The 288,358-nt window shown below is 44.4% G+C and overlaps 1 protein-coding gene across 1 annotated transcript; it reads right to left on the bottom strand.

Moving 5' to 3' along the window:
* Positions 1-147,689: 147,689 nt before the first annotated feature.
* LOC147706974 (cysteine-rich venom protein-like) lies at positions 147,690-283,223 on the bottom strand. Its single transcript, XM_086925610.1, has 7 exons — positions 282,723-283,223; positions 249,497-249,604; positions 217,804-217,894; positions 193,395-193,537; positions 175,799-175,884; positions 162,702-162,790; positions 147,690-147,796 (listed from the first exon to the last, which is right to left on the bottom strand). The coding sequence occupies exons 1-7, from the start codon at positions 283,221-283,223 to the stop codon at positions 147,690-147,692; spliced, it is 1,125 nt and encodes a 374-aa protein (XP_086781736.1).
* Positions 283,224-288,358: the final 5,135 nt, after the last annotated feature.

The raw sequence follows: 288,358 nt of genomic DNA, 5'->3' as shown, positions 1-288,358 counted from the left end.
GAAGGAACCATTACTGTAATGCTTCCAGGGCACAAGTCCTAAAAAAGAAGTGGGGGGACTAACCTAGTTAATCAGAATGCAAGTGGCATCACAGCGTGTGACATCACGCCATGTGACATAGCGGCGCGAGACATCACAGCGTGTGACATCACATCGCATGACATCAGAGGGCGTGGCATCATAAGAAGTGACATCAGATCTTGAGCCCTCACAAACATGTTTAACATGTCTATCATGAGTACATTGGAGCACATTTTAAGTATATAGGGAAACCCTCCTGATTTAGGCAGGAGATTCAAACTTTTGTAAGCTACACATAAAACAATGTTCCCTTTTGTCTGTGTAAATTTCCTCTACCCATAATGTTTTCCAAGAAAAAAATAGTGGTACTTAAATTATTTCAACGCCTCCTCAGGGGTAGTAAACACTATATATAAACAGACCCCCCCAGGATATAGCAGCATGGATTAGCAAATTTTGCAGCACAAAAATGGAAATTTAGCGGCACAAATATGGAAATTTAGTGGCAATTTTGCGGCATTTTATTTGGCCATTTTTCCTACAACAAACACAGATATCTTCGTTTTTTAGTTAATTAACAACATGAAGCTATGTATATTTGGTTTATTTACAATGTAGACACTTTGTTTCCCTCGAAAAGCAAAAGACTGCCCGTCAGCAGCCCAGGGAAGCAAAACCACGTTACAGACGTAAATTTGGGTGCAGTTATCGGGGGAAAACTGGTGTTGTCTTAAGTTTGCGCTAGCTTGTGAATGGAGTGTTAAATCTATCTCCACTTTTGCTGTGTTAAGGTGGAGATAATTCTGAGTTAACTCCTTGTGAATATGCCCTGAGCATTTCCAGCTATCACTTTATTGCTGTCCCAAGCTAGTTTTAGAGATAAGCTTTTCAATCGACTCAGCAGGTACGTAAAGGTTTGGAACACTTGACAAGTAAGAAGAGCGAAATGAGGGGGAAGTAGAGCTAAAACAGGAATTATGGATACAAAACTACAAAAAGAAGAAGCTAGAGGTATGCTTGTTAGAAGGGAAGGGATTGTGTAAGAGAGTGAAGGTGCACCATTTGGTTCACGTTTGTTCATGTAAAGATTTTCTCCGTATCATGGGTCTGAGGGTTTGAAAGCTTAACACGGAAGCTGTGATTTAGAAGTTGACATATTGGGGGTTGAGAGAGGAGCAAGGTAAGGAACAGACACGCTTGCACACTGTGCTTTAGGTTTTAGGAGCGCAGGGAGGGGGAACCATGGATCAGCATGATTGAACAGCCAGAAAAGTTTGACGTCCGTTGTTAGTTAACAGTGCAGAAATTACTAAGCTTGCCTACATCTTCACAATAATAAATATGTTCATTCTATCACATGAAAAATGTAATTTGGAGAATGGATGAGTAATTTGATACATGTTTGATTATTTTTTAGTGACCCCCGAAGAAGGGCGCTGCGCCGCCCGAAATGCATTGGGTTTTTATGGAATAAACACTGCCTAATGATGAGCCTGGCATTAATCGTATTTATTGAAATAGTCCGGATGGACAAACAATGAATATTAGAAACTTGAAAATAACGGCCTAAAATTCCACACGTGGACATTTAAAATGGAGAAAGGATTTAACAGATAAAAAGTGGAGAAATGAGCAATGATTTGCAAATGAAGACTGGATAAAGAATGGTATAAGTTTTGAATGCCGCAAGGGCGATGTATAGCTGTGCATTTGGCTGGGGCATGAATATGTCCCATTTGTATATACCTTGTACCACCATGGACATTTGGCAGCCTGGTGGCCCCCTGCCCTCGGAAGCCCACCCACCCTGACGAACTATGCATCGGAACCTCAGAATCTAGACTCCTCCCTCACCCTGACCCGCCAGATCAACTCCATTGCCTCCACCTGTTTCAACTCCCTCCACATCCTCCGCAAGACGTTCAAGTGGATCCCTCCCCAGAACACAGAAAGATTGTCACCCACACACTCATAACCAGCAGGCTGGACTACGTTACAGCCCTCTACGCCGGAATCAAGAAAACCCTGCTACACAAGCTCCAAAGCATCCAAAACACAGCAGCCAGACTCGTCCTTGGAACCCCACAACACAAGCACATAACCCAGCACATATGAGATTCCCATTGGCTCCTTAACAAGAAGAGAGTAACCTTCAAGCTACTCACCCATGCCTACAAATCTCTCCACAACATCGGACTCAAATACCTCAATGGAAGAGTCTCCTTCCACATACCCAAAAGGAACCTCAGCTCTGCCGACCTCGCTCTGGCAGAGACCCCATGCATCCGCAGAATCGTAGCAGGTGGAAGAGCCTTCTCCTGTGTCTCAGCAAAGACCTGGAATGAGCTCCCAGTCAACTTCAGACGCCCACCCATGCTGCACACCTTCAGGAAAAGCCACAAGACCTTGCTTCAGACCCTCATGGGTGAGTAGCACTCTTTACAAATTCCTTATTGATTAATTGATTGATGGAAGCACTGTATTTACAGTACAGTGCTCCACGACGCAAGGATTATTAGGTGCATCAGAAATTCTGTCGCTGTGGGCTTTGCTCCGTTGGAAGGGCTTCAGCATCGAATTTACTCAGGCTATCCAAGCACTGTACATCTCCAAGTTGCAGCATTGCGCATTTCTGGTAAGGAGTCAGGGTATTTCAAAATCAGTAGAGGCACCAGACAAGGGTGCCGCTGTTCACCCTTGCTCTTTGCTCTCTACATCGATCCGTTCCTCAGTAAAATCGAAGGACATTTGCCTATATCACCGATAAGGATCAATGGTACAGAGTATCGGACCCTGGCCTATGCGGATGTCATTGTTGTGTTAACAGCTGATGTTCCTTCTGCCTTCTCTGCCCTAAAGGTCTGTGCTGAACAATTTGGTCTGTTTTCAGGATATAAGTTAAACGTTGTCAAAACGCAGGTCGTCCTATCAACTAATATGCGACACTCCGACGCCCCAGTGGTCAGCGAAGCAACTTATCTAGGGGTTAAAATTACTGCCGCTGTTGACACTATTCCGGATTTGAACATCCTCCCGGTAGTTGCATCTGTAAACACCAAGCTGGAACGTTTAGATCATCTGCACCTCTTCCTAAATCATCGCTGTAGTGTTCTTAAAATGCTGGTTCTCCCAATGTTTTCATATCTATTCAGGATTATTCCATTCGAACTGTCACAAGTCAGCTTGGCTAGGGCTGAAAGGATTTGTCACAGGTTCCTCTGGGGGTATAGTCACTTGCGTAGGGCCGCCAAATGGATGTGTCTCCCCCAGGACCGTGGTAGCTAGGCGGTTCCAAATCTGGTGGTATTATACTATTGGTCCGCCATGGTGCAATATTTAGGAGTACCTTTGGTGGGAGATAGCATTCAGGTTCTGCCTTTTAATAGACCTACTATCTATGAGCTTGGCCTGGACACGGCCATTAAGGGCATTTTGACGCAAGTTCTAGAGCCAAGTTATTTCAAGAAGACTAGGTTTAAGGGTATTGCTGCTATGTTTTTAGTGTGGCAGAAAATCCGGCGGAAATTGTCTATCCCTAATGTTAATTTGTATACACCATTAAAACATTAAAAACCGCCCGACTCCTGCCCTCAATTTTTCAGGACCAGACCATCTTCAGATGGCAGTCATCGGGTCTTAAGGTCATAGATGATCTAGCTGTGGGTGGGCAAATTGTTTCTTTTTCTTTTTTGTGGGACAAGTTTCAGCTGAACACTCATGACTTTTTAAAATATCTCCAGGTTAGAAGTTTCATCAATTAATACCTATGTGAAACTCCCTAAATGTTAGACAAGGTAATTATATTCAAACTTATTCAAAAAAAGGCTTGAATAGGTACAATTTATCAGCACTTTTTACTGACCTTTAGGACGATCTTGAGGTACAAAATCTTAAGTGAGAGGGTAATTTTGGAAAGACTAGGGTAGGTATTAGGCACTGGACTTAGCTAGTTATGCTCTAGTTTCTGGTAGCCTCCGGACTCAAAGCTATACGGCAATGTTCGATCTTTATTATACGCCTGCTAAAATAGCGAAATGGGGGGCAGGAATGGTGACCGTTGTGCGAGGTGTGGGCTACATGCCGCTGATTCCATTCACATGTTTTATTCCTGTCCAAATCTGAGTGAATTTCTGTCTGATGTGGAGCACTTCATAAACTCTATGCTTAATATCCCGCTCACCATCTCTCCAGAGATGGTGATAATGGGGTCTGATGGCGTAGCAGTGGTTCAAAATACGCGGTATGCGTCTGCCTTTTTGTTTATAGCTATGATTCGGCTCTGTATCACCTCACAATGGTTAAGCCCAGAGGCACCCACGTTTGTCAATGGAGAGCCAGCCTGCTCGCTGTGTACAACCTGGAGCTCTCAGTATTTTCATTAAAGGGAAGGCGGAGGTGGGAGCTGGCCTGTAATATCTGGGCTCCACTCGAGGAATGGTTAAAGTAGTGATTAGTTTATGATAGTCAAGTTGTAAAAGTATTTTTTTTTCAAACGTATGATTAACCTGTTTCCCATCTTAGTCGCTATGATTTTACTCCTCTGCCATTCATTGAATGACTTATTTTTTTCCATGGTATCGAACTTTGGTCTCACAGTTCCAGTACCTTTTCATGTCTTTCTTTTTTTTTTTCTTTGCATTACCCTACCGATGAATCTGTTTTTCTTGCCACTGTTTCTTTCCCCTTTTTTTGTCTGATGTACATATTTGTCTAATTATTGTTCGCCACGACTTGTATTGTTTCTTTGGATGAAAAAAAAAAAGAAATTCTGTTGCATCTGTTGGCACAAAAGCGACGCTTTGCTGCAATTGCTCCCGAAAGTGATGCAAATCCAGCACAGCCCCACAACAGATAGGTGAGTCCCATTCAGAAAACCCTGCATCATTCCAAACGTGTTGTCTGTACAGGCGAAGGGATTTTGACACAGTGAAGATGTAGAGTGACACAGTGAAATGTTGTAAATTTTACTATATCAGTTCTACATGGCTTTTTGCCTGGGAACGCCCACCCTACATAGATTATACCAGATGCAGGTATAATGTGGCGCAGGGCTTTACAACATGACACATCTCACAAGATATGTCACGTTGTAAATGGGTCGCAACATGGCGCATTGTTTATGTCGCTGCTGAGTCAAAAAAAGTCATGCAATGGCAGTGCAAAAGTGTCACAAGGGGCTTGTAAACCTATCTCTCTGAATGTTTCTCGTTTAAATCGCTCTCTGAAACACAGACCTGTTAGGGTAGAAATCGTAATGTACAGGCCTCAGATATTGTGTCTTGCTGAAACACACACTGCCATTGCTAAAACACACATTGCCATTGACAGAGGTGTACAGCAGCAGTTATGATATATGCCATGGTATGTACCACACAGTGTAACTTGGTACATCTTAGACTCGAGACATGCTGATGTCATGGTGGTTAAGATGGCGGCATACTATAAGGGCTTGTGTGCTGTCACCAAGATTGACCATGAACAGCGTTCCCTGTGGTAGGGAACGTCCCCTTGGGCACAACTGGGCCCCGTGAGGGGTTGTTGATGCTGTATCCTGGTATAAACCACAATTCTCTGGTGAATGTTTACTTATTCATATTTGATTATTCTTCATATGAATTCATTCCATTTGTGGTTTTGTACAAGATATTACTTTCTTAATCTTAATTCATACTGGTCATGCTCCAATGCATTTTGAGTTAAACACCCTTCGTCAGGGAACAAGACACTATAAATTAATGTGAACGAGACTTAATACATGAGGGGACTCAATCTCTGATTTGTGCTTAAGGTTAATGTGGTGTAGACTGTGCTGTTGCAAACGGCCAGTTATATTCTAACAGATGAAGGAAAAACTAAAGGAATTGTTTGGTAGTGAGGTTAATTCATGGCTACATGCTGCTTAACGTTAACTGAAGTTCCCTTTGTCGAAAGTTACCCCGTTATGCGCTATAAAAATAAGGTGACCGAGGTCTTAACAAAAGGTTGGTGTTTACAATGCTCTCTTCTTTGTGCTTGTCGATATACGGGTGCTTGAATTTAAACAAGGCAATTAAGTGTCACATAATAATGAGTCTAGACGTGCCATAGGTGGATTAAACATGCAGAAGGAAAACCCCAGTGAAACAAACTACATACAGGAGTATTTGCGTGTGGCGTTCTCCAGCGGTTTAGAGGTGGTATATTACTAGTGTTTGTTAGCGAAGTGTTATTTAACGTACAGACTGTAAACATCGATAAGAGACTAAGTTACTAACTGCACGGCCGCAGTCGACATCTTGGAACGGAGTATCATAAATAACATCAGATGCTGGATAAGTGTTGTATACTATGTGACAACCTACTATCATGCTGAAAAAGAGTGCGCAATGCTATATTCCGTCGTAAATCGACCAAAGGTCAACGATCTAGTACATTCAAACTCAATTGAGGCGATGGGGTTCATAACCATGTCAAAATTTTCACAGTGATGTTGACTCTTTTCGGTGGAAATTCGAACCAAAGCATTAAGTGAACAAGTGAAAAAAACTGGTGAACATATATAAAAAAAACTTGTCTACTACACAATAGGTCTCTTGTCGTGTTGCGTGTCTGGACCAAGATGGAATACTCTATAAATAGCACAGAAATTGAGATAACGTAAAAGTAAAAAACGTCTGTGCCTTTTAATGTTGGAACCATTGCATCAAACATAGTTTGAGATCCACTTAAAGCCTTCATATGGGGGACCACCATGTAGTTCATTTCTGAGCATAATAAGGTACAAAACACAAGACTCAAAGCATATTAATGCAAAATATTACATCTGGGAAAAGTACATGCAGATGCTTTACACAACCAGGACTAAGGGGAGAAAGATATCCGTTTAGAATTAATGAAATACCCCAGTACTATAGAACGTATATGCAGTGAGCTGGCTGCAGTAGAGTTGAAGACCATAGAGAGTTTGTAATATGAGTATGAGAAAGTAATTGGGAAATTATTACTATATAAGATCAGGGAGAAACAGAATAAGAATATGGTTGCATGCGTAAAAGACAATGAGGGCAATCAGAACTGCAAACCTCTATACGGTCATGATGCCACTATTTTACTAGCTGATATCAACCCTTATGTTGATATCAATTGGAGGCGGATATATCAATAGAAAATACTCAGGTGACAGTTGCATCTCTCCCCTATGAGAAAACCACAGGGGAGGACAAGATGCCACACTAATTTTATAATCTATCTGTTGATCGTTTGGCACCAGTACTATTGCAAGGTATTAGAGATATAGATCAGGGGGTGGATTTCCAAAGTCTTCGGATGCCATGAAATTTGCTGTTTTTTGTTGTTGTTGTTTTTTTTTTTTAAAGGAAAATCAGCAGAAAAAAGAGGATCACACCTGCAAATCTCTCTAATAAATTCTGATGCCAAGATTTACTCAAAGCACATACAGCCTGATTCATCAAGCCAAAATCAGCTCGCAAAGAGCCAGATTCTGGCCCTTTGCGAGGTCTATTTTTGCATTTGGGATTCATCATCCCAAATGCAAAAATCGGTAATAGCGATGTCGCAATTTTGAGATGAATTGCATTTAAGGAATCTCTATTTGAGATTCCTTAAATGCAATTCATCATCCATTAAAAAATTGCGAATTCACAATTTCGGCCCGCTATTTACCGCGAGGTCAAACCTCGTGGTAAATAGCGAAAACTTAGAAAAATGCTTTTAAAAGCATTTTTCTAAGTTGCATGTTGCACACACACATGTCCTTTGGACATGTGTGTGCGCAACACCTGTTTCAATTTGCATTTAAGGGGTGCTACAGGGTGTCCTTTGGACACCCCTGGCACCCTTTAAATCGCTATCTTATTTGCGATTAGCTAATTGCTAATCGCAAATAAGGAATACTCCCCATTCAGTCCTATGGGCCTTTTGGCTAATCGCAAATAAGGATTGTGTAGGAATCGCAAATCTTTTTGCGATTCCTACATGAATCCCGTTTTGCGAGTCTGTAATAGCGATTCCTTATGAATCGCTATTATAGACTCGCAAAACGGGTCTATGATGAATCAGGCTGTTAATTACTGGGGTAGATTCTTGTATAAAAAAACCTGTTGGGTATGCATCAACATGTATTTGTACTCGTAGAGTTATAACAACCCACACAAGCACTGCAATATCTCTTCTTGATGTTGAGGGAATGCTAAACCTTGCAGCAGGGAGGATCCTACTAGATGGTTAAAATGCATTTGACAAATTGTCCTGAGCAAATATCCGGGTAACTATGAGCAGTAGGGGCATTGGTGCCAAACTTCCTAACAGAGTACAAATAATGTATTGGGCCCCCACCACTAGATTAGTGGCCGGAGGCGAACTGTCAGAGGCAATTAGGATATACAGAGAAACCCGTTTGTGGCGCCCCCTGTCTCCGCTACTTTTCACATTATATTTAAAGATTTGTTTGTAGGAGATATTATGAAATCCAGCAGTATATCCAGTGATGGCTAATACATATACACTCCAATTAATATATCCGGACAACATGATGGTATATTCAGATCAATCAATAAGGGCTATGTAGAAGTAGGTTCTTCCACCTGTTCTGGCGATGCAGGTTTTAGGGGTTTCGGCTAGTGCGAGGTAGGCAGAGTGGAGGCGTCTCTTGGGTGCGTAGAAGGAGACTCGTTCATCGCTGTACTTGGGTCTGGTGTTGTGGAGGTATTTGTAGGCATGAGTGAGAAGCTTGAAGATCACTTTCTCCTCGACGGGAGCCATTGGAGGCCTCGTAGGTACTGGGTGATGTGGTATTGTTGTGGTATGCAGAGGAAGAGTCTGGTGGCGGTGTTCTGGAGGGTCTGGAGTTTTCAGAGCAGGGATTTGATGATTCCAGAGTATAGGGCGTTTCTGTGGTCCAGTCTGCTGTTTATGAGTGCATGGGTGACAGTCTTTCTGGATTTGGGGGGATCCATTTGAAGGTCTTGCGGAGAATGTGGAGGGGTTTGAAGCACGTGGAAGAGACGGCATTGACCTGTCGGGTCATGCGGAGGGATGGTCGAGTTTGATGCCAAAGTTGCAGGCTCGATCTGTGAGAGTTTGGGGGTGCCGAGGGTGCTAGGCCACCAGATGTTGTCCCATGTGAAGGGGGGGGGGGCGAGGATGAGGACTTCTGTCTTCTCCGAGTTGAGCTTCAGGCAGCTGCTGCTCAGCCAGGAGGTGAAGTCTTTCATTCCTTCCAGGAAGCTGAGCCTGATGGTGTCGGGTTAGTTGGTGGGGGAGAGGATGAGCTGAGTGTCGTCAGCTTAGAATATTATGCTGAGTCCATGCTGTCTGACGATGGTGGTGAGGGGGGCCTTGTAGATTTTGAGGAGCGTGGGGCTGAGCGATGATCCTTGGGGTAATCTGCAGCTGAGCTTTTTGGGTCTAATTGTTTGTGTTCGGCCGGTGAGGATGGAGCAGATCGTGTTGAGGACTGTTCCCTGTATGCCTATGTCGTGGAGTCTGGTGGAGAATGTGGTGGGAGAGTGTTGAATGCTGCAGAGAAGTCTAGAAGGATGAGAAGTCTAGTAGGATGAGGGAAGCCGTATGGCCCTGGTTGAGGAGAGTGCAGATATTGTCTGTGGCAACTAGGAGGGTTGTATCGGTGCTCTGGTTGCTGCAGAATCTGGAGTGGGAGTAGACAAGGATGGAGTTGGCTTTGATGAAGTTCGTGAGCTAGAGGTTGACGATCTTCTCCTTTACTTTCACTGCGAAGGGGAGGAGAGAGATGGGTCTTTAGTTTTTGAGGTCTGTTGGGTCAGTGGAGGGCTTCTTGAGGAGGAGCTTGACTTCTGCGCCTTTCCAGTCATCAGGGAATGTGCTTGTTTCGAAGGTGGAGTTGATGGTGCGTTGCAGTTCTGGTGCTATCGCAGCTCTGTGGAAGATGCGCAGTGGGCAGGGATCAGTGGGGGCTCTTGAGTGAATGCTCTTCATGGTCATGACAGTGTCTTCTCTAGTGACCGGGTTCCAGGTGAAGATGGTTGGCTGTCTGGCTTTGCTGGAGGTAGGTGAGGTTTCGGTGTCTGGTGTCTGTTGTCTGTTCATTGAAGTTGTCATAGAGGGACTTAATCTTGAGGTGGAAGTAGGAGCCCGAGTGTGTTGCAAAGGTACTGGGAGGGCATTACATCTGAGGCTTCTGGGGAATTCCTGTATGTACCTTCGAGTTGCTGGATCTGGAGATGATCTTGTTCTGGATGAAGTTCCTTTTGGTGTATCTAATGCGTTGGTGGTATTCTGTCATGGCATTCTTGTGGATGGTCCTTGCTTCCAGGCTTTTGCTGTTTCTCCAGACTTTGTCAAGCTGTCTGCAGGTGCATCTGGATTCTTAGAGGTTGGTGGTGAACCAGGTGGCTTTCGTGGGGCGCTGTTTGTCGGAGTTCCAGAGGGGGGTGAGCATGTCTGCACTGTCTGTGATCCATCTGTGGAGTCCGTAGGCCGCAGAGTTGACATTGGGCATTGTGGGAGGGGGAGCGTGGTGGAGGGTGGAGTTGAGGTGCTCTTCGCTGACCTTGTTCCAGTTCCAGCATGGGGGGCGTGGTGTATGTGGTTTTCTGAGAAGAAGAAGTGAACACTGTGTTGGCCCATCCAGTGGGGTTGCGTATTGTGGCTTAAGTGGATGTTGTTCTCTCCTGCAAAGATGGGGTTGAGGATGTGTCCTGCCTTGTGGGTGGGGGTGGGGATGACCTACTCCAGCCCAATGTTAGCAAGGTTGTCCAGGAGGGCAGTGGAGTTGGGGTCGATGAAATTTGCGAGGTGGAAGTTCAGGTCTCCGAGCAGTATATAGTCCATGGAGGCAATGGCGTGGGGTGCAACGAGGTCTGTGATGGTTTTAGTGAATGTGGTACATGGTTCAGGGGTCTGTAGATGTGGGGGCCACGAAGGGTCGCTCTGGGGTTGGTCTGGATCTGGAAGTGGATATGTTCCATGTGGGCCAAGGTGGTGTACGTGCAGGATGTGGTGAGCCTGAGGGAGTTCTTGTGTGCAATGGTGAGTCCTCCTCTTGGGTGGTTGAGGTGGTCCTTACTCTGACTCTTGTATCTGTCAGGGATTGAGGTTGAGATGTCAGGGGTAGAGGTGGCATTGGTCCAAGTTTCTGTGAGGAAGGTGACGTCTGGCGATAGGTTGTCAAGGAGGTCTCAGATTTCTCCTGCGTGTCTTTTCAGGGAGCGTACTTTGAGGAGGATGCAGCTCAAGGATTTGGGTGCACTGGTGTCTGGTGGGAGGTCGGTAGCCATGAGGGTCCGGAGGTGGGTGAAGGTGTGACAGAGTGTCGACAGGAGAACTGGCTGTAAGTGGTGTTTGGTGTTGAAGGCTGGCAGCTGTTGTTTCTTCTGGAGTTGAGTGCGTGGAGAGTGGTTGAGTCGTAGCAGTAGGGAATTGGAGAACCAGGATCCCTGTGCTGGTCGCAGTCAGGTTGCGGTCGGTTCACGGACGGGTGCAGACAGGCTTGCCTTTGGTGCACCAGCGGTGTGCTCGCTATTAAGTAGGGGACAGGGAGGGAGCCCAGCTGGGAGGTGAGAGCGGGAACCAGCAGGGGGGGCGGGCTGCCAGGTCAGAAGTGACAATAAAACAGCGAGAGACACAAAGGGCATAATCCTAGTAAGGATACAACAAGGCACAATAGATTTGAAAAACACTAAAAAGAATAAAATGCAACAGGAAAAGGCACAGATAGATAGAAAAATGGGTACAATAACAGAAACCAGACAAAACAGGCACAATAACAGAAACCAGACAAAGAGAAAAAGAAATACACAACCAGACAACAGAAAAGGCTGGCCCAGTGGACCAGCAGAAGAGCAAGGCTCTCCCAGTGGACCACCAGGGATGAGGTGAGGCCAGGTCCCTGCGGTTGGAAGAGGGCCTCGAACCCCTACATGAGACCTGAGAGGCGCAGGTGGCAGTCGCGCTTCGATGGAGCTGCGTGAGGGGAGAGCAAACCTGTTTGCTCAGCGGCCGCCATTAAGTAGGGGATGGGGGAGGTAGCGCAGCTGGGAGGTGGGAACGGGAACCAGCAGGGCGAGTGGCTGCCAGGGCACCAGCGGTAGGAAAACTGCAAGAGAAGGGACACAAAGGGCACAATCTGAGTAAGGATACCACAAGGCACAATAGATTTGAAAAACAGTAAAAAGAATAAAAAGCAATAGGTAAAGGCCCAGACAGATAGAAAAAAGGGCAAACTAACAGAAACCAGGCAAAACAGGCACAATAACAGAAACCGGACAAAGAGAAAAAGACAGACACAACCGGAAAACAAAAAAGGCCGGCCGAGTGGACCAGTAGAAGAGCAAGGCTCTCCCACGGGGCCACCAGGGATGAGGCTAGTGCAGGAGCATGCAGGTGGAAGAGGGCCTTGAACACCTACCTGAGACCAGAGAAGTGCAGGGGGCAGTGGTGCAACGATGGAGCTGCGCGGGGGGAGCAGACATGTCCGCTCAGCGGCCGCCATTAAGTAGGGGACGGGGAGGGAGCCCAGCTGGGAGATGGGAGCGGGAACCAGCAGGGGGAAGGGGCTGCAGGGACAGAAGTGATAGGAAAATGGCAAAAGACACAAAGGGCACAATCCGAGTAAGGATACAACAAGGCAAACTAGATTTAAAAAACAGTAAAAAGAATAAAAAGATATCAAGGAGCCATGAGAAAGCACTAGATGTATCAGATTGCTAGGAGTAGCAGATGCAGATTTACACCTCTATACTTAATGTATTTTTTCCCACCACTTTCTGTGATTTAGTTGCAAAAATATGATATCAACAGGGAATAATGTTGGGGCCAAAAGTAAGTCAGTTTCAGAAATTGGGTTATTGCTTGAGGGGGTATGAGCCCTTATCAAGCAAAAAGTAATTTCATTAACCTTATTGTATCATGGTACAAAAGCAGTCCGGCGTAACTTAGAGGCAATGTGTAAAGTGTTCACGCGGGGCACAAACATGCAATAAGTGAAAACACAATACAAGAAGAATCCCACATCAGTTTGGGGAAGAGAGTAAAATGCAATTTATTATTTGATCGCATTATTTGACACCAAAATGATAAAAATCCAATCAGTAGAATCAGAGATATGCAATTTTAAAGGTTTCAGGTAAGTATGGCGCCTAAAGGCACAAAGTGCCACTCACAGACCTCTGGTCATGTGAGACTAGGTAAAAGTCATAAGCTCAGGCCAATTGCGATGGAATGCAGGCCAGACACAGGGACCAGGTCAGTACCACTGAAGAAGTTACTTTCTAACATCTAGCAAAAACAGCCCAGTTTGCAGTGGAGGAAGCTGCGAGTAGCAGGGAGAGCAAACAGCAGGCTAGGCCTCGTGGAAGGTCAGCACTGTAGCACGAAGATCATGTCTAGCATCCCAGAAGGTCGTTGGTGTAGATTTGAGTTGTGGGCTGTAGCTCAAAATGCAGATCTCGTGTTGCTGGTCGACACTGGAGGTCGCTGCATTGGAAAGAATTGGGTTCACCTGAGCGTCGCATTGGCAGGCGGCATTGGCAGCAAGATCTGGGGTTGAACAGGCTCATTAACAGTTGCAAAGAGCCCAAAACTTCAGGATTCTCCTTTTCTTCAAGGAGGAGTTCAACTTATGCTACACCAAATGTTCAGGTCCAATGCAGAAGTTCTGCTGGGAATTTGCAGCGAGTCCTCTGGTGCTTGTTGTGTTCCTACAGAACAGAACTAGAGGTCAGTCAGCTGGCCCTTTGAGTCACTTCCTCCTGAAATGTCTGACAGAGTAGGCCTCAAGTAGAAGGACAGCCAGGCGTAGTTATTCTGTAGTATCTACTGGTCTGGGAGTGTATTGCAAAGTGGGTCTGAGGGTCTACTTTCTGTACCTGGTGCCCAGAAGAGAGGGAGAAGCTTCTGGTTTTTCCCTCTACAGTGGTGTAATGCCTCCCTGCTCTGGTACCAGTCTAACCTGGGGCATAATAAGCTAGTGTAAAGCCCTTGAATGTGAGCTGAGCCAGTGTCTTTGAAGTGCAAATGTGGTAGGTGACATTTTAACCTCCATATACAAAGTCAGAGATGGTCCATCCTGTCATCACCCGGACCCTCTATTGAGATGCTGTCTGAGTGGAATACAGAAAGACCAACTGGCAATTACACCTAGTCATGTGACCCAGGAAACAGGCTGCAAGCACCAAATCGTTAGGAATAAAAATGCCAGCTTTTAAAAGTGCCAATTTTTGGAATTGTGCTTTAAAATCTGGATTTATCATTAAAGAGGTTTTTAGATTACAATTCTTTATACACCAAACATGACGTTCCTACTTGCTCCCAATCAATTATCACTTAATAAATCTAATAAGGTAGCTAGGCCTAGGGAGAGCTCCCAGAGTTCTGTTATGCGGAACTCCACAAAGTGTCTAAAAAACTCTGCCACCCTATGCAGAGTTCTGCATGCCGGTGGAGTTTACCGTGGGCCCGTTTGCTTTGCCATGTGCTACACAGAGTGTATCATCGTGTTGTAAATCACGTGCGAATGGCATTACGCGTTTGTCATGTGTGTCCTTACGTTCACATGGGCACAGTCATCTTGTTTTTTACTCTCTGTTATGGTGCTGGGCGTAATTTTAGAATCCCTTTCAATCTCTTTAATCTTCCCTATTTAAAAGTTATCTACTCCTCATTTTTATTTATTATATTGGTGTGTGTAGTTTTGTTGGTGAATTTTATGTTTTTTAAAACATTTTTGGTGTTTTTTGTTACTTTTTGTCTTTTCTTTATTTCCCCTTTACATCATTATTTCTTCTTTCCTTTTCCATGCAGCGCCATGGGAGAGGAACAATGTCTTTGTGGGTGGCGCTGCCGCCTAGGTGTGCAGCCCCAGGTGATATTTAGTGAGGAGGAGGTGGCAATACTCGTTTTTTTGTGCTGCAACACCTCCCCTCCATGCTGGTAGCAGGTGGCAGGTCTGCCAGGAGTAACACCCTGAGGAAGCATTGGCTGACCTGAGGGAGGGTGTGTCAGCACACCAGCCAGTTTTCGGTGCACCAACCAGCAGCTGATGCACTTATGAGCGGATATATTGACAAAAACCAAGACCTGCTCCACCTGCTAGAATTCGAAATTGCAGGGCTTGGTGAGTGTTTATTATTTATTTATTATTTATTTATTTATTATGTGTGAATATTAGCGAGTGAATGCGACGCCAGCCGTTACCGGAGGAACTTTGATTGTAGCGGCTCCCTGCTTCACTCTCCCCCGCCGCCGCCTGTGAAATTCCGCGGCCGCCGAGAGGGGAGAGAGCATTGCGGAACACCTGGTCTCCCGCCTACAATCCCCAGCGTGCCCTGCTGCAGCATCACCTGGATGCCTGCTGCAGCGGCCGCGTCAGCTCACCGCGCCTAGAGGCGCTTAAAAGCGAGCCGCTCCTGCTGGGGAGTGGGTGTGTGAATATTAGCGAGTGAATGCGATGCCAGCCCTTACCGGAGGAACTTTGATTGTAGCGGCTCCCTGCTTCACTCTCCCCCGCCGCTGCCTGTGGAATTCCGCGGCCGCCGAGAGGGGAGAGCGCATTGCGGAACACCTGGTCTCCCGCCTACAATCCCCAGCGTGCCCTGCTGCAGCATCACGTGGACGCCGGCTGCAGCGGCCGTGTCAGCTCACCGCGCCCGGAAGCGCTTAATAACGAGCCGCCCCTCCCGCGTCGCGGGACGCCCGCGGGCGACGCTGGGCTGAGCCCGGGCAGAGGGCGGGCCGTCTGTGGCCGTCCGTGGATGGTGGTGGACTGGGCTGGCCATCCCCCTTTCACGCCTTGAAGAATTGCAACTAGCAACACATCATCCACAAAGGTACTTTTTGTCTTCTGGTCTTCTGGATACACACCCTTTGACCAAACTACTGTTAATAATTTATTGTTTTCTACAACGCTAACATTTTGTTCCAAATAGCATTCTGCTCACACTCTGAGGTAAATTACATCTAGTATACTTTGGAATATTATTATGTGATCTAGTTACTGCTTAGCAGGTGCTCAGCGCCACCTAATCGTATTTAATTGTGCATGCTTTGGCTGATTAATTAAGAAACCATTGCAGACTGTCCTTCTGTCACTATACTGAATCTGTGATATCAGTGAGTAGGGCGTTCTCTCTGAGGCTTTGTTTATCTAGCTCGTGGGGTTCTAAGCTATTTCACATCGATGTGTAGTATGTATCTATGCTTTGCAAAAATGGGAGACTGAGTTGGTCCCTGGAGGGGTTTGAAAAATGAGAATAGAATCAAAGATAATTTACTGCATGTAGACTGCATGTAAATTACTGAATGTCGTTTTTGTTAGGGAAATTGGAAATATGGATTTTAGGATGAGTATGGGCGATTCAACGATAGTCGATAGACTCAAAACTAATACTATAAATGACCTGTTTTAGAGAAGTACAATTATGTGACTGTATTTGCCTGTCATAATAATGTTGAAGATATTAATTGAATCACTAATCTGTTTTTCTTTTATCTCTCTCATTTATTACATCAGCACCCAAGGGCAAGAAGAAGGACATTAAGGGTCTTGGAGAAGCTGGTCAGCAGAAGGTGCTGACCACCAGCGCAGCTGCAGATGGCTCTGCTAACCCCAGTAAGTCCTATCATTTATTATTTTTATTATTTCCCTAATGTTTAGTTTTATGAATCTTGTGGTCATTGTGTAGAATTTTGTGGTATTGGTATGTTGGTGCTGTGTTCCAAGATGAGAGTTGCTGCCTGGAGGCAGATGTCGCTGGTCAGAAATAAAGTTTCTCTGACACCCTTAACTTATTTATTTATTTATTTATTTAAGGTTGTTGTAGAGCGCGTAGTAACCCGTGAGCATCCCAACGCTAGAACCTAGAGAATCAGGAGGGAGCAGCAGTGGAAGAGAAGGGAAGTCAGGGAAAAAGGATGGTTTTTAAGGCTTTTCTAAAATGGAGAATGTTTGGTTCAGTTCTTAGTTTGCGAGGGAGACTGTTCCAGTGTTTTGCTGTGTTTACCGAGAAGCGGCGGCCACCCGACCTGGCTTTTTTCAACGTTCTACCGTTCAACGAGGACAGGATACAAACCCACTCATGCAAAACACAATGGGGCAGATTTACAAGCCCCATGCACCGCCTGTGCATCATGTTGAGTGACGCACCGGTGGCGCAGCCTGCTAAGGGATATTTACAAGCACAGGTAAAGTCACCCTGTGCTTATAAACATCGCCCCTGTTCATGCAACACTTTGCGTATCAGGAGCAGGACATTGGTGTTGCTGTGGGTGTTCCCACGCAACACCCATGTCCACTGAGGCATTTCCAAATTTACGAGAAATCTTAAACCTGGAAATGTGTCAGTTCGCTGCGCCACCATAGGGGTGGCATAGCCAAGTGAAACGAGGAGAAATGTTTTCATTTCTCATCATTTTTTCCTCTTTCAATGTATTCGGCATTCTACAGCATGCATTGAAAGAGGAAAATGCCTGCAGTGATTGCTTTTGTGCAGGAAGGGGCCCCTTCCTTCACAACAGCAATCTCCCCAAGGCGCAGGCATCCTTGCATCATGGTGCAAGGGTGCCTGCATCGCCGCTTGGCAGCTATTTCTGCGCCAACGCAGGGGAGAGTGAAGGAATGCTACATCATTGTATGTATGCCGCATTCCTGTGCTCTGAAAGTGCCGCAGCATGGCTCAGCGAAAGGCCTTGCGGTGCCACGCTGCGGCACTTTCTTGTATATCTGCCCCAATTAATTCATTGTTGGTTTCATTCCTGTTATCCTTGCATTATCTTTTTTTATTACATGGTTCTCTATTTTGGTAGCTGGCTTTTTATGGTCTCTACTCTAGTCTCTAGTACACTTATCGTCTGCTTTGTTTGAGACCTTTCCATCTCCGATATATCTTGTAGTACTCAAAATTACACTTTTCGTACTCCACTTTCCTCCTTGAAGATTGCAGACCCAGGTAAGCTAGTATTATAAGTAATATTCAATATGTATGTTTGTTGAGAAGGCTTCCTTACTCTTGCTCATGCTCTACCAGTTCAGTTCACAAGAGTATGAGGTCCCATTGCCATTGCATTTGCCAACCAACACCATGGGGTCGATTCCAATTCGGTAAAATCCCCGTACGGAGCACTTTTCCGGTACAAATCATACACCTTCAACGTCTCCGTATGTACGAACAAGTACGATCTGAACCCAGCACAGATCTCCGTACGAATCGCCTGAAAGGCCATACGACTTAAGAATCCGTACGAATTGCATTCGGAACACGCAGTATGAACCAGCAAGTACGATTCGTCAGGACGACACTCCATACAACTCTTTTTCTACGGGACTTTAAAACATCCGTAAAAGCACATTTTGACTCAAACCGTGTGCGAAACAGACCCCCCCCAGGTACGCAAGTGCACCCCATTATCGCAGGGGTACGGTGCGCACTGGTACAGTGCGTCAGGGTACGGTGCATTGGGGTACGGTACATCGTGGGACAGTGCATGGGTGTACGGAGCGTAGGTGTACGGTGTGTAGGTGTACGGTGAGTAGGAGTGCAGAGCATAGGGGTACGGTGCGTACCTCCATGATCGCAGGGTACGGTGCATATGTGAACATGTGGTACTCCGTACGAATTTATAATTTGCCGCTTTCCATACAAATCACGTTCTCGGTCATACGGTTCACTGTGCGGCTCCATGTCATACGGATTTGACCTCGTTTTTCGTAAGGTTCACAATGATTCGGACGCATTTTTTAAATACAGATCGTACTACGCGATTCGGACGGATTTGTACGATTCGTACGGAAACGGCTACGAATACGAATCGTTTTACGGATTCGTTTCCCGAATCGGAATCGACCCCCATGTCTTTTGTTGACCATTATTCCAGCCCTAACCTGTCTCACTTTGTTAATCAATGAAATACCTTCAGTGATTTTTTTGTTAGAATATACTGCAGTGCTAACTGAACTGTAGTGCCGTATTACAGTTGTATCTAAGGGTTGACATATCCAGCATCTAAAATATCTATAAGGTTTTATTCTAGCCACACAGACCAGCAGTGACAGTGGCTCAGTGCAACTACACGAGGAGGGGAGTCAGTTGGAGGGAGAGAAGTAGCAGATGGGACGGGGACTGGTAATTCACATAGGGGCATATGTTCTAGGAAGTGGGGAAGTGAAGCATTAGCCGTCATGGCTTAACGCCTCACTCCGCCACTTCAGAAACGCAAGGCTGCACCATATTTACAAGGATATGGTGCAGCGTTGTGTTTCCCCTGTGCTGACGCTACACTTAGCAGTGTAATTCCATAGTGCAAGGGAGTCTGCATGCAGGGGAGGATTGTTTATGTATAGAAAGGTATCCCTTTTTGCTCATAAACAATCCTAAAATGCCATGTTGTCACTTTTATGTGTGCTGCTTCATGCAGCACACATGACATTCACACAATGACACTTTTTATTACAGATTGTTTATGTACATGAAGGGGGATCTTCCTGAACTTAAACAATCAATGGCAGTTTGCTTTTTCCATGTGTGCTGCACAAGGCAACACACATGGAAAGAGCAAAATGAGGAGAAGTAAAGCATTTCTCCTCATTTTGCCAACTTAAGACTAGGTTTTCCCATTCCATCCATCAATAGTTTCTTTTGCGTATGTTGCCCTAAGTTGGAAGAGTATGCCCAGACGTGGGTCCTGTGCTGACTACAGCACTAGATTCAAGCTAGCCTGGCTGATGAAGGGTGATGCCCTGAAACTGGCCCACTGTGCTTATTTCTGGTCCAGGGAGGACCTGGCTTGGCAATTCGGGCTGGACAGATCTCATAGGGAACAGGATCAAAACTGATTTGCATATGGCTGGTTCCAAACTGGGGTGGTGTGGTGAGCAAAAGAATGATGGATTAAACCCAGAACCTTGTGACTAGGGGTGAATGTTTGCATTGACCAGCATTCCGTCCATAAATTGTTTCTTTTGCTGCCTCCTGTGTACACTTCCCTTGTACATAGGGAGCAGCATCAAAATCAATGGGTGTTGCTGTGGAACACCCACAGAAACAGCCTCGGTCTACCCCTTTTACGCTACCCATAGCGAGAAAGGGGGACTTATTTACAAGGCAGCATTAAGCCATGTTACCGCTGCCTTGTAAATAAGGCAAAGCACCTATCACCACCAGAAAGTCAGAAAAAGTGACGTTGTGGTGGTGATGATAGGGGCTTGTACATATTTCCCATAGTTTCTTGCAATTCCTATTGCAATCACCAGTTAGTACCAAGATGTCATCAACACGTGACTATGAACCTTCACCCCAGCTTTACCAGCTGCAGCAATGGTTCAGTTATTATGTGGTCTCTTCTAGTTGTACCTCACAAAAGCTCACATAATGAGTGTTGATGGCTTGAGGGAAAAATGAAAGAATGGAAGGTTAAAAGAAATTAAAATGGTAAATGAATGGAAGGATGTGTTGAGTGATAGAGTGGGTAATGGGAAGGTCAGGCGAAAGGGTAGTTGGAAGAAAGGGTCTATATTGAAAGGATGGATAATGGATTGAAACTTTTGGTGAAAGGCAGGATGAGAGAAAGTAAATCTTAATCAAGGTGGTTATGGGTGAACTAGAATGAAAGGATTAATGACTATTTGGATTATTTGGATGATTAAGCAATGCAACTCTTGTTATGAAGAGAAGAGAATGCTGCTCACCTGCTTCTCTTACTTTGTTTATGCAGGGTTATCAAAGCTATGGTTCAGAGTGAGAGGTATTTTTAATATTTTGTTCTACTCCCTTCACTCATTGTATTTGTTAAGTTAGTCAGATGTATCCCACCCATCATTCATCACTCCCCCCCTCCTCGCACATTGTATTTTTCCACCTATGTCTGAGGTGCAGTATGATCCAATTCAATTGGTGACTGCAGTGTTGGATGTGCAATGTGCATCTGCCTAAGTTAATGTGGCAATTACCACATTTTCAATGTTTTGCAAAACAAACGCACAAGGTGTCTTGTTTCCCTTTCCCCACTCAGTCACCTCCTAGTACTTCACTCCTTTATTATTTCCTAGGTTCTTTCATCCTCACCTACCCAACAATCGGAAAATCCATTCTTTGCATGTGACACAATTAATTTCAAATAATCGTGTGAAGTGAATTGATCCCAGGATAATACATGGTTTCTCAAAACATATTTAATGTATACCAGTTCTGATTTGTCCCCTTCAACTTCCATTGACTAGTACAGTGACAGAATACGCCAAAGATGATGAATCGATGATCAGTGTAGTAGCCCCTCTATTCTATATTAAAACATCTCTACTCTACCCACCTAATCCCTCTAAACTACACTGCATTAAAGTAAGTCAAGCTTCCTTTCCTTGCTTACTGGCCAGCAAATGAATTTGTTGGATATAATATGTGGGAGTGGGCAAGGCCAGTGAGGAAAGAGGGTCTAAGTGCCTGATTTGATGCTAAGTCTGGCATATGGGATGCACTGTGACAAATGTGATAAATACACTCTATATAGCCCGTTCCTTTCCCTGTAGTGCAGGTCATCATTTTATCCAATGTCTACTTATGGCAGACAGGATAATATTTCCATTTCATATGTGAGGTGTGTGAAGTAGTATATTATTTATTATTGATCTGCCTCTTTGGCGTCAGGGTAGAAAGAGAAATGTATGTGGAGACGAGCAGGTCCATTCTAATTAAAAATAGATAATGGTCAACTAGAGCTGCTCCAACTCATGACAATAGCAAAATACCTGACACGCAGGCTAGAAATAAGCAGACTCCATTATTTAAGCACAACATACAACTTGTACTCAACAGAGCATAATGCCGTACTCAATAATATGAGGCAATTTATTTTTCCACTCAAGGTGTCTGGTTATAGTTACTTGATAAGCTTTTAGAAGAAACAAATATCAAATCACAGTTTTTTTATTCTGGTGTTATTTTGCCTTAAAACCTTGTTGCAAGCCAGTTAGTGATTTTTATGCAAGGCATTAGTGGGTAAAACGTAAATTGACATTGTGACTCTCCTGATCATATCACATCAAATTCCAATGGCCCTTGGGGACCAGAAATGTACTGCTATTGTGCCACCTGGTAATTTAAAACAGTTTTTTTTCACAGAGCATATTTAAAATTTGTCGTTTTTCTTTTTCTCAATATACCTGCTGCTGCTGATCCACCCGTTGGACCCAAAAGAGAGGAGATTGCAGCCCATCTGCAGAGGTTGGAACATATCCAGTGAGAATACCAATGGCTGGTGGTTCTGGAAGAGGAGGAGGACAAGGAGAGACATGCCACTCCACTGGGCCACAATCGCAAAAAACACAGTTGATGGACAGAATGTAGAACAATGTCATACATTCACCCCAGTACAAGGATCTGGGCCTAAATCCATCGTTTTTTTGCACTCCACACCACCCTGGGTTAGACACTGGCTATATGCAAATCAGCTCTGACCCTGTGCCTCATGGGAACAGTCCAGTCCGAACTACCAAGCCAGGTCTTTCCCAGACCGGAATCAAGCATCAAGGACCGGTTTCTGGCTATCAGCCTTCATCAGCCTGGATAGCTTGACTCCAGTGGTGTGGAGAGCCTGGGACTCACGTCTGAGTATACCCAGCACACTCGGGGTGAAAATTGCAAAAAACACAGTTGATGGACAGAATGTAGAACAATGTCATACATTCACCCCAGTACAAGGATCTGGGCCTAAATCCATCATTTTTTTGCACTCCACACCACCCTGGGTTAGACACTGGCTATATGCAAATCAGCTCTGACCCTGTGCCTCATGGGAACAGTCCAGTCTGAACTACCAAGCCATGTATTTCCCAGACCGGAATCAAGCATCCAAGGACCGGTTTCTGGCTATCAGCCTTCATCAGTCTGGATAGCTTGACTCCAGTGGTGTGGAGAGCCAGGGACTCACGTCTGAGTATACCCAGCACACTCGGGGTGAAAATTGCAAAAAACACAGTTGATGGACAGAATGTAGAACAATGTCATACATTCACCCCAGTACAAGGATCTGGGCCTAAATCCATATTTTTTTTGCACTCCACACCGCCCTGGGTTAGACACTGGCTATATGCAAATCAGCTCTGACCCTGTGCCTCATGGGAACAGTCCAGTCCGAACTACCAAGCCATGTCTTTCCCAGACCGGAATCAAGCATCCAAGGACCGGTTTCTGGCTATCAGCCTTCATCAGCCTGGATAGCTTGACTCCACTGGGCCACAGCACATCCTTTTCCCCTCAGCCTCCAGCCACTCAGCCATCCCATTGCTGACACCGGTGCCAGCTTACATCATTCATTGCTGCCACCTCCTCCTACACTGACAGAACCAGGTCTTTGCTATGCCGTATCCTATTGCAGCTCAACAACATCAAGAGCAGGCTCACCACGATGGAGTAAAGCCTGGAACAGCTTCTGCTGGACATCCACAATGCCCTCGTTTAGCCCTTTTTACAAATATTTAATTTTGGTGGGAAGGACTTGTTTGTTCTGTCTGGGTGGAGAGAGTGGAGAAGGAGTTGGGATTGGGTTTCACTTTCTTTAGACATTTTGAACTTTAGGATGTTGGGGCTTGGGTCAGTTTGTTTGGGGGGAGGGGTGGGCATGTTGTGTGAGTGGAAAGAGTAGGTTTCTGTGTAAAAAAAGGGAGGGGAAGCTATTTTATTTATGACTGAAGTAGTTTGTTTTACTTTTACTTTTCACTGCTGGCCTTCAGCTCTTAAGCAGCCTGTTTATGTGCTTGTAAGAGAGAGTTTAGTGTTTAGTAATAGAATTATACCTCTCTAGCTATCCTGGCCATTAGGGAGGATGCTGGCATGACCTATATTGTCTGAAACAACCTAGTTAATGGTGTAGCAATTAGTTTCTTACTTCCTAAGTTAACTAGTTCAGTTTACTCCATAGTTGTCTTACCTGAATATAGATGAAACAATAACAAGGAAGGCATCACAACTTCACAAGTGAGGTCCCACTTTCAGTTCCACCCAGGTGAGCTTCAACTGTAGGATTAATCTGAATGATTGATTATCCATGGTAGGCAACTAAATGGAAATAAAAAGACTCAGATAGTAGGTTATATCAAAGCGTTACAAAGAATTGACACCACAGTACCACTTGATGACACAAAAAGAATTCCTGATAGTCAAAAAATACAAAAAATAGAAATAGCAGTCATTTTTGGCTAATGGGGAGCTAGTAGCAATTCATGCAATTTTTCGATTCATAAAACATTTACTCAAAGTCTGGAGTGGATAAGCTTAGGTTAGGCATTTACGGTTATGGAACACAAGTCCTGAATAATTATGCTGATGACTGATGTTCTTCATTCTGTATCTAAAATTTGAATCACATTTTATGAGCAGGTGGCTAAATGGGGTCAGTGCGGGCTATTGCTTAGAAGATCCTACAGTAAGTTGGTACTGCTTTCACCACATTCACCCCACTAAGTGTGTGAGCCATTGATGATGTAAATTAGATCCTAGCTGGACGCAGAGTGTTAGCGGTTTGATGAATGGATGGGAAATAGAATTTTGGGAAAGGTCTGACAAACACAAATCTTACCCAAGAACAACCTTCTTCTGGGGAATGAGCAGCACATCATTAGTCATCAATCGGTTATGGAACAAAACAAAGGAATGAGTATGACAGAGTACTGTTAAATGCATTTCAAACAGTTCTTCTGCTCCTGAGACATAAGTTATCAGATATAAATTTCTAGGGTGGGAGTGAATCCACCCTCCCAGTTCTCCAAATATGATTTTTAAAAGAAAAATGACACTGTATAGCAAAATTAGGTGGTGCATCTCCTCTGGAGTGTCCATTAGTCTTGGGTCCCTATCTGGACTGGTCCAGTAGATAATCAGGATGGTTGAGCTCATCTTTCGACTTTTGGTCATGCATGGGACTCGAAAACCTATGGATCAGCAAACATAAACTGTTTATTACAGACAAAGAGAAAGACAGAAGGAAGGTAAGTTGCATGAGGAGTGTATGGAGAAGACTCAGAACAAAGAAAACAAGTCCAACACACACACACACCAGCATTTTAAAAATAATAATACCTCTATCCATTATACATAGCTGAGTACTAGGCTTCAAACATTTAATTTACCTTTGTTACTGAAGTTGCTAAATTCTTGCTTCTAGCTGTTGATGAGGTAGTCCCTCAGCTCCTGCCCAGAGTTCTACCATCCTCCTCCTGACTCCGAGTAACTCCGTCCCAGAGCAGTCCTCATGACTCGAGCAAGATAGACGTGTAGTGCACTGCTGTTGAAGAACAAGTAGAGAAACAAAATTGCAGGTTTTTGTTTGTTAACTAAAGTGACTGCTAGGGTCTCTGAAGAACTAGAAAAAAAGGAGAGGACCCTGCAATTAAATCTGGGTAAGTGTCAAAGGGCCACTCACCTTCAGGGAAAACATGATTGTTTATCACTCAGGCCCCAAACATTGCAAATCAATCATCTCAAGAAAGTTCCTGCATTACAGTTCAACACACCTTCCCACAACATCAATCATCACTCACAATCACTCAATAATCAGATCACTCATTGGTGCATGGCTACATGTTCCAAACCAAGCATGGTGATATATTCACTACCTCCCCTTTGTTTCAAACAACAGATTGGAATTTGTCAGTCTTGTAAATCAAATGATTGCCTGAGGCAGCCATCCTAGATGAAGAAAACAAAGAAAGATAGTAGGAGTGGACAATACAGGTTAAATCATTTTCACTAAGTAAGTTTTGAAAGCCCAATCACCTTCCACTGAAAAAATGATCACCCATCACTCAGGCCACAACCATTGCAAAGCAATCATCTCAAGAAAGTTCCTGCATTAGAGTTTAACACACTCCCTCACTGTTAGCCACCACATGAATCATTGATCCTCACTCATAATCACTCAATAATCAGATCACTCATAGGTTCAATAGTTGCCTGCTCCAATCCAAACATAGTGGGAAGTACATTATCTCACTTTTGATGCAAGCAAAAGATTTGGCAGTCTTGTAAATCAAGTGATTGTCTAGGGCAGCCATCCTATATGATGAAAAAATCATTAGGATCACAGGAGTGTACCATACAGGTTCATTATTTTTTGCTAAGTAAGTTTGTAAAGGCCAATCACTTCCAGGGAAGATAATGATCGTCCATCACTCGGGCCCCAAATATTGCAAAATAATCATCTCAAGAAAGTTCCCACATTACAGTTCAAAACCTCACTGTCAGCCACCACATGATGAATCATCAGTCATCACCACTCTCACAATCACTCACTCATCATTGCAATAGTTGTGGTTACCTATTCCAATCCATGCACGGGGTAACTTAGTTGTTAGGTATTGATCTTTGATGCAGGCAACACATTGGAATTCGGTATTGTATTGGCAGATACTCTTGTGAATCAACTATCTTAAGGGGCAGACCTGCTAGTAATAAGTGATGCAAAAAGGGATAGGCAATAGGCATACAAGAGGGAAGGCATTTTCTCCAATGTCATGAAGGAATTGTGGAGGCTTCTTCAATGCACACTGGTCCAATTACAATCAGGCAATACATGCAACTAAAAAATGGTGAGGCAGTGTAAATCTGACGCAAAAATAATAATATTCTACTGGCAACTTTATACATTTTTATTTGCAGAGAAAGAAGTTCAATGAGAAATAATTAAGAAGTTCTATATGGGCACTGGCATACTTAGTCTGATAAGTAGAGTTTGTGCTCAAACTCAATTCACCCAGAAGTTGTTCAGGTAACACGCCAAATAATATTTCTGACCATCCTCCTCCTCTGCTGTTTTAGGAACGGTGTAATTGTGTGGTACAATATTTTGGTTCAATTTGATCATAGTTAATCTCTCCACGTTTTGAGGCCAAAGACTGGTCCTCCTCACTGTAACACCCTCATCAGCTGCACTGAACACATGCTCAGCAGACACACTGGCTATAGGACAAGCCAGATACTTTATTGCCAGCCTGCTGAGCTCTGGCCATACCAATATATCATTGGACTTTGATCCACATAGACCTCTTTTAGGTTATCCAGATACTAGTTGAATATCCTGCGGATGGCCATTGATGCTGCCACTTGCTCAACCTCTTTTGCCATTGCCTGTGCACTGAACTTAAGCCCTGCCGATTGAAACCAATACAATGTAGAAGTTGGGTCGGTCCTTTTGTTGCTCTTGTTGCCAGTGTTCTAGTTGATGGTGTTGTTGGCTGCTGTGAGACAAGGCTGGCCTCTCTGGAAGTTGAAAGCGGCATACTAGAACTGAGGTATGGAAATCTAAGTTCCAGCTATTCTCCTACCAGGTCTCTGGCATGCTCTATAATCCACCTCTTGTATATAGAACCATCCCCTTCAGATAAAGGAATGAAAGTGGGCAGAATTGTTTTGTACCAGTGATCAACTAGTTTGGCACACTTGTAATCTTTTGACATGATGATATCATGTTGCTGCATTGTGTTACAGGCAAAGCAAAAGAATAAGCTCTCAACCAAAGCATGCGCTTCTGTGTTTCATTCACACATGTAGAGGTTAACCTTTCAGACATCTTTTTTAACCTGAGATGCACCCCAGGATAGCTTGGCCCATCGTACTGTCCTACTTGCTAACTTCTTGAATGAAAACTTCAAAAGAGAGTAGCATCTGTGTCCTGCATTTGTCTGCATCCATGGTCATAGCTTTCACAACTGCATTCCATCCTCTCTGAATGACAAAGTCATTGATATGTTTGTACTGTTCAAATAGCTGCAACATGTAATAGATCGACTTCCAGGGTGATGGCACCTCCTGTATCAGGGCTTTAACTGGTGCTCTATTATTACAATGAATAATCCACAACTGCTTTCGGGCTTTGAAAAAATTTCTGAAATGAGTGCAGATTCTTCTACAGGTGGTCAGTATGTATGTTGTTGATTATGTCTTTGTTTTATTAGAAAGTTTTGCCCCACCAGGTTGATGCAATTGGCCAAACACAAGACCCTAAAATAGCCTCCACCTGACATGGCCATGACTATGTGACTGCCATTGTCTGTGGCAACAATTACAGTACTTAGACCTCCTGGTTACCGCCATTCATACACCTTAGGACTGATTACGATGTTGTTAGGAAAGCATTCCCACCAAAGTTAGGAACAATTTCTGAACAATTTGTATTCTGGGAGTCCTACTGACTAATTACAATGTGTCTGAATGCGTACGGACTCAGTTTGGTTGGTCTCCTATTGATTTCAATGGGAGCCTGTGTGCCGAATAAGAACACAGGCTCCCATTGGAAAAATGGGTGGTTGGGGAAAACCTTGCACCCTGGGGCGGGCACCTCCTGGTCTCTGCCACATTGTGTATAGTTGGGAAGAGAGGTTTCTTGGGAACAACTGTGGGCCACATTTGGTCACCTTCAGATGAAGGGGGGCCCTGCAATGGAACCTCAAAGACCGAGTCTGAAAGTCGTTTCATCTCGATCAAACCGATTCGGAGCAGCTGACTGAATTGGTCATTGTACTCGCTCGTTCGGAAACCGTCTCCATTGGGCTGTACGATTCGGCTCCGAATGACTCAGGCTGCCAAAATCCCATTCAGAACTGATCCTTGCATCATACTCAGTTGTCCGGAAAGGTGACTGATTTGGCAGGAAACAAGGGTTCCGAATTGGATTAGACACTGCCAAATCCCCTGGGGAGCCCTTCCTAACACCATCGTAATCAGCCCCCTTGCTGTCAAATTCCTCCAAGATGTTTACAGCTGTATATGATTTCTCCATGGCGAACATGGGCACTGTTGCATTCTGCCAAACTTTTAAAAAACTTTCCTCAGGGCCAAGACTTGCAGATATATTTTGCTTTACCCCCACAAAAGAAATCCAGAATGCAATGATGCACATGTAATCAGTCGCCTGACAACTGGTCCACAAGTCTGTCATCAGGTGGATGGTGTTAACAACATTTTACTTCAAAACTTGTCCAACCAACTACTGCACATGGTGATGCAGCGCTGGAACAACAACCCTTTCAAAATAGGTCCAGCATCAATCCTTCCGTTTCGGGCAGATGGCTGCCACAAATTCTAAGAAAAAAATAGGGAGGTGGCCCAGCGCTAACATTTTTGCCAATTTCTTATTGTACAAATGTGTGGCCCGGTGGGTCAGCTCATGGGGCTCCTCCTGCCTAAACATGACTATAATAGTAGCCTGGATTTTAATTTTTTCAAGGGTCAGTGACTCAGGCGTCTTTTGAGGAATAAATGGTGGTGTTGGGCACATTGTGAGACATGGTGGGCATTCACTTTATTCCATGGTGTCTACATCTCACTCAGAGTCTTGTGCCATTGTGTAGTCACTCAGGTGAGTGATTCTGTTGCCTCACTGCTGAGGACAGGGCTGCTTTGTGTGAAAATGCCACCCTCCTCTCTTATCACCTTCCACAGTAATTGGACTTGTAGCTGATGTTCCCTGGCTCTCCTCACTACCACAACCGGGTTCAGTAATTTATTTTAAGGAGCTATTCCCACCTGATTTTGTGGTATTTTTTTTCATATGGGCAGTTTGGCCTCCAGTACCATAATGTGTACCAGGCTTACCTAGATGAACATGTGTGTTGCAAATGCTGCATACTACCATGTGCTCCCCCTCTTTGCTAACTGAAAAAAAGTCCCAAACTGGGGAGGAGTACTTTTTTACTGTGCCCCAGCTAATGCCTGAAGAAGAACTGGGCATTAATTGTATCTCTTCTTATCCTGAGGTAGGGGTTGGTGCAGATCTTAGCTAGTGCTTTGCAAAAAGGGGAGCTGTTGGCTCTGCTACCTGTGCCACATCCTTCGGAGTCGGTTGAATAGCAATGTAAGACTCCTCTGTGTCTCCTTCTATAATGACTGCCTCGTCCTCATCATCCCTCTCATTGGTTGAATAGAAATGTCAGACTCCTTTGTGTCACCTTCCATAATGACTGTTTCGTCATCATCATCCCCTTCATCATCCCCTTCCATAAGTCTAAGTCTTTCAGGAACTTTTCTTTTCAATTGCTTCTTCTTTTGTCTCCTGGACTCTGCCGGGATCCACTCCATGTCTGTTATAAGGTGGTTCTGACACTCTGAGCCCCCCATATTTTTTGAATTTTGAGTACCTTTTTGTTGAGCTTTTACTGTGGGAGAGCCTCATAAGTTGGGACTCACCCGCAGTGAACTCATGGTGAAAGAGACTTGTTGAATCCAGTCTTCAATGAAAGGCGGAGAAGAGGCTGGTGAAGTATAGGTTCTTTTATAAGTAACCTTCACAGCAAACACAAAGCAATGTCAGCTCTGAACAGAGATCAGGCAGTAACTGACAAAAGGTAGAACATCAAGGATAGAACCTAAAGAGAGCATTCTAAGCAATAGAGACAGATAAGAATATAGATAGACTGAGAGACAGAACCATAGATACCACACATCTCCCTTCCCCAAAGCAAAAAGAGAAGAAAAAGGAAAGAAGGAGAAATAAATAAAAAACAGATTAAAGATAATAGTCCTTAAGATAAGCAGGAACACAAGTGTTGCGAGAACTCCGCCTGAGAACAGGTGGAAGACCAAATTGAGCAGAAATGACATTAGTAGCAGAGTCAGAACCATCAGGAAGAACATTAGAGGCACAAGCATCATTGATGACATCAGAAGGAGAACATTGGTCCAACAGCAAGGAAGAAGGACCTGGACATTCCAGATCATCAACACCAGAAATGAAGGAAGAGTCTCTTTGAGGAGAAGGCGTGGAGGGCTGAAAATCCAAAGATGAGAAAACTGAAAAGTTGCTGTCCTTCTGGCCTTTGAAGTCCTTGGAAACAGGAGGATTGACAACCACGACATTTCTCTTGCTCCACCACTTCCCATTTGAAAGTAACACAGCATTCTTGGAGACTCTGATAACTTTAGAAGTAGGATAGAATTTTGAAGTTTGACTACTGTTTTTCAGAGGTCTCTTGACTTTGACGGAATCACCCACATTGAAAGGAACCACTTTAGTTTTGAATTTGTCATCATAAGCAATTTTCATCTTGTTTTGCATAGAAACAACCCTGTTACGAACTTGATCAACATTGGGTAATTTCCCATCAACCTTTGTCTTGTCAAGGACCCAGGGGGGACTAAGCTTGGAAGAGCCAAAACGTTTCTTTAACAAGACAAAAGGGGTAATGCCAGTTGTGGAATGGGGTGTATTGTGATAACTCCACAATCTTTCTTTGACAGCTTTGGGAACATCCAAATTTTGCATGCAGGCTAATTGGATAGTGTCTTTTAGCATCCTGTTGACCCTTTCGACCATGCCATTTCCTTGTGGACTGTATAGGGCAACAGTCAAGTGTTTGATGTCAAGATTAGATAAGAACTTTTGAGTGACATGGGACTTGAACTGGACTCCATTGTCAGAGACTAGAAACGTAGGGATCCCTTCTCTGTGAAATAGGTCATCCAGAAAATCAATGACACCAACCGTGGAGGGATCAGACATGAACCTGCACTCAACCCACTTGGAAAAATAATCCACCAAGACTATGGCAAATCTCAAATGAGGCTTCAAGTTGTACATGGGACCAATAAAATCAATGCCCAGTTTCTCCCAGGGGCCCTGAGGGTAAGGAACAGGAATGAGAGGGGTATTCCGCAGCTTGAGAGACTTGTCAGCTTCAAAACAACAGGAACACCTACCAACAAAATTTTCAACATCAACATCAAGATTAGGCCACCAGTAGTAGAGTCTTAACCTTTTCTTGGTACCGGTGATCCCTAAATGACCAAGATGAGCCAAATTCAACAATTTCACTTTGAGTTTGTTAGGAGGAATTAACAAGGAGCCCCTCATCAAAAAATCATCCTCTACAGTAAGTTCATCTTTGACTTTAGCAAACAAACATAAACCAGAATCAAGATTCCTGTCATCGGGCCAGCCCTTGATAACATGACCCTTGACTAAATTTTGGACCTTGTCCAATTTAACACAATCCAACCACTCATCCTTGCTGATGATATTCTCAGAGAACAACAAACCATCAACCATACCTACAACGCACTCAGAGTCCTCACAAAGGGAAGAAGAATCTTCAGAATCTCTAAGGGGACATCTAGAAAGGAAGTCAGCACGGGTATTTTTACCACCAGGGATATGAGAAATAGAGAAATTAAAATCGTACATCCTTGAGAGTAACCTGACTAAACGGGGACTGAGACTATTGTGGTCTTTGTTGGACAAAAGGAACACTAAGGGTTTATGGTCGGTCACCAAAATAAATCTTCTACCCCAGAGGTAAGTCTCGAAATGCTTGGTGGCCCAAAGACAAGCCAGAGCTTCCCTCTCAATGGTGCTGTATCTGCGCTCTGCAGGAGAAAGGGATCTGGAAGCAAAGCCAACAGTCTGTTCCACACCATCAACCAACTGAGACAAGACAGCCCCTAAACCGATGCCACTTGCATCCACCGTGACAACTGATTGAATATCATCTCTAAAGGAATGAAGAGAGGGGGCCTGAACAATGAGCTTCTTTAAGTGCACAAAAGTCTTGTTAAGAGAATCATCCCAAACAAACTTTTCACCTTTCCTGAGCAATTTTCTTAAAGGTTCAGTTTGCAAGGCAAAACAATCCACAAATCTTGAATAATACTCGCAAATACCGAGGAAAGATCTAAGTTGATCTTTGTTTTCCGGACTGGGACTATCCACAATGGCTTTAATAAGATCTTGTTTGGGAGAGATGCCACTGCTGGAGATGTGATGGCCAAGATAATCAATGCTGTCAACCATGAACTTGCACTTCTCTTTTTTTACAGTAAAACCATTGGTTTCAAGAATGTTCAACACTTCAGAAAGTTTCTTTATATGATCATCATCACACTTAGAATAAATGAGAATGTCATCTTGGTAAGCCAACACATTGCTACAATTACCAAACATTTTGTACATAAGTTTCTGGAAGACAGAGGCAGCAGACGCAAGCCCAAAAGGCATGCGTAAGAATCTATAGGGACCAAAAGGTGTATTAAAGGAAGTCAAGTCACGGGAGTCTTCACAGAGTTCAACCTGGTGATAGGCAGACCTTAAGTCCAGACATGAAAAAACTTTAGAATCACCAAGTTGAGCCAACATGTCTTGAATTTTGGGTAGGGGAAAGCAATCTATTAAAATGTTTTTGTTTAAGGACCTTAGATCAATGCATAATCTTATGTCTTTGCTACCCTTTTTCTTCGCGATAACAATTGGGGCGACCCATTCTGACGAATTTATAGGCTCAATAACTTTGTCAAGGCATAGCTGCTCTAAGTGTAGTTTGAGTTGAGACCTAACAGATAGGGGGACATTCCTGACTTTATGGACAACAGGAATGGCATCCTTTTTGAGAACAATGCGATGCTCAAAGTCATGAACAAGACCCAGCTTGTCCCTGAAAAGAGCACTATGTTTGGCTAAAAGTTGGTATAAGGCAAGATTAGAGGAGGAACAAACATCAACCAAGGAGATAGGACAAGAAGTGCCTGGTCTTAAAACCATGCCAAATTTGCCCTGATCTTTCCATCCCAAAATGTTGTACCCATTTTTAGCAACATATATTTTAGTAGCAATAGACCTGTCCTCAAACTTTATGGTATCATTGAAGAATCCCAGCATGTCAATGGAATGCCCACCAAAAGAAATGGTATGAATATCAGGAGGGAATAGTTGGGAAGAACTCCAGTGTAAATTAAATAAAATGTCAGTGACAAAGGTGATCAGAGAACCAGAATCCACCGTCACTTGGATTACTGTATCACCAATGGTGATATCGCAGATGGGACCACCATCTTCCAACTCAGCATCAATGTACAAAACAATCTTTTTAGAAGAGACAACTGTACATACATTCTCAGGTTCAGAAAACTCAACATTTTCAATCGCATTAATTTTTACAGGATTTCTGTTACATACCCTGGTGAAGTGACCAGTACGTTTACAATTAAGACAAGTTTTACTAAGAGCTGGACAACTTTTGGAATTGGCAAGATGTGAAGAAGAACCACACCTGAAACATGCAAAGCTTTTTTTTGGTTCTCTGGAATCTTTGTTTTTAAATTGGAAAGGCTTTGGTTTGATGTTTAGAGCATTGCCAGCTTCAGAAAAAGTTCTAGCGCACTCGGATGGTCGAGAAGGCCTCCCAGTGCTTCTGTGGATGCTGAAGATGTGAAGGAAATCCAGGAAGAAATCCCAAACGTCGCCAAATGTTGAGTCCAGTCTTCAATGAAAGGCGGAGAAGAGGCTGGTGAAGTATAGGTTCTTTAATAAGTAACCTTCACAGCAAACACAAAGCAACGTCAGCTCTGAACAGAGATCAGGCAGTAACTGACAAAAGGTAGAACATCAAGGATAGAACCTAAAGAGAGCATTCTAAGCAATAGAGACAGATAAGAATATAGATAGACTGAGAGACAGAACCATAGATACCACAAGACTGTGTGTGGATTTTACTGGTGTCCCCCTAGCTTGACTAGGCTGCTGCGCAGCAGCTGCAGTGAGGGGCACTGGGCTGGTTACATGTAGACGCATATGGACATGCATATGCACACGTGTACAGGCTCCGCAGGGGGGGATTTATAACATGCGCAGCCCAGGAGCAGCTACAAAGTGAATTGTGTGGCAGGACTTATGCAGAATTGGGTGGTGACGTGGAATAGGCTTTATACAGTGGGAAGAAACATGCCAGGGAAAGTTAGTTTGTTTTACTGTTTTTCACTCCAATATTTTCCTATGGCGATGTGGAGCTCATGGACTAGTTTCACTTTCCTAAGTCCTACACATTCCAGACATGCACTAAAGTCCACTGTAACTTGTGTGAGAAGAAGTATTCTGCAGAGTCCAAAGTCATATTTGAAATGCTTTTGGGTCATCCAGAAATGGCATATTTCTCTAATACAGCTCATAACAAGGGCCTGGCCGGGGATTATCCTGGCCGGCTGGATTAATAACCTTCCCTCCAAAAGTTAAGACCTCCTCTCCAAGAAGAGAAGAAGGGTGGAGCTACAGGCTAATCCATGAGCAGCTATTACCTGGTTCCAGGCAACAGGATGCACAAGGGAGAAGGCAGCGTGGGAGAAGGGGCTTTCAGAGACCATGTGGCAGGAGAACCCTGGACGACGCCATCTTGAACCAACCCAGAGGCCTGGGCAGGAAGGTGGGAGCAGGGGCAGTGAAGTGATAATATATTGTTTGGACAAACAGAGACTTCCTGCCAGCCCTCTCCCCAAACTCTAAACAGTGTTTACACAGGATGAGAAGCTCTCTCTAGGGTGTGGTCTGCTGAGGCAGAGGGTGCTGGAGCCTTGCGCCATAGGCATTTGGGCGGAGGAACCTGAATAGCATCAGGAGAGGAATCCAGGACCAGTGAGCAGAAGCCTGGGCCTCTGCCCAAGGAGGAGAGAGGCCCAGGAGGAGAGCCAGGGGAATGGCTGGTGCAGGGAGCCAGTGAAGACAGTTCCCTGCTGAATCCCCCCTCCGTGTGACCAGGAAGGTGAAGGAGAGTGCTCCCATTGGCTGGGGTGTGACACCAGGAGCAAGAAGAGGCCAAGATCACGAAGATCAGAACCATAGGGGCTGAGATATGCCACCGGAATGTAGGCAACCATTGACCTCTGGCAGACCAACCACAAAGAATGTGGGGCTCCGCAGCCGGTCTTGGATATGCCCCCGTGATGGGTCAGGTCCTGGGCGCTGCCCCCTCATTAAGTAAAGACAGGGAGCGTTGTTGCACCCCTGTGAAAGTGGCCTTTTGGGGTTCTGGGGATCCCAACTCCGGGCCCAAACAAAGCTGGGGAGCCCCAGGAGGACAGGGTCACCACGAGGTCTGTGCAATGGTGCCGGGGGAGCTGCAGGAGCAACGCAGTCTCCCCAGCACGAAAAATGGAAGTTCCTCCCTGAGTCTCATGGCGACTCAAATGATTTACCCCTCAAGTGCTCAGCCAGGAGTCACCTACATCCCCATGGCTGGAACTTTTGTTCTTCAGCTGGGGGTGCCTTAGGGACTGCCTCAAGGAGTGAAGGGCTGATTTGGGGATTTCTGGAGAAGAGCATCCCCTGGAGGTGAAGAGGTGTAATTGCACTATAAATGCATTTAAACATGGTATTTTTTTCTCAAGGGACTGAAGGTCACATGTCGATTGTGAAGTGCCTGTTTTAGGTGGAGTCATAAGCAAAGTTGGGTTAGGTTGCCAAACATTCCTGCTAGGGCATCTGGCTGTATATGCTCAATCCTGTGATTTAATCTGTGATGCGTTTAGGGGCTGTAATTGCAATGCATTCTAATGATCCACAAATGTGATGAGTACTGTCATTCTAAAGTGATGTATACACATGTATTCTTGCTGCTGCGCCTAGGTGAAAAACCCAGACTGTTAGCCCTTAAGATATAGAGGTGCTAACTTCCTGGTCATTAGGAAATGCTCAGTCAGGGTTATGTGTCACCAGGGCAGGTGTGCCTATTTTAAATGCTTGTTGAGGTAATGGGGTGGGTCGCCACTGGGATGGCGCCAGTGCGCAGGGCCCTTGCTCCAGGTTATGTTCAACTAACTGCTTTAGGGGCAAGATGATGTGCATACATGGGAGTGGTGGTCCTAGACACCCCCGCGGGAGGGGTGGAGATGTGATGCAATGTCACAAAGTAATTCAAACAGCTTATGTATATTTGTAAATTGGTGCATAGTATTGAGTATTGTGTGTGTTTAATGAATGTACTCTTACTTTAATAAAGCAAAGTACAGACTGGACAATCAATTATTGAGTGTTATTTCTGCGCACCTGCTACGGCGATTATTTGCCCCCACCACGTCCCTTAAGTAAGCCTCAGACTGCTCTGCAACGCTACACTCTGAGTCAGGTGCTACAATTGGGTGTTTGGTTCCCAGTGAAGGACAAATGTAGACATGTTATTTGTGCAGGCCTCACAGATACTACCTCGTTTTCTAACAATCATCATCATCATCATCAGAAGTGGTGCTTGGAACATATGATGTAGATCTTGAAGCCAATGATTCTAATAGAGGAGGTTCTGGCATGGAAGGAAGCTCAACCTCCTGTTCTGCTCCAACATCAGGAAAATGTATATTTGCTGGCTGCACCTGCTGGCCTCTTTTCTCTGTTACCTGAAATGATTATGTACCACTTTGCAAAAGGGACAAATCTAACTCAACGTCACTACTCGTCGTCGTGGACATGATTGCAGGGCTGCCTCACTGACAGACATGGTCCTGGGCTTAGGTTGGGGTGGTGCTGTTGATGAAGAATTGCTGTTCCCAGCTTCCTCCCCATAGGCCAGTAGAGTAGGCAAAAGTTTGCCGGAAATGGTTCTGGCAGGCAAGTCAGTAGTGTAAAGTTACTTCTTCTCACTGGCTTTTGTCTTGGTAGCATCTTTCTTTGGGGCCGTCTTCTCAAAGCTCACAGTTGGCAGTTTCACCCAATTGCACAAGCGGAAGTGATTCGAGGACTGACATGTAACTGCCCAGGACTTCTGTTTGGCAGCACTGCGGGAAATGTCTATTCTCTTTTGCCCCTAAAAGCAAATAAGCAAGAAACACATTTCGGGGGCCGATTATGATGTTGGACGTACCTGAGTCCATCCGACATTGATCTAGAAGTTGGACCAACCGACCTGCTGGTGGCAGTCAGAAAACCAGCTATTAGGATGCGACCAAACACTGTTCGGTCGCAATCCTATTCTTTACAATGTCTTGAAATGCATGCCCTCATGGTAAAGAGCTGAGATGCATTTCATCCCGAGTGTAGGAGCCATGTTCTACCACATCGTAATCGGGTCCTTAGTGTAAAACTTGGCATTGTTTGCAGTTTGAATAAGTACAGACAAAGGCAATATTAGTGTGGTTGTTTTGTTAACTTAGGTAACCACTTTAATGTCATACCACATCACCATAATTCGCCATCCAAATATAACACATCATATGCAGAATGATAGGCCTCTTTCCATTATGTTTAATATATCCTAAAGGAGAAACCTGTGGCACCCCGGGAACTAAATGGGTAAATGGAATGCTAATCTTTAAAAAAATGAATGATGCTAGATTCTAAACTGCACCACAGCCAGAGGGTCCACCAGGAGGAAATTGAATTATAAACTTAAAAAACTGAATAAAGTTGTGCTACTATGCACCTATGGTGGATGGATGGACAGATGATGGATCGACCAGGGCGAAAAAAAATAATTTTCAATAACAAAAATGTAAACAATTAAAATTACAAAAAATGTAAATGTGCAAAAATGACAATTAACAAAAATTGAAATAAAAATGACAATGAAAATAAACACATTTCCATTAAAAAAAGTAAAATTACAACAAAAAAATTACAAAACTAAAATAGAAAAAGTTAACGATAAGTGAAATTATCCTCAAGCATAATATTAAACTAATATCTCATCCTTCACTGCAAGCCTATGGCAAAGGCACACTGGCTCGGTGCACAAAATGGCTGCCAGCCTGTGCCACATGATTAACAACAACACTGAGCAAGAAAGCATGAGGGACAATGAGCAAGGAGGCATGGCCACAACAAAGAACATATGCAGGCCTATGGCAAAAGCACACTGGCTGCCTCCACAAAATGACCTCCAACCACATGGTCACAACAACAAGCAGGAGGCTTGGAAAACAAAGAGCACATGCAGGTCTATGGCAATAGCACACTGGCTGACTCCACAAAATGGGTACCAGCCACATGGTCAAACAACAACAAGCAGGAGGCATGGAAAACAAAGAATACTTACAGGACTCTGGACCCTGACTCAAAAATGGTCCCTGGTCACATGGCATGGGGAACAAAGACAAATGGTGGTTTATGGCAAACACACTCACACGGTGGCCAAACAAAGGAGGCTTGGTAACACAGAAACAATCATTGGCAAAACCAATAGGTATGGCTTGTGCGAGAGTTGCAGCTATTGGCATTGTAAATGACAATGTCTTTTATCCATGTGTTATGGAGTAGAGTGGATGTATGTGAGATGACATAGAATTATGTTGGTTTGATTGGAATTGTAAGTTGTGCGATTGTGTGGCGTGGAATTGTGTGGTGTGGAGGGAATTTGTGTAGTGGAATTATGTGGCATTTTGTGCAATGGGATTATGTGCATAGTAATCATGTAGTAATGTGTGTACTGGAATTAGGTGGAGTGGGAATTTGTGTTATGGAGTGAAATTATGTATAATGGTATTTTGTGTTGTGGAGTGGTATGCAGTGGGGTTTAATTATGGGGTGCTCTGTTAAATTTTTTGGCATGTTGTGTAATTCTCTGATAGGGATTGGATGTATGTGGTGTGTTGTCTAATTGTGTTGCTGTGTTTAAGATGTGGTTTGATGTTGAATGATGTGTTGTTGAATGGCAAACACAGACCTGTAGGAAATTTTACAGAAGAGTGGCAGGAGAAGGGCTATCTCAACAAATTTGCTGTACTGAAGCATGACATTGGTCCACTGTAGCTGAGTTAGGGGATAGAAGCACACACTGTGTAAAAGGGATGAATTCCAGAACCCCCCCCCCCCCCCCACAAGAAACATTACCACAGATTGGAAGGACAAACACATACCTTCACATGCAAGTTATATAAGAGACCCCAGTATGCGTGTCATATGAGAACTCCCAGAGAAACCTATTAGTATGGACAGAGTTGTAGGATAGATGGACAACTGATTGGCTCTATGGAGGGTTGGTACTAGAAGAACATCAGCAAGGGCACTCGAGATTAGCTGGAGGGAAGACTTTCTCACATGGGCACACACAAGAGTAGTAGGAGGGCTAATCCACTGCCACCAGTAAACTGTACAGAAGCAGGAAGAAAGAGCCTGTATATCTATCAAACAACAGAATGGCTGAAGGGCAAAAGCAGTAGCAGGCCTTGAGCACCGCCTCCGGGTACTACAGAGAGGTAATAAGGCAGACTCACCACTGCATGACCTGCTGATCGCAGAGGGTTACTGCAGGAGTCGTTACTCACATGCTCGGCCAGAAGCTGCCAGATCATTCTCATATTGTTCCACAGCAGCAGGAAGGCCTGTGTGAGGTGGTTGCCATGTCTAACGATGGATGGGGCCACCCAGGGCAACTTATTCAGTTACAATGGAAGGGTTAAGGGCTGGCAGCCCGGACCTGTCTGCGGTGTGCGCTGCAGTACCCAGTCCTGCAGGGACATAGAGAGCGAATGCCATGTGCTCAAAGCAATCATGTGAAGAATGAACCATCAGAAGAAGCGTGCTTGCTTCAACACAGGTGAAAATCGTGTTGGCTTAAGTACAGTTGGTACCCCACCCTACAAACAGATCTTTCCAAAATCCAGTAAAAAAAAACAGCCTTGAGTAATGTAGGCTTTGAATTAACACAATAAAAACTGCAAAACTCGAAACATAGAAGGGTAATAAGGAGCGGCACAAACCGAAAAGATATAAATGTATGGTGTATGTGTTATGCACAGTAAATTGCTAATTATACCGAAAAATACCAGCAACTATAGAGTTTGCAAGATATTAAGCCACAGGCTGTGCTCTGAAATAAGAGGCAAATTCTACAGTGGGCTCACTGGTATTATGCGGAAAGGAAAGACCAAATTGCGCAGCGGTGTTGGATAAATGATGTGGCAAGAAAAGGCCAAGTAAGCAAACTAATATGGTACATTTTGTGATAATATTACTTCCTAATATTGCCATTTTTTAACTCATTAGCACTGTCTGGGTAAACTTGTTATCTGTGTAACATCCAAATACAGTAATAAGAAAATGGCAGATGACTAGACAAACTTTGCATTCATTTACACAGCAACACAGGTCACAGTAATTTTTATATAATTTGATATGTTTGAGCTAGAACATTTGTTTGTTAAAATCTGAAGATTATGCAGCAGGTGATGGATTAGGTGACAAATGCGGAACATCCATAATTATGTGGAAAATGATACAGATGAAAAAACACATTATTACAACGGCCCTGCTCCACAGTAACCAGTATCCTCAGCCCACCTTGGATCCTTAGCCAAGCGGACATTGCAGTTGCGAATGGTTTCCCCTGAAACCAATTCGTGATAAATTGTTGTTTTAGCATTTGCTGAATTTCTATGGAGGATAAGCACTGTTTATTTGAGTGTTACTTTGACGGTTTAGTTCAGTGATAGTTCTTCCTGGGCTATCATATATTTGTTTTGTTCTGATGTACATGCATAGTCTAAAGTTCCAAAAATTAATTAGCCAAATATCCAGAAATAAACATTTGAAAATAGCTAACTGTAATTTCATTGAAAGGCCTCCCTTGCTGGATATTACCCAGGTAGACTTGGTGTATATACATCTGCACTGTAAGTATGGTGTTAGTGGCAAGTGTTTCTCCCCATGCACGCTTCTTTTCCATGAAATATGTCACAATGAGAGCTTTCCAGTGTACAGAAACGAAAGCTGGTAGTTTTTTATTTATTTCATGTTCTGAATACGAGGTAAAGCAGGACACACTTCCTGGAATGAATGCATTTTTCTGGGCAAAATTGCATTTCATTCACTGAGGAAAATGCCAACAAAACTTCACAGTTTCATAAATAATGGATATTTTTTTTAGCGTTTTCTGTTCGAAGTGCAGTAGGCTGGGCCCCCCAAGTAGTGACGTCGTGGACATTGAAATATCAGCTGAACAGATGCCTATTTCTGGTAAAAAATGCCGAAGGTGAGCCACAGCAGTGCAGCCAGAGTGTTGTATGGGACCGGGTCTTATGAAACATTCTAGTGTAATTAAATGTTGCAAGTCATAAAATATGTCGTATGGTTTCTCTAAAATGCTAGATCGTCTTTTTGTAAATCTGGGAGGCGAAGACATAAAAAATCAATCTAGCAGGGAACTGATGGACTTGATTAAGGCCTGTGTACTAAATCAACCATATATCTCAGTGGATAAATGCATATTCTGGGAGATTGTGAGCACTTTGCAGTGAATATATTTTATTATTTCTGAGCTAAATAAAATGAGGACCACTAGGTTGGTCTATTTTGCTGCATGATATACACAGCACTACCAGGGCTAGGCTGACCAGCCAGTGGTTGTAAGCTAGCACAGTCAGGGCTTTTAGGGCAGAGCAAGTCACCATAAACCTATCCTAACACTCTCACCCTGTATGAAGAACAAATGGAAGTGTGATGCTAACCAGCAGAGCTAGGGCTATTATTTGTGCCGATTTCAATGCTACTTATGTGCCATAAATAAACAAATAATTCTTCTCTTAACAGACTTCACTGTTTGGCAGACATGTCAAACCAGCTACATGGGCATATCAGGAATTAGCCCGAGATCGCACCCAGTGATTCAGTGCCTCTGCAAGTGTCGTAAGTGCTAGCCAAATGTTCATTCCATACACTAAAACCTTGGGGCATATTATCAAGGGGGTTTATCTCCGCTTTTTTGGCTTTAAAAGCCAAGAAAGCGGAGATAAAATTATCTCCCTATTACCTAGCTGTCGCTAACACCAGTTAGCGACAGCTAGTAGGAGATAGCGACCATCTTGGGCCCCACTTTGAATGTCAGTGATATTTATCACTAATGACATGCAAAGTGGGCATGCCAAGATGTTAGCGACTGGAAACAGTCGCTAACATCGCTATCTCCTATTACCAACTTTTGGAGATATTCGCATTAAGCGCGAATATCTCCAAAAGCTAACACCTGCCCTGATCAGTTCTTAGCCATGTTATCCAATGGGAGGTGGATAACATGGTTAAGACCATTAGCTCGGTAATGCATGAATATCGCTGACTTTTCAGAGATATTCATGCATTGCGGCCGTTTTTTATCGCATTTGCAATAAACCTTGGTAATACCAAGGTTTATTTGCCATAAAAGTCGCCGCAGGTCAGCGGTAATTTTTTGTCTCTAACCAAGCAATAGCGATAATTATCGCTATTGCTTGGTAATATGCCCCCTTGTACCTTATTTTTCACCCAGACACAGCCCACAGACACACGTCACCGAACTGTTGATCAAATCACATCTCTCTGAATCAGGCCGTGTTGATAACATTAGCAATCCTGGATCCCAGTGCATTTTGGGAAACATTTAAAGCAATTTCAAGTGGCAATTTGTTTAATCAAATTTCCCATTAATCTTTCAACTGCATATTAAAGGCCAAGTTGTAATGCAGGACGTTGAGTCGAAGCAGAAAAAAACCCAGGCATTATGAAATGCGAGCTGCAGCCACCCTAGGAAAAATCTTGCTAATTTGAAAAAGGATTCAGAAGAATCATGCTCAAAAAGAATACACACATCATTGTAAGAAGATGAAGGCATGACCGCAGGATACAGTGGAGGGCTTTTAGAGAAGCAGGCAGGGAAGGGCTCCTAGGAGGACCTACAATGGAGATCGGTGAGGCGAGGACGGCAGTGGAGCCCCGGACTCCAGTGCACCCTTCCTAGTCGGACAGTGTGCCTCAAATAGGGTGAAGGATCTGTAGCCAGAGCAAAGGGAGGACAGTGTCGCAGCACTTAAAGGGACACTCAGGGCAAGGTGCCAGCACTAGAAGAGGGTCTTCTAAGTGACACAACAGGTCCCATGCACACGCATGTGAGTAAAGGACAATACAACACAGATTCAGTTGATTAATGATGAAGACACTGGTATCCTTTCTTTGTAATGTTCACTTTTAATGGTATGTTGCTTAACGACCTAGCCAATGTGTGTATCGTAAGTGGAGTGTAAACCCTTGACTTATTCAGGGCTGGAAATAACTTGGAGAACAACGTGTGATACAATATAATTTCAAGAATATTTACTTTCAAAGGAGTACCAGGAATGATTCCTGTCTATCAGGGAAGCACCCAATTTTTAAACTGAAACTTAACCAGAAATTATAATGCTCTTGTGGGGACCACATGCACGGTTCCAATAGTGCATGTCATGTGAGGTTCAAGCAGTGCCCGATGGAGTATGGCGCAGTGTTTGTGCACATCTAGGTAGTGAGTGTATACCAAAATAAAAGTCTATTTCAGAGTAGTATAGAAAAACTATATTGTGAGTGAGGGATTATACGTAAACAAACGGAAAAGCCTATTCCAGAGTGAATAAGAGTATACATTGCGAGTGCTGGATCATGAATGGAGTAGCGACGTGTCTTTCAAGTCTGGATTTAACCTATACAAAAGTGAGAGAGCTGTGATATCTGGATTCTGTTATAAACTCTTGTGAGGTGTATACATGAGCCTACCTGTAACGCAGTAAATTGATTGTTAGACCTATAATGAGAGGTAGGAGCTCCAGTCAAGACAATATCCTAAGTTTGTGTGTAGAAAAGACACCCTGGCTTCAGGTTAAAACACATATGACAGGCACTGTTGTGAAAGGCTCACCTTAAAACCGGTTATAATTCTGACTCGGTAGGTCATAAGTATTCCACACCGATTAAGTGTAGTTCCTTGTTTTTCTGCAACTGAGTCTGTGAAATAACAGCTCCCATCAGTAATAATAATAATAATAACATTTTATTGCATGATTAATTAAAGCCTTTGCAACCAGATAAAACATAGATCAGAAGAAACAAAAAGGCTACGTTAAAAATGCTAAAATTGCTAATATACAGTTAGTTCCGTAAAATAGCGGGGGAATAAAAACTGGTGTATGGGACAGCCAATTCGGGGGGGTCGGATGGTGCAGAATGCAACATTTGTCGGAGAGCTAGTTAGAAGGGGAGCCTGTGTAGTCCACGTTCCTTTAAAGTTAATAATGAAAACTTAGATCTTGAAGGTGTTTTGGAGTGTAGCGGGCAACGGAGAGCTTGAAGTTGATGGAGCAATGTGTAGTTCGTCATGTCGCTTGCTCTCCTAGGTCATTACGCCCTGTAATAAGAATGTGTGTGGAAGTTTGTGTCACTGTACTGGCTGCCAGCCCAAAGTGGCTGCAGCAGAGGGTAAGAACCATGGTGATAGACAGAGTTGCCGGAGGAGAACGTGATGGTCAATGTTGTTATACTTCTCTAAGAGACCAATGGGCCTGGTCTGAAGACCAGATTGTTGGAGTGCTTCCTGGTTTAACTTTACATTAGCTGCGCTCATGAACCGGACAAGGCTACAGGCAATTACTGCCCTCAAAGCAGGCCTTTACCGCCTCCCTACATGATAGTACCTGGCTTGTAATGAGGTGTGGCTTTAATAGCTGTCTTCGTTCCAGTTCCAAGCCGTTGCAGATGCATAATAGATGTATTACATCCTCGTTGAGGTCTCCGCATAGTCTACAACGGTTTGAAGTATCTATGCGTTTCCACGGTGTAAGGTGATGCTTTGCGGGCAGGATTCCCAGCCTCAGAAGTAAGAACCTTTCTTTTGTGAATATTGAAAAACCAGTGCCTAGGTATGGTTGGGGCTTTGCCGACAAATAACTCTGAATTACAAGGGATGACCATCATATTGTATTCTATCATACAACACATCTACTGCGAGCGAGCGGTATCTATTCTTCATTATGGCCCAATGGCCTCTGGGTCAAGGTATCAAACCATTGTTTTCGATCCGGTCCTGTGGTCAGTAACTTAAGCGAAGTTTTACTAAACCTTGGTGTGGCAAGCAGTGTTGACATGGCACAGTTGGTCATGGGTGATTCTAAAATCAAGCAAGAAAGAATCCTATATTAGTCCAATGCTTGGCACCGAATTCCATCATATTGATGAATACGAAGAGGCACTCCAAGTCCAAAATCTCTTCTCCTCTCTTACCTCTGGCCAGTAAGCCCAGCCTCTCTTGTGTCTCCAGGATCTCGTTTCAACTGGATACCATGGGAGACGCAACCCGGAATTGTATTTAACCAGTCTCAATGTCTGAACAACTAGACAACAAGAACAGCCTTGCATCAGAAGTCTGGTGTCATTCGCAGTGTGGCATGCAGTGTGTACATTCTTCGCACATGCATGTTTTAGAGAGAACAGATACTTGATAGAAGTACAGGAAGTATTGGAGATCACACATGGTAAAGACAACGGTACACAGAAAGTACATAATAATGAGAACTAGAGAACATATAAAATTGACATGTGACTTGTTGACTGACATCCAAACGTAATGTGACCAAGTGTGCAAGAAGATGTACAACAGTGAAGATAGCGAATATAAGCTATATAGAGGGCCACTGTATTCCAGTAAGCTCAACAAGACAAAATCAGTTTGCGTGTGTTCACAGGGCAAATCACTAGTAGAAAAACCATGGTGTTTTGAAAATTATGCGTACAAAGACAACAGTACATATGAACCAAACAAATTACAGAGAGATTGACAAATATGATGTAATGTAATGTAATAGGTTTTTCTATAGCGCAGTTTGCACTCCATGGAGCATCTTAGCGCTTTGAGAAAAGATAGGCAGAATCAGGTGAGGGCCTAGCTGGGAAAAGGGACTGCTATATCAGATTAGGGATTTGCAGATAGTGCTTGATAGATTAAAAATCCAGGTTTTAAGGGCCTTTTTGAAGTCTGTTTCTCTTTCTATTTGGCGCAGGGGCGGCGGAAAAATGTTCCAGACCTTAGACCCCAGAACTGCCAGGGCCTTTCCTCCTCTGGTTTTTAATCTGAAGTTGGAAATGGTCAGGAGGTAGGCTTTTTGAGATCTGAGATTGCGCAGGGGAGAGTAGTGTTTAAACATCCTCCGGATGTAGCTGGGTCCTTTCCCATGAAAGGCCCTAAAGGTTATTAGAAGGACTTTGAAAAGGACCCGTTTCTGGATCGGCAGCCAGTGTAGTATATCCATTGCTGCTGTGGCTGAAGTTCTTCTGTTCCAGCCCAACACCAGTCTTGCCGCGGCGTGTTGTACCATTTGTAATTTATGACATATTATTTTATTTGCCCCTGCATATAGGATGTTGCAGTAGTCGAGGCAAGATGTTATAAGTGCTACTGCAGCCATTTTCTGTGCCAGAAATGGTATAAGGTAAAAAAAAATCTAAGTATTTTAATGAGGCCGAAACATGTTCTGGCCACCACTACTGCCTGCTGTTTAAAAGTCAGCGAAGAGTCAAATCTAATCCCTAAATTCCGGGCTGACGTGACGGTGTTAGGGGGGCCATCCACATCCTCCGGCCACCATGGGGAGGGGTTAAACAGATTCTCTTTCCCAAAAGGCAGGATCTCTGTCTTCCCTGTATTGCATTTAAGATGGTTTGCGCTCATCCATTGGAATGTGGCTTTGAGGCAGGTCAAAAGCTTCCTTTCAGCTTCTCCGGTGTCGTCCTCCATCACCAGGATGAGCTGCGTATCATCCGCATATGATATGGTGGAGATGTCATAGGATGATATAAGTGCAATCAGGAGGGCCAGGTATAGGTTAAAGAGTGTCGGGCTCAAACAAGAGCCCTGAGGCACTCCCGAAGTAAGCGTTTTTTTTCGGATCTGAACCGGCCTGAGGTGACCACTTGGCGCCTTTCAGCTAGAAAACTTTTTAGCCACCCTAATGCGCTCCCAGCTATCCCTGCCACGGCTAGTCAGTCCACCAAGATGGTATGTGAGACCGTATCGAATGCCGCGGACAGGTCTTAACATTTCAGAGGTGAATATCAGGGCTGATTCAATTGAATGCTGGGACCTAAAGCCTGCTTGATTAGGGTGCCATGTGTTATTGGCTTCCAGGAATGTAGTGAGCTGCCTATTCACACATTTTTCGGTTAATTTACAGAGGGTTGAGAGCAGAGAAATGGGTCGCAAATTAGTCAAAGTGGTTGGGTCTGCAAGTTGTTTTTTCTGCAGGGGCTTCACTGCTGCAAGATTCCATTCCTCATGCACTAGGCCAACGTTAAGTGAGGAGGTAATGATGGTGTTTATAATGGAATTAAAAATATCTATCATAGTGTGGAGGACATATGGGGGGGCAGGGGTCAAAGTGGGAGCCTGATTTGATCTTTAAGATTTCTACCCGAGAGTCCTCTAAACTAACCAAGGAAAAAGTGGACTGTAGGTTGATAGTGGCTGTGGGGCCTGTATGTACTGATTCTTTATAGATCAGTGGATGGAGGAAGTCTTTTGTGAGTTCTTTGATTTTTCCTTCAAATAACTCAGCTATTGTGGTCCATAAATTCTGAGAGGGGGGATCTCTTTTTGCATGGATTTGGGATTGGTAAAAGCATTAACAATTTTAAAAATTTCTTTCTGTTGGTTATTAAATGTAAAATGTAAATGTATTTGAGCTTATATAGCGCACAGCTACCCGCAGTGGGTTTCCCGGCGCTTGCTTAGGGAACCCGTCCTGGTATTCCCCTGTGAGATAACCCCGGTAGGGTATCCACAAGGTGAAAGCCAGGCATCCCGCCACGAGGGGCTGTTGTGGAGATTAAGCAAGCTATTGCCCAGAGTCGCAGAGTGTGAACCCGTGAGTCGAGAAGGCACCGGAGCGAGAATTATCGAGTCCGTGGAATTTTTAGCCCAAGACCCGCCGAGGTGGGGAATTGAACCCTGGTCCAGGTCCGATCTCAGCTTCCTGGTCTGCCGCCTCTAACCCCTGAGCCACACTTCTCCATAACCACTTACTGTTGGTTATGGCCTCCGTATAGAAATGCTTTTTTGCGATTTTTATCTGTCCATGATATTGGCGACGTGCAGCTTTGTAGTTGTTCTGGTCTATTTCTTCATAGTTAGTGTGCCATTTCCGTTCTAGCGCCCTGACTTTTCTTTGTTCCTCTTTTAAGGCCAGTGTAAACCAAGAGGCTGAAGGTTTCTTTCTGGCGCTTAGCCTAGCGTGGGGGCTTCCTGAGCTTAATGTGTTTATCCAGTCTCTGAGGATTTGACTGTCCTTAGTAGGATCTCCAGTAGGAGTGGGCTTGGTCTCTGCAGCTCTAGTTAGAAATGTGTCTTGTCCTTTCAAGGTTTTCCAACTGGGTTCGTCCTGGGAGAGTCTAGATGAGTTATCAGAGTTTTTTTTAGCATTTCACCGGTCATTACTAGAAGGTTAAAGAGGATAAGGTTATGGTCTGTCCCTGGTAAAATTTGGGGTTTTTGACCGTAAGTGTCCCTAGAATCGAGCAGACGCAATCAAGGATATGTCCCACTTTATATGTGGGATTAGTTGTGGTCAGGGTTACACCTAGGACATTCATAGTGTCCCTAAAACAGATTGCTGCCGGGTCTATAGAGGAGTCTAAATGTATGTTCACGTCTCCTAAGCACATGAAGTTAGCAGATTTAAGAGCTAAGTTGCTGATAGCTGGCCCAATACTCTCCAAGAAGTCAGTGTGTTTCCCTGGTGGCCGGTATATCAGCACGCCTGTAAAGGTAAAAGAGTCATGTACCTTTATGGCGAAGCCCATATTTTCTGCCCCTTTAAGGTCTGGGATTGCAAAAGTTTGACAGTTGAGTGTCTCCCGGTATGCAATAGCAACGCCACCCTGGGTAATTGAGAGCAATACCGCACTTATCATATGCACCTTCCGTATGTGATACATGGATAATAAAGAAAAATGCTTTTATGTACCCCAATGCCAACTTTCAGTTTCTAAATCACATTGGTTGCATTGCAGATCGGATGACATGTAACATTGCATTTACATGATATTTGTCAAGCTCTCTGTAATTTGTTGTTTCAAATGTACTGTTTCCTTCAAATCCATAATTTTCAAAACCCTGTGGTTTTTCTACTAGTGATTTGCCCTATAAACACACGCAAACTGATTTTGTCTTGTTGAGCTCTCTGGAATACGTTGGCCCTCTATGTACTTTTGCCTTTATTTTCAGTATCTTCACTGTTGTACATCTTCTTGCACACTTGGTCACATTATGTTTGGATGTCAGTCAACAAGTCACATGACAATTTTATATGTTCTGTAATTCTCGTTATTACGTACTTTCTGTGTACCTTTGTCTTTACCATGTGTGATCTCCAAAACTTCCTGGACTTCTATCAATTATCTACCCTCTCTAAAACACGCATGCACGAAGAATGTACGCACTGCATGCCACACTGCGAATGACACATAGGTTGTTCTTGTGGTCTAGTTGTTCAGACATTGAGACTGGTTAAATGCATTTCCGGGTTGCGTCTTCCACTGTATCTGGTTGAAAGGAGATCCCGGAGACACAAGATAGGCTGGGCGTACTCGCCAGAGGTAAGAGAAGAGAAGACATTTTGGACTTGGAGCGCGTCTTTGTATTCATCAATATGATGGAATTCGGTGCCAAGCATTGGACTGATATAGGATTCTTTCTTGCTTGATTTTAGACTGATCCATGGCCAATTGTGCCATGTCAACACAGCTTGCCACACCAAGGCTTAGTAAAACTTCCCTAAAGTTACTGACCACAGGACCGGATCGAAAACAATGGTATGATAACTTGACCCAGAGGTAAGATAGGATTAAGCCATAATGAGGAATAGACACCGCTCGCTTGCAGTAGACGTGTTGTATGATAGAATACAATATGATGGTCATCCCTCTGACAGTAATGAGGATTGGACAGTGTTTTCACTTATATGTTGTGGTATTAGTCTTACTATGAATACTGATGGGTGCTGTCATTTCACAGACTTAATTGCAAAAAAAAGGAACTATACTTCATCAGTGTGGAATACATATGACCTACCGGATCAGAATTATCAACGATTTAAGGAGAGTCTTTGACAACAGTGCGTGCCTTCTGTGTTTTAACCTGTAGCCAGGGTGCCTTTGCTACACACAAACTTAGGATATTTGTCTTGACTGGAGCTCCTACCTCTCGTTATAGGTCTAAGAATCAATTTACCTCCTTACAGGAAGGCTCATGTATATTTCTCACATGAGTTTATGACAGAATCCGGATATCACAGCACTCTCACTTTTATATAGGTTAAATCCAGACTTGAAAGACATATCGCTACTCCACTCATGATCCCGCACTCGCAATGTATACTCCTATTCAGTCTGGAATAGGCTTTTCTGTCTGTTTACGTATAATCCCTCACTCACAATATTTCTATACTACTCTGAAATAGACTTTTATGTTGGTATACACTCACAACCTAGATGTACACAAACACTGAGCCATACTCCATCAGGGACCTCTTGAAACTCATATGCACTAACGGAACCATGCATGTGGTCCCAACAAGAGCATTATAATTCCTGGTTAAGTTTCAGTTTAAAAATTGGGTGCTTCCCTGATAGACAGGAATCATTCCTGGTACATCTTTGAAAATAAATATTCTTGAAGGTGTTTGCTTATACTACTCGTTTTTTCAGAAAATATATTGTAACACACGTTGCCGTCCACGTTGTTTCCAGCCCTGAAGAAGTCAAGAGTTTACACCCCCCTTACAATACATGTGTTGGCTGGATCATTAAGCAACACACCATTAAAAGTGAACATTACAGAGAAAGGCTACCAGTGTCTTCATCATTAATCAACTGAAACTCTGTAGTATTATCTTTTCCTCACATGTGTGTGCATGGGACCTGTGGTTGTTTATAAGCAGACACCAGGGTCCAAAACTGAGGGTTTAGGGGTAATGTTCCCTCACCTGTGGCACTGCATTTAACTGTTTTTCTTCTGTGTAAACCTTACGTTATTTGGCAAGCACCTTTTAGCTATCCTGTGATAATTAACACCCCCATCTCAGTCTTCTAAGTGGGCAGTTGGTGGAGAGGAAAGGTGTACAACTAGCGTTAGCCATATTAAACAGTAAATTCAGTGTAGGACATGCATTCCTTCACACAACGGCACTACGCAGCAGCTTCTCAGTCTCCAGAGTTACATACCTGTCTGCATCAGTCTTTTCTATTGAGTCGACTTGTGTAAGTGGGATGTCCTAGACAGGGTACACAGACAAAATATAAATTTTTAAATATCGATATACAAAAATATCGAAGTTTAAATATCGATGGGACAAAATATCGAAGGTAAGTAATATCGACAGTCTTAATATCGATATTAGTATGACATCAGTAATATCGAAGTTTTAAATATCGATGTCAATAATATCGAAATAAATAACTTCGATGTTACTAATATCAATTTTTAAATAAATTTAGTGTATATTATATTGTATTTATTATGTTTTATTATTCATTTTTAATGTAATTTAATTAAATATTGTCTTTTACTACTGTAGCGGGTTGTGGGTTTATAGGGGAATAGGGTGGGAAGTAATTTCATTATGTTAAATTAATTATTAATTAGTAGGAATTATGAATTAATTAATTGAGAAATAATTTTTAATTAATTTAAAATAATTGATTAATTGATAAATATGTTCTGTAGCGGGTTATGGGTTTATAGGGGAATAGGGTGGGAAGTAATTTAATAATAATGAATTAATTAATATATGTTTGTACATATTGTAATTAATAATTAATTGGTAATTAATTTATATTATTTAGTTGATTAATTAATATAATTTTGTACATATTTATAATTATTAATTAGTTGGTAATTAATTAATATTAATGATTTAATTACATTAATTATAGTAATTTTTTATATAATAATTTTTTGTTATTCTTTAATAATTAATTGGGAAAAATAATATTAATTATTAAATTAAATTAATTACAGCTAATGTGCTAATATATTTACTTTATTGTTATTGTTAATTAATAATTAATTGGTAATTAAATAATATTAATTAATTTTGGGTAAAGGAGTATTTTTAGGGTTCAGGGTCAGTTTTCAGTTTTTGGGTAAAGGGGTATTTTTAGGGTTCAGGGTCAGTTTTCACTTTTTGGGTAAAGGGGTATTTTTAGGGTTCTGGGTCAGTTTTCAGTTTTTGGGTAAAGGGGTATTTTTAGGGTTCAGGGTCAGTTTTCAGTTCATGGGTAAAGGGGTATTTTTAGGGTTCAGGGTCAGTTTTCAGTTTTTGGGTAAAGGGGTATTTTTAGGGTTCAGGGTCAGTTTTCAGTTTTTGGGTAAAGGGGTATTTTTAGGGTTCAGGGTCAGTTTTCAGTTTTTGGGTAAAGGGGTATTTTTAGGGATAAGGGTCAGTTTTCAGTTTTTGGGTAAAGGGGTATTTTTAGGGTTCAGGGTCAGTTTTGGGTTTTTGGGGTACAGGGATATTTTTAGGGTTCAGGGTCAATTTTGGGTTTTTGGGGTACAGGTGTACAGGGTAAAAACAAAAAAATATTAAATTAAATCAAATAAATAACATTAAAAAAAGATTACATTAAATTATTAAGTATATATATTTTTTATTTTAAATGTGTATGTATTAGTTTTAATTTAGTTTTATTATTTTTATTTAATATTTGTAAAATGATATGTTTTTTAAAATTATTTTTACATTATTATTAATACATTTAAAAAAACGATATTTTTGATTCCGATATTTTTGTACTACGATATTATTTTTTCGATATTTTTGTACTTACCTTTATGAAGATAGGATTCCGATATTTTTGATGTCGATATTTTTGCTCCGATATTTTTGTATTTCGATATTCTGTCTGTCGATATTATGTCAGACATTCCCTAGACAGTGCCATCAAACTGACTGATGAGGGAGATGCTCCTTTGACATCTGAAAAATATCCCTGGTGCAGTAGAGGGAAGTTGCGCGCAACTTGCATGCAATATTCTTTTTGCATCCTTTTGAATGTTAGCACAAAAGGAAACAAAAATCTGCCATGTTGGTGGACAGAGTTAGATAGCAATAAAGACCTGCAATAAAAAACAAGTTCTCACAGCATTCCTCAGTCTGTAATGTGAGCTCTTGTGCCTTATGGCCCCCTCTTGAACCATAGCCACAGCGTAATCCATTCAAAAGAGTCATGGAATTTGTATTTGGTCTTAAATGCTCTGCAAATGTAACCAGATTAGATTAAGAATTGCAGGCCTATTCACAAGTGAATGAAAAGGGGCACTGAAGCTGAACACACACCCACAGTGTAACACAAGCAGTAAAGAAAGAAAAAAAGTATTTTGTCAAAGAACACATAAAGAACCAAAGTGTAACTATATAATATGTATTTCCTGCCCTTTAGGAGGAATGAAAGACCAACAGGCAGGACTGACCACTAGCAAGCAAAGATTTTTACAGGACACTGAAATGAACAAATAAAATGGCTTGAAGCATACAAACAAAGTACATACTAAAGTATGTACAAGAGGTCTCGAATTCTTGACCTAAAAAGAGCAATACCTCATCAAGCCAAAAAGGAATATTAACTGGTCACAAATCATCCAAAGGCATCAAATATCATTACCCAATATATAAACATATGCACTGTTTGCAGAAACAAAATGTGAAATACCCATTAAGACAAAACATTTTGTAATTTAATGTAAATCCCTCTATGGCCTAAATGATGTTTCAATACAAAAGACACCACAGAAACAGTTGTTTGATTTTCCGTGGCAGCAGAGCAGCAGAGCAGAGGCGGCGTGCAGTGAGTAGCGAGTGGGTCCCTAGAACTGGGGGAGCCCTGCCCGCCTGCCAATCGACCCACAGCCTCAACTTTAACCCGAGGTCGAGAAACCGAGAAGCCGAGCGGCCGTACAGCAAAAGGTTGGCATTAGCTCTGGTGCGACCCGCACCACGTACAGACCTGCCTGCTTGCTTGCTTGGAGCTGCAAAGGAGCGGTGAGGAGCAGTTTGCCCGAGGAGTGAGGAGGGCGTGGAGGTCGGAGCCCGGCGTTTGGTGACTGGTGTCCGGTGTCTGGCATCTGGTGCCTAGCTGTGGGCAGGCAAGTAACGAGCAAGCAGTAGCTCAATCTCAGCCGTTATTCATTACCGCCGCTGACCATAGCTCATCCTTTCCTCCTTGTTGCCTCTGCCTCACAGCCCTGGGATTCAGGGGGACCAAAGGGAGTGAGGCTGGCCGAGTACAGGGCGGGGCCCAGGATCATAGCACGAGCGCGGCCGCCATTAGAGGCAGCTGCCAAGTAAGAGCCCGGGGGGCAGCCCAGGCCAATCTGACTAGGTCCGATTTGGCTGCAGGCACCTCCTGAGCGCTCCGCTCGTCTGTAAAAACTGTCCCCCTGGAGTTCCATTTCTCGCCTCTCCCATTCAACCCAGCAGCCATCCAGCTACCACCACCCCGCTCTCACGCCTGCCACAACTTCACTACACTGGGCAGGATAAAAATGCCCTCTGGAACTAAACGTCAAGCGTCAACATATAAAGCACCACGCAGCAAAAAGCTTAAAAAGTCAGACACCCCTAAGCAAGCTCAAGTAAACCCGCCCCTAGTCGCCTTCCAGCAAGGTGGGGGCGTTGGCGACGGTGAGGGGACCACCAAGACTGAAAGTCTCCTCCAGCCCCCAAACATCCCGGGCCGTTTACCAGGCAATCAACAAACGATCAACACATTTTTCTTTTTAAAAGACCCTGTTTCAGCTCCGTTGGCATCAACAAGGGAATCAAGGAACTTACCAAGTCCTATTCAACCAGACAATATGACAAATCATAGCCACTCAGGAACCCCATATTGTTGCAAGCTGCTGATGGATCACATTTAAATTCTAGAATCTTTCACTCAACATCTACCGGCGTCATTAACTGAGCAATTGCTCAAACCTACTAAAAAAAAAAAAACAGAACTGGTTCAGGCAATTATTCACAACTCCAGTTCCCCATTGAAAAAAATCAAAACAACCAAGACTGGGCAAAACCTAGTCCTACCCTCACCCACATCTGCTGGTCAGGATTCACTGGAAATACTTTTCAAGGTCTCTAATAACAAATCGAATATAGGGGCAAACATTCATGATTTCGATCGTAATAATTCCCAAATTGACCACGGACCCGGTAAACCAAAAGTGCAGTCAATCAAGAGGTTTATGAGGCTGGACGACTAGTTTGCCTCCCCGTCCGGCCATCATTCACCCAACTCGGACACAGCTTCATTGCTCCCGGTTCCAAGTCAATCTTTGCAAGAACTAAATCTAGATTTAAATCTGGACTATGACCAAATGGTAGTGGAGCAAAACAGGAGCCCAGTGGCGTCGACGCCCCAAAAAGTAGTCGCTCCTACCACAAACCATAGAATCCTAATTGACGACAGCTCTGGAAACAACAGTAACCAACAAAAAAAATCAACACAGTCGCACATATCAATCTCTTCAACAAACACAACCTCCCAACGGGAAGATCAAAAAAAGAGTTACTGCAGTCAAGCGCCCTCTGGTTCCTGGAGGAACACCTTGATTTGCACTTTGGACCAGGCCATAAAGGCACTCAACTTTCAATCAGATAAAATAAAGGTCCAAATCGACTTGAATAATGTCATCGCAGAGCACATTGCCCAACTCAGCTCCAAAACAGATACAATTATTACTCTTCTGACAAATAAAGAAACCACGGAAACTCCCCATCTAAAACAGGCCCAAATCAACATAGGTTCCACAAGCCCTGTGTCCAGCTGCGGATGTAGGAGCCTCATCGAGAAGCTGGCATCACTCCCTGCAATAATGAAAGACATTCTGGGAGCAGTTAAAAAAGGCAACAATCAGAAGATAAAATTAGACCCACTAGGAGAAAATCATAACATGGGGAAATCAAGCATTTCAATCGCTCACCTCTCGGTACATAGGAGCCCAGAAGGGGATAGGGTTCCCTCCACGTTACATCACTCAAAGGTTCAGTGCAAAGCTTCTTCAAACTCGACTGTTGGTCCACTCAAAGGTATGAAAAATCCCGATCCTCCGCTCCAACTTGACGAAAAAGCAAAGGAAAAGAGCGAGGAAAGCCAGGTCCAAACTAAAAAGTAACCAAAAGATCATTATCGACAACTTCTTTGTAAAACCCTTGATCGATCTGTCAAAAGATATAGGATCAGCAAACATCCCCTCAAATACTGCCATTGAGCTGTTGGAAGGTCATCACCTCCCTCAGGCAAAAGCCCTGTCCGAAAACTCAAAACTGTGGATACAACCCGGCGGTTTTGACCAGGCATCACTTGGAGGTCTGAGCAAGTCTCAGAAGGCATTGGTTCTTTGCATAAACATAAAACCAGCCTCGACCCCCCCCCACCAGAAACTACATCAACGACGAAAAGTTCTCGTTCTACCTCAAAAGCTGGGCAGACACCTCCACAAGGAAATCCAGCTGCAATCGGGGACGACTCGCTCAGAAAAAAAAGCCCATCTCAACCACCTTTAACGAGCACAAGCGGACCCACAACACCGTGCAGGACGCTAAGAAGTAGCGACCAAATACACGTTCAGGCAGTACATGAACTGACCCCTATAAAAATAATTAAAACTGGGATTGATCGACAGTGCATTAAACAAAAACCAATGGTCCCAGCGGGAACAATTCAACATAAAAGAGGAACCAACGACTCACAAAGGACCAATTCCCCGATTACAATAATAAAAACCCAGCAAAATCACAACTGCACAGTCCGGCCTAACCCCGTTATCCAATCTTAAGATAACCATACGTTACAAATCACTCTTTCTCCCGTAAGGGGCACTAGGGACAAGGGCATCACAGGGAATGTGACCCAAAAAACAAAAAAAATTGCTCTGCTAACAAGCTCAACTCTTTAGTCCCATGCCCACAAAACCCATCAGTAATTTCAACCGCAGAATTAGAACCAATCCTGACATTTACTCCTGAATATGAGACAAAGGGCTTGCACGACATCCTAAACAGAGGAAACTTGTTAAGACTATTTGGTCTTGTTCCCGAGCTTAGAGGAATATCTTCACAAGATCTAGTTTCAGTTGAGTTCGGTCCAAAAACCGAGCACACAAACACCGCAGTCTCCATTACCACCTGGGCTTCTACGGAGACAGCCGTAAAGATCTTTGAAAATAGAGGATCTTTCGAACATTGGGGTATTACCCTCATGCAACATACGCGCCCGAGATATCCTTTTCCGCTTGCAAAAAGCTTACAGAACATAAACAGGGAATGCTCAATCAACTGTAAGCAAATTTCATGTCTCCAGGGTGCTTGTTCGGCTACAATAGTCCAAGAGGTCTGTGGACTCGACACACATCTAACGCAATCTCGTATTGGTGGGTCCCCTACTCCGGACTGGTCATGGATCCCGTTATTCCTTAATCAAAAGTATTTCTAAAAAATACGAACAGCCACCCCAATGTATACGGCCAAACTTCGCTTTTAAGAAGAGGGTTAAAACGTCTAACATAGTTATTTGCAGTTGGAATATTCATGGGTTTAGTAGTATGGATCAAGACAGTGAGACACAACTGTTCTTTCATAAACACGACATTCTTCTTTTACATGAGACCTGGAACCTGGTATCCCCCGCCATTCCCGGCTTCACCGAATACCATATCCTTGCCGAGAGAACGTCCAAGTTCAGGGCACCCGAGTGGAGGGCTACCCACATACATCTTGCAGCGACTTAATTGGGAGCCTGAAACACAGGACGTGGGACTTCGCTGGGTTCAGGTAACCAAGATCTCCACATAACCGGGACCACAACTGCTAATAATAAACATTTACATTCACCCTGAGGAATCAAAAAAAAAAGAGAAACTGTCCGTCCTCATTAAACTCATAAAAACACTCCAGATAACAAACTCCCAAAGTTTGCTGATACTATCAGGCGACTTTAATCCTAACTTAAATCATGAAGACCTAAACACATATACCCCAAGGCAAAAAACTCGGGTAGAGCCTAATCCATCAACCCTAAAGCAACTGTCATTGCTGGGATTAACAATTCTAAATCCCGCAACAACAGGTGCATCTTAAGCACCACCGACGTACATGAGTGGCAAGTCATCGTCAGCCATTGACTTTACTTTTATCAGTAACAACCTGCTTGATTCAGTAACGGGCCATGAAATTATAACACGAACCGAAAGCGATCACTTTCCTCAAATTATTTGGATCAACATAGGGGTGCCGGAGTCTGCCCAGTTAACTGTTCTTCCTCAGCAGCCAGAGAAGTTTAATTTATGAAAACTGCGATGGAGGGGCAGTGGAACGAAAGCCATCTTCGAAACCGCAAGTAACTTCTTTTCTCAACATGAAAATTACCAAAACGAAGATCTGGTTTCAACCTGGATAAATCTGTTAGAAAATTTGTCTCTTAAACACTCGGCTTACCCTGCACCGCACCAAGGCCCATTAGTCCTACGTAAACCCTGGTTTAACAACAAACTAAGGGAAGAAAAGAGAAAAATAGCCCAGGCGCAATAGAAGGCATCAAGGAACATCATCCAGGGCTCTCCTTCAACCCACCTTCTTGTTAGGAGAATGAGAAATAACTATCGCAAAATGGTGTGGAAAGCCAAGACAAATCAAAAGGAAGAGACGTGGGCAAAACTGCTAGTAGCCAGTAAAAAGCAAAACACGAGGGACTTCTGGGGCATTATTAATAAATTAATCAACGCGGACGTAATATCTCAGGATCCCGGAATTAGTAAACACAGCTGGGAAGTGCACGTAAAAAACCTCTACTTAAAAAGGCAATTCTGTTCCCCGTAAATCAATATCGTTCTAACACAACAACGATATCAAGTTTTTCGAAAGAACTGTCAGATAAGTCATTAAGCCACCCTGACATAGGAAGGTTCAATAATACGGGGATTCAGCCGGACCTATTCTCCTGTGACAGAGTCAAAAGGTTCATTAACCATCTCAAAACCGAAGGCGCACCAGGCCTAACGGCATCCCCAACGCAGTATACAAACACAACGCTGACTTCTGGGCTCTCCATCTCTCCGCCTTGTTTAATCAAGTCTTTGCCAGTAACCAGCAGCCCCCTTCGTGGAAAGGTAACATCATCCACCCAATTTTTAAGGAGGGAGACAGGAGATCACCACAGAACTATCAGCTAATATCTCTAATCGATGTGGAAGCCAAACTATACACTTCTTGTATTTTGGAGGAGATCCAGGAATGGGCAGACACCAACAACCTAATCCCAAGTTATCAGACGGGCTTCAGAAAAGGGACAGGGACTACAACAAATCTCAGAGCCCTAGCACTCCTGATGGAAAGAGCCAAAACTAACAACAATCGGTTATATGGCTGCTTCATTGACATTGGAGCAGCTTTTGACCGAGTCAGTAAGGGGAGACTTTGGGAAAAACTGAACGAGTGGGGGCTGTCAAAAAATGACCTCAACGCTCTCATGCTCCTCTATACAGATACCTGGGCTAGGGTCAAACAAGGACAGGGTTCAAGCCTCACGTCCAAAATTCCAACTGAGGACAGACTAAAACAGGGCTGTGTCCTAGCTCCATGTTTATTCAATCTTTACCTTGCCGATCTAGGAAAAAGACTTAGTCAAATTGTAAGCCATGCTCTGAAGCTCGGTAACACCCCAATGTCAATCATCCAGTTTGCCGATGACATTGTGCTCCTAAGCGGATCCCCAATTGGGCTGCAAAGGCTGATAAACACTCTACATCTCTATCTGGACAAAGAACATCTTGAACTAAATAGAGAAAAGACAAAAGTAATATGTCTTATAGAGCGAAAGCCCATCAAATTTAGTTGGATATTTAACCATCTTTTTTTTAACAACAATGGAGGAGTACCCCCTAGACGCAAAATATACAATGAAGGAATTTCTTCTGTATCTGGAGCATAAGGCTCAGGTTAGCAGTAGTTGCCCCAACCCTGTCGTAATTTGACAATGGCCAAGTTAGCGCTTAGCTGTGCTACACGTTTTTTCCCCTTAACTTGACTATACTCGAAAACGCCATTTTGTGTATTACGGCGGCCATTTTAGAAAATGAGCGGCCTCGTGGTCAGCATGCCCTTTAGTCCGTTGTCCGCGCCACTGACCACTCAACTTTGTTCAGCAACAGGCTATTTTTAGCAACGATCAAGCCTGTACATGCGCAGTTCCAACTGACCAGTCACACCTCAGGAATGTGCCGCCAAACTGACCAGTGGGGTTGTAACCCCTCCCATGAGTTGGCTGTGCTCCAAAAATGACCATATATGTACATAATCTCTGTAACCTTGTGCCGCCTTTCTTTTATTGCTTGTAAACTGTATAAAAGAGGGACTCACACCAACGTTCGGTGTGATACTTCTTGCATTGCCGAAGGGTGATGTAGGAATGTACCACCACCCCATGGGGTCTTAATAAACTTGTTCTTTGTACTTTTCAGTTTCCGTGCCAACAGTTCTTTCAGTGTAAGTGGGTTATCTACGGAACATGTAGGCCTTGGGAACCGATACCACAAATTGGCGACCATGAAGGGACTCATCGGCGACTCGGATGCCCGAAGGAGAGGTCGTGACGAAGGTTTGGAAACTCGCCATGGACGGGTACGCTGCCACCGAGTGACCCGAGTCTTGGCACCCACGGTGTTTCTTCCTTTCCTTCTGATCTGACCTTCCAGGTGGCGCCGGCCCCCGACTGAGATCTTGATCGTCTGCATTGCTGTGCAGTGCCTGTTTGGCTGATTCGATTAAAGACCTTGGCAGTTGGAATCTGGATATTTGAAATTGGGTAAGATTTGTGATCGGTTAGGTAGTCTACGGACGCTTACTGAAGTTCTATGATTTGCGATCGGTAAGGTAGTCTTCGGACGCTTGCCGAAGTTCTATGATTTGTGTCTATGATTTGAGTTAGCTAACATTTGTGACTTTGTGACTTTGTGACCTTTGAATTATATGTGTAGTGCACTTCACATAGGCAGGCATGTAGAGATGTTTCTCTAATTTTGTTTCTTTTCCTCTGAGCGGCACATTTGTGTGAAGTACTGTAAGTGCCAGTTTATACGGTATCACGCTTTCGTGATACTTTTCGAACATGCCTGTTTTAAGCACACTCCGAGGGATGTGCTGTCTTGGAAATGGTACCTCAATTAGGTTAGCGGAATCACAGCCGGCTCCCCCAGAAGGAACCCCAAATCGTGAAATGTACATAAAATTTGGCCTTCCCCCTATAATGTACAGCAAATTATGGCATAAATACACTAAAACTGATCCTGAATTGCAATGGCCACTACATGGGTCGTTTGATTTACGAAAGGTTCAGTTTGTGGAGCAATGTTTGTTTCAGCGCAGGTCTAGACAGAATATGTTTGATTGTGTACGAATGTGGGAGAAAGCGGTGCGTGAACGTATGAAACGTGAAGTTGCCTTGGCGGATAAAGAGCAGCGCAAGGCTGCTCGAGATAAGGCTTTATAGCTCGAGGAAAAGGAGGCACAGGAAAAGAAAGAAAGGGAGGAACGGGAGCGAAATTTGCAAACGACCGGTCAATTTCCTATTCGGCGACCGCTTTATCCTGTCCTTACTAATGAAATTGATGATTTTTCATTACTAGATCGATCACCGCCTCCATACGTTTCGCCTACGGCTCCGACTGCAGAATCTGACGACGAAAGACAGGATAAGCCAGGAAAAGGGGACAAGTCCTATGTCAGGTTAACTGCGGAGATAACCGCGGACTTGCGTAGTTGGGCCCGTAAAGTGAATACAAATTTTGTTACTGTGACTGAGGTTGTTGCCGAGAGGGGTAAATGGACAGAGCGAGAATTGATGTATTTTTTGGCTACTTTGGCTGATGAAGTTGTTACTACATTTCGTGAATTTTCGGATACGTTAGAACCTAAGGCTGTGTCGGTTTCTCGTGAGAACTTAGATAAAGGTATATTTGTTCTTGCAGATGTTGATAAATTTTTCAAGCAACTGATCCAGCTGCGGGATGAGACGTCCAGATTACGGGACGAGCGGAAAAAGAATAAGGAGTCCGGGCCGGAGTCCGCTGTGCAGTCTAAGGAGTGTTCTCTCCGGGGTTCAGATAAGAATTCTAACGTGCATGTTATGCCTATGCATGAAGCCGCACCTCTGTACGTTCCCCCTAAGGGGGAGGGTACAGACGAGGATAAAATGTCGAAGGATGCAAAGGGGTATTTTATTTATAATTGGGTGTATACACCTTGGAATAGAGCAGATGTTATGGCGCTTAAAAATTCTTTGCCTGATCTTCGGAAAAATCCAGCAGCATTTTATGAAGGGGTGGAAGGGGCTATTTCGTCCTGTGTCATGACTCTTGTTGATATAGATCTATTTTTTGGGTTAATTCTTCCGCCTGATATGTGGAGATTGATTCGTAAAAATAATGATGAAACACTGCTTGGGGGAACGTGGAAAGAGATAAACCAGGCCGATTTAGACAGGGAGCCTGCATGTAAGCCATGTGACTTGATTCTAGACCTTCCAGCGGCTATCTTAACTAAACTGAAAACGCTTGTTCCTTCTAAACAGATAGATTGGACCATGTTAGCTTCGTGCAAACAAAAGTCAGATGAAACAGTGTCAGATTTCTTTACACGCTTCGAAGAGGCATTTCATGATTACAGTGGTCAATCGTTAACAGACGATACGGGTAGGCATTTGTTTGTAGATAAGTACGTGGCTAATCTCCTACCGGAGATTGCAAAAAGATTAAAGTCGAGTGAAAGTTCCTGGGCCACGGCGACCCCTGCATCTTTGTTAACTATGGCTCAGTATTATGAGCGGCAGGAATTGGAGGCTAAAGAAAGTATTGATAAGAAAGCGAAGGAATTGAAAACAAAGGTGATGTTGGCACAGGTTCGTGGAACGCAATCTAGAGGGAATGATAGAGGCAGACGAGGAGGGGGTAATGCGTCGTACGGGCGTACGGATATAGCGGAGGATCAATGTGCCTATTGTAAGGAGTTTGGGCATTGGGCTGATGATTGTCCGGTACTTCGTGAGCAGCGTAGTCAGCGTGGTCGTGGAGGTGGACGGTCGAGGGGAAGTTATTCGGGGGCGAGAGGCAGCAGAGGTGATCGTAGTAGGTTTGAAGAGAGGGGCTGTGGCCAGGATGAGCGTAATACTTTTGATAGACGGAACCAGTACCAGATATCGGAGGGTGAGAATGTGGAGCATCAGGATTACCTACATGCATAGGATTGCGTAGGATGGGGTACGGAATCAGTTGAAGTGCCAGTAGATCAGAGTGGTCCATATGTATCAGCGGGCATCCTGGGTTCTACTGATCAGTTTCTAGTCGACACAGGAGCTACTCGTAGCGCTTTGTCTAAAAACTTGGTTCCGAGGGCTCCCCTGTCTGGCGATATGATTACATGTATTGGGTTTGACGGCACACCCATTCCCAGCCCATTATCGAAGCCTCTTGCACTTTGTCTCGATACATTTTTCAGTTTTGGCCAATTTTTGTTGTCACCTTATACCCCAGATAATATTCTGGGCATTGATTTGCTCAAATATTTTCGAGCGACGATACGTTGCGCTCCGGAGGGAGTGCGAGTTATTTTGAATGATAACTATCCAGATTCAGACAGATTCTTTACTATACAAGAATGTGAAGCATTAGCCTCTCTCCCTCCTACGTTGTGGGCGACCTCAGATACGAATGTGGGACAGATGCTTATTCCACCTATTCGCATTACTGTAAAGGAGGGAGTGCTTTTGACACGTGTACCGCAGTATAAGATCTCCAGGGAAGGTGAAATTGCTTTGACACACATTGTCCAAGATCTGATCATTGCAGGGGTAGTGGAGGAAGTCCCCTATAATGTTTGCAATAGCCCTATTCTTCCAATCCTTAAGAAAGATACTGACGACAAGGTCTATCGATTTATTATTGATTTGAGAGAAATTAACAAAATTGTCATTCCCCAATACCCGGTGGTGTCTGATATCACGACATTGCTTACATTGGTCACCCCAACGGCGACGACCTTTAGTGTCATCGACCTGAAAAATGCGTTCTTTTCCATTCCCATCCATCCCGATAGCAGATACTTATTTGGTTTTACGTTAAATAATAAATCGTATAGATTTTGTCGTGTTCCTCAAGGTTACACTGAGAGTCCGAGTATCTACAGCCAGGCTTTAAAGAGACAGCTTGATTCCTTTCAATTGCAATCTGGAGTTGCCCTTATTCAGTATGTCGATGACCTTTTGTTAGCTGCTGACACTTATGCACAATGTGAGGAGAGTACGCTTGCTTTACTTTCCTTTCTGGCTCAGAACAATCACAAAGTCTAGAAGAAAAAGCTCCAATACTGTAGACCCAAGGTGACCTACCTCGGTCATCTTTTGTCTAAGGAGGGGCGTGCATTAACATCAGATCGAATTCAGGCGATTTTAGATACACCAGTCCCCCGCACACAGAGAGATGTACGTGCTTTTATAGGATTAACGTCCTTCTGTAGACAGTGGATCATGGGGTTTTCGCATATTATCAAACCTTTGTTAGCGTTGCTGTCCAAAACTACACCAATGCCCCTTGAATGGACAGATGAATGTCAAAATGCTTTCGAACAATTGAGACAGGCCCTTTGCTCTGCACCCGTGTTAAGTACACCAGACTATTCAAAGATTTTCACATTGTACGTGCACGAGAAAGATGGGTGCGCGTTATCAGTGTTAGTGCAAGCACACGGGGATAAGCAGAGGCCATGCGCATTTTTTTCAGCTATTCTCGATCCTGTAGCACGAGGATTACCTGGGTGTTTTCGAGCAGTTGCAGCAACAGCAGTAGCTATACGGCAGAGCGAGGGAATAGTGTTATCACACAAACTGTTGGTGTTAGTTCCCCATGCAGTAGATGCCCTGTTAAATCAAACAAAGACTCAGTATCTCACCAGTGCACGTTTAACAGGATATGAGCTTACACTTTTGGCGCCACATATCACACTAAAAAGATGTGCTACCCTGAACCCTGCCACTTTATTTCCCTATCCGGTTGAGGAGGGTCAGGAAGAAAAACATCATGATTGTGTTTTCCTGACCGAGGAACAGACAAAGGGTCGTGTTGACCTACAGGATATGCCACTTCCAGATGTGGATGGGGAGCTGTGGGTTGATGGATCGTGTTTGAGGCTGCCAGATGGCACGACTTCCGCAGCATATGCGATCACAACACTTAAGACAGTGGTAGAAACAGCACGAATACCACAAAAATCGGCTCAGGCAGCTGAGCTGATAGCCTTGACAAGGGCATGCGAATTGAGTGCCGGCCTATGTGTGAACATATACACAGACAGCCGGTACGCCTTCGGAGTAGCACATGACTTTGGGCTACTCTGGAGAGAACGTGGGTTTTTGACTTCTCATGGAGTACACATTATGCTCGGAGAACTGGTGCGTGATTTCCTAAACGCGTTGCTTTGTCCAAAGAAAGTAGCGATCATTAAATGCAGTGCCCATAAAAAGATCACTGATAAAGTGGGTCAAGGAAATGCTTTTGCAGCAGCATAGCGAGACAAACAGCTATGTCCCGAACTGACTCCCCCATGTACGTAACAAAATCACAAGCTGAGCGATGGTACGATGCTAGAGCGGAGATACTAGATATCCAAAAATCAGCGACTGAAGCAGAACTTGCGGCATGGGCAGCAGATGGGGTGCTAGATGATGAGGGTTGTTGGAGAAGCAAAGACATGGAGAAATGGAAATTGCCTGCAGCTTACTTGCAAGCGATGGTTCAGATGACTCACGGATTAGCACATGTGGGAGCTCTTGCGATCACTCGATTGTTATCACGAGTTTGGGAGCATCCCGAGATTGCCAATACAGCCAAGAGAGTAGTGCAGACCTGTCTGATATGTTTACAACACAATCCTGCGAAAGGGACCCATACTCCGAAAGGAGGGTTCGTTCCACCATCTGCACCGTTTGAGGTACTCCAAATGGATTACATCCAGCTTGAGCGCTGCAATAACCTTAAGTATGTCCTAGTGGTGGTGTGTGCTTTTAGCAAATGGGTTGAGGCCTTCCCCACGAAAGATAATACAGCTTTAACAACAGCTAAGGTGTTGCTCAAGGAGTATTTTCCTCGCTTCGGAGTTTGCAAATTTTTGTGGAGCGATAATGGGCCTCATTTTGTTGGGAAAATTGTGGAGTATGTGCTGAAGGGCTTAGGGATCCAACAGAAGTTTCATGCTGTGTTCCACCCTCAGTCAGCAGGTCTTGTTGAGCGGTACAATGCTACGTTGAAGCTGAAACTGGCTAAGATTGTGGCGTCCATGTCATTGAAGTGGCCGGATGCCTTACCGCTAGCACTGCTCTCTCTTAGATCAGTGCCCCACTCTCGAACTGGCCTCACACCGTATGAAGTGGTGTTTGGAAGGCCTATGAATATATGGGGAGTGCCTAAGCCGCGATTGATACATGATGTGCCTTGTATAATGATGAATGACTATTTGGCACGATTAACAAATGATTTGCTTTCTATTCATCAACAGGTTCGAGAAGCGCTCCCTGACAATTCTACTGGAGAGGCTCATAATCTCCGTCCTGGGGATTTTGTAATGGTCAGATCGTTTGAGAGGGCGAACAGCTTGGAACCGAGGTGGCGTGGCCCCGAGCAGGTCCTCCTGGCTACTCGAACATCTGTACGAGTGACCAATAGAAAGCGGTGGGTACACTCAACTCACTGCCTGCGTGTCTCTCCGGACCTGGTGAATCCTGCCGTGCTGACTGACTACAAGGAGATTCTGGATAAAGAAAAGAGCCCAGCTGTGACATCGGCCGAAGTCGAGGGAGCCTTCCCGGACCACACTGTTTCTGGACCACAGCGGTACGATCTGCGGTCACGATAAGGAGAAGATTTTTTTTGGTTTTCGAGACTGGTTGGTTACCGCTCTGGGGTTTGTGAAACGGAAGCCGGGAATCTCAAGGGGGGGGGATCAGTTCTGCCAAAAGTAGCGACACCCGTCTTGACCCCGGAGAAGAAAACAACGGCTACCTCGGAGCTCAGCACCGTATTTTTCTTTTTTAGGTATACATTTGAGACATTGTGAACTTTTTGAACTATGGCGTCTTCTGCATCACGATTCACGAGACAAAAGAATACTTGGTGCCATCCTGTTTGTCTTGACAATTGTAGTGATAGCAGTAATAGCCTGGGTAGTGGAACTTGTGGTGCCTGTACGTGAACATTTGCTGCCAACTACCCCGGCTCCATCTGAACATTTTCACTTCACTTTGCCTTACCATGAAGAACGGCACCGGCAGACTTACTTGAACAATAGCTTCATTCAGATTTTGCATCATACTCACAATATGGCGAACACTTCAAACTGTTGGGTGTGTGGGGTGTTGCCTGGGCATCAGAAGAAAGGGGGCACTCCGCTCATTCCACTCCCATTTTCGCATACTGGTTCTTGTAACGCCTGGTACACTCTTCTCTTCACCTTGCGATGGCCAACAAAAGGGGGGGTGCTCTTCCGTTTGAACAAAGTCTGTTACCATGATCGAGATGGGTATCCACGAGCTGAGGGTACTCGATTTGAATGGGAAGAGTACCGCCCCGACAATGTGTCTGCACCTCGTGTTTACAGTAATCAAAGGAACATTAATATGTCCAGTACACATGTTATTAATGTTATTACTACTAAGGCAGACCTTTGCATTCGTAATAAAGGCACGATCCCGGTGGGGAAAAGTGAATGTAACACTACACTTACATTTGACAGTCCAAACGGTATATCATTTGTGGCATCCCGAAATACGTACTTTATTTGTGGCAATAAAGGTTACCATCAGCTCCCTTTAGGATGGTTAGGTACATATAATGTATCGTTTGTGTTGCCCCCTGTATTCATCGCCCCACCAATGTACCATAATGACTACATCCTTTACCACAACTTTGTACTGAATCGTGTTAAGCGTGCCGTGATCTTAGATGACATCGATCAGACTGATACTGCCTTGCAGCAATATGTGGACTTTAATTTGGGATTGTTTTCCTTTGTGGGGGCTGCATTGAATAGCCGGAAAATTCGACGGCTGACCCGTGTTGTTGAGGCTGTAGACAATGATACTGCTATTGCATTGGGGAACATAACAGAAGAACTCCAAATTTCTAGGATTGTTACGCTCCAGAACCGTATGGTTCTAGATGTGGTTCTAGCTGACCGTGGGGGGGCATGTAGAATCATCGGAAGTAGCTGCTGTGTGTATGTACCAGATAATTCGCCCTCTGTTTACGATGCCATTTCAAAATTGCACAAAATAGCAGCTGAAATACACCCAGACAATGGAACTTGGACTCTTTCAGGGTGGTTCTGGTCTATGCTTACCACTTGGGGTTGGAAATTGCTGACAATTTTATGTATCATTGTTGGGATACTGTTCTCTGTATGTTTATGTATACAATGTGGCCCAGCCTTTTGTTCCATGTGTTTATCGGCTTGCATACCATCAAGGCGAGCTCTTGCTCAAAACAAAATGATGCTTCATAAAGAAGTAGCTCAAATAATGCTAATTGATATTGAAGATGAACACCCCGATTACGTCCACTATGAGGTAGCTTCAGCTAAACGCTAAAAGGGTCGTCTGTCGTAATTTGACAATGGCCAAGTTAGCGCTTAGCTGTGCTACACGTTTTTCCCCTTAACTTGACTATACTCGAAAACGCCATTTTGTGTATTACGGCGGCCATTTTAGAAAATGAGCGGCCTCGTGGTCAGCATGCCCTTTAGTCCGTTGTCCGTGCCACTGACCACTCAACTTTGCCCAGCAACAGGCTATTTTTAGCAACGATCAAGCCTGTACATGCGCAGTTCCAACTGACCAGTCACCCCTCAGGAATGTGCCGCCAAACTGGCCAGTGGGGTTGTAACCCCTCCCATGAGTTGGCTGTGCTCCAAAAATGACCATATATGTACATAATCTCTGTAACCTTGTGCCGCCTTTCTTTTATTGCTTGTAAACTGTATAAAAGAGGGACTCACACCAACGTTCGGTGTGATACTTCTTGCATTGCCGAAGGGTGCTGTAGGAATGTACCACCACCCCATGGGGTCTTAATAAACTTGTTCTTTGTACTTTTCAGTTTCCGTGCCAACAGTTCTTTCAGTGTAAGTGGGTTATCTACGGAACATGTAGGCCTTGGGAACCCGATACCACAACCCTTAACCGGACAGTAGTTGTCCCTTTGAGAAGACCCCTCACTCACCAACCTGGTTGGTGACATGCTTCATCATTGGGGTCCCACCCCATAGGCCGAGTGCCCATAGGGTGTACTACGACACCTGGTTACAGTGGAGCGGGTTTCTTGTTTTTTTATATGTGCAAAAAGTAATAGTGATAAGTGTATTAAAAAGGGCCAAGACTACTCACATCAAGACTTTATTCTTGAGTGCTTGATCCCTGTTAAAAAATATATGTGGCACCAGTGCCTATTTAGGAAGGCTTTGGTGTCTCGAGAAGTGTGGTAAATCTAAAAATAGCGTAGTGTGCTATGTGAATTAGTTAAAAGTAGGTCTACATGTTTCAACCATGTTCAAAATTATCTGGTTTTCGTCAGGACCGTGTGTTTTGAGCGGGGTGGTACGCACACGCTAAGGCGCGCCCTGCCCTCGTTCAAATAAAGACCACAAATTGTGGTCTAATGTAAAAGTGTGTTTTATCCTGGTTCAGGAGAAAAATCCTGTAAGAGAAAAACATATAGGGTTGGGTTTACGTACTGGGGAAGACAAAACAAGGGTACACACTTAATAGATAGTGCACTTGGTGGGTTCACCAGGACTAAGGTGGTAATGTAACACCTCATGATCAGGTCGTACCCGTGGTCTGTCTATAGTACAAGACAGCGGTGCTCAGGCGGTATTTACCGCAGCGTGGATGTGCTAAACGAAACTAGTTCGTATGCTAGTTGTAGATGTGCTAAACGAAACTGGTTCGTATGCTAGTTGTTGAGATCGGTGAAAAGGAGAGGAAGGTGTGGGAGAGCGATCGCCACTAGTCACGCGGCATCACAAAACACGCCCAGGCACTTCTGGAAGTGATCGGTAAATATGAGCTTGTGCCTCAAAAAAGCGAGTCGCTTTTGTGAAAAATACAGTATATAGAATTACAACATTGCTTACACTTGAAGCGGTAAATTAGTGCTTCATGGGCATCGAGTGTTCCAAGACGGCAAGTTTCCGTCACCTGCAAATTGCGATAGATGAGAAGCGCACATGCAGTTAAAATGTCGCCTATCATTAAAAGCATATGGGTCAGGGATGCATGACATGCATCGTACATCTGGTCACAGAGTACTTACTTGCGGCTTCTGCTCGTCTTCCGTACAAACCTACTTGGTTCTCACTCGGAAATGCCCCGTGGAGCGTTCCGATGCGGCATCAACGCCATGAAGTAAACGCTTCGCTACTTCCTGGTTGGGCGTGGCTCCGAACAGAAGCTCCCCGTGGGCCAATCAGAGCGAAGCTCAGGGGCGGTACCCGCTGACGCTTCGTCTGACATTCTAGTCATGTGGGTATCGTTGTCGCGGTTGTCAAGGCAACAGCTCAGCGGACGAGGCTAAAGTGGAGCCGCGTCCTAGCGAGAAAGAAGGGGTTTTGAAAAGGGACCGGATCTGGTCTTGACATTAAGGAAACAAAAGGAAAAGACTATTAAGCTTGAAAAGGAATAAATTATAAGCTAGGCAAGCCGAATGGTGGTCGTAGATTTGGAGTCTAGATACATTGACAGATGTCTAGATGTTGTTTTTGATACTGTGAACAGGGCAGAAGTGATCCCTGTTCGTTTTGTTATCTCAAGGGGTTAACATGAGAGTCAGTCAGGGACATATATTTGGACATATTTAGTGTCTGAATTTTCACTGTAGGTATGGCCACTATGAAACCATCCTTCACAGAACAGGGTGCGATGGAAGAAATTTAACCCATTACTGTATGCCATGGGATATTGTCGTTTAGACCAGCCGTATGTGTTGCCAATCTGCAAACCCACCTTTGTTCCTTTTCAAAAAGGCGTTGGTTTAAATTGGCTCCTGATTTTACTTGCTCAATTATAGTCCATTGTATTTCATCAGGATTATGCCCCACCGACAAGTAGTGTTCGGTAAGTCTGGTATTAGCCTTTTTGCACATTATGGTGCTCCTGTACTCACCAAAACGTGTTTTTATTTTTACTGCTAGTCATCCCCACGTAGCGTAGGTTGCAGGGGCAAGTTAATAAATGCACCACGTTTTCACTATTGCAGTTTGTGTGCCCTCTGATCGTCCAGGTTTTGTTTGGCTCCAGTTGTAAAGTCTTGGTATTCTTAGTGAAAGGGCATACACTACAATTGCCACATTTATAGTGGCCTGTCACATTAGGTAGCCCCCACGCATTGAGAACTGACTCATTTTCCACCGTGGTTTCTCTGGGTCTAGTGTTCACCACTGCATCTCTGATTCTTCTTGCTCTTCTGTATGAGAACAGGGGCTTTTCCCATCTCAGGTTGCCGGTATTCAGGATACTCCAGTGTTTCCCTATTATTTTTGTTACATCGTTGGAGATGGTGTTGTATGTGGTGACACATGTTAAAGGGGTTTCCTCCATTGTCCTAGTTGGATCCTCCAAAAGAACAGCTTGATGTTGATTACGGGCTCGTTTTTGACTTTTGTTCAAGATCTTCTCGGGGTATCCCTGGTTTTTCAGTTTAATTGTAAGATCTTGAGCCTGTTGTCTGTAATTGTCCAGCTCGCTGCAATTTCTGCGCAGCCGTAGGTATTGTCCGTACGGTAAGTTTTCCCGCGGTGGTCTCGGATGGAAGCTCTCAAATCGGAGTAGATTATTTTTTGCAGTGGGTTTATGATGAGTGACAGTTGACAGCTTTCCATTGGCTTTTGTTATGGTGAGATCCAGGAAGACCAAGGAGTTATGGTCCTTCACATAGGTGAATTTCAGATGATCATCCAATGTGTTGATCCAATTGAAGAAGGATACTAAGGTATCTTCACTGCCTTTCCAAATGGTCAGCACGTCGTCTATATATCTTCTCCAAAGTAAGATATTAGAGCTGTAAGGATTATGCTGGTTGAGAATGAATTTTTCTTCGAAATCGTGTACATACAGGCCTGCTACACTAGGAGCAAATGTACTGCCCATAGATGTACCACCCGTCTGGAGAAAGAACTTATCTTCATACTGGAAGTAGTTTCTCTTTAGGGCCAATCTTGCACATTCCAAAATGAACTCTCTTGGGGTTCTATACGTCCATTCTTGTTTGTCAAGAGCCTTTTTGAACACCTCCAGAGTGGCATCCTGAGGGATGCTCGTATATAAGCTCTCAATATCAAAACTTACCAGGATGGTGTCATCATCTATGGTAAGTTGGTCCAGGAGTCGTAGTACGCTTTTAGTATCCTGCAAATAAGTGCTTGTTTTTTGTACCATGGTTTTAAAGAAGAAATCACAAAAACAAGATAAGGGTTCGAGAAGTGAACCTATCCCTGAGACAATAGGTCTGCCAGGCGGTGGTATTTTGTTCTTGTGCATCTTTGGGAGCGTGTAAAAGTAGGGAATCCTGCCTTCACTTTTACACAAAAAATCGGCCTCTCGTTTTGAGAGGTATCCTTCTGCTTCTCCATGTTCCACTAGTGAAGTGATCTCATTCCTAGGATCATCTGTGGGATCCACTGGTAGTCTTTGATAATTCCTGTGATCCCCTAGTAGTCTTAGACACTCGGTCTGGTAAGCTGATTTGTCAAGGATAACTATCCCTCCGCCTTTGTCAGCGGGTTTGATGATAATGGTATCCGAATTTTGTAGGTTGTCAAGTGCAAATGAGATCACTTCACTAGTGGAACATGGAGAAGCAGAAGGATACCTCTCAAAACAAGAGGCCGATTTTTTGTGTAAAAGTGAAGGCAGGATTCCCTACTTTTACACGCTCCCAAAGATGCACAAGAACAAAATACCACCGACTGGCAGACCTATTGTCTCAGGGATAGGTTCACTTCTCGAACCCTTATCTTGTTTTTGTGATTTCTTCTTTAAAACCATGGTACAAAAAACAAGTACTTATTTGAAGGATACTAAAAGCGTACTACGACTCCTGGACCAACTTACCATAGATGATGACACCATCCTGGTAAGTTTTGATATTGAGAGCTTATATACGAGCATCCCTCAGGATGCCACTCTGGAGGTGCTCAAAAAGCCTCTTGACAAAGAAGAATGGACGTATAGAACCCCAAGAGAGTTCATTTTGGAATGTGCAAGATTGGCCCTAAAGAGAAACTACTTCCAGTATGAAGATAAGATCTTTCTCCAGACGGGTGGTACATCTATGGGCAGTACATTTGCTCCTAGTGTAGCAGGCCTGTATGTACACGATTTCGAAGAAAAAAATTCTTTCTCAACCAGCATAATCCTTACAGCTCCAATATCTTACTTTGGAGAAGATATATAGACGACGTGCTGACCATTTGGAAAGGCAGTGAAGATACCTTAGTATCCTTCTTCAATTGGATCAACACATTGGATCATCATCTGAAATTCACCTATGTGAAGGACCATAACTCCTTGGTCTTCCTGGATCTCACCATAACAAAAGCCAATGGAAAGCTGTCAACTGTCACTCATCATAAACCCACTGCAAAAAATAATCTACTCCGATTTGAGAGCTTCCATCCGAGACCACTGCGGGAAAACTTACTGTACGGACAATACCTACGGCTGCGCAGAAATTGCAGCGAGCTGGACAATTACAAACAACAGGCTCAAGATCTTACAATTAAACTGAAAAACCGGGGATACCCCGAGAAGATCTTGAACAAAAGTCAAAAACGAGCCCGTAATCAACATCGAGCTGTTCTTTTGGAGGATCCAACTAGGACAATGGAGGAAACCCCTTTAACATGTGTCACCACATACAACACCATCTCCAACGATGTAACAAAAATAATAGGGAAACACTGGGGTATCCTGAATACCGGCAACCTGAGATGGGAAAAGCCCCTGTTCTCATACAGAAGAGCAAGACGCATCAGAGATGCAGTGGTGAACACTAGACCCAGAGAAACCACGGTGGAAAATGAGTCAGTTCTCAATGCGTGGTGGCTACCTAATGTGACAGGCCACTATAAATGTGGCAATTGTAGTGTATGCCCTCTCACTAAGAATACCAAGACTTTACAACTGGAGCCAAACAAAACCTGGACGATCAGAGGGCACACAAACTGCAATAGTGAAAACTTGGTGTATTTATTAACTTGCCCCTACAACCTACGCTACGTGGGGATGACTAGCAGAAAAATAAAAAAACGTATTGGTGAGCACAGGAGCACCATCAGGTGCAAAAAGGCTAATTCCAGACTTACCGAACACTACTTGTCCGTGGGGCATAATCCTGATGAAATACAATGGACTATAATTGAGCAAGTAAAATCAGGAGCCAATTTAAACCAACGCCTTTTTGAAAAGGAACAAAGGTGGGTTTGCAGATTGGCAACACATACGGCTGGTCTAAACGACAATATCCCATGGCATACAGTAATGGGTTAAATTTCTTCCATCGCACCCTGTTCTGTGAAGGATGGTTTCATAGTGGCCATACCTACAGTGAAAATTCAGACACTAAATATGTCCAAATATATGTCCCTGACTGACTCTCATGTTAACCCCTTGAGATAACAAAACGAACAGGGATCACTTCTGCCCTGTTCACAGTATCAAAAACAACATCTAGACATCTGTCAATGTATCTAGACTCCAAATCTACGACCACCATTCGGCTTGCCTAGCTTATAATTTATTCCTGTTCAGGCTTAATAGTCTTTTCCTTTTGTTTCCTTAATGTCAAGACCAGATCCGGTCCCTTTTCAAAACCCCTTCTTTCTCGCTAGGACGCGGCTCCACTTTAGCCTCGTCCGCTGAGCTGTTGCCTTGACAACCGCGACAACGATACCCACATGGCTAGAACGTCAGACGAAGCGTCAGCGGGTACCGCCCCTGAGCTTCGCTCTGATTGGCCCACGGGGAGCTTCTGTTCAGAGCCACGCCCAACCAGGAAGTAGCGAAGCGTTTACTTCATGGCGTTGCTGCCGCATCGGAACACTCCACGGGGCATTTCCGAGTGAGAACCAAGTAGGTTTGTACAAAAGACGAGCAGAAGCCGCAAGTAAGTACTCTGTGACCAGATGTACGATGCATGTCATGCATCCCTGACCCATATGCTTTTAATGATAGGCGACATTTTAACTGTATGTGCGCTTCTCATCTATCGCAATTTGCAGGTGACGGATACTTGCCGTCTTGGAACACTCGATGCCCATGAAGCACTAATTTACCGCTTCAAGTGTAAGCAATGTTGTAATTCTATATACTGTATTTTTCACAAAAGCGACTCACTTTTTTGAGGCACAAGCTCATATTTACCGATCACTTCCAGTAGTGCCTGGGCGTGTTTTGTGACGCCGCGTGACTAGTGGCGATCGCTCTCCCACACCTCCCTCTCCTTTTCACCGATCTCAACAACTAGCATACGAACCAGTTTCGTTTAGCACATCTACAACTAGCATACAAACTAGTTTCGTTTAGCACATCCACGCTGCGGTAAATACCGCCTGAGCACCGCTGTCTTGTACTATAGACAGACCACGGGTACGACCTGATCATGAGGTGTTACATTACCACCTTAGTCCTGGTGAACCCACCAAGTGCACTATCTATTAAGTGTGTACCCTTGTTTTGTCTTCCCCAGTACGTAAACCCAACCCCATATGTTTTTCTCTTACAGGTTTTTTCTCCTGAACCAGGATAAAACACACTTTTACATTAGACCACAATTTGTGGTCTTTATTTGAACGAGGGCAGGGCGCACCTTAGCAAGTGCGTACCACCCCGCTCAAAACACACGGTCCTGACGAAAACCAAATAATTTTGAACATGGTTGAAACATGTAGACCTACTTTTAACTAATTCACATAGCACACTACATTATTTTTAGATTTACCACACTTCTCGAGACACCAAAGCCTTCCTAAATAGGCACTGGTGCCACATATATTTTTTAACAGGGATCAAGCACTCAAGAATAAAGTCTTGATGTGAGTAGTCTTGGCCCTTTTTAATACACTTATCACTATTACTTTTTGCACATATAAAAAAACAAGAAACCCGCTCCACTGTAACCAGGTGTCGTAGCACACCCTATGGGCACTCGGCCTATGGGGTGGGACCCCAATGATGAAGCATGTCACCAACCAGGTTGGTGAGTGAGGGGTCTTCTCAAAGGGACAACTACTGTCCGGTTAAGGGTCGGGGCAAGTACTGCTAACCTGAGCCTTAAGCTCCAGATACAGAAGAAATTCCTTCATTGTATATTTTGCGTCTAGGGGGTACTCCTCCATTGTTGTTAAAATCTATCACTGGGGACCAGGAGTTCCCACTACACATAGTCTGTGCAATCTCCCTTACTCTCTCCTTTGATTTGCACATATTAGGCAGTGCACAGCTGCGAGAGCTACACATATTTAGATCTATATTTAGATCTTTTTCTTTACCAACCATGGCCGAAAATCAAGGTCTTTCCTATACCTCTGAAGAGGTTGAGGAGGTGATGAGCGATCTCTCTATTTTTGCGGACCCTAGCATTGCTCAGAGCATTTCTGCAACTAAAGATTGGGAAAACTTAACTGAGCTGAAAAGGAACAGAATTAGGACGATCCTACATGGGACCATCCTGAAACAGTATCTAGGCAAGAACATGGCGCCAAAAGGGCTACTAGTCTCCAATGCTCCACGTATCTTTTTAGAAGATGAAGTCTTTTGTAAAGATTGAGCCGCCATAGCATGGCATTGTACCCACGACTGGATAGTCTTGATTTTAAAAACAGCTTTAAGACTATCCGAGAAAATCCAAGTGGAAATTCAAGTAGCGGAAGGCAATATGAAAACCACAATCACTGGCTTCAAGAAAAAGCTACATGAACTGAACAAAGAAATGACAGATTATAAAGACAATCTGACGCAACAAAAAGTGCAAAAATTTCAAAAAGATTTAAAAAGATTCACTATGGTGAAGGCATACCCCTACTCTGATCCGGAATATGTACCACCATCCAAAGGGGATGACAATTCTGATGCTTCAAGCAATGCATCTAGCAATACCTCCAACTCCAGTGGTATCTCCAGCAACGGAAGCACAAAACCAAGAGGCAGAGGACGAGGTAGAGGGAAGAACAACTGGCCGACTTTTAATCCAATGCCAATGCCTCCTTTTCAGGAGGTGTATAATCACCCACCAAACTATCCCATGTATGGGTGGCAACCACCCTTCCAGCAACCTTTCTTTCCTCAAAATCCCTACATGCCCCCTTTTTTAAACCGGGGCGGGAGAGGACGGGGAAGGAGAAAAAATGCCAGCCAGGGCAACCAAATCCACTGGGCACCGGACGATTCGAGCACCAACCAGAACAGGAACAAAGCTCAACAGGCAGGACCGAGCAATCGGAGAACTTAATAACAAACCTCTCTACCAGACCCCTCAGCAAAGACGAGGAATCAGTGCTTAACAAAGGGTTAGGTTTTGTACCAACCGCGAATTTGGATAAATTCAAGCTCCATTGTGAACTAGCTTCTTTTTTCAGAAAATTGAGACTTAAAGCCTTCTTTGAAAAGAAAACCATCACAGAGGAGAGTACTGATACCAATGAGACAGGGCTACGGAACAAATCCACATTTATGCCACCACCGCATACGGTGCCAGTTGAAGTCTCCACTTTTGAGCAGGCGTTCTTCAGCGAGGTGGAAAAAGTGTCCCCAAAGAAATCCTTTACTAACCTTACCAAACAGGAGAGAATTGCACTTGACAACCTACAAAATTCGGATACCATTATCATCAAACGCGCTGACAAAGGCGGAGGGATAGTTATCCTTGACAAATCAGCTTACCAGACCGAGTGTCTAAGACTACTAGGGGATCACAGGAATTATCGAAGACTACCAGTGGATCCCACAGATGATCTCAGGAATGAGATCACTTCACTAGTGGAACATGGAGAAGCAGAAAGATACCTCTCAAAACAAGAGGCCGATTTTTTGTGTAAAAGTGAAGGCAGGATTCCCTACTTTTACACGCTCCCAAAGATGCACAAGAACAAAATACCACCGCCTGGCAGACCTATTGTCTCAGGGATAGGTTCACTTCTCGAACCCTTATCTTGTTTTTGTGATTTCTTCTTTAAAACCATGGTACAAAAAACAAGTACTTATTTGCAGGATACTAAAAGCGTACTACGACTCCTGGACCAACTTACCATAGATGATGACACCATCCTGGTAAGTTTTGATATTGAGAGCTTATATACGAGCATCCCTCAGGATGCCACTCTGGAGGTGTTCAAAAAGGCTCTTGACAAAGAAGAATGGACGTATAGAACCCCAAGAGAGTTCATTTTGGAATGTGCAAGATTGGCCCTAAAGAGAAACTACTTCCAGTATGAAGATAAGATCTTTCTCCAGACGGGTGGTACATCTATGAGCAGAACATTTGCTCCTAGTGTAGCAGGCCTGTATGTACACGATTTCGAAGAAAAATTCATTCTCAACCAGCATAATCCTTACAGCTCTAATATCTTACTTTGGAGAAGATATATAGACGACGTGCTGACCATTTGGAAAGGCAGTGAAGATACCTTAGTATCCTTCTTCAATTGGATCAACACATTGGATGATAATCTGAAATTCACCTATGTGAAGAACCATAACTCCTTGGTCTTCCTGGATCTCACCATAACAAAAGCCAATGGAAAGCTGTCAACTGTCACTCATCATAAACCCACTGCAAAAAATAATCTACTCCGATTTGAGAGCTTCCATCCGAGACCACTGCGGGAAAACTTACCGTACGGACAATACCTACGGCTGCGCAGAAATTGCAGCGAGCTGGACAATTACAAACAACAGGCTCAAGATCTTACAATTAAACTGAAAAACCGGGCATACCCCGAGAAGATCTTGAACAAAAGTCAAAAACGAGCCCGTAATCAACATCGAGCTGTTCTTTTGGAGGATCCAACTAGGACAATGGAGGAAACCCCTTTAACATGTGTCACCACATACAACACCATCTCCAACGATGTAACAAAAATAATAGGGAAACACTGGGGTATCCTGAATACCGGCAACCTGAGATGGGAAAAGCCCCTGTTCTCATACAGAAGAGCAAGAAGCATCAGATATGCAGTGGTGAACACTAGACCCAGAGAAACCACGGTGGAAAATGAGTCAGTTCTCAATGCGTGGGGGCTACCTAATGTGACAGGCCACTATAAATGTGGCAATTGTAGTGTATGCCCTTTCACTAAGAATACCAAGACTTTACAACTGGAGCCAAACAAAACCTGGACGATCAGAGGGCACACAAACTGCAATAGTGAAAACGTGGTGTATTTATTAACTTGCCCCTGCAACCTACGATACGTGGGGATGACTAGCAGAAAAATAAAAACACTTATTGGTGAGCACAGGAGCACCATCAGGTGCAAAAAGGCTAATACCAGACTTACCGAACACTACTTGTCGGTGGGGCATAATCCTGATGAAATACAATGGACTATAATTGAGCAAGTAAAATCAGGAGCCAATTTAAACCAACGCCTTTTTGAAAAGGAACAAAGGTGGGTTTACAGATTGGCAACACATACGGCAGGTCTAAACGACAGTATCCCATGGCATACAGTAATGGGTTAAATTTCTTCCATCGCACCATGTTCTGTGAAGGATGGTTTCATAGTGGCCATACCTACAGTGAAAATTCAGACACTAAATATGTCCAAATATATGTCCCTGACTGACTCTCATGTTAACCCCTTGAGATAACAAAACGAACAGGGATCACTTCTGCCCTGTTCACAGTATCAAAAACAACATCTAGACATCTGTCAATGTATCTAGACTCCAAATCTACGACCACCATTCGGCTTGCCTAGCTTATAATTTATTCCTTTTCAGGCTTAATAGTCTTTTCCTTTTGTTTCCTTAATGTCAAGACCAGATCCGGTCCCTTTTCAAAACCCCTTCTTTCTTGCTAGGACGCGGCTCCACTTTAGCCTCGTCCGCTGAGCTGTTGCCTTGACAACCGTGACAACGATACCCACATGACTAGAACGTCAGACGAAGCGTCAGCGGGTACCGCCCCTGAGCTTCGCTCTGATTGGCCCACGGGGAGCTTCTGTTCGGAGCCACGCCCAACCAGGAAGTAGCGAAGCGTTTACTTCATGGCGTTGCTGCCGCATCGGAACACTCCACGGGGCATTTCCGAGTGAGAACCAAGTAGGTTTGTACGAAAGACGAGCAGAAGCCGCAAGTAAGTACTCTGTGACCAGATGTACGATGCATGTCATGCATCCCTGACCCATATGCTTTTAATGATAGGCGACATTTTAACTGTATGTGCGCTTCTCATCTATCGCAATTTGCAGGTGACGGATACTTGCCGTCTTGGAACACTCGATACCCATGAAGCACTAATTTACCGCTTCAAGTGTAAGCAATGTTGTAATTCTATATATTGTATTTTTCACAAAAGCGACTCGCTTTTTTGAGGCACAAGCTCATATTTACCGATCGCTTCCAGTAGTGCCTGGGCATGTTTTGTGACGCCGCGTGACTAGTGGCGATCGCTCTCCCACACCTCCCTCTCCTTTTCACCGATCTCAACAACTAGCATACGAACCAGTTTCGTTTAGCACATCTACAACTAGCATACGAACTAGTTTCGTTTAGCACATCCACGCTGCGGTAAATACCGCCTGAGCACCGCTGTCTTGTACTATAGACAGACCACGGGTACGACCTGATCATGAGGTGTTACATTACCACCTTAGTCCTGGTGAACCCACCAAGTGCACTATCTATTAAGTGTGTACCCTTGTTTTGTCTTCCCCAGTACGTAAACCCAACCCTATATGTTTTTCTCTTACAGGTTTTTTCTCCTGAACCAGGATAAAACACACTTTTACATTAGACCACAATTTGTGGTCTTTATTTGAACGAGGGCAGGGCGCACCTTAGCGTGTGCGTACCACCCCGCTCAAAACACACGGTCCTGACGAAAACCAAATAATTTTGAACATGGTTGAAACATGTAGACCTACTTTTAACTAATTCACATAGCACACTACGCTATTTTTAGATTTACCACACTTCTCGAGACACCAAAGCCTTCCTAAATAGGCACTGGTGCCACATATATTTTTTAACAGGGATCAAGCACTCAAGAATAAAGTCTTGATGTGAGTAGTCTTGGCCCTTTTTAATACACTTATCACTATTACTTTTTGCACATATAAAAAAACAAGAAACCCGCTCCACTGTAACCAGGTGTCGTAGCACACCCTATGGGCACTCGGCCTATAGGGTGGGACCCCAATGATGAAGCATGTCACCAACCTTGTTGGTGAGTAAGGGGTCTTCTCAAAGGGGCAACTACTGTCCGGTTAAGGGTTGGGGCAACTACTGCTAACCTGAGCCTTAAGCTCCAGATACAGAAGAAATTCCTTCATTGTATATTTTGCGTCTAGGGGGTACTCCTCCATTGTTGTTAAAATCCATCCCTGGGGACCAGGAGTTCGCACTACACATAGTCTGTGCAATCTCCCTTACTCTCTCCTTTGATTTACACATATTTAACCATCTTGCCATAGGGTTACAGCCACACTATCGGTATCTGGGGGTCACCCTAGGCAAAGACAACTCAAAAAAGTACATTCTGCGATGCTAAAAGCCAAATCGCAGGCGTTAATTTATAGATACAGGCGACTCCTACAAAAACTGGGTGGCCCAAACTACACCCATCCTCTGAAAGTAATGGCTGCTCAGATCCTACCTGCACTATCGTACGGTCTAGTCACTTGGCTTGGAGGGGAGGCCGGTTTACTAAACACCTTACAAAATAACATTTACAAAGTAGTTTTCAAACTACCGAAATGCGCCTCGCCAGCCCAGGTGCGATTAGAATTTGGTCTTCAGAATCAATTCTTTAGGTCCAAATCAAGATTCGTCAAATTTTCTCACAAACTTCGCGCTGCCGATCCACACTCACTAAATAATCTCTGTTGGCAAGCAATCAATATTGACTCTTCCCAGCCCTGGGCCATTCACCTGCATATTTGCCTTTCGGATCTTGGATTGCTTGAAGCATGAAACAAAAAAAGTTGACCAGGCTAGTTTTTGCAACTCAAATGCAAAATTAAAGTCATTATTGGAAGATAAACAAACATTGACCCATCAACGCCACGCCTGAACAGTTGTTTCTTCCTATTCTCTCCAACAACCCCAGGCATACTTGGCAACACACGTTAGCCAACACTTAAAAAAGATTGTCATCGACCTCCGCATGGGCCTTCATGAGTCCAAGGACCTAAGACCCTTCTGGAAATCCCAAGACGACTGCCCAAAATGCAGACTCTGCGGTTATCAAAACAAATCTTTAATTCACTTATTTTGTGTGTGCCCAATCCTCATGGTAGCCAGAAGACACTTTTTACGGGACATACTAAACAAATTGAACATAAGAACATGTCGCCGGGCCGTTATAATTTGGCTGGGAGGTTCATCACCAATCCTGACTTGTAGGGGTCTTAAATTTATGAGTGAGATTGGAAAGCAGCTACAGGTCCGTGCATGATCTTTCAATATATTGTCTGAGGCCATTCTCTTAAGTTGTTAGTGAGGGGATCTGACGTAGTTTTAACCCTTTTTTAACTTTGATACTAACTCTTGTTTCCGTATTTTAATGTAATTTGTCATGCGTATATTGGCTAATCGTACCTTTTTTAATTGTAAGGATTTTTATTATTTCAACAATAAAAAATATTCTGATTCAATTGTTTCATGCACCTATACTATTACTAGCCTAGTGGCTGGAATGCCCCTTGGCAGACTAGGCCACATAGTGAATTAAATAAATGTTACAAATTTATTAAAGAAACATGGAGAAAACGTAGTGAACTATGCAAATTTTTCCTTTATAAAAGAAGAAAAATGATATGCAAAAAAATAACGAGGCCCTTACTGAAACTGCCAGCCACCCACACACAAAAAAATAAAATAAAAAATAAAAAAACGAATAAACACTGGTTTTTCAACTAAACATGTGAAATCTAAGGTACAAAGTCCTAAAATCTAATGGTATATATGAAGCAGACAAGGAGGGTGATCCTTCCAGCTCCAAATCCAATGAAAAGTGACCAGGAATTAAACAAAGAATAGGGACCTGCCTACTAGACAGGAACAGGAAATTGGAGTCTCTGCGCCAGATCCTTTTGGTAAAATAAAAGTAAAAATAAAGGGTTCTCGAACAAAAAATACAACTCCAACTGCCAGTTGGTGAAAATAATCCACTCAAAAAGCCTTTCAGCTGCTTCTCAAGCACAAAAGATGCTCCAGTGCTCCATTTGCCAACTTGATCAGCACTACATTGGTGCAGGCACAGCCAGAAGCTGTGTGACAGAGTGCTAAGTCTTGCGCGGGCTCGAAAGCACCCTGAAAGTTTGGTGGCCCTCGCGAGTGAGTACCAAAACAAATCTTGAGAGCTCAAATGAAACTATGAACTCTGCTTTGCACCGTAGGTTGAAATTCTGGAATTCCATGCTCCTCAGGAGAGTGCGGAGTGCCCGAATTCCGCAAACTCCATGAGATTAGCTGAATTTTATACCCAGGCCTAAAGAACCCAATGTTATCTGATGAAAGTGACATGCTTGCAATAGTGAAAAATGAATTTGGGAGGTTTTGACAACCAGGGCATGTAAAACCTAAAAGTACATGTCAAACTCTTTACACTGCCGTTTACCCTATGGGCTGTTTAGGGCACACCCTTAGGGTGACATATATATTGAAAAGGAAGGTTTAGGCCTGGCAAAAGGTTTGTTTTGCCAGTTCAAAATGGCAGTTTAAAAATGCCTGCACAGGCTGCACTGGTAGATATGAGACATGTTTAAAAGGGCTGCAGGCCCACTGGTAGCATTTAATTTTCAGGCTCTGCGTACATGTAGTACCACTTTACTAGGGACTTATAAATAAATTAAACGTACCAATTGTGTGTAATCCAATTTTACCATGTTTAAAGGAGATAGCACAATCACCTTAGCACTAGTTAGCAGTGATACAGTGAGCAAAACCCAACAAACACCAGTTCAGCAAAAAGGAGGAGTGAAGACAAGTCAAACAGGCAGTGACAAAATATATTGCTGTGTTGCAGATTAGGTATCACACAAGACTGGATAAAAAAGGTACCTCCAACATTAGAGGATTGGTGGTCATGATTGTGTCAGACCCATGAAATAAAAACAGCAATACTCAAGCTGATAGGGCATTGGTGGTGTAAAGTTCAAAATGAGGGGGCATATTATCAAGGACCAGTGTTAAAGTTATTGCCTTTTTATCTGCAGGAAACTGCCGATAAAACAGCGATTATGGGCTTGATAATACGCCCTTGGTAATTCCCATAGAAGCACATGGTAACATCAGAACATGGGCTTCTATGGGAATTAACAAGGGCATATTATCAAGCCCATTATCGCAGTTTTATTGGCAGTTTCCTGCTGATAAAATGGTGTTAATTTTAACACAGGTCCTTGATAATATGCCCCCAGATACTTTCGATATTGTTCTTATATATAGAACTGCTTTGAGACAGACTGTAGTATGAATAGCTCTCTTTCTTACTTTCTGTTTTTTTTTTCTCTTTTCTTTCTTATTGCATAAAAAAGAAATGGACAATTAATAGTATGAATGTAATGGAAATGGTTTAACCACTCTAATAAAAATTATTTAAAAAATATCATCCAGTGTTGGGAGCAAAGTAGGGTCTGCCATCAGAAGCCCTTCTGAATCAGTCATCTGTCGGTTGAAGCTCAGTGACAAACAAAGGATCTGCAGGCCAAACTGGGACAGGAATTTTGCACAGGAGAAACAAAAGAGGGGTCCTAGTCTTGGATGAAAAGAACGCTTATTAGGACTCCTGAGGTTCAAATTAGATGGTAGCTGTAATGGTGAGGAGCCTACAATGTGCCACACACTTCTCGTTGGCTCCATAGTATAGTGCTTAGCTTTGTGGTGGGGACAGCACTCACAAATTGTTTGCCTCCTATGAAAGAACTTGGATGATGCGCAAGGTGGGTCAAAAGCACTGAGGAGCCTTGTTTTTAGAATATTGTTTTCCTTACTGAAACTTGTCTAAACAATAGTTCAGGGCAAATATTTGTTTAGGCATTGCAGAGGGATCCACTATTTCACATAAAAATTAAAGATAGGGATTATGGTCCTGAGAGGACAATTGCAATAAACCATTGCTCTAGGTTGCAATGCGCCATACAAAAACTAGAAGGTTTAGGATTAAGTGAAGGACTGGTCTTTTTAACTAAAAATATTGACAAATTTTCCTTGTCAAGAACCTTAATTTACCGGCCACCAAAATATTAGCCTAATTTTTCTGAATCATTAGCGAATGTCACTACAACTTTTTATCTGCAGTATTCTAATTTTACTGTTTAGGGGGCTTGTTACCTAAATGTTGATTAGCCCAAATGCCAGTTGACCTGTCAAACTGTTGAGATTATGGGCCCGATTCACAGAATGAACTTAAGACTGAATCCTAAACTTACTACTATTTTGGCATTCACAGAATGCACTTACTACTTTTGGTATTCACAGAAGTTAGGATTTTGTCGTAAGTTTGTCTTAAGACAGACGTAAGAAAACTTAAGACAGATTTAAGACAAACTTAAGACAGACTTAAGACAAACTTAAGACAGACTTAAGACAAAATCCTACCTTAAGTCTGTCTTAAGTCTGTCTTAAGTTTGTCTTAAGACAAACTTAAGACAAAATCCTACCTTCTGTGAATACCAAAAGTAGTAAGTTCATTCTGTGAATACCAAAATTAGTAAGTGCATTCTGTAAATGCCAAAAGTAGTAAGTGCATTCTGTGAATACCAAAATAGTAGTAAGTTTAGGATTGAGTCTTAAGTTCATTCTGTGAATCGGGCCCAGAGTCTCATTTTAATCTCAAACAAACAGTCAAAGATCCAACTAATAAAGGTGTTCACATACTGGACGTCATTTTTACAAATGAGTCCACTAGTATGGACTGATCATTTGCTAGATCTTTTCAATATGACAATCACGGATACTCAGCCGAAGGTTGAAAGACAATGTAATGCCTCCCACCCTTGGCATCGTATGTGCCATGCTAATATATAGAAGACATCTGCTACCATATTAACATTGAAATGTGCAAGGGAATTGATGAAACTGTCAATTCCCTTAACAAGGCTCTAGAGGAAGGCCTTAAGAAATTGGCACCAATTCATAGAAGCGTGAGAAAAAAGAGTTCCCCATACAGCAGCATGGCTTTCAGCCTCCTTGTAGCTGGAAAAATATACATGAAACCAGTTAAGAAAGAGTATGAAGATGTAAATATAAATTAGAGAAAAAGGTCATTTATAAAAAATAAAAAAATCTTTTAAAAAACATTAAAAAGCAAAAGCAGACTTGTTTACAACAGAAATTGCTGATCTGGAGAACTTATCAAGAGCTATCTGTAAGGAAGTGAAATAATTTCTAGATCGAAAAGTAGCTAAACAAGAGGTCCCTCCTTCTCAGTCCATTGTGGATGATATATATATCTTTAGTTTTTCTTGGAGAAGTAGAAAACATTTATTCAAGTTTTGAAGGGTCAAGAACCTCCTCCAATTATGAGTCTGTTAGGAAGAGCCCTGGTTCCTTATTGACAAGGTTTAAACATTTATCTTTAGAAGAATCAAAAGTAACTATTCAGAAACTTCAATCAGGTTCTACACTAGATGTATGCCCTATCTTCATTTTGTCTAGGGCTGCATTCTCTTTAAACGTCTTTCTATTTAAGTTGTCACTCAGACAAGGAATATGACCAAATATTTGGAAAAAGTCCTAGTTTGGTCTTTATTGAAAGGGACAAATACTGATCTATCAATTTTGAATAACTATAAATCCATTTCCTTACTGTCAGCAATAGAGAAAAAGGTAGTAGCCATGGTGAATGTTCAGATTAATAACTATTTAAAAGAGATAGTATCCTTCACAGTTCTAAGTCTGGCTTATGGTATTGCTTCAATAAGGAATCAAAGCTTACAGACGTTATTAAAAAAGAAAGCAGTGGTCGTTCTCCTTTATCTATCTGCAGCATTCAATACACTGTCTCATAACACCTTGCTTCACTGATTGAAGGATGCAGGCATTTGGGACATATCAGTAAAATGAATAAGCTCTTTTCTGACAAATAGATAACAAGCAGTATTATTACCCCCTTTTATCGCCAGTTTTAGAGAAAAAAGATGCAGGGACCTGCAGGAGTCTACATATATTCAAATTCAGATAACTCCTTCTGAAATCCTTGACCCTTGGGGGGTGGCACACCAGTTGGCAGAGAGTGTCGGTAATGTCAATCAATCCAAAATTCTAATAAAGCACACTCTCAGAGATGATAAGGTGAATGGTTACTCGTTTTTTATGCATTCGACTGGCAAGCAGTCTTGATCACACAATGAAATACATGTTGGAGTCTCATTTCATAGTCTTACATGAACATAGACACAGACATAGGACTGTATGAACTTTGTCAGTGAGAAAGACCATGACGGCCATCATGGAATCGAATTCAATTCAGTGTGGTACTAAGGCTAAAAAATGAGTATGATTGTAATTGTGGCTGTGTGTGGGTTATTGGTGGGTATGTGGGGAGCAAATTATCAGATGAGAATGAAGTACATAAAGAGGTTGTCCTATACCCAAGAGTACCGTCTCATATCTCACGCATCTAACACATGTGTTGTCACGTGGCCGATAGGGACATTGCCAACATCACTAAGTTAGCATTGCTCATGCAGCCATGATGCTGTTTTTTGCACACGTTACTACATAACTTTAGTTTTGCAAGACTCTGATTATGCCTTTCACATGACAAACTGTCTGCTGTGTTTGTTCTTTGCCTGTTCCAGGAGTTTAATCTGAACATTTTTAGCAAGGTCGATAAACAATGTCCCTTGTCATTCTGTTCTGTTCAGGCTCTAGCTCCTAGACAAAACATACCACTGCAGCTGAGACTGGAGACTAGTACTTTAATATTACGGTGATACATGTTTTGGTAACACACACTTGGAGAGGAACCTTTCCAGGGAGAAGAACAACACTCACATTCGGTGTAGAAATCCCATCTATACTCTAAGGTATGGTGTCTGCTGAAAAAACCCAGAGATCTTCTAACATATAATAATACTTTTTCTTTCCAAGGGGAGGTAGGTTAGGCACTATATTCCTTTCTCCATTGTCTATATAAGATGACGTCTCCCTTCATAATGTATGGACTGGCTGAGATGCTAACTGTTTTACTGTTACGCATTATTCTGCTTGTTGTGGCACCTATATTGCATGTTAGAGCACGTTAGTTAAAATAAACATCGAGAGGACGCTAGGTGGCAGTGCAGTGCAGGATTGCGAGGAGAGGCAAGTAGAGGCGAGCGAGAGAGAAGCAGGCGAGGAGCAGGCGAGCTGTCGCTGCCGCTGCCGCCGGAGAATGCCTGCCCCCCCCATGGATTTAGGACGGCGGCGAGTCGGTAAATCGCGGTAAATCGCGGTAGAGACCCGGTTTTTCACATGGCCTGAACCCAGAGGACCACGATCTGTTGAGTGCTGCCTCTGCCCCCACCACAACACAGGCAGCCTGCGGTAAGGCGCGAGTAGCCAGTGAGGAGTCTGCGTTCATACCTGGGCGGGGCAAGAGCAGGGTCTGGAGCGCGACCTCTGTTATCAGAGGCTGCAGAGTGTTGTGCCCGGGTGCGCCGCGTAAAGCGGCTCAACTAGGTTGGGTGCGGCTGCGGTGCCCCAGTGTGCCCTGCTCCTGACTGCCCTGTTATCTCTCTTTAGCCCCCAACTCAGGCCTCCCATGTCTTAAACTTTCACTCAACATTGGGACATGTAGGCTGGACAAGTGGAGTAGTTTAGCCCTTTTAAACCACAACCTGTCTTATCCCATAAGGAAAGTGTGGAGAGTCATCCTGAGTTTCATTTGGAGAAAGAGAGATTAGCCGAGTATCCTTGACCTGGCCGTGCACACTTGCAAAGGAAAGGGAAGGACCTCTTTGCAGTCAGTACTCCGCCACCCATTGGATACAGTACAAAACCGGTGATTTGGGGCCGAGTAGGAAGAGCAGAGGGGTTGTGTCGCTGGGCTGAGCAGGGTTCAGCACAGGTTAGTGCACCCCTGCACCACCGCTCTTGGCACCCCACACCCATCAAAGTTCAACCAAAAACAGAGTGGAGGCCGGCCGCAGCCCACTGAGGTTAACCTCTCAATTTATAAGAGCCATGGGTGTCCCTTTACTCCATAAGAAAAACAAAAACGTTAAAGAAGGAAACCTAGTAACATCAAGCTTCAGTTCATAACAATGCGGTCCGGAAGGCTAAAGAAAGAAACAACAAAAATCCGCAAGAAGCTGGACAAAGATCTTACAGTGTCACCTGGGGAATCGGGGTTGGTGCTATCCCCTCCCCAGGCACCACCACTGACCCCTCTACAGCATCACGATTATAAACTTAGCACCTCGGTTCAAACAAATACAACGGAAATAATAACCTCTCCAGTGCCCCTCACCCAACATCATAATACGCAGGATGAAACAAGTAATGATACAAAAAAGAGGATCCTCAGAGATTATTTTAAGGAAAATGGATCAAAAGCCCAAACTCTAATCAACCCCAATGAAGTATCGCCTGCATTAGCTCAGTCCCCCCAAACCCTTCCCAACATCGACTGAGTTCATATTAAAGTGCAGGCCTTGATCCACGAACAGCTCCATAATCAAGTCATCGTCACGCCTCCAGACAATTGCTCCACAAGGGTCGTACTTCATACGTCAGAAAAAAAGGGGCCAAGACCAGTCACCCAGTCTGGAGACATGTCTTCTACTTTACAACAAGCGCTTGAACTAAACAAGGATCAATGTTCATCCCCAATATCAATTTCAAGCGACAACGACTCCCCTCTCAACACCAGATTACCCTCCTCTGGAAACAAAATAAACTCTACCCCCAAGCAGCGCAGTGGACCAGGACCACTTCGGGCATCATTAAACCATTAACACCAACAACGCCACCCGTTTTGGCTCACTAGGAAACCGCCAAAGTCAACCAAGGGGAACCCAATGATCACTCCCTCATGGACTTATCCTTCTTCAAAACAGAATCAAAAAAACCAAAAGACGAGTCTAAAGGTCTCAACGCCATAGCACTTGAATTCACCGCCGTCTGGCCCCAGCTTTTACAAACTCTACACTCCACAGTATCGGCTTTAAATAATCACTCAGATAAACTTGATCTACAAATTGACCTTTTAAACACACTATCAGTATACACGGCAGTGATTGACAATAAAGCAGAAGGCTTGAATGCCTTAATTACAATGGCACATCCAAAGTCAACCTGACCCAAGCGATATGCTGCTGCTCACCAATCATTGATAGCCTGTCAATGCTTCCCCAGTTTCTTGCCCTGGTCTTGACAGAAATAAGAAAACTACTATCAGGTTTGGAAGACACACCATATCACTCATGCCCGCTCACAAATAACGTAACTACTCATAAAGTTAACGATCAAAGCATACACCAAAATAAAATCAGCGACGGTAAAAAGGTCTGACCAGCAAAAACGGATATTCAACTGACCAACGTTACAGTACCAGTACCGTTTTCAGATAATAAAGTGGCTCCCAAGGAGTTCAGTATCTTTCAAACCGCTAAACTAAGCAATAAAAATAACATCACCTTAAAAACAGAAACACTGCTTACGTCTGAGACAAGGCAAGATATTGACACTCGAGACGTAGATGCGAGCTCAAGACCAATGATTAAATCACTTCAAAATCAACATTTAAGAAAAAGGGAAAGGAAGAGACTAAGGAAAAAACACAATAAACGTGGCACAGCGACTAAAAACACGACTAATGCCCCCCTACACCAAAAAGGACAACACACGACGTGGATCAGACAACTCTGTGAGTTCTGTTAGCATCTCCTCACAATCACAAAACTCATTTTTGCAAGAACTCACAGAGTCAACTAGTAAGACATTATCATCTCCCGCCAACAGTAAAATTCATAAGGACACACTTGTGGCTAGGGGCGAGGTCTTACTAAAATCCCAATACCAATTGACCCTATATGAGTCAGGAAGAGCCATTAAGTCGGAAACATTGCCCCATATGGTCAAGACCAGACCCCAAGACCCGACAGCTCTAACAAATATGGTAAATTTATTAAGGGACAACAAAAACCGGGAAAAGATAGACCAGCATGAGGACGAGTATAGGTCAAGACACAGAGAGAACATTTAAATAACACTATTCAAGAACTGGGACATAATACAAACGGGCAAACAGTCCCCCTAGATTGAGGACCACCAACCTCAAGAAGAACGAGTGGTACACAAGCAACAATTACATCAAACTCAAAGGAGAATTATTCTACCCCAGACAATTGATCAAAAGAATCGTAAGACCCCCTTCTAGACCTCGACTACAACAGATCCAAAAAGCAAATTGTTATTTATCCCTGAATATCACACCCAAGAACTACACGATATCCTGAACAGAGGGAACATTCTGAAACTTTGTAAAAACATCCCTGAACTGTGCCATATTGAATCCAACGATATAACTTCGATTGAATTCAAACCCATCGGAAGTAATCAACTCACCGAACCAACGTTGATTACCTTTTCAACCGCAGTAATCAAGGAGCAGGTTCTAACAATGTCTGAGTTACTTAACACATGGGGAATTAAAGCAGTTCAACAAGCGGAACCACGGTATCTATCGGTTCTCGCAAAATCCCCAGCCTTACCCGATCAACCAGGACCTCCATCTCTTTCAATATTAAGATCCGCTAAAGGTCAATCCCCAGGAAGGGCCATATGCCCTGAAATAGAGGAGGTCAAAATGATGGTGTCTGATTGGGCCAGGCTGCCAGTGGCCCTGGATGGTGGAAACTAAAATTGAACCAGCACTCAACATGGACTTTCAGTATGCTTCTGGAATGTTAACGGCCTCACTACGAAACTCCAATCTACTAGTGTGATAACATTCTTAAAAAAACACAAAGTCATACTATTGCAAGAAACATGGTCCCTGGTCAGTCTTCCAATAGAAGGATACCTGTAATATAGAGTCTCCGCTCAGAGGTCACATAAACCTGGCCGACCCAACGGCGGTCTTTCAATCTACATCTCAGTTAAGTTAAATGTTAATATTGCCCAATTGCCATTTAAGGAAAACTGGATCTCTGGTATAAGGATAGACAATCCCAAACAGAGTGATCAAATGATTCTGATCAACTTTTATATTTCACCAAGTACTAAGGAGAAAAAACTAAAGTTCAATCATTTAATCCAGACCCTGTGTAACTTACAAAGTAAGAACAGAAGACCTGCCTGCCTAGTATCTGGGGATTATAATACAAACCTCTTTCAAGAACTTCCTGAAGAATATGTTGCACCATGGCCAGACATTCCAGAACAAACAAAACCCCCCTGCTCCAAATATAGCAAACTCGGCGAATATATGGTGCAACAACTCAGTGATCTGGGCTACACAATCCTGAATGGACGTTTCCCTAAGGACAATCCACCAAACTGGACAAAATCAAACGGTCATACTCACTCCTTCCTAGACTACACCATCTGTCACTAGGACAGATCGAGAATTATGCTATAGTCCCTCGAGGTGACAGTGATCACCGTCCCCAAGTGATTACTATGTCATTTCACTTAGCACACCACGCCACAACAAGCCAAACCTCAGGAGGGGATTACACCGAAAACCTCAAAAGGCTGAAAGGGTCAGACCCAATTATACCAGCAATAATGGGTAAATGTAGAGCCCTGCAAGACCTAAGGAGCCCCAATGAACCATCGCCTATTACAGCATGGGACACCTTTTCCTGGGACCTGCTCAAAAACCTTTCCCGTACTTCAAGAAAAAACAAAAAATGTAACCCAGCAATAACAACAGATGAAATAAAAAAATTAAAATCAATGCATAATAGTACACTAAGACAAGCTCGTTGGCACCCAGGAGAAGATCAGATATTTAATAATTACAAGGTAGCCCAGAAAGCACTTCGACAAGCAATATTTCTAGAAAAAAACAAACGTTCTGAACAGTTTTGGCTAAAACTGACACAAGAAAGCAGAAGTCATAACCCAAACCCAAAAGCTTTCTGGTCACTCGTCAACTCCAAAACACACAAGCAGGGAGGACAAAGAAGCACCATCATCTCCGAAGCTTAATGGGTACTCGATTTAACAACTCATTTCGAGGTACAAGAAAAAGAAGCTGGTCCCCCGGTAAAGTCCCTGGTTTTGGCCCAACAATGCAACCGCTGCCAACCATTAGGCACAACGGATGCAGATTCATTAAAGAAAAAAGCTGAATCAAACATAAGGATGCCACCGGCAACTAATATTACAACCTCGCTCCAGCCACCAGAACTTTTCCAACATGCTCTTACAAATTTTGGAACCATCATGGATAAAACAGTTCGAATCATAACCGAGGGTCGTGCAGACGGAGCCCCAGGGCCAAATGGGCTACCACAGGCATTGTTTAAAAATGACACAGTATTCTGGGCCCATCAACTGGCACCCCTATTTTCCTACTGCTGGACCAATTCGACATTACCAGATTCGTGGCGAGGCGCCAACATACATCCAATTTACAAGGGAAGCAAGAGATCAGACCCGAAATACTATAGGATGGTCACCCTATTGGATGTAGAATCAAAATATTATGCCAAACTGCTCCTTCAAGATCTGGGGTCTTGGGCATCAAAAAATAACCTAATACCTTTCAACCAGACAGGATTCGAGCAAAAAATCAGGCACCATAACAAATTTGCTTACAATATCCGTCATGTTGGACAAATCGGCTTCCTCTGGAATGTTAATGCATGGCTGCTTTGTGGACTTTAAGGCCGCCTTTGACCGCGTACCCCGTAGGCTCAAATTGCGGAAACTTGGGATTCCACCAATTCTTCTACGAGCAATAATTGCGCTACACACCAACACATGGATCCGCATAAAACTTGGGGACGGATCATATACCTCAAGTAAAATCCCAACATCATGCGCAGTGAAACAAGGATGTGTATTAGAGCCCCTTATTTTCAATCTCTTCATCTCTGATGACCAACCCATGTTGGAGGCCATCTGCTAGATTTAGTCTGCTCTAACATTGACATTGATATGACCTGCCCTGAGAGTGTGACATGGTCTGATCATAAGTTGATCAGGTTTTCCTGGTCCTCAAATGCTGAAAAAGAGAATGGCCCCTCACTTGCCCACTTACAGAGGATCAACTTAGTCACTCTGGCTGATTCCCTGTCTCAAACCCGTCCAACACTGCCTCCGGAGATTGATGCAGCAGTTAGCTCCTTTAACACCTGGGTGGAACATGGATCTACCGCATCCATCAATAAAGGATGCATTCACAGGATGCGGTCTACCCCCTCTAAACCTTGGTTTACCCACACCCTACGGGAATTAAAACTTGTTTGCAAGAAACTCGAACGGGTGTGGAGACAAACCTGCCAACCTAAGGCTAAGAGTGACCTGCGTGCGGCGCAAAAAAACTACTATGCTGCCATCAGATCTGCTAAGAGCAGCTATTACGCAGGGCGAATCGAAAAAGCTAACAATAATAGTAAGGAAATATTTTCCATTGTAAAAAGCCCTATCTGAGCAATGGTGTGAAGACCTCTCTTGTTTTTTTACAGACAAAATTACTAAAATCCAAGAAGACCTCCAGACCGTCTGTGACGGCTTTCAGTCTCCCCCTGCACCCCCCTCCACTGCTATGCCGAAGTCAACGGAGCAGTTCGCTTTTTTGTCTCCCCCGACTGTGTCCGACATTACTACAGTCCTTGCTACCTTGAAGTCAGGGTCTCCCTCCGATCCTTGCCATGCCAGGGTCCTGGGGGAGATAGCTGAAACAGTTAGCAATGAGATTACCCAGATTGTCAATCTCTCTTTCTCCACTGCTACTGTCCCGCTCTGTTGGAAGCAAGCCAAATTGCTACCACTTCTAAAAAAGACTGGGCTCGATCCAGCTGTTCTTTCCAACTATCGCCCTATTTCTTTACTGCCTGCCTTAACTAAGGTCTGCGAGAAGATCGCTTTTAAACAACTGGACAATTTTATTGAATCTTCCTAAGCATTGCATCCAGCTCAATCAGGATTTTGGGCCTCCTACAGTACCGAAACGGCGCTTGTTGAACTGTCAGAGGCTATTCGGGAGTGCCTGGACGGAGGTGGCAGAGCAGCTCTGATTTTATTGGATCTCTCTGCCGCCTTCAACATGGTGCCCCATACACTACTCCTCACTAGACTAGCGGCCATCGGCATCACTGGACCCGTACTAGACTGGCTGACGTCCTTTCTGGACAATAGGACACAACAGGTCTGGATGCCTCCTTTCACCTCCCTTCCCAAGAAACTCACCGCAGGAGTCCCCCAGGGGTCTACTCTTAGCCCCCTGCTTTTTAATGTTTATCTGACCCCTTTGATTTATCTGGCGGAACATCTGGGGGCCAAAATCATGGCCTACGCCGATGATACCCAACTTTTGTTCACCTGGCCAAAGGACAATTTGGATACGTCGTCGGTCCAACTCTGCTTCTCATCCGTGTAATGAAGTGTAATGAAGACAAGTCTGAGGTGATCTTCTATGGCTCCTTCCCTGATAAATTTAGTGACCTTCTATGGCCCCGCGACTTGACCTGCCCAAAATCCATCGGTGGCCCAGCAAAAAACCTTGGAGTTTGGTTTGGGAATTACCTTAAGTTTGAAGACCACATTAAAAAACTTACGGGGGTTTGCTTAGCCAATCTCAAGGCCCTCCGTAGGTTTTTTCCCTCCTTCCGAGAGAGGCTAAAGAGACGGTTTTGCGAGCCTTAATACTTTCTAGGCTCGACTATGCCAACAGACTGTTCTGTGGTCTCCCAGCCTTCCTGATCGAACGTCTCCAGGTCATCCAAAATGCGGCCGCCAGGCTTCTGTTCAATCTCCCCATGAGTTCTAGTGTCCGCTCCTGTCTCAAGACCCTCCACTGGCTTCCGGTTGCCCACCGGATTATGTTTAAAACTCTTGTTCTGGCCTTTCGTGCGGTCCATCTGAACGGTCCAGTCTACCTGAGAAAAAGGTTTGCCCTGTACATCCCTAATCGATGTCTCCGTTCGGTCAATCAGTGTCAAATGACGGTCCCCAGATTTAAGCTTTCCCGATTAGGCGGCCAGTCCATCTCGGTCAGGGCCTCTAGAGCCTGGAATGCTCTTCCTTTCCATCTTAGAGCTGCTCCGACCATCACGGCCTTCAAGAAGGGGCTGAAAACCCATCTGTTTAACATCACTCTCTAACTCTGCTAACTTCCCTTTGACCTCGGAATCTGCCTTCACCTTCCGCGCCAGGATACTAGTCTAGTAACAGAGCGCGCTACAAAATCCTTTATATCATATCATATCATATCATCTGACCTGTCAGAGTCACTCGACGAAGTCAACTCTCATCCTCCAAAACTTGCCGGGATAAGAGTCAGCAATCTACTGTACGCGGACGACTTAGTGCTGCTGAGCCACACAAGGGTAGGCCTGCAGAGACTTCTGGATCAATTGTCCCTTTACACCACCGGGAACAAACTGGAATTGAATCTAACAAAGACAAGGGCAATCACCTTTGGGTCAAGGAAATATCAAGAAGGCGGCTGGCTGTACAATGGCAAAAGTGTTGACAAAGCCATCTCTTATAAGTACCTGGGGGTCCACATGGATAAAAGGGGCTCATTCTCTAAACATAGAGACGAGGTAGAAGCCAAAGCTTTGACAATCCAGGTGGCATTTAAGACGCTTGCCAGGCAACTGTCTGGGCCAAGTTTGACCCCACTCATAACAGTTATGAAGGCAAAAATCATCAATTTCCTCACTTACAGCCAGGAGATCATGCAAGGAAAGGACAACAACCTTGTGAATAAAATAATACCAAGAATATTCAAGCCTCCCGAAATCTTCATCTCCCACTCAAAAATGTCTCGAGTTTGGCCTTCAAGGCCATCAAGCAGTAGGGGCCGGAGCCTTCATCAGGCTGTGTAACAATTTATGTACCTCCATACAAGGAACACTGGAGGCTCTTTTATGGCAGGAAATCTCAGCCGGACAACTTGGTAGATTATATTGGCGTTATCTACAATATTCCCTAAAACTCCTGGATTCAGAAGAAATCTGGAGCTCGAATCCACTGCAGCAGGCACTGAAAATCCACATTAAAAGGAACATCCACCTTTGGTCCTTCCATTCAGACAGAGCCCAATTGGCCCAACGTAAGCATGCCTGGTCAATTGTATCACGGTCCCAGTCAGGGATTATAGCCCAATATCTGTCATGTACTTTTCCTGTGCAATGGAAAAAAAGATGTATGGCCCCCAGAATGGGCGAATGGCCGTTCCTGTACCACCTGCTGAGATGGCAAAGCGTAAACAATAATATAATGTGCAGGGGTTGCGGGAGTGGAAAGGAAACGATTGAGCATGTGGCATGTCTCTGCCCCACACTACTTGACGACCGAAAAATCTTGTTAAAGAGTGAATGGAATAAACTTGGCATTCACATGTGCCGACAAGCTATCATTGCTTTCGGACAATTCACTGCTCAATATTCGGTTCACTAAGTTCATGACACAAGCACTAAGAACATTTATAACCAGAGAGAGCCAGCAAGTAAATAATAGTCAATTGTAAAAGGGTGGTTTTAGCCCTTTGCTACATCAAATATCAGCCGACATCGGCCTTTTTTTCACACAAATTGCCTCCTGCCCCCCATGCGCTTGGAGAACATTTAAATCATCACATGTAGGGCCTTCACTATATTCATGGACTCACGCCATTAGCCGTACCAACCAATCATCCTTAACGACTAGGGTCTTGGCACGTGTCCTTATCAGATGTTAGATCAGAAGGGCCAACCATGGTCCCCACTGTTTTCTAATCACCCGTTATTAAGTCGCACTGATCAGATGAAGTTAACATTTCACTAACAAAGATGGAGAGCCAGGTACTTTTAATAATTTATGGATGAATCTTTCTTTCTAACCCACTGTGATGATACGAATAGACTAAATGGACACCCGTAGGTGGAGCCCGAGAGAGAAAAAAAACGAAAAAAACTAAATATATGTTTTAAAGCTAAGATGCAGCTCCAAGACAAAATGCGTGTCTCTTGCACTACGTGTAAATATTTTAGTAATATCGATTGTGGGCACTGAGGTGGTAGGAAGGATCAGCCTCTATACACCAAGGTCCCATAATCCTGTGCATAGTCCTGCGAAAAGGGCGAGAACTTCATAGGTAAGAAGATCAACAAATGCCTAACGGGTGTCTTTACTTGACTCAGGGTGAACCAATTAAAATAAACTCAAAAAATCATTGGAGGGGGGAAAAGAAGAAGTTGTAGTTCATTCAGCTTCCTTTGGCTAGAGCAGAAAAATCAAGTTGGGGGGGAATGAACCACTTGTCCTGTGTTCCCAGGGTCCATGGTAACGTACGGGGGGTCATGATAGTGAAAAACCCTCATATGCGAACACAATCGTCAGGCAGTATATCTTGGTTCTCCACCATTCAGTGCCGCAACAGCATTATAATTGGGTCTTTTCTTTAGTATGTTATGCTGACCTTCACATGGAGGAAGACCAACTGAAGTGACAGTAGTGGTCAGGAATAAAAAGAGGGCGTGTTAGTGCCCATGTGAGTGTGGTATAAAATTCCTTATATCCAGTCTCAAGTTTTTTTATTCTGTAGAGCACTGGTGTAGGAAGCTAAAAACAGAGACGTGCGTTTTGAGGCCTAGTTACTAGCCTTTCGCACTAGTGAGAGAGGTCAATATGTTTCAGCCTCCTGGTATCTCTAGAGGCTTTCGTCAGGACGAGATGATTAAGAGTGTACATTGGCTCTTAAGTGAAAAAAGTGGTGTACTCACCACCTTTATGTTTTAGGAGGTAGATAAACTACTCCACGATCAAATTATCAGACTGTTTCAGATGCAGAGCTGCGAGTATTACACACATCCTTGATTCAATTACACAGAAGTGCCATACAGTATATGTTGCGTAATGTACCGGCATCTCGGGCGGGTGCTGCTTAGCCACCAGGGCATGGTGGCATGGTTATAAGTCCTATTATGATTAATTCTGTGATGGTGAAGCAACCTCAGAATAGAGATGAATTTCCTTTTTGGTTGGCAGAAAAGTTTGAGCTACTCGAAACTGTATTTCCACACACGTCTCCTGTGGATAAACACAGGATACTTTCCATGAGTTTACCGAAAGGTTTTATACCCAATTTAGCATATTGCACCACTTGGGGGAAGGTGTTTTCAGTGGTTTATTCCCTCTGCTTTGGCACCACCTCCATGACGGTGCTTATGACGGTTCCTAAGGAAGTTCAGGATGAGCACGGGGCAGAGGCTTCCTTGGAGTTGGGGATGAGACTAGTGGGAGCATTCCCTAAAGTCTCCGACATGATTCTGACTAATGTTCAGGGGAGGCAGTAACCTTGCAGGTGAGTCAGCGTTTTGAGGCAGTGTCTTACTTTAATAAAGAATGTGAATTGTCAAAGACTATAGTTAAAGTATGTAAATCCTTGGGGAAACAATAATTTGGGAATTTGACCATTTACTCAGACACAAAATAAAATAGGCAGAAGCAAGGTTCAAGTGCGGGATCACAACACTTGATATTTCTTAATGTAGATATGATTTGCGTGACCGCGCTAAACTAAAGACACCAGAAAGATTCCAGGTTCCTGATCCATGCTCTCCTCAGTCCTTTCAGGAATCATTGGACCCAGAGTTCGGTGGAAGGGAGCGACAGGATCGCAGACAAGGTGAGACCACGCAACAAAGATGTGATCCGCTGAGATGGTTTAACATAAAAACGTAACTGGAGGGACAACTTCCATACCGTGCCCTGTATCAGAAGAAAAAAGTTGACGCGTTGACAGCAAACTATGCCTCAGATGGTGAGAAACCTGCTCCTCAAATGGAGATGAACTGTGACACTCCTTGACAGAAGTTGCCCCAAATAGAGTTTATGAGATAATCCTCAAAATTGAGGGTGATATCAGGCAGACACTAAAGGCAATCTTTTGGGAAAACCTTACTTCCTCTTATTGGCAGAGGCTGATTGGCCTCCCCCATCCGTCTTGACTTCTTCACGAGGGGAAGACGTCATAATTCCTAGTTTTTCCTGATATGTCTTGGAGGAGGCTAGACAAGTTTACACATGGGAAAGAGCCTTGGCATTAGCTCCAGCTGTGCAGCGTAACCAAGGGGCTGGGACAAACTTTCCCTGGCACATGACATACATTTGCGTTCTATGCCACGGACACAGGCCCAATACACCATCAAACGAGATGGAAAAGCTTCAGTGAGTGAAATCTTGACCCAATTGGAATATCAGGGTGTAACTGAACCCTCTGTTTCATCAAAGAATAACCCTCTTTTTCCGATTTTGAAACCGGATGGTTCCTATCACATTGTTTTGTATTATAGAAATTTGGATAGTAATGTGTGCACGTTTGCCGTTCAATTCACACACAGCTCTACGTTGATCAATAACATAGTACTTAAGGTGTATAAGACAACTCTGGATATTTCCAATGACTTTTACAGTCACAATCAGAATCCTGTCAGCCGTAACTTGACCGCATTTACCGTGGTCAGCAATCAAAAAAGATTTACACATTTGCCTATGAGCTATAACAATAGTCCAGGGGCTTTTGCTGCATCATTGATCTCTCTTCTACATAACATAGACCCAGATGCTTTCTTCTACGTTGATGACATCTATTAAACAGATGAAGAGTTGATACTGCAGCTTGTCTGCGTTGATTGCATCATTATGTCTTTTGCCGACCTTGGGTACAAATTTAACGTTGCTAAGTCACACATCGCCTTTTTGGCTACAGTCTTTTAGGGTTACGAACTCAACAATGAAGGTAGGGGTTTAGCGCCTAAGTTCTTGGAGAAATGTGCTCAATTGCAACCTCCTTCAACTTTAAAGAATTTACAATCTTTGCTGGGATGTTTAAATTTCCGGCAAAAATGCCCAGCGTATCAAGCCGCTTTATGCGTTGATACAACCCTCTTTTCCGTCTTCCAGCTTGATTCCCCAACACACAACAATTCTACGGTCTTTGCAATCTGATATGCTTGTGACCTAATTCCTCTCGACAAGAGAAAATACTACGAATTTGGTCATACGGATTGTACCAGGTACAGTGAGTTTCACATACTTGACGTCTAATGAAGGTGATACTATCCCCACTGCATACAAATCGCACTTGTACACTTCAGCAGAGATGCGTTTCTCTTCGATAGACAAAATTCTTACTGCAGTTCAGTTGGCGATTCTTAAAGAATGCTCTCTTGCTCAAGGTAAACGCATTCTTATGGTCTCGCTTGTGCCGACTCTTGAGGAGGTCACTGAGGCTTGTGTTCCGAATGGCTTTGCGTCCTGGTTGGATTCAATGGGCAAGTTTGTTGACATCAGCTCATGTCACTTTTATCTTTGACCTATCATAACAGACGCAGATGTTTTTACAATACTACCAGGTTCATCTTCTTCCATCATCACTACTTCCTCTGGATTGGTACACATGTATCATTTATACTGATGGGTCTGCTCAACGGCCCGGGGGCTCTAACCATGATTTTTCGGCTGCCTGTGCTATAGTGACAGGTTCTGTGGTTGACAGGGATTTTAAGTCTTCCTTGGTGCATAAGCAAACTTTAGGAGACTGTACAGCTCAATTGGCTGACCTGTATGCTTTGTTGTTAGCTCCAGAATTCGATGACCCTGCAGTGCCCACTCGTATTGAGTGCATTCCTGTAATGACAATGTGTTCTTTTGCTCTCAAAATGATTACAGCGATTCTACGGTGTCTCATGAGATTCTATGGTGTCTCTTGCGATTCTACTGCGTAGGCTTCAGGAGATTGGGATTAGGGGTCTGGTCTTAAGTTGGTTCCGATCCTTCTTAGAGGGCATGACCTTCCAGGTCACTGTACCACCTTTCCATTCCAAGGAGCATGCCATTAAACTTGGGGTGCCGCTGGGCTCCATTTTGAGCCCTCTGCTCCTCAATATCTATGTCCAGCCACTGGCATTGGTAGCCAGGAGTTGAGGGTTGTCATTGGTATCGTATGCCAATGACACCCAACTTGTCATTGCTTTCTCCAAAAAACATGAATTCAAACCTTGCTAATTCAAGGATGATCTGATGACCATTGCTGATTGGTTGACAGCAAATTGCTTGCAATTAAATGCAAGCAAGTTGAAAATACTTCTGCTCCGGAGAGACAGTGATATGTGGTCAGAAAGTTGGTGGCAGAACCTCGGCTCAGCACAGCCTCGGCTCCCCCACTGAACACTCAACAATGCCAAGAGCTAGCATGTTTATTCACTGAAAAAATCGAGAAAATCATCAGGGACATAAATACCAACAATAATGAACCACCCCCTTTTTCTGACTCGGAACATGCTCCCCCCTGTGAAAATATCCTGGAAGCCTGGCCTCCCATCTCGGTAGATATACTGAAAACCATTTTTAAGAACATCAAGTCCGGCTCTCCCAGGGATCTATTCTGATTAAAATATTTAAACAACTGGACGATCGCTCCCTGGAAATCATCTTAGATACGCTTAACTCCTCGTTTGAACTTTCTACAGTTCCGACCCTCTGGAAACACGCCATGATAACGCCATTGCTAAAAAATCCCACAGCAAATCCGGAAAGTCCAGCCAACTACAGACCCATATCCCTGCCCCCTGCTTTCTCTAAATGCTTGGAGAGACACGTTCACTCGGTCCTATCCACCGTTGCCGAAGAAAACTCGCTTCTGCACCCCTCACAATCGGGTTTTCGGGCTGGTTTCTCAACAGAAACCACTCTTCTAGGTGTTACGGAACACATCCGGAATCTCCTCGATAAAGGTCAGACGGTCGCGCTCGTGCTTTTAGATCTGAGCGCGGCCTTTGACACCATATCCCACGAAACTCTCATCAAGGCTTTATACAGAAATGGTGTCCGTGGAAAAGCGCTTGACTGGATTCGATTTTTCCTGGCGGAACAGACCTTCCAAATTACATCCTCATTGGCCTGTTCCGACACCTTCAATGCCCCCCACAGAGTGCTACAGGGATCTATATTGAGTCCCCTGTTTTTTAATCTTTACCTCAGACCCCTAGCTGACCTAGCCAAAAAATCTGGACTTACCCTCATGACCTACGCCGACGATTCCCAAATTATATTCTCCCTATCTGAATCCTGTCCGACATCCCCATCTCTCCTCAAATCAGGGCTTCAAAACATCCTTAATTGGATGACAAGAAACCAATTAAAGCTCAATGGAGACAAGACAGAGATTCTTCTCTTAGGAAAACGTCAAGATCTTTGGAATCCTTCACACTGGCCTAACCAGATGGGTAGTTTTCCTACCCCAATGACTCAAGTTCGTAATCTGGGAGTCATCTTGGATAGCTCCCTCTCCATGAGCCAACAGGCCAGCAAAGTTGTCGGCCTATGCCATACCATCATCAAATGGCTGAGGAAAATCATTTGGATGCTGCCCTCTTCCACTCAAAAGGCCCTAGTCAATGCCCTCATAACATCACGGCTTGACTACGGCAACATTCTGTACCTTGGCTCAAACAAAGAGGTAGTTAGTCGACTACAACTTGTCCAGAACGCTGCAGTCCCACTACTGTGCAGAATCCCTAAAAATTCCGGAGTCTCGAGCTACCGTCGGGAACTCCACTGGCTCAGGGTAGAAAGCAGAATCTGTTTTAAAGCTCTGAACTACAGGTTCAGAATCAAAGCAAGTACTGCACCCAAATACCTTCTAGCTCTGGCTCACCCCTATACTCCCAAGTGTAATCTTCGCTCGCAATCAACTGCCAACTTCTGTGTACCAAGATTTAAATTGGCAAGAATGGGAGGTAGATCTTTCACCCACCTAGGACCATCCCTCTGGAATGCACTCCCTCCCTTCATTCGAAAGGAGGAAAACCATGTCAGGTTCAGAAGGCATGTCAAGACCTGGCTATTCGAACAATAACAAGAATAGCCAGTAATTTCTCCTGACATCCTTATGCTGTGTCTCGGCGCCGGGAAACCCTTTTTGGGTAGCTGTAGCGCCTTACAAATGTAAAAAATAAATAAAATAAATAAATAAATCTCAAACCTGCACCCACTCCTAAGGAGGCGGTTATGAACTTCGGCATTTAGATTGATAGAAGTCTGTCCTTCCATATTCAATCCAAGGCAGTTGCAGGCACCTGTTTTGGGCTATTGAGAGGTTTGAAACCTATTCTGGGGTTCTTTCAGCCCACTGTTCATCAGACGATCCATCAGGCCACGATTTTGGCAAGGCTGGCCTACGGGAATTCTTTATATTTAGGGGCCAGTAAATCTTTTACTTTGCAACTCCAAAATTTCAAAACACTGTGGCCAGGATCCTGCTTGCACTCCCGAAATACTGCTCAGTGTCTAGGTCCCTATTTAAACTTCATTGGCTGCCGGTGGAGAGAAGAATTCAGTTTAAAGCTCTATGCATAGGCCATAAAATGTTGTCTCATCAAGCCTCCTCTGTCCTAGCTGAAATGTTAGTGCCATACATTCCGAATCCACTGCTCTGTTCCTCGGTTCAAAGGTTGGTCTGTATTCCCCTTGTTTGTAGAGGCAGAGCCGGTGGCTGATCTAGGTGCTGGCGGCTAAATTCTGGAACTCTCTTCCCCTTGCAATTCAAGGACTCCAAAACCATCTAGAGTTCCGCAAAGCTATAAAGACATGAGTCTTCCCGGGCTAATCTCTGTTATTTCTCTCTGCACTGCTTTAACCATGTTTACTTGGGTAGAGCTGGGATCCTCCATTGCTGGGGCAGCTATGTGCTGTACAAATTTCAGTAAATAAATAAATAAGTAAAGGCAGTGCAATAAAGCATAACATGCTTTGGGTTCAAGTGGCAGGTCTTAAGGAGAGTCTGCCGCTCACACATGTTATCCATACTCTTGGCCATCAGCTTGTGCGAGCACATGCTGCTGGTAGATCTGTGTCTGATGAGGCAGCTAAATCTGCAGTAGCCACTTGTTCAGTAGCAGCTGTAACAAGGTCCATGACTAAAATAGACAATTATATACTTGCTGCTATAGCTGTAACGAAAGATGAGACAATATTCCTGCAAGGTTTTTCTTTCAAATATTCTTATCATTTGTCGCCAGAGCAAGTCCTGTTTGCAACTATACCGTCCGTTGGGGATCTGCTGATTCCCAACACAGACCGCAGGCTTTCCTTGATCATAGCCACTCATGAGGGCATGACATGTGTTCATGCTGGAGTTTCAGCGACATTGTCCCTCTTGTGGCAGCGTTATTGGTGGCGTGACTTGTATTGACAGATTTGAAATTATGTTCTATCTTGTGACATTTGTAAACAGATTAAGCCATCCACAGTTGTACGTCCACCACATATGCAACCATACATTTTGAATCATCCATTTGGTGGTATTTACCTTGATCACTGCGGTCCTTTATCATCAGACACTGCATGTAAATATATTTTGGTTGCAGTGGATTCTTGCCTGAGATTCCTTTGGATTTTGCCGCAATGTTGTGCTGACACTCTAAATGTCATTAGAGACTTCCAACGTCTTTGTTGGAACATTTGCCTGAGGCACCTTCCATTCTGCCAATGTCCAGCGTTTGCCTCTGAGGCTTACAAAGACGCAACAAGGTCGTTGGGGGTGCTGCTGCAATTTTCATCTCCACACAGGGCTGAGGACAATTCTGTAGTTAAGCGAATGAACCATGATTTGAAGCAGTCTTTGACAGCCAGGGTTTTAGGTACTGGACGGAGTTGGCTGACTCATTTGTATGCTGTCCAGCTTGCCCTAAATAATCTACCTAGAAGATTTCTGGGCGGGCAAACCGCATACAAATTGCTCTTTGGCATTCAAATGTTTGTGCCAGACCTTGGTGGTCTAGACGTTGCAGTGGCTTCTCCAACATTTGATGTAGATAACCGTTGTGCTATGTTACAGGTTCTACAAAACACCTGAGATGCCCTTGCAAAGGATCATGTGCCCTTATCTACAGATGCAGCGGTGCTGATTCTGGTAACATGCTGGATTCCTAAAGTTGGAGATATGTTCCGGGAGAAGTTGGAGAACAAAAATGAATTTGGTCTCTCCTATCATGCACTGGTCCCAGTTCTTGGCTTGAAGGGCACTCATAATGTGATTTTGCCACCACTCCTAGTCGGAAGGAGAATCGCCTAATTTCAACTGAACATGTCAAGTTACACAATTTGGCCGATATTGTATAGTATGCCTAACAGCATTACTCTGCAGGATGTTTCTCCGCAACAGATGTCATTCCCAATGATTTCAGCGGTGCGGGAACATGAAGTGGAACCCTCTATCAATGTTTTGACTGTTTTGTAGTCATCTACAGTTGCTACATCCCATGAGTCTGCTTCTCCGCCACTGTAACACACTATTGATATTCCGACTGCCACTATAAAATCATCTTTTAATGCTGATCAGTACCCGGTTTTTCACCTGGGAACTAGTGGTTATTATATGGACAGAGATAACATTTCTTCAAGTTCTTCATCTTCTTCATCAGCATCCTCTGTGGCAGACCCACCAATAAAAAATAGTATTTTCTTTTCCTCGTTTCAAAATAATTATCTGGTCCCTCCATGGACATACATTTGGATGGTGCTAACTATGGTATTCCTTTTCATGTCAATAGGATTTGTGACAGTCTTTTTCCTTTTAATCAATGCCCAAAATTTGCCTGAACGTTCTGCTGTCCATTCAGTCGATGGGGTGTTGGCACCAGATACATTCTATCATAAAATGAAAAGGGACCAAACCAACGTTGATATACAAAAAGAGGGATAAAGGTCATTTGTCAAGGTCCAGCATATGCACCCAGAGTCATCAGAAAAAAACAATATGCTGTTCCCATTAGTTAAATGGCTGAGTAATTAAAGGGATCTACAAGTGCTTGACTATGAATGAATCAAAGGGTGGGAATCCATTTCATTGGAATTTAGGGCCCTCACACACCCAGATGTTTGTCATGTGTTGTAATGTGTTTATTGCCAATGCACTCTCTCCGCCATGGTTCTCTGCCTGTCTGCTCAGCCTCTGGTGAGGTCACTTGGAATGTTGGGGTTGGTTTGTATGTAGCAGAGAATCAGTTAGTGTGAAGGGCTGAGCAGAGAGGACCCTGCTCCTGGTGGGGTATCTACAGGCATTACCATGGAACTTAATGTCATCTTGTAACTGAGAGCCTGAAGGATTACCACGTGAATTAATCTACTAATACCATCTACAAGAGTTGTCTGCGCTTCCATACTTCGTTTTATCATCGCTTCATCATTGGGCTGCTCCTTGTTGGATTAGCACTGCAATACCCGACGGGCTACCAATATGGGGCACTTTGTCTGAGATCTCTTTTCCAATAGCCGTTTGGTGCCGTGGGGGTGAGGGGCCTTAAAATGGAAGATGTCAAAAAATGTGTTGAGTGAGTGATTTTAAAACAAGGTTGGTAGTACCATCAAAAACAATTTTAATAAGTTGGTCTCCTACCCTGAGTAAAAAAAATGAAAGGCGCAAAGCTGGGATATATGTCTCAGTTGGGGCGCTCTTTCACGTGGAAGGTCAACATGTTTCTCACCTAATCCTAAATCTAGGGGCGATTCATTAGGACCTAAAAACTTAATGTAAGCTATCTTCACCCAGGGTAGTGATGTGGTCAAAAAAATCACACTATTAACCACCCTATCTACTAAATAGTATGGAATAGTGCTGGATCTACCTGATAATACAGGATCTACCTGTTTTTTGTTGTTGTTTTTTTAAAGCGGAAGGCCGGCCCCGGGGGATCGGGTCCCAGGGGCCAGAAGTGGCCCAGGGAAGGGTCACCACGTGGCCCCCCTTCCTTATTAATAATATTAAATTAAGAAATAAACAAGGTTATGCCCTAAATAGGCTTCGCGATGGGGCCCATGAGGCCCCCTTTTCCCTTTTTTTATTTTTTTTATTAATGGGTCAGGCTCTGGGGGATGGGGTTGCCAGAGCCTACACAATTTTAAGAGAAGTGGAGTTACACAGCCCCCTTCTAACAAAAAATGTTAATAAAGAAAAGCCGACATCTCACCGGAGGCCCCGGCCCCTTTCTGCATCACTCTGCAAACGTGACTCCTGGCACTTTTAGGTTGGGGGATTAAGTCCCCTTGTATCTTGAGAGTCCCTGATGGCCAACTAGCCCATCAGGTATCCCCAGTAAGCCCCACACAGTGGGATTGCTGAGAGGTGGTCTGAGGCCATCCCCCTTTTTACACCACTCTGCAAACGCGCCTCTTGGCGCATTGCTGATGAGGCAGAGAGGTCTTCTTTTGTCCTGAGGACCTCAGGACTAAAGTAGACTTCATCCCTCAGGCAGCAGTGTCCCAGGAGGCACATTTCCAGAGTGGTGTACAAAGGGGGCGTGACCTCAGACCACTCTCAGCAATCCAGATGTTCGGGACTTACTGGAGGTACCTGATGGGCTAGTTGGCCCCAGGGACACTCAGAATTCAAGGGGACTTCATCCCCCAACCCCACACACAGCAGGAGGCGTGTTTACAGAGTGGTGGAGAAAGGGGGAATGGCCTGTTCCTACCTGTCAGCTACCCTACTATCTGAGGCATACAGGAGTTATCAGGTTGGCTAGTTGGCCCGTAACGACCCCCAGCAGCGAAGGGAACTTTAATCTCCATCCAAGAGCATGCCAGGAAGTGCGTTTGCAGAGTGGTGGGGAAAGGGAGAGTGGCCTGCTATGAAACCATAGCAATCCTGCTGTGTGGGATTTACTGGAGGTAACAGGAGGGGTAGCTGACCTTTGGGGCCAACTACCCCTCCTGTTACCTCAAGTAGTTCCCACACAGTGGGATTGCCAAGAGGTTCCGGAGGACAGGCTCACCGTTCTCCACCACTCTGCAAATGCGCCTCCTGACACAGTACTGGGAGATGAAGTACACTTTACTCCTGAGGGACTTTGGTGGCCAAATAACCCAGCTGGTACCACCTGTAAGTCCTGCACAGTGGAATTCCTGATCCCTGGTCTGAGGCCCAGGCCCCTTTCTTCACCAATCTACAAATGCAACTAATACCTTATAGTTAGAAATTAGCATTTAAAAAACCTTTGAAATTCATTGAAGAAAACATAAGTTTTAAGGACATTGTTAGTAATTAGCATTTAAAAAACCTTGGAATTTGACTGAAAATGACATAGGTTTCGGGGACGATTATAGTTAGAAATTAGCATTTAAAAAACCTTGGAAATTCATTGAGAAAACCACAAGTTTCAGGGACGTTATAGTTAGTTGGACATTTAACTCGTACAAAACCAGAGAAATTCAGTCGCTATAGTTAGTTAACTATAACTCGCACGATGGGGGCGGAGCTTGCCGGCACCGATGGCGGTCGCCTGATAGAGGAGCTCCGCGCCATCACCTACAAAATCCGCAAATAATACTAATCACACGGAGCACCAGACCCCAAAACACGGGCACACAGCGGCTGACGCTGGTGTCTTGGAAGACTCCGTGCAGTCTGAGTGGAGCGGGCGCGGAGACGAATCCTCCGAGGAACTAGGCCGCAGACCGGAGGCCTCGATTTGCCTCTAGCCCAGTGTACGTCACCCTGAGTGCAGCTACCCAGCGCACTAACTGCCCGGTGGAGGGCGCATCACCCGCAAAGGCCTGGAAACTTTGCTGCACCTCGGGAGGGACCTCACACTCTCTGCGCACTCCAGCGCTGCGCCGACCTGTCCTGATACAGCCTGGGGCCCTTTCTGAGCTTGGGCCTACAAACGTGGGCAAGACTGGTGAAGAGCTTGGGGCTGCCGGACTCAGGGGGCCTTCCCCCCCTTTTTTGGACATAACTGAAATACTCTGCTGTGGTACTGGTTTGGGCAGGTCCCTTAACATTCCTGTCTATACACTGGTCTGAGAGGCCTCTTTTGCTGTGGGGAACACGAGGCGCAGCGCTACTGAGAGCGGATCCCCTTGTTTCTACCTACTGTCGAACCACACTAACATACTAGGAGGCTACTCACTGGCAGATTGTGGCCTCTTCTCTGCCGGAGGCTATTCGAGGGGGCCTCCTAACTACTGGCCTTTGCGGAGCATCGACGTAGAGAGAGCTTGTGACACGGTCCCTTGCTGGGATTAGAGCCACACGGCCCTGATGGACTCCAGCGGCGCGGCGCCACGCAGGTGCTTGCTGGGATCTGGCGAGAGGTGTGTGGAGTGGTCCCTGAGGAGAGGCCCGTCTTCTTGATTGCGGTGAGTGGCCTGAGGCCGCAGCGACCTACACGGCAACATGGTGAAGGGAGAAAAGACAAAAACTAAGCTCCCTTTCGAGCAGCGCTGAACCAGGGCCCCAGAGCCCCAGGAGCGAGACCCAACGTAGCAGACTAAAGGCTTGGAAGGCACGATCTACTCTGATATCAAAGAACTGCTGGTCACAATGGAGAAGGGCCTCCAGGAAAGTATGGCATCTATAGGGACCAAGCTGGACGCCCTGACGTACAGAATTGACCGCATGTCAGAGAGGGTGGACAAACACGCGGAGCGGCTTGACATGGCGGAGAGGCGCCTGACCGAAGCTGAGGAGGCAGATGGGACAGGATAAAGACCGCAAACAACTTGACAAACTGCTCAAGGTCATACAGGATAAGTCAGAAGACTTAGAAGCCCGTTCTCGGTGATCTAACATACGCATTACGGGTATATCGGAAACGACCCACACAGGAAAAATGGAGCTCTTTGTGGAAAAACTATTGATTACACTGCTGGGGGATGATGTCTTCTCACTCATGTTTATAGTGGAAAGAGCGCACCGTACGCTGGGTCCTCGCTCCCGTCCGGGAGCCCCTCCGAGACCAATCATTGGCAAGCTACTAAATTATAGAGACAGGGACACGGCGCTGCGGTTGCTTGTGAGAAGGGGAAGCTACAATACGAGGGCTTGGACATCTCTCTGTACCCAGACTTCACGGCGAAAGTGCAAGTAGAGCGTAAACACTTTGCTCCCTACAAAAAGCAACTACGAGACCTCGGTCTGGACTACGCCATGCTCTACCCGGTGAAGTTGCGAATTAATCGCCAGGGCCATTACAACTTTTTCACGGACCCTAAAGACCTGCAGAAGGCCCTATAAACGTGGTCCAAGTAACAGAAAAGCAATCCCAGGAGTCTGAGCGGCACGAAGGAACAGAGCAGCTGGTTGGACGACCAGGAATAGGGGTTCCGCTCACACTGAGGAACGCGCTCTTGGTCCGAGCGAAGAGAGGCCTAGCATTTGACTCGGAGTCGGGATCTGTGCCCACGAGGCACTGCTCTAACTAGGCGGATAAGGACAACGTAGTTCTGAGGCTCCTTCTAGTGATAAGCTGCATTAAGATCTGGTGAGAACATTCCATTTCCATATGTTTTGTATGATACTGAGCGACATGCGGATGCATGCGCAGCGACGGAGCACCCCCTCGGATGCAGTGTTCTCGCGGGGTCTGCCTGAGCGCGGCGGGCGAGACAGCTGTTTGACTGCTGAGAGAGGCATGGGCGCAACCCTGACTGAAGTATAGCTCTAGATGATTTATATACTTGTGGTGATGGCACTAGGGGCAATATTGATGCAAACTTGCAACAACAGACTTTCTTGTTCCACTGGCAACCTCGGCCCTAGCGCTGTATGCACTGTTAGTCCCTGAGGGGGCTTATTTGAGTTTTTTTGGATTGATTGCGGGGGGATGTCTCATCATGCTAGGCCGTGTTTGGGTTGGTCTGCTGTGGGAGGGGGAGGGTAGGGGTATTGACTTAGGCCAGGTTGGGGTTGGTCTGTTGCGAATGGGGGGATGGAGAAATGAGAGGGGTTACAATTTACTGTACACGCAGCCCAAAACACAGCATAACACACATCAGGGGCACACAAAACATATAGAGCGATCGCATGACCAATCTAGACGCCAAGAGAACTCATGCAGCGAATCCAATGCAATGGCAGTTGACATAGACAATACGCGCGCTAACAGACTTAGGGCGCTCACGTGGAATGTGCGTGGTCGGAATGACCACAGGAAAGTGCGTAACGTGCTAAGTTACTTGCAGGGGCACAGTATAGATCTGGCCTTGATTCAGGAGACTCACCTCCCCATGGATAGTAACATGCTACACTGTAGGGGACTAGACGGCAATGTGGCGGCTGCGTGCTTTACCACACACGCCAGAGGCGTCATGACAAGGGTAAACCCCAAATCAAAACTGACACAACAAACCCTAGAGGCAGACTCGGAGGGCCGCTATGTCATCTCTAGATGCACTGGATTGGGCATGTCCTTAGTAGTCATCAACACCTACGGACCCAACTTCGATTCCCCAGAGCTTTACAAAGAGTAGGCGAGTAAACTCCGATGTTATAACCCTAACGACCTTTGGTGGGGGGGAGATATGAACCTCACCCTGGACCCCACCCTTGATAGGTCTGCTGGCCCGCACCGCAAGCCGGCGGCGGAATAACTGCAAGGCATTATGATGCGACTAAGCCTGGAAGACGCCTGGCGATCACGCAATCCACAACAGGGAGGCTACACTCACTACTCTGCGTATCACAATATACACACCAGGATAGACTACTGGTTGATCCCGGATTCCAGATTAGGCTTGATTGCTAGATGTAGTGTGCTTCCCAGAACGCTCTCGGACCACTCGCCTGTGCTCTTGGAGATGGAAGCCCAGGGTGTCAGGATTCTTGCCCTTGCCTCTGCTTCATGCCATTGTGCCTCTGCTTAATGCCATTGTTGGTGCCACTGCTTGTTGCTGCCACTGCTTGTGTTCCGCTTCACTTGTTGTTCTGCACCTATGTTATGTGCCTGCTTGATGCTACCACTGCTTGTTGTGCTACCACTGTGCCCGCTTATTGTTATTTGGTCCTCGCCTTTGCCAATGCTTGTTATTGCTGGTGTTCTTTTCAGCGCTTCGCCAATGCTTGTTTTGATTTCTGCCGAAGCGTTGCCAATGCTTGTTGCCTTTGCATCTGGGAGTTCCTATTTTGAGGTTTTGCTGCCGAGGTCTTTGTTCCCTCTGCAGCCTCCATACCCCGGCTTGGAACTATAAAGGCGGCCACGCCCAAATCATCGCGCGGATTATTCTTTGCAGTTTCCTGAGATCGGAGGTCTTCTGCTTCTGTCCCGGTCTTCGCTGTCGACGCTGGAGGTCTTCTTGGGAGTTCCTAGCAGATCCTGTTTCCTGTCAAATGGTAGTAATCTACCACGAATATCCGCTTGCAGAAAATGCAGGTAGGATTTAACCAGTTACATTTTACCGGCTAGAGGAACTGTCAAGAGGTTTAAAGACATTCGCGAGAGGCGTTTCCTTGTTTATTTCCTGGACTTGGTTCATTGGATTGTTTTCGGACTCTTGTCTTTGTTGTGAGACTACAAAGTATTAATACCCCGCTGAAGGCTTGGGGGTCTCTTGGCTCTTTGAATATTGAATGTTTGCAATGCATGTTCACTCTAAATAACGCTGTGATTAGAACAGTAGGTTTTCGCTCTGAATAACGCTGTGATTCTAACAGTAGGTTGTTCCTGAAACCCATTCGTTCTTGGTGCATCAGAAGGCAATGTGAGGTGATATAACTGCTATAACGCTTTGACAAAACTTGCGCTTGAGTTATTCTTTGCACCTTGTGTTGAAATAGTCATGTGTAATGTAACCTTAATGAGTCTTGACAAACCAGCGATGTAAATGTTTTAACCTTGTGTCTGTACTGATTAAAGCCAAATCCCGTGCTGAATATCACTTACAGAATATATAAAGATTACACTGTGAAAGTTACTTGGTTTTCCTTTCTGGGCAGAGCTATTGTTATTTCTGGGATTAAAGGGAATACGCGCATTCTAACTGTTCAGTAGATTTCGGGGTGGTGCTCCTGAGAAACGCTAAGGAGGGGGCTTAAGAAACCAAGGCCCTGACAGAATAATCCGCCCACGAATTTGTTTCTCCCGAGCAACACCAGATGAATGCCACCATGGATGATCTTTGCGCAATGATTGGGAACCTACAAACTGAATTAACAGTCAGTAGAACTGAGACTGCAGCGTTAGCCAATAAGGTCATCCATTTGCAATCTCGCCTGGACTCAGTTCCATCTACAGGTCACCATCAAACTAATACATCAGGTCCATCAGGTTCTTCGCCTTCTGTTTCAGTCACTGTTCCTACTACAGTTCCTTTGGCTCAGCCTGAGAGGTTTGGTGGGGAACCAAACAAGTTCCAAACCTTTCTGACGCAGGTTCAGTTACACTTCATGGTTAAACCGGCTTCATTCCCAAATCCTCAGTCACGAACTGCCTTCCTGATTTCCTTCTTGAGTGGCGACGCAGCCATGTGGGCGGTTCCCCTGGTGCAATCCGATGATCCGATATTGTATAACTGGGCGCAGTTCAAGCAAGAGTTTGAAAGGATTTTCGATAGAAGGACAATAACTGGATCTGCCGATAGAGAACTACTAGAACTAAGACAAGGAAACAAGGAACTTGTGCACTACCTTACCCAATTCAATCGACTCATTGCAGAAACTGATTGGCCGGAGGCTAAGAGGGCAGCCCTCTATTACCAAGGGTTAAGAGATGAGCTCAAGGACCTTATTGCACCTATAGACCCTCAACCTAGAACTTGTGCAGATCTCATAGCACTCAGTCTGCGTCTGGACCATCGAGTTGCTGACCGAAAGGGGGATAAAAAGAAAACAGATGTTAGGATCTTTAGCAGAACTAAGGATAGATCACTTCCGAGTGCCCAGGAATCCTCAGAACCGATGGAGATAGGTAGTTTGAGGAAGCCCCTAACTTTTGAGGAAAAAGAAACCAGGCGTAAGAACGGCCTATGTCTTTATTGCGGAAAAAAGGGACATTTTGTTAGAGAATGCTCACTCAAACCTAAGAACTCTTGGTCTCGAGATAGAAAGGAAATGAAATCGGAAAACTAGAAAACTCGAAATTGGATCAGGAGACTTTTTCGAGTTGGCTATCTCCTCCTGAACAGACTATTGCAAATACCATGCAGTTAACAGTGCCTCATCTCACTTTGAATGTTTCCTTCAGGCTACCAAACCTCAACCAAATCTTGGTGGCGGCTATGATTGACTCTGGTGCCACCGGCAATTTCATAGATTCCAAGTTCATAGCAAAAACTAGCATACCCATTATTATGAAGGAGAAACCAGAAATAGTCTACGCAGTCGATGGAACTCAGTTAACTTCAGGAATGATCACTCACTGTACCTCCCCCATAGTAATGGTTTGTGATGTGGGCTCAGTACAACATCAAGAAACTATATCTTTCGATGTGATTGACGCACCCCAATTCGGAGTTATCTTGGGCATCCCCTGGCTAACAATGCATAACCCGACGATTAATTGGACCGAACGCACTATTGTATTCACTTCCTCTTGGTGCAAGCAGGGATGCTGTGGGGGTCAGGTTAAAGATCCTAAGAACTCTCCAAGCTCCTTTTTACACACTGCCTCAGCCCTTTATGTCTCTACGGCCGCTGAACAAGACATAGCTCTTCCTCCCATCTACGAGGAATTTTCAGACGTTTTTTGTGAGCAAAAGGCAGAAACCTTACCACCACACAGGGACTATGATTGTGCCATTGATTTAACGCCTGGGGCCAAGATACCCTGTAGTAGAATCTACGCCTTGACCGACCTAGAAAATAACCATCTTCGGGAATATCTTGATAAATTTTTAAAAAACGGTTTCATCCGGCCCTCCAAGTCCCCCGCAGCCTCCCCGCTCTTTTTCGTGCCTAAAAGCAATGGAGAGTTGCGCACGTGCATCGATTACAGGGCACTTAACAACATCACCATTAAGAATAGGTATCCTCTACCATTGATCCCGGTGCTCCTTGATCAAGTGCGTTCAGCCACGATCTTCACTAAACTCGACTTGCGAGGTGCCTACCACTTGGTCCGTATCAGACCAGGTGATGAATGGAAAACCGCTTTCCGAACTCGTTTTGGCTTGTTCGAATATTGTGTAATGCCTTTCGGCTTATGCAATGCTCCAGCTGCATTCCAATTTTTTATTAATGACGTCCTTCGGGACTTCTTAGATAGGTTCGTCATAGCCTATATTGACGATCTTTTAATTTTTTCTTCCTCCACGGAGGAACACATCAGACATGTAAAGATCATCCTAAACACCCTGAGATCTCATGGGTTGTTCTGCAAGCTGTCTAAATGTGAGTTCCATACTACCAAGGTTGAATTTCTCGGTTTTATCCTTTCTCCATCTGGAATAACGATGGCCCCAAGAAAGATCCAAGCAATACTTGATTGGCCTACCCCAACATCGGTGAAAGATATCCAACGTTTTCTTGGGTTTGCCAACTTCTATCGCCGATTCATCAAAGACTTTTCAACCTTGGCCACACCCTTGACGCAACTGTTAAGGAAAAATGTAAAATTCATCTGGTCCTCTAACACTGACTCCTCCTTCCAAACCCTAAAAAGAACCTTTACGCAAGCACCTGTTTTACGACATCCTGATTCAGACTTGCCCTTTATCGTGGAAGCGGACGCTTCTGACTTTGCAGTAGGAGCGATTCTCTCACAAAGAGATCAAGAAACCAATGAACTGCATCCTATTGCCTTTCTGTCTAGAAAATTCCTACCTGCAGAAACCAACTACACCATTGCTGAGAAAGAACTCCTGGCCATCCGTTATGCCTTCAAAGAATGGCGTCACTATCTACTAGGAGCAAGACACACAGTAACCGTATACACAGATCATCGGAATCTGCAATTCCTAAGATGTGCAAAGGCCTTAACCCCCAGACAACTCCGTTGGACATTGTTTTTTGCAGAATTCGACTTCATCATAACTTTCAGACCAGGAACCAAGAACAACAAAGCAGATTCCCTATCACGGTATGATCATAAACCAGATGATTTCCTTTCAAATCCCAAGCCTACCAGTATGCTCTCCGAAAAACAAATCATAGGAGCAACGATGTCCGATGTGTTCTTTCAACAAATCAGACTGGCGATGCCTATACCCAAACTCCTTTCCTGGGTTCGGGAAGGCCCCAACAGAACAATTCAACAGAACTTACCTTTTTTCTCCAATCTCTTGTTTATTCCTACAAAGAAACTACAAACTCAAGTTCTTCAGTGGTGTCATGTTAGTCATTTAGCTGGCCATCCTGGTATCACAAAAACCAAAGAGTTGCTGCAACGAAATTTCTGGTGGCCAACCTGGAATAGGGATGTTCAAACTTTCATCCAAAACTGTGATGTTTGTGCCCAGGCTAAGACGGAACATGGTCGGAAGAAAGGACTTCTTCTCCCACTTCCCACCCCAACGCAAGTCTGGGAAGACATTGCTATGGACTTTGTCACTGATTTACCGGAAGAGAAAGGTATGAACACTATTCTGGTGGTAGTGGATCGTTTATCAAAGATGGCCCACTTTATCCCTTGCTCTAGTCTTCCTACTTCGTCTCGCTTGGTCCAACTACTCCTGGAAAATGTGGTTCGTCTACACGGCCTTCCCAGATCCATCACGTCAGATCGAGGTCCACAATTTATCTCGCAATTCTGGAAGGCTTGGTGTAAAGCTCTTCACATCACTTGCAACACTTCCACCAGTTTCCATCCGGAGTCAGATGGACAAACCGAGCGAGTCAACCAGGTCCTGAAACAGTATCTGAGGTGTTTTCTGTTCAAGAAGCAGGGTTCATGGTTAAATCTCTTATGGGAAGCTGAGTTCGCTTATAACAACTTACAGAATGCCTCCACGGGTCTGTCGCCCTTCTTTGCTGTTTGTGGCCGACACCCTCACTTTTCTCCCTTGCTTCTGGCTCATCACAAGACCCACATACCTTCTTTGGATTCACATTTCAAGGAAATGGAACGCGTCACTAAACTCTTGCAAACTAATGTATTGAAAGCCAAAGCCACGTATAAAAAGTTTGCGGACAGAAGGCGTCAAAAGGGGCCTGATCTTCATGTTGGCGACTGGGTTTGGCTGTCTACCAGGAACTTTCAGTTCAGGAAGAGGTACAAGTTTCATCCTAGGTTCATTGGACCCTATAAGATTATTCAGTGTGTGAATCCAGTGGCTTACAAACTAGCCCTTCCTAACAATATGAGGATTCACCCTGTGTTTCATGTTTCTCTGCTAAAGAGGGCTACCGTCAAGCGAAGACCTCGCCCTCCTGCCCTTCTGGTAAAAGGTCGGGATGAGTACGAGGTTCGCTGTGTTAAGGACTGTAAGCGTGTTAGGGGGAAGCTTTGGTACTTGCTCTCCTGGAAAGGCTATGGACCTGAGGAGGACTCGTGGGTCCCTGAGGCCAATGTTCATGCTCCCCGGTTGGTGCGCTCCTTTCATGCCCAGCACCCCGTCTCTCAATATTGAAGTCCTGGGGGGGGGGGGTGTCTTCATTTTTGTTGGGGGGCACTGTCAGGATTCTTGCCCTTGCCTCTGCTTCATGCCATTGTGCCTCTGCTTAATGCCATTGTTGGTGCCACTGCTTGTTGCTGCCACTGCTTGTGTTCCGCTTCACTTGTTGTTCTGCACCTATGTTATGTGCCTGCTTGATGCTACCACTGCTTGTTGTGCTACCACTGTGCCCGCTTATTGTTATTTGGTCCTCGCCTTTGCCAATGCTTGTTATTGCTGGTGTTCTTTTCAGCGCTTCGCCAATGCTTGTTTTGATTTCTGCCGAAGCGTTGCCAATGCTTGTTGCCTTTGCATCTGGGAGTTCCTATTTTGAGGTTTTGCTGCCGAGGTCTTTGTTCCCTCTGCAGCCTCCATACCCCGGCTTGGAACTATAAAGGCGGCCACGCCCAAATCATCGCGCGGATTATTCTTTGCAGTTTCCTGAGATCGGAGGTCTTCTGCTTCTGTCCCGGTCTTCGCTGTCGACGCTGGAGGTCTTCTTGGGAGTTCCTAGCAGATCCTGTTTCCTGTCAAATGGTAGTAATCTACCACGAATATCCGCTTGCAGAAAATGCAGGTAGGATTTAACCAGTTACATTTTACCGGCTAGAGGAACTGTCAAGAGGTTTAAAGACATTCGCGAGAGGCGTTTCCTTGTTTATTTCCTGGACTTGGTTCATTGGATTGTTTTCGGACTCTTGTCTTTGTTGTGAGACTACAAAGTATTAATACCCCGCTGAAGGCTTGGGGGTCTCTTGGCTCTTTGAATATTGAATGTTTGCAATGCATGTTCACTCTAAATAACGCTGTGATTAGAACAGTAGGTTTTCGCTCTGAATAACGCTGTGATTCTAACAGTAGGTTGTTCCTGAAACCCATTCGTTCTTGGTGCATCAGAAGGCAATGTGAGGTGATATAACTGCTATAACGCTTTGACAAAACTTGCGCTTGAGTTATTCTTTGCACCTTGTGTTGAAATAGTCATGTGTAATGTAACCTTAATGAGTCTTGACAAACCAGCGATGTAAATGTTTTAACCTTGTGTCTGTACTGATTAAAGCCAAATCCCGTGCTGAATATCACTTACAGAATATATAAAGATTACACTGTGAAAGTTACTTGGTTTTCCTTTCTGGGCAGAGCTATTGTTATTTCTGGGATTAAAGGGAATACGCGCATTCTAACTGTTCAGTAGATTTCGGGGTGGTGCTCCTGAGAAACGCTAAGGAGGGGGCTTAAGAAACCAAGGCCCTGACACAGGGCTCGGCTATCCCACCCTTCACTTTGCGATTCCCGCCATACTCGCTACTAGACCCAGTGTTTAGGGGTGAGCTAGCTGCAGCCATAGACCTATTCTTTGACACTAATATAGGCTCAGTTGAGAGCTTTCAGACTGTCTGGGAGACATTTAAAGTATACAATTGCGGGGAGGCGATGTCCAAGCACTCGGGCGTACTGAAGGCTATTCGTACGCGACTAGCAGACCTCGAGAAGCAGCTAGAAGCTCTGGGAAGGAGACAGAGAGAAAGGGCTGACAGTGAGGTGAGCAACGAAATTAAAAAGTTCCTCGAAGACTACCACGACGAAGCAGACAGAGAAATCAAACACATGGGAAAATATGCCACAGCTAGAGTTTATGGAGCACGTGACAGACCTGGTGCACTGTTGGCCAGGATAATTGGGGGCGGGAGAAAACGCCAGCAAATCACAGAGGTAAAATCGGCTGCCGGCGAGGCCCTCACTGACCCAGCAGAAATAGCTAATGAATGTAAAACTTACTATACGGAGCTCTACACAGCACGGGGGGGACCTAGAGGAAGACATTGAGGATTACCTTGGACACATAGACCTCCCCAAACAGCCAAACTCGGATAGGGAATATCTCATGCACCCTATAGAAAAAGACGAAATATCCGAAGCTCTGACGAGCATGAAGTCTGGTAGCGCTCCGGGTACGGATGGCCTGACAGCGGGCTTTTATAAAGCCTTTAAAGAACAGCTGATTCCGCATCTGTCGGCTCTCTTTGACGACATCTGTGTGAAGGGCAAAATGCCAGAATCAATGAGAGAGGCGCTTCTAGTGACTATCCCAAAACCTGGCAAGCCAAGGGACGACTGTAGTTCATACCGACCCCTGTCCCTACTGAATGTGGACGCAAATCTGTTTGCTAAGGTCCTGGCCACTCGGCTAGCTCTGCTGGCACCCCAGTTGGTGGCCCCGCAATAGGCTGGCTTCATCCCAAGCAGGAATCTGACGTACAGCATCCGCACTGTATTAGGCATGATACTACATACACAACAAGACAGGAAAGCGCTAGCAGTCTTCCTTGACATGGAGAAAGCCTTCGACTCAATGGAATGGATTTTCATGAGAAAGGTGTTGCAGCGCATGGGTCTGGGACAACCTTTCCAACAAATGATAGGAGCTCTGTATCATCGGCCACGCGCTAGAATCAGAATTAACAATTTGGTGACAGACCCATTTCCGATCACTAGAGGCACCATACAGGGGTGCCCACTCTCGCCCCTGCAGAATGCGCTGGTGGCGGAGCCCCTGGCTTGCGCCCTCAGGGAATACCATGGTAATGAAGGCATATGTTTCCCAAACTGCAAGACAGTGGCCTTGATGTACGCGGACGACACTCTATATATATGTCAGAGACCCAGACAACAACTTGTCGTCAGTACTGAGGGAAGTGGTCCGCTTTGGCGCTGTTAGACCTAGAACCAGAGCTGCACTACGAATACCATAATGCCTTGCAAAATGGGGATGGAACTGTGTGCTATCCCATACTGCCTTGCGCTGTCAGCTGATGTCAGGGGAGGTTCTTATACTGCCTAGAGACGTAATGGCGGCGCTTGGCTTTCTTGCTCAGTCCTGAAGTTTCCTGACGGCTTCATCCTTGTGATTACTACACCCTATTCTAACCTTGGACTCTCCCCCGTTTTGGTTCCTGAATTCCTGATGCTGCGGTGGTGAACTGCGCATACCATCAAGCTTCTCTTCGAGCCGTGCCTTTCAGGCACACTTCCCTGCAAGTACTTTATCGGCTGTGCGTTTAAACGGCTACACTTTGAACTAATTGAGGAACAGTGTTTTCCCTTGCTGCAGTGCAACTAACGGCGGTACATTGGATTATTGATCTTGCCGAGCCTCGCCCTTCCTGCATTGTGGCCATAATCAGCAGTGACGTAACTGCGGTTATCCATAAACTCTGGCACCCTTTCCCTGACAAACCCTGCAGTAAATGTGACCCGAGAGTGGTTTCCTTGATGTCCCGCATGTAACGAGTATTTCACAGGTGCGCTGTGAGCCGCGCCTGAAGCCTTCTTTTTTTTCTCTCCTGCTGGGCGTCCCCGTGAAGCGAACGGGTAAGCGGGTCCTTTTTTGCTACTACGAAAACTTTCTTCAACCTAACAAAGTGTTGGAACATTACTGTGATTACTGGAAGCAACCGAAAATACGTTTGGTTAGACGACTGTGTTCCTCGTGTGTGCTACTTGAACAGACAGTTCCAATCCTGGAATCTTACCTCTGATTGCTTATGAACACTTGGAGAGTTTTGTTTCCTTCAAACCTTTTTTTTATCAGAGACCAAGTTATTAGGTTTATATCCTCCTACTGGATAGCCACTGGTGAGTATGGAATAGCACACAGTGGGGAGATAACTTGGCCACACTTGTTACTATTGACATATATGCATCCTTATCTCTTTTCTTGTTTTGTGTTCTCCTCCTCTGCAGTGATTACAACACATTCCAGTAGAGAAGTGCCATCATTCCCAGCCAAGGGTGCTTGGCGGACTACTCCCTGACTTGGTCTCTTAGTTTTCTGAAGGGGTTCGTTTCTCGCTGCTCTGTCTTCAATAAAACGGCGAGGAAAATACCTTTTGGGAAACGTGGAGGCATAGCTTCGCTTCTGGGGTATTGGGGGATTCCTGCCTGGACACACTTTGCGACCGACAGAAAGCCAAGCACACGTTTATAAATACCCCCCGAGCGAAGCTACATTATGGATGTGTCTATTATGGATGAGGACAATACTGATAGCACTATGCGGGAGCTTGCAGCTGCAGTAGTTAACTTACAAACTGAGCTAAAATTAGTTAAAGGAGAAAATCAGAGATTAACCTCAGAATTAACAGTGCTTAAATCCCAGAGTCATCAAGAGAGTAGAGATGCTGACACCATCCCTAAGTTTAAAAGTACATACATACAACCAGCTCATTTTCAGGTGCCTTCAGGGGGAACTTCTTCCGGATCAGGTACTAACCCCTTGAATGTAACTGTAGTCACACCTCCGCAAACACCCCTTGCCATGCCTGAGCGTTTTAACGTAGACAGTCATAAATATGGAGTATTTATGAATCAATGCCACTTACAATTCTTGTGTAGAGCTGCTTCATTCCCAGATGATGCCGCCAAAGTAGCGTTCATTATTTCCTACCTAAGCGGGAACGCAGCTCTATGGGCCGTTACGCTAGTTGAGAAAGATGACCGCATTCTATATGATTTAACCCTATTCAAAGAGAAGATGCGAAGTCTCTTTGCTAGACACTCTTATATGCAAGCTAGCGACAATGAGCTAATGAACTTAAAACAGGGGACCAAAGATCTTTTGACGTATATTACCACCTTTAATAGATTGGTTACTGAAACACAATGGCCTGAGGAAAAACGGACTTCCTTGTTTTACAGAGGATTGAGAGATGAGCTTAAAGACATACTATCACAGATTGTAAATCCTCCAACGGATTGCTCAGCCTTTATTGATTTGGTGATCAAATTAGATCACCGTTTACATGAGAGAAACGGTGAAAAAGTTAAAGGTGATTATCCAAGGTTGTGTATACCTAAAACAGATAAAAACGATCCCAGAGACACTAGTGAACCAATGCAAATTGGTGGGGTTAGGGGCCCCTTAACTTCTGAAGAAAGAGAGAAACGTAGGAGATTAAACCTCTGTTTGTATTGTGGGAAAGGGGGACACTTCGCCAAAGATTGTCCTTTCAAAACCAAGACAATGACACGTGATGTCACTAACAAGGTTACTCGAAGTGTTCCTTCGGAAAACTAGCAGACTTGGGGAGTAAGTAGGTCGCCCCTCCAAGTCCGATAGTTGCAAACACCTCTCAATATGTGGCTAATATAATGGCTCCAGTGCCTAAACCTTTTTTATCAACACGGTCTTTATGTTACCTACACAGTTGAGACACACAATGCTTGTTTTGTTGGATTCAGGCGCTACAGGGAATTTTATAGACATTCAGTTAGCAAATTCTCTGGGTATTGAATTAATTCCCAAGAAAAACCCTGAACAGGTACGAGCTGTGGATGGCTCTGAATTATCTTCTGGGTTAATCAAATATCACACTCCTGAACTCATTCTGTTGTGCGATAACGGGCATTCAGAATCTATTGCCTTTGATCTGATTGATACTCCGGCATTTGATGCAATATTAGGAATCCCATGGCTCCAGAAACATAACCCTCATATTGATTGGGTAGCCAGAACGGTCACATTGAGATCCCCATTTTGTCTCACTCACTGCTTTCAGGACATGGTACATGTGCAGACGCCAGTATATTGTGCTCTATCTACCATTGACGGAGCTCCCATACCTAAAGAATATCAACAGTTTGGCACAGTATTTGATGAAGTAAAAGCCGTAGCATTGCCACCCCACAGAACCTACGACTGTAGGATAGATCTAATACCCGGTGCAGTCTTGCCTGTGAGCAGAGTCTATGCCCTTACAGAGCCTGAGACCAAATACCTTTACGACTATATACAGGACATGTTAAAGAAAGGGTTTATAAGACACTCCACCTCTCCAGTGTCTTCCCCTCTCTTTGATGTCACTAACAAGGTTACTCGAAGTGTTCCTTCGGAAAACTAGCAGACTTGGGGAGTAAGTAGGTCGCCCCTCCAAGTCCGATAGTTGCAAAGACCTCTCAATATGTGGCTAATATAATGGCTCCAGTGCCTAAACCTTTTTTATCAACACGGTCTTTATGTTACCTACACAGTTGAGACACACAATGCTTGTTTTGTTGGATTCAGGCGCTACAGGGAATTTTATAGACATTCAGTTAGCAAATTCTCTGGGTATTGAATTAATTCCCAAGAAAAACCCTGAACAGGTACGAGCTGTGGATGGCTCTGAATTATCTTCTGGGTTAATCAAATATCACACTCCTGAACTCATTCTGTTGTGCGATAACGGGCATTCAGAATCTATTGCCTTTGATCTGATTGATACTCCGGCATTTGATGCAATATTAGGAATCCCATGGCTCCAGAAACATAACCCTCATATTGATTGGGTAGCCAGAACGGTCACATTGAGATCCCCATTTTGTCTCACTCACTGCTTTTAGGACATGGTACATGTGCAGACGCCAGTATATTGTGCTCTATCTACCATTGACGGAGCTCCCATACCTAAAGAATATCAACAGTTTGGCACAGTATTTGATGAAGTAAAAGCCGTAGCATTGCCACCCCACAGAACCTACGACTGTAGGATAGATCTAATACCCGGTGCAGTCTTGCCTGTGAGCAGAGTCTATGCCCTTACAGAGCCTGAGACCAAATACCTTTACGACTATATACAGGACATGTTAAAGAAAGGGTTTATAAGACACTCCACCTCTCCAGTGTCTTCCCCTCTCTTTTTTATCCCAAAGAGGGAAGGAGGTCTAAGGGCCTGCCTGGATTATAGATCGTTAAGTAAGGTAACAATCAAAAATAAGTACCATCTTCCGCTCATCTCTAATCTTTTGGATCAGGTGCGTAAAGCTACCATCTTTACCAAGCTAGATTTAAGAGGAGCTTACCACTTGATCCGCATTAAAGAAGGAGATGAGTGGAAGACGGCTTTTCGTACCAAGTTTGGACTCTTTGAGTATTGCGTAATGCCCTTTGGCTCATGTAATGCGCCTGCCGCTTTTCAATTCTTTATTAATGAGATACTACGAGAATACTTGGATGTGTTTGTAATCGTCTACATTGACGATATTTTGATATATTCCCAATCCGTATCTGAATATGTACAACATGTGAGTCTGATCTTGAAAAAACTGCAAGACAACCACCTTTTTGCCAAACTAGACAAAAGCATTTTTCACACACAAAAGGTAGCCTTTCTAGGGTTCATGATTTCACCTGACGGTATTCATATGGATCCTGCTAAGGTATCTGCCATCACTCAATGGAAAAGTCCTACTTCAGTGAAAGAAGTGCAATCCTTTCTGGGGTTCACCAATTTTTATCGAAGATTTATAGATCACTTCTCAGAACTAGTCACACCTATAACTAGACTCCTTAAAAAAGGTGTTGAATTCAAGTGGGATACAGAAGCTGAGAAAGCCTTTCAGATTTTAAAAGACAGATTCACTGCAGCTCCCATTGTAAAACACGCTGATGAAACACAACCGTATCACGTGGAAGCAGATGCTTCTCAATATGCAGTAGGCGGCATTCTATTTCAAAGAGAGACACACAGCGGCATTCTACACCCAGTGGCATATTTCTCAAAGACCTTGTCCCAGGCTGAACAGAATTATACAATTGGAGAAAGAGAGTTGTTTGCTATTAAACTAGCTTTTCAAGAATGGAGGCACTACCTAGTAGGTTCACCACATACCATCACTATCTATTCGGACCATCGTAATCTGCAATACTTCAGAACAGCTAAAGCTCTCACTCCTCGCCCAATGCAATGGGTTTCCTTTTTTGGGGAATACGACTACCAAATACATTTCCGTCCAGGGGTTAAACAAGGGAAATCAAATGCCTTGTCCAGGTTAGGTAAGGAAAACAAATGCTCCATTGAAAAACCCACTGCCATTATTCCCGAAGAGCGCATCATAGCCGTGGGCGACCAAGCTGGTGATTTGCCTTCATTCATCACAAGGTTAGAAAGCGAATACACTAAACTAACCAGCGAAGAGTGGTTAAAAAACCCCTCCAATACGATCATTGACCACCTCTACTTTCATGACAATAAGTTATATCTACCCACTAAAGATATCCAGAATTTGATAATAGAGTGATGTCATGCATTACCCTTAGCAGGTCATCCAGGTGAAGAAAAAACAAGATTGACTTGTCAGAGATGGTTCTGGTGGAAGGGAATGGGAAAAGACATTGCAACATATGTACATGCTTGTCCTACATGCGCTAGACAGAAATCTTCACATAGCGTTCCTGCTGGTCTCCTCCAACCATTGGAAGTACCCAATAGACCATGGTCTTCCATCAGTATGGATTTCATTACTGACCTTCCTTTAATACGAGGATATACCACTATACTAGTGGTAGTGGATCTATTATCCAAGATGTCACATTTGATCCCATTCCGAAAGATCCCCACAGCTTTAGAACTCACAGCAGCCTTCATACAAACATGTCAGGGGAGGTTCTTATACTGCCTAGAGACGTAATGGTGGCGCTTGGCTTTCTTGCTCAGCCCTGAAGTTTCCTGACGGCTTCATCCTTGTGATTCCTACACCCTATTCTAACCTTGGACTCTCCCCCGTTTTGGTTCCTGAATTCCTGATGTTGCGGTGGTGAACTGCGCATACCATCGAGCTTCTCTTCGAGCCGTGCCTTTCAGGCACACTTCCCTGCAAGTACTTTATCGGCCGTGCGTTTAAACGGCTACACTTTGAACTAATTGAGGAACCGTGTTTTCCCTTGCTGCCGTGCAACTAACGGCGGTACATTGGATTATTGACTCTTGCCGAGCCTCGCCCTTCCTGCATTGTGGCCACAATCAGCAGTGACGTAACTGCGGTTATCCACAAACTCTCGCACCCTTTCCCTGACAAACCCCGGAGTAAATGTGACCCGAGAGTGGTTTCCTTGATGTCCCGCACGTAACGAGTATTTCACAGGTGCGCTGTGAGCCACGCCTGAAGCCTTCTTTTTTTTCTCTCCTGCTGGGCGTCCCCGTGAAGCGAACGGGTAAGCGGGTCCTTTTTTGTTACTACGAGAACTTTCTTCAACCTAACAAAGTGTTGGAACATTACTGTGATTACTGGAAGCAATCGAAAATACGTTTGGTTAGACGACTGTGTTCCTCATGTGTGCTACTTGAACAGACAGTTCCAATCCTGGGCCCTTATTTATGAGGCCTTGTGTCAGTTTTGCGCCGCCGGTGCGTCACTTTTTGTCACGCACCAGCGGCGTAAAATATGCGCCTTGTTGCGCCATATTTAAATAGTGACGCATCTAGGTAGATGCGTCACTTTTTAAACCTCTGCGCCACATTAAACCTGCGTCAGGTATAATGTATGCAGAGGGGGCGTTTCCCCGCAAAAAGCCTCGTAATAGTGACGCAGTGAAATCTATGAGATTTCACTGCGTCACTTTTAGGATGCTGTTGCGTCAAAATCTTGCGCCTGCCTCACAGCAGGCGTAAGACTGACGCAAGCCCTTTCACATGGGGCTTTCCCCATGTGAAAGGACGCATTGCTGGAGTTGCGTCACTTTTGTGACACACTCCAGCAATGCGTCACTTTTGCGCTTACAGATACGTCAGAAATACTGACGTATCTGTAAGTCCTTGCGACATGATGCGTCATACATTAAATATGACGCATCAGGAACGTCGCAAGGAGTGCGCAGTGAAAAGTGACGCATTGCTGTTTTTACGCAGCGATGCGTCACTTTTCATAAATGAGGTCCCTGGAATCTTACCTCTGATTGCTTATGAACGCTTGGAGAGTTTTGTTTCCTTCAAACCTTTTTTTTATCAGAGACCAAGTTATAAGGTTTATATCCTCCTACTGGATAGCCACTGGTGAGTATGGAATAGCACACAGTGGGGAGATAACTTGGCCACACTTGTTACTATTGACATATATGCATCCTTATTTCTTTTCTTGTTTTGTGTTCTCCTTCTCTGCAGTGATTACAACACATTCCAGTAGAGAAGTGCCATCATTCCCAGCCAAGGGTGCTTGGTGGACTACTCCCTGACTTGGTCTCTTCGTTTTCTGAAGGGGTTCGTTTCTCGCTGCTGTGTCTTCCATAACACGCCGAGGAAAACACCTTTTGGGAAACGTGGAGGCATAGCTTCGCTTCTGGGGTATTGGGGGATTCCTGCCTGGACACACTTTGCGCCCAACAGGCGCACTATCAGGTCTTAGAGTCAACTGGTCAAAATCGCGGGCTTTTCCTCTGACACCTATCACACAACCCCCAACCATGGAATACCCGCTCACCTGGACCACGGGCACGGTTAGGTACCTGGGGTCCAACTGCATACAGACCCGGAGACCTCATTTAGAGCCAACTATGGCACCGCCTTCAGCAGGCTGGAGGATGACGTGACCGCCTGGTGCAACCTTCCGCTCTCCCTAATGAGGCGGATCGCCATCATGAAAATGGTAGTGCTCCCCAGATTCTTATTCTTATTCACGTCCATCCCGATGGTGCTCCCCAAGACGTTCTTCCAAAGACTACAACAGGAACTGACTAGGCTCGCGTGGGCGGGCGGACAACCTTGGGCGAAATGGTCGCTCCTTACTCTACCATACAATATGGGAGGCCTAGGCGCACCGGACCTAGAACTATACTATAGAGTGGCACAGGCTGCTCACCTTCACTCCTGGGCACACGGGCACAGAGACATTCCACACGTGAAAATGGAGACCCTGTTTGCCTGGCCGCTCTGCCTCCCGCATACGATTTTTGAACCTACTGATCGCCGCACGGGAATCCTAGATTCGCTAGCGGCCACGAACCATGCGTGGAGCAACCTCCTACAGAGGCAAAATGGTGCATTGCTGTACTCCCCTATTATTCCCATTGACTGGACCCGGTGGCTGCCTCCACTACGTGAGAAGGGGGTACTAGACGCTATGCGGAAACTTGGGATCGAGACAGCAGGAGATCTGTTCGGGGAAGGTGTGGTTAAAACCTGGGAACAAGTGAGGGTTGGTCTGGAGGAACTGTCACCGCTGACGAGATTCCAATACTTTTGGGTACGCCACGCTCTTTCAGAACTTTTGGTGGGAATATGGCGGAACCGCCGGAGGTGAAGGAACTCACACATGTCATTAAGGTCACAACTTCACAGAAATTGCTAACTCATCTATACACCCTGTCACAATCCCATAGGGAAAACACATACACTAAAGCGAGACTGGCTTGGAAGGTAGATTTGCAAATGGCGCTGGACGATGGCGCTTGGACATACTGCTACGCCAACACTAGGAGGATCTGCCTGAGGCTGGTCCACTTCAAATTCCTCAATCGGATATATTATACACCAGCTAGACTTTACAGGTATAGTCTTAGAACCACAGCGGAGTGTGAAAGGTGGCATTCGCCTAACGCTGATTTCCTACACCTAGCGTGGCAATGCCCGGGGAAACACGATTTTTGGGTCAAGATTTTTGCTGAACTCAGTACCATTACTAAGATTGTCATTCTCCCTGACCCTGCGATAGCACTGATAGGGTACACCAAGAAGTTGCCGAGAGCAGTCCGCAGGCTGGCTGACATGGGGCTCTTAATTGCGCGCAGAGTAGTGGCATGCTGCTGGATGAGGGGACCGAAGCCAACACCTAAAAGATGGGCACCCAAAATGCTGTATTGCTGCACACAATCAGAGATTTATTGCGAACTCCTCTCCCCTACCAGAAGACCCAAGAACTTTTGGGGGCTTTACCAAACCTACTTGGCGACTAGCCCAGAAAACGACCAGGACGCTGAGCCACAGGAGCCCTAGGTGGAGGGGGTGTAGCGCTTGGGGCGCATTGGACGTTGAGTAATCTTCTGATTCCATGCTTGGGTTGCAAGTCATGATGCAGCTGCCTACTTTCAGATCTGCTTGTGTAAATATATCTGTGTGCTTTTAACACCACCTGCCCCATTGACAGGGTTGTTGGCTAAACGGCTGTGTAACTTTTTGAAAATGCGTGGATAGGTGTTTGATGCCGTACTGATGTGCTAGTCCACTGGTGGGCGGAGGGTGGGGGGGCATGTTCAATTTGTTTGTAACTTGCTTTGAAAAGCTCTAAAAATAAAATAATAAAATAAAAAACTATAACTCGCGCCCCCGCTATGCACTGCTGATGACGTCACATATTACATCACTCATGACATAGTCAGTGACATCACTCATGAGATTTCAAATGACATCACTTATGACATCATCCAGTGACTGTGTGTTTCGGAAAAGTTTAAGTATATTTTATATATATATATTCCAAGGTGTATTGAAGAATGAGATGGTGTATGAATGTCTTAATGGATGATTTAGTAGGCGCATAACTGACTGTATAAGTGAGTAATTAAACGTGTCTTACTGAATTCATGGTTTAGTCACTAATCTGTGTGAATGTAAATGTAAATGTGTTGTATTTGTATAGCGCGAACAGTAACCCGTAAGCATCCCGGCGCTTGTACTCCTACCACAAGGGAACCCCTCCTGGCTTTTCCTTGTGAGGTGTCCACTCCTGGGCATCCCATGGTGAAACCAGGCATCCCTTGTGTATAGGGGGCCATTGTGGAGACTAAGCAAGCTATTGCCCAGAGTTGCAGCGTGGGGCCCATGCTTAGATTCTGCACTGAGGCGAGAATATCCGGTCAGAGGAATTAAGCCTGATCCCGCCGAGGCAGGAATCGTACCCTGGTCCCTGGCCAGCGCTCTGCATCAAGGTCTGCTGCTCTAACCATTGAGCCACACTTCTCCACAATGTCTGTATCAGTCTTTCAGTAGGTGTGTAAATGGCTACATGGCTTGGTCAGTACCTACATGACTGTCTATATGGGTTTATGATTGGTTGTCTGAGTACCTGTATGGGTGCCTGAGTCTCTGTGTGGGTGGGTGTGGGATGTGTGACTCCCTGCATGGATGTGTGAGTAGGAGATTCACAGAGTTTATGAGTTCATTAGTGCATCTGTGAGGAGTTTTATTTGTGGTTGACTGTGTATATGGCTGTGTTGGTGAGTCATTGGATGCTCAGTGGTACATATGTGAGTAACTACATATGTGAAAGGCAGTATATGTGAGTGTTGGAGAATATAAGTGACTATATGTGAGAGTGTGTGATTGTGAGAGTGACTGTTTGGATGAGTGTGTGCTTGTGTCATCCATGAGAGAGTGTGTGCTTGTGTCAGTGATTGTAGATGAGAGTAAGTATGGGTTAGTATCTGTATGAATAAGTGAGGTGGTGTGTGTATAACTGTATAATGAGTACATTGCAGTGTAACCGATTCTTTGGGTGACTGACTAGATGTGTGAGTAACTCTATGGGTATGTGGCAGCGTGTGAGTATTTGTCTAGGTGAATTAGTGCATATATCAGTGGCTGTATTGATGAGTGACTGCATGCATGAGTGACTGTATGGATGAGTGAATGTGTGTGTAGACCTATGAATCAGTCAGTGGGTATGTGCTAACTGGTATTGGTGTGTCTATGGTTTCGAGAATGGTAGACTGCATTTTAAAGTAGCTGTAGGAATGGTTATATTAGGGTGTGTTCAGGTGCATCAGATATTAGGTGGATGATGTTATCAGTGATGTCATTTGAGATGTCATTAGTGATATCATCATTGATGTCACTGACCTTGTCATGAGTGATGTAATATGTGATGTAATCAGCGGTGCATTGCGTGGGCGCGAGTTATAGGTAGCTCACCTAACTATGACAGCTGAATTTCTCTGGTTTTGTATGAGTGAAATGTCCAACTAACTATAAAGCCACTGAAACCTGTGTTTTTTTCAGGGAATTTTCAAGGTTTTTAAAATGCTAATTTATAACAGTAACGTCCCTGAAACCTATGTTTTTTTAGTGAAGTAGTGAATATATATATATAGATATAAATATATTACCTACTGGCGGTCGACAGTAGCTAGTTATAGTTAGGACCTACTTTCCACAGGAAATCCACAACATTCTATTTGAAATAACTTTGGCGCCGCTGGACGAATCTTTGTGAATTTCTCCAAGAAAATGGCCTGCTCAGTTCCGCTCCTTCACTGAAAGTTTGGGGGTTATTCGTCTAGTGGGGGCCGAGAAAAAAATGGGGTCCCAAAACGTGTTTTCCCCATGCAATTTTCCATACGGACCTTTAGCCAGGGCTACAGCCCGAACGGCTGAACAGAATTACACCAAATTTGGCAGAGAGGTAGCGTATTTTCTGAATAAATTAAATCATAGCGATATCTAGAGACAGAGTTCTACACGCGGACGGAGATCTGTTCAATTACGAGCTGCATGCTGATTGGCTGTCAACTGTCTGTCAACACTCGAAACCAGGAAGTGTTGGTGGTCATCTTGTGCCTCGGTAGAACAGTAAAACAAAGTTGAGAAATAAGGAAAGGGGGCAGGGTAGAAACATTCTGACCCTATAGGCTTGCTTAGGGTGTCATACATGGATTTTAGGGTCAATTTTTTTTTTTTTAAATAAAAAATCGCTGCGTACGCGTATGGTACTTGTACACGGTGGAAAAGGAGAAAAAAATCTAGAAGTCTGTTTTATTCATTAGGGGGGCAAATTCGGGGGGCAATTTTTAGAGCTATATTTCTTTGACAGTATGTAAAACGTTCCGTATTTTTTTCCTGCATCAGTTGTACTGTCTACGCATGCGCAGCCTTGTTTGCAAGTGCACTTTTTTTTCTTTTTCTTCAAGTTCGCCAAACAATTCTCTCCTGATTTTAGTTATTAAATTTGCCGCTTTGTTTTCCCGGGTCGTGTGATTCATCCGGTACTTTACTTTGGTAATATATTAATAAACATGTTGTATGTATATTTATTTGAAATATAGTGTCGAGGTGCAAAACTTTGATTACAGACTCCGTTCAACCACCATTTTAGTAGTTTTCCTCCATTATTTTTACTATACCTGTTACTTTCATTTTACCCTGCGCTTATTTTCTCTGTGATCAATGAGATTTCCAGCCACAGACACCCCATGTTTTTCCATGGCCTCCGATCTTATCAGACTTGGGCACACGTATACCTAGAACCTAATTTGAAGGACATAAGCCACAGCCATTAGAACGCGTGTTCGTCAAGAAAAAAATATTATTAAGATTATGCGTTTATTATGCGTGGTAAATGCATACTAGTTGTAAAAGCATGTGTGGTAAAGCGATATGCGTGCTAATGGTTTTGTGGTGACGATCACGCGTGCTTAGGAAACGGGTCTGGGCGTGGTGGAGTCTAAGGCAGCAGGCGGAGGGCCACGCAGCTCCACTCATACAATATAGAATAGAGGATTTTTAAAAGTATTAAAAAAATGATTTCATATTTATCCTAGATTAAGTCTTTTGTTAGTATGTTCATGAAATACATGAATATATGTTTTTAAACAAGTAAAAACATTTGCGTGTTTTGCTTACGGGGCGCCGTGCATAACGTCACACGGAAGCTTTGATGCGACGGGTAACGTAAAAGCGTATTCGTAGCGTATGCTGAGAATGATTAACAGTATAAACTATGGTGTGATCACTCTCTCACTGCCAATCAGAGCACAGGGCGCGCTATGAGAATGGTTACAAGTGGTCACTCATTGGAGATCCAATTCAGGTGTGTGGCTTATCCACAGTATCATAACGTTATTTTTTAACCTGTTTAAGTTTGAGGTTTGCATGAAATACTATGCTATAGGCAGATATGGATGTTTAGGCAACGCTTATGTCCATGAAGCTTGGTTATTACCATTCACATATAGGTGCCTGAGGGAGGGAAAAGAAGTATATCTGAATGGCGAGGATTGCACAATAGCAGCAGATCACTCCTTAATTTGTAGACACATACAATTGCATGGCTCTTGTAAACAAGATGCGCCTAATTTGGACTGAGTTTGGAAAGGTAGTCCAACAGCTGCTATCATAACAACGTTCAGTTTACTGGAAACAGGAGTTATTTACTTTGAAATAATGGAGATTGTTGTGCAATGTTAGCAGGCATCGCTTACATGATTAATGTAACTGAGCGTGTGATTTGATAAAAAAAAGTTGTGTTAACTCCTCTGCATGGGAAGCTGGATGTTTCCATCTGGCTGTCGATTTCGACCTTGAATGCAGAGTCAACCAAATGAGTCGTATAAGAGCGCTATTGTCTCAAAAAGAGGTTGCTGTTATATTGCTACAGAAACATTTGTCCTTCATGTAGCAAACACCCACACAGAAGTGCATGATTTATAAAATACAGACGTGTCCTTGAATTTTGGGGAGTTAATTTAGAGTATCTTTAATGTGTCCTTGACTACGGGGTTACCTTACTTTTTTAAAGTTAGAAGCAGTGGCCTTGTGACTTCTGTAGAAAATGTATATTTGGTGTCTTGTCTGTATTTTTTCATTCGATTTTTTCCAGCATCTTTGGTGGATTCTCCATAATGCTCACATTAGTTGCCGGTGTGCTTGTATTAATTTGTTTACTTAAATATGGATGCACATCTTGCAGCAGACGAGAATATGTCCCTGTTGTTGCTGGTCCGCAACCGAATGCTTAGTTATTACGGAGCACTGCCTCTGGCTACATTGAGTGCAGTTTATGGATTATCGTTTCGATTTTCCTTTTTCACATGCGTTCAACCTGTCTTCTATTGCCTGAGCTGCGATTTCGACTGGGCCTTGGATTTGTGTCTTTGCAGTACGGTGTCTCCCAACGAGGATTATGATCAGCTGATGAGCCCCTTAGTTGCTCATAAATTGCTCTGTTCTGGCGGCGGGATTATGGCCTTAGCAGCGATACATGGAATAATGGGACGTTTGGAATGTTTTTGTAGCGGCGCTTGACTTCTTGGCACGCAGTTACATCTGATGGTGATAGAGGCTCCGGTTGTTGAGGAACATGTATGTACATTCCCACTATTGAATTGGATGACTGAAATGTTTTCAGATGAGAACAATGACTTCCTCTTGGAGGCTGTGGCTACCTACTGTGCTTACACGCTGTTGGATTAAGACTCTGATTTTTCTATGTAGTCTTTATTATTTAGCTACTGCTTTCTATCAAAGAGCGAATAACTTTTTTTTGGAAATGTGAACTTGACTCTGCTTTTTAGGCTTGGACTCTGCGTTTCTAATTTGCCCACGTTATATCAGTGTGCCGTGGGGCTGAGCATTTAACTCACACCTTGTGAAGTTAGCATGGGTTTATTAGAAGCTTACACGCAATTTTTGCTTTCCTGCTCTGCTTTGCACACGACACGTATTTGTGATATTGTTTAGAGAACGCTGAGTATTTTGGGTTATATGAGAATAATTTGGTATGCAAGATTTGTAAACTGCCTCGCTAGTTTTGTGTGTATAGTGAGAGTATGGAATATCAAGGTTATCTAGAATACTGTGTATTTTATTCAGAATGATCCTCGCACGTTCGAGCCATAACACATATGCAGCTGTGGCCACCTCTGATACTTGCGCGTTTCAAAATGCATTGTGGAGGCAAAGTTACACACAGTTGGAGAACATTCATATCTTGACAGTTTGTGGAGCACTGAATGTGATGCACTACTGCTGACTACCAGAGGTATGGGTCTGCCCATGTAATCCTATGAGACTTTCTGTAGTTATAAACTAATCTGTTAGGTAGGGAGGGTCAAATGTATGTATATTTTAAATTTGTTTACCTTTAACATTATAGGATGCTTTTTCCGTTTGTATTTGATAGAATGGAAAGGGGCAACTACTCGGTCCCCCCGAACGTATGGTTGGGTGCCCCGATCCTCCCGGGAAACCATTTTGGGCGGGGGGCGTGTCTCGGCTGGTATGCCCGAAGCAGCGCAGCCGGGGCGCGCCTTTTCCCGCCCAGGAGGGGTTGTGCTAGACACCTACACCGATGACCACGCCCAGTAGGCGTACCGGAGGAGGGTACACGCCCTCCCGCAGAAGAATAAATAGAGCGGGAATCTGAAGAAGCGTCCTCTTGTTCCTGCGCCCACTCGTTGCTCGTGAGCCCTCGACGGAACAAGCAGCAATTTTGAGAACTTATAATTCTTGTGTTTCTCTTTCAGTTGATCGTCTAGGAGCGGATAATCGAAACCATGGATGGCAAGAAAGCAGGAAAGGGTTCCGAGACGGATAAGGTGCTACGCCTGTTGGCGAACCGGATGGCTTGCATGGAACGGAAACTCGGACAAGTCCCATCGATTGGTCGAGGTTTGACGGAGGTCAAAAAACAGCTGGCTGCACTAAGCAATCCTGGTAACCCTAAGAAGGTAATAGGCCCGGCCTTGCCGGGAATCGTCCCCGAGGGTAGAGGGAAGAGGGTCAAGAAGAGGGCAGTTTCAGGGAAGGTTCCGGTCCAAGAGGTTCCCCCGGCCACCCCTGTCACACCGTAAGACAACCTGGTACCAATCCCAGACGCGGGTCTACCGATCCCGGTAGTGATTACCCCCGCTAACGATGAAGATATGCCTCCTGAATTGGCCACCCAGTTGGCCGCATGGCTCAATAAAAAGGCAGGGGGTGCCAAGGCGCCCGGAGACACGGCCAAAGAGGCCAAGCTACTAATCCAGCAATTGCGGCAGTCGAGAGATGCTGCAAAGGCGAATCTTACTCTTGTTTTCCCACAGGTGATACCGGTAGGACCTGCTGTTGGTCTCGAGAAAACGGCGGGAACAACGACCGAACCGGATAAGCTCGCTTTGCCAATGGCGGGGGAGGGCTTATTACCCTCAAGGCGGGAGAGGGTGGCACAGCACATCCCTATGGCCAAAGAGTTAATATGGGGAGACAAATATGTCAATATGTTTTCATTATTAACTGACCATCGCGAGATGGAATATGCTAAAACCCAGAAAGATTTGTGGCACCCGAGCGAGTGGCGCGCCAAGATGGCGGAATTCAGGGTGGATGAAACGATAACGAATTGGGCGAAGGCCTTTGCAATATTTACGGCAGTTATGGGGGAACGTAAACCCGAGGTGTTGACTGAAATGTCTTGCTATCAAACTCGTATTATGGATTTTTATGCAATGTATGAGGGAGAGGAATGGAAAGGTTATGACATGAAATTCCGAAAAGCGAAAGAATATGATGCCTCTCTGACATGGGACTGCCTCGACTCGGTCTCATGGCATAAGCAGCTCCTGCCGGGGTCGGCAGGTACATCCTCGCCGGGCGGGAGTGGGTCGGGGGTCTTCCACCAAATGCCCGCGGTGCCCTTTCGAGCAGGCGCCGGTGGCGATCACCAGCCAAAAAACGGCGGGAATGGCGGCAAGCGGGGGGTCTGTTGGGGCTTCAATCGAGGCAACTGTAACAGACCGCAAGGAACATGTAGGTTCAAGCATGTGTGTGCGGGCTGTGGGAATTCCTCACACCCGGAGAGTTCATGCAGATCAAAACAGAACGGGCGGGAGGAAAGGGAGGGTCCAAGCAGGAGTAAGGTAGTACGTTGTGACCAATTGCCTACACCCGTTGATCTCATGGCTATGACTCCTTGGTTAAACAAATACCCTGATCATGTCTCCGCTGGGGTGTTGAGGAAGGGATTCTTGCACGGCTTCCACATCCCGGCGGGGGATTTTCGAGGGGACTCCTTTTGTAAAAACCAGTTATCGGCGCAACATAATCCAAGTGTGGTAGAGAGAAAAATTGCAAAAGAAGTCAGCTTAGGGCGAGTGGCAGGGCCTTTCCATCGCCCACCGGTGGCGGATTTCATCTGTTCCCCGTTAGGGGTGGTCCCGAAGAAAGACCCAGGGGAGTTTAGGCTTATTCATAACCTGTCTGCTCCAAGGGGTTCCTCGGTGAACGAGGCCATTGACCCAGAAGTATGTTCGGTGCGGTACGCATCGTTCGATGAGGCCGTGGCCATGCTGAATCGCCTGGGCCCCGGGGCGCTGATGGCGAAATCAGATATCGAGTCGGCATTCCGGTTGCTCCCGGTACACCCGCAGGATCAGCGTTTGGTAGGTTTTGCATTCCAAGGGAGTTATTACATGGATAAATGCATGCCTATGGGTTGCTCCATTTCTTGTGCCTATTTTGAAATGTTCAGTTGTTTTTTAGAGTGGGCATTCACCGAGGCCACAGGGCATAGGCATGTTATGCATTATCTCGATGACTTCCTGTTCTTGGGAGCAGCCGGCAATACGAAATGTGCGCAGGCGCTGCACAACTTCTGCATCCTCATGAGGGAGTTTGGAGTCCCATTGGCACCAGGTAAGACGGTTGGACCATCTACTTCACTGGAGTTTCTGGGAATTGAGCTCGATTCTGTAGAGGGATGTTTCCGTTCACCGATGGGAAAGGTGGGCAAGTTTAGGGCTTCCTTAAAGCTATGCCTTGGTAAGGAGAAAGTGACCCTGCACCAGTTGCAGCAAACAGTGGTTCAGCTTAACTTTGCCTTGAGAGTGATACCAATGGCCCGCCCCTTCTCACGCTCTATTGCACAAGCTATGGTTGGTCTCAGAGAAGGACACCACCGTACGAGACTGTCTGCAGAGGTTCGCCAGGATATGCGCATTTGGTTGGCATTTCTGGCGGACTTCAACTGTCGAGGAGTGTGGAACAAGCCGCAAGCGTCTTCAGATGAGCTAGGTCTGTGGACTGATTCGGCGGGGAGCGTGGGATTTGGCGCCATTTTTGGTAATCGATGGTCGGCGCAAACATGGCCGGCGTGGTGGCACTCCAGCGGTCTCACAAGTAACATTGGGTTCCTGGATCTATTCCCCATTTTGGTTGCTCTGATGTCATGGCCAGACGATTTCAGAGACCGCTCAGTGGTGTTTTGGTCTGATAATATGACTGTTGTCGAATGCATTAACCAACAGGCAGCACGCTGCAAATGGATCTTGAGATTGTTGAAAGAAGTTGTGCTGCTTTGCATGAGACTGAATGTACAGTTCAGAGCGAAACATGTGCCGGGTGTACTGAATCATGCGGCTGATGCACTCTCTCGTTCACATATGCAGGCGTTCAGGGGTTATCTACCTACAGCGGACCTAGTGGCGGCACCATTCCCCGAAGCACTTTGGCTAATCGGTGCCCCGGATTACAAGACCTCGTGGCAGCAAGCTTAGCCCCCAGGACAAGGAAGGCATACGAAGGAGCGTTTCATTCCTATTGCTCATTTTTGGGTCCGACAGGGAATCAGAGCTGGGGTCAGGAGGAATCCGTCCTGGGGTTCCTGGTAGCACTGCACAGGGAAGGCCGATCAGCGGCAACGGCCAATAGGCATCGGGCGGCCATTTCATTCATGGCGCAGGTGCATGGCATAAAAGACCCAACGGGTTCCTTTTTGGTGAAAAAAGCCCTTCGCGGCTGGCAGCGCCTTGAGGGTCGCAAGCAAGATGAAAGGCGCCGATTGGCTTAGATATGTTGTCCCTACTCATAGCGAAACTAGACGGGACATGCTCCTCCCAATTCGAAGCAGTTCTGTTCCGGGCAGCTTTTGCATTATCGTTCCATGGGGCTATGCGGGTGAGCGAGCTGGTTGCAAGGAATAAGGAAGACGTTGAGGGAGGCCTGTGCAGGGTTCACGTCCAAATTAGGGGTGATTCGATGGTGGTCACGATAGCCAAGTCCAAGACCGACCAAGGGGCTATTGGAGATAGTGTTGTTGTGCAGCACGCGCGAGGGTCCCCCACGTGCCCGATAATGTGTATAGAGGAATACTTGGCACTAAGGGCGGCTACATGGGGGAGGAGTTTGCTGAGGCACAAGGATGGCACCCCATTGACGAGATTTCAGTTCCAGAGGGTGCTAGCACTGACAATCGCTGCCGCGGGCATGGACCCGTGCGATTTTGGGACCCACTCCTTTAGGATAGGGGCTGCTACTGAGGCTACAGCCAGGGGTCAGAGTGCGGACGAAGTGAAACAGTTGGGGCGATGGTCCTCGAATTGCTTCAAAAGGTATGTGCGATTGCACATGTTGTAAAGATCAATTGACATGCACTCACGCTTCTTGTCTTTTGTTTTAATTACAGTTTCGCGAGCCTGTCACGCGGGGCGGAATTTGCAGTCGACCCAGTACCAGGAGACCAGCGGTCATGGATCACCGTCTAGAGAGAAAGTGGTATGGGTCGTGGGCCACTCATACTTGAGGCACGCCGGGGACGTATTCAAAGCAGGTGACGCGACTCACGCAGCTGGAGAATACGGGTACAGAGTGGCCTTCCATGGGAAGGGCGGGCTCTGTTTTGACCAATTCGAGTCATTTGTTGAGGGTCTCTTAGGGCAGCAAAGGTCACCGCCATCTGTAGTCATAGTACACCTGGGGGGCAATGACTTGGTGACACTGGGTAGACGAGTGTTGTTTGAACAAGTTTTGTCTGCTGTCAGCTGGTTGGCGAAAAGAATCCCGGGGTGCACGATTGCCTGGTCCCACATGATTCCCAGGAAGGTATGGCGGGGGGGGCCTTTCGGTGTCAGCACTGAACCATTCGGTTAAGAGGGTAAACAATAAAATTGGTAGATTGTTTCGCTCTGCGCAGTTGCATAGAATTCCTCATGGGTGCATTCGGGGTGATCACATGTATCTGAATGATGGGGTTCACCTGTCCCGGGAGGGGAATGATTTACTCATAGGAGACTTCATAGCATGGCTAAGGGGTTTGAGGAAGCATGACCTTTAGGAGGAGTTGGGGGGGCCGGATAGTCGGTCAACTATCCGGCCTGTGGCGGTAAGGTCATGATCGGTGAGCAGTAATTTCAAGGTCCCTAGGGGGGGCGCCACCCAGAATGGATGGGAGCGCCCGGGGAGGCAGCCATTGGCCCCTCCCACGGGGAGGCGGCACCCACTAAGGATGGGTCGCCTAAGGGGAGACGGCCATAGGCCCCTCCCAGGGGAGGAGGCGGCTATATGCCCCTCCTACTAATTTCCCGGGGGCCGGATATCCGTGATGGCGGATAGAGAGTGTGGGGATGGGGGGGGAGTCCACGCTGTCCTTCCTACAGATACCTCACACGGGAACTCGGACGACCTGGAAGATGGCGTCGAGTGGAAAGGGGGCCCCCACCACGACAAGGGAAATTACAGTTGGCAATGAGGGTAGAGTCCTCTGCGCATGCGCCACTCACACCGTGAGGGCGAGAGTTTTGGTAGTAGGGATCTGACACCGGTTAAGACCTTGCCGTTGGCCCTTAATGCTAGGATGTACAATTTTAATTTAGAATGTATGCATTTGCAGGATGTTAGACTCGGCTAGGAAACCTTTGTATTAGAGATCTGTTAAGGTTAGCCAAAGAACATGTCTTCATCGAAATGTAATAAATATAAAATTGTACATGATTATGAAACTTTTATTTAATGTTTTAAATTTTGTTTCATATTTTAATAAATACGGCCGGGAGGGTGACTCCCTCCCGCCTTCCAAAAATTCAAGCCTGCGTCCGACTTCCCATCCGTGGGGATTGTGTTGGGAGGGGGTGACTGGCATCCCGGCCATATAGTAACAATGGTGACAACCTTGTGTCTGATAATATGTTTGGTTGTATCATCTAAGGTACTGTGCATGAGATTATGGCGTTAGAATTAAACTTTTCAAAGTTGCACGTGTCTTTATTTACATCTTGTTTTTGACTTGTGTAAGACTATAATGAAAGAGTGCTCTTGTTATCCAGTTTACTTCATGTAATTTAAGTCGCAGGTTCTGGGTTGACTAGTTGTTGGTGTTTTTGCTCTAAGGCGAAGAACCAATGAGTGACTGATTGCTAGTCTGGTAGGGGGTTTGTGTAGTAAGGTGGGTTTTGGTACACCGTAATTCACTGAGGTCCTAAGTCTTTATGCATAGTTCTGTGTATGAGCAGAATTCCTGGAACAGTAGTCACAACAAAAAGGCTCGATAAAGGGCTTATGAATATAAAATAGAAGAATAGTTGATAATCACAGCTAAGGAATGCAGTAATTAGATGTGTGTATGTGTGGATGATGTGTAGATTGAGTGGAAGATGAAAAATGTGAAAAATAAGAAAGGCTGGAGAGGCACAAACTACCCACTGCATTGTCAGTGAAGTGGATCTTTGAATTTCCAGGTCATTACACAGATAGGGTGTTGGATTCTGCAGTGGGAGTAAGAGAAACTAGTACTACATCTAAGGAAGAAAGCTAGTGCATAAAGTACACATAGTTCGGCAGATTTACAAGCTTGTGGTAAAAATGATGCAAAAGTGGTGCAATGGGCTTGTAAACCTGCCCCAGTGTGTGGTAGAAAAGAGGCAAGAAAGGACGAAAGTGTGCAAATTAACTACTGCTATTCATAGGTAGTAGTTACCAAGAAGGCTGAATAAATGGCCTGCACTTTGAATTTGAATTAAAGAAGAATAATTGATAAGCTCAGCAAAGAATGGTAGCAAGTAGGTGTGTGTATTTGTGGTTATTGTGTTGATTGAGCGGAAGATGACTAAGGTGAAAAATTAGAGAGGTTGCAGAGATGCAAACTTTTCATTTCTTTGTAAAGGAAGTGGGTGTTTAGTTTTCCAGTGCATATATATATATATATTCACTGAAAAAAGCATAGGTTTCAGCCATGTTATAGTTAGAAATTAGCATTTGAAAATTCACTGAAAAAACCATAGGTTTGACACACGTTATAGTTAGGAATTAGCATTTAAAAAACGTTGGAAATTCACTGAAAAAAACATATGTTTCATACATGTAATAGTTAGCTGGACATTTCACTCATACAAAACCTTTGAAATTCTCCCGTTATAGTTAGTTCAGCTAACTATAACTCGCATCAGTGATGTCATTTGAGATGTCATGAGTGATGTCACTGACCATGTCATGAGTGATGTTATATGTGACGTCATCAGCAGTGCATTGTGGGCACACGAGTTATAGTTAGCTGAACTAACTATAACGGGAGAATTTCAAAGGTTTTGTATGAGTGAAATGTCCAGCTAACTATAACATGTATGAAACCTATGGATTTTTCATTGAATATGCAAGGTTTTCTAAATGCTAATTCCTAACTATAATGTGTTTCAAACCTATGGATTTTTCAGTGAACACACATTGGCTTCTGCAGTGTTGGCCTAGGGCTTCAATTTTATATCATATGCAGACGGCATCACTATTACTAACTTTCAGGGATGTCTGTCAGCAGTAGTAGCCTTGATGAATCTGAGTTTCCTTTGGGCATACAAAGAACATATCTGGGAGAAGCCCCAACACCAACATCATCTGGGGTAAAATTGAATATGAAACTATTTCCCAACCACAGGTAAAAGCAACTATGGTAGTCTGTTTAATTTTACGAAGGCTTTGAGAAAAAGGTGAACATTTTAGCCAGTTGCCACAAAGAAAGATGTTGTACATGCCTTAATCACCTCTAGGTTAGCCTATGCAAATGCCTTGTGTTTAGGAATATCAATGAGACTGTTAACTAGGCGACAAGAAGTGCAAAATGGAACAGCAAGACTGGTTTTAAACATTCCTAAAAGACAGTCAGTATGAAAGGTTATAAATCAACTTCATTGGCTACCATTTAAACAAAGAATAAGATTTAAAGCCTTATTGATAACTCATAGAAGTATTCACAAAAAAGACCAATTTATAATCAGGAATAAGTCAAGTCAATAGATATGCACCACCGACGGCCTTATGTTCCTGGTCAAAACTTACATAGTATTTCCAGGATATACTGGAGCAGAGAAGGTCTATTGCTTTTAAGGCAGCAACGTTATGGAATGCCTTATTGAACCATCTTACATGTTTTGATTTAGAGCCAGCGTTCAAGGCCAGTCTGAAAACCTTTTTGTTTAAAGAACTGTAGCTTTTTTAGGCATTAATATACATTTTGTGCTGTCATTGGATACTCACTTAGCGACGGAATCCATCCTCTGAAAGCAGCTGTATTGCAGTATAGAAAAGCCTTTTCTTTCAGTCATTCATTCAAACAGTGTTAGTAACAACAATTGGGAAGGATGGGTTCCGGACTCTAGAAGAGAGGGTAGCTAGCTCCTACACTCATTTAAAGGATGCCCTTGCGCAGGTGTTTGGTTTCACACCTGAAGAGTACCTGCAGATTACCGAAAGAAGCTCTGAGAGGCACACAAGGACACACAACTATCCTGGGTTTACTTTGTAGATGTCTCCATAAAAGCTACTGAGGGCTGATTTTTAAGCAATCGCTATTTAGGAATTTCAATTCCTCATGCATGTAGGAATCACAAAATAAATTGGGATTCCTAAACATTACCTAATAGTGATTTTAAAATTGCAAATTGCTATTAGGTAATGTCACTCAATTCATTCCTGTGGCACAATAGGCCCATAGGAATGAATGGGAATGCATTCGCAAATTGCGATTACTAAATTGGTAATTGCAAATTTTGAATGCAATTCAAAGGGTGTCAGCGGCCCTACAGGCCCCCTGATGCACCCCCCCAAAAAGGTATGTGTGCACATGTGGTGCACACACAGGCCCTAGGTGCATATGTGTACACCACATGTCACTTTGAAAAATGCGCTTTTGTGCATTTTTCAAAGAATTTGTAAATTACCATCAACTTGAAGTTGATGGTAATTAGCGTTTCTTAAATCCCCAGTTTGGTTTAGGAAAGGATTGATGCATCGCCTTTAGGGAATTTCAATTTGCGATTACCTAAATGCATTCACAATTTAGGTAATGGCAAAAAATTGTGATTATCTAATTTGCAAATGGAAATAGGTTCATGCATCAGAAAAGTGATTTGATGCATGTGACCCTTGTCCCTTAGAATCTACTAAGAATTATCAGAGAATTGGTAAATCTGGGTCTGAAACACCAGGGAATTCTTTATTTTCCCCAGACTTTTATCCATAGGTTTTGGCTACTTACTGCATCCTAAATATCTGGGTAAAGCAAAACACATAAGAGAAGAAACTGCTTGGGTGTAGCTTTTTTGTTTTTTAAGAAAAACAATACCTTTGTCAAAGTTTGGTGGGAAACTGTCACAATAGACAGCACTACTCACCAAACATGTGGGTCTCACTTATAAAAACTGTTGCATTGCTGTGTGAAAACAACAGTTTTCACTACGCCCTCCTTGTGACATGATGAATGTGCTGTATTTAAGGTACGGCACTCCATTTCGCAAGTAGTTACAGATCGGTGAGTATTTCTGATGTATTTCGAGGTGCAAAAGTAGCGTATGTCTGTGGTGTGTCTGAAAACAGACGCAACTCCAGCAATGTGTCTTGCCCCATGTGAAACAGCCTTTGCCAGTCTTACGCCTGCTGGGAGGCAGGCGTAAGATATTGACGGAGCAGCATCCGAGAAGTGGCACACTGAAATCATATAGAGGCTTTTTGGGGGTAATGCCCTCCCTGCATACATTATACCTAGCACATGCATAATGTGGTTTAGATTTAACGCCCACCGCGCATACATTATACGTGACACTTTCAAAATGTGACACAAAGGTTTACAAAGTTATGCATCTGCCTAGAGGTGTCACTTTGTAAATAGGGTGCAACATGGCGCATTTTGTACACCGCCAGTGTGTTGCAAAAAATGAAGCAATGGCGGTGCAAAAGTGTTGCAAGGCCTCATAAATAAGATCCTTTGTACCTTGACAGGATCCCAGGCGCCGTCACAATAGGTAAGATCCTTAGGCCGGGCCAGTGAAATGGACATACAACGGGTTAGGGAAAATACAATTATTAAATAAAACCATCTACCTTGCGGTCTCTGCATCGTCGAGTCGGCGAGCCCCAGGTTAAGTGGTTTTATTTATTTATTTATTTTATTTTCCCTATCCCTTCGTATATTGATTCACCCACCCCACCTCCGCCCACCCTACGTTCTTACTTGTACCGGCGGTGCCTGCAGGAACCTCCACAGCGGCAGTTCCTGTCAAGGAACAGACTCCACTGGGACTCTTGTAACATGTGAATTTGGCAGATTGTATTTACTCAAGGTGTCAGACGTAATGTCTTCCGCCACCCTGATGGGCAGAGTGCCATCCACCAAACTATCACTGAGCCCTCAAGTCTATCCTTCTGCACTCGATGATCTATCAAATCAGAAGGCAGAATGATCATTAGTAAAGCAGATGCAGTGATAGAGAGACCTGGACATCTGAGGAACCCAATATACCCCAATTATGTCTTCATTTTAAACCCATAAATGTGGTAAAGATTACATACTACTTCCTTACAGCACAACAGATGACATCTGTGTACATCACAGCTGCAATATGCATTTTTGGTAATGATACAGTAAAATAGTAATGTTTATCGCCTAAAATAAATCAATGCTGGCACCACCAAAACCTTTATATAGCATGATGTGTGTTATGGTGGTGCCACCAAGCATCCAAAGAAAAGTATTTAAGCACACACAAATGTCAGACATTGAGTGTGAACAGAATTTTTAAATTCTTGATTTAGAATATTCAAGAGTTGACATTGTTATGCAAACTTATATATGTATACATGATTGTCCCTTCTTCAGGTAGCTGGCATTTTCCAAGGAAGATGCTTCTTTTATGATCAAGTGGAAGATGATTCATCAGTCCATGTCTTCCCTGCTCTAGTTCAGCAATTACAGGTAGCTTCACATAAGGTTTTCACAAGGTCATATTCACAATGGTTCCTCATGTCTTTGCAGTTTTGTCCTCTGTCAGAGTAAAAACACTGATTGACTGAAAAAGAAGAAATCACACAATAAGTAAATGGGTGGTGTAATTATTTTGGTTAAATCAAAGTACGCAATTATCAAAGCTGCCAAGTGGCCTCATGTCATGTTGTAATGCGGAACTGCAAGTCCAGGAAAGAAAGTGTTGTTGGCAAAAACAACATGATTGACTAAATGTGTCATGCACCATGTGACAGCTAAGCAATTATTGGAGATCAACCTGTACTCACCCACTTATTAAAGATGAGCATAAGAAGAAAAATTAAGATTATATGGGTAGATAAGATTAATTTTCCTTCTTATCCTAAAGTTTTAATGATTGGAGATTGATCTCAATATGCATATTATTCCCCAGTCCAATTCACTATTTTCTGCTTTGATTTGTTTTGATTATGCAAGCCTTGGTAATACAGAGCAGCTGATATTAGTGCCAATACCCTAGTTCAGATCTTACAATAAGTGCTTAGTTCCATCAGTACAAGACATATCAACTCAGCTATTATCAGTATGTACAGGTAGAAGGTCAGGTTTAATACATCCTCACTATTAGTGCAAGTATCAAAGTTCAAATCATAGTAATTCAGTTGTTATCAGTATCCAAATAAACAGCTGTAGGAAAGTAGGATCTGCTTTTATGGTCACCCCCACTTTTTGCCTTTTGCTATGCTGTGTCTGACTAGTCTGACTTGGATCCTGCTAACCAGCACCCCAGTCACTGTGCTTTATCCCCTAAATTGGTATGGTAAATACTAAGTTACATCCCAGATTTGATACTGGTGTACACTTATCAGTCCCTAGCATCTAGTACTAAGGTACCCAGGGCATAGGACACCAGGTGTCCTCCATGGCCTGAAGCATGTATTATGCCACCCACGAGGGACCACTCAGACTGTAACTACAGGCCTGCCATTGCATTTGTGAAAGCTGGTGCTAGCACCACTTACGAAAGATATTGGTTTTTCACGTCGGCGAAAGGCTTGAAGGATCTTTGCATGTACCAGTGCTGGTTTTCAATGCTGCCGGTTGAATAAACAAGGTCATCATCAACGATACTATTGGGTACAATTTCATATGCAGATGAGTTGGATTTTATAAGGGAACAGAGACTACAGTCCCTTCGATCGAGAAACCAACAAGGACAACAAACAAAGAAAGGAACAGACGGAGGAAACAGAGGAGGCGGTGTGCAAAGCGCAACCGCCAGGGGGCAACCAAAGAGAAGGAATTGGTGCAAATAACAGCAGGATGTAATAACACCATCATCAACCTGACAAAAATAGAGTTGAATAGTGCCGAGAAACAACTGTTGGCACTAGGTCTGAGTTTCTGTCCAGAAGGCAACTTTGGGTGTGTTCAGACTAGGGTTGATGTTTACAAATTTATTTGCAAACCCAAACTACAAAAATTCTTCCTGATCAAGAATCATGGCCAGACCAAGGCAAAGAACACAAGTGCAGCACACACAATACGGAAGACATTGTCTGCTGGCTCAATTACTTTGTTAACTATGCTGCATGCATTAAGTGCGGATTTACCGGAGCCTATAGGAACTCAAATGGTGGCGCAAGTGGGAGGAATCAATATATCTTTACCTAGCAATAGTCCATTTAAAGCAGCATCAACGTTTGTGCCTGTAATACCTAGGGATGCCCTTGACATTTTTCACGACAGAGTCACTGAGGAACTCAAATCCCTTTACAAGAATACGTGCAAATCCAGGATGAAAGTCATTGGTAAAAAGAGAGAATATTTTCAACTAAGGAGGGAATTCAAGGACAATAATTCAGTGGTCATTAACAATGCGGATAAGGGCGGAAACATTGTCCTGTGGGATAAGCAACTCTACAGAGCGGAAGCTTTAAGATAATTAAGTGATTGTGAGTGCTATGAACTTAATAATGGAACATTTGTTTGTAAAATTAACAATGAGTACAAAAATGAACTTTTGAAATGGCAGAGGGAGGGTTTGATTACCAAGAACAAATTCAAGTTTTTCTTTAAAGAATATCCAGTTTTACCTATATTTTATCTTATCCCTAAAGTTCACAAAGGTTTAAATCCGTTACAAGGCAGACCGCTTATTTCGGCAATTAAAAGCACCTTCGAAAGTACGTAAAAATATATAGATTACTACCTACAGGAGTTTGTTGTCAAATTACCCTCTTTTATACAGGAGTCAAGAGATTTCTTAGCTAAACTGAATACTGTGCAATGGACTCATGATATGGTGTTTTTAACTCTTGATATTGCCTCGCTGTACACGAGTATCAAACATGATGATGGTCTCCGAGCAGTGGCTCATTTTCTTAAACAACGGGAGGTTGGTATGTACCAACATAACAAAATGCTCCTGGAGATGATTCAGAGATGCTTATTGAATAATGTATTTATGTTCGATAGCAAAGTGTGCAGACAGAAACAAGGCGTGGCAATGGGGGCATGCTTCTCCCCCAGCTATGCATGTTTACATGTTGGCTGGTGGGAGGAGCATGTCCTCAAGATTAAGCACAAAGCACTTTATGATTTGCATGTATTGCACATGTGGTGGTACATAGATTTTGTGTTCATCGTGTGGAAGGGGAGCAAATAGGAAGCGGGTAAATTTGTGGAGCTCATAAATGTGAATGAGCTCAACCTCACCTTTACTTCCCATATTGGAACTAGTGCCACTAACTTCTTGGATATTCAGGTTACTGTACATGAAGGAGTGATAGAAACAAGTCTGTACCAAAAACCCACAGCGGGTAATACTATATTACACGCCACCAGCTTTCATCCGCATCATACCATATCCAGTCTCCCTTATGGTGAATTTTTGAGAATAAGGAGGGCCTGCAGTTCAGAAAGGGCACTAAGAGAATGGCAGGAAATTGCAAGACTTAGACTCTTGGCCCGGGGATACAAGGGACATAAGTTAGATCAAGCAATGAAAAAAACGAATGAAAAAGAAAGCTCGACATTGCTAAGTGTGGTTCCCAAACTAACAGATCAGATAGACACACAGTTTAGATATGTAGTTTCAGTTGAGCAGGATGAGACCTCCGACTGCCAATGTAGATTTATTTCTACTTTTAGTAAGCAGTCTTACACCATAAGGAAGATTATAAATTCACAATGGCCCATTGTATTGACAGATGGAGTTTTAAAGGAAGTTTTACCATCTAAACCTGTTTTTACTTATCTGAAAGCACACTCTATGAGGAGTGATTTGGTTAAAAACAGTCCTGAGCTCTATAACAAAGACAATTGGCTTTCTCCCAAAAAAGGTTTTTTTAAGTGTAGTACCTGCAGGACGTGTAGATTTAGGGCCAGCACTAACTCTTACAAAAACGCGTTTTCAGATGAGGTTTTCATGATAGGTGGTCATTAAACATGCAAGACAAAATTTGCTGTAAATGCATGAATGGTAAAAGCATGGTTTTTTAATGTTTGAATAAGGTAAGTATGAGTATAGGGGTATATGTTTTGGGGTACTGAGGTATGTGTTTTGGGGTACAGGGGTATGTTTAGGGTTCAGGGGTAGGCTTGGGTTTTGGAGTACAGTGGTATTTTAAGGGTTCGGGGCTAGGTTTGGGTTTTGGGGTACAGGGGTATTTTTAGGGTTCAGGGCTAGGTTTGGGTTTTGGGGTACAGGGGTATTTTTAGGGTTATGGGGTAGGTTTGGGTTTTGGGGTACAGGGGTATTTTAAGGGTTCAGGGCTAGGTTTGGGTTTTGGGGTACAGGGGTATTTTAGGGTTCAGGGGTAGGTTTGGGTTTTGTGGTACAGTGGTATTTTTAGGCTTCAGGGCTAGGTTTGGGTTTTGGGGTACAGGGGTATTTTTAGGGTTCAGGGGTAGGTTTGGGTTTTGAGGTACAGAGGTATTTTTAGGGTTCAGGGCTAGGTTTGGGTTTTGGGGTACAGGGGTATTTTTAGGGTTTAGGGATAGGTTTGGGTTTTGGGGTACAGGGTATATTTATAGGGTTAAGATGGGTTAGTGTTTAAGGGTGTTGGGGTATTTTAAGGAGTAAGGGTGGGTCATGATTATGGGGTGCAGGAGTATTTAAAGGGAGCAGGGTGGGATTAGCGCACGATATGAGACATGGCATGAAGGGCGGAACGTACCATACGCCTCCAGTGTTTGTCACGCCCCCAGCACACGCCCACAGCAGAACGCAGACATGCCCGAAAGGGACTACTTTGCTGGCACGGTTCTTTTACCTTTTAAATGTATATGGTGGGTGTCTGCATGGCCTATGTCCTTCTGCTGCAACTTCCCTTTCCAACATTGTATTGGGTGTTGTGATGGGTGCTGTGGTTCCTGAGATTACCCGCCTCAAAGGTTTGGGCTCTCTCTTTATTATATCAGTATGGATAGTCAACATGTACAAAAACATCAATTTAAATTTTAGAGGCAACAAACTTTGATTAATTAAATAAATAACATAAATTCAATCATTTGACAAGAAAATGACAACATATAAAATTGAATTTAAACAAATTAAACAAAATAGCTTCAGTTTCATTAGCTTTTATTCGATACTTGTATAATCATAAAAAGTACACAATTTAAAAAACAAACAAATCAACGTAAACATAATTTAAAAAAAAAAAAAAGTTAAAAATACATGTATGTCTTATTTACAGTTTAGAGGTTTCCATTCAGTTTTTAAGTTTTGACGTAATTTTATAGTAGCCTTTAGAAAATTCGCTATAGACTTCGCTACATGTGGCGAATCCAAACACTGCAAAAAAAGGAATGCGGGATGACACAGTCTATGACCGGTAGTTTGGAGAAGTGGAAGAATCCAAGATTTTCGTGGAGATTTGTAGTATTTGCAAAAGAAAATAATATGGATTGTTGTTTGAGGAGAAAATCCATCACATGGACAGTTCGTAAGCGTACGAGACCAGTTTTGAACTTCAGGGAAGGAAACTAAGCGAAAGAAGGTATTGAAATGAAATCTTGTTAATAGATTTTTCTCATGATTGGTCAGAAAGTAGGACAGATAAGGTTGGATGCCTTTAACAGGTTGTATTGCACAGATTTGACTATTCGAAGTTTTTGTGATCTCCACCTGATTACGCAACTCTCTCAGGTGGACCAAGCACATTTTCTTAACTGTTTTCTAGAGATGTCTTCGTTGCTAGGAGGGTCGTCAAAATAAGACTTATAGCCAAGGTCATTAAAAAAGTTCCGTACGTAGACCAGCCATGGAATCTTGTACCAATTGGTTAGAGCTAAACAGTCCGTAATCAGGGATCGTGTTAGGTGGCACTCAGGTTTGGACCATATACGTTGCCACAGTAAAATTGGTTGGGAACGGACCGTATCTGTGATGTATTCCATGCCAAGCTCGTTTTGAGAAGCAAAGTTCGGGGCGCTTTGCGGTAGGGCCAGCACGTATTTGATGAAACCGTTCTCTGTTACCTGTAGGGGGTCTACTTGGCCATACCCTCACACGCCTGCACCATAGGTAGCCACACTATGGCATTTAGCATAGTAAACTTTCAGGAGTTCAGGTGGAGCAGGTTTCCCCAATTTTCTCGAAAAAGAAACCAGGGCCGATGTTACACGCTGGAAAAGGAGGTTTCTGCTGGCCATAGCTTGTCGCCAGTTCAAAGCATCATCCACAAGGATACCCAAATATGGATAGACAGAGGTTTTTTCCAGTCTTGTGTTATCCACCAATATTGGTTTAGGGTTTTTGACCCTAGGGCCAATGTGCATGGTAAAAGTCTTTTTTTATGTTGATTTTCAAGCCAAGTGAACCCATAAAATTGCTGTATTTATTAAGTTGTTTTTGAAGTTGGTTTAGTGTTCGAGCCAGGATGACTGAATCATATGCGTATAGCAGTGTCGGTATTGGTCGGTGGTTTATCTGGGGTAGATCCTGGCTCCCTTCCAGCATAGCCTGCTCTAGACCATTGGTGTAAAGGTTGAACAGGAAGGGAGCCAGTACGCAGCCCTGTCTTACTCCTTTTGTTATTGGGAAGGAGCGAGACAGCTCACCGTTGATGCCGAATCTGACTCGTCCTGTGGCATTGGAGTAGAGTTCACGGAGGAAGACTATTAGAGGTGGATCCACTCCGAGGTCGCTGAGTATTTTCCAAAGTTTGTCATGTTGGACGCAGTCAAATGCCGCACTAAGATCGACATATACGAGGAAGATGTTACCTCCTTTAGCGCCAACATATTTCCCAGTTAAGAGGACGAGGTTCAGGGCCTGTTCCACGGTCCCAAGACCCTTCTGGAAGCCATATTGCAGGTCGGTCATGATGTTATTTTCCTGGGCCCAAGATTGTAAACGGTCCAGGAGCACACGACCTGCAATTTTGCCCATGGAGTCCAGAAGGGAGATTGATCTGTAGCAGGCCGGGTCGTTTCGATCGCCCTTTTTAAAAATAGGGAGCAGGATGGATGTTGACCATGACTGAAAAAGCCCAGCGGATGTTACTGCTGCTAAAACCTGAGTGATTATCGGTGACCATAGTTCTGTGTTGTGGAGAAAAATGTCCATTGGAACTCCGTCAGGACCCGGAGCTTTGCCTGGTTTCGATGCCTTAAGTGCTTTAATGACTTCACTATGATGGAAATATATGTTTATAGGATAGATGTTATTCTTCGATATATGGGCATCACTGTGGTCTATTCCTGTTGGGTCTTGTGAAGAATGACCGAAGATTTTGGAAAAGTGCATGACCCAGTCATCTGCCGTGACTGCGACGTCAAAATGGTGCCCCTTTGTACTATCAGCCAGAAAGGGGGATCTTATAACTTGCCAAAATAGAGCACTGTCCTTGCTTTGGCAGCTGTCGTGGAGTTGTGCCCAAAGATCTTTCTTGATTTCTTTTTTACGGTCCCTTCTGGCTAAATTATAGAGTTTCCTTAGGTTGGAGATTTCCTCTGGGTTCCTCATAGGTCTATGTAGGGCTTCTTTTAAGCTTGAGAGGGCCTTTCGGCAAGCTGTGTCAAACCACCTCATAGTGGAGGGCTTGTTATTCTTTGGTTTGGCAAAAAGTTTGTTACCAATTATTTTCAGTATATTTTGGAAACTATCGACGATTAACTGAGATGTGGAGTCTGAAGACAAGCAGTCAAGTATCCAGGGCATGGATTTTTCAAGAATCCTCTCACTTACTTCCACCGGGTCAACCTTGGCCCATTTGACTGTGTAACCTTTCAGTTTGTTCATTGTTAGTGTATTTTGCTTTAAGAGGCTCGTTGTATCAGGGTGTGACTTAGCCATTTTTAGGTTAATTCTTACAGTGAGCGGAAAATGATCACTAGTGGCATCTGTCCCAGTTGTAAAATTGGTTACTTGTCCTTTGAGTGTTTGGGAGGACAGAATAAAGTCTATAGTGGTTAGGAATCCTCTTCCATGGAAAGTAGGAGAAAAAACTTTCTGAGGCTCTACTAGCTCGTTTACAAAGTCCAAATCTAGAGAACATAAAATCTCATTTAATTTATTTCCACAGGTTGATTGGGCAAAAAAGGTAGCATTAAATAGAGATATATCAATACATAACACTTTAACAGATGTGAAAAAATTTAAGAAAAGAGAGAATGACCACAATAATATTGCAATCCTATTTTGACAAACAAAAAAAGACATCATGGAAGTTGTAGTCATTTCACGTAAACATTAGCAAAATTTGCAAAACTGTAAGCTGAACATACCTTGTAAAAATATGCAGTCAAAATAAATAAGGATTTACATTATAAAACATATATATGAAATATTTTATTTGGTGAAAAAACACTTTCAAGCATCATCATGTGACATTTAATGGAGCTTGAAATCTGTAATCTTAAATGCAACAAAATGTATTCAGACAAACAAACAATCAATTAAAACATGAAGTGAAAAACATATTGACTAAAAAAAATAAAAAAATTCAAAACGAGAAAAACAATAATAATGCTGCAAATTAAAAGAAATATATATATATATTTAAAAAAGGTGCAAAGCACAGCAACAGCTAAATTAAAAGCCAAAACAATATTTAGGTTTAGTGGCACATTCAAAGGTATAACCACTCACTTGTCCACCAAGGTTTCTTGTAAAGCGTTTAGGTTGTAGGATCTCCAAGACCTTCTCTGCACAGGGATATATTTGTAAGGGGAGGCTGGGAGAACCACCTCCAGTCCTCTGGGTCTCCAGGTGATGCTTGGAGGCCAAGTAATAGTCCACCTCTTCCTAATTGCTTGCTACAGCATTCACCCTGTGAACTATTCTGGCACACATTTCCCTTTTCTGAGATAGTGTTGTATGTTGTACTTGGGCGCTCGGTTAGGTTGTGATACCTTTATCACGCACCATTTCCTTTTGTACTTGGGCTTCAAACCATTGTTGCTCTACTCTTATTATTTCATCCACCATGGCTGTCAATTCTGCCTCAGAAAATTGTGGATTTAACCTCTTTACATTATCAACATTATAAACTTAAAAAATGTAATAACTCACAAGAAAATAAAAAAAGAAGAAAAAATGAGCATGAAACAGAGAAAGCAACAAAAAAAACAGACTTCACTGAAAAGGTTTTCCTGAACAACGTTCTGCTGCAGTGGACTGACAAAGGATCAGGAGTGAAACGGAGTATGTTTTAATATCTGGCAAGCAGGTGACAACAATTAGCCAAAACACATCAGGTGTGTGATGCTAGCATTCATCCAAATTGCAAAAAACACAGTTGATGGACAGAACGTAGAACAATGCCATACATTCACCCCAGTACAAGGATCTGGGCCTAAATCCATCGTTTTTTTGCACTCCACACCACCCTGGGTTAGACACTGGCTATATGCAAAACAGCTCTGACCCTGTGCCCCATGGGAACAGTCCAGTCCGAACTACCAAGCCATGTCTACATTCTGTCCATCAAATGTGTTTTTTGCAATTTTCTCACACCGAGTGTGCTGGGTATACTCAGACGTGAGTCCCAGGCTCTCCACACCACTGGAGTCAAGCTATCCAGGCTGAATGAAGGCTGATAGCCATAAACCGGTCCTGGATGCTTGATTACGGACTGGGAAAGACATGGCTTGGTAGTTCGGACTGGACTGTTCCCATGGGGCACAGGGTCAGAGCTGATTTGCATATAGCCAGTGTCTAACCCAGGGTGGTGTGGAGTGCAAAAAAACGATGGATTTAGGCCCAGATCCTTGTACTGGGGTGAATGTATGACATTGTTCTACATTCTGTCCATCAACTGTGTTTTTTGCAGCATTCATCCAAATAGCACAAGAATAGTACAAATTTGAATGAGTCCCTCAACGGCATCCTGCTATGGGAGTCATCCACTAGGACAACCCAGAAATCTAAATAGGCGTGGCGCAATCCCTCCACCCTAACAGTGACAAAGTAATGTTAGCCAGCAGAGGAGTCCTCGCTTCGACAGTGGTGATCCGCTTACACAACGGAAAACACTCTGTAAATGCAGACGAAGGATCAACCAGCCCATAACAAAATAGGGTGGGGAAACTCCATCGGCTTGACGAAGTGCTTGTAAATGCCACCACAGAAACACGAAAGGAGTCCCTCCAAGATCTAAATTAGGCCCAAAGTCATTAAATTACATTTTAACTATGTTAGAAATGTTAACGTTATTCTAATTGTTCACAATGTGCCTATTTACTGATTTGAGGATATTCTGTGTGGTTACATTAGATGTCCAGGTTTGCCCTGTAGCAATAAATGCTTTTACATATAAGTGCCTATTCGTTTTAGTACCATTTGTGTGTATATTGCAAAGAGAAATATATGATTGTTTCCCTTGAAATAATAGTTACCTTGTAAAGGAAGCCAAATATTTCTGTGTGTTAAATGTTGAATCTTTTGAAATACTGTGCAAGACGATTGTAGGCAAATAAGCCTCCTGGAAAACTACGACTTCATGACTACTCTATGGATCCCTTGTGAAGCTGTAAAGTTGTTTCTATGACACGAAATGTGCAACAACTTTCCAATAAGTTGTGAATCAGGCCATCTGTGTTGAAACTCACTGGTGGAAGCACATTACTGAACACTTTCAGCATTTGAGTATTATGTACAATTGACGGGCAAGGATGTCAGAAAATCAATGAATTGTGCATGGGTGTGAATCCTATTGATATTTATTTATTTATTTATTTATTTTGAGAATTTATAAAGCGCAACCGTCACCATTACAGGCATCCTGGTGCTGACAGAGACCAACGAGGGGTAAAGATCAGACAGAGTAGGAAGGCTAGCAAGGAAAGAGCCAGGTTTTCACCTTTTTTCTGAACTGCAAGAGTTCATTTGTGGACCTAAGCTCGATGGGGAGGGAGTTCCAGAGTCTGGCGGCAGCCACCTCAAAGGATCTACCTCCAGCTCTGACCTTCTTAAATCTAGGAACCACTACCAGTCTAGCATCAGATGAACGAAGTTGTCTGGTAGGGGTATACCAAACAAACTTGGATTGTAGAGGAGCTGGACCGCAGCCATGAAGAGCCTAAAAAACTGTACAGAGGGCTTTAAATTGGATTCTTTGTCTAAGAGGGAGCCAATGTAGCTTTGCCAAGGCCAATGGTCCATGAGATCTTCTAGGCCACCCCAAGGCCAGTTTCGCGGCCGCGGATTGAACCCTTTGAAGCCTGTCCAGTAGATATTCAGGGGCCCCAAGCAGGAGGGCATTGCAATAGTCCAACCTGCTCAGGATAGTACATCTGACCACTTGGGCGCGCGCGTAAGTGGGTAAGAGGGGCAGAACCTTCCTAAGTGAGCGAAGGATAGCGAGGCAACAAGCCGACGTTTTCTGCACATGGGTGTCCATGCTGAGTCCTTGGTTTAACATGACCCCAAGGTTGCGGACAGATTCTGCAGGCTGTACGTTAGAGCCTGTTTCTGGGGGCCAGAAGTTGTTAGGCAATGGGCGGGGGATCCTCGTTCCAGCGCTATAAAGCACTTCGGTTTTCCCGACATTAAACTGAAGTGAGTTAGTCTTTAACCAACTTGATGTATTCCGTAGACAATTATGAAAGACCTCCATGGAGACGGAGTCCTCTCCTTCCAATGAAAGGATCAACTGCGTGTCATCGGCATAATTAACAGTTCTAATGCCGAATCCTTTAATAAGCCTAATTAGCGGCCTAAGGTACACATTAAAAAGCATTGGGCTAATAGCAGAGCCCTGGGGGACTCCGTGCAGCACCGGAGAAAGGCATGATTGGTAAGGTGGCATAGAAACTGCCTGCTGCCTATCAGTCAAAAAAGAGTGGAACCATTGCAGTGCAGAGTCTCTCACTCCTACCTCCGCCAACCGCCTTAGTAGGATCTTATGGTTTACTGTGTCAAAGGCGGCAGCATTGTCGAGCAGGATCAAAAATGAAGCCTGTCTTCTGTCTGCACGCCTTTGCAGTTCATCCATGGCGGAGATAAGAGCTGTTTCGGTTCCATGAGCGGGCCGAAAGCTGAATTGGTCCTCGTCAAGTAGGAGATGATGTTCCAGGTGGGTGGAAAGAGTGTTACTAACCACCCGCTCAACTATCTTGGTGGGGAACGGCAGCAGTGAAATGGGCCGATAGTTTTTAGAGCAGTCGGGATCCAAGGAAGGTTTTTTTAACAAAGGGGAGACTAATGCCCGTTTCCAATGGGCAGGGACGGTGCCAGTCACCAGGGATTGATTGCAAATGAGATGGAGTGTGGGGAAAAACTCATCTTCAAATTCCTTCCAAATTTTAGGGGGCACTGGGTCCAGGGGAGAGCCAGACACAATCCCTCTAGCTATCTTGGTAAATAAATCAAATGTAAGTGGCAGAAACCTGCACAGTGACACCTCTGGCGCCAAAGCCGAATCGGGTAATTGGTCAACTAAGGGAACCAAACCCGGGTCAGAAGGGGAGTCCGTGTCAAGAGGGGTGTCCAAGTCTTTCAGGATCAGATCTATTTTCTCTTTAAAGAAGGTGGCAAGATTGTCACAGAGTTCTTGGGACGGGACAATCACATTCTTGCAAGACTCCGGATTGGTGACGCTATTTAAGATGTTAAAAATGCTCCTCGAGTTAGAGGTGGAGTTGCAGATCAGAGTGGAGTAATAGTCCGCTTTAGACTTTTTAATGAGATTTTTATACGCCAGAATCTTAGTCTTCCAAGCAGCTTTGGAGATTTCGCTGTAGTCGCGTCTCCACTTTCTCTCAGCTTGTTTACATTCCAACTTTAAAGTTTTTAGGTCATCATTAAACCATTGAGCGGAGTCTTTACCCCTAATGAGCCGAGTTTTTAGAGGGGCACACCCATGGAGTACATAATAATAACTCTGGGCCTTAGTGAGGGGAGGAGGAAGTGCGTTGTGGAGACTGTGGTGTTTGCCACTACCTCTGAGCTGGTTGTACTCAATCTAATGCCCCTCTCAGCAGGATTTTTTATCCAACCCTAAATCCTGATAGTGTTCTGAAAGTGGTTCAGGATCCCCCGCCCATTTCCTAACAACTTCTGGCCCCCAGAAACAGGCTCTAACGTACAGCCTGCAGAATCTGTCCGCAAGATAGCAAGAGATAATAGTCAGAGACTACTAATGGTTACTGAATGTTGAATGTGGCTGATTAGTGTTGAAACTCACTGAATTCTGCTGGCAAATCACATGCCCCAAGTCACTGAATATCACTGAATACAAAGTAAAACTAAGTACTGCTCCTACCTGTCATATTACCTGCAGCTTGCAAAATCTGTTTAGCAAAACATATTCTATGCATAAACAACAGAATGTGAAAAACCTGGAATTTTATTTTTTATAGAAAGTTACCTACTCCAGGAAAGTGCTGTGATTCCTATGGATGATTGTACTGAACCACTTTCAGAACACTATCAGGATTTAGGGTTGGATAAAAAATCCTGCTTAGAGGGGCATTAGATTGAGTACAACCAGCTCAGAGGTAGTGGCAAACACCACAGTCTCCACAACGCACTTCCTCCTCCCCTCACTAAGGCCCAGAGTTATTATTATGTACTCCATGGGTGTGCCACTTTTTGGGATCTACAAAGCCACATGAATCCCAGTTTATGTGGCTTTGCAAAGAATTTGAAAAAGAAAGTCATATAGCTGAAAGCATTTGCATTGTTTAAACATTATATGGGAAGAGCATTGAAATTCCTGTGCATCCATTGATCTATTTTGATGCACATCCAAATTTAATAGAGTCTGTAAACCTGGTTTATGCCAAAATCATGTGTCTACCTGAAGCTGGAATAACACATACAAAGAGATATTCAGCTCTAAGGAGGTAGCCCTTCCTGTGCAAAAGCAATTTTGCCCACAACGCAAGGAGCCTTGCACTATGGCGCAAGAGTGCTGGCATTGGCACTAAGCAGCCACAAGTGCGCTAGGAAAACCATGCTCTATCTTTGTAAATATGACACATATAAGCTCTGTCTCATTCACACAATATTGGCAGTAAATCTGGGCCTAAATTTGGTGTTAGGAAGGAGAAACAGAAAATCACTGGGGCATGATAGTCAACTCCATGTGGTGGTAAACCAAATGATCTTTCTTCATTAAATCATGCTTATGTAGGAGGTAATATTATTGTGAGTGTTGCAACATGCAAGGAAACATTTGGGATAAGAATTAGCAGACAAGAAACAATTTAGCAACTGCGTTACAATACTTTCCATGAAGGAGCCAATAGTACTCAGGCAAATCATACAACATATTTCTGAAGTTAATTTTATATCTGTAAATGTATTCATGGATAATTTAATATCTGAAAACAGAATGGAAATTTTATAGAGATAGGGAATCGGAAATGAATGTGTCTAAAACCAAGTATCATTTTTTTTGTCCTGGTCTCACCACTCAACCAAATCCCACGCTGAATGGGATACGATTCGAACAGGTCCATAAATTTAAATACTTGGGTGTCACCTTAGACAAGAAGATAGATTGAACCCATCATATGTCCTAGCGTAGGCTAATACTAGAGCAGCAGATAGGTGGCCTGAGGAAGACCTATAGAGGGCTTCATAACTAACTAACTAACTAACTGCTTTCCCCGGTACACCTGCACCAGTCCTTTGTGGGGAGCTCTGGGTACATACAAATACCAAACTGCTAGACTTGGTGGAAAACCTATTTTTGAGGCAAGTACTGTGTATTCCGGTCAGCACCCCCCTGACTCCATTAAGGCTTAATTCCAGCCTTAGACCAATCTCAGAGCAGTCGGCAATTAAACCCCTAATCTTTTGCAGGAGAATTTGGGTTACTCCCAAATTGATATTCTACAGTAAAGGCCTTGAGGATATCCTTAGGAATCTTGCTGATGCTAATGTCTCTTGGATGAGATATGTTATAGAAATCTTTTTTGAATTGAGCTTAGCAACCCAGTGGAAAGATCCTGAGGGTAGTTGTTGCTATACTTCTGCAAAAGGAACTGAAATCCTTGTTTGTATCTTACAGGCTTAATATGCTCCTAACGTTATCAACATTGGGTACATTAACAGGCACATTCTTAAGGACAAAGGATTTTTATTGTGCAGATTTGCTTTTTAGGTGCTATTGGGCCAAATGTGGCTAGGAAACTTTATAGTCTTTTAGATATGGTAATGTGCCACTTTTCATCTTTATTTCAAGATTGGTGAAGTCATTAGATCCTGCAGCAACAGGTTGGTCATCTTGTGGTCATGTGCAAGAATCTGTAACCCATATGCAGTTTTTTTGCCCGTAATATAGTGGTGCAAGGGCCAGGTGGATAATTGTGATGTACAAACGTCTTGGTGTAGGTGGCATGTAAGGAAAGAGATGGGAGCAGTTGCCCAATCTGACTAATCAGGATTTTTTCATTTTCATACAATTGATAATGACTCACCGATGTAAAAAATGTTAGATAATTTTGTATTGATTTTTGGAAACTGTAAATTTGTAAATATTTTGACTTTGCTTTTCTCTAATTATTATAATAAAACATAAAGAACTTACCACACAGTCCTTTATTGCAGTGATTGGGGCACTCATCGCATGGGTTGCCAGCCTTATAAGGTACCTTAAGCTTATCTACTCTATTTCCCCTAGAGGAGTGAAAACAGATTGATACAGTGTTATTCCTGTTTGATAAAGTGTTAGATACATTTAGAAAGGGCATACAGTATATTGCATAATTCTTACTAACATCAACCAGTGGAAAGTACCATCTTAGCATCACTTTCTATGTATTTGCTTTGAAATATGTACAGATAGAGGATTTAGTTGTCCTGTGCCAGAGAAGTAGCCACTAACTTCTGGATATGAAAGTTTGAAGATTTGCTGACCACTGATTGATATGTCAAAATGTAGTAAGGTTGACGGGCATCCAATAAGCGATATAGGTGAGATACGGTCGATTAAGAGGTACTGTCATTGAATAGGCCCTTCATGGCTATGGTTTCTAAATTAGCCCCTTGCTGTGTCTTGTCAAGGCAGCTCAAGTGGAGAAATTGGGTCAGTCTATAATGTTCTGACGGGCCTAGTTTAAATTCATCAGTGCATTGGTTCCTGTTCATTATTACTTTATTTTTGAATAGTGTCCTGAATGTAGGAGGTTGACATCAAGCCCATTCTTAGTTTCTATCTTTCCTGGTGGGAAGTCGCGGTTTTTTACTGATGATGTCAGAGGGGATGGGAACCTGGTCACTTTTCTTACTGCTGAATACCAGTAGGCTAGGATTACATATGAAGTCACTGAACATTGTGGATCTTAGGATGCATCTAAAGTAGGTCGCTGAGGGGTGCTATACTCATTTCTTTTTCTAATCTCTGTCAGGGGATCTCCCGAGTATGCAATACCCATGTTAGAGCCAGAATAAATTATAATTCTAGAATATATCTAACCATATCTGGGACCCCAGACATTCTTAATGTGTTGACTTAAGCAACACCGAATTGGCAGTTTGTGAGGGTCTTGTTTTTCCATATAAAGGTACAGAGAGTTTTTGATTATTCTCTACCGCCTACGTCAATAATTTGACTGGAAGAGGCGGCTTATATAGAGTAGTTGGGAAAAAAGTTAATCTTCATAAAGTTCACTGTCCAATCCTGGAGATTTCTAGTTTTGCCCATCTCTAGGGGAATTTAAAGATATCTAAAAAGTATGGTATATTTTGTATATTCTTGCTTAAACTCGTGTACTTGCATTATCTCTCGACTATTGCCTTAGTTAAATTACTTCCGTACCACTTACATTCTGGTAGTCAAATTTAAATCCAGACATTGCTAAAATTCTGCAGTTCTGTCATCAAAGCCAGACGTGATGACACTAGTTCAGCCCAGCACATAAAATGTTGTCTGTCAATAGAGCCAATTTAGTGTGGTGGGATGAGGGGTTCCATAGAGAGGGAAACAACAGAGGAGAAGAATGAAGAATAGGCAACCCTGTCTCATCCCTCTAGACAGGATTGTTGGGACTGACAGTTGAGATCAGATTTTCAGCCCTGTAGATGCATGTAGGAAGTTGATCTTTATGAATGGGACATTTTAAGTCCTAGGACTGATTCTTTAGGTCTTTAAAAATATAATTCTTTCAAATTATATCACCACATTCAATTAGAGAAGGAGCATTTGAATAATGTATGACATACCCTTTTTGACAATTCTATTGGCTAGTCTGAAGTTATTGCCTGTTTGTCTGTTTTATATTAAATCCTGCCTAATCAGTTGATACCAGCAAAGACCATGCATACATATGCATAGTTTTAATGATATTTGCAGAAAATTGGGCTGTAATAGGCAGACAAAAACTAGACACCTCTGGACCTTTGTGCCCATGCTCAACCTCTGGTAGTTTGAGGCACAGTTGTCTGGCTTAACTTTAGAGGTTGTGTGTAAAGTATTTGTGCAAGACTTCAAACAGTAAAAGCATTATATCACTAAACAAAATGATTCCACACCAGGTTAGAATAATAGAGCAGAATGTGATAAATAAAAAAAGGCTGGAATGACAAAAATCCAATTAGTAGAACTGGAGATATTGATTTGACTTCCTAATCCTTTAAGGGGGAGGGGGTCTGTGCTACTCCTACAGCTCTTCCCATACTTTTCCGTCTTTTTGATGATGACCTCGTTCTCCTGGGGTCATCAGGAGTGAGTAAACACAAACAGGCAGCATAGTCACACAGGGCATTATGGGGTGGTCCACTGTGAGCTTTTGTGAATTTCTTGGCAGTGGCTCTCCCGGGCCGATGTGGTTTTCTTTTCTTCGAGGTGCCCGGTCCCACCCAGGTACCCGTGTGCAGTAATCCCAGGAATCCCATTAAACTATTTCTTTATTCCTGGTGGCAAGCATTAGCCACCTGGAAAATGTCTTTAGGCCTCCTGACTTCAAACAGAACAAACTTGGCGGGGAGCTGGTTTCACTGGCTCCATGCACCAAGCTTTCACTTGGTTTACTCTCTGGGCTCCTCTCTCTCCTGGCACAGAAGCCCAGTGTTTCCCCTGACTGGTCCTGGCAGAGTGTAGGGGGACCAGCGGCCAGGTCCTGCAGGACTGCCCCACTCATCCTGGTGTCAATCAGAGTCTGAGTCCCGGGGCCAGATGGCAGTCAGGGGGTTTCTCCTTAAAATTGTCCATGGCACTGCCTTCAAGTCCAGTGTTTCACTGAAATTCACATCCAAGAGATCTCTCTCCCCCTGCACAATACCTTTTAAGTGGGGGTGAAAGTTGCCATCAGGGATGCACATCTGGCCTATCCTGATGTGCCACATCATCTCTCTGACCCTCTTTCCACCTTCTTGCACAGCTTTCTGAGATACTACAAGATGGTGTCACCCCAGAGTCACTTGATACATGTCCTCTGGGGGTCTCAGCTCCACCCCTTGCTGACATCACTGCCAGGGCCTGCCTAAGCAAATCTTCAATGGAGACCCCCTTCTGCTGAGCTTTAGAGGTCTGGACTCCCTCCTTTGTTGAATGGGCGTGGGCCAGCCCTCTTCCTAGAACCAGATGACTTCTGGCTGATTTAATTTGTTGCTTGATCTGTTTATTGGATTTTGACATATGTGATACATATTAAGACCATACATACTATTTGTGAAACCAGTAAGTATTTACAGGAACCAAATTGTTCAAGGCAGTTCGCCAAATTATATAAACATGTGATGACCATTCTGTCCGAATCTGTGCAATATAAAGAGTTATGTCCAATACAACAAGTAAATCACATTGATCGTGGTCTATTGCTATTGCAATATATAATCAGATTACATGTGCTTTTTTAACATACACATTTGTTTCACATGTATATTTCTTTTTTTTTTTAAGCTTTTTATTTTCAAGTTGCAAAATGTACAAAGTTTAAACGTCATAGTAACCCCCCCACCCCCCACCCCTTTAGATACAAGGCAAAACAGCCGACTTTTACAATAACAATCAGGAGCATCAAAATAACAAGTGTGACAATATTTAGTAACATATAAGGTTGCTAAGATCTTGGTATACAGTCCCTGTGTTCTCATAGCTACAATTGCTGGGTTTTTCTCAATTTTCTGGATTAAGGGGTCTATATAGAGGGCAAAAAGTAGGGGGGAGCAGGGGCATCCTTGCCTGGTACCTCTAGAGATCTTAAAGTTCTTAGTAAGCCTCCCAATAACTACCACACAGGCATTCGGATGGTGATATAGTGCCTGAACTGCCTGTGTAAATTTCAGTCCAAAGCCATATTCCACAGAAAGTTCCAGGAGACCCGATCAAAGGCCTTTTCAGCGTCCAAAAGAATAAGGGACATCGGATCTCCTGACACATGTGCAGCATCAAAAAGGGTGATAGCCCTCCTTATATGTTCAGTGGTGCCCTTTTTTGGTATAAACTCATGTTTCCAGTCTGAGACCAGGGATTCTATTACTGCAGACAATTTGATCGCCAGTAATTTGGAGTACAGCTTAGAATCGCAGTTTATTAGAGTGATAGGCCGATACCAACCCATTTCTAAAGGTGACTTATCTTTTTTGGAAAATATGGATATTTTTGCGTTTGACCAAGAGTCAGGGGGTGTCCCTCCATTAAATATATCAGTGACCATGTTCACATGTATATTTCTAATGACTCCTATCGGCCATACCGCAGCGTCTGAGTTGGTGATCAAACTATCACATGTATAAGCATAAATCTTTTAACAACAAATCAATCATAAGGAAAAGGAGGGGGGACAGGATAGACTGAGATGGGGGAGGCGATCCATGCTTTCTACAGTGCTGTCATTTATACAGATTTAGATGCGTCAACTTTAAAATCATACTAATGCATGTTGGGCCAGTGTGCGGGATATGAAGTGCTTAATCCAGACCACCTTTTTGTCAGGGTACACTACGACCCATGTGCGGGGATCATCCGGGGTTATTGCTACTTGATGAAATGTCAGGATCGTGTTCCACGCTATCAAAATTGGATACTTGCGCAGTCGAAGCAGCATTTCGGCATAGATTCTGTACAGGCTCTAAGCGGAGGAGGATCTTCGGCTTTCCATCGACGCGTGACACAGCTTTTTGCCACTGCTAAACCCAAGTCTAAAATACTAGAGGAAGCCTTGGGTTTCTTTTTTCTAGGAAATATCCCTGCAATGCAAGCCTCCCACATAGTTGGTAAAACACTGTCTGTGCTTGTGGTCAACAATTGTATCACTCCGTGCCAGTGTTCTTGCAAATTGGGGCATGACCACAGCATTTGTAGGAAATCGACCTCTCTCGCTTTGAAGCGTGGGGAACAAGCATCCACTCTATTAAAGTAACTGTTGATTTTATATAGGGATAGATATGCTCTGTGAACTATATAAAATTGAATCAACCTGAATCACGCATTTCTAGGAATATATCTAGGGCTCTCCAGCATTGGAAACAGTTGGGTTTTCAGCCCTTTTTTGAATGCTAAGAATTCACCCTGACTCCTTAGCAGGAGCGGAAGAGAGTTCCAGAGTCTAGCGGCCGCAAAGCTAAACGACCGACCTCCCATCCTTATCCTCTGAACTCTGGGGACCGTCACCAGACATGCAGAGGAGGAGCATAGGCTCCGAGATGCGGAATACCAGGAGCATAAGTTCTGCAGCAAGACTGGGCCCTGTCCATGTACAGCTCAAAAAACCAGACAGGATGCTTTAAAAAGGATCCGCTGATGAACAGGCAGCCAGTGTAGATCCTGTAGTGCCATGGTGGAAGAGTTCCACCGGGGTCGACTGGGAGATTCCTCCAGAGTCTCCGGGCTAGAGGGGGGGCAACTCAGCTGGGGACGATTGGATGGTACTCCCGAAGCTACCAGACTGAGAGGAGGATAACTCAGCTGGGGTTGACTGGAAGGTTCCCCCGAGCTCCCAAGCTGAGAGGCAAGCGACTCAGCTGGGGTCGACTGGAAGATTCTTCCGGAGCTCCCACGCCGAGAGGAAAACAGCTCAGCTGCGGTTGACTGGAAGGTTCCTCCGGAGCTCAAAGACTGAGAGAAGCGCGACTCAGCTGGGGTCGACTGGAGGACTCTTCCGGAGATCCAAGGCTGAGGGGCGGGCAACTCGGCAGGGGTCGATTGGAAGGTTCTTCCGGAGCTCCTGGGAGAACCCTACTAGATAGGTTGTCCAAAGGGACCGACAGGGGCGAAGCCCCCCCAGCAAGTCCGCTCAGAATCGTGACGATCTTATCCTCAAAGGCGGCTGCCAGGGAATCACATAAGGCCTGTGAGACTGGAATATTATTCATGGCTCCAGCCAGGTGGGAAAGATCGTTCACAATCTTTAACAAGGTCTGTGACTTGTTAGTCGCCTGGCTTAACATATCCTCAAGGTAGCCTGCTTTAGCACACTTGATCTGTGCTTTGTATTCCTGTAATGCTAGCCTAAAAGTAACTTTCGCTGCAACTAAATAGTGCTCCCTCCATGCCCTCTCTGCCCGCTTGCATCTCAGCTTCAGCTGCAAGTGGTCGGGGGTATACCAAGGCATAGCACGGTTCTGTCTGTCCCTTGATCCGCGCAGTGGGACCACCTTGTCCAAGGAGTTGGATATCTGCCGACATAGACTGGCGTAGCTTTCATCAACACCACTTCCTAGTGTGAATCCTTCAGGGAGGAGAGTGGCAGGACTGGGGATTTTAGGAGTCTAGACCAAGGTCTGCCTATTTTGGTATGTTTCAATCCTGTGTCAATCGAAGGGACCACAGATAAATAAATATGAAAGGAAACAAGCGCATGATCCGTCCAGCATTGGGGCATGATGTCATTCACCACTACATGCTGGGCGTCAGCAAAGACCAGGTCCAGTGCATGACCTTTCTGGTGAGTAGCAGAGAGAACCAGCTGTTGCAGCTGAATATTGCTACAAGCCTGGCAGAGATCATTATAGGCAGAGTCCAAAGGCCCGTTTGGCCACAGATTAAAATCTCCCAGTACTAGCAGTCTATTATGAGAATTGGAGAGATCATAAATGAGGTCAATAAAATCCGGCCAAGTGGATGGAACATTACCCGGTGGTCTATAACAAAGAACCCCTGAATGTAACGTTTTCTCCTGCCCTTTAAAGGAGAAGCCCATGAGCTCAAATCCCGGTACCTCCTTGATCTGTAACTGCGAGAGTGCTAAGGTTTCCCGGAAGATAAAACCTATGCCGCCACCTCTGTTCTTCAGGCGGGGAGTATGCCTGATTTTATAGCCCAGAGGGCAGGCCAGGCCCAGTTCTACCTCACTGTCCGCCCGAGTCCATGTTTCCGTAAGGAAAAGCACTTCAAGTCCACAGGACTCAATGAGAATTGGAAAAGGAAGTGTTATGAAGCAATCTAATCTCTTCTTTTTAAGTCAGATGGCTTTGCGTACGCTTACTGTGCGTTTACTGTACTCTTACGATGCAAGTGTGAATGACGTACTTCCGCGATTTGCGTAATTGTTTTTAAAAGTAATATACAATTATTATAAGTTAAAAAAACTAGTTTCATGATTTTCCCAGATAATGTCTTCCCTTAATATGTACATTAAATACATAAAAAAAGTTTTTGAACGCGTACAGGACACCGTACATGACGTCACATGGAAGCGTAGATGCGAAGCGTAACGTCAAAGCGCATTCGTGATGTGTATTCGCAGAGTATAAATTACTGTACAAAGTATAGTGCGATCACCGTACGCGTATTGTAAGATTATCCCCCCAAAAAAATACAATGGAAAAGGAGTTATATAGAATTTATTTTTAATATTTTGAAAGAAAAATGTAATTAATAAACAAAAGAAATTTGAATTTAGTTATATTATTTTACATTATGAAATATAACTTATAAAAAATAAACATAAATACTAAAAATGTGGGAAATTAGTATAAAAAGAAAGAAATATAATAATTAATACATTTAAAACTTATCATTTACAAAACCTTTGAAATTCACTGAAAAAGACAGAGGTTTCACACACGTTATAGTTAGGAATTAGCATTTAAAAAACCTTAGAAATTCACTGAAAAAAACATAGGTTTCACATATGTTATAGTTAGCTGGACATTTCGCTCATACAAAACCATTAAAATTCCCCCGTTATAGTTAGTTCAGCTAACTATAACTCGTGCGCCAGAAATGCACCGCTGATGACATCACATATTACATCACTCATGACATGGTCAGTGACACTTGGTGAGACGCTTTGAGAGATAGTGCCAGTCCACTCTATCAAAAGCTTTCTCTGCGTCAAGGAGGAGGAGGGCCATCTGTTTGTTCTGTGTTTCGGCAGTTTCCAGAATTGTAACCATCAATCAGGATTTATCAATGGTTTGGCGATTTATGATAAAGCCAAATTGGTAAAGGTATCTTCTTCGAAACAGTACAGGTCGACTTCCATGTCCGAGGAAATGTAATCCTGAAGGTAGTCATCTTGACAAGCAGAATTAACCTCCTGGCCACAGTATAGTGCTGAGAAATAATTATACCAATGGCAGCACCACTCCCCTCCACACTCTCTCCCTCAGCGCCTTGAGACCCGTTCCAGGTGAGTAGCTTGCACTGTACAAACCCATTGGTTAGTAGTGGCACAGTGCACAAAGTCCTAAGGTCAACAAAAACCACTTCAGTAAAAATAGGAGGGGTGATGACAACAAGTTTGGGGTGACACTGCAGAGGGAATCAAGTCCAACAGTGATGCAGAACATGTCATACTTATCTATTTAGATCGAAGCAAACAATAAGAAATTGTTGTGGATCACCAGGGGCAAGGTAGCCAATGATGTTAGCAATGAAAAAACATAGCTTGCTGTTTAGCCATTGTGTGAATGTTATTGAACATAATTAAGGGGAAAAGTAGTCTAATAATCACAGAATTCATATGATAATTAAGTCATGGGTGTGATCGTATGAAATCAGGTTTTGCTCGCTGTTAAATTGGAATGTGTCCCTAAGTGCATGTTGGCAAGTTGTTTGAATTTCGAAGCATGTATTCTGTTCTTGGCAAACTATAAATGACGTTTTTCTCTGTTGTCAATAGCATTTGCCACTAATATCTACCTTTGATTTTAAACATTCAATCATTTTTCTGAAATTATGAACAGTCTTACTACTTAATCATTTAATAACGTACTTATGTTATCGTCCTTTTTGTTTTGATCTAGAGAGTCTTAAACATTGCTTTCCTGCAAGTTGTGTTAAAAACGCCTCCACCCACTTTGGGATATTAGTAATAATGTTTCAGAAATTTTACTTTCTCTTTATGTCTCCCATAACTCATGACAGCTACACTTTGGAACGCAATTCCCCTTTACATCAAAACGACCCCTATGCTTATCAGCTTCAGGAAGAAATTGAAAACTTGGTTATTCTCACATTAAAATTCATCATAGTTAACGTTCTGTATACTGAGCGCCAAGACACCCCTGGGTAGTTGTGCGCTATACAAATTGCAAGAAACATAAACATAAACATAAACAAACTGAGTCAAAGGCATCTCAGAAGATGATGAAAAAGCAGAATACATTTCCTCATACTTCTGTTGCCCACCAGTTAAAATTATGGGCAATTCTACAGTGTTCTTCTTTTCTATTGCCTTCCTTTTCTGAAATTGGTTCCTCTTGCACAGTAAAATTTTTCAAATCAGAAAGCAACATTTTATCCAACACTTTGACACCCATATCAATTAGGCTTATTAAGTGATTATGTGTTCATTTTGGGTATCTCTCCACCTTCCTCCTCCTCCTGGAGTACAGCTGTACCAGTGCACTCCTGCTGAAAAGATTGTTGTATAATCAACTGGGATATATTTTTGCAGATATCTTTTTTAAATCTTCGTTTCATACTTCCTCCCTACTTGATGACTCCTTTTACACTTAGGTACCTTTCTCCACGTTTTTTAAAGCAATGCCTGTTATTTGCTTTTTATTTTTAAATTTCTCACTTTCATAGTTGAATTTGAATACCTACCTCTGGATTCCTTTAGTAAATGGGGCTTTATTTTCCTGAGATTTTATTGTTTATTTTTATAATTCTGTAGGCCTAGTTTACAATGCTTATTTTCAATCCAATCAACTCACCTTTTATTCAAAATCACCTAATGACAAAAATCGAAGGATCTTGCAATCTGCTTTAAGCTACTGGTTGGTCTACACTCTCTTTCATTGTAGGGGAAATTGCCTCTGTGGGCTCCAAAGATGGCATACAAGTATTCATTTTTCTCAACACTAAAGTTTATCCAGTTTAAATATCCTAATGGAGACTCCAAAGCATCATTATTTAAGGCCTGAGCTAAAACAATTCAAGGGCGTTAAAAACCGAACATCCAACATGCAGGATTATGAGGCTGAGATGTCCATAGCTGAGATCATTGATAAATTTCCATTTTTTATTTGTCTGTGTCAGTTAGTAAATTTCTAACCCCTACATCCTCCCATTGGAATGTCAACTTTGCTTGTGGCTAGTTCCTTCTCCAAAGCAGGATGCTGAAGGGTTATCTATCAAAGATTTGTCAGGTATATTGATTTTTAGCAAATGCGAAGAAAAAGACAGATGTGGCTCCAATGTCTCTACAACTGAGTCTGTTGCTAACTGTGAGGGAGAGAGGTCCAGAGAGTCAAAATATATAAGGGCACTTTATCCTTCTTTCTACTTTTTGACTTGAGGGGTTTCCTAGAAGTTGTTTTTTAAAGGATACTATCAAAGGTGATGTCATCTTTAAATGTTCTGCTTGCCCGCAGCGTTCATCTCTTGAAACCTAAGTATGTATGTATTTATGTATGTAGGCATACTTATATAGCGCGACTGTCACCCAAAGGGCATCCTCGCGCTTTGACCACAGAACATTCCTACCGATGTCAATTACACTGCCTTTGGAAAAAGGTAGGTTTTAAGGTCCTTTCTAAAAGACAGGAGATCCTGCTTGCACCTTAGGGCCAGAGGTAGGGAGTTCCAAAGCTTGGCGGCCGTGAAGCTGAATGAGCGGCCGCCCATCTTCACCCTTTTTATCTTAGGAACAGTCACCAAGAAGGCCGAGGAAGATCTCAGAAGTCTGGCAGCAGAGTACCAGGAAAAAAGACCTTGCAATACCACTGGACCCAGCCCATGCAAGGCTCTAAAGACCAAGCAAGCTGATTTAAAGCAGATCCGTTTTTGCACCGGTAACCAGTGTAGGTCCGAAAGGGCAAGAGAAAACGAAGCAGACCATGGCCGCGAGAGCGCCAGTTTAGCTGCCATATTCTGTACCCGCTGTAGCTTCATAATTAGAGTACTGAGGGCTCCCAGAAGCAGTGCGTTGCAGTAGTCTAAACTACTGAGGATGATACTCTGCACTGCTTCCGTCCTCGCTGAATGAGGAAGTAGTGGCAGAATCTTCCGCAACATGCGTAACAGCAGCATGCAGATTGCCATGGTTTTGTTAACAAAGGCGTCCAGCTGGAGACTAGGCCCGAGCAGGACACCTAGGTTACGGACTGAGTCTGCCGCTGCGACTGTGCCTAAGGTAGAAGAAGGCCAAAGTTCCTCTGGCAGAGAGCGAGGCGTACGATCTACTGAACAGTAGAGAACTTCAGTTTTTTGCTCCATTAAACTGTAACGAGTTCTGACGCAACCTATCCGCAGCTGCCGACATGCATTGGTGAAAGGATTCCAGGGAGACCGCATCCCTGCCCTCGATGGAAAAAATAAGCTGAGTGTCATCGGCATAATTGATGACAGACATGCTGAATGACTTAATCAGACTTATTATAGGGCGAAGGTATAAGTTGAAAAGAATCGGGCTAATTGCATAGCCCTGCGGCAATCCCTGTTTTACCTCTCTCACCACCGAACGAAACAGCGGCATAGCCACAGATTGTCGCCTGTTACAGAGGTATGATGCCAGCCAGTCCAAGGCTAAGCCAGTTACCCTGGACTGCCGGAGCCTGCCTAATAGAACCGCACGGTCAACCGTGTCGAACACGGCCGACATGTCAAGCAACACCAGAAACGCTGCTCCTCCCATGTTGACACGCGAGCGTAGGTCGTCCAAAATGGCCACCAAGGCAGACTCCGTACCGTGGGCCGGCCTAAAGCCAAATTGGGCCACGTCCAAAAGGTCGTTGGATTCAAGGAAGCTGGACAAGACCCTAGTGACCAATTTCTCTAAGATTTTTATTGAGAAAGTCAAGAGTGAAATAGGCCTATAGTTGGTCAGATATAAAGGGTCCAAGGTGACTTTTTTTAGCAGTGGGGTAATTACTGCCAGTTTCCAGCTATCCAGGACTTTGGTCGTGGTCAATGACTGGCAACAGATGGAATGGAGCGGAGGGAAGAGCTCTGCCTGGAACGCCTTCCAAAACTTGTGTGGTAAGGGGTCTAACGGGGAGCCGGATGACACACCATTCGCCAACAGACAGAAATCCTCCAGGGAAGGAGTAGGAAAGCAGGTCAGCCGAGGCTGTACTGCTTCCTCCATAGTCACCTGGTCTGGTTCTGATTCTCCTCCATGTTCATCTCATCTACTTAAACGATTTTACATCATCTTATCCTCCAAGTCTGTTAATGTGATTTGTGTATGAATCCCATGGCTTTTAACATGCTTCTGCTTGATGTATGACATTTTTGGATTAAAAAAGCAACCAAAATGAACTGAACTCATGAGCAAAGATCTGGTCTCTACAGATGGAACAAATAAAGAGTATCCAACAGATGTCTAGAAATTTCACAAGCCGATTGTGTCAATTGAGCTGGTTGACAAAAAAAAGGACAAACGGAAGATCTGATGCATATTTCCTTCTAATAATCTTTCACAAAGGAGCAGGTAAATCAGCTGTTGCTTCCCCCTAAAGAAATACACTATGTAGAATGTTCTGTTGGTGTATCTCAGATTTGGGCATTGAGTTGAGCAGTTGATTCGCCATGCACATCGTGTATACACTGTTCCTTGTAGCTGGAAATCAGTACACAGTATGATTACTATGCACTGTGTTGAGAGCCTTCACTGGCTTTATATAGGTTGAGGGACTATACCCAGGTCTATAGTCCACCTGCACAAAAACACATGTGGGCAGGATCCATGTCCACATCACTGTTACATGCTCAACCTAACCTTTCCGACTCCTGGACAATGGAGAGCTCAGTGATGGCAGTGTAGGCCAACAGTATGGTAGTGTGGGGCTTAGCAAGTGATCACTAAGCATAAACTGCCAAACAAAGCAAGGTCCCTGGTGGTCAGTTCCCAAAATATTAATTTCTGACTTGAGAAGTAATGCAGAGAATTAAACAAAAAAAGCTTGTGTCAATATTTCACACAATTCCCCTACTTAGTCTAGTAGCCCCATCTATTGCACCAACTGCATTCCACGTATTATAGAGTAGGAAAATCAAGCAAACGCTACACATCACAGGTGAAGAAGGTAAAGTTGGGCAGGCATGAGCACAGTTTAAGTAGAAGAGCAGCAGAGTTAGCAGTTTAGGAAGTTCAGCTGCCCACAAGGGTTCATGGAGTTGAAGTGGATTGATAGTGGAAAGTATGACTATGTAGAAATGGCATGAACCAAATCAACATAGATACGATAATAATGTTTTTTTTCAATACTACCTTGAAAAAATAATACATACACATAGTTATATCAACAGAGTCAATAAAAATAAATAAATGTAAATAGAGAATTACTTACCCAGGACAGTAATGGCAAACATAATAAAAAATCCCATCACATGAGGCAGCTGCACATCCGAGATTTACAGATTTTGCAGCAACAATCTATAGAGATAAGTAAGCAATTTATGAACGTTTTTGAAAGGCCACTAATTCAAAACAGTACTGACAATGCAGGATTTTGCTGTATAGATACAATGTAATATTTTGGCTTTAAATATAGTAGTTTATATGTGAACAAAAGGGACACACACAGGAAACTGCATTCACACATACACTATTACAGTAGGAGTATGGAAAACTTTTTTCACACACATCAGGAACTTCTCACAAGAACTATGGAAAATATACAAAGTCAGCTAAGTTCAAAGTGAGTTTTTTGGGTCAAATTCAGGACTTTCATGTATATTTTGTAGACAAGTATAATTTCTGTTTTGTCACTTCTGAGATAAAGCTAAGCACGTTTAGCAAATATAGACAAAAAGCTTGTGAAGTACCGGTGCTCCATTGTTTTGCAGTATTTGTGAAAACAAGCTCATCAGGGTATGCACTGGCATGAAAAATCTTGTGTGACAACTGTGCCAACTTATGATTATGATTAAAGACCCCATGAGTACGTAGGAAATGAAGGAAACCCCTTAAATGTCAGTTATGACAATAACTAGGTACTCTGTAAAATCCAACCCTTCTTTGAAAATGAATATGCCTTTTGTCTTAAAATATTATATAATATATGTCTGTTGGGGAACAGCCAACGTTTTGCTCATTTTACATTTAGCTATAGAGCAGTGAGTAGAGATCTTTTGGGTTTTCTTTGGCGAGAGATACGTCTATTTTGGTGATTCATTTATATATTTATAATTATGCTAATTCTTTTGATTTATTTCCTAATTGTTTATGATTTCTGTAATGGTACTATTTTTACAATGTCATGCGCAGGTTTAATATTAGATTTGACTAAGTCTATGAGAAAATCAGATAGTCCCATTCCCACCTTATGAACCTTTGATTTGCTAATTAGAGCCTCAACATTTTTGGTGGCCTGTACAAGGAATGGGCTAAGTCAATAATTAGAATAATTAGTGGAAATATTTGTTGTTAAGGAGTCAGAGAATCCAGGAGATTGTTGGAGTACTGCTTGAGTACCTTAACCTCTACCTATAGACATTGGGCCTGATTCACAAAGACCAAAACCAAAAAGAGCAAATCTTGATCTAAGTTTACCTTTGTGAATACCAAAAAGTAGTAAAGTTAGACGTGTGGTCTAAGCTTACCTCTGTGAATACTGAAAAGTACTAAACTTACACAAAAGTGTAAGTTTACCTTTGTGAATGAGACCCCTTGTTCAGAAGTTTAATTTGGTGAGTATTTGTTCTGTGTGTTGTTTTGGTGATTGCGTCAGTGTTGTGCTTTAGGTACCGTGTAATGCACATTATATGGTACATTATGGTCTGTTGATGATGGTTTATTATTAAATATTGTTGACGTGTTATTTGTCTTTACATTGTGTATTTTAGTCAAAGATATATGGATTTAGGCGAACTCGAAGTAGATAAAAGAGTCTGTGGTAGATTTAAGGTAACACACGTAGGTTTAAGAATAAGTTGAAGTTATGAAATTCCTAACAGTCTAGTTGGCCTATCTCCACGTATCAATTGGGCCTACAGAGACTGTGTGGGGTATCAGGAACACATGAAAGCTTCCAACGTTTGGTCAACAATGCCATCAAATGCATCTCCTTGCTAGAGGACAAAGCATCACTGACAGTTAGAGCACGAAGTTGGTTCGTCTTTCACACCTACTCCAAGACAGCACCTCAGCCCTTTTTAAGCTGAGTTTACTAAAGTTTCTAAGTAGATGTATCTGCATTTTTGTCTTCATATACTTCCCTCGTGGGAAACAATCATTACAATGCAGTCATTACAAAGCACCACATTCACAACACAACTGTTACAACACAACTGCCTTAACATTGCATGCCATTACAACACATAACATTACAACACATGCCATTACAATGCATTATAAGGTAAGTAATGAGGATTTTTTAGTTTTAGGGTGAGTATGGTTTTTGGGGTACATGGGAATACGGTTGCACACACTGGAGTGGGAATAGTCAATTTTACAGCTACACTATCCAATTTACCCTACTGTTACCCTCACTAAAATAGAAATAGTAATTTTTAACCCTACATTATCCAAAACTTACCCCACTGTTGTTCTACAAGTATTATGCAATGTAAAGGTATGCATTGTAATGGTATGCATTGTCATGGTATGCTATGTAATGGTAGTTTCTAAAAATGCATTGTAATGGCATGCGTTGTAAAATCAAGCAATGTAATGGTAGTTGTGATGTAAAAAACATGTTGTAAAGGCATGCGTTTTAATTGTTTGCGTTGTAACGTAATTTATTCTTCCCTCGCTGCTCTATCTTTTACCATGGAAATGCACTTCAACTAAGCCTTGTTGCCGTCAGTGCGGGGCAAAGAGATAAGATATCCCTCACCTAATATACATATGCAAAGCACTCTTGAGTGAATACATAGAATCCAATGCCCACTTTTTTTATTCATAAAGGCATTTGAACTTGAAGGCAGGTGGTCACAACATACTTTGCCAGAGAGGATCTGCAGCTAAACTACCAGCTTGTGAGGTTTTTGAACGAAGTCGAAAAAGAGACTAAGGGGCACAGGCATCAAGTGATTTTGGAGTTGCAAACGGTGAGGATCGCAAAATTTGCCGTTTGCGATTCCAAAATCACTTTTTGGGGTGCATTAAACAATTTTTTAGAAATCACAATTTTTTGCGATTTCTAAAAATGCGATTGCATTTAAGGAATCGCATTTTTGCGATTCCTTAAATGCAATGCATGAATGTTTAAAAAAATGTGAATTCACAAATAGGGGGAGCAAATTAACACGAGGGTGAACCTCGTGTTAATTTGCGAAATCTTTCAAATATGCTCAAAAAAGCATTTTTGAAAGTGTCATTTTACACACACACATGTCCTTTGGACATGTATGTGTGAAACTGGCACTTAAAATAGCATTTCAAGGGTGCAGGGGGGGTTCCTTTGGACCCCCCTCAGCACCCTTGAAATGCATTAACAAATTGCGATTCGCAAAATGAAAATCGCAAAATGTTAATGCCTTCCCATTGATTCCTATGGGCCTTTTGGCCCATAGGAATCAATGGGAAGGTTTTCCTTAATTGCGATTCGCAAAATGTGAATCGCAATTAAGGAAAATTACGAATTCGTAAAAATATTTGCGATTTATTCATGAATTGCCGTTTGCGATTTCTAAATTGCGATTCCTTAATTTTCGCAATTTAGAAATCGCAAACGGGTGCAATGATGCATGTGCCCCTAATTGACAAGTCAAGTCAAGTCAATTGGCTTTATTTCGATAAAAACATATCATAAAAAGCATTACATAACACAGATAAAATCCCTTCACAGGGTTAAAAAAGACACACGACATCAATAAAATAAATAAAAAGGTCTAACATAATGACCATCATTAAACAATTTCATTTAGCCTTTTGAATCTGATCAGCCATGCCCAACTTAAAAACGTAGCCATGCTGCACACGAACAAAGGCCGAGTATCGGACTTCAGAATAAGCATTGCGGCTATGTGGTGTCTGGTGCCCAGCTCCTTGCACAATGGTTTCAGCCACCTCAATCGTGGAGATTTGTAGGCGGGGCATTCAAATAGAAAGTGGGCAAGAGACTCAACCCTAAGCACAAAGAATGGGCAAAAAGGGGAGGTTTGGGCCGGGATTTTCCAGCGGGAAGTCAATTCACCCACTGAGAGCATACCTATTCTAACCTTAAAATACAAAGCCCTATCTTTAGATTTTGAGATTAAGTCGAGGTAGGGTTCAAAGAGGGGCACGTGCTTAATCATGAGGAACTCACTGGTTGCTCTGCAGTGTTTGGGGTCAGTGCTACTCCTCTCAGCTACCCAGTTCCAATAAATATTCTTGAGGACAGACTTCAGAGGGGCAGATCTAGTTAGCCAAGCCTCCCCGAGCCCCAACTCCCCAAGCAAGAATTTGACGTCCTTAAGCCATCTGATTTTAGACCACCCAGACAACGACAATACCTCCTTCAGGCCTTCCGCATAGCTGGCGAGTTCGGGCACCCTCCACAGTCGGGCCAAAGTAATAGGGGACGCAGCATTGCCTGATCTTTAATAGAACGGCATCCCAAGTCTAAAAGCAGGGGAGCGTTGGGGTACTCTTTCGGAGAGCCATTAGGTCCCTCAAAAATGTGTTCTCTGAACAAGATAGCTGGTCAGCATTATGGGTTCCCCAGAGCTCTGCCCCGTAAAGTGCTACACTGACACCTCTCGCCTTATATATATCTAGCACAGGGGCAATGGGTTTAAGAGAGGACAACCGCTGTTCTTTAAGGAGAGCCCCCACCACCCTTTTGTGACTTAGTAGCATCTTCTGGGGATGGGAGTTCCACTGCATAGTATTGGTTAAATGAATGCCAAGATAATCAAATTCCTTTACCCTTTCCAGGGGAACCAGGTTTAGTACAGAGCCCGACCAAGCTTTTTGGGGGTGTTCAATATCAAGTACTTTGTCTTTTCTGTGTTGATTAGTAACCCCCTGCTTACACAGAAAGATTGGAAACTATCCAGAAGCCTCTGTAGGCCCACGGGGGATTTGGAGATTAAAAGGGTGTTCTCAGGGAACAGGAGAGTTGGTATTCTCTTGCCCGCCAGGGATGGTGAGTCAGATGGAATTTCCAGAGGGTGCTCCAGCACTCCGTTCACATACAATGAGAACAGAGTGGGGGCAAGAACACAACCCTGGCGGATGCCCCTGTTCACTGGCACTCTGGCAGTCTTCTGACCCTGCCTACCCCAACTCACCTGTGCAAAGTTTCCAGAATGGAGCTTCACCAATAGGGACACTATATAGGCGAGCATCCCCAAGCCGGACAGAACCTTCCACAGGCAATCCCGGGGCACCAAGTCAAAGACAGTCTTTAAGTCAATAAAAGCGAGATAGAGACTGCCTTTGCCAAGTACAACTACCTTCCAGTAAAGGAGCAGCAATCTAAATGACTGCTCAATAGTCCCGGTACCTGTCCTAAAACCTGCTTGGGAGTCAGAGAGGATTTTGTTGTCGTCAACCCACTGGACTATTCTCCCCAGAACCACCTTTCCTACAACCTTCTGAGTGGAGTCGATTAGACTTTAGGGCGGTAATTTGCTGGGTTGTCCCGACTCCCCTTTTTAAAGACAGGGACGACCTCAGCTCCCATCCAAGAGTCTGGGATATCCGCACCTAAGAAAGTTGCATTTAGCAATGATGAAATGAGCCTCCCCCACTCCTCGAGGTTGAGATGAAGCAAATCCCCCGGTAGCCCGTCAGGGCCTGCTGCTTTGTTTGGGACTAGGGATTTAATCACACTCTCCACTTCCTTACCAGTAAAGGCGAGATCCTCAGACAACCCAGAGGGGCCCAAAGAAGGAAAATTGGTCTGCCCCGCTCTAGGATCCAGGTTGGTAGAGTAGAGGAGGGAGAAGTGTCTGAACCATGCCTCCTATGGTATTTACATGTTATAAGGTTTTCGAGTGCCCTATTCCTAGCTCTTACTATGTTCCAAAAACCCTTGAAGTCCCTCCCTGCACTGGCCTCCTTTAAGTTAAGCCAGAACAGGTCCTCCCACTCATTCTTGGCTTCACTAAAAGCGTGCTTGTACTCCTTCCTTGCAACCCGAATCAGGTCCGGTCCCTTGAGTTTAACTGCTTCCAGCAGTGCCCTTTATACCCGCCGACATTTCGTTGAGTACCAACCCAGAATGCCCTCATATCTCCGGCACTCACTGGCTGGGGGGCCCCGACTGCGAGTTAAAAGTAACTCTCACTGGGCATTGGTGGTGTCACAAAACAGCAGGGATACCTTCGGAGGATGCAAGGTGGCGGTCTCCAACCTGGTCACAGCATTTGCCAAGAGTACCCCTATAATCTGAAACTTCCCCTCATCCAGGGCAACTTTGCCCCATTTCAGACGCCTCCCACAATTTGAGGGACATACTTCCCCAGTTGTGCGCTGCACAGATGGTTCCTGCAGGCCTTTTGATGCCGACCACAATGGAGTCAGAGTCAGAGATAGAGGGTTATGGTCACTGTCCATCGTGGGTAGCACTTCCATATCCCGCATGTGGGGCCAAAGTTTAAAGTCTAGGAGAATGTAGTCAATTCTTGACGAATGGTCTACCCTGTTGAACGTGTGTGCTCCACAAGGGTCCGAAAGTGATCTACCATTCGCCGCCCTTAGCCCATAATGCATGTTGAGGGAATTAAGCTGGATTACCCATTGGGACCACCTCTTTATAGGCGCTATTGTTAGGAAAGGAATACCCCTCTTTGCGTCCTCCTCTGAGGTACCCAAAATGTCAACTACCGCAAGGGGCTCAAAGATGCAGTTAAAGTCCCCGGCGACCATAACATGCATATTAGGAGAACACTAGCTAAATTCGTCTTCGAGCCCAGATAATATTGGGGATGGAAGGCCCCCTTTGGTGCCTCTAGAATAGATGTTAAATATCTCCAGGGTAAGCCCTCTCCTGGGCCCCCTAACTGATAATCTCAATAGGTCAGGAGACTTAGTTTCTCTGTACTTAATTTGACACCCCAGGGAAATACTGACCCAAATAAGAAGGCCTCCTGAGGGGTGACCCCTCCCTGCAGGGGGGGAGATTGCAGGAAAAAAATACGTGGAATATCCAACCTTATAACAGGGCACCAGGTCTCTTGGAAAATACATATCCCAAAGGACTCAATGAAGATATTCCAGTCTGGGAGATCAAGGTTTCTGGAGATGCCCGCTATGTTCCAGCTAACAATCTTCACATTACTGTGTGCTAAGACTTGCTCTACTGGAGGCTGCTTTGTAAGCATGCTAGGCCCAGATCCGGACTCCAGTGCTATGCCCTCCGTCTCAGCTGGCATGCAATAGTTTCAAGGTGGAGAACAAACAGGTACAGACTTATTCACAGGGCTAAGGGAAAGAGAGGGAGGGGACTAAAGAGCATACGGAAGGTTATGTATTACACCCTGCTTAGATACCCTACGACTCCCGGATGTAATGGTTACAGCAGGTAACATCTCGGCAAGATGGTAGACGTCAAGTCAACAACCCCACCACGGCCTGTTGGTGCCTAGGCCTGAATTCGCAGGGATGGCCATGTGGGGTGGTGATCATGGTGATAATGCCCTCTCTCCCTTCTCCCCCAGGTTGGCGGGCTAACAAGATTATGAATTACTGGATGGGGGTGGAAATATCTAAGGTCGTGGGTGCTAATTCCTAAACTACCCTGGCTAGAATGATGGTTGCAGATATACCTTGCTACCCTAGAATCCCTAAAATTAACCAGGATGCAATCACCCCTCGTGTCCTTGAGCCTACTTCCTAACCAGCTAACTCTTCTCACATGGAGAACCCGCCCATCAAACGAACTAGGCAGCTGTCTGTTTTCCCTTAGCCAGAACATGGTTTTGTTTTTCAGTTCGTCGTACGATTCATGTTTACCCCCCTTCAGTTGAGGGATCCCGGTGAGCACTGCTACATATGGCTGACAATCCGGAGGTCGGTTAACATGGGGAAGGTTTTTTTGGGAAGTGTTAATAGCTCCCTTCTGTACCGGGACCATCACTTTAGGTGGAACAGATTTATTACAATTCTGACCCCTACTACCCCCCACGCTGTTAGTGGTGTGATTGCTCTGGGCAGGACGACTTTGGGGGGGACCTTATGTCCCTTTATTCAAGGTCAAGCTGCGGTTCGAGCTCGGTGGGGCAATGGGACAAGTAAGGCCACCCTCAACGTTAACTCCGGCGCTCGCGTTTGCCCCAGACGCTACCCTTGATGCAATAGGTGCTCTCGCCTCTGCAGGGGAGGAGTCCACCTGATGGATTGCATTCCTTGCAAACCCGTCCTCCTGGTTTTTAGAATGTAATTTTTTTAGGGACTTGAGTGAAAAGAAGCTGTCGAGGATGGCTTGCTCGAATCTGTCCAGCCTCTCCGTCAAGACTTTCACTCTTTCAAGTACGGGAGTATCAGGGAATTCATTAATTTCTCGAGTTGGGTGATAGAGGGGAATTCAAGTAAGGTGCTGGCTGAAGAAATAGGCTGTGCATTGGCATTCTATCAGTAATCCAAAGAAAAGGTGTGTAGTCATGAAAGAGTGTGCTGTTCTGTAACCATGTAACAAGCGAGGGTGTGGACAGAAGAATTGCACTAGGCTGAAGAAATTCCCATCAGCCCACCATTGTGGCGGAGTCTCATCATATGGGATACGGATAGTAGATCCACGATCTCGCCCAATCTCATCTGATGATGGTGCGAGGATGGATAACCGGGGTTACCTTCTAGCCACCGTGTATTTCGAGTGGTGCTGATAGTTGTGCAGTGCTCAGTGAGAAAAAGTGGGTGAAATTAAAATTACCTACTAGTGCAGAAAATATGTTTATTAGGAACTGCGCTAGTGTTAAGAGTAAAAAATAGTTTGAAAAAATAACTATGCCTTGGGGCTGTGCAGTATGCATTTTGACCATTCTGCACAGCGCCAAGGCATAGTTATTTTTTCAAACTATTAGGCGTTTTTACTCTTATCACTAGCGCAGTTCCTAATAAACATATTTTCTGCACTAGTAGTTAATTTTAATTTCACCCACTTTTTATCACTGAGCACTGCACAACTATCAGCACCACTCGAAATACACTGTGGCTAGAATGTAACCCCGGTTATCCATCCTCGCACTATCATCAGATGAGATTGGGCGAGATCGTGGATCTACTATCCGTATCCCATATGATGAGACTCCGCCACAATGGTGGGCTGATGGGAATTTCTTCAGCCTAGTGCAATTCTTCTGTCCACACCCTCGCTTGTTACATGGTTACAGAACAGCACACTCTTTCATGACTACACACCTCTTCTTTGGATTACTGATATTATGGTTTGGGTTGTGAGGTGTATTGGTCTATAAACCAACCCATTTAGACCCCCTTAGTTTTCTATGTATGTGTGCATTTGAATTCTCCTGCTCAAATGGAATGCATAGCAACTGCCTATCAGAGGATAAGATCCCTTGTAACCCTTACTGGATCTGCATCGTCCCGACCCCCATCCCTGTAGGTTTCGCACAGCCCCTAAAGCAATTACCTCTGGGCTTCTTTGGCGGTTTTAGATGGTTTCCTCTACGGAAACTTGTGGTTCTTTTCCTTTTAAAGGGAGCTGCACTGGCTATTTTAATGGGCTCTACATCTGGTTGGACGGGGGGACTCTCAGAATGGATATAGATACCCAAGGGAGCATGAGGCGCTGGGGGCTCAATCGGCACCCGATCAGGCTGGGTGGCTGAGAGCCTACGGGGTTCAAGGGCATTAAGCCTATCCAGGCTGGCCCTTATGGCACCAGATCTAAGTTGGTCAGCACTGGGAGAAACTGAATCAGGACGCTCAGCTGTATGTACCAGGGAGATTGCTAGAGCCAGGGGCCCAAGGGAGGAGCGTTTGTTGTTAAGTGGCTCGAGAGAGAGGCGGCGTTGAGTAATGGCGATTTCTTTCTCGATTACCGAAAAGGCTCGGGTGATAAACTGGTCCATAGTGCCGCTTACATAACCCCCCCCCCCTCTTGGACTTCCCAGAAAGAGTTGTCATTGGCATAGCAAAAAACACTTGCTGATGAATTCACCCAACAGCTGGACAAGCAGGTCAAACTAAAAGCAAGGAAAACAGCCTTATACCTGATAATGTCCAAACGTTAGGGGGGTGGCCCAGCCCAGCCAAGACCGGCCGCGGACGGCCACAGACGGTACCGCCCTTGTCCCGAGCTTCTCCCAGCGCTGCCCGCGTGCGTCCCACGATGCGGGAGACTGAGTCCGGTTTTAAACATACCTGTGGGGGACGTGGCCTGGCGATGGTGTGCCTCAATTAGCCCAGATGGATTATGGGCGTTGTGGTTTGCCTCTCCTCACGGTCACTTGGGCCCCCAACTGCGAGCGTTTCCCGTGGAGCGGGAAACGCGAGAGGTGGTGCAGGGAACCCCGGAGAAGAACAAAGGGACGTGAATATCCTCCTTAACGTGTCCCGCAACAAGTTCACCAGTGATGCAGAGTGCTGAAAGCTCACGCGTTGCCCGAGACTGAGTCCGGTTTTGAACACACCTGTGGGGGGCGTGACCTGGCGATGGTGTGCCTCAATTAGCCAAGATGGATTATGGGCATTGTGGTTCACCTCTCCTCACGGTGACTTGGGCCCCCAACTGAGGTGGTGCAGGGAACCCTGGAGAAGAACAAAGGGGCGTGAATATCCTCCTTAACGTGTCCCGCAACAAGTTCACCAGTGATGCAGAGTGATGAAAGCTCCCCCGAAAAAGAGACTAATTGACATTAATATATCCTGAGGACATGTCAGAAGACCAGTAGCGGTTGGGGAACCAGCTTCTTGTTCATGCTTTGTCAAAAAGGAGTTAAAGTTTAGGACTGAAGAACATGGCAGCGGGCTATGAAGTCCGGTCGGAAGCTCCCTATGGCTCTAACCGATTGAGAGTTGGAACAGAGCTAAGAATTACAAGAATCCTCCACGAAAAGCATCTCAAGCATTTAGGAACATAAAAACAAACCTTGTCCATAATTTGCCCACTCGTGCAGTCTCTGTCCACTCGGGTCGCATGTTGGAAAACGGGGAGGTGCAGCAGCATTGAGAGGGCAGGGCATCTCACTGGGGCTGCGCTGAAACAGTGCGGGCAGAATCCGTGGCAGAAGTCTGGTGGAGCTGGAGCACCGCGGCTCGTATCTCCTTCCGGGGGACAGCGAGTAGCCTAGATACCTGCTCGCAGTGGGGGAGATGATAAAGCAAGGTCCAGAAGAGGCAGAGGAGCTACGCGGGAGTGTGCATGACACCAGTAAGTGTTCAGGGAGTTGGAAAAAAAGTCTCACAAGCTCCTGTAGCCCCAGAAATAGAAGGAGTAAGTTTAAATCCTGCAAAGGGTTAAAAAAAAAGTAGCCCTGGATGCACAATTTCAGAAAACAACACTAAGGTGGGTCTAAAGTTATTGTTTGAGGAATAGAAATACAGGGGCTTCTAGCACCACAGCTCCTTGACCAAGTCCAGTATTGGTGCACCCAGTTCAAAGTGAGAACAAGAGGGGGAAACAAGGTCAGAACTTTGAATCACTTCATATTTTGTCAACAGAAGGAAGGGACAAAGGAACTAAAATAAAAATCAGTCCCTCACTACCCTTTTTTTTTATAATTCAGGCCAAACAGCCCTATCAGGGCACCTCCGTAAGCACCATAACTAAAAACCCATTGGAGAGTCTGATGAAGGGGGAATAACTGTGTTATGGGAAGGAGTTGAAATAAGTAATTGGTTCCAAATCCTAAACACAGAAGAATCAGAGGTATTATTATCCTCAATGTTTCAGGGGAAGCAAACACAAGGGGAGCCCCATGGCGGTGCACAGGGCAGTACACCAAATGAGATGTGTAGCACTTTGGGTCAAGCTGAACACACAGGGGTGGAGAAATTAATAGAATCCTTAATCTCCGAGATGAAACAGAATTTTGCAACCGCAGAAAGAAACCAGGAGAAAATTCAGAGGACATATGATGCCTTTAGAGGAAAAAATGAATACGTTGGTGAATCGAGTCACAATAGTCTAAGCCTCACTGAAGAATCTGGGCAGAGAAGTAGAAGAAAACCGTGCAGAATTTCAGGTGATGAAGGCAAGTGAAAAAGACCTTAGGGATAACATTTAAATATTGGAGAACAATGCGCTAAGAAATAATCTAAGAATATTGAATCATCCCGAAGGGAAGGAAGGGGAAAACATCAATATCTTTGTAGTGGCTCTCTTGAACGAGTTTATCCCTGGGCAGGACCGAGCACTTCTGGAGGAGGACATTCAAAGGGTACATCGTGACCCATTCAGAAAGGCAGGAATGAGGAATAATTCATGAAGAATTCTGATTACCTTTAAAAGGTACACTTTAAAGAAGAGTATCTTGAAGGAGGCACTGAAAGTTGGTGTATATAACAAGGGAGACTGGTCGTTCCGAATTTGTTCAGATATCTCAGGAGCCACACATGAGAGACAATGGGAAGTAGGGCAACATATTTAGGAGTTAAGGACCTTGGGGGCGACAGCACAGATGCACTTTCTTGCCTACTTGAAGATCATGTGGAACAACCAGATGCATAACATAAGAGTGCCTAAAGATGTGGAGGCATTAATAAAGCAGATCAAATTGCAACAGAATTAGTAAAATGTTAAGTTTGGAGCAAAAGAGATCTCGAAAGGGTGATCATGGTTCATCCAAAGAAGGGGCAGAGTGCTTTCCAGAGGAGGGTTGGGGAGGTATATCGTTTTTTGGTATATGCACAAAGGGCGTGGATGCATATAAGGAAAAAACTACAAAAATAGAATTGTCCAATTTTGTGGTAAAAGTGAAGTACAGGCGGGGGAAAAATTAGTTAACATTTTATGCTGGAATGTGAATGACCTCAGGGTCAGGAGTACAAAGCAGAGGATGTTGGAGTACTTAAGATTGGCAGATAGTGAAGTTATCCTTCTACGTCCATTAAAGGCAGAATGCAAATAATGAAAAAACAAAGATGGGTAGACAATTATTTCTGCACTAATTAGCCTTGTTTTGTGAAGAGAGAAACCATATTGTTTAAGAAATCAGTTAAAGCATTAGTGGAGGAAGTGCATATGGACCCCAAGGGAAGATGGATTGTGGTATGAGTAAAAATCAGAGGTAAAGTATTTGTAATTGCAGGATACTACGGTCCTAATGTAGATATCCTAACCCCTTGCAGTCTCTACATAACCAACTATTGAACTTTACGGCCCCATATAATCTTGGCAGGGGATTTTAACCTGCTACTAGACCCAAAGGAAGATATGTGGCCTGGTAGGAAAACATCTATAGAATCTAATCTACCCAAAATTAGGAAGGGAATAAAACGCTGCATCAAAGCTTTTGGGCTGTTGGATGTCTCGAAAGTAAAAGGAGAAAGGGAGTATAAGTTCACATTCAGAAGCAAGAAATAAGTGCATGCCTCTAGGATAGACTATTTTTAGTAGAGGCTGGATAAAGCACAAAGGTTAAGAAAGTAGAGCATCTACTGGCTCATCTGGGGATCACTCAGCGGTTTTATTGGATTTAAAGGTGGACATTAGATTAAACCCTGCTTCTCAACCAACAGGTAGGGACAAATCTTATAGAGGCAGCTAAGGATTAGTTTGATTTAAATAAAGGTGGCTCTTCTACTCAAGTTATATGGGATGCATGTATGGCAGTTATTAGGGGGATACTGTTAGGTTTAGTAGGTTTCAATAACAGAATTATAAGGAATAAAATACATTCACTAGAAAGCAGATCACAACAGCTGTAGAGGATGGTAAAACAAGGACACAGCCCTCTGGATTTAGCCAAGATTGATGAAGAAATTAAAGAAAAAAGGATGAGCTGGCTAATATCTTGGACACAATTGCCAGTAAGAAATGGGAGGCGAGTTAACCCGCAAATTATGAGTATCGAGAGGGATGGGGGAACTGCAAGCTTGGAAACATAGAACAGAAAAAAATCAGAATATGATCCAAGCAATCTGGGTGGTGGAGCAGAGAACCCCTACCACAATCAATAGAGAGATTGAGAATGCCTTTCTCAAGTGTTTCCAAGATTTGAATACAGAGGACACATTTGCAACAAAGGATCAAATTATTCTGTACCATGCAAAGTTTGAAATCCCCACTCTGCAGTAGAGCAAAGTGAGGAACAAAACTCAGAAATAGCATTTGGGGAGGTGAGGGAGACAATAAGGAAACTAAAATGATGGAAAGCAGCTGGTCCAAACAAATTATCAAAGGAGTTTTATATATCCCTAGAAGAGGAGGTGGCCCAATTTCTGACCCATTTATTAAATTCTTTTTTCTAAAAAGGGAATGATTTGCTGAAGTCATGGGATGAGGCAACTATTTGTGTCCTACTAAAATCGAGGAAGCATCAAAATTGTTGTGAGTTGTATAGGCCTATCAAGTTGTTAAATAGCGATTATAAAATTTACACTCAGATTTTAGCTGGTAGACTTAGAAAAGTGGCAGATCATTGATAAATGTAGGTCAAAAGGGATTTATATAGGAAGGCAGATTTTTGAGCTGACACACAAGTTGTTTGGGGCGATTGATCTGGCAAAACAGTCTGGGTCTCATTTGTCAGTACTCACCTTTGACGTGGCTTAGACCTTTGACAGGGTGAGCTGGGCTTTCCTGCACAGAGTTCTAGAGCAGTATGATTCAGGGGAGGGTTTCCTAGGGGCAATACCATTGGTATATAAAAACCCCAGTGCTAGGATATTGGTTAATGGTAACCTAACAGGCAAGATAGAGCTCTCCAGAGGCACAAGGCATGGCTCCCCACTTTCCCCCTTCTCTTTGATTTTTATGTTGAAACATTAGCCAACAAAATGAGAGCAAATCAAAAGATTTCTCCCTTTGAGAATCTGGGTTGGGAGAAGAATGTTGCTTTATATGCAGATGATTTAATATTATTTACAAATTATCTGTCATCCCCATTTCCAATATTATTAGATATTTTAGACAAGTTTGGAGAGATTACAGGTTATCAAGTAAACCAGCATAAAACAGCAATTTTGAATTGGAATTCCCAAAGTAATAAACCCTTCATGAAAGAGAAGATAAGATATCTTGGTGTTACTGTAACGAAAGATATCGAGGCAGTAGCATATGGGAATTTACATAAAGGGATAACGGAGACCAGGAAACTCTTAAAAAAATTGAACCAGACTTCATCTCTCATTTTTGGGTTGAGTAAATATACTAAAGATGACAGTTCTACTGAAATGTACTTAGCTTTATTTGGGATTCAAAAACAAGAAGAATAGCCTGGAGGAAACTTCGAAGAAAAAAGGAACAGGGGGGGATTGCCAGCCCAGATGTTTTTCAATATTAAAGAGCATTCCAATTTAAAAATATGAGATCACTTCTTCAAGAATCCTCAGTATATGGTCTGCATCTTCAAGCGATGACACGGAAGGAGGGTGACTTTTTTCTCTACAAATTTGAACATCCAAAATAAAAAAAAGTCAACCTGAAGATACTACCAGCAGCATGTAGACTTCGGTTTCAAATTAGAAGATTCCTTAAAATACCTTACCACAGTGACAAAAAAACCTTTGTTAGAGGGGGAATAACAAGATGGGGTCAACTACTTAAAGGAAACTCCTTAATAGATTGGGAGAATATGTCACTGAAACAAACAGTAATCTCTCCAGATTTAAATATTACCAGCTAGTTAGCAGGGAAAAATCATTTGGGAAGGATGCAGAGGGGAATAGTGAAGTGCAAGCAATGCTACTAGGAAGATTATTACAGAAAAAATAAATCACATGTTGGTATTGGGAGCTAATACTTGGTGAGGATGATGATTTCACCCTGCCTATAGAAATATGGGAGAATGATTTACCGTCATTGGATGTACAAAATCTCTGACCAGAATCAATGTCTACTTTGTGGTATTCTATTAGTTCAGCCCATCTCAGGAAAAATTAGTTATTCACAGCGCAGAGGGTGTACTGGACGCAGAAAAGATTCATGAAAATCAGCAAGCAAACATTGAAGTGCTGCCCAAAGTGCAGAGAGGAAAAGGGTGACGACATACATATGTTTTGTTAAAAATCCATCAACTCAAAAACTAGACATAAAACATATAATCATTCAAATATATTGTACTTGAAACTTTGATTGATTCTATACTTATCTAATATAATAACAGAGTTAGAAGGACATGACTCTGCATTCTAACTACAAACTCTAGTTTTGTAAAAAGGAAGTAACACACCTTACCATATCTTTCACATTTATCGTTCAAATGAGTTCGTTGTGAACATTGTCTATTGGCTAACTAGCTATACCTAGTTCACAGAGACATATGGCTGCTCTTGTTCCTTGTATAAGCAGCTAGGACTATGGACTGGCAGTGTTCCTACCCCAGGGGGTATGAAGACCTTTACATGAACTCATTAAGAATCGAGGGCAGGCAAGAATGTATTTTATTTTTCTTACTTCGACTATGTTCATGGATAATGCTCTTGAACCTTTCTTTCTTTTCGACATAGGGCCGGGATAGGTCCCGGGTCCCCACTGATATTGGAATTATTTTGTATCCACATGCTGTTTTTATACTGATCCTATTGATCCCTGAACTGCATTCTTGATCTGAAAGCATGCCCTTTTGCTCTCTTTGTAGAAATTATTATTGTTAACTTTATATAAGACAGAATTGTATTCTTGATCTGAAACTATGCACTTGTGCCTCCTTTTGCACAAATGCTTATTTTTAATTGTACATAAGACAAAAATAATGTTAATTTTATAGGAACTCTTTACTGTTGAAATGGTTTTCATTTGCCAAGCAAAGAAAATACTTACTTGCTTAACAGTCTAGTTGTGAATGAGCACTAATTGGGAATAGTGCATAAGGGTAAACTCTACTGATTGCATGTTAGGTTCTTCCTGCTCAAAAGCCTAGCTCATTATGTGTGATTGTCCCGTTTTGCAGTGACTTTCATCCGATATCCCGGTACACAGAGACAGGTTTATTGTTTTTGGGTAGTACATTACTGTGTTTGATATATATATGTATGCAATTGTATAGTGAATAATTGTTTGTGTGTATATTGTGAAGTGTACACCTCTACAATTGCTGTCTTAACCTCTGTCTCCACTTAGAAGTGCTGCACATGAACTGCTTTTGAATAATGGTTTGCAGAATTGTCTGTGGCTTAAAGATTGGCACAAAGCTACTGTAAATGAGAAAATGTTGCAATTTCTTGAAAATTGTACATTCAAAATGAAGAAAATTGATTAAGTTGGTGTTTGAAACAAAACCACAACCGAGACCTGTGCAGTTTAAAGTACTGAATGAAACAGATATGTAGCTAATGAGAAAGCACATAACAAAATGTTAAAAGGTGAGATTCATAATGTCTGTTCAGTAGTGGATGAATGCATGACAGCATTTGGGAAACAGCTGCTGTGTGAAGATTGGAAACTGTGAGTTTATTACTTTTAACTGCTTCCTGAGTTACTGTGCTCACACCATTACCAACAGATATACTTGCACTAGTAGTGTAATGTGTGAACCAATCTCTTTCTCCACATCATCTTTGCATTTTCTTTCACCAAAACCTTCTATAGCCAAGTAAACATGCGGAACCTTCAGCTGACTCATCTTACCCAATGGCATCTAGCAAAGCCAGACTGATATGTGGGGTTTGCATGTTTTATTTCTTTCTTCATTCACCAACCAACTGCCTCCTAGCTTTGTCGAACATTATGACTAAAATATTCACGTCGTGATTTATACTTTAATTTCTACCCCATTCCAATTCTCACAGATCTGTTGTGTACTTTTTGTCTAATAGCCTTACTATCACCACATACCCGGTCATATGCATTGATATACTGTTGCACTAAATAACAGTCAGTCTGTATTAGTAGCACAAATATTCTAATAAGTTAACTGAGAATAAGGTATACAGTCATATCATACCTGAGTAAAATGGCCAACGTCACTTCCCTCTTGCCCCCCTTCTCCATACTTAAAAAACATGGATTCACCATACCAACGAAGAATAACATCTTTCCATGCCAAAGGGAAAGATGCTGAAAGTAGATTCTCACCACAACTGGAGGCTAGAACAAAATGACATCCAACACAATCATTATTGCTCTTCACAAAAGCAAGCTTTTCAATATAATCGTTTGCATCAACATCTATGTGGTTATGTTGTAATTATGTTACGGTGACATAGCCATTAGAGAATTCTGCTCTTCAGATGATAGAATTGACTGTAGCACTTTACACAAACACTATCTAGGTATCAAATCATTGAACATTTTCACTGGTACTGTTTTGTTCCTTTCTTTTGAGCCTTACTGTGTATTGTAACTGGTGCTCATGCAAGGCGCTCCAGTACCTACATATCAAGTTTGCACTAAATACAATTTAAAAATAAAGTTAACCCCTTCCATGCGGGGATAATTCCCCCCGCTGCGCGGGGGGGCGCCGCTATGCTCATGACCAGCTGAGCTCATCATGACCACACCCGTTTGCGTGGAACGCTCAGCACAGCAGGGGAATTATCCCCGCGTGTGAGTGTTCCACGGCTCATGACGAGCTGAGCTCGTCATGAGCACCGGAGCGCCGTGCCTCATGACGAGCTCAGCTCGTCATGAGCATAGAAGAGGTTAAGGATAAACACTTTTTACAACCTTATTCTAAGAGTTAGCTTCTGGAGGTAATGTGTGTGAGAAGGTTTGTGCTTTGTTGTGTGGATATTGCTTGTGGTGGTGATTGTTCCGTTGTTTTTGTGCTGTTGTTTGTTTTCTGTTGCATTGGTGCAATGTACTATTGGTGTGTTCTCTATTACTGTTTAATTGTTTTGTCATGTTGATTAATATATGTTATTGTTTTATGGTCCATTATTTACTTTCGTTGTGTCAATAAATGTTGCTATATTTCCAGCCAAATAGCATGCTTTTAAACTTACTGTACCAAACAAGCACTTACTAAAAGGGTACACTACAGTTGATCCAGCTCTTCAACTCTTTAAGACAGGAATCAACAAGAATCTGTGGTAGAGACTGGGTTTTTTACGTTAGTGCTCCCAAAACTCACCTTATGTGATGTAGCCCTTAAAATAGTACAAATGTGGTAATATGTGACAAGAGTGTTTGTGTTTCTTTTCTGCATGGATATTCTTGTGATGGAGATATGTTCAGTTGTGTTTGTGCTGCTATGTGTTGTGTTGCTGCATTCTTGCCCTGGGCACCGCACCCAAGCCTACGATCATGCACGCAACCTGGGCTTCATCCTGGACTCCTCCCTCACGATGTCCAAGCAAGTCAACGCCGTCTCGTCATCCTGCTTCAACACCCTGCGCATGCTCCGAAAGATCTTCTGATGGATCCCCACCGAAACCAAGAAGACAGTCACCCAGGCCCTCTTCACCAGCCGTCTGGACTACGGGAACACCCTCTACGCAGGAACCACAGCCAGACTCCAGAAAAGACTCCAGCGCATTCAGAACGCCTCAGCACGACTCATCCTGGACATCCCTCGCCACAGCCACATCTCAGCCCACCTGAAAGACCTGCACTGGCTCCCCATCAACAAGAGGATCACGTTCAGACTCCTCACCCACGCACACAAGGCTCTCCACGACACAGGCCTGAAGTACCTCAACAGCCGACTCACATTCTACACACCCACCCGCCAGCTCCGTTCCGCCAGCCTCGCCCTCGCCTCCGTCCCACGAATCCGCAAATCCACCATCGGAGGAAGATCCTTCTCCTACCTGGTAGCCAAGACATGGAACTCCCTCCCCACTCACCTACGGCTGACCCTGGACCATCTCTCCTTCAGGAAACAACTCAAGACCTGGCTGTTCGAGCAGTAGCGACCCCCCCCTCAGCGCCTTGAGACCCTAACGGGTGAGTAGCGCGCTATACAAATTCTGTTGATTGATTGTATGATTGATTGTGTATTTTATTGTATTATGGTTAGTTGCACACCTTAGGCATATCAACAAATGTTTTTACATTTGTATCCAAAAAGCAGCATATGCATTTCAAGTGAATGCGGTCTGGTGTGAGTAAAGAATATGACAGTGTATTAGAAATGAGTCTTTTGTCTTATAATTTGCCTTTGTTATGCATTGATGTTGTGCTACTATGAAGTAGCAAGTGGCCGGAGAGACCTGTTAGAAGGTCAAATGAAGTTGATTGCTAAGGTCCGGCTTCAACTCTATAACAGTGATGATGGGTGTGTGGTCCCATGAAGTCAAACACAGGTCCCTGGCGTGGATGCATTAGTGCAGTGTGCTGCCAGACATAGCACAAAGTGGCTGCATGATAATGTACGGAAGTGGATAGTGTGTGCTGCTGCAAAGGCATGAGGTTTCGGGAGTGGAGGACAAAATAAATGATAGAATGATACAGAATTTACACTGTAGACAAGATGCAAGATGTCTGTCAACTGAGACAAGCAGGTTGTTTGAGAGCCAATGTGGTTACAAGAGATATGATATAAATTAAGGGATGTGCACAATTGTGTTATAGTATTCTAATGAAACCACTGAAATTAAATGAAACGTCTGGGAAATTTCACTTTTTCAGTGAAATGTGATTTGCCTGGTATATCACATCATTAACAGTAATGGCAACGAAGGGCTTGTGTCCAGGCAACATGTTGAAACAAATGGTTTATTGCATTTTTTATTGGGCTGTCCTCTATTTCTCTTCCTCCATAAGCTATATCTTCTACCTCAGTATTTAAAGTATACAATTTGACATAAAATTGCAGCCATCCCCTTGTTGGGAAGAATAGAATACATGGATTTAGGAAATGGCTTTGAGATTTTTTTCATGGGGATATACATCTGAACTGTATTTAAATTATATATTGAATTATTTTATGAAATGTGTTTATATATATGTTATTTTTATTTAAAATGAAGTGCATTATCAGGTATTGTCAAGTAGCTCCACCCTTTTGAAGATATAACATTTGGAGGAATATATGCTGTCATATATTCAGCAGTATTCACACAGCACCATTGTTTCATAATACTGTGAGTAATAAAATACTGAATACTCCTTCAATGACAGCTCAAGGATAAGAAAAACTAAATTTTGAGATAGTGTTTTTGAAAGTACCCAAGGGATGTGGAAAATGAATTTAGGAAGAGGACACTACTCTCAACCAAATAAGAATAGTTTATTCCAGGAGACTCCCTGCATAGTCTCTGGTGTGGCACAAGCAGCAGACAAAGCGAGTTTAAAAAAATCTTTTCATTTTTTATTTTTAAAATTTCATTTAGCCATAAATGCAAATCAATATACAGGAAACAATCACATCAGGAAAGTACATTAACAAATTTCAAAAAGAAGAAAGAAGAGGAAGGGAGAACATAGGAACATAAAAAAATTAACAAAGATTAATTATGAACTCAAATATATCTTGCTAGATATAAATTAAAACAGAGTATGTATTCAACACAATTCTTGTCCCACTGAATACCAGACCACATCAGTTAAAATTTTTGCCACAAGCATGGACCTCTAGCTTTCACAAGAGCCATTTCAATTTTATATATTTCACGAAGCAGAGACAAAAATTCATTGATGCTGGGTACTGGTTTTTGGATCCAAACATGAGCAATGCACAAGCAAGCACATACAAGTAAAAGTGAGACAAATGGACCCGAAAGACAACCTCGATCCTGTATTACCCCAACAAAATGTCCTTCTCTGTCCTCTGAATGCTGTGTTCAGTCAAAATTGAGAGAGCATGATTAACTTTAGACCAAAATACACTCAACCCTGGGCACATAAAGAAAATACGTCGTAGGTCAGCAGCATACATTCGACACTATGGACAATATGCTTTAGGTGTAGATAATTGATTCACAACTCCTTTAGAAATTAGCATGGGAGTATAGTAGTGCATAAAAATGACCCTATGTTGCTGTAACTTCAGGTTGAGCGATGCTACTGCTGTATCTATAGTCGCCATAGATTCCCTGTACTTAATTACTAGTTATATTGATTTGGAAAACCTGACTTAACTTTGCTGCAATTTGGGGGGAGTGGATTGGCCGCCTAAAATGGCGGATCGTTTTCTCTAACGATCCTGCTGCCGGCCCACGCCAGAAATGACCCACGATGTCCCCCTGCCTGCAATCTGGGATATAAAGACAGAGATGGCTGGCGGAATGCCCCGTGGGTGATCTGGGCTGCCCGGGCTCCTGTGTGCGGCTCCTGCACTGCGTGCGGCGCTCCGCTGTCCCTCCCCGTGCATGTCTGCTAAGATGGCGGCCTCCGGGTGCCGGGACGGCGTCTGAAGTGCCACCGGGTCCTGATGTCCCCGACCTTCAACTGGTACATCGCCGCTGGATCTGAAGGTGAGGGAGCGGTGCTGAGGTGCTGACGGGCTTGCCCTTGCTGTGGCCCGCGATCCCAAAGGTGAGATACTCCACACACGCCACGCCTCTGCCACCGGCAGACTCTTCCTCCCCCCACCCTCCGAGCCTTACCGCAACTGCCTGAGACCCGTCAAGCCTGAGCCCTGCTGGTGGGGATGCTGTCAGGACCGGGGGCTGCACCACGGAGTCGGGACCTGAGGCGGACAAATACCCCTTCTGCGGGTCACCTCTATCACCAACGCCGACCCCTGAGCCCTGCGGAGTAGAGACACTCTGAATCAAGGCCTGAAGCGGACGGACGCCCCCGCTGCGGGTCTCTGCCATCGGCGGCGCCGACCCTCCTTCATGCCATACTGTCACTGAGGGGAGTGACGTAGCCGTGAAAACGCCCCCATTGGCGCGCTGTGCTCCCAGGGGCCCGGTTAGCCAGAACAGCCGAACGGCCTGCACCACCATTGAGGGTAGCGATGTACCCCTGAAAAAGCCCCCATTAGCGCGCTGTGTCCCCGGGGGGCCCCGGATAACTACGACAGCCAGACAGCCTGCGCTGCACGCCTGAGGAGACCCTGCCGCACCACGCTGCCGTGAGAAAGGCACGCATCACTGCTGCACATGAAGACGCGATGCCGGAGTGAACTTGGCCCTCTTCTCCTTGTGGAGCCCTGACGAGATCCAAGACGTCCCCGCCTTCCCCCCGGCTCATGCCGCGGGACTTCGTGGTGAACTTTCTCACTATACAGCTTTCCCGGATGCCCTACGCTGCAGCCCTCGGAACCCGGGGCACTGGACAGGCTTCATTACCCGTGTGACACCATTGTGGTCGACCAACGGCAACCACGTTTCACCCCCTGGCCTACCGTCCGGAGACCCTATCTTCCGGTCACCCACTGAATGGGGCCTGAACTTTCGCTACGGGCATGATCAGCCTTGTCTCTGGGGCGACCAACAGCCAACCATTTGCCCCCAGCCCGAGCGCACAGTCCGGATCTGAGGACGTAGAGGTACACCAGTGACGGGATCCAAGCAATAGTTGAGGCAGACGAAGACTGTACGGAGCCCTCGGACCCCCTTCCCCGCCGGAGCTCCAAGACCCGGTCGACTGACAGGCAACCAACGGCCCCCCATAATGGGCTGCCGAGCAGTAGGCACCGCGCAGGGAATGGACCCTCAGAAACTACCGCCCCAACCACCCACCTCTGCTGCACAACGTGATGGACATGACAGTACGGACTCTACCTCTCGAAAACTAGATCAGGTCCTTGCAGCCATAGAACATTCCAGAGTGGCGATGGAAACCAAATTCGATGCTCTAGTAACGGATTTCAACCTTCTCCGCAACGACCACAGGAACTTGTCGGGCAGGGTTTCCCAGGAGGGAAAAATGGTGCAGTCACTCAACCCACAAGTGCAACAACACCAACACGACATTACGGATCTCCAATTCCGCCTCAAGGCCTTAGAATCCAAGACGGATGATTTGGAAGGGCGCTCCCGAAGGAGCAACATCCGCGTCATGAACCTGCCGGAGGGGGCAGAGGGGACTGACCCTATACAGTTCATCACGTACAGGATCAAAACTTTTACACCAGCCACAGGGGAAACATCCTTTACCACGCAACTTTTACAACGCAGTGCCTTTTCGACGCAACTTTTACAACGCAAACCATTACAACGCTTTGCCCTGGGGGGCGCTCTAGGATAGGGAATAAGTTTCATTTACTATCCAACACCTTCCCTAGTGTCCACGGGGACTGGAGTTGGAATAGTAAATTAAACTATTCACTATCCAGCACCCCAAAGCACTATGCGTTGTAAATGTTTTTGTTGTAAATACCGCGTTGTAAAGGCATGCGTGGTAAAAGTATGCGTTATAACGTCATACATCCCAGCCACAGACCTGACCCCCTATTTCTCCATCGAAAGGGCGCATCGTGTACCGTCCCGCAAACCTAAACCGGGCCTGCCCCCGCGACCATTCCTGCTAAAATTACTACACTTCCGGGACAGAGACGCGATCCTCAGGGCGGCCAGGTCGCACAGGCGACTGAAGGTAGAAGACAAACAGGTGATGCTCTTCCCTGACTACTCTCGTGCAGTCCAACAACAACGAGCCACCTTCCAGGAGGTAAAACCTACACTCAGACAGAGGAATGTCTAATATGCCCTTCTGTTCCCGGCGAGACTCAAAATCATTCACGACGGAACCACACACTTCTACGTGAATCCAAAAGAAGCAGACCCCTGGGTGGAGCAACATATCCCCCGACGTCTCTCGGCACCGAGCACACAGAATGCCCCACAAGCAAGACAGCCACGAACACGGAACCGTACGATTACCTTGACACAGCTCAGTGTCCGCTCTGCTCAACCGGGGAACGGCTCTCCGGACCTCTCCCAAATCATCGCAGAGCGTAGGAAGGCGATACAAGTGGTGACTGCGCTCGGACCAACAGTCGTGGAGTCAGATATGGAAAAGGGCCTCACCTGTTCAGCTCTGAATATGAAGCAAGCGAAGCACCGGCCTCCCGCGATGGGTCTCAGTCACCCCCGGTGGTGACACTGCAAACCGCAGACCTACTCATGCAACGTAGACAGCTACGGGACGAATACTAGTTGCCATACGCCGAGCTACACGGGTCCACCCTATGACTCCTCCTGGGCCCAAATATTTACAAAAAGATGGGAACCGGTGAGAACGCCCCGACGGGCGCTGGTGTTCGACCCTGGCATCCCAGACTGCCACTGGAAGGCGACCGGACCCTGCGAGACACCCAAGGGACTAGTCCCATTGTTATTATTACACTGGCCGTGGAGCCGGCGGCACCAGGGAGAACACCTAGCCGCCACCCCACGATTACGAACTAAAGCCTGATTATGCACTATTGTTAGGACGTGTTGTCTTGCGCGATAGGTCCCCCCCGTTGGGAATGTTCCCCACAGTTCAGGTTTCCTACCCCTTCACGTAGTTATATTCCTAGACCAATTCCGAGGCGGGCTGTGGAGTACTTTTTAGAATTGCACATTTCTGAGCGATTGGAGGCGGACAGAGGGCGGGGGGTGGGCTCGGCGACTTGGGAGGTGTCATCCCACAGGTCCCATGCACCTCGTTATTCACCTCGGATGACTTCCCTATCTAATACAGATATCAAATTTGTGACCATAAACGTTAGGGGTATGCACACGGCCACAAAACGATACTCTATTGATGCCTACATCAAGCGCCAGCAAGCACAGGTGGCCCTCCTACAGGAGACCCACCTGACGGAACAAGAAGTAAGCTGCCTCCACAGAAAATGGCGGGGTATTATATGTGCCACAAAATACTCGGCCTTCTCACAGGGCATGTTAATCTGGTTTAGACCAGGCATGCCGTTTAAGGAACAGCATCGACTGATAGACAATGAGGGGAGATACACCATCATTAGTGGCTTACTAGAGGGCCAACCGGTCTTGATCGGCTGCAAATACGCCCCGAATACGGAACAAGAAAAGTACTGGGACAAACTAACTACAGTGTTGGCACAACACACAACAATGCCCTGGCTCTTAGGTGGGGATTTCAATTGTGTACTAGACATCCTTTTAGATATATCACACCATCCCACCACACTCCCCGGCGCGCAAACAGACAGAACACTTCCGCAGATGGGTGGAACACTGGGCGTTAGCGGATGCATGGAGACCGCTGCACCCAGCATCTAAGTTATATTCCTTCCACTCCGTTCCCGTAACCTCCAAGTACGCCTCGACCGATTTCTATGCTCCACAGATATCTTCCCGAAAATACAGCACGCTGACTACCTGGGGAAAATAGTGTCAGATCACGACGCACATGTGGTGTCCCTTCACTGGAGACCACCCCACCCTCCGATCCCTACTTGGAGGCTTCCGCTGGAATGCCTCACGGATCAAGCTTTTAAGCACACACACGGGGATTTCATTCAGGAACACTTCCAACACAACGCGGGTTCGACCACGTCTAGGGCTACGGAATGGGACGCATACAAGGTCACTGCCCGGGGCCATTGCATACAACATGTAGTAGGGGTCCGCACGGCACTACAGCATGCGTTACACACCTCTGAAACAGCGCTAGTGCAATTGTCCCATGCCTCGGACCAAGGCCTAGCCACCCCAGAACAAGTCACCGCAGCTAAACTCACACACGCGGAAACGCTCCGATACCTGCGCAAATACAACTTCAGTCTGTATGCCACTCAAGCTCACAGAGAGGGTAACAGAACAGGGGCTCTCCTGGCGTGGATAGCCAAACAAGATGTGATTACACAGCCTATCACTGAAATGCGGGATGAGGCCCGCGAACTCAGTACCTCACAAATTGACATCCTGCGGGTGTTTAGCAATTACTACACGATGATATACCAAACTCTTGAACAGACCACGTCCCATACACTGGCACACTTCCTGGAAAGCCATACACTTCCCACGATCTCTGAGGCAGACAAAAAAGATCTCAACAGTAAGATTACGCTCCCGGATATTAAACACGCTATCAGGTCCCTTGCGCGAATAAAGACACCCGGGATGGATTAGAATACTATAGCACATTTGCGGCCCAGATAGTACCCCACTTAGCGACTATGTACGAGAAAGCCCTGTCCACAGGTACTCTACCTGCATCTTTCCATGAATCCATAATTGTGACCTTCCTCAAACCCCACAGGGACCCCACGTGCCCCTCCTCATACAGACCCATCATACACCTCAACACGGACTGTAAAATACTTGGGAAGATCCTAGCGGAGTGTTAAAGCCAAATCCTGCCGCCTCTAATTCACTGTGATCAATGCGGCTTTGTACCCGGGCGCAATACTTCCCACAATTTGAGAAGCCTTTTTCATATCCAAGACAATGTAAATGACAGGTTCCCTCATGCGGTGTGCCTGATCTTCGACCTGGAGAAAGCGTTCGACACCTTACTATGGCCACACCTATTCGCGGTTCTACAGGCCCTGAATATAGGCCCAACTTTAATGGCATATACGCGGCTCCTATACGCATGCCTTACCTCTAGAGTGCAGATCGGTAAACTAATCTCCGCCCCATTCCCGATAGAGAGAGGAACCAGACAGGGGTGCCCTCTTTCCCCGTTCCTTTTCGCATTAGCAGTTGAACCCTTGGCCACGCGGCTGCGTCAGGAGGGAGACAACTGGGGGATCCCGATTGCGGGAACGACCCACTGTATATCCCTCTACGCAGATGATCTGCTCCTTTATATCCGCGATGTGACGAGCGATCTCACACCAATATGGACTAGCCTACAAGCCTTTGAAGCCCTCTCGGACCTCAGGGTCAATTGGGACAAGTCAACCGTCTACCCCCTTGTGGCACCGCACAAAGTGTTGCTTGGCACCCAGACATTACACTGGAACGGAGATGCCCCCAGATACTAAGGAGTGCGACTCTACTATTCCCCAATGGATCTCTACGAGGGAAACCACCATAAGGCACTGACAGGCCTGCGATCGGCAGTTAATTTTTGGAAGATTCTGCCCCTGGCACCTATCGGTCGAGTGGCTATAGCCAAAATGATAATGGTACCCAGACTGATATACCACTTCGCCAACCTACCGGCGATACCGCCTCGGTCATTCTTCCAGGAACTAGACTCCCTCCTCACGACACTGATATGGGGCAATAGCCGACGCAGAGTGGCACTGCGCAAGCTCTATTTACCAACCACAGAGGGGGGCTTGGGCGCCCTTTCTTTTGAATCATACTTTCTAGCCGCACAACTCCAGTGGCTGTCCCACTGGACGGCGGAGCGCCACGATGGAGAGACGACGATGACAGCTGGCAAGAAAGCTCTACGGATCATCAGACGGATGCTCCTACCAGGGACCAAACCATCCCGCACCCACCCGCTCCAGGTATCCGTCGCGCGCAAATGTATGATGCGCATTCATCGCATGTCCAAAGGCCGACCACTCTATTCCCCACTGTTGCCCCTAGTGGGACTCCCTTGAGGAGCCTTGCACTACACCACTAGGACCCTACAGACGTGGACGGACCATGATGTGACGGAGGCGGAGGCACTGTTCCAGGAGGGTCGAACAGCTGGAGGAGTGGTATGACCTCCCACAGGGACAATTCCTCACGCACAGACAACTAGTGGACAGCGCACAGCCATTCTGGAATCTCCAAGACGGCGAACCGCCCACACACCCGGTGCTCCACACGATCCTCCGCATGGGAGCCGGTAGGCACCTCATTACATGGTACTACAAGGCAATTAGGGAACTGACTAATGTCCCCCTAGACGCTCTACGTCAGGCCTGGGAAGACGACGTCAGTAGGGTGTTTCATGACACGGAGTGGGTGCGCGCCTTGGAATGCACGAAGTAGGTATCAAGGAATGCACGGTTTAAGAACATACAATTTAACGTGCTGCACCGAGCCTATCTCACCCCAGACAGACTTCACCGGTACTATCCGGACACACCGGTTAATTGTCCGCGCTGTCAACTACCAAACGCGACTTTTCTACATATGTTCTGGGACTGTCCCTCCCTCCACCGCTACTGGTCCACGATACATCGCACGCTCCTCGCACTGGCTAGTCTACTGCACATTGACTCCGGGGAGGTCTGCGCACTGGGACGCTACAAGCGCAAGAAAACCGAAAAAGTACAGTGGCGCTTCACTTCCCTCACCCTCCTATTAGCCAAACGAGCCATCGCAATGCACTGGAGAGCACCCTCGGGTCCTCCAGTGGCGGTCTGGATTGGGGCAGTGAACAAATGGGGGGCTGCAGAGGCAGAGATCATATGTGCGGAGGAGGTGCAGGGAACACGCAAACACCCCATTTCCCTGGAATGGGCACAACTGCTCATACAATTTAAGCAGGAAACAACCCCGGATGACACATCGGAACCGTCCCCCTGACCCACCCGCGCATCCCCACGACGCCCTGATTCCCCCATACTGTCTGCCCGACACTGAAATCTCACCCCCCCAGGCCTGACAGCTTGCCCTCGTGCCCCATCGTAATTGCGATCCACCGCCCCCTGGCCAGTTGACCCCCTCCTTACAACCCTGGGACCCCCTGAAACTCCTGGCCCTCGGGCTACGCCCTCGACACACTGCATCCATAAACACCCGCTAGCTCGCCACATGTTATCCCACCGCTCATACATCTAGGAAAAGTTTACCCCCATAGTTCCACGTTTAGTGCCTAGCCGGTACCTTGTTACCCACACGCACGTATTGTTCTTTTGTTTCTTCTCCTGTGTATCCGCATTTAGCACAATAGTGAAGGTTTGCATATACGCACACGGGGTCATCGCTCCCATTCACCCCCATCACGCACACCATACCTGAAAGAGTCGGATGAGCTCTTACCTTAACACCCTCAGCTCTCGGAGCGGCGGTCCCACAAGTCACAGAGTGCAACTTGCTTCATCCACTCAAGGCATGGGCTGGGGGGGCATATCTGCTCTACTGTTCCTTTCTCATAGTGCATTTTATGTAACCCTGTATGTTGTAGAGACTTGAGCACATGATTGACTGATGTATTTACCCCCCCTCCTTGAGGGGCGTATATTTGTAAAACCTAAATAAAAATATTCAAACAAAAAAAATTTTGCTGCAATTTGTATGCCATCATCACTAGCAGTAGATAAATGTTTCTTATAGGCTTTGCCGATTAACCCCCGGCCACGAGTCTGAAAGAGTACAGAAAGTATATCAGATAGACTTGGTATCTGTAATACACCCAAGCTGCATAGCAAACAGTCCCTTAATTGTAGATACTTAAAAAAGGCAACCCATACTCTTCCTGCAAAGCAGCAAACAACTGGAACCCTTGTCCATCATACAATTGGCCAAGTTATACTATACCCCTGCTTTGCTACCTTTCTTCCAACAGAGTCGTGAAATATTTCTGGTAATGCAGGATTCCTCCATAACGTAGTGTATACATGCAAATATGAAAAATAATATGCCTTAGAGATATGTTGCCATATCTTAACTATATCTCTCACAATATTAAATCACACCCTCTTGTAATAGTTGGGATCAGTGGTTTAGTATAACAGAAACCCCGCATTAGGGCCACATGCCATTTGATAGGAAAGCCAGATACTATCACTATCAGGAACCTTAAGCAAACTTTGCATTCGACCAAAGAACGCAGCCCAAAAATAACATTTACAATCTGGGAGCGTAAACCCGCCTTGAATATATGATAGAATGAAAGGAAGGGGTCCCAAGACTTAGAACAAAGAAATTACAATAATAGTACTAAATACAGGGTAATTGCAAGTACACTCTGAACTTTCATAGTGATGTTAAGTGTGGGACAGCACACACTTAACATCACTAAGAAAGTTCAGAGTGTACTTGCAATTACCCTGTATTTAGTACTATTATTGTAATTTAAACAATGGTTCATAATTGAGCGTGATCACCTTGTCTACTTGACTACAAATGCAAACCCCTAAATATGTTGCTGTTCATCTAATCCCCAAAGCAGCTGGGGCTGCATTTAATTGATAGTTCAATATTGTTTGTGTTTTATTTAAATTTAATTTATAGCCTGAAACTACCCGAAAATCTGGGCTTCTGATGTAATCTCAACTAGATAATAATACAGTGTTCCGGTCTAATGGATAAGACTGCAATATCTTCTGCATATGCTGTCAGTTTGAGCTCTACGCTATTTAGAAATACTGGTGGAATCCTTACATTAAGTAGCAAATGTTGTACAAAGGGCTCAATGTAAAGAGCGAACAACAGCGGAGATAGGGGACACCCCTCTCACGTGCCCCTTTGAACTACAAAAGAAAATGAGGAAAGGCCATCAGTTTTAGCGAAGCTGTCGGATTGCTTTATAGTTTCCGGGTTGCCGAGATAAACCTCCGACCGAGGCCAAGCATTGTCATTATTATCCATAATTATCCCAGACCACCCAGTCGAAAGCCTTCTCGGCATCTAGCATCAGCATCCCAACACTCTGTTCTAATCGGCCAGATACGTGGAACACAACGATACCTGTATTGATGTGGGCTCCTGTGTCTCTGCCAGGAACAAAGCCATGCTCATGCTCTGACACTAAAACGTGGATAACCGGGGCAAGATGAGATGCAAAGACTTTTAAAAAGATTTTGGTGTCGGCATTTATCAATGATATCGGCAGATATTAGCTCAGCTCCTCTGCCGGTTTGCCCTTTTTTTGGAAAACACTATGATATTAGTAATATTCCAGGAGGGCGGAACATCCCCCGCATGATCTCATTACATAGAGCTAGAAGAACCGGTAAAAGCCTATTTTTAAAAATCGTATAAAATTCCAATGAAATTGTATCACCACCTACAGTAGGCAAAGTATTAATAGTGTCCTCAATTTCACCCTGATCAACATCCTTTTGTAGAGGCTCGGAGAGAGAACCAATCAAGATAGGCATAGCGCTCTCCTCAATATAACCTATAGCAATTTGATGGTTAAAGAAAGTTGAGTTGTCATACAAATTGGCATAGTATAACTTAAATTGTTAAATTATATCCTCCGATCTGGTATAGACTAATCCGGCTACCCCTTTAATACATTTAATGCCAGATCTAACCCTCATATAAGCATCTTGATTAGCTAGCAGACGCCCAACCTTTTCCCATACTCATACTGTTTGGTTTTAAACTTATGATAGCTATTCGCCACTTTATCCCTTAAACTTCTTTTAAGTTTAGCTCTGGCGTCTATCACCTGATGATAAATCAGCTGTTCTCCGGGGTCTTTTAAAACAATAGCCCTAGTATGCTTTTGCTCTAAATCTAGATACATCTTGTGTCTTTGTTCGAGCGAAGATAACCCCTGTCTATTCTTTTTATAATATACTGCAACGTAGACCCTCCAACAAACGCCTTCATACAATACCAAATCATTGCAGTTGACGTTGTTCCCACATTATTTTTGATGAATTCCCCTAATGTTCTTAGCATAAATTCCTTGTATTCTGGACTATTAAGAAGATATCTGGGGAAGGAAAACTCTCTCCTTGACTCTTTAACCCCGACTGAAGCTGCAAAGTCAACATCACCAGATTATGGTCCGAGGTGATCTTAGGACATACCTCAATTTGTGCCTTCTCTAAAGTCCTATCACTAGTGAAAATGATATCTATTCTAGAATATGTTTTGTGAGGGTGTGAATAAATGTATAATCTGGCACTGTAGGATATAATCATTGCCAGACGTCCTCTAGTTGATGTAAGTGAAGAAGCTCGGGTATAGCAGCCCTAACCTTACCCATCCTGGAACGAGTTAAAGTATTAGTGGTATCTATTTTTCTATCCATAATACAATTAAAATCTCCCATAGGGATCAGATTGCCATCCCATTCCAATAACTCAGAACATTAATAAGAGAACATATCGGGGCAGTCAATATTGGGACCATACACTGAACAAACCGTAACCTTGTGCCCATTGCTCAGTGCCTGAGCTATTGCCCATCTCCCCTTAGAATCAGCCAATGTACGAAGCATGGTGGCCTGGCAATTTTGGGATTTAAGAATAGCCACCCTCCAAACAGCGATTGTTTGTGAGGTGCTAACAAGTACATCATATCCAAGCTGTTTTAAGTGTGCTCTATCTTTCTACGCCAGATGGGTTTCAGAGAGTCCTAATATATGAGGTTTAAATACCTAAAGTCCCTCCGTTACTAGCCGGCATTATTGAGACCTGATACGTTCCAGCACATATATTTTATGTACAGCATTTAGCCATATTGAAAATACCACTCCTCTTGTTCCCCCTGATTACATTTCTCTTTCCCTTGTGCTCGGTCAGTGTTACCTAAACCAAACTGTGGCTAATTAAACCCCTCCCTCCCTCCCCCTTACCCCCTCCCCACCTGTAATATTGTAAGATAAGGTCAAAACACCCAATTCCAAATCTCACTCCCACTCAACCAACCCACTCCCCGTGTCTGTGGAACGGAATTGCCCCCTTTTCGGCTGTCCCATCCTGGCTGCTTCTTGGGAATAGCTCTCCTTGCCTACCCAGCAAGCCCCGGGCCACCACCCAACCCCGCCATAGCTACCTTAGTACATGTAATATAACTACCTTCACCCATCAAATCCCTATACAAAAGAATTTATAAACCATATTCCGCAAACATTCACAAATGATTCATCTCTATTAACCCGGAATGAAGAACAACCTATCCCCCAGACAGTCAAAAGAGAGAAAAGAAGGAGAACATATGCCATCAAGTATTTGGTCCCTTCTTGACAGCAGACTGCCACTCTGAGAGAGCTCTTTGAGCATCATATTCATTAAAGAAAAATGGTTTTCGACCGTCCTTCATAACTTTAAGGCGGGCTGGTTCTTGCAAAAATACTCTTGGACAGAGGTCCTTGAAAGGATCCATCAGTTGGCGCAACTTCCATCGCTTGCCCATTGTTTGTTTGCATATATCAGATCGTACAAATATGGACATTGAGTCAACCTTAACAGGTGCTACTGGGAGAGCCTTCAAATATATCGCCTGCCTGTGAGAAAGTGGCTCTATAAAAACTGGACTAGAAAGAAGTACAGTGTGCATGGAGTCCACCAACCCCAGAGGTATAACCGAGGTTAAAATCAGAACTGACCTTACTCTCCAAAGTGGTAGCTTGGTCGAGCAGTAAGGCAGTACCAGAGGACAGTGTAAAGCATTTGATGTACACACTCAGTCAGCAAAAGATTTCACACACTCAAGGACTGAACTCCAGGCCAATTGTTTGTATATCCAGAGATATGGTTATTTTATTTTTAGAACCAACAGTTATAAAAATATACTTTTCACATTACGAGTACTCTCATGTAAATACTTTGCAGAGGAGCAATAAGTTGGTATACACATTAATCACAGGTTTGCTAATAAGCAATACAGTTCTGAAACACACTCTAGCATTGAGCTCAATGGGGTTTCATAGGAAAGTACAGTTGATTACTTTATGGATTACTTTGGTAGTCCCAGGACTAGATCTTGGGTTCAGTCCTGGGGTCTAAGCTGAAACCAGATTAGCAAAAACGTTTTAGTTACAGTGATGATTTTTCCTGAATATAAAGCTGTTTTAAAAGTCCACACTTAGAAACATTTTGAGGTGATTCTCACAATGTTATTCAATGGGACGAAATTCAGGCTACAGGTAAAGTACGATCGTGTTACTTTTGTAACCCAGCACCAGTCTCCTAGGGCCAGCACTGGGGGCTTAACTCAAAACAGGTAGATAATTGCGTTTCAGTATTTCGTACGATTTTAAAGAATATTTGCAGTTTTCATAAGTAGACACTTAGAAGAATTTTCATAGAAAAGCAGACAATGGGTTCCTATGGAAAAAATACAGGTTACTAGTAAACGCACTAGGGATTACTTTTGCGGTTCAGTACTGGGCTGAAAGGTACAGTACTGGCTTCTCTCCTGATCACAGGTGAGTATTTTTGAAATCGGACTTTGGCTGATTTTTTAGGAATATTTTCAGTTTTCAAAACTTCACACTTAGAAAATGTTCAAGTTAAAAATGGGTCTATGTTATCCAATGGCAGGTAAGTGAATTACCGGTTTCCTGGTGAGTACTTGGTTGGTGAAGTTAGAGTTCCGGGATTAAATTCAGGAGTCCCCCAGGGTCAGGTGAGTACAGTTGGTTCGTTCCCAGCGGAGCAGGGGCGGCCGGAGCAGAGGTAGGTAGGCCCAATGTTATCCAATGAGCGCAAAGGGGGCCTTCGGTTGGTGGCTGCTGGCTAGGGGCAAGGGGGTAAGTAGGATAGGGTAAAGAGGTCACAGCCAGCTGCACTCGGGCGGCTGGGTGCAGGGTGCTTTTGAGCCGTATGGGCGCTCAATGTTATCCAATGAGGATATTGAAAAAGGAACAAAGACTGCAAGCTTGGGGACGGTGACTCTCCAGGGGCAACCAGCACTTCAAGAGGTAAGTTGGGATGTTGGATAACAGGTAGGTACCCCAAAGGGAGGCACAGGGGGCTGTAGGGCGCCGGGTGCAGGGGTGTCTTTGGGTGTCGGAAAAGCTTACCCTCAGCTGGTCGCGGTTGGGGTGGCCCCTGGTTCTGAGTCTGCAGGCGTCGGCTGGTTCATCGAGGAGGGTCTTTGGGCACTGGACTTCGGGTCCCAGTTGCCGAGGGGACGTCCTCGTGGTCTTGGTTCGGGTTGGCTCGGCCCAGGCTCGGCTGGTGCAGAGTGGGCTGGTCCAAAGCTTCCTGGTGGGCACCAGGTGGGTTGTTGCAGCAGAGCCTCTGCTGATGGGAGGCCCAATCACCGAGAGGGTCAAGGCAGGCAGGTCCTCTGGGTGTCCCAAGGTTGCTGTCCATGGAGGTCGCCGGGTTTAGGCAGGAGTAGGTTCCAGGCTCAACCGGCCGGTAGGGTTGGGGCCAAGTCAGTTGTTATTGTCCTGTTGTTAGCAGCTGCAAGGCGGGTCGTCTTCTTCTTGAGCTTCTTTCTTCTTTTTGATATCGCGATCTGAGGAAGGAAGGTTCAGGGAGCCCCTAAATATTAAATGTAGGGGCGTTACAAGTAGGGCAAAGGCAGGGACCAATGGGTCCCTGTCCTGGTGTGAATACACCCCCTAGCCTGCTCCTCTCCTGTAGGAGGGGGGCAGGAGCCTAGCTGGGATTGGGCAGGACTCCCCATCTACAAGATGGCCGTAGCCCGGGATAGTGCTTCACCTCGCCTCCTCTACCTGAGGGGTGGAGTTGGCACAGGTTGGCACACCTGCCTTCCTGGCGTAGTTTTTTCCCACCAGTCTTCCCGTCAGAGTGGGGGTAGGACTGGTGGGGGGCTGTTTGCTGGGTACAGCAAATGGTCTGGGGAAGCTCTCAGGGGCGGTATGCCTTTGAAGCTTCCCCCTGTCCATCCAGGGGGAGGAGACATAGCACCTCGTCCAGGATGTGCTTTGTTGCAGACCCAGGAGAGCGGGGGCTCTCCACCCAGGGGTCCAGCAACATGTCTGCTGGGTGGCAGCCTCTGCAGCCACTCAGCCCATACGTGGATTGTAGGTTCGGGTTTTTGGAGGGCATCTCTAAGATGCCCTCTCGTGCATGTTACGTTAAATCCCACACTGGCTTCAGTGCAGGTTTAATGTGCTGAGAAGTTTGGTACCAAACTTTTCAGTCTTCAGTGAAACCATTATGGTGCTGTGGAGTTCATGAATGACAACCTCCCAGCACCATATACTCTTAAATGACAACACTGCACTTACAGTGCCCGGAAATGGCCCTGGGTACTGAAGGGGCACAGGGCTCATGCACCTGGGCCCTCACCTCTGGCATAGGGCACCCAGTGAGAGGGGTGACTAAAGTATGCCAGGGCAGTAGGTTCTGTGGACATGGCACACAGGGATGTGTGCCATGTCGACTCTTGCTTTAGTTCTGTACTTAGGCACTCAGCCTGCAAAGGCAGTGTGTGGGAGCCAGGGTACAGGGCCCCTGAGGGTTGCACAATAAGTGCTGCAGCCCTCAGGGGTCTTCTCTGGTCACCATGCCCTGGGTACCTAGGGTACCATTTACTAGGGGCTGACAAGGGCCAGAGAGGCCAATTGTGTATTTTGTTTCAGCATAGCTTTTATTTGTAGGGAAGGAACACAGTACCTGTGTACCTGAGATGCAGGGACCCAGGGCACACCTGAGTGAGTGAGTCAAAGTACATCAAAAGTTCAGAAAAAAGTGGGGGCATACCAAGGCAAGAAATATGGCACTTTCTCACACTGCCGAAACAAAAAATTGCCAAGAAACACCAGGATTGCCTGTGAAAATTTAGACTGGCCTTGATTAGCCTGTGTTAAGGGGCTGCCTGTGCGCGCGTTGGATCTGTGATCCCAAGTCTCCTAGGTCGGGTAAGGCTTTTTGAAAAAGACTAACAATAAATGCCCTTGGATCATTGCACTCCTTTCCTTCTGGGATACCAAAGACCCTTAGATTATGGAATTGCTGCCTGCTCTTAAGGTCTTCCACTTTTGCTTGCATAAGCCCAATTTGAGAATTTTGCGATTTCACAAGATTCACTGAATACGTGTTAGCCTCCTCTACAGCTGCAATGCGTTCCTGCAAATCCGTAGCAGAGTACTTTAGATGTAACCTCCAGCAGGGCTTGCTTTACTCCTTACTGTCTGCTTTGGCCTGTTGATAGTACTCTTGTGCCGCTGTTCTCTGAATCAGTAATGCCTGCATTTTTCTAAACCGTGATGGCTCCTTACAGCCTTTTAGGTGATGCTCTTTGGGGGGAGCTCCGCTCCCCGATGATGTAGAACACAGGGCCAATGATGAGCACAGCAGGGAGCTTGCAGGCGTATTTTCCATCATTTGGCCTGCTATTGCTATAGATGAGTCAGTTTCAGTTGACACTCCCCCCTAGTAGTTAGCCCAGTCTCCAGTGGTTACTGCAGCCTCTAAAGATTCTACTTGTTCCTTGCTAGAAAGGGTTCCTACACCAAATCCAACTCCTGGTGCCACTGCCGTCAGACTGCCCGAATTAGACAGCCTTAAATGTTCTCCCTTTGTAGAAACCCATTTACGTAGAGAACAAGCTGCCAACCCAACCTTTGTGCTATTTGCTGCTACCTCTTTAAGTTGCCCCACAGTGTTGACGACTTGAAGCTTAGCTCGGCTGCCCCAACCTTTAGCTCCTTTGCCCACCTTTGCAATTTTAGGACCTGTTGCTTTACCACCTTTCACCCCCTCGGAGTTACATAGAGCTTCTGTATCATTAGCATGACCTCTTAACATATAGCTCAGTGCATCCTGCTGCTTCACGTATCACGCTGAGGGGCTAGGCTGGCCATTTTCACTGGCTTGTGTAGGACTTGGAAATACTGCATCAGTAACCAAATCATACATAAAGACTTAAAATTATAGATTTCAGGTAGCTGTTATAAAAAGGTAGGACCTGATTCACAAAGGTAAACTTACAAGTTTGTGTAAGTTTATGCCTTTTTAGCACTCACAAAACTGCATTTTATTAGTAAGATTACGAGTGCCCAGAGTCTACCGTCGGGGAGGATACACCTGTACATAAGAATGTATTACCTGTCCTATCATTTTATGTGCAGAGTTCTCTGCCTTACTGTAAGTCTCTGCGCTCGAAAACTTACTATAAAGTGCAGTTTTGTGAATACTGAAAATCATGAATCAGGCCTGCAAGCATATCTGTAACTGTGCGATGATGACTATTTATATAACTTACATGATGCACTGAGTTTCCAGTAAACAATCATTCTATCAACATTATGATTATGAGTGCCTGTAAAGCCTTCAGTATCAATGCTATTGAGGCCTTGATTATAAATGCCCAGGTGTTGGAGAAATATTTATTTTGCCCAATGAATAGCAATTATTTTGCCCAATGAATGCTGGATGAACACTAATAAATTAAAACTGAATGCTAGTAAGACAGAGGTGATCTTCTTTGGCAAAACCCCCCCTCCACCACCGGACTTGTGGTGGCCGGCAGAGATGGGACAAGCCCCCTCGCCCAGCCATTCAGCAAGAAATCTAGGGGTGCGGTGGGATGACAAGTTGTCCTTTGTATCACACATCCAGCAAGTTGCCGGCTGCTATATGAGCAAGCTGAGGAATCTACGTAAGATCCTTCGGCTTCTCCCAGCTAGCTGCCGTAAAACTGTAATCCACGCCACAGTTACATCCAGGCTGGATTACGCCAACGGTCTGTATCTGGGCCTACCAAAGCACCTTATACAGCAACTACAACTGGTCCAAAATGCGGCTGCGAGACTTTTAATGAGGATTCCTTTCAAACACTCAGTCTCTCCGTATCTCCTCTCCCTCCATTGGCTACCAGTTGCAAGCAGAATGAAATTTAAAGCACTTACTCTGGCCTTCAGATCTATTTACGGTAACTGCCCAAACTACCTGAAAGATCGACTACCCAGGTACACTCAAACTCGTTCCCTCAGATCCAACAACTATGTCAGACTTGCAGTTCCCAGAGCAAAAAGAGCTCGACTGGGAGGACGAACTTTCTCAGCCAATGTGGTGACACTATGGAACTCGCTCCCCCATGCTCTTCAACAGGCCCCATCCGAAGTCTGTTTCAAGCATCTGCTGAAAACCTGGCTGTTCAACCAGCCACGCTAGTTTCCACCCTCTTCCTGACTCTACGGTCATGACATCTGTTCTCACAGCGCCGGGACACCTCCTCGTGAGGTAGCTGATCACGCTATACAAAATTCTGTATTATTATTATACCTTGGCCAACATTAGTCATGTATTGTACGTGATAATTATCCTAGATTACAATCTTTTTTTCATTAAAATGGGTGATGGCGTACTAAATGCGGTGCTTTCTTCACAAATTTGGCAAATTCCAGTACTCCCTGGAGCTTTTTCCATCGGTAAATATTAAAGGTAATACAATCCGACAATCTCATAGTTCTATCAGCCTTGCAGATGTTGGAATTCATGAAGGTACTTATAACTGAGGCCTAAGGGAAGAGAGTTTGGCTGGTTTTGGCTTTATTTACACATGTGGACAGCAGTTCCTTTGTTTGAGATTGCCCTCTGTAACATATGATTAGGTGAAGTTCTTTTATGTTATTTGTTTATATGTGCTCCTCCTGTGAGCAAAAACATTTATACAACTGCGTGCGTTGCAACTGTCAACTGTCATGCCCAGGATTACATTTGTTGAAACTACGTTTCTATGAAGAGTTTTATTTGCAGACTGCTGATAGAATTTGAAAGGGGTTTTGTTGGAGTATAGCATATAGTATGATAGTTTTCCCTCTACAGACATAAAATATGTATGATCTACTTTGAAGTTAGAATGCATGATAAAAATGCAAGCAGTAACTATGTTTACTGTAGTTTTTGAATGTCTAAAATATAGTTGGGAGATACATCAGGAAAAATGATTGATTCTACAAGGTTTCCTATGGTTCATAAGGAATTTAAGTGTAAAGTAAAAAAAAAGATTCACATAGCATTTCCAGTTAGTGCTCGGTGAGATCAGGAAACAAGAGTTTACAAAAATGTCAATTGTTTGATTTTCTAGAAAAACTGGCCAGAACGGAACATCACAGGCAGCAGAGAGACAACAGATTGGAAATAAGATACTTGTTTGATGCAATGTGCTGTTGTTCTACAAAATGTCAGTGAAGAAGTAATAAAAAAGTGAGTCCCTGCTGCAGAGTAAGACTTACATCATTTTAGTAAGACTTGAAGTGTCAGCTACGTATAGTTATCAATACATTTCTGTAAACAATGTTTCTAAATTCCAGCTAAATAGAAAAGATTTGAGTGGAACTGTACCTTCACAGAGTACTTCTGCAGAACAATGTTTAAATATGTCATCATATCTATTTTTGTATTTCACTTTTTAAAATGATATATAGTTCCAATAACCAATGTCCCACTTATTATTTGAAATTTTTGTATGAGCCATCATTCTTTGTCGGTCATTTGTATTTTCCTATTCTGTGTTTATCTAACATTCCCTTTTTCTGGGGAGGGGCACGTATTTACAGTCTAATATTTTGGCATTAACATTCTCAGCAAGTATAGCATTTTGTTTGAGGATACATTCATTTGGATCATTAGACATATGTGTAAGTGCTAAATTTAGTGCCAAGCCTTTTAAACAAATAGGCATTGACAAACTGCACTTGCTCCAATGTATTCATTGGCCAAATTGAGAAGTAGAAGTAGGTAAATGTCACTATATATGTGCTAATGGTAATGACAGCTGGTAGGGCATGGTTCAAGATACACACTGACATACAAGCTTTCCATCAGACTTGAAGATTCAAGGGGCACACTCGCTATTCAGGTGAATTAAAGGAGGGTAGTTTTTGTTGGTGTGACTGAAACTTGCAAATGTCAACATTTCAATTTTCAAACGCCACTTCCAAAACCGTGCCTTGATTTATAAAGTAAGTGGCTTTTTCTTAAAAAACATTTTGAAGTACTTAAATTAGGACTCATGTAGTAGTTTTTTAAAGTACCAAGCATTTGTGGATTAGCTACAAAACAATACATAGAGGGCTTTGCTCTTTACATATTTACTAATGTGAAGTTGGGCATTTCGAGGCCAACTCCTATAGGTATGTAAGAGTATTTAAAAGAGAACCTCTATAGTACTGTTCCCCGTACGGATAAAATGCTTTTTTGAATCGGTACCAGAGATTGATTAGTTTGGTATGATGAAATGCCACTCATGAGTTTATGGGTCTCCTCACTTGCAGCCAAGGCCTGGAACAACCTCCTCCTCCACCGGCAACTGCCTACACAGGCCCAGTTCAGGAAGGCACCCAAGACCTGCCTCTTCGGATGACCCCATCGCTCAACAGAGCTGCCGTCCTCGTAGTGCCTTGAGAACCCCGCGGGAGAGTAGCTGCTCTTCACATTTCCCTGAGTGATTGATTGAATGTTTTGTGAAAAATTCATGTTTTTTTATACTTCTAACTGGCATGCCGAGTAGTGCCGGTATGCCACACTACAAATCATGGACTTAAACGTTTAAGTGGTGCTAACAATTTGGTTAGGTGCATGTAATGTACCCATTTTCCTAGGAGCTGATGGGTGAGGGGGACAAGTAACTTGATAATATTTTCAATGTGAAGGAAAAGAGAAAAAAATATTTTGGAAATATCCCAAGTTTTCTTACTCTACAGTGATAATTTTCTCCAATTCAGAGACTCCACATTTAAAAGTAAGCAAAGCAATCAAAGACACAAATCACTCAACTTTCAGAGTGCTTATACAAATAATGTGCATTTGTTGTGCATGTACTACAAGTTTAATAATATTTTATGAACACAGACCAGAATATTTCTTTATTAGACAGTGCCAGGATACCCTGCTAGGTGAGTCCTGTGCTATACAAATTAACATAACATACCATACTATAACAAATCATAACATAGCATAGTATAACATAGCATAACATAGCATAACATAGCATAATATAAAATACCACATCATAACATAACATATCATATGTTTTACTTACAAGGAATAGTTCTTTCATCAACAGGACTGTGGTCATAAGAACATAATTGTGCCCACTTAGCTGCATTGTCTGCTGCTTCTGGGGACCAGATCTAATTAAAATCAGAAATATTATCATTTGCTGTAAGCAACATGTTCATGGCATATCACAAGTAATTCTAATGATTTTACGTATCCTTCTTCAAGGAAACATATCAGTATTCAGGATGAAAGGATTGTCTTTTTTTAACATTAACATGCAAAATATACCTACTACTACCTCTTCTACTGCTACTACTACTACCACTACTATTACAAAAAAATATTAATAATAACAACAACAATGAGTAAAATCTTCCTATTCCTCTACCTCTTCCACTTAAATGGTGAAACAGTTTCTTCCAGAATGCAACTTCTATACTGCTGTTGGAGCCTTTGTGCTCTCGAATCTGAATGTTGGTAACGCCCTGCCCCATGGCCTCCCTTACTCCACACAGGCATCCCATTGGACATCCTACACACCACAAAACATATCAAACAGGGCCTAAAGAAACATGATCATATTATCCCCATCCAGATGGAGCTCCATTCGCTCTACTTGCCAACCCTCACCATCTTTAAAACCAGCTGCGTCTTTTGCAATGCAATCCAGTAAAACTCCCACTTATCTTGCAGGCAAGCTCACAATGTCTGATGACTCCCAGCACAGAGAAAGTCAGAACACCATCTGACTGCAGACTGAGAAGTGTAAAAAAGAATAAAAAAACAAGACAGAAAACATTTTCCATCTATGCACCTTGGATCAGAACCAACATCCCCATATCCAGCAGGACTGCCCAACGCTGATCCAATTATGGAAAGAGTCAAAGATGCACCTTTTTAGAGAACACTACCTCACAATGCATTAAAAGTTTAGATACCAAGCACCTCTTCTATCACTTTTTTGCCTGCATGCTTGTCTTTGACCCTATACTGAACTCTGCTTCCTTTTAATTAGGAGCAAAATATATATATGAGACAGTAATCCATTTGGCTAGGTTTGCACTTTAAAAATACCACAAACATCCATACATACATCATTATCATAATTATCTTTATTGCTTTAATAATTACTGTTGTTATTATATGAGTATACGAATTTTTAGGATGATTATTATTAATATTATTGTTATTGATATTATAATTATTGTCATTATTAATAATACTGTTATTGAAACTATTTCTATTAATATTATTCCGATGTAAATCCATAGTGTCCAACTCCATTTTATGTGGACGTGACTCCATTTTGGATAATGAATATAGCCATATTTGACTGATGCTATTACATGATCTTGCTGTCAAAATAATGCAGTGCTTAGTGCAAACAACATTTACAATTGTATTACAAAAATTGGCTTTTGAAGGTGGTATTGTGTGACAAATATATTTGTGTATATTTGGTTTGTGTCATTAAGTTAAAGTGATTACGTTTTCTGTTGGTTTTGTGCTTCATTTGTTTTGTGCTCAATAATTACAACATGATATTGTTGGGTTTTTCATTGTTTATTGTGATGCATTCAGTTTGGACCATTTTGTTGTTTTGCTCCTTATTATGTTTTATTTGTGTTGCTCTGTTGCTTTTTGTATGTTATATTTTAGGTATGTTAAGTTTATTTTAGAGAACGTATTAGAAAAAAATTAAGAAAAAATTACAATAAAGATGACAAACTCCAATATGAAGCACACTCAATCAACTACTATGAAAGAGTCAGATATACTGATACAGTGTAGCACCAGAAGTATATTCTTAGCTCCAAGAATCGACCAAGGTAGGTATTTGTGTTATATAAGCATGGTTGGAGGAAGCACAATGAATTCATGAGGAGTAGAGGCAATCTGCCTAAATCAGGCCTATTGGTAGGCATGGAGACAATCAGCATTTCATAGTTGGCTGTTTAATAACATAGTAGTAACAAAAATAGAGTTCTTAAATCTGTTTGTGTTTGCACTACATAGAACTGCCCCAAAAAAATGTGAGGCCTGTCACATGCTCTAATGTGCATGTCCAAGAATTATGGACAACGTGTTAAACATTAATTCCAGAAGTAATTCTTTGAGGAGGAGATCGGAGCATGTCTAAGAGGCATCACCATTTTATTTTTGACAGTGTTACAAAACACCAAATTAGGTTTTTGCCTGCAGAAATTGGGAGGCGGGAGCCTGACCTTGAACTCCGTAGTCTACCACCTGAATCTTGAGGGTTGGTATGTATAAGACACCTCACAAATTCCTCAGTTACCACCAACTACTTAACTACACTCAGTCTGGTTTCAGACCCAACCATAGCATGAAAACTGCCCTCATCGCTGCCATGGATTACATACACATAACACTGGACAGAGAATACACAGAGTCCCTCATCTACCTGGACCTCTCTGCAGCATTTGGCACACCCTCCCACCTCATTCTCATCCAATGCCTACACAGCACCTGAATCCAAGGAAATGGATTCTGATGGGTGTGCTCCTTCCTGACTGGTAGGACCCAGTCAGCCAGCCATGCACCGTACACCTCCGACGCCTGCTGTAACTTCCTCCCCTTCACAGGATACTACATCTGTGACATCATCTGCAGAGTTCCGCAGGGATCTTCCCTGAGTTCCACCCTCTTCAACACATACATGATCCCTCTGGCCACCATCATTTGGTCTCACCATATCAATGTCCACGTGTACACCGATGACACGCAACTCATTTCCCTTAGTCAAGATGCTCAGTGCTCGGATCAAGTTCAATGTATGCATGACTGAAAACACTCACTGGATGAAGACCAACTGTCTAGAGATAAACTCTGACAAGACCAAAGTTATGATCTTTGAGAAGAGCACATCAATCACCATGGGACGCCACCTTGTGTCCAACAGAGATAGGAATGACACTCACCCCCACCCACAGGATCATAATTAACAGCAAACTAGACTTGAACTCCCAAGTCAAAACTGCCATCACCTCATGCTTCCATACCCTAAAGAAGGTGGGATTTTCAAATGGCTCCCAAGCAGCACAATGAAAACCATAAATGATGATGCCCTTGTCAGAGCAGGCTGGATTATGACAACACCCTCTATGCCGGGATCAACCAAAAACTCTCCATAATTATGCAGACCATTTAGAACTCAGCGGCCAGAATCACTCTAAATCTCCCACGCTACACTCACATCACACTACACTTGAAAGAGCTCCACTGGCTCCCCATTCACAAATAATAACAATTTAAACTCCTCACCCACACTTTCAAGACACTACATAACACTGGTCCAGCATACCTAAATAATGGCATCTGCCTTCACAAACTTTCCAGACACCTCCACTTGTCTGGACTCCTACTGGTACAAATCCCACATATACAGAAAACAAGATCAGGTGGTTGAGCCTTCTCTACATAGCTCCTTAAACATGGAACAACCTACCACTGCACATAAGAGCCTCAACCTCACTTCTTGAATCCTTTAAGATGTTGAAGACCTGGCTTTTCAAGTAGTCCGACTAGGCTCCAGGTGTGCTTAGTTTCACACCTACTCAGCACAAGGATACCCTCCAGAGTGATATTGTGGTCTACAAATCTGCACAACATAAAACAATTTAATGAATGAAAGGACAGAAGCAGTATGTGTTCTCCAATTTCTTCCTAGCTTACCTTTTTGTGATGTTCAGAATAGACAAGGTTATATTTCCAGCAAACTGGTACGACCAGGTTGACTCCTAGAATCCTGCTTGTGGCCTTCACAAAGATGTTCTTCATGAACAGAGTCTTTTAATGTGACTTCTGGGGACAAGGGGGCTTTCTCTGCTGTGTTACTCTGAGAGGTAACACAGGAGTAATGACAGCCCTAAATTCAGGACGCAGACCACAGAATTAAGGAGGGAGGATAGCTCCTGCCATGAATATATTTGATCATGAATTGCATAAGTGGAGGCTCATTCAAAAAGGAGGGCTGCATTTGATTTAAAGTCCCTGGATTTGATCTTCTCAAAGACACCAGTGGTGAGAATTCGAATGAGAGTCTCAAAACCTCTTTCCAAATCCTCAGTGTGGTTATGGATGTATGCACCCTCCACAAGGCACACGTACATGTATTGCCTTATTGGAAGAATAGATGATAGCCAGAAGTTCATTATTCAAATATATTTTTGATTGCTGAAGAGCAGAGGAGAAAGACATAGTTTCAACCTACAAAGTTATTAGGAGCCAACTTTCCTAATGAAGGGTGGGGATCAATTATTTAAACTTTCCTATCATAAAGAGAGGATTGCATGCACACTCTGAAAGTATGATTCATGATACCTCAATATTCCTCCGATGATGTAAGCTACCTGAGCAATTCTAGGTATTTTTGTACTCTCTGCTTACCCTGAAAGGCATGTGAGAACAAACAAAAGGCGTCAAAGCCATATCTTGCAAACAAAGTGAGTATGACAGCAAGCAAGTAAAGCCCAACAGTTGTAGAACGCAGGAAGGTCAGTGATTTACAGGCGAGGGAAGTAAATACAATTTGTTAAAAATATGGTGTCAGTAATTGTGTGAACAGCAAAACACACACTATGATGGACGGGATGTTGCACAATGGCAAAACATTCACCCCCAGTCACAGATCTGGGTTTAATCCATCGTTATTTTGCTCACCAAGCCACCCCAGTTCAGACATGGCCATATGCAAATCAGTCTTGACCCTGTGCCTCATGGTAACAGTCCAGACCGAACTGCCTAACCACGTCTTCCGTGGACCGGAATCAAGCATCCTAGAACCAGTTTCTGGCTATCAGCTGTCATCAGCCAGGATAGCTTGACTCCAGTGGCTTAGTGAGCATGGGACCCACGTCTGTGGATACCCTTCCCACATAGGGTGAACAGCAAAACACACAAGATGATGGACAGAATATTGCACAATGGCAAAACATTCACCCCAGTTACAGATCTGGGTTTATTCATCATTATTTTGCTCACCAAGCCACCCCAGTTCAGACATGGCATATGCTAATCAGCCTTGACCCTGTGCCGTCTTCAACCACGATAGCTTGGACTGTTCCCATGAGGCACAGGGTCAAGGCTGATTTGCATATGGCCATGTCTGAACTGGGGTGGCTTGGTGAGCAAAATAACAATGGATTAAACCCAGATATGTGACTGGGGTGAATCTATATTTTTGATAAGTATTGTATTAATTTTTTAATATGTATATTACATTTTTAGAAGTTATTAATTATTTTTGGAGTAAGTTTTGTATTTTAGTTCCGTAGCGGGTTGTGGGTTTATAGGAGAATAGAATGGGCAGTAATTCTATTATAATTAATTAATTATTATATTTTATTGATTAATATCTATGTATTTAATATTTTATATTGCTAATTGTGTTAAATATGTTGTTATTAATTAGTTTTTAATTGGTTGTTAATTATTAATAATTAATTGGTAAATATATCTATACTACTATTATAAAAAGAGAACTGTGTCCTTTGAGCCAGGTAAACTCGAAAAGTACACCACCAATCGCAACACCCAATACAGCGTTGGAAAGGGGGGGTTATGTAGATTGACATAGGCTATTAAAAAAATAAAAATAAACGTTATTTAAAAAATAAACAATAAAAATAGTAGTCCCTAAGAAGCAGCGCCGGCCATGTGCGCTAACAACTTGGACGTGCTTGCTGACATCATCTAGCGCGGGGAGGAGCGGCGGACAGCAGCGGTGAAGTCAGGCTGAGATACATGAAGCGTGGGGAGGAGCAGAACGTGTGCAGCTCAGAGAAGCAATGGGAGGAGGCGGAACGAGGAGCGGTGAAGTCGGGCTGATGGGAGGAAGCGGAACGAGGAGCGGTGAAGTCGGGCTGATGGGAGGAGGCGGAATGAGGAGCGGTGAAGTCAGGCTGATGTGAGGAGGTGGAACGAGGAACGGTGAAGTTGGGCTGAGGTAGGTGAAGCGCAGGAGCGCTGGGAGGAGGCGGAACGTGTGCGGCTCAGTGAAGTGCTGGGAGGAGGCGGAACGTGTGCGGCTGAGTGAAGCGCGGGAGGAGTAGAAATGTCGTGGCGGGCGGGGGCCGGGGCGTTAGTGCACGCAAGCCTGAAATGCTGCCCCCAGCCCGCTTCTGCCCCGGGCAACGCTGGGGCGGGCTGCTAGTATATATATATATTTTAACGGACTGTGAGTTTATAGGGGAATAGGGTAGGAAGTAATGTAATTATAATAAAGTCATTATTAATTTGTATTTATTGGTTTTGATAATTATTGTATTGTTAATTAAATAATATATGTTTTTAATTTTAATAATTATTTAATTGATAATGTTAATTTTAACCCTCTGCTATCCAACACTTTCCCTACTTTCCACTCTCTGGCGTGGGAATAGTAGTTTTTACCCCTACGCTATCCAACACTTTCCCTACTGTTGCACTCTCTGGAGTAGGAATAGTAAATTTAGCCCCTTTGCTGTCTAAAGCTTTCCCTACTGTTGCATTTTCTGGAGTGGGATAGTAATTGTTACCCCTTTGCTATCCAACACTTTCCCTACTCTTGAACTCTCTGGAGTGGGAATAGTAATTTTTAACCCTACGCTATCCAACACTTTCCCTATTGTTGCACTCACTGGAGTGGGAATAGTAAATTTGACCCCTTTGCTATTCAATACTTTCCCTACTCTTGCGCTCACTGGAGTGGGAATTGTAAGTTTTACCCCTAAGCTAACCAACACTTTCCCTACTGTTGCACTCTCTGGAGTAGGAATAGTAATTTTTAACCTTACGCTATCCAACACTTTCTCTGCTGTTGCACTCACTATAGTGAGTTAAGTCATTTTTACCCCTATGCTATCCAACACTTTCACTACTGTTGCACCCACTGGAGTGGGAATATTAATTTTGACCTCTACACTATCCAACACTTGCACTACTGTTGCACTCTCTGGAGTAGGAGTCGTAATTGTATCCCCTCCGCTATCCAATAGTTTCTCTACTGTTTTAGTTAATGTAGTGTATAATGAATTTTAAAAAGATTAAAAATAATTGATGTTTTAAATTTGTTATATATATTTTTAATATATTTTTTTATTTTATTGGTGTATGTGTATAAATATGTATTTATCATTTTAATATGATTTTTAACAATGTATAAGTTATTAAAATAATTTTTAATAAGTGTTATTTATATTTTATATTTTATACATATATATGTTTAATTTATTTTCACATTATATGTATTAGTTATAATTTTAAACATTTTAAATTGATTTTAACTATGTTTCTTTTAATTATATGTGTTATTTACTTTATTTTACATTTTTTTGAAACATTAAAAATTTTTTTTTTTAAAACAATACTTTTGTGAACAATATTTTTTTGCAATATTTTTGTACTTACTTTTCTGTAGAAAGGACTTCAATATTCTGGACATCAATATTTCGGGTCCGATATTTTTGTCAAACTGCTCCTTTTCACTACTTAGCAAGTTTATCAAGTTTGTAACTTTCACTCTCTTTTACCTCAACTGTCACACCAGCACCTCTAAATGGCATCAACTATTTGGCTGGCTTAATTAAAAAAAACAGGCAAACATAGCAAAGTTTAATACTAGTATGTAAACAACCTTGCCTCAGACTACCTCTACACTCTCTTGTTACAAAAATCAGTGCCAAACTTGCAATCAACAAATCAAAACTTCCTTACATCACATAAGAGACCCAGGTTCACCTCAACATTGTGTGCCTTTTACCTAATAAGGCCTCTCCAAAGAAACACCTTAACCATCCTCCATACAAGCTTGTCCATTTCTAGAGGATTTAAAGTTGTATCTCAAAGTCACCTGTTCCTAAACAACTCCTAAAAATATTAAAACCCAGTTGCCCTTCAGAGCTTGTACATGTTAACATTTTATGGCTTGCAGTATCCAGCACTGTAGATGTTCTGTTTTAGACCAAACATGACACCCAACACTGTTTGAAATTGAGTTGTTGGTTTACTGGGGTGTGAGCCCTGGTCAAGCAACAACCAAACGCCCTTGCACAGTGAACCACAAAAAGTCACTAATTTAATCTGTGATTAACCTTGGGTAGCTTAGCACAAAAATCATTCAGGCTTATCTTAGAGGCAATGTGTAAAGTAGTTATGCAGCAGACACACAGTAATCAAATGAAAACACAACACAAGAAAAATTCCAAATCAATTTGGAAAAATAGAGTGCATTTTAATAAATGATTTGACACTAAAACAAGAACAATTCAAACAGTAGAATTAGAGTTATGATCTTTTTAAAAAGATTTTAATAAAAATTGCTCCAAAAAGCATAAAACGCCAACTATTGATATATGGTCATGCCGGACAGGGGCAAAGTTACTCTTTCAGGCCGACCGTGTCCGAAACAGGTCCTAGGAGGCTTGTTTCCAGTCCAGGGGGGACCTGGCTTGGCAGTTTGGGCTGGACTGTTCCCATTGGGTGCAGGGTCAAGACTGATTTGCATATTGCTGGCTCGTAAACTAAAATGGCATGGTGAGCAAAAACGATAGTTTTAGGGCCAGATCTCTGTGATTTGTGTGAATGCATGACAGTGTTCAGCATTCTGTCATTCAATTGCTCTTTTTGCATTTGTCACCCCGAGTGGGACAGGTTAGCCCAGACATGGGTCCCGTGCTCTTCATGCCACTGGAGTCAAGCTATCACGGCTGATTAGGGCTGAAAGCCCAAAACCGGTCCTAGGATTCTTGTTTCCAGTCCAGGGAGGACCTGGCCTGGCAGTTCGGGCAGGACTGTTCCCAGTAGGAGCAGGGTCAAGACTGATTTGCATATGGCTGTTTCCAAACTGGACTGGCACGGTGAGCAAATTAACTATGGACTTAGGACCAGATCTCTGTACTGGGGTTAATGTATGAAATTGTTCTGCATTCTGTCCGTCAATTGTTATTTTTGCATTTGTTACCCTAAGTGGGCCTCGTATGCCCAGACATGGGTCCCGTGCTATCCATGCCACTGGAGTGAAGCTATCCTGGCTGATGAGGGCTGCAAGCCTGAAACCGGTACTAGGATGCTTGGCTAGTTCCAAACTGGAATGGCATGTGAGCAGAAAAACAATGGATTTAGGCCCAGATCTCTCTACTGGGGTGAATGTATGACATTGTTCTGCATTCTGTCCATCAATTGTTCTTTTTGCGACTGTGATAGACAGCAGGACAGCTACAATCACCAGGTTTGCCCTCCTGAAATTTACCTTTTCAAAATTCCATGCCAAGAGTCTTATTCACATTGGCAGGGCCCCAAGGAGCAGTTAGAGGATCACAGGAGGCGACCAGCATAGTACTGGAGCTTGTCAATGGTGGTCTCTGCAGCGGTCGATGCTGCAGCGTGAAGAGTTGGCTAAAGGAGCTTGGCATTGAACATCGGTGCCAGTGGCGAGGTCTTGGTGCAAACAGGAGGGTTCACAGTCATGAATAGTCAACAAGCTTGAATTCAACTCATTGAGCCACACCAAGGATCTAGAATCTGCAGGGCACCTCTTATGGGTCAGGATCCCACTGCAGCTAGGACTAGGGGAGTTGTAGAATGTTGGGAAGATTAGCCCTAGGTTCAAGATGAAGTTCCAGGTGCAGTTCTTCCAGGATGACCAAGAGGGCAGCAGATCAGCACAGCAGGGCAGCAGTTCCTTCAGAGCAGTGGTCCAGCAGAGTGGTAGTCCTTACAGCAGCACAGCAGTCCCTGTGAATATGGGCACTTCATCAGGACTATGTAACTTAATCTACCAATGTTTGGCATTATAGTATTGGTATTTGACGAAAATACCCCATCTGAAAAAGTAAAGCTCAAAGTATAGGGTAAACCCTATGATATATAAAATGCGACCCAATTTGAGTAAGTAAGTGACCTGTTAGGGGATGGCAGAGACTGCGCTAGTTGCAGAGTGAAAGGTGTCCAGCATGTTATGAAAGTTGCAACCTACCCCTGACTGTCATCTATTATCCTTTAAAAAACTGCATAATCTACTTATTTACATTATGTGATGTAGGTCCAGTCCCTCTCACCAAGGCAAGGAGGTGAGCAGACAGCAGTTTAGCACAGCAAGATAGCTGTTCTTCCAGAGCAGAAGTGCAGCAGAGTGACATTCAACCAGCTCCAGATTCACAACAGGGGGTATGTAGCCCTTTTATGTGGGGAGAGGACACAGCCTATTTAGGGGTGAGGCAGTACCCAGCTCCTGCCTACAATTTTACCAGGGTGGCCCATCAAGTAACACCTGGGAACCCATTGTTTGTGGCTGTCTACAGGGAATACACACAGTCCAGCTTCAACTCTCTTGAGACGTGTATCAGAGATGAACTACAGACACACAGGTCTAGGAGCAGGAAATGATAACTTTCTAAAAGTGGCATTTTCAAAAATATAATGATAAATTTGACGTTTGCCATTAAAGATTTATCATTACATTTCCAGAGGTACCAAACACAAAAGATCTATCTCCTCTCCTTTAGGAAGGACAGTTTGTGAAATATAATAAGGAATACATAATGTTATCCTATGCGAGGGGTAGGCCTCACAGTAGTGAAAAACGAATTTGATAGTTTTTCACTATGTGGATATGTACAACTTAAAAGTGCATGTCCTACCTTTTAATTATACAGCACCTTGCCCTATTCGCTACCTAGGATCTACTTTAGGGGTGAATTTCAGTGGCAGGCATGGAACAAGTTTCAGAGTGCTACTAAGGTGTGGCACAATAAGGGCTGCATGCCCACTTGTCGTATTTGATATGACCACGCTTAGCGATTAGCTGAAACTACACGTTTTCCTGCTTAACTTGACAATACACGAAAACGCCATCTTGAATGGTACGGCGGCCATCTTAGATCATGAGCGGCCTCGTGGCTAGCGTGCCCTTTAGTCCGTTGTCCGTACCACTGACCACTTCAGTTTGCCCAGCAACAGGCTATTTTTAGTACTGGTCAAGCTCGTACATGCGCAGTCCCCACTGACCAGTCATCCCTTAGGAATGTGCCGCCAAACTGACCAGCGGAATTGTAAACCCTCCAATGAGCTGGCTGTGTTCCAAAACATGCCCATATATGTACATAATGTGTTGTAACTTTGTGCCGCCTATCTTTATTACCTGAAAACTGTATAAAAGACGGGGTCACACCGATGTTCGGTGTGATACCTCTTGCATTACCGAAGGGTGCTGTATGGGTGTACCACCACCCCATGGGGTCTTAATAAACTTGTTCTTTGACTTTTACAGTTTCCGTGCCAACAGTTCTTGAGTGTAAGTGGGTTATCTACGGAGCATGTAGGCCTTGGGAACCCTGATTACTTCAAATTGGCGACCACGAAGGGACTCATCGGCGACTCGGATGCCCGAAGGAGAGGTCGTGACGAAGGCTTGGAAACTCGCCATGGACGCGCGCTGCCACTGAGTGACCCGAGTCTTGGCACCCACGTTGTTTCTTCCTTTCCTTCTGATCTGACCTTCCAGGTGGCGCCGGTCTCCGACTGAGTTTTCGATCGTCTGCGTTGCTGGGAAAGTGCTGTTTGGCTGATTTGATCACAAGACTTGGCAGTTGGAATCTGGACATTTGAGATTTTGGGTAAGATTTGTGTTCGGTAAGGCAGTCTTCGGACGCTTACTGAAGTTCTATGATTTGTGTTCGGTAAGGTAGTCTTCGGACGCTTACTGAAGTTCTATGATTTGTGACCGGTAAAGGTAGTCCTCGGACGCTTGCCGGAGTCCTATGACCTATGATTTTGATTTGAGTTAGCTAACGTTTGTGAATTTGTGAACTTTGAATCTATATGTGTAGTGCACTTCACATAGGCAGGCATGTAGAGATGTTTCTCTAACTTTGTTTTTTTCCTCTGAGTGGCACATTTGTGTGAAGTACTGTAAGTGCCATTTTATACGGTGTCACGCTTTCGTGATACTTTTTGAACATGCCTGTTTTAAGCACACTCCGAGGGATGTGCTGTTTTGGAAATGGTACCACAATTAGGTTAGCAGAAGCACAGCCGGCTCCCCCAGAAGGTACACCGAACAGGGATATGTACATCAAATTTGGCCTTCCCCCTATAATGTACAGCAAATTATGGCATAAATATACTAAATCCGATCCTGAATTGCAATGGCCTCTACATGGGTCGTTCGATTTACGTAAAGTGCAGTTTGTGGAACAATGTTTGTTTCAACGCAGGTCTAGACAAAATATGTTTGATTGTGTGCGAATGTGGGAGAAAGCGGTGCGTGAACGAATGAAGCGTGAAGTTGCCTTGGCGGACAAAGAGCAGCGCAAGGCTGCTCGGGATAAGGCTTTACAGCTTTAGGAAAAGGAGGCTCAGGAGAAGAAAGAGAGGGAGGAACGGGAACGCCAATTTCAAACGACTGGTCAATTTCCTATCCGTCGACCGCTTTATCCTGTCCTTAATAATGAAATTGATGAATTTTCATTACTAGATCGGTCACCGCCTCCGTATGTTTCACCTACGGCTCCAGACGCAGATTCGGAAGATGATGGACAGGATAAGCTGGAAAAGAAGGGTGTATCTGCTCTCAGGTTTACTGCGGAGAGGTCCGCACATTTACGTAGTTGGGCTCGTAAAGTGAATAAGAACTGTGTTTCTCAGTCTGAGGTGATTGCGGAAAGGAGTAGTTGGACGGATCAGGAATTGTTGTATTTTCTGTCTACTTTGGCGGATGAAGTTGTTGCCGCGTATCGTCAACTTTCAGATACGTTAGAATCTAAAGCTGTGTCAGTTCATCGTGAGAATTTGGATAAAGGTTTATTTGCTCTTACAGGTGTTGATGACCTTTTCAAGCAACTGGTCCAGCTGCGAGATGAGACCACCAGATTGCGGGAGGAGCAGAGAAGGAGACAAAAGGAGCCCGGGTCGGAGTCTAACGTGCAGACTAAGGAGTGTTCTCTCCGGGGTTCAGATAAGAGTTCTGCGTTGCATGTTATGCCTATGCGTGAAGCCGCACCTTTGTATGTCCCTCCTAAAGGGCAAGGTACAGATGATGATAAATTGTCTAAGGATGCGAAGGGATATTTTATATATAACTGGGTGTATACTCCCTGGAATAGGGCAGATGTTATGGCATTGAAAAACTCTTTACCTGACCTACGGAAAAATCCGGCGGCATTTTATGAAGGGGTGGAAGGGGCCATTTCGTCTTGTGTGATGACTCTTGTCGATATAGATCTGTTCTTTGGGTTAATTCTTCCACCTGATATGTGGAGACAGATTCGTAAAAATAATGATGAAACAATACTGGGCGGGACATGGAAAGAAATAAACCAAGCAGATTTAGATAGGGAACCTGCATGTAAGCCATGTGATTTGATTCTAGACCTCCCGGCGGCTATTCAGACTAAACTAAAAACGCTTGTTCCTTCTAAAAAGATTGATTGGACCATGTTAGCTTCGTGCAAACAAAAGCCCGATGAGACGGTTTCTGACTTCTTTACATGCTTCGAGGAGGTGTTTCATGATTATAGTGGTCAATCTTTAACAGATGATACGGGTAGGCATTTGTTTGTAGATAAGTATGTGGCTAATCTCCTACCGGAGATTGCAAAGCGATTGAAATCGAGTGAAAGTTCCTGGGCCACGGCGACCCCTGCGTCTTTGTTAACAATGGCTCAGTATTATGAGCGGCAGGAGTTGGAGGCTAAAGAAAGTGTTGATAAGAAGGCGAAAGAATTGAAAACGAAGGTGATGTTGGCACAGGTTCGGGGAACACAAGGTAGAGGGTATGATAGAGGTAGACGTGGCGGAGGAAATGCGTCGTATGGTCGTACGGATATAGCGGAGGATCAATGTGCCTATTGTAAGGAGTTTGGGCATTGGGCTGACGATTGTCCGGTACTCCGTGAACAGCGTAGCCAGCGTGGTCGAGGAGGTGGTAGGTCGAGAGGCAGCTATACGGGGGCGAGAGGTGGTGGTAGTGATCGTGGAAGGGTTGAGGAAAGGGGTCGTGGCCAGGACGAACGAAACATGTTTGATAGACGAAAGCAATATCAGATATCGGAGGGTGAGAATGTGGAGCACCAGGATTATGTGCATGCATAGGACTGCGTAGGATGGGGTACGGAATCAATTGAGGTGCCAGTAGATCAGAAGGGTCCATATGTAACAGCGGGTATTCTGGGTTCTACTGATCAATTTTTAGTCGACACAGGAGCTACTCGTAGCGCTTTGTCAAAAAACTTGGTTCCGAGGGCTCCCCTGTCTGGCGAAATGATAACATGTGTTGGGTTCGATGGCACACCCTCCCCTAGCCCATTGTCAAAACCCCTTGCACTTTGTCTTGACAATTTTTTCAGTTTTGGTCAATTTTTGTTATCGCCCCATACACCAGATAATATCCTGGGCATTGACTTGCTTAAATATTTTCGAGCAACGATACGGTGCGCTCCTGAGGGAGTGCGGGTTATCCTGAATGACAATTATCCTGCCTCGGATAGGTTTTGCACTATATTAGACATTCCAGCCTTGGCCTCTCTACCGCACAGGTTATGGGCAACCTCAGATACGGATGTGGGAGAGATGCGTATTCCACCTATTCAAATTACTGTTAAGGAGGGGGCCTCTCTACCATGTGTACCACAGTATAAGATTTCGAGAGAAGGTGAAATTGCCTTGACACACATTGTTCAGAATTTGATCACTGCAGGAGTGGTGGAAGAGGTTCCTTATAATGTTTGTAACAGCCCTATTCTTCCGATCCTTAAGAGAGATACTGACGACAAAGTCTATCGGTTTATTATTGACTTGAGAGAGATTAACAAAATTGTCATTCCCCAATACCCGGTGGTGTCCGACATTACGACCCTGCTTACATTGGTACCACCAACGGCCACGACCTTTAGTGTAATTGATTTGAAAAACGCGTTCTTTTCCATCCCTGTCCATCCTGATAGCAGATATTTGTTTGGCTTCACGTTAAATAATAAATCGTATAGATTTTGTCGTGTTCCCCAAGGTTACACTGAGAGCCCGAGTAGTCAAAGTCAAAAGGTGCTTTATTCGGTTTGTAAAAAAATACAACCATATAGCAACATACACATAAAGTTTAACACAATACTAAATTAAGCTGTCAAAAAAAAAAAAAAACAGTCTTACACAGTAGCGCTCATTGTAGAAACATTTACAGTATCAATAGTGCATAGTCATTAGGTCATTCAAGTTTGGCTAAGATTTTAACAATCCTGCGACCTATAATTATGTGCAAAGATGCAATTTAAAGTGCTAAATATTGTCTCTATATTAGTATATGTGCAAATTGGCAATTCTAAAGTGCATATGCAATTAGCAGCACCTAGACTATCTATTAATTAAAAACAATAATAAATGAAACAAAGTGCAAGTAGTAAGCCAATCCTATGATAAATCTAGTACAGTAGCAGCAATTAGTCCAACAAACATATGTGTGCAAAATACAAATACATAATTCAGCAGCATCAATTTAAAGTGCATAGTACATTTAGCAGCTAAAGAAATTCATATAATAATTGATTTTCTTGCAGAGATACATTTTAAAATATAAGTAGCCACATAAAAGCAAACATCTGGGGACTCTAGGTTAAACACTAGTGTCATTGCTGTTTGTAGATGATGCGTATTATATTTTAAAAAGATGGGTTTCAAATAATATTTCCTTAAAAAAGTATAAAAAGTACAAGTCAACATAAAGTGACACGTGCTCTGTTTTGATTTGCCATCACACGGGCATACACAAGTTCCAGGTTTTTTAGGCACAGGGAAAGCCACAAGGTGATGTACAATTCCTAGGCGGAGGCGGGTTAAAACAAATCGATGGGAGGGAATACTAACTATTACAAAATAAGATTGGAAGCCTACATTAATATTATGTTGTTGGTAAAGATTGAATGTACTCTGTTTGGTATATTTTTCCATCCTAGTCTCTTCTGTAAATTTCATAAACGAAACTTTCAGTTCCCGCTTTGATAAAATAGGGTCCATTATTAGTTCATTATAAATGTCCAGTCCATATAATGTTTTGTACCAATGATGTATATGCTTCAGCCAGGGGATGTTTGATCGGCGATCAAGTTTGATACAATCTGTTATTACGTCCTGCGTAAACTTGGTTTCCTCCTTTGCCCATATTGAGCGCCATAAGGATAGAGGACGAAGGGCAATTAGATCATTGATATAGTACATATCAAGTTCCTTATGTATTAGCTCCGTTGAAGCCATGACTGGAACACTAATTAATCTTTTTAAAAACACATTCTCCCTCACCTGGATAGATTTAGCACACTGTACATCATACCCCCATACTCCAGCTCCATATATAGCTGAGGAGACGCATCTAGCATTAAAAAGGGATAGCATTTCACGAATTCTGCGATCCCCTAATTTAGTGGCAAATCTAAATATACAGTTTGTATTCCGGGACATTTTGAAAAGGACACTGTTTTGTTCATTAATCCATTTCCCATTTCCCGAAAAGGTGATGCCTAAATAGCAGAAGCTATTAACAGATTCTAGTTTCTCTCCTTCTAAAAAAAAGGGTTTGTGTTTTCTAGGTTTCTTACCACAAACCATGGTAACCGTTTTCCCTTTATTAATTTTCAAATTCCTACTCTTAATAAAAATATGGAATTGATCAATTAATTGTTGCAGTCCATTATGTGTCCTAGAGAGGAGGACCGCGTCGTCCGCATATAAGAGGACTGGGACGGGGTTACCATTTATAGTTGGGGCATCTGCATTAATCAATTTCAGAAATGTATCCACATGGTTGATAAAAAGTGAAAATAGTAAAGGGGCAAGTACGCATCCTTGACGGATGCCTCGCTTAACTTCAAAGAAAGGGGTACACTCTCCATCTATTCCAAACCTTACTTTGCTTGATAAGTTACTATACAAGCGAGCTAGCAGATGGATAATTTCAGTGGGGGCGCCCATTGCTAGTAGTATGGGCCAGAGCAGTGCGTGTTCCACCAGGTCGAACGCGGAACTCAAGTCGGCAAAGCATAAATAAAGATTACCAGATTTAGCTTTGGTATACTTGCCAACTATGAGTTCCAGGTTCACGCACTGCTCCATTGTTCCTAATCCCCTACGAAACCCATACTGCACTGGGGACAGAATGGTATTCTCCTCGGCCCAGGCTTCCAATCTCACTAATAGGACTCGACTAAGGATTTTAACTGTCGAGTCCAAAAGAGAGATTGGACGATAATTCCTTGCCTCTGACCTGGATCCTTTTTTATAAAGGGGTATAATAATTGATTGGCCCCATGTCAGTGGTAAATTATCTTCCACCGCAGCATTAAAGTAACGAGTTAGGATTGGGGCCCATAATGTTATTTCATGTTTATAAAAGTCCATGGGTACCCCATCGGGCCCGGGTGCTTTACCACCCTTACTATTTGTGATTGCGTCTGTCACTTCATTTAAAGTTAAAAACAACTGCATTTTCTTCCAATTAAAACATAAAATAGACCCATCAGATTTAAGATCAGAATTAAAAATCTCAGAGAAATGTGCAATCCATGCAAGACTGCTGACATGCGAACTGACCTCAGGAATGTTTTCATTCTTTAAGAATGGGCCATTTATCGTTTCCCAAAAGAGTTTATGGTTTTTAGTTACAGCGGCCATATCAAGTTTATTCCAGGCCTCGTCCTGTAGCTCCATTTTCCTGGTTGACAGGGCCAGTTTATAATTAATACGTTCTTCTCTGACTCTTTCTTTATTTCTAGGTTTAGCATTAAGTACACTTTTTAATCTTTTCAGAGTCTCTGCACAATGTTTGTCAAACCACACAGTTTTGTTTCTTTTAACCCTTCTGTTTCTTTTTAACAGGGAATTTTCAACTGTGCATGTAATTTTCATAAAATTGGAGAGGACATCGGGCGCTATCACATTAGGTGCAAGGCAGTATTCAACCTCTCTGGTACATTTACAAATAATATCCTTTGTTAGTTTGTTAGGGTCAATTTTAATCCATTTAATTCTCGTGCCATTAGGTCTCTCAACGGAGATCCCATGGACAGCTTTGCCATTCACAACCGTTTTTTGACCCCAACCCATTAACTCCACAGAGATGCTGTTGTGATCGCTCACAGGCTGCTCTATTACCCAAACATTAGTAAAAATTGAGCCGCTGGACACCAAAATATGATCGATATTGGAATGGGCATCTCTCCCCCTAAAAGTTGGACAAATTTCATTATTTTTGTTTTTTGTACAATCAAGCAGATCCCGAGTATATACAGCCAGGCTTTGAAAAGACAGCTTGATTCCTTTGAGTTACGGATTGGCGTTGTCCTCATCCAGTACGTGGATGACCTTCTGCTTGCTGCAGACTCTTATGCACAATGTGAAGAAAGTACAATTGCGTTGCTTTCTTTTCTGGCACAGAACAATCATAAGGTTTCGAAGAAAAAGCTCCAATACTGTAGACCCAAGGTGACCTACCTCGGTCATCTTTTGTCTAAGGAGGGGCGTGCATTAACATCTGATCGAATTCAAGCAATTTTAGACACACCAGTCCCCCGCACACAGAGAGATGTACGTGCCTTCATAGGATTAACGTCCTTTTGTAGACAGTGGATCATGGGGTTTTCACACATTATAAAACCTTTGTTAGCGTTACTGTCCAAAGCTACACCAATGCCCCTTCAATGGACAGATGAATGTCAGAATGCTTTTGAACAATTGAGACAGGCTCTTTGTTCTGCACCCGTGTTAGGTACACCAGATTATACAAAACTTTTTACATTATACGTGCACGAGAACGATGGGTGTGCGTTGTCAGTGTTAGTGTAAGCACACGGGGATAAGCAGAGACCATGTGCGTATTTCTCTGCCATTCTTGATCCTGTAGCACGAGGGTTGCCTGGGTGTTTTCGAGCAGTGGCAGCAACAGCAGTAGCCATACGACAGAGTGAGGGAATTGTGTTATCACACAAACTGTTGGTGTTAGTTCCCCATGCAGTAGATGCTCTTTTAAATCAAACAAAGACCCAATATCTTACGAGTGCACGGCTAACAGAATATGAGCTTACACTTTTGGCACCACATATCACACTGAAAAGATGCGCTACCCTGAACCCTGCCACTTTATTGCCCTATCCGGTCGAGGAGGGTCAGGAAGAAAAACATCATGACTGTGTTTTCCTGACCGAGGAACAGACAAAGGGTCGTGTCGACTTACAGGATATGCCACTTCCAGATGTGGATGGGGAACTGTGGGTTGATGGATCGTGTTTGAGGCTGCCAGATGGTACGACTTCCGCAGCCTATGCGATCACGACACTTAAGACAGTGGTAGAAACAGCACGAATACTACAGAAATTGGCTCAGGCAGCAGAGCTGATAGCTTTAACAAGAGCCTGCGAATTGAGTGCTGGCCTATGTGTGAACATATACACAGACAGCCGGTACGCCTTCGGAGTAGCACATGACTTCGGGCTACTCTGGAGAGAGCGTGGGTTTTTGACTTCTCACGGAGTACATATCATGCATGGAGAACTGGTGCGTGATCTCTTAAATGCGTTGCTTTGCCCAAAGAAAGTAGCGATAATAAAATGTAGCGCCCATAAAAAGATCACTGATAAAGTGGGCCGAGGAAATGCCTTTGCAGACAGTATAGCGAGACAAACGGCTATGTCTCGGACTAACTCCCCCATGTACGTGACACAATCACAGGCTGAGCGATGGAGCGATGCTAGAGCAGAAATTTTGGATATTCAGAAATCAGCCACTGAATCAGAACTTGCGGCATGGGCAGCAGATGGGGTACTAGATGATGAGGGTTGTTGGAGAAGCAAGGACATGGAAAAATGGAAATTGCCTGCAGCTTACTTGCAGGCGATGGTCCAGATGACACATGGATTGGCACATGTCGGAGCCCTTGCAATCACTCGACTGTTAACACGAGTTTGGGAACATCCCGAGATTGCTAATACTGCTAAGAGAGTAGTGCAGACCTGCCTTGTGTGTTTACAACACAATCCTGGGAATGGGACCCATACTCCGAAAGGAGGGTTCGTTCCACCCTCTGCACCATTTGAGGTACTCCAAATGGATTATATCCAACTCGAGCGCTGCAACAACCTGAAGTACGTCCTAGTGGTGGTATGTGCCTTTAGCAAATGGGTTGAGGCCTTCCCCACGAAAGACAATACAGCCCTAACAACGGCTAAGGTGTTGCTTAAGGAATTCTTTCCTCGCTTTGGAGTTTGCAAATTTTTGTGGAGCGATAATGGGCCTCATTTTGTTGGGAAGATTGTGGAGTATGTACTGAAGGGGTAAGGGATTCAGCAGAAGTTCCACGCTGTGTTCCACCCTCAGTCGGCAGGTCTGGTTGAGCGGTACAATGCTACGTTAAAACTCAAATTGGCCAAGATTGTGGCATCCACGTCGTTGAAGTGGCCTGATGCTTTGCCGCTAGCACTGCTCTCTCTTAGATCAGTACCCCATTCACGAACTGGCCTCACACCATATGAGGTGGTGTTTGGTCGCCCTATGAATATCTGGGGGGTGCCCAAGCCGCGATTGATACATGATGTGCCTTGTATAATGATGAATGATTATTTGGCACGATTAACAAATGATTTGCTTTCTATTCATCAACAGGTTCGAGAAGCGCTCCCCGACAACTCTACTGGAGAAGGCCATGATCTTCGCCCCGGCGACCATGTCATGATTCGGTTGTTTGAGAGAGCGAGCAGTTTGGAGCCGAGGTGGAAGGGCCCCGAGCAGGTCCTCCTGGCGACCCGGACCGCTGTATGAGTGACCAACAGGAAGCGGTGGGTGCACTCGACACACTGCCGTCGTGTCTCTCCTAATCTGGTGAATCCTGCTGTGTTGACTGACTACAAAGAGATTCTGGAGAAAGAAAAGAGCCCAGCTGTGACGTCGGCCGAAGTAGAGGGAGCCTTCCCGGACCACGCCGTTGCTGGACGAGAGCGCTACAATTTGCGGCCACGATAAGAAGATTTTTTTTTGTTCTTTTTCCATGACTGGTTGGTTACCGCTCCAGGTTTGTGAAACGGAGACCGGGAATTCCAAGGGGGGGGATCAGTTCTGTCCAGTGTAGCGACACCCGTCTTGGCCCGGAGAAGAAAACAACGGCTACCTCGGAGCTCAGCACAGTATTTTTCTTGGATGTACCATGTTACAACGCATACCATTACAACTACCTACTATTACAACGCGACCATTACAACGCATACCATTACAACGCATAGCGCTTTGAGGTGCTGGATAGTGGTAAGTATAATTTACTATTCTAACTCCAGTCCCCGTGGACACTAGGGAAGGTGTTGGATAGTAAATTATACTTATTCCCTATCCTAGAGCGCCCCCCAGCGCAATGCGTTGTAATGGTATGCGTTGTAAAAGTAGCGTTGTAATAGTAGGTAGTTGTAAAAGTTGCGTTGTAACAGGTGTATACCATTTTTCTTTTTTAGGTATACACACATGTGTATTTGAGACTTTGTGAACAATTTGAACTATTTGAGACTTTGTAAGAACTCTTCTGAACTATGGCGTCATCTGCCTCACGAGACAAACGAATACTAGGTGCCATTCTCTTTGTCTCGACTATTGTGGTGATAGCTGTAATAGCCTGGGTAGTTGAACTTGTGGTACCTGTACGTGAACATTTGCTGCCGACTACCCCGGCTCCATCTGAACATTTTCACTTTACCTTACCCTACCATGAAGAACGGCATCGGCAAACGTATCTGAATAACAGTTTTATCCAGATTCTCCACCACACGCATAATATGACTAATACTTCCAATTGCTGGGTGTGTGGGATGTTGCCAGGGCACCAGAAGAAAGGGGGCACCCCACTTATTCCACTCCCGTTCTCACATAATGGATCCTGCAATGCCTGGTACACTCTCCTCTTTACTCTGAGATGGCCGACGAAAGGGGGGGTACTTTTCCGTTTGAATAAAATATGTTTCCATGACAAGGATGGGTTTCCACGGGCTGAAGGTACTCGATTTGAATGGGAGGAGTACCGGCCCGATAACATATCTGCCCCGCGTGTGTACAGCAATCAGCGAATTATCAATGTATCAAGCTCACATGTTATAAATGTCATTGCTACTAAAGCCGATTTGTGTATAAGAAATAAAGGTTCGATTCCGGTAGGGAAAAGTGAATGCAATACCACACTTACCTTTGATAGCCCGAATGGCATCTCGTTTGTAGCATCTCGAAATACGTATTTTATTTGTGGAACGAAGGGTTATCATCAGCTTCCATTGGGATGGTTAGGCACGTGTTATGTATCGTTTGTACTACCCCCTGTATTCATTGCCCCGCCGATGTATCATAATGACTATGTCCTGTATCACGACTTTGTCCTGAATAGAGTCAAGCGGACTGTTGTTCTGGAGGACATCGACCAGACTGATACTGCCTTACAGCAGTATGTGGACTTCAATTTGGGACTGTTTTCCTTTGTGGGGGCTGCATTGAACAGTCGGAAAATAAGACGATTGACACGTGTTGTTGAGGCTGTAGCAAATGAAACTGCAACTGCACTTGGGAATATTACTGAGGAGCTTCAGATTTCTGGGATCGTTACGCTCCAAAACAGGATGGTGTTGGATGTAGTTCTAGCTGACCGTGGGGGGGCATGTAGAATTATCGGAAGTAGCTGCTGTGTGTACATACCCGACAATTCACCATCTGTTTATGATGCCATATCAAAGCTGCATAAAATAGCAGCTGAAATACACCCGGACAATGGAACTTGGACACTTTCAGGATGGTTCTGGTCAATACTTACTGCTTGGGGCTGGAAACTGTTAACGATTCTATGTATCATTGTAGGGGTACTGTTCTTTGTGTGCTTATGTATTCAATGTGGCCCAGCTCTATGTTCTATGTGTTTATCAGCTTGTGTGCCATCAAGACGAGCTCTTGCTCATGACAAAATGATGCTTCATAAAGAAGTGACGCAAATAATGTTAATAGACATTGAGGACAAACATCCTGATTATGTTCATTATGAGGTAGCTTCAGCTAAACGCTAAAAGGGTCGTCTGTCGTATTTGATATGACCACGCTTAGCGATTAGCTGAAACTACACGTTTTCCTGCTTAACTTGACAATACACGAAAACGCCATCTTGAATGGTACGGCGGCCATCTTAGATCATGAGCGGCCTCGTGGCTAGCGTGCCCTTTAGTCCGTTGTCCGTACCACTGACCACTTCAGTTTGCCCAGCAACAGGCTATTTTTAGTACTGGTCAAGCTCGTACATGCGCAGTCCCCACTGACCAGTCATCCCTTAGGAATGTGCCGCCAAACTGACCAGCGGAGTTGTAAACCCTCCAATGAGCTGGCTGTGTTCCAAAACATGCCCATATATGTACATAATGTGTTGTAACTTTGTGCCGCCTATCTTTATTACCTGAAAACTGTATAAAAGACGGGGTCACACCGATGTTCGGTGTGATACCTCTTGCATTACCGAAGGGTGCTGTATGAGTGTACCACCACCCCATGGGGTCTTAATAAACTTGTTCTTTGACTTTTACAGTTTCCGTGCCAACAGTTCTTGAGTGTAAGTGGGTTATCTACGGAGCATGTAGGCCTTGGGAACCCTGATTACTTCACACTGGTAGCATTTCATTTGCAAGCTCTGGGTATAAGTTATAGAACTCTACAAGGGTCTTTGAGGTAAATTAAATATGATTGTGTATATGCCAATTAAATCATGTTTAGGAGATTGAAAAAACGTACTTTAGCACTGGTTAGCTGTGGTAAAATGCACAGAGCCCTAAGGCCAACAAAAAAGAATACAGCAACAGTTGAGGCAAGCAGGCAGAAGGTTTGGGGAATGACCACCCTAAGGCTGGCAGGTTTAACACAGTTGTACATGGGGCTGTGCTCAGTTCTGCCCCTCATCCTGTCACCAGGTAGTTTATCCAGGCACAACTAGCCTTTCTATTGTGCGACTGACTAGGAGAAAGTCAGAAGTCAATCACACCCAGCCATGTTAACCAAGACAGGTTACAGGCACAGGAGGGGTACAGGAAGCAAAATGACAATTCCCTAAAAGTGTCAATACAAATGGCAAAAGTCTTTCACGCCAAACAGTCACTCAGCCTTTTGCAGGAATTCTTCCTCACAATAAGCAAACTTGCATCTTGTACTCCATGTATTTATCCAAAAGTTTATCTGTTTTAATTGTAATTCTTGCTGAAAACTTCATCCATGATTTTACAAACATTCCAAAGGCAGCGGAATTCGACAATATTTTTTATTGCTTTAATGCCTTCTACATGCCTATCTGGGCCGGGTAGGAATAAGCAAATCATACTGAGTAGCCTCGTACTGTTCCACCCAATGCATTTTGGACTATGTATAGCCCTTTGTCATGGGTAACTTAAACAATGAAAAAGACATATAAATCATATACACAATACATTCTAACATATACGTGTGAATTATATCCATTATGGTTAACCCCTAACCAGTCCCATCCCAGATGTACATAAACCATCCTCCAAACATGAAAAAATAAACATAAAGATACTGTCCCTCCCCTATTACGCATATACATGTTGGATATTTGTAGCGCTTTGTTGAATAATCGTAGAAGCTGCTTGATTTTAGCCCAGCCTCTCTCTAGTTTCGTTTTTGTTGCTGCTCCGGCCATTTTGTTGTTGTTTTGCCTTGGAGACCATCCCCTACACCTCGCACCCGCCTCCCAGCTGACCCTCCCTCGCCCCTCCACTTCTCCACTTATGACTGACGCATTTGCGCGCAGCGATCGCGCCCCATGTACGCCGAAGGTGCGCCAAAGGTAAGCCCGTCTGCGCCTGTCCGCGCCTGGACCGCACCCAGCACCAGACCCCCTAGCTCCCGCGACCCCCACTCCTCCCGCTTAACGTATGACGCCTCGTCCCTCCTAGCCCTTAACCCCAAACACACACCACAATGCTTCGAAGCTGCCCCGGGACGTACCCACGGTCCTTTCGCCTGCCACTCCTGCAAATTTACCAGCATCAAGATCCATACCACATCCACTAACTCCAAACACAGCTCCGACTCTAACCACCTGAAGTGCATCCTGCTGAACACCGGCTCGGTCCACAGACAACTGAACTCTGGGACCTACTCGACACTGCTTCACCGTACGTCGCCTTCCTTACAGAAACCTGGATGAACGCATCATCAACACCCAACATTGCCATAGCCATCCCGGACACTTACAAGATCACCCGAAAAGACCGCACCAATCCAACAGGAGGAGGCATCGCCATCGTCCATAAGAACACCATTAAAATCACAACCAGCTTCAACGATAACCTTGCAACCTCCGAACACCTCCACTTCCAGATCCACACCGACCCTAGGACCACACTTAGAGGCACCCTCATCTACAGGCCCCCAGGAACCCGTAAACAATTCAGCGAAGACATCACTACTTCATCAGCCCACATGCCCTCGCCTCCGAGAACTACATTCTACTAGGAGACCTCACCTTCCACCTGGAAAAGAAAAATGACAGCATCACCACCACTCTCCTTGACAACCTGGCCAATCTCGGACTCAAACAACTTGTTGACACCCCCACCCATGTAGCCGGACATACACTCAACCCAATCTTCACTTCCAGCAAATACATTTCCTTCGATCGCACCACAGCTCTCCATTGGACGGACCACAGTTGTGTTCACTTCAGCTACAAAACCACCTCGACCCACAACCCCCCACAACGTATTCCTCGAAGAAACTGGAACAAAATCACCACCGACCAACTCCTCACATCGCTCAACCAAAACCCACCCGCCCTCTCATTGGACCCAAACCAAGCCGCCACCAAACTCAAACAATGGATCACTCACAGCGCTGATGAATTAGCACCCTTGAAAAACCATCACACCAAACAGGACAGCAAAAAGGCCCCCTGGTTCAACGATGACCTTAAGAAATCCAAGAAGCTATGCCGTACTCTCGAGAAAACATGGAGAAAAAACCCAACCACCGACAACATGACCACCTTCAAGACAGCCACCCGCAAACACCACCAACTGATTCGATCCACCAAGAAATCAGCATTCAAGAATCGACTCGACAACAACGCCCATAACAGCAAGGAACTATTCAACATCGTCAAAGAATTCACCTACCCCACCGCAGCCTCAAACGACATCACTCCCTCCCAAGACCTCTGCGATTCGTTATACTCCTTCTTCTACAACAAAATTGCCGATATACATAACAGCTTCGAGAACATTTCCAACGAACAATCCTCTCCACCCCCCTCCGAACCTAAACCACCCTCTAACAACCTCAGCGCCTGGAACCCAATTACCACTGAAGACACCATCCGCCTAATGAACTCCATCCACTCTGGCTCGCCAACCGACCCCTGTCCCCACCACATCTTCAACAAAGCAGACTCCATCATCACACCCCATCTCCGTGATGTCATCAACTGCTCCTTCAACTCTGCTACCTTCTCAGAAAGCTGGAAACACGCAAGTCAGCGCCCTCCTGAAGAAACCCACAGCAGACCCCTCTGAACTTAAAAACTACCGCCCCATATCCCTCCTCCCATTCCCTGCCAAAGTCATTGAGAAAGCCGTCAATAGCCAGCTCGCCGCCTTTCTTGAATCCAACAACTCCCTCGATCCCTCACAGTCCGGCTTTCGAGCCAAACACAGCACCAAGACTGCCCTCATCGCAGCTACAGACGACATCCGAACACTACTGGACAACGGAGAAACAGTGGCCCTCATTCTACTCCACCTCTCTGCCGCCTTCGACACAGTCTGTCACAGCACCCTCATACAACGCCTCAGCAACATCGGCATACAAGTAAAAGCCTTGGACTGGATCATCTCGTTCCTAACTGGAAGAACTCAGAGAGTCCGACTTCCCCCATTCAAATCAGAGGCCACCGAAGTCATCTGCGGTGCACCACAAGGATCATCACTCAGTTCCACCCTCTTCAACGTTTACATGAGTCCACTCGCATCCATCGCGCGTCAACACAACCTTAACATCATCTCCTACGCTGTCGACACCCAGCTGATCCTTTCCCTCACCAAAGACCCTATCACCGCCAAAACCAATCTCCACGAAGGCATGAAAGAAGTAGCCGAATGGATGAAAAACAGTCGCCTAAAACTTAACTCAGACAAAACGGAGGTGCTCATCCTAGGATCATCCCCCTCTGCCTGAGACGACTCATGGTGGCCTTCGGCTCTGGGCACAGCACCCATATCCACAGACCACGCACGTAACCTTGGCTTCATCCTAGACTCCTCACTCTCGATGAACAGACAAGTCAACGCCGTCTCATCCTCCTGCTTCAACGTACTTCGTATGCTCAAAAAAATCTTCCATTGGATCCCCTCCGAGACAAGAAAAACTGTCACCCACGCACTGGTCATGAGTCGACTGGACTACGGAAACACCCTCTACGCCGGAATCACAGCCAAATTACAGAAAAAACTCCAACGCATCCAAAACGCATCAGCGAGACTCATTTTGGACATCCCTCGCCAAGATCACATTACCGGCCACCTGAAAGACCTTCACTGGCTCCCAGTCAACAAGAGAATAATGTTCCGTCTCCTCATCCACGCACACAAGGCCCTCTACAAACTAGGACCCGAATGCCTCAACAAACGACTGTCCTTCTACACTCCCTCCCGCCAACTAAGATCCGCCAATCAAGCCCTCGCCGCAGTTCCGCGTATCCAAACATCCACCATGGGAGGTAGATCCTTCTCCTACTTGGCGGCCAAGACCTGGAACTCACTCCCCACTCACCTCCGCCTTACACAGAACCACATCTCCTTCGGAAAAGAACTTAAAACCTGGCTATTCGATAAATAATGAACCCCCTCCCCAAGCGCCTTGAGACCCTCTGGGTGAGTAGTGCGCTATATAAATTCTTGAACTTGAACTTGAACCTATCTTCCGTGCTCCAAAACCATGTCAAATCCCAAACCAAAGCTTATGGGAAAATAATAAAGTCAGGCTAGTGAAAAAAGCAATCCTACGGCAATCCCCACCATCATCATCAATTCCTGCCTTATACCTGCTTCTAAACACCCAGTGTCATAACCCTGTGAAAAACTACCTTTTAGGCAATAACCAGCAACGTAATAGCCTCCTCCACGCTCTCTCCAACTCCCATCAATGAGTATTCCTTTGCTTCCTCCTTCCCTTCTAAACTCACCCTCGTGAAGACCATCCGATTTTAATCGGTCGAGGAGGTGCCGCCCTAACCCAGTGCTGGTTCAATCTCTAAGCCTTAAAGCAATAAAATCCCCAACCCCTTGGTTTGATAATGCAAGCCCTGGAAAAGCAAATGCATGTAAATTCACATCACTAATCCAACTCAACCATTAATTAATCTCACCCACTGAAAACAAACTATGACCGATCTGTATAAACAATAAACAAATTAAGTAAAAAAAACGAATTTGTGTAAACAGATTTAATGTATGTCTAGTTCATTCAGTCCTGCTCGTGCATAACCACAAGTGCTCTCTTCCGAGTGCCCAGTGTTCTCTAGCTGCCACCAAGGTGATACTTCTTTAATTGCCATTTATTTTCAGTTTTTCCCCCCAAATTTTGTGGTTATTTCCATAGGATGCTAGGGGCAGAAATTTGCAAAGCAATGAAAAAAAGTGGTCAGGTGTACCACCACATAAGGAACGGAGTGCATCCAACCACTTTTTTTTCATAACTCCCTAAAAGTGGCATTTTCAATATTGTAATGAAAAATCTGACTTTGCTATTAAAGATTTTTTATCATTACAACTTCATAGACACCAAACTTGAAATAGCCCCTTGCTCCTAATTGGAAACTACAGCTTATTAAATGTAATAAAGAATCTCCAATGTTATCCTATGGAACAGGGAGGCCTCACAATAGTGAAAAACACATTTAAGAGTTTTTCACTACCAGGACATTTAAAGTTAAAGGTACATGTCCAACCTTTTAGTTGCTCAATACCCTGGCCTATGATTTATCCACGGCCTACCTTAGAGATGACATAAATGCATTAAAAGTTGTTTTTATTGTGAGACTGACTAGAACACTGCGTGTTAGGAAATTTGTGCTGGTGTGGTAATCCTATGACATTCCCTCACAGAAATGTGAGGATTATATGAATTTTAGATAAAATTGAGGTTTGCAGGGGAATCTGGGTAGATAAATGCTGGGGGATCCATGTAGGCCACACTGAAAGCCAAGCAACAGCCCATGCACACCACCACCTAAGAGCCAGTCAATGCACACCACCATCCAAGTATATCACCAGCCAAGCACCAGCACACACCCTGCCAGCCAAGTGCCATCCACGCACACCGCCAGCCAAGTGTCATCCACGCACACCGCCAGCCAAGCGCTATCCATACACACCACTAGCAAAGTGCCACCCATACAACTGCCATTCAGGAACCATCCATGCACATCCCCAGCCAAGCATCATCCATGCACACCATCAGCCAAGCCCCAGTCCATGGACACTGCGCCACTCCATGCACTCCACCAGGCAAGTGCCTGTCTACAACCCCTTACCAATCGCAAGGCCACACACACCATCAGTGAAGTGCAAGTCCACCCATACACCCGCAAAATGCCAACCAAAGGCCAGTACATGGAGACCATCAGACAAACTCCAGTTCACACACACACACACACACACACACACACACACACACACAAACTTACCCTGGTTTCCAGTGTTTTTCTGCCCGAGCCTAAAAATGTTGCTTAAACAGCCGAAATGTATGCCTAAAAAAAGCATTAGGGACCCTTGCTTAGGGGGCCTTGTCCTGACATGCCCATAAACATATCCCTGGTGCCTAGCGGGTTTTCTGCCCTATATTGGGGAGAGAGGGCAGATTGGGTGTAATAACCAACATCTGCCACCCCGGAGTAGGTAGAAAAACGTTTTGGGTGTGGTATTGACATACCTATTCTGGGCAGCACTCAACCTTTTACAAAGAAAAAAATAATCACTGGTGCCGAGTGGGCTTCTTCATCCCCTGTGTGGGCAGATTGAGGGCTATTGCATCACCTGCCCCCTTAGGGGAGGCAAAAAGACATTGGTCCCCGTTTATATGGGGTGGAGGCATGGCTTTGCCCATCGTGGGTGGCCCCATCCCTCTTTTATAAAAAAAATCCCTGCTGTCTAGTGGGTTTCCTCCCCTACACTGGGGGGGGGCAGATCTGGGTATTAACCCCTATCTGTCCCTGGGGATGGTAGAAAGACTGTCCCAATATTGTTTGGGGGTTTGGAAAATTGGCATGCCCATTTTGTGCAGCCTGCACCCCTACATATTCATAAAAATATAATCACTGGTGCCTATTGGGTTTTCTGGCACCCCGAGGGTGGTAGATTGCAGCTAGTGCCACCATTTGACCCGGGGGGCAGAACTGCATTCTTCACAATTTCATTTGGGTGGGGGCATAGTCTAGTCCAATGTGGGCAGCACCACCCTCTTTTGCAATAAAAACAACCTTGGTGTCTAGTGGACTTTCTGCTCCCTGTGTGTCAGATCAGGGGTCATACCCCCCCATCTGGCCCCAAGGGTGGCAGAAAGACTGTCCCATTTGTATTTTGCGGTTAGGGGCATTCTTATGCCCATTGTGGATAGCCCCCACACTATGTATACAAAAACACATAACCCCTAGTGCCTAGTGGGCTCTCTCCCCCTCCCTGGAAGGGCAGATTGGTTACTGCTCTATGTCCCCCAGGGGAGGTGAAAAACTGTCCAATTTTTGCTTAGGGGTGGGGCATTGGCATGGACATTTTTCAATGCTCGAGGGCTGATATAGCCTTGCGAGTATTGAAGCAGTGGCAATGAAATTACCCGATCGGCTCATTTCACTATTGTTTCCGTGCAAGCTGATCATCATTTCACTAAAAACCCAGAACAGCATCAGGAGATGGGGAATCTATTCCCCAGCTCCAGAGGCTGTTTTGGAAGAAAGAAAATCATTCTGGTGCCTGTACCAGAGGGATTTCCAGTGTCATGTGCACAGACGGCCAGGAGCTCTCCAAAACACACAAGCACAGGTGCGTCTGACAGCCATCAGATGCACAGAAAGGGTTAAAACTGCATTCAGGTTGCCGTGACAGGTCTAGGACTGTTTTAAAGTGTTATGTAAGTGGGTGGCACAATAAGTTCTGTGGGCCTACTGGTAGCATTTCATTTACAGGCCTTGGCTATATGTTATACCTCTCTTCAAGGGACTTATAAGTAAATTAAATATGCCAATTAAGTCTATGCCAATCAAACCATGTGTAGGGGTGTGAGCACACGCCGTTTAGTACTTATTAGCAGTAGTCAAATGCACAGTCCTAAAGCCAACCAAAATGAATTTCAGCAAAAAGTGGAGGTAAGTAGGCAAAACATTTGGGAGAAAATCACCCTAAGGCTGCCAGGTCTAACAATTACCATTGCTTTTGTATATTGTCGACTTTGTGACTCTTATGTACGGATTTCGTGGTGATGTCAAACATCCTTTTCAAAATGTTTCGATTACTCAATTAATAAATAATACATCAAAATTAACAGTTCTGGAAATGTCTTATCAAATTGTGAGTTAGTGTTAGTCTGAGTCACGATTTGGGATTACTCTACTCCCTTTTCTAGAGCGAAATGGGGGTTTGTTGACTTTTTTAACCGAAAAAAAGTCTTTCCCAGAGTTAGAAAAACAGTCTTACCATTTCCAGCATGTCACTGGGCGTTGGGACTACCTTTCGCCGTAAATTGTTGTGTTGCTTAAGGATAGCCTCTTGGACATCTTCATTTTGAGTATTCAATTGTCGCCGCTAAAATAATCAAGCACAAGCAAATAAATCAATGTATTTCTTTAAATCCATGAAATATTTAAAAAGTCATACAGTTATACTTTTAACTCTTTTTAAATGTTGCAATTTTATTGTTTCTTTAATAACATGGAACACGGCTCACTGTTTTCATTTTTAAATCAAGCATACACTATAGTGTTTATAGCATCATGAGAGTGATGCTCCTTGCTTCATTGATGGAATTAGCATGACCACAAAGCATTTTGGGAAATGTAGTCACAAGTGGTGCGTTTGTCAGCAAATTACACTGGTTGATACTTAGAATTAGTACTTTGCGGATGCATCTCCAGGGATTTTGTTAGGAAATTTAGTAGCAGATTGTACATTTTCAAGCACATTAGATAGGAAGGATATAAATGCCACTGTATACGTGGATTAGGCTCACTCACAGTATTTTACAATACTGCGTTGGAAATGAGAGAAACCAACATAAAGGATTTTAAATCATCATTCAACGGAAATAGGAGTTTCCTTAGTAGGTTGTGATTGATTATTCCTTTTCTAATATTTAGTATTTATTTTGCAGCTTTCTGTAAAGATAGTTGTTGCCTCACAGAAGAAGTGGGGGGAACAATCCCGCATTAGGTTAAACTTTAGGCAAACTGTTGTTGAGGAGCATCGTCGCAACAATAAATGGGAGGTGTATGCTTTGGAAAAATAAAACAATTCCTTGAGTACATCTGTCATCAGATGCTTTCTAAAAAAGGAGTTACTCAATGTATAAGAGGGAGAGAATTGCTAAGTACCCTACTTACTAAGATATGGCACTATCCTGCTCTCTCCCTAGTGCTGACACATAGGATGCTTGGTGGTACACACACACATTTGCACAATAGTGCAAAAGTGTCTGTGTCACGTTTTCACTTTTTCTACGGGAAGGGTGCTTTTCAAGTACAAATTACTATGCTCAGACTAACTTTAAAACTTTTCCTACTGTACAGTACAGCACACATCCAAAGTGTGACAGGTTAGGAGAAATAAAAGCATGTCTCCTTTTATGCCTCTTTTTAAGTGGAGTTATTTTTATGTGCAAAACCCTGTGCACTATTGTTAGTGTAAAGTAGCCTTCATCAAAAATAATGGGTACTGGCATGGATGTATCAACCATGAAACGTCTCTTGTCGCAGAGTAACGTAAAGCAGCACTTCGCAAATCGTAAAAAAAAAAATGTGTACAGGTCTGTGTAAATTTGGGCAGAGGTATGTTGTTTCTGCTTGCAATAGTGAGTTTGCCATAATCATTGCTTTTGCTTTAGACCCCACAGCGCTTTGCCTCTATGTTTGCTGCTTGAGTATTTGATGCCTGGGTGCTGGTTGTGGGGACAATCCCACTAGGATTATAGTCATTGTAAGGTCTTTGCATGTAATCATGGAATGGCTAATGTATGGTGAAAAGGAGTATTTGACTTCATTCGTGATGCAACCTGTATCCAGTGAATGACTTTTGGCCAAACTTTCAGTGACCCCATCTCTTTAGGCTAAAGAGCAATATGACATATGGGTTTTGCACTCTGAATTCAGATTATTTAACAGGCTGGTATGTAGTACGTTGTAGCAGTTCAGTCATGCCCTGATTAGTATTTCTACCACGTTTTTGACTTTCTGTTATGAGATATGCGGTGCCCACTCATATGCTGGCCACTTTAAAAGAAGACCACTTTTGAATGGACCAATAAATGAAAGAAACTGAGTTTCAGCAACTCTTTCACCTCTTAAGATATTTGGGCCTAGATGTATCATCGTTCTCATTTGCGAATTCTTAATAGCGATTTTTACCGAATCGCTATTAAGAATTAGCAAAATGGGATGTATGTAGAAAATCGCTTTTTTTTTGCGATTCCTTATGATTCCTAATTTGCGAATTCGCACGTTGCGAATTCGCAAATTAGGAATAATTTTCCATTCATTCCTATGGGCCAGGAGGCCCATAGGATTGATTTTGAAAAAATTCTCAAATTGCGATTTCGCTATTTGCTAATCGCAATTTGAGAATTATTGCAAGGGTGCAGGGGTGTCTCATGGACACCCTGCTGCACCCCTCAAACTTACATGTGTGTGCATATGGCGCACATACATGCCCTGTGGGCATGTATGTGTGTCACATGCCACACTCAAAATTGGCACATTTTGCTTTTGTAAAGGAATTCGCAAATTAACACGAACCTCAAGTTCGTGTTAATTTGCGATTCCTTAACCTGAATTCGCAAGAAAAAAAAGCTTCATACATGGCATTTAAGGAATCGCAAATTTGCGATTCCTTAAATGCTTAAGCAAAATAAGGAATCGCAATTTTTTGCGATTCCTTATTTTGCTAATTTTACATACATCTCAAAAAATGCAAAATGTCCGTTTGCGATTCCTTAAGGCCGAAATTCGCAGAATTTCGGCCTTAAGGAATCGCAAAAGGCTTGATACATCTAGGCCTAGGTCATCTGGTGCTGATTACCTGGTTATTCTTCAAGAAGAAGGTACATTTTGTATAACTGGAAATTCAGCAGGTGATGTTCCATTAGTTCGTAAGATGGGTACAAGATATGTTCTTGTTCATTGTGGAACCCCAGTCTGACATCCTGGTTGTGATAATTAACTAATGATTGGATACAGTAGATATAGTATAATGCGGTACCAGTACATTCTTACAGTCTTTTAAGCATGTTATTAAGGTTTACCATTTCAAAGGCCACCATTGTTTCAAGTTGGTTAGGCTTGATCACCATTGAACGTGCACATATTTGTATTGTGTATGTCACTATCAAGTGTCTGAGACCTGAATGTAGATTTAGGAGACGTTTTTTCCCTCACTGTTAAATCATTTGGCAACTCCATTGTAGAAATAACAGCCCACCTCATAAAGAAACTCCAGAAAATTCAGAATACTGTAGCCAGGCTCATCCTTGACCTCTCCAGACGGAAGCACATAACCTCTCACCTCAGGAAACTCCACTGGCTACCAGTCATGAAGAGATGCCAGTACAAGCTACTCACACACACATATAAGGCACTACACAATGAAGGGCCTGTGTACTTCAACGAATGCCTGACTTTTCACCAGCCCACCAGAAAACTCAGATCCAGACCCCTCGCCCTAGCTGCCACCCATCATATCTGCCAGACAAGTAGAGGAGGCTGTGCCTTCTCCCATTTGGGGTCCAAGACCTGGACAGACCTCCCCCTGAACCTCAGAGCCTCACCATTGCTCCAGAAACTCAGGAAAGAACTAAAGACCTGGATGTTCAACCAATAGGAGAACGAGCAGCATGATCAGACAGCACCTTGAGACCCTCACAGGTGAAGCAGCCCGCTCTACAAATCCAAATTGATTGATTTATTTGCTTGGTAAATGTAAATATGAGATTGGACTGTAGTTAGATACAATCTTTGCATCTGCTATTGGTTTTAAAGAGTAGGGTAAGTGTGACTTATGTCATGCCAGCAGGGATTGATACCCTGATTTCTGAGGATGAGGTAGTATGGCAGATGGTGTTGCAAGCATCCTTATGGCAGACAGTCTTTTGGGGCACTGTTTGGGTAAAGTCTCTGACCTTGTCACAAGAAAATGGAAATCAATATATAAAGCGTTCAAATTGGATAAACCACAATCCTTTTTTGCTGACTATTCTGAATCTCCAGTCAGCTATACATGGTTCCCAGTCCTCCCTAATGTTTTTCAAGACAAAACCAATAACTTGTATCTTATCATGTTGTACTAAGTTACATCAGTTTGAATTATGATTGCTTACTTCTCAAAACATTCTAACTCCTGATCCCTACAACCCATTTTCTTCATTTTGCTGAAAATGCGATCTGTATTATTAACTAAATTAGTTTAGAAAGGAAACGTATTTGTTTCCTAAATAATCTTTTTTTGGGGACATTTTGGCACATCAATCAGGTACTGGTTGTGCTCACCTACCAAGAGCAAGGCATTAGCACCTCACAGGAGCATTTTTACCTAATAAACACATTAGATTGTTTTGGCTTTGTGGAGTTAAGGGACTGTAAATATGTGCACTCCCTCTCTTATAACTCAACAGTTTAGTTTCCTATATTGTGGCTAATAGTTTTCTTACATTACAAACAAAAATGGAGAGTAAAGGGATTTTGTCCACCTCGGTGGACGGAAGGGTACTCCTAATCCCCTGGATAGGAAGCTATATAACAAAAGGAGGAGTATCACCATAGATAAGCCTAAAGAGCGATATCGGTGGGATGGAATTCTAATGAAAAAAGAAGAAGTGGGATGATTCACAGAAAGAGCAGATCCGTCACTTCACTACGTTGCAGGCATGTAACTAGTTTTGTTGACTTAAAATTAAATTTCTTTTTCTCCACAGGTTTTTTCTGCTTTTAATGCAACCACTTTTGGGTTGCTTATTTCTTTGCCCTATAACATATTTTGTTATCTGGGTGGTACGGCAGGGTGTTAGTGTACCCTGACCACCCAACACCTTTATTTTGGTCCTGATGAAAAACCGGTAATTTCCTTTACGGTTTGAAACATGTAGACCTCACACATACCTCACAGATACATTTGGTCAGAATAAAACCATCACTGTATCGACACGCACTGTTTTTATTGTTGTCCAGTAGTCTTAGAATAAAATATTGTATAAGCCATACCAGGACAAATTTTAACTCAATGATACTTTTTCCTTTACATTCATCACTCACATACCCGCTCCACTGTATCCCAGGTGTTGCAGCACACCTTGATGGCACTCGGCTGTCAAGGTGGCCCCGATGATGAAGCATGTCACCGACCATGTCGGCGAGTGAGGGGTTCATTAAAAACAAAGAAGGACTTCTTCTTTTTTCATTAAAATTCCATCCCACCGATATCGCTCTTTAGCCTTATCTATGGTAATAGTTTTCTTCCCTTGCAGACACCTTTTTTAGTGCAATTAATTCAGCTAGATAACTTAGTAAATTAACAGCACTTATTTTTAAAGATCCTCTTCAACTAATTACCCTAGAGTTTTGATTTTCTTCACCGTTTTATCATTCAAGCTAATGGTTTTGTTTTCCTTCTTTTCTTCTCAATAGATTGTGTTACTGACCTTGCAGGCAGCATTAGGTGAAACGAATCAGGAGCATTAAACAATGTCTGGACATCAAGTCAGCTATTTGGTAGCACTTTGATGAAAATAAGAGGTTTTGTGAAATCTGGGAGTCTACTTTTGAGATTCATTGCATCTGTTTTGGGAATAAAAGTGAAGCTAATTATTTGGAAAACTTATCTGCTCCACAACTTCAGTGTCCTTTACTTGGCAATATATTTTTATTGCTGGGATTTACGGATTATCTTCTCAAGCCATGGCAGCATCCTGGTTGCCCAATGTTGTATATTTGCAGGGTAGATAAATTGGCAGACCCAAATATCATTACTGCTTGATGCTCAAAGATGATGATGCTTTAAGAGTCAGCAGAGAATGTCTGCATGCTATCGTATTATGATTAATTGAAAACGATTTTTTAGAAATGATGGTTGCGAATTATCAGTGGGTAAGGGGTGTACCTCATTAAGTAGGGACTAGAATGAGAAAGTGGGACAAGAAGGGTTATCTTTTGATTGGTTATCAGTAATCTTCCTTGGTCCTTGATCTAGTCTTCCTCACCACAGTGCGTGTACACAATTTATTTGTTTGTCTTTCTCTGGATTTTCCCATCACATCACAGAGCAAGCAGAAAAGAAGAGAGCAATGGATCTTTTCCAGTCATTGTTGCTTTCCAAATCATGGGCCATACTTATTTAAAGCCTCAAGCCTGGGCCAGGAAAAATGTGTGTGAAGCAGCAGGTATACTATAGAACCACTCTAAGTAAATGCAGATCCAATAAAGGGCCAAGTTTCTTCAGTCTGAGTAAATAAGGAAGCTAGCATTGGTTTTCATGGATCCTTCATATTACTAGAACACAAATAGTTCTGAAAAATATATTTTGTTTTGCACTCTTATTCATAAAATGTACAGAACGAGTAAAACTCCTTGCCAGCCTACCATATGAAGCATAACTGCAAATTACAGTTAGGAATAATATAAACAAATAATTATTCTAACTAGACAATGCATTGCAGCATTTCCTTATTTCTCTGAAAATATGAATATTTCCAAAAATGTGCTATACTGATGCAAATGTGGACTCAGTTGCTTCTTTAACCCTCCTCATTGTGCCATTAAGTTTAGGCGACTGAGTTCACTAAATGTTTGTGGTTGTGAAAATGTATTTGCTGGAGCGTGGTTTATTAGTAGGTGTAGGTAGGTACCGACCACTAGTAATAAAGCAACAATCATAATATAAGGCCCAATCAAGGTCTCAATAAATTACTCCATTGCTCAACCCTTGGTAGCTGGCTGTGAGCTAGCAGGCTTAACTTAGGAGATATATGTTTTGAGCATTTATATACACCAATACATTAAATAAGAAAGACACAACACATAATAAAAATCCAACACCAAATTATAAACATAGGGAATATGTTTATGGTAAACATTACACAAAAATTGCAAAAATCCAACATAGGGCACCAGGGATATGAATTTTTAAAGAACAGCCGCTTTGTAGTGCCTAAAAGCCAAAGCCCACTATGCGAAATTCGGTCACACTTGACCGGGATAAAGTCAAAGTTTCAGACGGACCGCGATGGAGCATGGGTCAAATACACTTAGAGGTAGGGCCAGGTCAAGTTTTTACCTTCTGACTTATTCCCTTTTGTGGAGCGTTTTCTCTCGACGTTGAGCAGGCTTACTTGTCAAACTGGCTTTTGACGACGATGGTTTGGCTCATCGCAGTGCCTTGGTCAACTCCTGGAAGTCTTGTTGATGGTCAAAAAATCCAGAGCTTGAGCTTGGCAAACCTGAATCTCAGGCCAGGTTGCAGTTCAACATCGATGGCTTGACTCTCGTCGACAGGTTGGTCACCTTATGGTGCATTTTACCAAAAATTGTCCAATATTCTCCAAACTTCTGGATCTTCTTCCAAAGGTCCTTTTGCAATTCACAGGTGCCCACAACAACAATCCAAGGTACCAGAATCTCTGAGTTGCTCCTTGGCCTGCACCAGGCCAAATACTTTAAAGTCCAGCAGAAGGTGGTCAGTTGGTTTCTTCTTGCTGGAGATGATGCATATGGAGCCCTTTTGACCTGTTGCTTTCAGTGAGTCATCCCCTTCACTTTTGAAAGCAAAGGAAAATCCTTAGGCCTGTAGTTCCGTAAGTGTGCACCAGGTGCAGCCATTCAGTGGGCAGTCGTCTTGGCGCAGGTCAGTGTTTGAGGGCGCAGTCCTTCTTCTTCTTGTAGTTTCAGGAACAGATCTGAGTTGCTGAGAAGCTCTCCCATATTTATCCAGTGTTCTTGGACAACAAGCAGTGGGTCAATACTGATCAATGGGTCGCAGGGTGCCACTTTCAAGTGTGACCACTTCCTCCAAAGTGTAACATATTCTTGTCCCAGAAAGCACAATTCTTTCAAAATTGAAATTGGAGAAACTTTCTCCAGGAGATTAATCTCTGGCTAATCCAACTCTCTGGCTCAGCTAAGTTTCCGTAACACTCCCCTTCCAGCCCCTCTGCCAATTCAATTACTGGGACTCCTATCAGGCAGTGGGCTACAGAGAGTGGGGGTGAGCCTGTCTCCTGCCTTAACTGTCTTTTCCTCTTTGAAGACCAGTTGGCTACCCAGCCGCCTTCTTGCCTTTTTATCTGCTGCTTGTAGATCTCCTCCTACCAGATGGCCTTTGTCATTAAGTAAGCCACGTCACACCTCATCATAGCAGTTTGTCTCAACTTGCATGAGAATGGCCAATAAGGTGAGGCTGCTAGAAGGCTGGGGTTCAGCACAGCAGAAAAGCAAGTTCTATAATTTCTTTTCTGTGTTAGTTATAATAAATCTAACCATGGAAAGTTGTTGGATTTATTCTAACTACGATTTTGATACCTTGAAGTATATTTTAGCTCTCTCCTTTCGATAGTTACACTTTATTAAAGTATTTCCATGCTAGCCTGTAGAACGAAAGGGGAAAAATAAAACCAGCAGTTTTTCCCTCTCCAGGCCCTATAAAACATCTTTTATAATGTCCCTACTTATAGTTCTACAGCATCCTACCACTGGATAACCTAGATGAGACCTTAGGGGTGACTTATATGTAAAAATAAGGTAGTTTAAGACTTTGGAAGTACCTTTAATTCCAAAGTCAAATTTGCATATAATTTGCTTTCAATAGCAGCCTGCAAAGGGGGGCTACCTTTCAAATGATAGCAGGCAACATAGCAGTGCACACTTAAGCGTATTAAATATGCAGGGCCTCTAAACCTACATGCCCTACCATATATTAGGGGCATACATGCTGTCATGCCAATAGTAATTACACCTAAGTACCATATACCTTTTAAACAGAGCACTGGCCGTGGTCTGGTTAACAGAGCCCATGGCATAATCAGAGTCAGTTACCACCAGTATCAGTCAAATAATGAAGGTGATCAGGGAAAAAAGGCTGACTTTCTCATAGCATTTCATCTTACAAAAAATGAAAATGATCCTTAAACCCTTCCTCATCCCAGAAGGAACAAAGTGAGATCTGTCCACCTCCCCCCTGACAACATTTGACTTGGCTCAAAACAAATCAAAATCTACCCTTCTACGTCCCTCTTCATTATAGCCCTTCCTCAATACCAAGATACATAAAGGAGGCAGACACTCACAACACATCCTTCAGGGGTTGCTTGTCTGATCCCACAGACTGTGCTATCTGTTCCTGGTTGGGCCAGGTTCACTCTATGGCTTCTCATTTTCACCTATTTCCTGTGGCGGCTCCTCGAGGGAGAGCTGAGGGGGAGAGGGGCAGTGTGGGGGGTAGTAAACTCCGGCATACGGATGAATGGAGTTAAGTAAATAAATACAGAAATAAAACGAATTACATTGCACGCGCTGTAAAACCAAATGGCGATGCAGCATGCGCAATGTAATTCATTTGATTTATTTATTCATTTACTTAACTCCGTTCAGCTATATGCCGGAGTTTACTACCCCACACCCTGCCCCTCCCCCTCCCTGCCTCACTGCCTCACAGCACTCTCTCAAGGAGCCGCCACTGCCTATTTCATAGGTTGGAGTGAGTTGGTTGGGAGCAGGTTTTTATTCCCAGGGCATTGTACTTTCTTATTACTTTCTTAGTGTTTGTTCTTTCTAAATATCGTTCCTATTGGAGATCATGATCCTGGGCGAGTAGGATGGAGATCTTCGGTTCTCTACCATCGCCAGGACTGCCTTTTTAACCCTCCAGCACGGGTGCCTTGGGGTTCGTCTTTTCTGTGCAGTTGCTGCCTAAGAGCCTGTGGCTTGACTGGCCTTAGAGTCAATGTTGCTTCCAGACAGATGGGTATTTGCTCCCATGCCAAAAATGTCTCCTAATCGTGTAAGCTTCCTCCTGGATTTCAAGCCCGGTATTTGTGAGCTGGCCCCTTGGTTGTTGGAATGGGTTGAACAAGAGAGGAGAACCTGCCCTGTAAGGTCTAATATATGGCCTCGAAGAGGTCCACTATATTATGAGACGTACCCAGAACCCACGAAGAACACTTCAGAAATACATTGGCTCTGATTTATCAAAATTATTTTTTATTTTAAAGTTAATATTCTTATAGATGGGTTGCAAAAATCCAATGAATAAATATATACATAAATATAGAAAAGAGCAGCAAAACAAGATTAACAGTGGTTCTTACTCCACACAAACATACCAACTACACACATACTTAGACTTTCACACATCACACAACACTATGCAGAGATGGTCTTTGGTGGAATGGAGACAGATGGTTGGGTATCCTAGTTGGTTCTGTAAGTTCCAGTGTAGGAACAGACGCCAACGCGCGTTTCGGTGTGTGGCCCCATCCGGGGCTACACCTTCATCAGGGCAAAGTGAGGTCGAGAAAGTAGAACCACAAAGGAGGTGAATAATCTGTATAAAACAATATATTAAAAACATGATTTTGGTGAGGGAGAGAAGTGCCGCGGAGCAGGAGACGGCACCCGCGAGAGGAGCTGCTCTCCCGGAGGTCGGGTCGGGTCGTGAAGCGAGATCCCCCGCTCCCCCCATCCGCTGGAGAACAGTGAGGCCCTGCTGCTCCTGCTGCTGGTGAAGGAGTGCAGCAGTGGTGGGCTGGGGAAGGCCTCCACGTGGCGAGCCCGGGGAAGGAGATGAGCCTGAGGACATCCCGGCGGTGGTGGCCTGGCAGAGGTGCAGAGGTCTGGGCGCTACCTCACTGCTGCTGATGACTGGCCTGACAGCAGAAGAGTTCTTACCCCTCTGTGGCAGTCCGGGTGTGCATGGGCGGTCCCCCAGCCCGTAGCGGGGTGGACAGCAGGTGCTCCAGCGACTGGTGACTGACTGGGAGAGACCCTGAGGCCTGGTGCAGGGTCTCCTGGGAACGGGGGTGTTGCGACCCATAGTCGACCTGGTGGGGGTCGGCCGGACTGTGCCTGGAGGACCCGGCGTCCAGTGCATTGGTGCCCAGACGGAGGGGTCACTGGTGAGTCGTGGTGTGCTGGGGCCGGAGGAGGTCATTTGACGGTACGTAGCCGGCCTGGACTGTGAGAAAGAGTCTGGGACATCGTCATTGAGACTGGAGTGTGGTCCACTGGGTGGTCCCAGCAGTGTGTGGGACTGGAGGACAGTTGGCTGGGTCGCAAAAGACGCCTAGGTGACCCTTGAGGTGACCACTACGCCCAGGGAACCCGCCTGCCATCACCACAACGCCCTGACGTGGTATTCTGGATAGGCCACGTTGGATATGGGGAAGGACAGACCCACATGAGGAGCCCAATCAAATAAAATAATGCAATACACAGTCCCAGGCCCGACGGCGATGGAGCGACATGGAACTGATCGGGAGGTGGGGGCCCGCCAGGAGGCTGCGGCGCGGGACAAAGATGACATCTTGGCGGGGATCTGGGACTCCAGGGTGGCATTGGAAACCAAAATGGACGGGATGGCAGTGGATATAAACCATTTGCGCCTGGACCTCTGGAAGGTGGCGGACAGGGTTACCACCACTGAGAAGGAGGTGGGTGCACTGGATTCTGAGGTTCGCCAGGTAAAGGATGCAGTGGCGGCTCTCCAGGAGCACGCGGCCCGGCTGGTGGACAGGTTGGTGGATGCAGAAGGGAGGTCCAGGCGGAATAATCTTCACTTCGTGGGATTTCCTGAACGGGCGGAGGGGCCAGCGGTGTACCTCTTCCTTGAGGACTGCATTTGCAAGGTATTCCCTAATCTACAAGTCAAGTCAAGAGATTTATAAAGCGCGCTACATACCCATAGGGTCTCAAGGCGCTTGAGAAAGGGTGGGGAATTACTTGTCGAATATCCAAGTTTTGAGTTGCTTTCTGAATGCTAGGTGGTTCTGAGTAAGGCGAAGGTGAGTGGGAAGTGAGTTCCAGGTTTTAGCTGCCAGGTAGGAGAAGGATCTACCACCCATCGTAGTTTTGTTGATGCGAGGTACAATGGCGAGGGCTTGGTTGGAGGATCGTAGCTGACGGGAGGGGGTGTAGAAGGACAGTCGTGTGTTGAGGCATTCGGGTCCAAGTTCGTAAAGTGCTTTGTGTGCGTGGGTTAGGAGGCGGAAAGTAATCCTCTTATTTACGGGGAGCCAGTGGAGGTTTTTCAGGTGACCAGAGATGTGTTCTTTACGCGGGATGTCTAGTATGAGTCTGGCTGATGCGTTCTGGATGCGTTGGAGTTTTTTCTGGAGTTTTGCGGTGGTACCGGCGTATAGGGTGTTTCCGTAGTCCAGGCGGCTTGTGACCAGTGCGTGGGTGACCGTTTTTCTAGTTTTGGTGGGGATCCAGCGAAATGTTTTTTTGAGCATGCGAAGGATGTTGAAGCAAGATGATGAAACAGCGTTGACTTGTCTGGTCATCGAGAGTGAGGAGTCCAGGATGACGCCCAGGTTCCGTGCGTGGTCCGTCGGGATGGGTGCTTTTCCAAGGGCCTCTGGCCACCAAGAGTCATCCCAGGCGGAGGGGGAGGTGCCTAAGATGAGGACTTCTGTTTTGTCTGAGTTCAGTTTCAGACGGCTGTGCTTCATCCACTCGGCTACTTCTTTCATTCCTTCGAGTAAATTGGTTTTGGAGGTGTTAGGGTCTTTGGTGAGTGAAAGGATCAGTTGAGTGTCGTCAGCGTAGGAGATGATGTTGAGGTTGTGTTGGCGTGCGATGGTCGCGAGGGGGCTCATGTATACGTTGAAGAGGGTGGGGCTGAGTGACGATCCTTGTGGCACGCCGCAGATGACTTCAGAGGCCTCTGACTTGAATGGTGGGAGGCGGACTCTCTGGGTTCTTCCGGTGAGGAACGAGGTGATCCATTCCAGTGCTTTTCCTTGGATTCCGACGTTTCTGAGACGTTGCAGGAGGGTGCTATGACAGACTGTGTCGAAGGCAGCGGAGAGGTCGAGGAGGATGAGGGCGACTGTGTCTCCATTGTCCAGTAGAGTTCGAATGTCGTCTGTTGCTGCGATAAGTGCGGTCTCGGTGCTGTGTTTGGCTCGGAAGCCAGACTGTGAGGAGTCGAGGGATTTGTTGGCTTCGAGGAAGGTGGCGAGCTGGTTGTTGACAGCTTTCTCGATGACTTTGGCCGGGAATGGAAGAAGCGAGATGGGGCGGTAGTTTTTGAGTTCGGTGGGGTCAGCTGTGGGTTTTTTCAGAAGGGCGCTAAGTTCTGCGTGTTTCCAGCTTTCCGGGAAGGTGGCGGAGTTGAGGGAGCAGTTGATGACATCTCGGAGGTGTGGTGCTATGATGGAGTCTGCTTTGTTGAAGATGTGGTGAGGGCAAGGGTCTGTGGGGGATCCAGAGTGGATGGAGTTCATCAGGCGGATGGTGTCCTCGGTAAAGATTGGGTTCCAGTCGTTAAGGATGTTCAAGGGGGGTGAAGGTCCTGCAGAAGGTTGGGTGGGTTGGTCTCCGGGTCGGTTGTCGAAGCTGTTATGGATGTCTGCGATTTTGTTGTGGAAGAAGGAAGCTAGGGAGTCGCAGAGTGCTTGGGAGGGGGTGATGTCGTTGGAGTTGGCTGATGGGTTGGTAAATTCTTTGACGATGTTGAATAATTCCTTGCTGTTGTGGGCGTTGTTATCTAGTCGGTCTTTGAATGCGGCTTTCTTGGCAGACCTTGGATCCCCATCTCGGGCCATTATCGCCCGGTTATTTAATTTCAGGGACCGGGACACGATCCTTCAGCACATCCGAACTGCAGGCCCCCTAAGTATGACAACCAGGCCATTCATATCTTCCCGGACTATACACGGAAGGTACAAGATCTCAGAAATTATTTCCTAAGGGTCAAGAGGAGGATGCGGAGCCAGAGCATTAAATATAGCTTGCTGTTTCCGGCCAGACTCTGTGTACAGCACGGAGACAAGACGCAATTCTTTGTTCACCCGTCGGAGGTGGAGGAGTGGATGGACTCGCTGGGTCTGGCAGACCATGACCGGATGCAGGACTGGCAGGAACAGAAATGCGGAAGTGAGAGGCGACGGAACCGGCGAGGAGGAGAGGGAGCCGATCCCCTGGGAAGGCAAAATCCAGAAGAAGGTGGACGTATCACGGTGGGGCCGGATGGTACTCTTTAGGCGGAACTGGAGGCAATACCGACCCAGAACCAGTTTTCCCCATTGTGCTTGGTGCGGGAAGCACAGTCGGAGTCAGGTGGTGCCCCTAACCCGGCTGTGGAGGACGCAAGAGACAAATGAGGTGGTAAAAGTCAGACAAATGGGGTCATGGACACTGTGAGTCTCTCTATCTTCTTTATGGCCCAAAGGAGGAATATCCAGTCCTGAGAGACTTGCATTGGGGACATTTGCCCAGAGACTCCAGGGGGCGAGGAGGGGGGGCTTGCAATATGCTTTTAGCAGTGATTGCACTACTGCGCCAATTAATGACCTGGCTGTTACCAATTGGCCGGCTGTTGAGTGCTGAGGCAAACGGGCTAGACCTACGGCCGGGCCGCACAGTGCCAGTCAGTCGGCTGCATGACACTAAGGGGGGGAGGGGAATGGGATTTTTTAGAAATTGGGAACGTGAAATTTCTGTGTTTTGGTATTCATTGATTACAAATTGAGGGGGGGTATAAGGGTGGGTGGAATTTTGGGGCAGGGTTCTAAGTCCTCTGTCCAGGGTTGGGTTAGGAGAATGCAGTACTACAGCCTGTGGGTGGGAGGGGTTGGGGGGTTTTGTTCTGGTTGTTCTAGTCTGGTTGTGGGCGGGGCCACCGGACGGAAGTCCCGGGTATGCCCCGGAAGCTGTGTTAGAGAGAGAGGAGGTCGGGAGCCCACCCCACCTCCTCAAGCCCCCAAGAAGAAGTGGCGTCCTCCTGCGGCCCGGGGCTCCCGTGAAGTGGTGAGAGCCCCGGGGCCGCCAACAGAGATGAGCGGACGTGTTGCGGGGCTCCCGTGTCCTGGAGGGAGCCCCGGCAGAGACGTCCCGCACCACTAACCAGAGGAGCCTCCCCAGCAGAGAATGGCCCGGTGAGTAGAAACGGGCTGGAGGCTCCAGGCGGGTATGAGTGCCAACGAGAGGCACAGTGTGTCGGTGTCTTGTAGGGCGGTCCAGAATGGCAGTGGACCGCCCCACCAGTTCCCAGAGCCAGTGGGGCTCCAACCCAGGCCCATATTTGTTAGGAGTCCCTGTGAGGGGCTTGGGGGGCCCAGTTGTTCAGTACGAGGCCCCAGAGCTGAAGGGGCATTTTGAGTGTTCAAAGTAGCCCCATTGGCAGCGGGCTGCTCCTACCTATTGGGGGATAATTGTTTCAAGGGCGTGTTGCTCCCACGAGGTCCCCCATCGATTTGCAGAGTCCCCATGAGGGACTTGGGACACATTTGTTTTAGAGCCAGAGAGCTCCAGTTTTAGGGGGCACCTTGTATTTGGTTGTAGAGTCTGTGTGGCTCCAGCATTTGGCCACAGTATTTGTTTTAGAGCCAGGTGGCTCCAATGTGGCACAGTTACAGAGCCAGATGCCTCCAATGTCCCTCTGTTGATGTCAGAGCCTGTGTGACTCCAACCCCTGCGGCACAGTTTGTCTTGAAGGCCAGTGAAGGCCCTGCTGCAGTTTTGCATCCCAGCTGCCCAGCAATTAGTGGGCAGCTGCACCGTTTAGGCACTTGGGATTGTCCTCAGCTGCCCAGCAATTAGTGGGCAGCTGCAACGTTTAGGTTTTGCGCAAGTGGCTCACCCCTGACTGGCACTGCATGGCAGGGCGCCCTGACATTCTGGACACATGCTCTTTAGTAGTTATTGTATGGCCAGTTGGCCTGGGGGCTGATAGGTGAATAGGGCGCAAGGCCCTAAGTTGATTTTGCGCAATGTGGTTATCTGTTATGTTTATGATGGTAATTGCCTAATGTGAGTTTTGCGCAATGTGATGTGGTGCTAGGAAATGTAATGCATTTAATATGGTTACGCACCTTGATCTTACACCTCTGAATGTTTTTAGGCATCATGTGGTTTTGCGCTATTGAGTTGTGGTCTGGCACCTCTGAATGTTTTTATGCATCATGTGTCTTCGTTGTTCTTACACCGCTGAATGTATGTTTTATGCATCATGTGTTTTCCTTCCCTACACCTCTGAATGTTGGGATGCATCATGTGTAATGTGTTCTTGCTTATACCCCTAATTGTATTGTGATACTTAGGTGGTTGTTCTTTCTAGTACAGGTGGTCCTAGTGAGGTCCTGGTTCCCTGCGTGACATTCTCCTAAGGTGGTTAGGGTTGCGTAGGTGGTACTTACCTGTTACCAGTAGTTACTGGTTGTGTGCTATACTTGCTAATTTGTACTACAGTGATTTTATATCCTATATTCTATGTTCTAGAAGTGCTGATTCTGACAGTGGCCCATGTGGCCCTGTCCTGTAAATAATCCCTTGTGAATATTGCCCGTGCCAGTTGGCACAATGTATATTGTGTGATTACTATCTGATGTGTTTTGACAATACATAAGTTATTTTTATATAACCTTGTGTGGAGTTCCTTTTGTGGTGTTCCTAGGATGTTGTTGCTGTTGTGTGCGTGCGCAAATGCTTTACACATTGCCTCTGGAATAAGCCTGTCTGCTCATGCCAAGCTACCAAGGGGGTGAGCAGGGGTTATCTTGGCGTGTGACTCCCTTGCCCTGACTAGAATGGTGGTTTCTGCCTGGCTTTGGCGTCAGCCTTAGCCATCCAGAAATAGCCAGTTCTAACAACACGCAATGTTTGTATTGGCGGGGGTCACACTGCCGGGTACTGGGGGGGTCTCTGGTGTGATAGCAGGGTGCGGCGCTACCACCAGCTACTGACAAATGGCGAATGAGAAGCAAAGATATAAGTTCATAACATGGAATGTGAGGGGGCTCAATGACATGATTGAGCCGATTAGGGTGGCCACTTACCTCAGGCGCTATGGGGTTAGTATAGCCTGGTTAAAGGAAACACACCTTTGGGATGATTGACTCAAATATGTTCAACGTAGATGGCGGGGGCAGTTTTTTGCCACGTACTATGCAGGGTTTGCCAGGGGTGCACCAGGAGTCCCTTTAAAGTCCAGACACACCAAGCAGGATCCGGAAGGGCGGTTCGTGATGGTGTCGGGACGCTGGATGGACGTAGCTTGGGCCTGGTCAATATCTATGCTCCGAACACCGATGAGGGTGAGTTTCTTGGGCGGGTGCTTGGTCAGTTAGACTTGGACCCAGACACAGAACTACTTATTGCAGGAGACTTTAATTGTGCCCTTGATGGGGATTTAGATAGGTACCCCCCAAAAATTAGACGCGAAACCCAGAATGAGAGACGCGATGGGTCAGATGCTTCGGAGCTATGGCTTACTTGATACATGGAGGCACCGCAACCCTACCATTCGAGTGTACTCGTGCCACACGCCTGCTGCCAACACCCATAGTCCAGTGGACTATATTTTTCTCCATGGAACGGCAATGCATCAAGTGGTGGGGGTCCAATACTTGGCCTCCTACTTGTCTGACCATTCACTGCTCCTGCTCACCTACTCGCTAGACAGAGCGCGGCCTTAAATCCCGCTGTGGAGGCTCAACACGGAGGCGCTGAGTGACCCGACCTACAAAGAGGCTATCTTACGAAGGCTTGAGGCGTATCTGAAGGTCAACTGGGGCTCGGCTGGCTCCAGGGCGACAGAATGGGATGCAATGAAAGTGGTAATCCGAGGGATCTGTCTGTCCACGGAGGTGGGGGTTTGGAAGGTGTTGGAGCGGGATCTCCGCCGATATGAGGCGCTCGAGCAAGACTTTCCCCACGGATAAGGAGAGGCAGCCTGACTGGAGAGTCATGCGTCAGAAACTGGAGGACACATGCGCCATGCTTGGTAAATTTAATAGAACAGCCAGTAGGCGGAGATGGTACACGGAGGGAGACAAGGCTGGGCGACTGCTGGCCCAATTTTGGCATTACGGAATGATCTGGGCCAGTTGGTATATACTTAACATCAGATTATTAATGTCTTCCGGACCCATCTCTGTAGAATATATTCGTAGTCTCGACCCAATACGGGTCTGGAGGGAGTGGAGGTGTACCTTGAGGGATTGCAATTGCCCTGCATGAAGGCAGATAGTCTGGAGGACCTGGGAGGCCCCCTATGAGAGGAAGAATCCCACGGGATGGACGGATTGGCTGCCAGAGTTCAAGGGGGTCCTGATCCTGAAGTTCCTTAAACTCATGGCAGGGGCCTATGTTAGCGGCACACTCCCAGACTCCATACGGACAGCTACAATAGGTATGATTCCCAAGCCGGGTAAGGATCCCCTTCTTCCTGGCTCATATAGGCAGATATCCATGTTGAATGTGGATCTGAAAATTGTCAGTCAGGTATTGGCAAGCAGGCTCCTTCCTCATCTCAGATGGCTGGTCCATAATGACCAGTCGGGATTTATTCCAGGTCTGAATACGTTGCACAACATTCATCGCCTGGCCCATGTAATGCAAGCTCTGGAGGGTCGAGCCCAGCAGAACACCCTAGTATTTCTCGACATCGAACAAGCGTTCGATTCACTCCGGTGGGCTTACTTATGGAACGTACTTCTGAAAATGGGTGTAGGGGAAGGGTTTATACAGTGGATACGACTGCTTTATGCAAAGCCAGAAGCCAGGGTCGGAGCAGGGAGATGTGTGTCGGACATCATACCCATAATGAGGGGGACACGCCAGGGGGGCCCGCTCTCCCCACTACTTTTCACCCTGGCGATGGAGCCACTGGCGTGTCATCTCCGCAGGGTGTTGGAAGGACAGGGCATACGGCTGGGAGACATGGAGCATGTGGTGTCATTGTAGGCTGATGATGCGTTGATCTACTTGAACCGGCCGTCGAGGATGCTGCAGACTTTGATGGCGACACTGTCACGGTTTGTGGCTGCTTTGGGGTTGGCGGTTAACAAAACAAAATCACAGCTCCTTGCGATTGGAGACCGAACAGACTGGGAGGGGGCCCACCGCCCGGAGTTGGGACTTCTGTGGGTGGAGGACACGGTCCGCTATCTGGGGGTGTGTATTGGACGCAACGCGTCGGTCTCCTTCCAGCATAACATGGGGAGGATACTCCGGGGGCTGAAAGGAAGCATTGCTTTTTGGAACACCCTCAAGCTTTCACTGATGGGGAAGATCGCCCTTATAAAAATGGTGGCCCTCCCCCGTTGTCTACACACAATGCAGGGTTCTTTCTATGAACTGCTGCACCGGGTCTTCAGGGAAGCACTGCAGGGTGAGTCTCCAGGTTCTGAAATGCAGGTGGGGCAAGGGGGGCTTAGAAGTTCCGGACCTACAACTGTATTATTTTGCATCCTACCTGCAACACGCAATAGCCTGGTTGGATACAGATCCGTCTTGGGAGAGGTCATTAATGGCAGGTAAATACGGAAACGAGCAGTTGGGTGCGCTGTTGTGGCAGGTCAAGGGGCGGCTGGTCCGGCTGGTGGCCACGATCTGGAATCGAGTGACATGCCACCTGATTCATGAAAGGCCGTTCGCCCCTGAGCTGGATCTATGGCTAATGCCTTCCTTTGCTCGGATACATCAGCTTATGTCGATAGACAGATGGAAATAGGGGGGCTGCCTGATGCTGTCCGACCTTTATACGGACGACAAATTTATTACCTATCAAGAGGCTGCAACAGCCTTCGAGTTAGGTCCGGGGCAATTTCTGCAATATGCCAAAATAGGGGCGACGACGCAATAGTTATGGGCCCAGTTTCCTGAAGCCCCGGCGCACAGCCATACTCTGTTTACCATTATAGCGATGGCAGGGGGGGATAAGTTTGTGATGCATATCTACGGGGCTATGAGGGAGGATAACAAAAATTGGGTCCCCTGACGATAGAGCACAAATGGCAGCAGGTGTGTCCGCAGGAGGTTACCCCACGGGAGTGGGAAAAAATACACAAGAGTGTGCGGAAGGTGTCAGTAAGCAATCACTTCAAACAAATCCAATATAACATTGTACACATGACCTACTTTTCACCCGCAAGACTTCAGGCCATTGACAGTGGCAGGGACGCGCAATGCCCGCGATGTCACAGCTCCCAGGCGGACTTTATACATATGGTATGGATGTGCCCAGAACTCCAATCATATTGGGGGGCGGTCCTGCTGGAACTGACGAGGGTGACTGGATGGGTGGTGGAGATGGATCCACGAGCTTGTCTCCTGGGCTTGATTCCTCGAGACCCTAAGAGGAAAGTAATCAGGTGCTTTTTGGTGTTGTGGCAGGTTGTGGCCCGGTGACGCATCGCGATCCACTGGTTGGCCCAACGGGGCCCGTCGCTCACGAAATGGAAGACCGACCTGCAGGATTGGGCGCTGGCAGACGAGGGGCACATGCAGAACACTAGGATGGATGGCAAACTGCCTGAGGTCCTACTGGCGTGGGGAGCACTGCTACAGGAGTTGGCGGGACAAGATTCCAAGGTGACAGCGACCTGTTCCAGGACAGTGTCCTCAGGGCGGGGGGAGGCCCCTGAACATGTAGGAGCCTTACCAGGTGACCCAACTCAGAGATAGGGAAACTTAGCCTGCATTGCTACGGATCCGGCAGCAAGGGGGTGGGGGAGAAGGAGCGTTGGGTGCGATGGAGGGATTGGGGGGATGGGGAGGTGGGTTTTCTCCTTGGTTCTTATTCTTTACAAGGTGTGGTGCATCTGAACGACTCTGTAGCTGCACACTAAGGTGCCAATGGGAGTGGTTCAATTTGGCTTATGACTATTCGTCTGCTTTGGCATTGTGGCTCCACTAGGAACCACCTCAACGGAGGCGGTCCAAATGTATGGCTGTACCTTGATTGTTTTTCATGCTTTAATGATGTAAAACCAATAAAGAAATAAAAAAAAGGGGCTTGGGCGGTTGATGTCAATTCTTGTGTAACAGAACTGGTGATTGAGTAAAGCGCTCTGGTACCTTTGGGTCAAGTTTGCACTATATAAAAGAAGAAATATATGAAAAGATATTCAAATTTTAGCCACAATCTTGTGCATCCTTCTATGTGACCTTGACCTCTGCTAAGAGAACATCTGTCACCTTCCACCATAGTGGCCAATACACTAAAAAGGTGCACTGCTAAATGGAGTCTAGAGGGTAAGTCACTAGTTTTAGCTCTCAGAGTGGTGGGATCCGGTCACAGCTCGAGAACATCCTCTCTGTACCTCTAACTGTTAATGCGAACTTAGTGAAATGCTGTGCCGTGTGCTGTCTTTTTTTCCATTTACAGGTTCAGATATGTCCCATCACATCAGGATTTATCTCATGGTTCAGCTGCACGGAAAATGCTCCCTGGACAGTGCTCTGCTGTTTCTTGAATCTATTTCTATACTATACTTTGATTGAAAAAAATATAATAAACAAAATGTAGTTGGCCCTTTACTTCCACAGTACCATGTAATATGTTGTCTTGTATGTAGTTGTAAAGTGTTGTCTTATGATGATTAATTCATCAGGCAATACATTTACATACTAAAGAAATCTTACTGTAAAACGATGCATGCAATAAAAAAAGTAAAATCTGATAATTGCACAGTGTTTGCGCCTACGAATTGTCTGTTCTGTTGATAATGCTTAGTAATAACAAAAGAGGAGCACCTAGAATTTCTACTGAGATGCAGGCGCTAAGACAGCACTGCACAACTCTTTGCTGTGCCCATAGGCTTTATAATGGGAGCGCTTTGCGTTGTTCTGCACCACACGAGCCCTTGTGCAGAACCTTTCTAAATAATCTCCTTCGACCCTTATTACAAGTTTATAAATCATCCTCGTCCAAGTCAAAGCAGAAGTTCCTGTGTAGATTGGGATTGTGGTGGTTGTCGGGCACGTTCAACATGTAAAGACAAGGAATCTCGAGAAACAAGCACGTTTCGCGAGATATCTGGTTGCGCACGCCAAAAAATCAAAATGTATATTGAGTCTAGTGAAAATATTTTCTTCGACCATTGCCGATTTAAACAAACATTTTTGGATATATGAGACAATATGTAGAGCAAAAGAGGGCTGTAAATGTTCACTGCTAGGTATTGTTGTGAAGACATTTTAAATGGCGCAATTGGTTGAAGCACATAATTATGTTCACATGTAGAATATAGTTATCTCCTTATTCGTGTAATTTATTTCATTGTCCGGGGATTGATTTGCTATTTTAACAAGGCCTATTTGGTTTGTACACTTCAATCTGATGTTCTATTCAGTTAACCATTTAAACTTCCATTTATTTATGGATAATTAAATTTTACAGTATACATTAGGTGTAATATATATGCTATTGTGTTAGCCTTTTCCTTCTCTTTGACCCTTAATCCGATTCAGTAATCATTTAAATTGATGTACCTGTTCAGACAAAATGCATTGACAGTTAATCAAATTGCAGTACAAGAAAGACCAACCGATAATTTTCAGAAAATTTGAAAGGCTATTGGCGTTTTTTATAAGTGAAACGCGCAACTCTTCTCACTCCACCTCAGCTGGAGAAGAAGGCAGCTCCCTACTCCACGCATGCTGTACATTGTGTAAGGGTTTCTGAATGTAACCTACACTTTATAGCATTTACCTAACACATAGGAATTATCATAGAACCAAAGTTGGCTCTGTCGCATGTGGCTCGTTATGACTAAACTTAGTAAATTAATGAATTGGTCCGTAATTGTTTTATTTACTTTATGGTTTTCTTTTTTAGAATGTAGGGGGATAAACCGCTCCAAACTGAAATAGATTAATGAAGACAAAGTCTCCCAGGCTAGTTATACTAATTCTTTTCATATGAAGGAGAGTCTTATGAGAAGTGGTTAGAAAGAATTAGTGCTGGACTTGACCCTATCTGTATGGTCATCCCCAGACCTTTTGTCTGCCTTCTCCTATTTTTGTGAAATGTGTTTTTGTTCGCTTTACAACTCTGTGCACTTTACCAGTGCTAAAGTGCTTGTGTTCTTTACCAAATACACGGTAGAATTGGCTTATACCTAATTGCACATTTAATGTACTTGTACGTCCCTAGTAAGGTGGTATTGCTTGTAATCAGGGCTTGTAAATTAAATGCTACTTGTGTGCCTGCAGCACTGGTTGTGCCACCCACTTTAGTAGCCTGGTAAACATGTCTCAGGCCTGCTATTGCAGAGCCTATGTGTACAGTTATAAATTGCCATATCGACCAGGCAAAGTAGACCCTTTGAAAGGGTCAAACATTCCTTTTTGAGTACATATAAGTCACCCCGAGGGTAGGCCCTGGCCAATGGTCTACCCTAGGGGTGACTTATATGTATTAAGGGTCCAATGTATTTAAAAAGTGGGACATGTACTTTTAAGTTTTACATGTCCTGATGCTGATAACCAACTACATTATTTTTCTACCACTGCGTGGCCTTTTTCTTCCACAGAATACCATTGTGTCTTGTGTTATAAGTGTAATTTCCAAATGAGGAAGAGACACACAATTCATGTTTGTGCCTCTGGAATCACAATTAGAAATCCTAACTTATGGAGACGTCAGATTCAAATTGGAATTTTTAAAATTCCACATTTAGAAAGTTGCATTTTTCTTTCCTTAGCCATTTGGCGCCTGTGGCCTGTCTTGTGTCACATGACTGTGTGTAACTGAAGGTTAAACTTTGTGAATTCCTCCCAGACAGTCTCACAATAGTGTTATGTTATGTTATGTTAATAAGGCATTTATTGAGCTCACTATCACCGGTTGGTTTCTTGGCACTAAAATCAACAGTAACAAGATCATGGATGTGAGATGGAGAGTTATTGGTATGCTTGTCTGTAGAGCCAGGTCTTTAAAGCTTTCCGAAATGAAAGGAGGTCCTGGCAGGTCCGAATCGCAAGAGGGAAGGTGTTCCACAGACCAGGAGCCAGTATTGCAAACCTGCGACCGCCAGAGCGCTTGAGTTTAGAAGAGGGTATCTGAAGAAGGCCGTGATTGGATGAACGGAGGTTACGAGATGGTACATACTTTGTAATAAGTTGGTCAATAAATTTGGGGCTTCTGCAATGTAAGGATTTAAAAATCATACATCCTGTTTTGAAGGTGCAACATTGGATCACCGGAAGCCAGTGGAGTTTCATGAGTAAGGGGGTGGCTGAGTGCCATCTAGGTTGATTCAAAATCCATCTGGCGGCAAAGTTTTGCACCATCTGGAGACGTTTTGACAAGTAAAGCGGTTTTCCAAGAAGGATGTCAACCAACAGGCTGCCGTGCCCCGGATGCTGGCCTGTCCGACACGTTCGATCAAGATGTTGTGATGGACCGTGTCAAACGCGGCCGACAAATCCAGGAGCACCAGTGCCTGAGGATAGCGCCTATCTGCACAGTCCCGGAGAGTATCCAGGACTGTGGTTACCACTGCCTCCGTTGAGTGGGCAGGGCGAAAACCTGCCTGGTGGGGCTCAAAACAGCTGGATTCCTCTAGGAAGTTAGAGAGGCATTTAGCTACATGAGCCTCCAACACCTTTGCCAGATAAGGCTCCAGGTTTTTTTAAGAGCGGTATGACCGTAGCTTCCTTAAAGGCCAGGGGGACAAGTCCAGAGGTCAAAGAGTCATTCAGGAGCATGAGGGCCGGGGCCGGGTGAACGGAAAAACACTCTTTTAGAATGTACGGGGGACAGCTGTCTAAGGGGGAACCGGATTTAACTCTTGTTAATAGTTCTTGAAATTGATCATGGGTAATCGGTGGAAAGCTACTAAGAGTGCCAGAGCTGTTGTTGATAATTGCCATGCCGGTAGTGATTGGAATCACCGACTGGGGGATGCTGGCTTTAATGTCCTCAATTTTCTCACTGAAGTAGGTGTTAAGTGAGTTACAGAGGGACTGGGTCGGGGTTATCCTGGGACGGACATTATCCAAGTTAGTTAATTCATTAAGAATGGAGAAAATGTCCTTAGATCTATTTGAGGATTTAAGGACTCGAGAAGAAAAAGTAAGCCACCTTCGCAGTGGAAGTTGCATTCATATATTCCTTCCTGGCCCTTGTAAATTTGATCTTTAACTCAGGGTCATAGTTGCGTCGCCATTGACGTTCCAGCTGCCGCATGGCTGATTTCATAGTTTTTAAATCAGCGGAAAACCATCTTTGGGTGTCAGCGCGCCGTGCCAGTCTGACTCTTTTATAAGGGGCATGCAGATCAGTAGCTGCTTGCAGCCAGTCTGAAAGGTTAATTTCTGAAGAGTTAATATCACCCTGAAAGGTGGGAATAGTATTGGCTAGTGACTGTAGGAATGCTGCTCTATCCATGTTTTAAAACAACAAGGGACCCCAAGTTAGTCAGCACAGGACCTCAGGGAGCAATTTTTTACAAACAACAATGGTCCCATGCAACATAGGATAAAGCATACAAATGAATACAGACACAATAGATTCTGTATTTAAGTGACTTGTCCAGCCGGACAGTGGTCAAAAATATGTTTACTTATAGCAAAAAATACAGAGAGAATATCCTTCTACAATCTCGGTAGGAGTACCGGATCAGTCGGTATCAAGTCCCGCTCGGCAATACGATCTGCATTTTGCATTGCCGAGCGGGACTTGATATCGACTGATCCGGTACTCCCAGCAACTTGCAAGCGATCGGAAATCCCGACTCTTCCTGGCCAGTCCCGATTCCGGTGACCTCAATTTATCAATTCCTTAACAACCCAAGCCATGGATGCAACATGGTTTTAGAGGCTTGCAACTATTAGGCACTTATAAAATGTCCTGATGATGATCCCTTTGAATTAAAAGTGGGATTGAAACGCCGTCGACCAATTCATGTGCCTTATACAGTGTGTATACTATGTACTATGTTGATGTAATGGCGAATCTTACAATATCTGTTCATACTATGATTTAAAGACAATTTAAGCTTTTTGCCTAAAAGCCCTTTCCTGTTCACTTTGAGTGTACTAAAGTGTCTGTGTTTAATTGAGGTACAGGCTTGTGTCCCACAATGTGAGATTGTCGAAGGATATTCTCTCTGTATTTTTTGCTATAAGTAAACATATTTTTGATCACTGTCAGGCTGGACAAGTCACTTAAATACAGAATCCATTGTGGCTCTATCCATAGCATTCCAGTTTCTAGCCAAACCACCTGTGGGCACTGTGGTTGACCTGACGGGGGGGAAACATAGATTAAATTTAAGGATAAAATGATCTGACCGAAGGCAAGGCAGAGTTGTCGGGTGGTTACACATGTAGTGTTAGTCCACACCTGATCTAATATGTGGCCTTCACAATGAGTAGGTGAGAGCGCTAATTGTGAAAAGTTCAGATTTGACATAAGATCAGTCAGTTCGCCCGATTGAGAGCTTTCCATAGGGTAATTGAACCAATAGTAAGAGGATCCTAGCGTGGTCCAGTGCTAAATTAGCAATTTGATCACTTAATGCCAGAGGAAATGTTGGCATTGAATTAGGAGGTCTATATAGAAGGACACATGCCATCGTCATATAGCAAAGATCAATCTTTAACACTAAGTTGTCCGTGTTTGATAACGTTAGGCAGGTCAAAGTAGTAACTTCCAAGTTTGTACGGATAACTACCACTACCCCGCGCCCACTTTCCCCGTGTCCCGGTCTGCGTGGATGATATAGTAGTTAGGTGGAAGGGCTGCTATAATATCGGGGGTGGAATCAGGGGTCAGCCAGGTCTCGACGAGTAGGAGAATATCCAGTTTCTCCATATCCAACAGAAGGAAGATATCCATCTGGTGTTTCACCAGGGAGCGAGTATTTAAGTAAAGAATAGCCAGTGAGTTGGGATGCAGATCAGAATTGACCTGGCTGTTTACAGGGGCTACCGAAGAACGATCCTCAGTCAGAATGCCATATCTCCTGACCCGTGTGAGTGTCTCCTTTGGCAGATGGCCTTGACCTGTATTGTGATCCAATAGCTCAGCTCTGGAATAGTGGGTGAAACGGGTAGCATAATCTGCCCCTAGTCCCGGCTGGTCGCGGACGGGCGCAGACGGGCTTGTCTTTGGCGCGTCTTCGGCACGCCGTCGAAGCGCCCGCTGCGCTCGTCCGCTGCACTTCCTGGTTGGGAGAGTCATTTATGGACGTAAAGGTGGGAGGGGCCGAGCACTGTACCGCTCGCCTGCTCCTCACCTAAGATGGTGGCTTCAGCTCAGGACCCCGGCAGTGCCTAATCGGCTGCAATTGGGCGAGCAGGATCGGAGGAGCAAAGGACAGTAAGTAGATTTTTAAAAAGATGCCCAGAATGAGGGATAGTGGGATCGGGTGTGCCTGAATGGACCATCTGCTGGCAGGCTGAGGAGACGGAGCTTAGCACAGCCCCATTTCCAACTGAATTGTGTTCTGCATTCATACAAATGGCTAACGACCCCACATTGCTACTGCAACCAGCTGGAAGCCAGAGCAGGGGAGGTAGGAAATTCCATGCACTTCAAAGACACTGTCTGGAAGCTTCTCCCACCTTCCAGCACCAGGTCACCAGGGTATAAAAAGGGTACCTCAGACACCAACTCTTCAGGACACTTCTGGACATGTGGATATTCTGCCTGGAAGAAGGATGGCTGTGCTGCTACAAGGACTGCTATTCTGCTGGACTCCTGCTCTAAAGAAACTGCTGCCTCGTTGTGCTGCCTGCTGCCCTCCTTCCTGTGAAAGAACTGGACCTGCAAATTCATCTTGAACCTAGGATGCCAGAGTGACTCCAAAGGCTAATTTGCTGGCCTCCTAATCCGAGCCTCAGGGACATGAAAGGTTCCCCAGCTGGCTCTGGGATCCAGTTGCAGTGAGTTCCTGACCCCTAAGTGGTGCCTCCCGGGTCCTGGACCTTTGGTATGGCTCATGGGCTCTTATCAAGCATTTGGGTTCTTCATGTCCATGATCAGGCCTGTTTGAGCTGACGCTGCTCCGCTCACATCGAAAATCAGCACGAGCCACTCTTCACACAGCAAGCATCAATCTCTCGCGGGGGACCCCCAACACGAAACACCAGCCTACCTGTCTATGATGCCCAGTCTGCTCTGCGCACCATGTCGCCCAATGTCTGAAACACTCTCCTTATTCCATGACCTTCTCCAATGCAAACAGGACTCAACCTTCAGCTGGACTAATCTGGGACTTTATCAATCAATCGCAGTCAGCCTGAACTTTTGACTTTGACACGATCCGATACGACCATGGTTGCCACTTTGTAATTTTTGGTGCTATTTTACACTTTCTTCTTTAAAAATTCACAACCCCGTTTTTTTTTTATCAGACTTTTAGTTGTTTTGGTCTTGTTTCTTTTATTCAAATAAGCTCTATTTTTCTAACCAGGTGATGGAATCTTTTTGCATTGTGTTTTAACTTTTTTACTTTTTGGAGAATTTCACAAATACTTTATACATTGCTTCTAAGTTAAGTCTGACTGCTCTGTGCCAAAATACCAGAGGGTTAAATACAGGTTAATGTTGGGTTGACTTCTGCCTTACCATGACAGGATCTGTGGTTGCTGCTTGGCCAGGGCTCACGCCCCAGTCAACCACTAACCCATTTGTTTACAATCAGGAAGACAATGTATTCATCAATTCATTCTTCACCTGTTTACAATTAAAGTGACTTGAATGCACACCTGGCCCATGCTTGAGGACCAGTCATTCCTAAAAGATTCTAAAATAGAACCAAACTGAGGTTAAAGCCAATGCGAAAAGGGTTTTAAAGGACAATAAAATCCATAGGACAACTAGCAGACACTCAAATCTTCCTCATTGAAGCCTAGCTAGTAATTGACATTGAGTCAATCATAAACTTGTAATGGAAAGAATGCACTATTTAATCCTTTCTCATAACTAATTTTGCAGTGACAAAAAATATTATTTGTGGTTGTCCAAGACATTGATGGAGTAATGTGCAGCTGCATCATACATTACTGTGTTCATGAAGGAATTTGCATTCACACAAATCATATTGTCCTGTATTTTCCTGTTTGTTTGCTTTTGAGAAATACCTGGGGAAGATAGTTTTTTCTAGGTGCTGGCTGAATCCAGTCTTTATTACCACAGATATCCATCATCAAGTTCCTCCCATCAGAAGTATTGCCTTGTGTGAGCATTCCTTCACAAATGCATTAAAACCTACATATGTTTGATACTCAACACTGAGAAAAGCCTTGGTAGATATATCTTCCTGAGTGCAAAAGACTGAACGCAACAACCATGTTTTGAGGAAAAGACTAATGACAAATGGCCAAAGGACATGTCTGGTGCCTTTTCCTGACCTGCCAGTCAGAGTGAAGAAAATTCTGCCACATGGGAAAGAGAGATGGGCGGAAACTTACATGCAAAATTAAAAAAATCTGCATTGTCTAGTTCAGCATGCATCCTAAGCCAGCTAATCAGGGCAAATACATAATTTTCCCAGTAGTAGAAACTAAGGTATGTGTCAATGATGAGATTTTATGGTTGTGGTAAGTTACCATACATGCCAGGTGGGTTACCTTTGACCAAAGACAAGTTCCCCAAACTATCATTTTGCTTTGATTTGCAATGGTACGTTTCCAAATATTCTGCACTTAGTTTATTTCCTGGTCAACAAAAATATAGGAAAACCAATTATTGTTATAGCCCCATGTTCTGGAGACCCAAGGTAACATAGATATATGTCAATCTTTGCCAGGCATATGTTCCTGATTGAAGAGACTAGAGGGATTTACTATGTTATGTAAATACAATTGCTGAAATCTCACGAAGCCAGGTATAGCGCTTTCTACCAAGTCAATCATTGCAAGGGAGATGTGACTTGTATCACTAGATTATTTTGGGTATGTAGAAAGCTGTCATCAAATTAATAAATGGCTAAAACCTCATAAATCTGATATGTGCAGTAATAGGAGTTACCACATGTTTACAGAAATTATCAGGTAATTTGTAATGAGAGCTTATGCATCAGAAGTGGGTAAAAGAGAAAGGAGATGATCTGATGAAGTAATAAAAGTGAGCACGTAGGACACTACTGAACATTTGTTGGGTATAACCATGGTTTCTTTTATTTTTGTGAGGGTTGATAATTAGACATACTTTTGGTTAATTCTGATTTCTCTTTTTTTTAACCTTATAAGTTGAATAATGTATCCAGTGGCGTCTCCTCGAGGGAGTGCTGTGGGGCGGGGCAGGGGAGGGGACAGGTGGGGGGTAGTATACTCAGGCATACAGCTGACAGGAGTTAAGTAAATAAATACATGACTAAAACGAATTACATTGTGCGCGCTGAATCGCAATTTGTGTGACGCTTTGCACTATGGACAGATGTACGAAGGGTTTAAATATTCACACACCCGCCTAATAAGTTAAATCAGGGGTTTTGAGACAGCTAAAACTATTTTGTTATTTACTTCTGTCTCCCCAAAGGTTAAAATACATGGGGTCACAAAATGAAAAAGAATCAAACATATAGAGCCACTGGTGTCCAATTTCACATGAGAGAATATTTTTTAGAATTCACACATTTTAGAGATTATACCTGAAAACCTGTGAAGGTCACCCAGATTCCCTTGTTGGGGTTTATTAAAAAAAGAAAAACAATGACTCTGATGCAAAGAGAGTTTAGGTCTTGCATATGAGGGGCATAAGGACTTATTTACAAAGCAATTTTTCTACTGCAGTGTAGGGGGAACATCACTTACAACGCATTTATTACAACGCACTACCATTACATCGCAACCATTACAACGCATTGCGCTGGGGGGCGCTCTAGGATAGGGAATATATTTAATTTACTATCCAACACCTTCTCTACTATCCACGGGGACTGGAGTTGGAATAGTAAATTAAATAATTCACTATCCAGCGTTAAAAGCACTATGCGTTGTAATGGTATGCGATGTAAAAACCGCGTTGTAACAGCAGGCGTTGTATTAGCCTGCGTTGTAACGACACCAATCCGCAGTGTAGGAATGTCATTCTGTTTGGAGTGATCAACTCACATTGTTGTACTGATGCTAGTGACTACTGACTCTGAAAGTGCCCTGGGCTCCGATAACCATACCCAGGACCAGTGCTCTGTCCTCTAAAAGTATACACTGATTGGTATGTGTTGGAAATTGCCTTTTTTGTAGGGTTATCCCCAAATGTTTTGCTTCTTCCTCCTTTGTTTTTCCTGACCTGTGGTTGTTGGTTATAGGAATCTGGGCTCTTTACAACTGCTGATTAGTGCTAAAGTGCATATGCTCCCAGGGTAAATGTTTATTGTGATTGGTTATCCATGATTGGCATATTTGTCTTACCAATAGGTCCCCAGTAAAGTGCACTGAGTGTGCCAGGACCGGTAACTCAAATGCTACTAGTAGGCTTGCGGCACTGATTGTGCCACCCACATAATTAGCCCTGAAAAGATGTCCCTGGCCTGCCACTGCAGTGTCTGTGTGCCGTTTGTTAACTGCAATGCTGACCTAGCTATTGCACCCACTTGCCAGGCCTTACCCTTCCCTTTTCTTACACATAGGACACCCCCATGGTAGGCCCAAGGTACCTCCCTGGGCAGGGTGCAGTGTATGTGAAAGGTAGGACATGTACTAGTGTGTGTAACATGTCCTGATAGTGACATACTGCCAATTTCCTTTTTTTCACTATAGAAAGGCTGTCTTGCCCATAGGACAGAATGGGGAATGCTATGTAACATGTCTGGTATCCCTGAACTCAGAATTTGATAACACACCTTTTAGTAGGGATGGTTTTTAATTTCTGTGTTTGCAAATAGCACTTTAAGAAAGTGGCTATTTTCTTGTTCAACCTTTTTGTGTGCCTCTGCCTGTTTGTGGATTGGCTGTCTGGTTTAAGAGTGACATGAGCTGGGGTGGAATGTAAGTAGCCCTACTGTACCATTAGTAAACCTACAACAACATGTAGTACATGAATGGGCCCATAAAAGATAGGAGAGGTGGAAAACTCTGCATGCAGGTTTATGAAAAGCAGTTTGCAGTATGAGAGTAGTACTATTGTAGTGTGGTAATTACTGCAATAACTATAGAAGGACAACTTGTGAATGGCAATGGGCTTACTCTTTTTTTTGGAACTATTTAACATTATTATTTATAGGTAAGTTATAATAGGCTGACAAAGTTACAAACCATGTATGAGGGTTTAACCTGTCTCTGTTCTCCCTCCTTACTTTTTTGTTTGATCATTTTTTGTTTTTTCATTATGAAGTTACATTGCAGTTGCAGACACAAGGTACAAGATACAAGAGTATTATTATCTGACTAATCATCAGCTCAAGACACATGTGATAACCCACTTTTCAGCTAGTCTAGTCCCTCCCTCCCTGTGGGTCTATATTATGCTGTTGTATACGGTACACCACAGGGCCTAGAGGCGCCCCTCATACTAAATATTCTGTATGCAGTCACGTTGTCCATTAAATTCCATGGCAATGATATCAAACATATTTAAGCTACTACATTATGAGCGGCTAGTTAGCTCAAAAAGAAAATAGGTATACATCATGGAAAAGGAAGTGGGGTAATAGGTTTGGGAACAAATTTTGCTCTAGTTAAGTTTCCATCTTTCCAGTAAAGGTCCCATCTTTTATGGTGCATCTCTCATTGTGTGTGCAGTAGAACATCATCGGCGATGTTAAATAGCCTATGTAGATGCATTTGTTTGGGTATGATTTAAGTTACAACAGTAGCATTACCATCCTCCTCTGGACTTAGTGCAGTCTGAAGGACAGTCAGTATTGTGTCCCAATTGGAAGAGATGGGGTACTTTCACAGTCCTAAAGTATCCTCCCTGCAATGAGAAATCCCCTCTGCCCTGGTCCAGGTGAGTATGGAGTGTGATCAGACCATTATTTACGGTGTTCACTGGACGTCAAGTGCTTCATAATGAGGCATTTTGCTACTATAAAGCCAAGGTCTTGGGAGGATGGCAAGTATACAGACCTCACTTGTGCACTCAAACTGCTGATCGGGCCAGGCTAGTAGATGTTGTATGACCTTACCCCAGTATTACCGTAATGAGGAGCACAACCATAACATGTGTGAAATATCTGTGTCAGGGTGTCTGCACGGGGGACAAGTCACGTGCAAATTACAATTGATCTTCTCAGGGTTAAGATATGCACTATGTATTATGTAGAATTATATTAGCAGGAACCTAGCATTGCTGGGGATGTATGTGAGAGCCACCATAAATATGTCCCATTCCTTGGAGTTGCATGGACGGGTCATGTTTGTCTCCCATCGATGCCGCAGCAAAGACAATGCTGTGGCAGTCTGCATCTAAAGTGAGTCTGCCAACTGTGATAATGCAGGCATATACACGCAGAAAAACTGTAGGGCCAAACGTGTGGAGGAACATATATTTATTTGTATATATATTGCAGGAGAGCGCTGGGCGTCTGGTGATCTAAAGGATTATCTCCTGACTCGCACTCCGCGGCGAGTCGACAAAATGGCCTTTTCGCGTGCTACCTTGTGACGTAGCGCGCAACCACTTGAGCGCGACTCTATATATCTCCCCCTTTTTGCACAACAACAGAAAACATGCAGTCACTACATGGGGTAAGGTATTTTCCTTCTCCCAGTTCCAAGTCTCGAAATTGGGCAGGTCTCACCACCGCTCTACCTGCTCGTGTGCGCCTTACTGGAGTAGAGGTAACTTCCCTGGGACTGTTCGGAGCTGGGCTCATCCCCTTATCCTCTCGAGTTTCAGGCCTTTCTCTCCGCGGGGTCTCCCTCTCCTCTCCTGGATGTTCTTCTGCCAAGGGGACGTCACTGTCTCCCAGTTCCTCACAGCTTCCTCCTGCTCCAGCATTACCTTCTTTCTCCCGGCTGCATCGTTCATTCTCCTGTGGCATCTGGTCTTGTAATGTTCTACCTCTTTCTTCGGGGGACCATTGTAGGATCTTACTACATTTGGACATGCGGTCTTGAGACAACGCATTCCCGTCACTGAGCAGCGCCGCCCTGTCATATACTTCCTTTACTTGTACGGGTTGACTGTATTTGCTGTCCCCTTTTTTCCTCAGAAACACCAGTTTGAATCTGACCCATTCCCCTCTCTCTAGGGATGTTTCTTTCACGTTCCTCCTCCTGTTGTAATGTTCAGCGTATATCTTTTGGGCCTTTTCCAGATTATGGTGCATCACCGCAGGGGACCATTTGCTTGTCACTGTCTTTTCCTTCCACGACAGGTTGTCTTTGGTGAAGGGGTCTCTTCCTCTCAAGATCTGGAAAGGGCTCTACCCCGTGCTCGTAGGGGTGATGCGGTAGGCCCATATCATACTTTGGACCTCCTTTTCCCAATTGGGGTGGAATATAGAGGTATGCTTGGTTTTGATGCCGTTCCTCTCCATGTACTTGCACCATTTCTCTGAGGTGAACTGTGGACCATTGTCACTCAGGATGGATCTTGGTATGCCTTCTCTGAGGAAGATAGAGTTGAGGAATCGAAGCACCGTTTCAGTGTCCATTTCTTCTTGAACGTGCACTTCCGGCCACTTCGAGTACCTGTCTACAATGACGCAAGGGTATTTTGGCGTGCCCTGAGTGTCTAATATAGGTCCCAGAATGTCTATGGACACTTCCTCCCATGGATTTATTGGGTTGGCAAACTTCCCTTGAGCTGGTGTCAGGGGTGTTACGGTCTTGTCAGCCTTTTAACACTGATTGCAGTCCCTCACGTGTCTCTCTATTTGGATGTCCTTTCCAGGCCACCAGTACATTTGCTTTGTTCTCATCTTAGTCTTTACGATTCCTAGGTGTCCCTTGTGTAGTACCGCTAACAGGTGGGGCACTAGCGTTGTTGGTGGGACTACTTTGTCAACTCTGTACAAGAATGTGCCTTTGTCGTTTATAGACAGTACCTCTTGCACTTCATAAAACTTCCTGAGTGCTGGCCATAAATGTCTCTTTTCTGGCCATCCTTGAATGATACATTCTTTAACTTCTTGGATGTCCAGGTCTTCTCCATATGCTTCGTCCTCTCCTGGTTACTTATCACTTTCTCCGGGTCTTCCGTTAAGGCTACCATCTCCTCACTCTCTTCAGTGCCGTCATAGGCTTCTTCCATTGCAGCAGCTCTACTAAGGTAGTCCGCTACCTTGTTCCTGTTTCCTGGGATATACTCTACATCGTATCTGTATTCGAGCAGTTTCAGCATCATCTTTGCTATGCGAGGTGTGGGCTCGCGTGTCCACTAGACTTGAGCACCTTGACTAGGGGTTTGTGGCCGGTCTTAAGTTGGAACCTTGTACCCCATAGGAACTGGCGGAACTTCCCCATGGCCCACACAACTGCCAGTATCTCTTTATCCATGACGCGAAATTTTTGTTCCGTGGGAGATAGAGCCTTTGATGCGAAGCTGAGGGTTTCGATAGTACCATCATTCCTTTACTGCATGAGGACTGCTCCCAGTCCCTTTTCACTGGCGTCCGTCGTCAACACCGACCGCCCTTGAGGATCATATCCCTGCAGAGGTATGGATTGGCTGATATCAATCTTCAGGTTGTTGAATTCTCTTTGTGTCTCCTCCGTCCACGTGAATACTGTTTTGTCTCTTATGAGTTGCCTCAGGTGGTGCGTCTTTGTGGCAAAGTGCCATACAAATTTGTTGTAGTATTCAGCCATCCCCAAGAAGGACCTCACCTCTTCCTTGCTGGATGGTGCTGGTGCGTCACAAATCGCCTTCACATTTTCCCTTTTGGGTGTAATGCTGTGTTCTCCAATCTCATGTCCCAGGTATGTGACGGCGGTCATCCTGAGATGGCATTTCTTCCACTCCGCTGTCAAGCCATTGCCTTCCAGGACTCGAAGCACCAGGTCTAGTTTCTTATCATGATCCCTTAGGTCCTTTCCCATCACCAATATATCGTCCTAGAAGTACTGCACGCCTTTGATGTCTTTGAAGAGGCGGTACACTAATTTCTGGAACATGGCCGCTGCTGACGCGAGTCCAAAAGGCATTCAGTGGAATTGGTAACATCCGAAGGATGTTATAAACAACGTCAGTTTCTTGCTCGCCATGTGCAAAGCTATTTGGTGATAGGCTGACTTGAGATCGATAGTGGAGAACCACTTCACTCCTTTAGTCTTTGCTAACATCTCTTCGATGCGTGGTAGTGGGAATTTCTCCACATCTATGCATTTATTTAGTTCTCTCAAATCCACGCAGAGGCGGACCTTTCCATTGGGTTTCATTGCTACCACCAGGGGCGCCAGCCACTCTGAGTAATTTATTGGTTCGATGATTCCATTTCCCTCTAATCTGCGCAACTCTTGCTGAACCGCTTCTCGCACTGCAATATGTACATTCCTCACTTTGTGGGAAATCGGCCTGGAGTTCTCCTTCTGTTCTATCCGATGTGTGAATCTTTCTAATTTGCCGACCTTCCCCCCAAACACCTTTGGGAAGTCTCTCCTCATCTTCTCAAAGTCCGGCCAACGCTCGGGTGCTGTCATCAGCACTTGCGTGTCTCCTCCTGGATCCAGCTGTATGCCTTGGTCACCTTGATCTATCCACCCCAGGACCGACGGTCCCTTCTCTGCTACATACAACTTGCACTTGGCACTCCTCCCTTTGAACTTAAAGGTTAGGACTCTGTAGCAGACCATGGGGATGGGTTCACCCGTGTACGTGACTGGTCTTATATCCGGTGGTTCTAGCCGTGGGCCTAGGCTGGGTCTGAACTTCTCATTCCACACTGCTCTCTGGACGATAGTATACGGGGAACCAGAGTCTGCTACAATTTTGATCTGCACTCCTCCGATCACCATGTCACATTGTGGCTTGCGGGAACATTTGACATCTATGCCCAGTACTTGACCATCCACACACAGTAAGTTGTCTTCTTCATCTTCTTCTCTATCTTCTACCTCCTCCGGATTTTGCTCTACATACTTCACTGTGGTACGTCTTGTTTTTCAGCGACATACCTTCTCATAGTGTCCCACTATGCCACAGAACATGCACTTCGCCTAGAATGCCGGACATCTTTTGTCGTGGGACTGGCTACAGCACTGGTATCATGCACTTGTGCCTTCTCTGTTCTGCTTCCTTTGCTGTGTGGGTTTTCCCATCCATTTGTTGGGTCCTTTATTTTCCGCTGTCATGGCTTTCTTCCTTCCCGCCGGCTCTGCATCATCAACTTTGTTCACCATGGGCCTCTGGACAGGTTCCCTCCTTGCTGTGTTGGCTTTTTTCACCATGGCTATTACCTCTTTCAGCGTGGCTTCTCCATTCACCCATAATTTGTCTTGGACAGTCTTATTGGTGGTGTGCATTACTATCTGGTCCTTTATGAACTAAACATGCAAGACACCAAATTTGCACATCGTAGCCAGCTTCCTTAGCGTGGCAATATAGGGCCATATGTAGGTGGCCAAATACCGATCGGTAACACCGAAAATGGCTCATTTTCGGTGTTACCGACAAATAATTTGTAATTCCAGATGTAGGGGGCCTGAAAATTACCGATTCTGTATATTTACCGAATCGGTAATTTTACCGAATCGGTAAATTACCGAATCGGTAAATGTACAGAATCGGTAATTTGGGATGTAGGTGGCACTGGAAACAGTGCCACAGGCCCTTAGAAATTCGTTATTTACCATGAAATACAATGGCATGGTAAATAACGAATTTCTGTGTACATGCACATCTGTGCATGTACACCTGTGCCATGTGGCACACATACATGCCCTAAGGGCATGTATGTGTGTCACATTGCACACAAGCCAGAATCAGGGGTGCAACAGGGTGTCAAAGTGACACCCTGTCCCCCTTAACAAATCGGTAAAATTACCGAATCGGTATTTACCGATTCGGTAATTGCCATTGATTCCTATGGGCCTCAAGGCCCATAGGAATCAATGGCAATTACCGAATCGGTAAATACCGATTCGGTAATTACCGCATATTACCGATTCGGTAATATTTACAGAATGATTACCTACATGGCATTTACCGAATTGTAAATACCGAATCGGTAAAATTCGGTATTTACGATTCGGTAAATGCCATTTACCTACATATGGCCCATAGTCATCTATTGTTTCACCCACTTCCTGTTTCCTCTGCTGGAAATTGTATCTATCAATGGATGTGCACACTGCTGGTCGGTAGTGGTTGTTCAGATCTTCTATTCGTGTCTGAATACGTCGTCATCTGCGACTTGCCTGGGTGTGGGTACTAGATTCTGGAATACCCTGATCCCTTCCGGGCCTAAGTTGTGCAGAAGTATCCTCTTCTTCCTTTTACTGGGGAAGGCTTCTCCATGCTCGTCTTCCAGGGCTTCAATGTAGTTCATGATGTACTCTCTCCAGTCCTCCCATTTCATCAGAGGCTCTCCTGGTTTGGGCAAGAATGGCATCAGCGTCATCAGCGATGATGCCTGCGCACTCATTTCGGTGCGTCTCACTGGTTCCGCCTCCTGACCTTAAGGGCTGCCCGGCGCGCTTGCTCCCTCTTCTAGCGCCAGGTTCAATTGGGGTCCCTCTGCGCCCCCTTCTCCATCTCTCACTGGCTCTGCCAGGGCCTTTAACTTGTGGGGTGTCTATCCTGGGCTAGCCTCTCCTTTTGGTGTCTCCTCATCAGATCTTCACCCCCCAGTGCTACAGGGGTCACAGTGGGGTCTGTTCCTGTATCCCCTCTCCTGTCTTACTGTCCCTTGTACCTGGTGCAGATATTGTGCTTCTGCTGCTCTTCTGCGTTGCCCTGTGCCTCTGCCACACTTTCCTGCTTCTTCTGTATGTTGGTCCCTCCTGGCTCTTCCTGTACTTCTGTGGTGGTTTTCTGGTGCCTGTGTATTCCCTTCTCCTGGTGCTGGGTTCTTGCCTGGTCGGTGTCCTTAATCTTTATTTCCCCGTTTTTTTTGGCCTCGTCGCCACTGTGATAATGCAGGCATATACACACACAAAGAACTGTAGGGCCAAACGTGTGCAGGAACATATATTTATTTGTATATATATTGCAGGAGAGCGCCGGGCGCCCAGTGCTCTAAAGGATTATCTCCCGACTCGCGCTCCGTGGCGAGTCTACAAAATGGCCACCTCGCGCGCTACGTCGTGACGTAGTGCACAACCACTCGAGCGCGACTCTACACCAACCAGTGAGTAAGATACTGCCCTTCTCCCATGATATGTAAATATTGTAGTGTGAGGTGAGTTGGTTGTTCATGGGTGACATATCCCTATTGTTGCTGTAATGTGCCAGTCCAAGGGGCATGGCTGATTAAATGTTCCAGGGTAACGCTCCTCCTGTGTCTGTGTCTCATATGGTGCG

The sequence above is a fragment of the Lissotriton vulgaris genome, chromosome 6, assembly GCF_964263255.1.
Source record: "Lissotriton vulgaris chromosome 6, aLisVul1.2, whole genome shotgun sequence".
NCBI classification, from domain to species: Eukaryota; Metazoa; Chordata; class Amphibia; order Caudata; family Salamandridae; genus Lissotriton; species Lissotriton vulgaris.
Note: the sequence above shows the minus strand (reverse complement) of the source record. Positions and strands in the feature narration are given on the sequence as shown.

Bases quoted from the DNA above. Each gene is read 5' to 3' on its own strand.
- LOC147706974 (XM_086925610.1), bottom strand. From the start codon at position 283,223: ATGCACCATAATCTGGAAAAGGCCCAAAAGATATACGCTGAACATTAC. The intron at 249,605-282,722 runs GTAAGGCGCACA...TGATTATTTTAG, and splicing joins GGGAAGTTACCTCTACTCCA to CGGCGACAATTGAATACTCA. The intron at 175,885-193,394 runs GTATGATATGAC...TTATCTCTATAG, and splicing joins ACGTTGGCCATTTTACTCAG to ATTGTTGCTGCAAAATCTGT.